General features: G+C 43.2%; 2 protein-coding genes and 1 long non-coding RNA gene across 7 annotated transcripts; 2 read left to right on the top strand and 1 right to left on the bottom strand.

Moving 5' to 3' along the window:
- The first annotated feature begins 25,942 nt into the window (after positions 1–25,942).
- On the top strand, positions 25,943–30,408 carry LOC122464402. Its single transcript, XR_006288381.1, has 2 exons — positions 25,943–26,060; positions 29,785–30,408. It is a non-coding gene; the product is annotated as an uncharacterized LOC122464402 (long non-coding RNA).
- Positions 30,409–132,609: 102,201 nt separating this feature from the next.
- On the bottom strand, positions 132,610–224,732 carry TNFRSF11B (TNF receptor superfamily member 11b). 3 transcript variants are annotated; one of them, XM_043539152.1, is made up of 6 exons: positions 224,662–224,732; positions 217,332–217,494; positions 145,175–145,544; positions 136,348–136,542; positions 135,533–135,757; positions 132,610–133,720 (listed from the first exon to the last, which is right to left on the bottom strand). In XM_043539152.1, exons 2-6 carry the CDS (start codon positions 217,338–217,340, stop codon positions 133,332–133,334), a joined length of 1,188 nt encoding a protein of 395 aa, XP_043395087.1. In that variant the 5' UTR covers positions 217,341–217,494; positions 224,662–224,732; the 3' UTR covers positions 132,610–133,331. The 3 variants fall into 3 exon arrangements, with proteins under 3 accessions (XP_043395087.1, XP_027684374.2, XP_007066325.3); XM_027828573.3 differs by lacking the exons at positions 217,332–217,494; positions 224,662–224,732 and adding exons at positions 167,403–167,527; positions 167,700–167,938; XM_007066263.4 differs by lacking the exons at positions 217,332–217,494; positions 224,662–224,732 and adding an exon at positions 167,403–167,644.
- Positions 224,589–260,416, top strand: COLEC10 (collectin subfamily member 10). Of its 3 annotated transcripts, XM_007066262.3 has the most exons (7): positions 224,591–224,791; positions 232,079–232,286; positions 246,661–246,732; positions 249,205–249,276; positions 253,498–253,551; positions 254,714–254,809; positions 256,279–260,416. In XM_007066262.3, exons 2-7 carry the CDS (start codon positions 232,139–232,141, stop codon positions 256,665–256,667), a joined length of 831 nt encoding a protein of 276 aa, XP_007066324.1. In that variant the 5' UTR covers positions 224,591–224,791; positions 232,079–232,138; the 3' UTR covers positions 256,668–260,416. The 3 variants fall into 3 exon arrangements, with proteins under 3 accessions (XP_043395089.1, XP_007066324.1, XP_043395088.1); XM_043539154.1 differs by lacking the exon at positions 232,079–232,286 and having other exon boundaries at positions 224,589–224,791; XM_043539153.1 differs by lacking the exon at positions 224,591–224,791 and having other exon boundaries at positions 231,923–232,286.
- The last annotated feature ends 27,942 nt before the right edge of the window (positions 260,417–288,358 follow it).

Raw genomic sequence — 288,358 nt, 5'->3', positions numbered from 1 at the left:
TTGGCATTGGCTTGTGTTTGGCTGGCTGAGTAGTGTGGGACAAAGTGGTCCTGAGAGGGTTACACCGTACATTTGTTCTGTGGCAGCGTTTCAAAGAATGAACACAGGATCTGCAGCATCCTTTCTAGACACTGACAAGCAGATGCTATGCCAGACCCAGCAATAACTCTTCCTCCCCAGTCACTCACCCCCACTCCCACCCCCTTGCTGTGCTAACAGAAGACTGGCACGTGGACTACTGCAGCAACTCCAGGGCTACTATTTCCACAAATGAATGAGGCAGAGACCTAAGATGAACCCTTATTTTTTAAACCCACCCGAAGCGTAGTTGCACATAACCCCTTCTCTGCTCTGACCCTAACAGCAACCATCCAGAATCTGGCACCCCGTACAGAACAATTTGGTGTCCTCAGCAGGAGAGGATAAGCAACCTAGCTGCTTTGCATGTACCATGGCCATTTTGTCAAGGCACAGTGCCCGATGTAAGGAGCCTTCAAAGCTAGTGAACAGGAGCAGCCAACAGGGGAGTTTTCGAGGCAGTTTAAAGATGGAGTGTGAGAGTCAGATACACCTAACATGCTCTAAATTTAGTCCAATAAACACCCCCCCACACACAACCCCCTACAGAATGAACAAACACTCCTGCAAGAGTAAAAATCATGCAGGCAAAAATCCAGCAACAGACTGGGGACTATACAATGTATTGTAGCGAATGCAGCGTGTATGCTTACCTGCATGCTGGGCAAGTGGCATATGTGTGCATTCGGTGCAAGCAACTCATGATCCTCAGAGAATAAGTACAGGCTCTTGAGAGCAGAGTGGCTGAACTGGAGGAGCTAAGGGAGACAGAGAGGTACACAGAGGAGACATTTTGGGACACGGTAGAGAAGTCCCACCCCCGTAGTCTGATAGCTTCTGCTATTGAGGAGGATGAAAATACTGGAGAAGGAGAAAATCAAACTGGAGAGAGGGAAATAATCCCATACTTGGGACCTTCCTTCCAGATGATGTCATGGTATCCTCTAGCACTGAGAATACCTCTCCACGGGACAGGACCCCTGATTTTAGGAAGAGACAGATAATAGTTTGAGGGATTTGATTATTAGAAATAAATATAGATAGTTGGGAACTGCACAATGAATCGTGAGGTGAGAAGGCTGTGGACCTCTTGTGATATATAGACAGAATTATGTGCAGTGCTAGGGAGGAGCCCATGGTCATGGGTACATGTAGGTAACAATGACACAGGGAAAGGTAGGAGAAAGGTCTCTGAGGCTAAATTTTGGCTGCTAGGTAAGAGTCCAGAACCTCCATGGTAGCATCTCTGAAATGCGTCCAGTTCCATACACAGTGCCCGTTAGACTGGCAGAGCTGCAGAGTCTCAATGTGTGGATGAGATGACAGTGTTCAGAGGATGGATTAGGTTTATTAGGAGCTGGGGAATCTATTGAAAAAGGAGGACCTTATACAGGAAGAATGGGCTCCACTTAAACCAAAACAGAACCAGATTACTGGCATATAAAATATAAAGGTTGTAGAGGAGTTTTTAAAATAAGGGTTGGGGGAAAGCCAATAGGTGTTGTGATAAATGAAAGGAGGGGGGTATCTCTCATTTATGGACACCCAGCCAGCCAGTAGCTATAAAATCCCTCATAGTAGCTGTTGTCTAATTGCTCTACCGGAAAAGGGTTAAAAGAAGTGAGTGGGCACCTGGCCAAAAGAGCCAATGGGAAGGCTTGAACTTTAAAAATTGAAACAAGACTCCCCTTTTGTCTGTCTGTTGTTGTTCTCAGGGAAAGGCAGACAGGGCTGCAGTTATGCTGTAAGAAGCTTTGGGCCAGGTATAAACAATCATCGGTAGCATACCTAGAAACTACTCATTTGAAATCCTAGATATGTTAGTAGATCAGGAAATGTCTAGGAAGACACGATTAGGTTTATCTCTTTTTATTTCTTTATGGCTTGTGGACTCCTCTTTGCTAACCCCAAATGCTTTTGTTTTGCTTGTAACCTTTAAAATGGACCTCAAGAAAATTATTCTTAATGATTAATCCTTGTAAGTGGTTTTTCTTAATCTAGCAATAGCCTAAATTTCCAGATGTATTTTCTTTCTTTTTGTTTTTAATAAATTTTTTTTTAAAGAATGGGATTGGGTTTTTGTGTCCTAAGGGGTTTGTGCAAATGTTGTTTAATTAGCTGGTGGCAACAGCTGATTTTCTTTCTTCGCTCTTCCCCAGTAAAAAGGGTGAAAGGGCTTGAGGGTACTCCACAGGAAGGAATTCCCAAGTGCGCCTTCTTGGGTCCTCAAATTGGTTTTGCACTTGGGTGGTGGCAGCATCTACACATCCAAGGTCAGAGAAAAGCTGTAACCTTGGAAGTTTAATATAAGCCTGGCGTGGCCAGTATTAATTTTTAGAATACTTGCTGGCCTCCACCTTCTGCACTCAAAGTGCCAGAGTGGGGAATCAGCCTTGACAGGTGTGGAACAGCAAACAGAGACATCCCTTAGGTGAAGATTTATTAAAGAGGATACTCTGTATCCTAGCAAAGAGAAGAGGCTAGAAGTTGATGAAATACAGGTCCGAGATGAAAAGAAACAATCAAACAAAAAATAGTCCCATTTAATTACATCACACGAAGGCAGACAACTACATATTGATAAATTTTATAAGTACTTGTTTACAAATGATAGAAGTCTAAATATTAAGATGAGTCTGTGACACTGCACCCCATATTCTTCATAGTGATATTATTATGAAATGAGTATGGTATAATTATGATGTATTTTATGCAAGATAGATCATGTAAGATATTATTGAAAAGGTTATGGTTTTCTGAATATGATTATCCTATTTGTATGCACGTATTTTTGTTTCTGAAATTAGGAATATTAACTATGTATCTGTATTTCAAATGTGTTTACACCTGGGAATGTCCACTGGGCAAAAGGCTCTGAGTCTAGCTGGCTGGCTGGGAAGGGCCCAGTTAAGTTAAAAGGCCATTAGAAAAACAATAGGCCTTAGGAGAAGCTTATCTCCCACCTGAGAAGCCTTCCTGAGAATGCTACAAACAGCCTCCCAGTAATGGCTGTTGTCACACTATAGGGACATGTGACCCCGTCACCTGGTGCTGGACTCCATCTGGGGATATCAGTATTTTTCCACTGACTGGTTTGGGAACCAAGCTTTGAAACAAAGGGTTCCCACCATACGCGAAAGCTATATAAGGAGGGGGAGTGACATCACTGAGGTTCTTCACTGACTCCCCACCCAAGAGATTCCTGGAAACACCTAAGGAACAAAGACTGACCTGGGGGAAGTGCTGGACCCAGGCTAAAGGGATTTTTAGCCTGTGAATGGAACACCTGGGAATTCTAATCTGTAAGCAAGTTCAGCTTGCCCCTTAAGAACCTGCAGCCTACTTGTATCATCACTTAGGGTGAGGATCTGCTGTTCATATCCAATCTATTTAGTATAGTAAGCTTAGTTTGCATTTTTGTTTATTTGCGTGGTAAACTGCTTTGATCTGTTTGTTATCCTTATAATCACTTAATATCTATCTTTTGTAGTGAATAAACTTATTTTTGCTTTATCTAAAACCAGTGTGTGGGAGTCATAACTCGAGGCAGAAAGCTGTGGTGTATTCCAATCCACATTGAGGGAGGAGGCAAATTTCATGAGCTTACACTGTATGGTTCCCTGTGCAGTGCAAGACAGTATAATTTTGGGTTTACACTCCAGAGGTGGTGCTTGCCTGAGTAGCTGGGAAGTTCCCTAACTGGGGCCTTCCCATGTAGGGGCTGGTCACAGTATCCGTATGTAACTGCAGCTTGATGTGTCCCTACCTGTGTGCTGGTGAAAGTGCAGGCTGAAGCCTGGAGAGGGCTTGTTAGCTTGTCACAGCAGTACAGTGTAAAGGGAGCCCAGGATGGTGGGTCGGGGGGCTCAATGGTACCCTAGTTCCAGGTGGCACCCTGGGGGAACCCACAGTGAACTTGAGTGTCTGTTATTAAATGAGGTTATTGATACAATAGGCATGACAGAAACTTGGTGGAACGATGAAAATCAATGAGACACAGTAATACCGGGTACAAAATGAATAGGAATGACAGAGTAGTGCGTGCTGGTGGGGAAGGGTCACTCTGCGTGAAAAAAGGCATAGAGGCAAATATAGCAAATTTTCAAAGAATCAAACTGTACCACAGATTCTCTATGGATAGAAATTCCATGCTTGAATAATAAGAATATAGCAGTAGGAATACACTACCGACAACCTGACAAAGATGGTGACAGTGATTGTGAAATGTTCTGGGAGAACTGAGAGGCTACAAAGCAGAATAATAATGGGTAATTTCAACTATCCTCACATTAACTGGACATGTATCACCTCAGGAAGGAATGCAGATGAACTTCCTAGACACCATTAATTACTGCTTTATGGAGCAGCTAGTTCTGGAACCCACGAGAGGAGAGACAATTTTTGATTTAGTCCTAAGCGGAGCACAGAATCTGGTCCAAGAGATGAATATAGCTGACTCTGAAGAATTTCAAAGAGATCTCATAAAACTGGGTGACTGGGCAACAAAATAGCAAATGACATTCAATATAGATAAATGCAAAATAATGCACATTGGAAAACATAATCCCAAATTATACATACATAGGTTTCAGAGTAACAGCCGTGTTAGTCTGTATTCGCAAAAAGAAAAGGAGTACTTGTGGCACCTTAGAGACTAACCGATTTATTTGAGCATAAGCTTTCGTGAGCTACAGCTCACTTCATCGGATGCATACTGTGGAAAGTATACAAGATCTTTTTATACACACAAAGCATGAAAAAATGGGTGTTTACCACTACAAAAGGTTTTCTCTCCCCCCACCCCACTCTCCTGCTGGTAATAGCTTATCTAAAGTGATCACTCTCCTTACAATGTGTATTGATAATCAAGGTGGACCATTTCCAGCACAAATCCAGGTTTTCTTCCCGCCCCCCCCCCAACACACAAACCCACTCTCCTGTTGGTAATAGCTTATCTAAAGTGACCACTCTCCTTACAATGTGTATGATAATCAAGGTGGGCCATTTCCAGCACAAATCCAGGGTTTAACAAGAACGTCTGGGGGAGGAGGGTAGGAAAAAACTTCAAAACCAGACTCCAGCGAGAGACTGTTGAATTGGAATTCATTTGCAAATTGGATACAATTAACTTAGGCTTGAATAGAGACTGGGAGTGACTAAGTCATTATGCAAGGTAACCTATTTCCCCTTGTTTTTTCCTACCCCCTCCCCCACAGACGTTCTTATTAAACCCTGGATTTGTGCTGGAAATGGCCCACCTTGATTATCATACACATTGTAAGGAGAGTGATCACTTTAGATAAGCTATTACCAGCAGGAGAGTGGGGTGGAGGGAGAGAAAACCTTTTGTAGTGGTAAACACACATTTTTTCATGCTTTGTGTGTATAAAAAGATCTTCTACACTTTCCACAATATTCATCCGATGAAGTGAGCTGTAGCTCACGAAAGCTTATGCTCAAATAAATTGGTTAGTCTCTCAGATGCCACAAGTACTCCTTTTCTTTATACATACATAATGATGGGTTGTACACTAGCTGTTTCCACTCAAGAAAGAGATTTTGGAGTCATTGTGGATAGTTCTCTGAAAACATCTGCTCAATCTGCAGCAGCAGTCAAAAACGTAAACAGAATGTTAGGAACCATTAGGAAAGGAACAGCTAAAAAGACAGAAAATATCATAAAGCTACCATATAAATCCATGGCACCTTGCATAATGCATGCAGTTCTGGTTGCCCCATCTGAAAAAAGGTATATTAGAAATAGAAAAGGTACAGAAAAGGGCAACAAAAATTATTAGGGGTATGGAACAGTTCCATATAGTGAGAGAGTGAAAAGAGTTTATCTTAGAAAAGAGACATCTAAGGGGGGATATGATAGAGGTCTATAAAGTCATGAAGGGTATGAAGAAAATGAATAGGGAAGTGTTGTTTATCCCTTCACATTACACAAGAACCAGGGATCACCTGATGAAATAAAAAGGTAGCAGGTTTAAAACTAACATAACAGACAGACAACCTGGTGGTACTCATTGCCAAGGGATGTTGTGAAGGCCAAAGGTATAACTGGGTTCAAAGAAGAATTAGGTAAGTTCATGGAGGACAGGTCCATTAATGGCTATTAGCCAAGATGGTCAGGAACACAACCCCATGTTCTGGGTGTCCCTAAAGCTGCAAGAAGCTGGGACTGGATGACAGTTGATGGATCACTCAGTAATTGCCCTATTCTGTTCATTCCCTCTGAAGCATCTGGCATTGGCCACTGTCAGAAGAGAGGCTACTGAGTTACATGGACTATTGGTCTGACTCAGTATGGCCTTCCTTATATTCTCAAAGGAAGCAACTGTTACAACAGGGGCAAAGAAACAGGAAGCAGCCAACTTTAATGAAGACAAACAGCACCCCTTCCTCTCCCTCTATGTAGGAACGTATACTTATCATGCAGTCAGCCTATATTTGCTTTGATCTCATGACTAATAAATAAGCACAGTAACACCCCCACCCCTTCATAGCTCTGAGTGTGTTCTTTGCCTGTGTTTATTCTTCCTTTATAGCTCACCAGCATAGTTGCTGGCTATGAGTCTTACAGCCTAGGGGTTCAGGCTAACTTCTTAATATATGAGCTCCTTTATTTTGCCACCACCTTCCCAATCCAGTACTCCTGCTTCCTATAGTACTTCCACAGCCTGCTCATCCTTGTCTCCCTTATTTGCAGGATTTATTATAAGATCATTAAAATCTTCCCACTCAGCCAAGGGAGTTCTTCATCTGATGGGCAGCAGTATATTAGGAATATAATGTTTAGCTTCCTCGGGGCTTTTTGTGACACCAGTCTGATGCACACACCTGAAATGCATTTTGAAAAGGCTCAATACCCGCAGAGATCATTGTGGTGCATTTAAAGGCACCGCTGTATCTTTTCTGCCTTCAGAGGGTAAAGAACAGGGGTGAAAAGCCAGGATTTAAGACGGCACTTTGTCTCCTGCCATGCACCAGTGTCAAGAGTGTGAGTGTTCTTTGAGTGAGGCACTATGGTGTGCATAGCATTTGGGCTCCCTATTTGCTCTAGACACAAACCCAGGTACAATGACTCTGTTCTGATGCAATAGACTTGTTAAGGTTATACGGGCCTGAGCAAGCTCTGGGGAACCTTGCTACCACAGACAAATACTATATTGGAGTCATTCATGCATCACATTCATAGCAGAGTATGTGTAACTTATCAGGGCTACATGTGACCTACGAGGAGACTTACTGGTATGCTTTCTTTATCATGGCAAGTCCTCAATGCAGTTAGAGGCAGCAGACCGGTTTATTTTGGTGGTGTCCTCTAAGCAGTAGACTTTTTCAAAAGACTCGGTAGCTTAGTGTACTCAGGGCAATGGTGGGCCTGACTGGGATTGAGGGCATAGCTCCTGTTGGTCACCCCTCTCCAGGGCTCTCTTTGGCTAACCACGGAAGTGCACAATGGCTTTCAGGGTAAGTGTGTACCTCCAGATTACCTGTGCCTCAGCAAAGACAAAGACTGTCAGTTTGCCATGGATCTTATGTAGAGTGTGGACCTCTCCTATGTATCTGAGCTATGGCCATCTTCTTCCTTGCCTCTCTTACTACATCATAGAACATTCTGGCACAACACTAGCAACTCATCAGTTGCTCTTTAAATTAGGTATCTAAAAACCTCACTCCCCATTAATAAAAACCTTCCCAACTCACAGGAGTGCAGGTGAGATTTGGGAAACACTCTCCACCTGACCATGGCAGTAGCTCACACCCCTCTGTAATGACTGTTTTCAGACAGCATGTACTACACTGGGAGAAACACTCCGGACCATTCCACTGACTCCACAGTCTGATGGGTGTTGTTTGTTTTGTTAACGTCGTTTCACATTTGTGATTACGTTACTAAATGCTCATTTCAGAGAAGCCCATGCATTTTTTTGGTTTCCAAAAACAAAACATAATGAGAGGGTTCTATAATGTAACCTAAATATTTGATCGTCTCTCACATTACTGGTTTACAGAAACAGTTGCACCCACATTTTCATGCTCATTCATTAGTTTTGATGGTTTTCTTTAAAAAAAAACCCTGACCGCATAATGCCCATTTTGTCTTTCTGAATAACCAATTTATATTGTGTACAGTAGGACTCAGACTTGGCAAAGTCTGTGCTTGAACTGATTGAACTGTATTCCTTTAATTTGCAACAACCCTTATTTTTTAATCTAAATAGTAATTTTGCCTGGGACTGTTACTTCTTCTGCATCACAGGCTTTATTTTTGATCATTCAGAAGTAGAGAATTACCTTTATTTTTGCAAGGTTCCTTATGCTGTATGAATCCCTAAATTCTGCAATTGGATCTACACAGGCAGGCAGAGCTCCACTGATATCCACAGGTCTTCAAATGGGTCTGCTGTGCAGATCGAGTAGCAGGACTGAGGCCCATCATGTCTGAATATACTTACGTAGCAGAATGCCCATAATTACTGGAAATATGGCCAGTATTATATGCAAAGACATAGCATTATAGTGTCTATCACAAATGGGATCCTGACGCATGATTGCGGCCTCTACATGCTAATGAGAGGTTCACCATCTTGGCAGACACACCAAGATTGAAATTCCAGAGCTAGAAAGCATGCACAACTGCAGCTTGAGCTAAAGCTCTCAATCTACAGCTATAATGGACTCATATCCTGTGTAAACTGGGCACTGTGGGTTCCACTACCACAGTACAACAGGTGAAAATAAATAGCAAGTATGAAAATGTATAAGAATTCACAATCTCAATAAAATTCTTCATGTATATAAAGGAGAATTGCCATGAAACAAACCCAATTGTACAAGCAGTTAGGTTATGTTTACCCAGCATGGGCTCGCCTACCTGAGCGAGCCTGAATCCAGCTAGTGCAGGTAACAATAGAAGCGAAGACAGCAGCGCACTGGTTGTACAAGCCCAGCATAGACCCTGGGTACGTACTCAGCTTTCTAACTTCCACTGTGCCTGCGCTGTCTTCACTGCTATAGTTACCTGCACTAGCTGGATTCAGGCTAGCTTGGGTAGGCTAGCCTGTGTGCATCTTTTTCTCTGTAGACATACCTTGTGACATAATGAAGTTCTCCTTTTAGTTGATATCAGTACCATAAAAGGTTTGTGGTAACATTTTTGGTTGACTTCATTTTTATTTGAATTACACACCGGGGATATTGATAATATTTCATGATTCTTTTCAAGTGAAGGATTTTAATATTTACAGATAGACTTTAAAAGTGCCAGCTGGCTGATTTTTAAGAGTTTAAGTTCTTCTCAAGAAAAATGATTAGTTATGTATGTAAGTCTTATTGACAGTTTTCTCCAGCTTTGGTTTCCAAGACATAAAAATTAGTGTCTGTGATGTACTTTACAGTCCTTTGGAGAGAAGAAGAGAACCATTACCCTTATATTAATAATAATAAAAAAGTGTATACTAGTCACCCCATAATCACATGGATCTAGAGAGGTACATGTTTAACGATTCTGCCCTTGGTGGGACCCAACTGAGAGTACCAATTAAGGACAAATTGCTTATAGCAGGGCAGTTACAGCCCAAGGCTGGGGTCCCTTTGCACATCAAGGCAAACCAAACCAGCCAAACAGAGAAGACTTCGGTTTTACCCCACTGGCTAACCATAAGTCATACAAGCAATTCCCTTAGACGCTCCAGTTTCCCAGTATCACCAGCAGTGACACTCATTATAGGGATGAATGGTTATGAAAACCAACACCCCAATAAAAGAAAAAAGGTTCTCCCGATCCCAAAGGACCAAGCCCCAGACCCAGGTCAATATACAAATCAGATCTTACCCACAAATCATGCTGTTGCCAATTCTTTAGAATCTAAAAGGTTTATTTATAAACAGAAATAAATGTAGATGAGAGCTAGAATTGGTTAAATGGAATCAGTTACTGACAGTAATGGCAAAGTTCTTGGTTCAGGCCTATAGCAGTGATAGAATAAACTGCAGGTTCAATTCAAGTCTGTGGAGTACATCCACAGCTGGGATGGGTCATTCAGTCCTTTGTTCAGAGTCCCTAGGGAAGGTTAGAGCAGCCCTCCCCTCATGCCTATGATGGGCTATTGCAAGGATGCAATATTACTGGGATGCAGATCCACCCCAGCCACACACCCTCCTGCCCCAGAACATCCCCTGGTCCTGGGGCTCCTGCAGAGATGGCAGAGCCCAGATACACAGAGCTGGGGATGCTCTGGTACAAAAAGCCCCAAACATATTAAAATTCAAATGAAGCCTCTTCAGAGGCAGTGGCAAACTGGGGAGGGGAAGGAGGTGCATTGTGTGAGCTGCGGTGTCTGGATATCTCTATAGGCAATGGGGGAACCAGTCTTGCTTCACCTTTCAAAGGGTATATCCTAAGCTGCCCTCCCCCCAGCACTGCCATGCTAGTGTTCACCTACAAGATCTCTATCAAGCATTCTTACAACTACAGTACCCACCTGCTGAAGTGAAGAAACAAATTGACAAAGCCAGAAGAGTACCCAGAAGTCACCTACTACAGGACAGGCTCAACAAAGATAATAAGAGAATGCCACTAGCCATCACCTTCAGCCCCCAAATAAAACCTCTCCAACGCATCATCAAGGATCTACAGCCTATCCTGAAGGACGACCCATCACTCTCACAAATCTTGGGAGACAGGCCAGTCCTTACCTACAGACAGCCCCCCAACCTGAAGCAAATATTCACCAGCAACCACACACCACACAACAGAACCACTAACCCAGGAACCTATCCTTGCAACAAAACCCGTTGCCAACTGTGTCCACATATCTATTCAGGGGACACCATCATAGGGCCTAATCACATCAACCACACTATCAGAGGCTTGTTCACCTGCACATCTACCAATGTGATATATGCCATCATGTGCCAGCAATGCCCCTCTGCCATGTACATTGGTCAAACTGGACAGTCTCTATGTAAAAGAATAAATGGACACAAATCAGATGTCAAGAATTATAACATTCATAAACCAGTCGGAGAACTCTTCAATCTCTCTGGTCACTCGATTACAGACCCAAAGGTCGCAATATTACAACAAAAAGACTTCAAAAACAGACTCCAATGAGAGACTGCTGAATTGGAATTAATTTGCAAACTGGATACAATTAACTTAGGCTTGAATAGAGACTGGGAGTGGATGTGTCATTGCACAAAGTAAAACTATTTCCCCATGTTTATTTCCCCCCCCAACCCCACCACTGCTTCTCAGACGTTCCTGTTAACTGCTGGAAATGGCCCACCTTGATTATCACTACAAAAGGTTTTCTTCACCCCTCCCCCGCTCTCCTGCTGTGTGATCACTCTCCTTACAGTGTGTATGATAACACCCATTTTTTCATGTTCTGTGTGTATGTAAATCTCCTCGCTGTATTTTCCACTTTATGCATCCGATGAAGTGAGCTGTAGCTCATGAAAGCTTATGCTCAAATAAATTGGTTAGTCTCTAAGGTGCCACTAGTACTCCTTTTCTTTTAGCAGCAAGGCTATGACCTTGGACAGAAACCCTCTCCTCTAGAGTCAACAGAGTGCAGCCAAGTTATGAAGTTATTCAGAACAGACACACTAAGCAGGAGTCTAGTCCTCCCTTCACCCCTACTGTGCTCATATGGGAGAAGGCATAATTTACCTATAGATCTCCTTTCCACAAACCTGCTCTCTCCCCTGTCCTCTCTGACTCAAACCCATATTAAATTTAAAATTCAACTCACTCTTTCTCCATTGGTTTTGATATGGCGTAATACCAACCCACGCATCTAGGTAACTCGGAAAAAGGAGACCCTCAAGAGACTACGGTATTACTCCTTTCTTTGAGAAGAGGTCATGGTGTGGGGAATGAGGGCATGTCTGAAGAGCCCTTGAGTTTCCACAGTCACTGGCTGCTCAAACAAGCCCTTGGAAACTAGGTACCAGATGTTGAAAATCTGGTGACTCATTTAGGCTCTGATTCTACAAAGACTTATGCATGTGCTTAAGTCATTCCACTGAATTGTGCCACTGAATGATCAGGGTGTTAGGCGACACATTGGGAGCTGACATCTTTTGAAAAACCAGCCATTCAGGTGCTTAACTGAGAGCTGCTGGATGCTCTTTTCAAAATGTGTATGTCCATTTTTGGCCATGAATTCATCGTTCTCCATTCCAATTTCCCTTGCTCAGTGTTAAAAGACCACCATCCCACTTGGAAGAATGCTGAAACGAATCCTGGATTACTATGTGAAAACAAATGTTATTCTTTTTTGCAGCAAAACTCTATAGACTCATTTTCCTGTTTGACCTGTGAAGTCTCCAAACAAAAGTAACTTGACCATATGGCAGCTACTGTTGCTGATGCCTTGCAGAAATTTCTGGGAAGGAAATGACATTGAAGGAAGGAAAAAAAGAGGTGAAGGAGGAATCTGTACCTGAAAACATGCTTCCAGTGATCTGCCTGAACATTTCCAGCCATTACTCTCAAGTCTGCACTTGAAATATGCATTAAACAAGGCAGCCAGTGTGTATTCTCTTTGTTGAGTTTACTCTAGGCTGACACATAACAAACACTTGTTCCACCAAGGTTACTTCAAAGATGTCTCCTTTGATTTCAAATTTAGCTCATGTCTCTTAAAGCCAAAGGCTCAAAGGCAGTGAACTCAATAGTATCTGCAAAAAGAAAAGAAGTACTTGTGGCACCTTAGAGACTAACCAATTTATTTGAGCATAAGCTTTCGTGAGCTACAGCTCACTTCATCGGAGTACTCCTTTTCTTTTTGCGAATACAGACTAACACGGCTGTTACTCTGAAACCTGTCAATAGTATCTGTACACTAAAAACCATAGGGAAAGACTCTGGCTCTAAGCCAACATTCATGGTGGGGCTGGGAGTGGTTGCACACCAGTAGGTCCTCTCAGAGTCCTTGTGTCCAAGTGTCTATGGGTATGGGGTCTGAGCAGTCTCTGCCCAACCCTCTTCCAAGCCACAGTGTGGTCTCTCTTCATTGGCAGCCCAGCACTACTTGCCGATTTAGAGAGCAGATGAGTAGACCAGTTACGCTCCTCCAAATATGGGGAGCCCAGAACTGCTGTTTATGCAGGACTTCCCTTGGTTGTTGGGTGCCGGAGGTGCAAGGGTGAGGCTGTACTTGGCCCTGGACAGAAGCACGAGGAGAGAGGGGAAGTTGTTGGCATCCGATCTGGGCTTCCTTGGTTATCTGCCTCTGTATCTAAGTTCTTTTGCTGCGCTCACCCTGTGATACCTGAGTACACCACAGAGTGATACAACATTTTAGGCCAATATATTCAAAAGTGGCATCTAATTTTTGGTGCCTCCATTTATTTATTTATTTTTGGAGAGCCCAAGTTGAGACACTTACGGCCTGATTTTCAGACGCCAGGAGCACTCACAGCAGGGGTAATCAATAGGAGTTCAGCACCTCTAAAAACCAGGATCTATACATAGCACCCAAAAATTAGAAGCAATTTTTGTCTGTTTTGTGACAATTTCAGTTTTTATGCCCCACCAGTGGGGCACAGTATATATAATTCACCTGGCTTGATTTTTGTAACGGAAACATCTAAAATAATGCAGATGGTTATATCAGATAAAACCTACTGGGCATTATGTGGCTATATTCCAGGGATCGGCAACCACATCCCTCGGCCCACGCCGCTTCCTACAGCCCCCATTGGCCTGGAACGGCGAACCGTGGCCAGTGGGAGCTGCGATTGACCGAACCTGCGGACCTGCCAGCAGATTTCCCTGACGAGCTGCGTGCCAAAGGTTGCTCATTCCTGCTATATTCTATGTAGCTCTTTGGCAATTAGGGGCCAGCACTGAAAATCAGTGTAGCTCTGTTGAAGTCAATGAAGCTACACCAATTTATACCAGCTTAGGATCTTGCCCTATATATCTTCACAGGATGCTTGTAGCGGGGTGGTCACCTGCTCCAGGCCCAAAGGGGTTAAAAGCCAGCCCTTGGAGAGGGCCGGGGCTGGGAGCCTTAGGCTGGGCTGATTGGGAGGCAGCCTCAGCTGTGGCTACGCCCCAAACAGACTCAGCAGACCATATAAAGGGGCTGCTGGGCTGAAGCTCAGAAGACTCTCTCTAGCTTCTGAGAGGGAGGGACCTGGCTGCAGGGACCTAAGCAGAGTAGCTAGATTGGAGCAGGGCTGGGGAAGGGCCTGAGGAGCTCCAGCCAGGAAAGCCCCAGGCTGCGGCCTAGCATTAGGCCCAACCGGTACTGCGGTTGCAGGGGACAGCCCAAGGTTAGACAGAGACAGCAGGTCCAAACCCAACCTTGCCTGTGATGAGTGGCTTATACTGCAGTCTGCCCCAGGGCGTGGGGGCTAGCTGGTGACTGGCAGTAGCCTATGACTGAGGCGAGGTAGGGATAGGGGGTGGGGGTTCCCTGGGGAGGGGAGACCCTGCAAGTGAGGGGTTACTGCCAGGGGGCAGCACCCTGGCGTACAAGGGGCACCGGGTCCGGGAGGGACACGGGGGCCTGGCGTAAGCAGGACACCGGCCTGCAGAGGGTGCTCCAAGGCTGGAAGTAGAGCTAATTCTCAGGACACCAGTGGGAGGCGCCGCAGGGGTGAATCCCACATGCTTACAATGCTACTACATAAAAAATGTACCCAGAAAACTATTTACAAAAAGGCAGAGGGAGTGTTATGCTACATAATACCAATAGTACACGGGTATTCAAAAAGTATAGTACCCTATTTTAGTGATTTTTAACACACTTATATTTCATTACTAAGACAATGCACATGACTAAAAATTCCTTTTCGCATTCCTTTCCCATTCGCATACAAATGTTTCCTAACTTCTTGAACTTCCATCTGTTGGTTCTGTGATAATATTGGTAATGAATTAAAGGGAGAACACCACTCCCTGCATAAAATGAGGGTATTTATCTTCAAATTATTGTACATATTCCAGATTATGACATCTTTATGTTTTGCGACATAAAAAGGAAAGACTATTTAATTTACTTTAGAGCTGCTAATAGAAGACAAATTGATATCTTTTTAGTTAACTACCGGGTTCTTGACATTTCTGACCAAACACAGTACAATATTTCATTTCCACAGTGGTACTTGCAGCTGCTAACATTTGCTCCTGTCTAATCAAGCAAGAAGTTAACCTTGAATACCAAACACAAAATCTATAAACTAAAAGCTAGAACTAACTTGATTCCCTGAAGGTCAGAGAACTTAAATAGAAAGGAGTAATACCACCTGAAAATAGTGTTCTTTCATTTTTCCACTGTATTATTTCAGGCATATAGCCATATGTCTTTGATGCATGAATTTCAATTTGTTTATTAACCCTTTTCAGGATGTTACTTTAAATAATCAGATCTTTGGGTCAAATCCTGCAATGCTTAGTCCTTAAGCAAGCCACCCCTGCAGTCCTGAGCTAGACTGTCACTGCACCTGTGCAGAGAGTGGGGAAGGAATATAAGAAATTTTTCCTGCCCACAATCTGAATGTTGTGCTGTGGTAGATGGGGAAAGGGAGATAGGAACATAGCCTCTCTGTGTAGGGGGATGAGAGGGAGAGGACTCCTCTTTATAACAGAGTTGTAGTGGGTTAGTGGGGATCTCTCCCCCACCAGCTCAAGGAGAGGCTACTTTGCCTCACTATATCGATGGGGTGCCACTCCCTATCGGGGATTAAAGCCACAGCCCTTATACAGGATAGCACAGTCTAACAGTTTTAAGGAGCCCAGGCCTGTAGACAGGGCGGAACAGAAAACAGTCTTAAGGCTCTGGCCATGAGGCAGGGCAGAGCCCCAAATAGTCTAGGACAGGGGTTCTCAAACTTCATTGCACCGTGATCCCCTTCTGACAACAAAAATTACTACACGACCCCAGGAGGGGGCACTGAAGCCTGAGCCCACCCAACTCCCGCCACCCTGGGTAGAGGAGCCAAACCCAAAGCCTGACCGCACCACTCTGGGTGGGGGGCTCAAAGCTGAAGCCCAAGGGCTTCAACCTCAGGCAGGGGGCCTGTAACCTGAGCCATGCCACCCAGGGCTGAAGCCCTCAGGCTTGGGCTTCGGCCCCAGGGCAGTGGGGCTCGAGCTTTGGCCCCAGGCCCCCGCAAGTCTAAGTCAGTCCTGGTGACCCCATCAAAACAGGGTTGCGACCCCCTTTGGAGTTCTAACCGACAGTTTGAGAACTGCTAAACCCAGGGTTGTGAGTTCAATCCTTGAGGGGGCTATTTAGGGATCTGGGGCAAAAATTGGGGGATTGGTCCTGCTTTGAGCAGGGGTTTGGACTAGATGACCTCCTGAGGTCCCTTCCAACCCTGAAATTCTATGATTCTATGAAACTGCTGGTCTAGGAGTTCAGGCCCCAGGCAAGGTAGAGCAAATAAGCAGATGGTATGACGTCCTGCCTCTGGCAGATGGCAGAGAAACACAGGCCTCTTGGCCTAAGGTAGGGGAGGCTGCCACCCCAGGGGTGGGGTTGGCAGCAGGGGGTCTGAGGACCCGGACCCATACTCCTCCACTGGGTCCCAAACCAGGGCCCTAACAGTGGCAGAGTGTTTTGCCACAGGGTCAGCGGGGATCCGCCCGAAACACACTGAATGATGTTCAGACAGTAGCCTCTGTCTCTTTGGGGTACATGGCAAGTGGCAATCCTGGTGCTCTTCTCCTGGACCAGTCTCCTCCAGGGGCAGGCCGTGGCACAGCACAGGTTCAGATCTGGGTATTTGCAGCGGCCTGGAGACATCTGCTCCCTTCCCTGGCTCAGACGCAACTAAGTCAGAGGCTCCGTCTTTTGTACTTCCTGTCCCGTCTTTTAGCTTCCGGCGGGAGGGGCGAGCCTGGCCTGGCTCTGTCCACCAGGGATCAGAGAATGGTCCCTCCCCCTTTGGCTCTCTGGGAGGCCATGCGACCTCACAACAAGAGTATATAGCAGAGGCCAGGCTCGCAGTGCCTATGGGAGATACATTCCTCTGCCCCACCCCATACTGCAGACTGTGCTTACAGCCACAGTTTAACCCAGGGGTGGGCAAATTATGGCTCATGGGCTGTGTCTGGCCCATCAGATGTTTTAATCTGGTCCTTGAGCTCCCACCAGGGAGTGGGGTCTGGGGTTTGCCCCACTCTGGTGCTCCAGCCAGGGAGTGGGGTCAGGGGCTTGCCCCGCTCTGTGTGTGCCGTGGCTCCACACAGCTCCTGGAAGCAGTGGCATACCCTCACTCTGGCTCCTACGTACTTGGGGCAGCCAGGGGACTTCGCATACTGCCCTCGCCCCAAGCGCTGCCCCCACAGCTCCCATTGGCCATGGTTCCCACACCCCAACCCCAATTTTGTGAGCATTCATGGCCTGCCATACAATTTCCATACCCGGATGTGGCTCTCAGGCCAAAAAGTTTGCCCACCCCTGGTTTAGCCTAAGAACTGCAGTGGCAGTTTTGCCTGAGGAAGAACTGCAGGACTAGGCCTCTTGGGATTCAAAGGAGAACATTTATATTTGAAGTTTAGCCACTCTCATGTTTTCATTTGCAGAACTAAAGTCTCATTGAGAGACCAAATATTTACAGTTCCTCTTTATAAGATCATCAGGTCCCCCAGAGATCCAGCACTCCTTGCAACTGGCAGTTAAATTCTTACTGTTTTATTCCTTCTACCAGTTTATTCCTTTTATCCCAAATAACTGCCCTAAAATCACTTGAATTTAAATGAAATGTTACTGTTTGGCTAACTACCAATGGAATTGCTGTATTACAATAGACCAGTGGTCCATCCCCCCAGTATCCTATCCTATCCAATGCCAGGAGCTTCAGAGAGAAATGCAATCTCCTTTGTCATGCACCTATTTTAATTGTGCAATTCTATGATATTGGGTGGTAGAGGTAGGGGGGCAGGATTTCTTCCAAACCCCAGCTGGTGATCAATTTGATGCCCCGAAGCATGATGATTTGTTGCCTCTGTAATTTCATCCTTGCGATTTTAACAGCTGATACTATTTTTATTCACGTGTACACTAACAGTTTCTAATCCTTTTTGGAAATTTACTAAGCTCTTTACTTCAATTTCATCTTGCAGAAAGTTCCACAAATAAGCCTCATGTTAAAAAAAATCCCTTTGATCTGTTATAAACCTGTTATCTTTTGATTTTATATGAGAAATATGACATGAGGGCTAAGATTAATTAGAACCAGAAGTATTAGAATCCTGAGCATTGGCAAGGATTAATAATTGTTATATGGCATCAGTAGAGTCATACAGGTATAAGTATGGAGAAATGTGGGCTTGGAGGAACTACCATTAAGTGACTACATAATTGGTTAGACAAACGCAAACAAAGTAACTATTAATGGAATTATGTCAGATTGGAAGAAGGTCTCAAGTGGGGTTCCACAGGGATCTGTTCTAGGTCCAGCGTTGTTTCACACCTTTATTAAATGACTTGCATGTAGGAATAGAGAGCATACGGATCAAATTTGCAGATGACACAAAGCTGAGAGGATGGGGTTGCCAACATTTTGTAGGATAGAGATAAAATTCAGAGGGATCGTGATAAATTGGTATAAACAACAAAATGAAATTAAAAAAAGACAAATGTAAGGTGCTACACTTAAGGAAGAAAAACGAAATGCACATGTACAGAATGGGGGATAACTGGCTTAGCAGCAACACTGCTGAGAAGGATCTGGGAGTTGTGGTGGATCACACCTCAACACGATTCAGCAATGTGATGCTGTTGCAAAAAAAGCAAATGCAATTTTAGGTTGCATTAACAGAGGCATAGCATGCAAGTCACAGGAGGTGATAGTACCACTCTATTCAGTGCTGGTTAGGCCTCAGCTAGAGTCCTGTGTCCAATTTTAGTCACCAGTGTATAGGAAGGATGTAAAGAAACTGGAAAGGATCTAAAGGCAAGCCACAAAGATGATCAAAGGGATGGAATGCAAGCCATACAAGCAAAGGCTGAAGCCAGGAACTAGGTATGTTTAGTTTAGAAAAGAGTAGATTAAGGGGGACATGATAGTGGTATTCAAATATTTGAAAGGCTGCCACAAAAAAGATGGAGAAATGTTGTTCTCTCTTGCCACAGAGGGCAGGATGAGAGACAACAGGTTCAAGCTATAGCATAGGAGGTTTAGATTAAATCTCAGAAAAAACTTCCTAATTGTAAGAACAGCAGGACAATGGAACAGACTGCATAGAAAAGTGATGGAAGCTCCTTCACTGGCGGTTTTCAAAAGGAAGCTGGAGAGCCATCTGTCTTGGATGGTTTAGACCCAACGAATCCTGTATCTTGGCAGGGTGTTAGACTAACTGACCCTTGTAGTTCTGTCTACGCTATGATTCTAAGTGAGACCAGGCTTTTGATCTGTGTAACTAGGCATTCTCCCTTCAGGACATTTACTTTCCCTGTTTTCACAGTGGTCCTCCCTTTTCCCTCAGTGCCTCTGATTGGGATGGAAAGCCAATTAGAGCCATTTGAAACATTTTCATTGGAATTTTTTGAGGAAAAATTGTTTTCATTTTCAGTTCTGATTTTGATTTAAAAAATTCAGTTTTTGATAAAATTTTGATTTTCTAAGACTGACTTTTTAGCCATCCCTTTTTTTAAACAGAAAAAAATGTTGCTGTCTGATCATTGTTTTTCCCTCGAAAAACAATCGGAATTTTTTAATGGGAAATTTCTAAAAATATGTTTTTTTCATTTTCTGTGAATTTTTTTTTTTTTTACTATCTCTAGCCATAAACGTTTCTCTGCTGGTGACCTTATACTGCATCCAAATTTCACTGTAGTCAATGAGTATTTTCCCACAGAGTTCAATGGGATTTAAATAAGTTCCGTAGCTAAATATAGATGTTCATGCAAATAGTACAGACGTCATCACTAAATTAGACATAAAAGTAATTACATAGTATTGAAACATTACCAGGATTTTCAGCATAGTATTAGTTTGTCTCTTCACTGACCCTTGTAAGAGACATGTGACAGCCTCTCAGAGAAAATGTGCTCTTTGAGAATGAGTGTTAAATTCCCAGCTATTCGTGTTTAAGACCTGTTTTTTGTCATGTACAGATTGCCTGCCTTTTACACCAGATGGGTATTTCTTTAGGGTAATATCCCCCATAGGTACTCCAGATCATAGGAATTGCCAAACTGGGTCAAAGCAATTGTTTATCTAGTCTAATAGCCAGTCAGTGGCCAATACCAGGTATTTCAGTAGAAGCTGCAAGAAACCCAATAATGAACAAGTTTCAGAGTAACAGCCGTGTTAGTCTGTATTCGCAAAAAGAAAAGGAGTACTTGTGGCACCTTAGAGACTAACCAATTTATTTGAGCATAAGCTTTCGTGAGCTACAGCTCACTTCATCGGATGCATACTGTGGAAAGTGTAGAAGAACTTTTTATACACATAAAGCATGAAAAAATACCTCCTCCCACCCCACTCTCCTGCTGGTAATAGCTTATCTAAAGTGACCACTCTCCTTACAATGTGTATGATAATCAAGGTGGGCCATTTCCAGCACAAATCCAGGGTTTAACAAGAACGTCGGGGGGAGGGGGTAGGAAAAAACAAGGGGAAATAGGTTACCTTGCATAATGACTTAGCCACTCCCAGTCTCTATTCAAGCCTAAGTTAATTGTATCCAATTTGCAAATGAATTCCAATTCAACAGTTTCTCGCTGGAGTCTGGATTTGAAGTTTTTTTGTTGTAATATAGCAACTTTCATGTCTGTAATCGCGTGACCAGAGAGATTGAAGTGTTCTCCGACTGGTTTATGAATGTTATAATTCTTGACATCTGATTTGTGTCCATTTATTCTTTTACGTAAAGACTGTCCAGTTTGACCAATGTACATGGCAGAGGGGCATTGCTGGCACATGATGACATATATCACATTGGTGGATGTGCAGGTGAATGAGCCTCTGATAGTGTGGCTGATGTTATTAGGCCCTGTGATGGTGTCCCCTGAATAGATATGTGGGCACAGTTGGCAACGGGCTTTGTTGCAAGGATAGGTTCCTGGGTTAGTGGTTCTGTTGTGTGGTATGTGGTTGCTGGTGAGTATTTGCTTCAGGTTGGGGGGCTGTCTGTAGGCAAGGACTGGCCTGTCTCCCAAGATTTGTGAGAGTGTTGGGTCATCCTTCAGGATAGGTTGTAGATCCTTAATAATGCGTTGGAGGGGTTTTAGTTGGGGGCTGAAGGTGACGGCTAGTGGCGTTCTGTTATTTTCTTTGTTAGGCCTGTCCTGTAGTAGGTGACTTCTGGGAACTCTTCTGGCTCTATCAATCTGTTTCTTCACTTCCGCAGGTGGGTATTGTAGTTGTAAGAATGCTTAATAGAGATCTTGTAGGTGTTTGTCTCTGTCTGATGGGTTGGAGTAAATACGGTTGTATCGCAGAGCTTGGCTGTAGATGATGGATCGTTTTGGTGTGGTCAGGGTGAAAGCTGGAGGCATGTAGGTAGGAATAGCGGTCAGTAGGTTTCCGGTATAGGGTGGTGTTTATGTGACCATCGTTTATTAGCACTGTAGTGTCCAGGATTTCAGCCCGTGCACGTCGGTGGAAGCACTCTATGTAGAAATCCAGCTTCTCTACAAAAGAAAAAGGACACTAAACTTTCTAAACTACTACATGCCACAAGGGGCCACAGCAATGGTTCCCTCAACCCACCCAGCAATATTGTTAACCTATCCAAATATACTCTCAGCCCAGCAGAAGCAGCTGTCCTATCTCGGGGCCTCTCCTTCTGCCCCTCCACTCCCAAGAACATGATACAGTTCTGTGGTGACCTAGAATCCTATTTTCGACGTCTCCAACTCAAGGAATATTTCCAACATACCTCTGAACAACATACTAATCCACAGAGACCTCCCTACCAACACTACAAAAAGAAGGATTCTAGGTGGACTCCTCCTGAAGGTTGAAACAGCAGACTGGACTTCTACATAGAGTGCTTCCGCTGACGTGCACGGGCTGAAATTGTGGAAAAGCAGCATCACTTGCCCCATAACCTCAGCCGTGCGGAACACAATGCCATCCACAGCCTCAGAAACAACTCTGACATCATAATCAAAAAGGCTGACAAAGGAGGTGCTGTTGTCATCATGAATAGGTCGGAATATGAACAAGAGGCTGCTAGGCAGCTCTCCAACACCACTTTCTACAAGCCATTACCCTCTGATCCCACTGAGAGTTACCAAAAGAAACTACAGCATTTGCTCAAGAAACTCCCTGAAAAAGCACAAGATCAAATCCACACAGACACACCCCTGGAACCCCGACCTGGGGTATTCTACCTACTACCCAAGATCCATAAACCTGGAAATCCTGGGCGCCCCATCATCTCAGGCATTGGCACCCTGACAGCAGGAGTGTCTGGCTATGTAGACTCCCTCCTCAGGCCCTACGCTACCAGCACTCCCAGCTACCTTCGAGACACCACTGACTTTCTGAGGAAACTACAGTCCATCGGTGATCTTCCTGATAACACCATCCTGGCCACTATGGATGTAGAAGCCCTCTACACCAACATTCCACACAAAGATGGACTACAAGCCGTCAAGAACACTATCCCCGATAATGTCACGGCTAACCTGGTGGCTGAACTTTGTGACTTTGTCCTTACCCATAACTATTTTACATTTGGGGACAATGTATACCTTCAGATCAGCGGCACTGCTATGGGTACCCGCATGGCCCCACAGTATGCCAACATTTTTATGGCTGACTTAGAACAACGCTTCCTCAGCTCTCGTCCCCTAATGCCCCTACTCGCGCTATATTGATGACATCTTCATCATCTGAACCCATGGAAAAGAAGCCCTTGAGGAATTCCACCATGATTTCAACAATTTCCATCCCACCATCAACCTCAGCCTGGTCCAGTCCACACAAGAGATCCACTTCCTGGACACTACAGTGCTAATAAACGATGGTCACATAAACACCACCCTATACCGGAAACCTACTGACCCCTATTCCTACCTACATGCCTCCAGCTTTCACCCTGACCACACCACACGATCCATCATCTACAGCCAAGCTCTGCGATACAACCGCATTTACTCCAACCCCTCAGACAGAGACAAACACCTACAAGATCTCTATCAAGCATTCTTACAACTACAATACCCACCTGCGGAAGTGAAGAAACAGATTGATAGAGCCAGAAGAGTTCCCAGAAGTCACCTACTACAGGACAGGCCTAACAAAGAAAATAACAGAACGCCACTAGCCGTCACCTTCAGCCCCCAACTAAAACCCCTCCAACGCATTATTAAGGATCTACAACCTATCCTGAAGGATGACCCAACACTCTCACAAATCTTGGGAGACAGGCCAGTCCTTGCCTACAGACAGCCCCCCAACCTGAAGCAAATACTCACCAGCAACCACATACCACACAACAGAACCACTAACCCAGGAACCTATCCTTGCAACAAAGCCCGTTGCCAACTGTGCCCACATCTCTATTCAGGGGACACCATCACAGGGCCTAATAACATCAGCCACACTATCAGAGGCTTATTCACCTGCACATCCACCAATGTGATATATGCCATCATGTACCAGCAATGCTCCTCTGCCATGTACATTTGTCAAACTGGACAGTCTCTACGTAAAAGAATAAATGGACACAAATCAGATGTCAAGAATTATAACATTCATAAACCAGTTGGAGAACACTTCAATCTCTCTGGTCACGCAATTACAGACATGAAAGTTGCTATATTACAACAAAAAAACTTCAAATCCAGACTCCAGCAAGAAACTGTTGAATTGGAATTCATTTGCAAATTGGATACAATTAACTTAGACTTGAATAGAGACTGGGAGTGGCTAAGTCATTATGCAAGGTAACCTATTTCCCCTTGTTTTTTCCTACCCCCCCTCCCCCCGACGTTCTTGTTAAACCCTGGATTTGTGCTGGAAATGGCCCACCTTGATTATCATACACACTGTAAGGAGAGTGGTCACTTTAGATGAGCTATTACCAGCAGGAGAGTGGGTTTGTGTGTGTGTGCGTGTGTGGGGAGTGAGAAAACCTGGATTTGTGCTGGAAATGGCCCAACTTGATTATCATACACATTGTAAGGAGAGTGATCACTTTAGATAAGCTATTACCAGCAGGAGAGTGGGTGGGAGGAGGTATTTTTTCATGCTTTATGTGTATAAAAAGATCTTCTACACTTTCCACAGTATGCATCCGATGAAGTGAGCTGTAGCTCACTAAAGCTTATGCTCAAATAAATTGGTTAGTCTCTAAGGTGCCACAAGTACTCCTTTCCTAATAGTGAACAAGTATATGATAACCTGCTTTAGGGAAAGTTTCTTCCTAATTCCTTATTAATTAGGGATTACTTTGTGCCCGGTAGCAGAAGGATTTATATTGCTTCTATAACCTTTTTTCCATCCTATTTAATGTAACATTACCCATATAAATGTTATTTTTAATGCAACTAAACTCTTGACCTCAGTAACTTATGACAGTGGGTTCCACAGGTTAACTATACATTATGAAAGACATTACTTTTTACTCCCAGTGTTTCTTCCTGGCCTAAGCAGGCATGAACTTCTGAAGATACTCTCTGAGGATAACCATTTTTCAAAACGTATGTCAATTCCTGTTACCTACTGTCCTCCAGGTCTCACATTCATATCCATTAGAAGTGGTTGGACACTACTGTGTGACAGTACAAACATCATGTAAGAATCTAAACAAACATCAGCCACTCTTTGTATTTTTAATGCTTCAGAAATTACATCTTCAGGAACTCTTGATTATCAGTCATTGATTTCCCAAATTATAGTTCTATCTACTCCCCCTTATCAACAGTACTACTTATACAGATCAGGGCGGAACTAACCTTTTGTGGGCTTGGCACCAAACATATTTGTGGGCCCCATTGGGGCATGGCTTAGAGGGACGGGGCGGGGGGGGGGGAGTCAGTCCCCAGAGCAAGGGGCCGGCTGGGGCCATGGGACACGGTGAGGCAGGGGTGGCCCTGCTCCATGCAGCCCAGCACACGGGCATTGTTTACAATCTCACAGCCACCAGACGCACACTGGCCCACCCAGCCCTGTGCTGCCAGCTTGCCCCTTCCCCTCAGGAGCGGGCCCGCACCACATCACACCTCCCCCCTGCCCAGTGCCCCCCCACCCCCTTATGCCCAGAGCCCCCCATGCCCAGTGCCCCCTCGCCCAGAGACCTCCCTCATAGATCCCTATGCCCAGCGCCCCTTCGCTGAGACCTCAACTGACCCCAATGCGCAGCACCCCCCCGACCAGAGATCCTACGCTGGCCTCCCACCACAACTGCCTAGTGCCCGGCACACTACACCCCCAACCAGAACCCCTCCCAGACCGCCCCCCCACTGCCCAGTGCCCCCCTCACAGCCCCCCCACCACCACAACTGCACAGTGCCCCATATTCCTGAGGCAATTCTGCATAAAAAAAATAAAAATTCTGCACACCATATTTCAAAATCCTGCACATTTTATTTGTCAAAAAAAACAGATGTGAAATCTCTGGCATGGCAGTGGGGAGCACGGGCCACCGGCCACCCTGCAGCCTCTCCCCCCGCCCCGGGACAGGGACGCGGCAGTGAGGCTGCACCTGACCCAGCACAAGGGCCAGGCAAGCTTCAGAAACACCCTGGGGCCCTGTCCCTCTAGGCAGGGCCGTCCCTACCCGTAGGCAAAGGACGCAGCTGCGGTAGGGCACCCTATTTCCTGGTGCCCTAGGCAGCTGCATCCTGCCCTAGCCCCTGCTCCGCCTCTTCCCCGTGGCCCCCTGCCCTGCCCCGCCCCGCCTCTTCCCACCCCTGCTCAGCCCCACTCCGCCCCTTCCCCGAGGACTGCGGCAGGGGTCGGGCGCCCTCCACTCACGGGCCGCGGTAAGTGCAGCGACCCCGCCCCAGCCCGCTCAGTGCCGCCGGCTCCCAGCCGCGCCCCTGGTGAGTGCTGCGGGGCGGTTCCCCCCTGCCCCGCAAGGCTGGGAGCCAGGGGAGCGGAGCGGAGCGGAGCGGGCTGGGGCCGGGTCGCGCCACTTCCCGCCGCCCCGTGCGTGCGGGCTCGGGCCTGCCCTGCACTCACCGGGTGTCAGGAAGCGGAGCGCCCCGGCTCCAGCCCGCTCCGCCGGCTCGTGCTGGGGGGCGGTTCCCCACTGACCCCAAGCCAGCCCCCGCAGGGGCCTGGGGCCCCACACAGCTACCAGACAGCAAATGTGAAAAATCAGGAGGGGGGGGGGGTAATAGGAGCCTATATAAGAAAAAGACCCTAAAACCTATACAATTGGGACATGTCACCCTAAATGCAGCCCCCTGCCTGTGGGGGGCTGTGTAGGGCACCAAAATGGCTAGGGACGGCCCTGCCTCTACGCCAGGCACACCAGGGGCAGGCAGGCTCAGCCCAGCAACAATCTCCAAGTGCAGAGGGACTTAGTGTGGGGGGATCCAGGTGGGGATAAGAGGGTTCTGTGTGGGGCAGTCTGGGTGTGGGCAGCTCAGTGGGGCGGGGGGGGGGGAGGGATCTGGATGCACAGGGGCTCATTTGGAGATTCCAGGTGTAGGAGCAATGGGACTCCACAGCGGGGTCCAGGTGAAGGTGATTGGGGCTCAGCCGGGGGCGTATAAGTATGAAGATCTCAGTGGTGGGGTCCAGGTGCAAGGGAGGTGGGGTTCATTGGGGTGGGGGTCCTGGTGAAGCTGGTTGGGGCTGAATGGGGTGGGTGTCTAGGGGGCTCGTCGGAGGGGGCCAGGTGCAGGGGAGATGGGGCTTGTCAGGGTCGGGGTTCGATGGGCCCCCAGCTGCTGCCAAGGGGATGCTGCGTGCTGGGCTCCGCTTCCCATAGCTCCTTCTCTTCCCCATCCCATGCCCCTTCCCCACTGCCCTATCCCACCCCCTTCCTTCTCCGCTGTCTCTTTCCGCCAGCCGCAACCTGCCCCCTGCCCTGCCCTGCCACAGGCACTTGCTATTGTACAGAAAACAGTGGCTCTCAGCATACAGGAGGGGCACTAGGACCCAGAAGTTGGCATCTGGCTCAAAGTCAGTGGAGCTGAACAGCACCCTCTTTCAGTGAGGCAGGTCTGTGCTTGCAGAAATGTGGGGGGGGGGCAGTGGCATGTGAACCTGTCTGCCCGCCCCACGCCTCACCTCTGTTTGGTGGGCAATGCCACTCCCCAAAACTACACCTATGGGTGTCCCCAGTGTTGAAACGGATCTTTAATGGCCCATAGCTGGGCAGATTGTTACTGATACCAGTGAAAATTCAGATTTAATTTGCTCAATGCACAGCAATTATTTGAGAAAGAATCACACAAGCAGTAAAAGGTTATATAATATGTCTCCCTAATAAGCCTCAATTCCCCAAGCATAAGCCCTCCATAACTATGTTGGGCTTACACAGTGTCCTGATTGGCAAACAAAGCAGGTATAGCTACCAGTCCTAGATGGAGACTTCTTTTCTTCTCTTCTTTTCCCCTCTCAAGTACTTCGTCTGTCAAATGTCCCCCGAAGAAGAGTCTTGGTTACCCCGAGGCCCTCTAGTTCAAAAGTCCCTTGTAGCAGTGTCTTGGTTACCCTGAGACCCTCTATCTCACAGCATCACAGACCTCTTCAAATATTAATTGGGGAAGTAACTAACTCACTCTGCTTAGCATTTATACCTCTTGTTTTCAAAGGAGTCACGTGTCCCAGAAATATGCCCTGTGGGCGTTTCATTACTGTTTTTTTAATTAATATTTTAGAAGGGGGCTGGAAACAGACACAAACCAAAGATCAGTTGACGTTTACCCTCTCAGTCATTCACTTAAGTTCTTAGAGTGGTGTCATCCAGAAGGGTCATTTTGACCCGGATCAGCCTGTGCCAAGCTCACTGGTGGCGTGTTTTTGAGTTTTCTTTACTTGGTGAGCTGGACCCTGGCTGGTATGACCAAAGTTCTGTGCTGAAACACACACACAGATAGAGCATATAAACACTCTCAGTAAATTTCCATACCAACTGATGCTAAAAGAACCCTGCTCCCAGAATCCTCTAGCATATTTAGACGTACCAAGCCATACCAAACTCATGTCCACCACATTCATTTATATCAATTACAATAATTCATAATAATAATTTGGCACCATCCCAATACCCAGACCCCCTCCCTCTGGCTTCCCTTTGCTTCTCCATCACTTTCTGCAGAGTGGGAAGCAAAGAAATCTGCGGGGTGACCTGTTTTCATTCCCCCAGGAGTACCTCACATAGACCACCCCTGCCCTGCATCCCAACACACACAGACCACCCTCCACTGCCCAGCGCCCCCAACCCCACACTGTCCAGCACCCCCCATAGATCACCCAGAGACCCATTCCTCCATGCCCTGCCCTTCAGCCACACTCACCAGCCCCCCTGGGAGGTGACTGTGTCCCCTAGGCTGAGCCGGCAGCACAACTGGGACTGGTTGGGGATTGCTTTGGCTCTTTGGGAGTGGCGCAATCAGCCAGGCTAGAGCGGGAGTGGGGCCTACCCGGGCCAGGCTCCCTCAGGACCCACTTGCCTGGTGGGGCCCGGCCAAGCGCCCCGTGTTGACCCCCCTCCCTCTGGCTGAGACCAGCCTACCCTGGCCCCTGCACCGGCCCCAGGAGGCTCAGCCCTGGGGAGGTGGGCGGGGGCCCGCAGGTGGCAGGCATCAGAAACCGCCGGGAGCCAGAGCTGCACTAGGGAGCAGGGCAGACCCCTGCGACATGATCCCCGAGAGCCTGCCCAGCCCAGCTGCACCCACTGGCCCCATGCCTAGGGGTTGGGGAGGAGTGGGGGTGAAAAAGAACAAGCTGTGGGTGGGGCCTTGGGGCAGAGCACAGACAGAGTAGAGGGAGCAAGGAGGACAGGGTCCATGGTCCAGGCACCAGCGTGCCTTCTGAGTATGGGCCCAGTGCCATGTAAACCCGGTACTGATGCAGATAAAAAGGACCAAGTAGAAATAAGTTAGATAAAAGAAATCAGGTAGAAGCTGGACTATCAGAGGCACTTTGTATTGTTTACTATAGGAGATGGATTCCAAATGGTTTGTGGCATAAACAAAGTGAAACTGGATAACAGATAGATTTTTTTTTTTTTTTTTTGCTATTGAAATAACAGTCAGTGTGGGAGATAAAATATTTCCTAATTTTTATTAAAATCAGCTTACAAGTCATGAGGGCCAGGGACCTTTCATGACTACATTTTTAGAATAGCCATCTGGACATCCTCAGGTGTTATGAGATCAAGTATGGCCTCTGGTTTTTACAGTCATTTTAGGGAAATGTACCCTATCCAGAAAATCCAAGACATCAGGTGTGATGGAAGTAATGATTTATATACAGTGATGTGTTTTGAGGGATCTCCTCAGGAACCCCTTGTTAAAATTCTACCACCAAACTGAAAGAAGGAATGAGATAATACTGGCTGGGATGGAGCTCTCTAGATTGCTGCTAAATCATCCCTGCCAGAGATGACTTATCCCTGGTACTCATAAAATAGATCTGAAGAGGAAATTACTTTCCTTTCTGAGTGTCAGCACATGCTCCCCTCATGTTGTATCCGGGCTTATCACAGGCAAAGAGGATTTTTTTTGGTGATAGTCCCTTATTGGCAGCACAGTGGGTGGTCGTGACACGCAGAAGTAGTTAGCGATATTAATTGTGTTATTACCCCAGACAGACAGCCCCAGCTGTGTTGTATTTGGAAGATGAAGCTGCTACATGATTTGGCAAGGAGAGAATTAGCCAGAAGGCAGACTGCATTTGTCACAACGGATCTGAGATTCTAGAGACCACTCCTGTCACTGGAAGGGTCCTACTGTATTGACACATTGTGTCCAGGATGAACCTACAGTGTTATTTTTCTAATTTTTACTCATTGACATCAAAGTCACTTTCAAACCATTGATTCTATTCTTCAGTCTCATGTTCTGCATTTTTTCTCTCTTCTATTTATGCAGGAACATTTTTAAATCCTTCCACTTCTCTCTTTTGTCTTTGTCAACTCTCTCCTGAGTGTCTTGATTTCTTCATGCTATGACAAGATGAATCATAGCTATGGTTACGTAAGGATTTGTATTGCTAGTTAAACTGGCTCAATTGCTTGCCATTTGTAATAACAGTAGGAACTTTGGAGTAGGAACTAAAGTTATGCATACTGTTGTATGCTGGGGGGGGAATTAGTCTTACCAGTAGAAGCACATCATTGCTTGCACTGGGAGCCAGGCAGGCAAGCCAGCATAACCTATCTGTACAGTTCTCAGCAACAAGTTAAATAAAGTGTTTACTGTTATTTAAAAAGTCTCCAGTATTTTTTCTTAAGTTATAATAGCAAATTGGTAACAGCTATTACATGGTGTCAGAAAAAAACCTAAATGTAAGAAAAGAGTAGAACAAACCTGAAAAAAAATGGACCAACTAAAGCCTCCAAAAAAGTTAGTGTTTGAAGGAAATGCAGCAAAAAATTGGAGAAAATTGAAGCAAGGTTGCAAGGGTCTGAGCTGGACCGCACTTTAAGTGGCGGAGTCAAAAAAGATGAAGGGATGAAAATAGTATTATTTCTTCCTGTGGCAGGTGAAGAAGCAAGAGAAGTATTTACCACTTTTCATTTTGATGATGTACAGCTAAAGAAAAAAAAAACAGTCTTAAAGAATAAGTTTGAGGCATAGCCCACGAAAGCTTAAGCCCAAATACATTTCTTAGGCTCTAAGGTGCCACAAGGACGCCTCATTTTTTCTGATACAGACTACCACAACTAGCACTATGAAACATATCAGAGGCACACATTTTTCACCAGAAGTCAGACAGATGTGGAAATTATAGACCAATACATGACTGATTTAAAACTGGCAGCACAATGCAAATTTGGAGAAGTGTTTGAATCACTCATTAAAGACCGCATCATGTGTGGTATTGTGTCAGACTCAGTGCGAGCTTGGTTGTTGAGGGAGAGTAATTTAACCAGTGAACGTGCTGTGGACTTAGGTTGTGCAGATGAAATGACTGCAAAGCAACTGAAAGGGCAGGGTGCACCAAAAGAACACGTGCACACATTGCAGGATAAATCCGCCTTTAGTAACTACCCAGACATGCAGACATGGACTGGAGGGTATCCTGCTGCTAATAAAAGCTTGCAATCAAGAGAAGTGAAAAAAGAGCAGTTAGAGGCAACTAAGAATAGAAATGTGGCTGTAGCCATACCATAAGGAACTGTCCTGGGAATGGACAAGAATGCTGAAAATTCACAGAAGGGATCATTGTGTTCACCTAGTCTGACCTCTTGTATAACACAGGTCATAGAACTTCCCAAAATAATTCGTAGAGCAGATCTTTTAGAAAGACATCAAATTTTGACTTAAAAATTGTCAGTGATGGAGAATCCTTAGTAAATTGTTCTATGGTTAATTATACTCACTGTTAAAAATTAACACTTTATTTCCAGTTTGAAATTGTCTAGCTTCAACTTCGAACCACTGGATCATGTTATACCCTTCTCTGCTAGACTGAAGAGTCCATTATTAAATATTTGTTTTCCTATGTAGGTATTTATAGACTGTAATCAAGTGACTCCTTAATCTTCTCTTTGTTAAGATAAATAGATTGAGCTCCTTGAGTCTATCACTATAAGGCATGTTTTCTAATCATTTTCATGGCTTTAATCATTTTCCTGGCTCTTCTCTAAACCTTCTCCAATGTATCAACAAAGTTTTTGAATTGTGGGCACCAGAACTGGATACAGTATTCCAGAAAAGCTCACACCAGTACAAAATACAGAAGTAAAATAACCTCTACCTTCCTTCTTGAGATTCCCCTGTTTATCAATCCCAGGATCACATTAGCTTTTTTGGCCACAGCCTCACACTGGAAGGTCATGTTTAGCTTATTATCTGCCATAACCCCAATATCTCTTTCAGAGTCACTGCTTCCCAGGATAGAGTCCCCCATCTTATAAGTATGGCCTACATTCTTTGTTCCCAAATGTATACTTTTAGCTGTATTAAAACACATAGTTTGCCTGCGCCCAGTTTACCAAGCTATCTAGATTGCTCTGAATCAGTGACCTGTTCTCTTCATTATTTACCATTTCCCCAATTTTTGTGTCATCTGGAAACTTTATCAGGGATGATTTTATGTGTTCTTCCAGCTCATTAATAGAAATGTTAAAATAGCACAGGCCCAAGAACCGATCCCTGCAGGACCCCACTGAAAACAGACCCACTCGATGATGAATCCCCATTTGCAGTTACATTTTGAGACCTATCATTTAGCCAGTTTTTAATCCATTTAATGTGTGGCCTGCTGATTTTGTATCATTCTCATTTTTTAATTAAAACGTCATGTTGTACCAAGTCAAATGCCTTACAAAAGTCTAAGTATATTACAACAACACTATTACCTTTATCAACTACATTTGTGATCTATCAAAAAAAGATATCAGATTTGATTATATATTTTCTATAAACCCATGTTGATTTGTAATTACATTACCCTCCTTTAGTTCTTTATTAATTGAGTCCTCTATCACCTGCTCCATTATTTTGCTTGGGATCAATGTCAGTTTGAGAGGCTGTAGGGAGCCAGGGTGGCTCCCCTCCGAACCAGAGGGTAAAGAGCCACCCTCTGAGCCTGAGTGGGCGGGGCCAGGCCAAGCTTCCGCCAATCCCTGGAAGGTGAAGGGTGGGACAGGAAGTACAAAGGGCGGGGCCCTCTGCCCAGTGAAGAGAGCACCAGGGAGGGAGACAGACACAGGCTGCTCCCTCGCGATCCTGCTGCTGACCCAGGCGAAGCCCTGGGCAAGGAGGAGCCTGACCGGGAGGAAGGCCTGTGGCAACCAGGGCTGCCAGCCGCTGAATACCCAGAGGACCTGGAGGGGCCTGACTGCAGCCCGGGCCAGCGTGAGTCCGATACCGCAGGGGAGCGGGAGTGGCCTGCAGCGGAATACCCGGAGGAGATGGAGGGACTGGAGTGACCCACCTGAGAGACCGGGTAGGAAGTAGCCCAGGGGCCGAACTACACCGTGGGGTGGGTGTGTTTGGTCAGCGGGCGCGGACGGCCCCGCTGACCCAGCGGCGGGACTTTCGCCTCCCACCACTGTCAGGGCCCTGGGCTGGAACGCAGTGGAGTTGGGTGGGCCTGCGTTCCCCTTCCCCGGCGCTCCCCCGCCTGAGGGGCGCGCTACTGACTCGGGCCGGCGCTCCCCCGCCTGAGGGGCGCGCTACTGACTCGGGCCGGCGCTCCCCCGCCTGAGGGGCGCGCTACTGACTCGGGCCGGCGCTCCCCCGCTAATTCCCCAACGCCCGGAAGGTGTGGCTGAGGCCTGTCACGGAGACCATAGCACTCTATCGCCCCTAGGGGCTCGGAGGACCGACCGACACCTGTCACAGAGGCCTATAATTACCCAAGTCGTTCCGTTTACCTTTTAAAAATTTGTCACAACACTGCACTTGCCGCATGGAAGAAAGCTAATTGTTTAGCCAAAATGTGCAACTCTGGGAAAGGAAATGCCAGGACAAAACAGATGTTTAATCTCACAGAAGCAGAGGAGCACTTGCAAGATCTGTTCCTCAGTACACTAAGTACTGAACCTCCCAGGGACGAGTGCAATGTGGATTTGCTCACTAATGATCACAAAACTGTGAGTTTGAAAATCGATACTGGGGCACAGGCCAGTGCAATGTCTGTAAAGTTATACAACATTTTAATGGACAGACAACTTTGCAACGCAAGTATCCACCTGTTACTCAGGGGAAAAACTGCAAGTACAATACATGATAAATGCAACTTGGACTTTGAGTATCGGGTAAAAAAGCATTGCTGGAATTTCAGGTGCTGGAATTTGACTCACAAGTCACACTGGACTTACAGGCTGTGACACTTTTAAACTTAGTGCAAAGAGTCAATGTGTTAAAGGAAGAACCAGAAGGTGACTGGGATATATTTAAAGAATACAAGGATATATTTGAAGGTTTAGGGTGGGTGCGAGATAAGCACCTCATAAAGATGAATTTGCAACTACTACCTGTAATTCATGCACCTTGTAAAGTTCCAGTAGCATTATAGAAAGTGAACTGCACCATAACGAATAGTTGCAAGTAAGGCAGCGGTCCTGGGGGCAGAATCAGAGCAGTGGTCCTGGAGCAGTAGTGGCGCTCTGCCCTGTTTCGCACCAGAGTAGAAGTGGCACCCCAGTCCCGTCCCCCTGCAGAGCAGCAGCAGCAGCGCCCTGGGCCACTCCCCCAGAGCAGCAGCGGCCCCCCCAGACCCCGCAAGGAGCAGCGGCACCCCGGGGCCCCCCAGAACAGCAGCAGCACCCTGCCCCCCCCAGAGCAGAAGCACCCTGCCCACCCCCACCCCCCCCGAGGTCCCTCAGAGCAGCTAGGATTTAGAGGTATTTATAGTACAAGTCATGGACAGGTCCCGGGTCATGAAGTTTTGTTTATTGCCTGTAGCCTGTCCATGACTTGTACAAAAAATGCCCCCAACTAAGTCTTGGTTGCAAGTAAAAAAAAAAAACAAAAAAAGTGGGGAAGATCCTAGAAAATGGTTCAATTCTACAGTAACTGTAGACAAACCAGGTTGAGAAGAAATAAGAATATGCTTGGATCCGAGCGATATGAATAAAGCAATATGAAGAGAACATCTTCAGTTGCCTACAGTAGAAGACATCACCAGCAAGATAGCAAGAGCTACAATTTTCACTGCCTTGGATGCCAGTAGCAGATTCTGGCAAATACGAAACTTCTAGACTCTGGACATTCAACACATCATTTGGCAGGTACAGGTTCACCAGACTTCCTTTTGGCATCTGTTCAGCTCCTGAAGTATACCAAGGAGCGATCCAACAGACATTTGACGGTCTGGAAGCTGTTAAATGTTATATAGATGACGTACTGGTGCGGGGAAATACCAGCTGTGCGGGGAAATGAAGGGCTCAAGAGAGTGCTAGACGTGTTGTGAAAGGAACCTATGACTGAACAGAGCAAATGCAATTTGGCTCTGGGAGAGAGAAAATATTTGGGGCATTACTTAACAAAAAAAAGAAGTTCTAAACCTTTAAACTGAAACATGGAAAGAACTGAAATAGCCACATTGACCTGCAAGGCTGAATTGCAAAGATTTCTTGGAATGGTTACTTATTTGGGGAAATTTATGCTGCACACATCAACAGAAGCAACTCCTTTAAGACAACTGTTTGGAAAAGATTCAAGTTCACCTGGATGCCAATGCATGAGGTGGCATATGAACACTTGAACAACTGTGTACAAGGGTACCCGTGCTGAAGTACATTAATGTCAAAGAACCAGTTATTGCACCAGTGGATGCAAGTTCTACTGGATTAGGGGCTGTATAGCTGCAAAACAGGGTTCCTGTTGCTTATGCCTCTAAAGCTCTGACAACGGCACAAAAGAACTATGCCCATATAGAAAAATAAATGCCGGCAACGGTATTTGCCTGTACTCAGTTTCATCAGTTTATCTATAGGAAAAAACTAGGGCTGTCAAGCAATTAAAAAAAATTAATCACACGATTAATCACACTTTTACACAATAATAGAATGCCATTTATTTAAATATTTTGGATGTTTTCTACATTTTCAAATATATTGATTTCAATCACAACACAGAATAGAAAGTGTACAGTGTTCACTTTATATTTTTTGATTACAAGTATTTGCACTGTAAAAAAAAAAAGGCATAATATTTTTCAGTTCACCTAATATAAGTACTTTAGTGCAATCTCTTTATTATGAAAGTTGAACTTACAAATATAGGATTATGTAAAAGAAACTGCATTCAAAAATAAAACAATGTAAAATTTTATAGAGCCTGCAAGTCCACTCAGTCCTACTTCTTGTTCAGCCAATCACTCAGACAAACAAGTTTGTTTACATTTGCAGGAGATAATGCTCTCCGCTTCTTGTTTACAATGTCACCTGCAAGTGAGAACAGGCATTCGCATGGCACTGTTGTATCTGACGTTGCAAGATATTTACATGCCAGATGCGCTAAAGATTCATATGTCCCTTCATGCTTCAACCCCCATTCAAGGGGACATGTGTCCATGCTGATGACAGGTTCTGCTTGATAACAATCCAAAGAAGTGCAGACTGACACATGTTCATTTTCATCATCTGAGTCAGATACCACCAGCAGAAGGTTGATTTTCTTTTTTGGTGCTTCGGGTTCTGTAGTTTCTGCATCAGAGTGTTGCTCTTTTAAGACTTCTGAAAGCATGCTCCACATCTTGTCCCTCTCAGATTTTAGAAGGCACTTCAGATTCTTAAACCTTGGGTTGAGTGCTGTATCTATCTTTAGAAATCTCATATTGGTACCTGCTTTGCGTTTTGTCAAATCTGCAGTGAAAGTGTTCTTAAAATGAGCAACATGTGCTGGGTCATCATCCAAGAATGCTATAAACATGAAATATATGGCAGAGTCTGGGTAAAACAGAGCAGGGGACATACAATTCTCCCCCAAGAAGTTCAGTCACAAATTTATTTAACACATTATATTTTAACAAGCATCATCAGGATGGAAGCATGTCCTCTGGAATGGTGGCCGAAGCATGAAGAGGCATATGAATGTTTAGCATAGCTGGCACGTAAATACCTTGCAATGCCAGCTACAAAAGTGCCATGCAAATACCTGTTCTCACTTTCTGGTGACACTGTAAATAAGAAGAGGGCAGCATTATCTCCTATAAATGTAAACAAACTTGTTTATCTTAGCGATTGGCTGAACAAGAAGTAGGACTGAGTGGACTTGTAGGCGCTGAAGTTTTACATTGTTTTGTTTTTGAGTGCAGTTACATAACAAAAAAAATCTATATTTGTAAGTTGCACTTTCAGGATAAAGAGATTGCATTACAGTATACTGTATGAGGTGAACTGAAAAATACTATTTCTATTTGTCATTTTTACAGTGCAAATATTTATAATAAAATAATATACAATTTGATTTCAGTTACAACACAGAATACAATATATATGAAAATGTGTGTAAAAAAAAAAAAAAAAAAACCATCCAAAATATTTAATAAATTTCAGTTGGTATTCGTATTCTATTAACAGTGTGATTAAAACTGCGATTAATTTTTTTGAGTTAATCGTATGAGTTAACTGCTATTAATCGACAGCCCTAAAAAAACCTTGCTGTGGATACAGACCACAAGCCTTTTGAGGCTATTTTCAGAAAACCTTTGAACAGTGCTCCACCAAGGATTTAAAGATGGTTACGAATACTCCAGAAATATCAATTGAAGATGGATACAGACCAGGAAAAGAGTTAGCTACTGCTGACACTTTATCCAGAACATAAATGTTGCACGGTGAATGTGTAAATTCAGAGGAACTTGATGTTGCAATACATTTCTTAATGTTTTTTTTTTTGCCTGTTTCAGAACAGAAACTGAAAGTATTTCAAGCCGCTACTGCAAATGATGTTGTTCTGTAAACTTTAGGACAAACTATTTTGCAAGGATGGCCAGACAAGAGACCTGAAGTACCAGAGGATATCCATGCTTATTGGTTATATAGACAGGAGCTAAGTGTGCAAGATGGAGTTGTCTTTAAAGTCACAGAATTATAGTACCGGAAAGTCTCCGAAAAGAGATCTTTGCTGTTATTCGTGCAGATCACCCGGGAGCAGAGCTATGTAAAAGATGATCTCAAGATGCTGTCTTTTGGGCAGGCATGTGCAGTCAAATGGAGGATATGGTATAGTCTTGCAACTGTTGGGATTCCTTCTGAGATCTTTTCCACTTGGCAGGACTACATATCCCATGATACACCCACATTCATGTGACTCCCATGATGCACCATGCTGAGCTCGGTTAGAGGGAAATCTGCTTGTGTTGTGGGAGATGTAGTCCTCGAGGGAGCTTGGCCCATTGGAGAGAATAGGGGTCTGAATTACAAATTCCAAAAGGCAACATGCTGATCAGGAAACAGTTTTATGTTTTATTTAGCTTATTCAAAACAAAACATTTCAGCGTAGTTCAACTAAACAAACTATTTCATTTGAGGTTGAACCTGTGACTCCCAGGGGTGTAGCCTGCAACTATGGGATCACTGTACCCCCTGATATACAGGTTTGTTTAAGGAACAAACTTGTATATTAAGGACTACAATATCTAGTGGGGTGAGAAAAAACTGCTCAATCTAGTTGTTGCCCAGGTTAATAGGGCTGAGAGTGTAGACTGCGTGCATATATTTTATTTCTTTTGGTAACTAACTCGGACTTTTTGCCTATCACTTAATATCACTTAAATCTACCTTTATAGTCAATAAATTTGTTTGTTTATCTTTACCAGTGAGTTTGTCTGAAGTGTGGGGCAAATCTGCTCAGGTTTTGCAAAGGCTGGTGTATGTCCACTTTCCATTGTTGAAGTGGTGAACCAATTAATAAGACAGTATATTCCTGGAGTACAGTGCTGGGAGCTGGGGGGGGTTTGACTCTGATGCCTTTCTCTGTGTGATTCATGAGTGGTTCTGGGAGCATTCATGCAATATAGCTAGGTGTGGGGCTCCACATGCTGTGGTGCTGAGTGATCACAGCACCTGGAGAGGTTGCTGCTGGTCACTAGCAAGACATTGTGAGAGAGAGCCCAGGCTGGAGAGAGTTAAGGAGGCACAGCAGTCCAACAGTCTCAGGCTGCACCCTGGTGATCCCGCCATAGAACCGACCCCAAATTAAATGTTTCATTTAGATTTTCTCACCAGAAAATTGAATTTTTCTGGCAAACCCCAAGATTTTCTCACAGAAAATCTTGATTTTTCAGAAATTGCATTTTCTGTTTCAAAATTCCCAACCAGCTCTACTTCTTACTTCTGAAGGAGGACCCTCCCGTTCAGGTTTGAGGCATAATGATGTTAGATTGTAACTCTGAATAAATAGAGGGGCTCAATTCAGCATCTGTTATGAATACCAAATCCTCTAACACACAATTCCTAAACCTTTGCCATGGTGTTTTACACTAGGTAAAAACAAACAATTTTCATGTGATCTGAAATAAGAGTGGAAAACTCTGGAGAGTGAGCCATTTAATGGTACTAATTCAGATACATATTTTAAGAGGGCTAATATCTCAAACTTCACAACATTAAAGGAGCATTTAATCATTTTAGCAGAACGGGTCATTATTAGGGCTGTCAATTAATCACGTTAACTCAAGAAATTAATGCAAAACAAATTAACTAGATTAAAAAATAGTCACAATTAATTGCAGTTTTAATCGCACTGTTAATAATAGAATGCCAATTTAAATTTGTTATAAATATTTTGGGGTGGTTTTTCTACATTTTCAAATATATTGATTTCAATTACAATACAGAATACAAAGTATATATTATTTTTTATTACAAGTATTTGCACTGTAGAAAAGATAAACAAAACAGTATTTTTCAATTCATCTCATACAAGTACTGTAGTGCAATCTCTTTATTGTGAAAGTGCAACTTACAAATGTAGAATTTTTTTACATAACTGCACGCAAAAATAAAACAATGCAAAATTTTAGAGCCTAGAAGTCTACTCAGTTCTACTCGTTGTTCAACCAATCGCTAAGACAAACAAGTTTGTTTACATTTACAGGAAATAATGCTGCCCGCTTCTTATTTACGTCAGCTGAAATTGAGAACAGGTGTTCGCATGGCACTGTTGTAGACTGCATTGCAAAGTATTTACGTGCCAGATATGCTAAACATTCGTATGTCCCTTCATGCTTTGGCCACCATACCAGAGGATATGTTTCCATGCGGAATTTACATTGGCGTTCTGTTGTTTAAGAGTGCGATTTTAATTGCGACTATTTTTTTAAATCTCATGATTAATTGTGATTATTTTTTTAATCAGTTGAGAGCCCTAGTCATTATTCCAAGCATTTTTTAAATAATCTGCAGGTCATGCAGTTATATTCAGCTCTATAGGTAGATATATTGCTATAAAGTTTCTGCAGCTTCAGAGCATTGTGTAGGTTCTCCTGTCACTGTGACTCCTGGGACACAGTGGAAATTCACTCTTAGTAGCTATCCTGGGCTTGTAGCTCAGTTGCTGCTGTGTTTTTAATCAATAGTCTCCATGCTTATCTGAGTCTCTACCCTCTATACATACTGATTACAATCTATGACATACCACATAAAAGACAAAAAATAACTTGCCGAAGGTCATATTTATTCAAACAGAAGGAATCAGATCAAGGATGACTATTTTGGTAAGGCAATACTATTATTGATACTTTCTTCCTCACTGTGTACATTACAAGGAATCCTATTTTTGAAGCATCCTTTCCCCCACCCGCAAACTGCTGCATCCATTAATGATTTTCTAGTCTACTGTTTAAACATCAATATTTCCTCTAACCGACAGCTTCATGGAAATGCAGCTTACCAGAAGTTATTTTTATCTACCTGTTTTTAAGTGATTTATTTTATATCTGAATTGCATTCTAGAAAGGGTGAATAGTTCAGAAAGAAAATACCCTGAACATCTGCCTTCTTCAACATCCAAAGTTTAAGGTGTATATCAGTTAAGAGTAAAAAAAAATAATTAAATTACACACATGCTCCCTCTCTTCTTCATTTGATCTGGATGGCCCAGGGTCAGATTTGTGAGGTTAGCACAGCTGGGATCACATTTTCAGACGAACTCAGCATCGTGGGTGCTCTTTGAAAATATGAGTCACAACTAGGTTGGCTGAGATAGGAAGGTATGTGGAGCTTATTCTAGAAAAGACAAAAGCAATATTTATTGATAGGCAGATTGATAGGCAGATGAAGAGGGTGATCTCTCTTGCTGTTATCGATGGGGTGTGCACAACCCGTTGAGAATGAGTTTTTGTTCTGTGTTCTTTGTTTAAAATCTACTGACTGTAAAAGATATCAGGAGACAGATAAACTCTTAGGCACTTGGGAATTCTGTTACTATTTCCATGTATGCTACAGTAACAGATACACTAAAAATATAGGTTTCAGAGTAACAGCCGTGTTAGTCTGTATTCGCAAAAAGAAAAGGAGTACTTGTGGCACCTTAGAGACTAACCAATTTATTTGAGTTAAGTGAGCTGTAGCTCGCGAAAGCTTATGCTCAAATAAATTGGTTAGTCTCTAAGGTGCCACAAGTACTCCTTTTCTTTTTACTAAAAATATAAAAGATTAAATAAAATGATTTGTGTGTGAAAAGTATGTTTAGCCATTCATGTGTAATGTGTGTCATAGACATTCTTATGCACAAATATAAAATAGAATATTTATTTGTGGGTTTTTTTCCAAAGTTTTCAGGCAATGAATAAACCAAAAAACACTACAAAACTGCAGCTCAGTTTATTTCCACGCACCATCAATCATCCTGTGCTAGGCAATATTCTGTCTTAAAGACAGATAAATTCAGGTGTTAATGGACATCAAGTGGGAGCAAATTCCACTGACAGGAACCCCTGACAGAGAACACTCTGGCCTCCGCTCTCTGGGCTTCAACTCTGATGAAAGCAAGCAACAGCAATCCTGCCAAGTGCAATGGACACCATGGAGGACGTGGGAGAAGTTCCCTACAGCCAGTGCAATGATAGGGAGCCTAAAGTCATTTTCTATTATGTTTCTACAAGAGCTCCCTCTAGTGGTCACAGTGCTGTTTTACTTACATAACTCAAAAGCTGTCAAATAAATGATCCAACTTGGCTACTTCTGAATACAACAGTACAACAGTCAGGCTTGGTCTACAGCTAAAAGGTTTGCTGGCAAAATGATTTTGGTTAGGAGTGTGAAAAAAAAATCATGCCCCTAACTGGCATAGCTATGTCAGCAAAAGCCCTAGCGTAGACACAGTTATACTGGCAAAAAAAGTGCTTATTTCATCTGAGGAACTAGTGTGAACTGTACTAGCACAAGAACTATACCAGCACAAGAACAGCTGCTGTAAGCTGTGTCTTCACTAGCGGGGCCTCCCAGTGCAGATGTGCCGTTATATCTCTACTGACAAACCATTTAAAGTGCAGACAAAGCCTCAGGTTGTTTAATGCTTTTTGGGTAGTTGTGAACATCCTGAACTGCAGCCAGAGGCAGAGAGGAAGCCAGTGCAAAATTCAGAATACTAAGACAATTAGTCAGCATCGCACAGTCTCCACCAGTGGCCTCATTTCATATTAAACAAGACTGATGGCAAGATGGAACCCTGCAGGTCCTGCAAGAGATCAGAATCTTGGGGAGGATGAGCAAGCACGTGTCACCAGTCTGTCAGTTCTCCATGAAAGGAAGGAAAGGACTCACTGTCAAGTAACCCCATTTGCCCTTGCCTGGTCTTGCAAAAGAATCAGCAGTGCCTGGTGGACAGCTTTAATAAAGGCTTTTGAAAGATCCAATAGAATCAGCGTGGACTAAACTGATTGGGCCAGGAGAGGAGAGGAAAGTGATCAGGAACAGTCAGCGTGGATTCACCAAGGGCAAGTCATGCCTGACTAATCTAATTTCCTTCTATGATGAGATAACTAGCTCTGTGGATGAGGGGAAAGCAGTGGACATGTTATTCCTTGACTTTAGCAAAGCTTTTGATACGGTCTCCCACAGTATTCTTGTAAGTAAGTTAAAGAAGTATGAGCAGGATGAATGGACTATAAGATGGATAGAAAGCTGGCTAGATTGTCGGGCTCAACGGGTAGTGATCAATGGCTCCATGTCTAGTTGGCAGCCGGTATCAAGCAGAGTGCCCCAAGGGTGGGTCCTGGGGCCGGTTTTGTTCATTATCTTCATTAATGATCTGGAAGATGGTGTGGACTGCACCCTCAGCTAGTTTTCAGATGACACTAAACTGGGAGGACTGGTAGATATGCTGGAGGGTAGGGGCAGGATACAGAGGGACCTAGACAAATTAGAGGATTGGGCCAAAAGGAATCTGATGAGGTTCAACAAGGACAAGTGCAGAGTCCTGCACTTAGGATGGAAGAATCCCGTGCGCTGCTACAGACTAGGGACCGAATGGCTAGGTAGCAGTTCTGCAGAAAAGGACCCAGAGGTTACAGTGGACAAGAAGCTGGATATGAGTCAACAGCGTGCCCTTGTTGCCAAGAAGACTAACGGCACTTTGGGCTGTATAAGTAGGGGCATTGTCAGCAGATTGAGGGACAAGATCGTTCCCCTCTATTTGACATTGCTGAGGCCTCATCCAGTTTTGGGCTCCACACTATAAGAAGGATGTGGAAAAATTGAAAAGCATCCATCAGAGGGCAACAAAAATGATTAGGGGACTGGCACACATGACTTTTGAGGAGAGGCTGAGGGAACTGAGATTGTTTAGTCTGCAGAAGAGAAGAATGAGGGGGGATTTGATAGCTGCTTTCAACTACCTGAAAGGGGGTTCCAAAGAGGATGGCTCTAGACTGGTCTCAGTGGTAGCAGATGACAGAACAAGGCGTAATGGTCTCAAGTTGCAGTGGGGGAGGTCTAGGTTGGATATTAGGGAAAAACTTTTTCACTAGGAGGGTGAAGCACTGGACTGCGTTACCTAGGGAGGTGGTGGAATCGCCTTCCTTTGAGGTTTTTAAGGTCAGGCTTGATAAAGCCCTGGCTGGGATGATTTAGTTGGGGATTGGTCCTGCTTTGCGTAGGGGGTTGGACTAGATGACCTCCTGAGGTCCCTTCCAACCCTGATATTGTATGATTCTATGAATTACTTGTTTTAAAGCAGCAGGCTCCTTGTTCACACTGCAGAGTCATTAAGAGTCCTCAATAGTGAGGAAAAAGGCTATCCACTTGATTGCACCAATACTGAGGAGCAAGGGTAAAAGCCTGGCTCCACAGAATCAATGGGAATTTTGTCATTGACTTAAATGGAGCCAGGATTTCTCCCCATGATCTGTCTCAGAGGAAATCATGTCTACTTTACCAGGTCAAATCTAACAAAAGAAAATGGCATATTTGCCTTCCTGACGCTGTCCAATAATACTGAGCAGACTGTCACAGATCTGACAAATCTTAGCTGTAAAGCAGCTTGAAAACTGTTCACAAGAAAGAAGTCATGTCTCTGAAAGGGGAGAGTCCAGATTAATGGGCTTGCTCATTACTTGAAGGAGTTCTGCTACTTGAGACTTTACCAGTGCTATGATGCAGGGAATGAATCACATCTTAGGCTGTGCCTGCATTATCACTATTCGGAGAATCTCCCACATTTGCACTATGGACCATGCAGATCCCCTGGAGATAGTGAAAGTGTAGACTAGGAACAGGCATTTTAACCATGTTACCCAGACTAGCTCTGAGCAGGCTTAGAGGACATTGTGGTTAAAAATGCCTGTGCCCAGCCTATCCTAGTGTGACCTACATCAAGGGAACTCAGTTTACTTACCAATTACAGAATTCCTCTATCTGACTTAAAGCATTTTCACAAATCATGAATTCATATCCTTGCGAGAGACTACAGCTGGATTTTCTATAGGAACCTAATACCAGTCTTTACCATAAGACCGTTAACTCTCTCTCTCTCTCTCACTCACACTCACACGCGCACACACACACACTTTGCAGTTTCAAATTTATTTTTTTCTGAATAACACTCCAAAAATAAACCATACTAACATCACTAACTAGAAATTTGTTATTTTCGTTTAAAGGAAAAGTATAATACAGGGCCTACATCCTAATATACAGATATATGAACTTCACAAAATAAGTACAGGGATTGGAACTTCTGACAATCGGAGATCTTCTGCTTTCACGTAGGATCATTCTGGGTATTATATTAGATAAAACTTTTAATTGTACCATATAACCAGTTGTTTCAGCAACCACAATACTGAGCACGTACACAGCTTTAAGTAAGAAAAAGCTGACATTTTCTGTAGCTGTTAGGCTCACATGGTGTCTTTGGTTCAATGATGTAATACAACTCACAAAGACATTTGGCTTTCAGGCTACTGATTCTTCCTTTATGGCATTTTCCCAGGCTCAACCCCATTGACATCTGTAAAATTACTGGAAATTGTACTGAGATCCATCCAACCCACGCATTCATTCTGGGTAACCCCCGGCCGCTCTATCTTTTCTCTGCAGGGCTGGGCTGGATCTGACTGGTTCTCTATCAATCAGGGTCCAGGGTCATATCTCATGTCTCAACAATATATGTATTCACACAAATACATCTGCCTTCCTTACTTAATTCTAAGCTTGTTTCTTAGAATAAAAAGAGTAAGGCAGCAGTCTTTTAAGGCAAGTAGCAAACTTCCCTATCCCCTTAACTATAACCCATTGCTATATGAAAAAAATACTTATTTTTCTTCTTGGGACTAACATATAAATACCCGATACTGCAGAGCAGCAATGTCCAACAAACCTGTAAAATTACAGGAAACTGTATTGAGCTACAACTGGGTTACCCCGGGCAGCTCTATCTTCTCCCTGCACAGCTGGGCTGAATCTGACTACCAGTTTTGTACCCCTGGTAAAACTCGCTAATGCTTGGTTAGAAGCTTTCAGCTTCTAACTAAGGATGCGGGTGTGTACATGCAGGAATGTCTTCCCTCTGCGCAGCCTTCCATGTCAGCTTCAGACCAGCTGCTGAGCATGGTTAACAACTTCCTGCACCCCCTCTAGTGTGCTGAAATAGCACTACTTGTTTGCAGCCATGTAAGCCTCTATATTGCCACCTTGTCTGGGAATGTTTCCATATCAACTCAGAGCAAGGAGAAACCGCAGCTGTAATTGCAGAAATAATGGTTTTGGCTGAACACCAGAAAAAAAGAAAAGGGGGTTACGCTAGCACATTACTGGCCCCATTGGAGCTGCCCCAGCAATAGTGCAGCACTGAAGTATTTCTTTTAAAAAATAAAAATAACGTTTAATGTATTCAAAGCTTTAGCTTCCACCACAGCAAAAAAGTGTCTGTGCCGCAGTTGGTCAGATTCAGAGGACATCTTCTGCTACCAACACTCTCAGCTTTCCCCTGCTGCTCCATTTGTTTTCAGGCTTTCTGCGAACAACACTCATCACTTTCAAAGATGATGTAGTGGGCGTGTGTATCTGGGGGCCAGTGCATTGACAGGCGTTGACCAAAAGTTGATTAAAAGATGTGATGGAAGTTGTGGGGCCCAGAATTCATATGCATATTCTAGCAGAGTAAAAATTGCTTGGAGGGAAATTGATTAAAAGGTTTGAAACCAGAGGCTGGATAAGCTGGGTTCTGAGCAGATAAGAATGTGCAGAATATGATCCCTGAGCTAAGCAGTTAAAAGATGGCTATTAATCATCACGAAAGGTCTTTGTATCCTCAACAGGATATCTTAGTGCTGGTCCACACACATTTTTTGCACCTTTTAATGATATCCCTTTGAAACTGGTCTAGTTAAAGTGGTAAGACCCCCCCAAGTGTGTGCACTGTTATTCCACTAAGGTCAGGGGAATAACCTATCATGGGGTAAGACATCTTTATACGGCGCTGCGTATAGAATCCATGCTATGGTGACTGTACAGATTAAATTGTATCAATAAAAAATAAAAATCATATCACCTAACTGAAATAGTTAAATGGGTACAAAAACTGTGTGTAGGCCTTAAAGAAACCAAGAAGTCCAGATCCTGTTGTGTGTGTAATTAACTGGAAACAGCTGGGTTGGAAAACAGGAATAACCCTGGGCAATGTAGGCTCAACAAGAAAGATCTCTGGACACAGCACAGAAAGCCTCTCCCTAGACAGCAAGCGATGATGGCAGGCTGAACAGGGAGTGCTCAGAGAGATGGGATTACTTTCAAGGGGTGAAAGCTATTTTGCTTTCCTTTTTCCTGTGCAACTGAGCTGAAAATGCCTTGTCTGGTTTCTGAGACGTGTAAATGCAAGCCTTTTCTTTCTTTCTTTTGTTTGTTTGTTTCTATTCCATTTTCTCTGTTTTTAATAAAGCTTAGTTGTTTTAAGATGGCTGTTGTATGATTGTTTCATGCAGACATCTTGTCAGAGGCTGGCTGGCTGTTTAAGGCAAGTGGGGCTCAGCCTTCCCTGTGACCTACCAACTAGCCTCAGCTGATGGTGATATGGCAATTTAATGATAATTGGTGACCCCAGCTGTGAAAGCGTTGGGAAAAGAATGTAAACAGAGTGGAGAGTGCAATTAGGGAGGGAGAGACCCAGGAGAGGGGAACAAGGAGACAGTTCTCTGTCTGGGGAAGGCCTGGGGAAGTCAGGCTGGACAAGACACACAAGGAGCAGGTCAGGCTCCTGTGCGGGTGACACAGAGACAGGGCTTGCGTGGGTCGGAGAGATCCCTGAGGTAAACTGCCCGCATCCCTGGGGAAGGAATCCTGCTGGGCAAGAATCAGCAGAGCAGGAACTCTGCAAGGCCCAGGAGGAGACAGGCCTTTTGTCTGGTTTTAAACCAGACAGTCTTGCTTTTTTAATGTTAGTCCATTATCTGGTACTGAGACAAAACCAAATGTGGTTTTGTCTGGTATCAGACGTGGGATGGCCTAATGAAGAGCACACCGCTCTCCCTTCCTCTTCCCCCCAGCATAACCTTGCACACATCATGCTCGCAAGGTTATGCTGGTGGGGGTGGGGCAGTACTTTAAAGCTCTTTAAAATGGTGTCCTCCATTTGGCATGACCTTGCACATGTACTTGTGAAGACATGTTGAGGCAGTGGGGTTACATCATTAGGGGTAGGCCCACGCCATTCCTGGAAGTACCAGAATGTCCAGTATTCTGTGACTGTGCAAGTGGCCACCTCACCCAGGAGGGGATGAAAAGAAGAAGACGTTAGAGTGGCCCAAAAGGGGCAGAAGAGTTTTAGTTTGAAGATATATTTGGATCTTTTGTTACCCTGGAAGGAGTTTGAACTTTTATGTGACTGACCCAAAGGCCAGGCCACAGAAGACTCAGGCAGAGAATTAGAAGACACAGGCTCGGAAAGGCCATTACGGGGCCAATAAAATGGCCACTAGGGAGTGCCAGAGACAAGGGCCCCTTGCAATGCCTCTAGGCCCAAGAGGGCACCCTTGAGGAGAGGTTTCACTATTACACATACCCAGAGGAAAGAATGCTGTGTTTCCTAAGGAGAAGTGCTGAGGGGTAAAAATTTTCAGAACCATACACCTCACTTAGTCATGGTCAAGGGCCACAGAAAAAGGTGTCTGCTCCCACATATTGTGGGGGATGTGTTACCACCAACATATATCTAAAAACTAGTTATCACTGGGGAATCCTCATTGAATGAGGGCGTATTCAGTGGGGTTCCGCAGGGATCAGTTATAGGCTGACCCTATTCAACATTTCCCTCGATGATATGGAAGTAAATATAAAATCACTGTTGATAAAGTTTGCATGTAACAAAGATTGGCAGAGTGGTAAATAACAATGAGGACTGGGGAGTCATACAGAGCAATCTTTAGCACTTGATAAGCTGGGCTCATTCAAAAAAATGCATGTTAATATAGCCAAATACAAGGTTGTATCGAGGAGCAAGGAATGCAGGCCATACCTACGGATCGGGGGACTGTATCCTGGAAAGCACCAAAAAGGATTTTGTGGTGATAATGGACAAGCAACTGAACATGAGCTCCCAGCAATGCGAAGCTTCGGCTAATGCAATTCTTGGATGTATGAACAAGAGAGTAGTGAGTTGGAACTAGAGGGTGCTTTTACTTCTGTGCAAGGCATTGGTGAGATACTGAATACAAGTCTGGTGTCCACCTTTTAAAAAGCATGTTGAGAAATTCATAGATTCATAGATATTAAGGTCAGAAGGGACCATTATGATCATCTAGTCTGACCTCCTGCACAATGCAGGCCACAAAATCTCACCCACCCACTCCTGCAATAAACCTCTCGCCTATGTCTGAGCTATTGAAGTCCTCAAATCATGGTTTAAAGACTTCAAGGTGCAGAGAATCCTCCAGCAAGTGACCCGTGCCCATGCTACAGAGGAAGGCGAAAAACCCCCAGGGCCTCTTCCAATCTGCCCTGGAGGAAAATTCCTTCCTGACCCCAAATATGGCGATCAGCTGAACCCTGAGCATGTGGACAAGATTCACCAGCCAGATACCCAGGAAAGAATTCTCTTTAGTAATTCAGATCCCACCCCATCTAACATCCCCTCACAGGCCATTGGGCCTATTTACCGTGAATAGTTAAAGATCAATTAATTGCCAAATCATGTTATCCCATCATACCATCTCCTCCATAAACTTATCGAGTTTAATCTTGAAGCCAGATAGGTCTTTTGCCCCCACTGCTTCCCTTGGAAGGCTATTCCAGAACTTCACTCCTCTGATGGTTAGAAACCTTCGTCTAATTTCAAATCTAAACTTCCTGATGGCCAGTTTATATCCATTTGTTCTTGTGTCCACATTAGTACTGAGCTTAAATAATTCCTCTCACTCTCCGGTATTTATTCCTCTGATATACATAGAGAGAGCAATCATATCTCCCCTCAACCTTCTTTTGGTTAGGCTAAACAAGCCAAGCTCCTTTAGTCTCCTTGGTTAGTCTCTAAGGTGCCACAGGTACTCCTTTTCTTTTTGCGAATACAGACTAACACGGCTGCTACTCTGAAACCTTGCATAAGACAGGTTTTCCATTCCTCGGGTCATCCTAGTAGCCATTCTCTATACCTGTTCCAGTTTGAATTCATCCTTCTTAAACATGGGAGACCAGAACTGCACACAGTATTCCAGATGAGGTCTCACCAGTGCCTTGTGTAACGGTACTAACACCTCCTTATCTCTACTGGAAATACCTCGCCTGATGCATCCCAAGACCACATTAGCTTTTTTCATGGCCATATCACATTGGCGGCTCATAGTCATCCTGTGGTCAACCAATACTCCAAGGTCCTTCTCCTCCTCCGTTACTTCTAATTGATGTGTCCCCAGCTTATAACAAAAATTCTTGTTATTAATCCCTAAATGCATGGCCTTACATGTCTCACTATTAAATTTCATCCTATTACTATTACTCCAGTTTACAGGGTCATCCAGATCCTCCTGTATGATATCCTGGTCCTTCTTTAAATTGGCAATACCTCCCAGCTTTGTATCATCCACAAACTTTATTAGCACACTCCCACTTTTTGTGCCGAGGTCAGTAATAAAAAGATTAAATAAGATTGGTCCCATAACCGATCCCTGAGGAACTCCACTGGTAACCTCCCTCCAGCCTGACAGTTCACCTTTCAGTATCACCCGCTGCAGTCTCCCCTTTAACCAATTCCTTATCCACCTTTCAATTTTCATATTGATCCCCATCTTTTCCAATTTAACTAATAATTCCCCATGTGGCACCGTATCAAATGCCTTACTGAAATCTAGGTAAATTAGATCCACTGCATTTCTTTTGTCTAAAAAATCTGTTACTTTCTCAAAGAAGGAGATCAGATTGGTTTGGCATGATCTACCTTTTGTAAAACCGTGTTGTATTTTGTCCCATTTACCATTAACCTCAATGTCCTTAACTGCTTTCTCCTTCAAAATTTTTTCCAAGACCTTGCATACTACAGATGTCAAACTAACAGGCCTGTAGTTACCCAGGATCACTTTTTTTTCCTTTCTTAAAAATAGGAACTATGTTAGCAATTCTCCAGTCATACGATACAACCCCTGAGTTTACAGATTCATTAAAAATTCTTGCTAATGGGCTTGCAATTTCATGTGTCAATTCCTTTAATATTCTTGGATGAAGATTATCTGGGCCCCCCGATTTAGTCCCATTTAGCTGTTCGAGTTTCGCTTCTACCTCAGATATGGTAATATCCACCTCCATATTCTCATTCCCATTTGTCATGCTACCATTATCCCTAAGATCCTCATTAAAGACTGAGGCAAAGTATTTGTTTAGATATTGGGCCATGCCTAGATTATCCTTAACCTCCACCCCATCCTCAGTGTTTAGCTGTCCCACTTCTTCTTTCTTTGTTTTCTTCTTATTTATATGGCTATAGAACCTTTTACTATTGGTTTTAATTCCCTTTGTAAGGTCCAGCTCTACTTGACTTTTAGCCTTTCTCAATTTATCCCTACATGTTCTGACCTCAATAAGGTAGCTTTCCTTGCTGATCTCTCCCATCTTCCACTCCCTGTATGCTTTCTGCTTTTTCTTAATCACCTCTCTGAGATGTTGCTCATCCAGCTTGGTCTACAACTCCTGTCTATTAATTTTTTCCCCTTTCTTGGGATGCAGGCTTCCGATAGCTTCTGCAGCTTTGACTTGAAGTAATCCCAGGCCTCCTTTGCCTTTAGATCCATAAGTTCTTCAGTCCAATCCACTTCCCTAACTAATTTCCTTAATTTTTGAAAGTCAGCCCTTTTGAAATCAAAAACCCTAGTCGCAGATTTATTTTTGTTTATCCTTCCATTCAGTTTGAACTGAATTAGCTCATGATCACTCGAACCAAGGTTGTCCCCTACAACCATTTCTTCTATGAGGTCCTTACTGCTCACCAAAACCAAATCTAAAATGGCATCCCCTCTTGTCGGTTCAGCAACTACTTGATGAAGGAATCCATCAGCTATTGCATCTAGGAAAATCTGAGCCCTATTATTATTACTAGCACTTGTCCTCCAGTCTATATGTGGGAAGTTAAAGTCTCCCATGATCATGCAGTTTCCATTAGTATTTATTTCATTAAAAACATTAAAGAAGGCTCTATCCATATCCAAATTAGATCCCAGCGGTCTATAGCAAACCCCAAGCACTATCACAGGGGAGGCTCTAGTACTTTTCTTCCCCAATGTGATTTTTGCCCAGATGGACTCTGTCTTATCCATTCCATTGCTTCTTATTTCTTTACATTCTACCTCATCATTGATATACAATGCTACTCTACCACCTTTACCTTTATTTCTGTCTTTCCTAAACAGCACATTCCCTTCAATACCTGTAGTCCAGTCATGACTACTATTCCACCATGTTTCTGTTATCCCTATAATATCTGGTTTCACTTCCTGCACCAGTAGCTCTAGTTCCTCCATTTTGTTACCTAGGCTCCTCGCATTAGTGTACACACATCTTAATTTTTGCTGTTTGGCCTCACATTCTTTACCCGATTAGACACGGACATTCTACAGCCAGTATGACCTATTAGACTGGTATCCACACTGCCCTTCCTCCTTATGTCCATTCTCCTACCCACGGCTGTATCTTTTCTTACTTTGTTTTCTTCCCTCTCAATGCTAAAATCCGGCATGGAGATTACCTGGACATCTCCCAACCATCTCCCCCAAATTCCTAGTTTAAAGCTCTCTTAATCAGTTGTGCCAGCCTTCATCCTAGAAGTCTGTTTCCTTCCCTACTCAGATGAAGTCCATCCCAAGACAACTGTCCTCTGTCCATGAATGCCTCCCAGTGGCCATACATCCCAAAGCCCTCCTTATAGCACCACTGCCTGAGCCGTCTGTTGATAGTCATAATCTTGTCACATCTTTGTTGCCCTTCTCTAGGAACAGGCAGAATCCCACTGAAGATCACCTGAGCCTCGATTTCCTTAAGCGTCTTCCCCAGCCTGGCATAATCTCCCTTGATACGTTCTAGCGAGAATCTACCGGTATCATTTGTTCCCTCATGAACGACGATCAGTGGATTCTTTCCTGCTCCCTTTAGGATCCTTTTCAACCTCAGGTCCACATCCTGTATTTTAGCACCTGGAAGAAGCACACCCTTCTATTCTCTGGATCAGCTGTGGTTACAGGCCTGTCCATTCTTCTCAGTAAGGAGTCCCCGATCACGTAGACCTGCCTTTTCCTAGTGACTGTGCGATTCTCTGGTCTATCCCCTGTTCCCTCTAGCTGCAAGTTCTTTCCATTCCTATTCTCCCTTGTAATCCTCTTCAACCCATCCTGTATCCTCCTGGGGCTCATATTTGGTGTAGTCTCCATTGACTCTTCCCCTTTTCCTATAGGACTAGCTGCTCTTCTCTTCTTCCTTGCCCTTCCACCTTCAGTGACCACCTGCTGAGCCCCTTCTTCATTTTCCAACTCTGCAAACCTGTTCTTGAGCTCTATTTCTCCTTCACTAGCCCGTCTTTTCCTCTGCCTGGTTCTCTTAGTCACATGCTTCCCCTGTCCATTTTCTTCACCCAGCAGTCTCCCCTCAGAATTCTTCATTCCTGCTTCCATCTGCAAGTCTGAGCTTTTCCTTCAGCTGCCTCATGTCTTTGCTCCATAATCCGCTTGAACCCCCTTCTAAACTCAACCAGACTTTCCACCTGCGTCTCCAATCCTCGGATCTTTTCTTCCATCAGCTCTATCAGACGGCACTTCATGCAGACGAAACTCTTTCCAGGTACCCCCTCCAGGATCATGTACATACCGCAGCTTGTACATCCAGTCATCTTCATTGTATCTTCCACTACATGGGTCACTCCCACTGCTGCCTCTGTATCTGTTATAGCCTTCCCACCTAAATCCTGTTAATCTGGGAAACACAAACCACACCAAAACACCAACACCCACAGCAAAAACAAACCCCAAACAAGCACCGCAATACAAAAACTCCCACTCAAACTCCCCTGTTTACAGCTCTGTTTGCTGGCTCCTGTGCCACTGCAGCTGTCTGAAATTGGAGAAGGGGCCAAAAAAGAGCCACAGAAATTATTGAAGGGTGGGATAAAATGTCTTATAGTGACAGAGACTTAAAGAGCTGAATCTGTTTAGCTTATCAAAAGAAGATTGAAAGGTGACGTGATTACAGTGTATAAGTATCTTCAGGGGGAGAAAATACAGGGTACTAATTGGCTCTTTAATCTAGCAGAGAAAGGCATAACAAAAACGTATGGCTGGAAGCTAACCCAGACAAATTCAAATTAGAAATTAGCCACAGTTTCTTTTTTTAAACAGTGAGGGTGATTTACCACTGGAACAAAGTACCAAGGTGGATTCTCCATCTCTAGATGGCTTCAAAATAAGACTGGATGCCTTTCTAGAAGACAAAGAAGTTACTGGGATTATTTACAAGGGGAAATGGGTGTAGTTCTATGGATGATCTACTGGAATCAGACTAGATGATCTAATGTCCCTTCTGGCCTTAAGCTATGAATCTATGAAGGAGAGGAGCCAAAAACCAAAGCAAGAGACAAAAGGAGTTGGTGGTGGTCACATAAGGGTAATGACACTATAGTCTAGTGGACGACAATGTTATCCCTCCGAGGGTTCTCCTTCCCGGGACAAACATCTGAGACTACATCACACTTGTGCTCTGCTTACTCCAATGACTCAGATTCTACGGATGCTAATTCAAGACCTTAGTCTTGGCTGTAAGGCTATGTCTGCAGTGCCTTGCAGTTTGGACTACGGGGCGTGAATAGCAGTGTGCACCAGAGAGCCACACCATAACTCCCCCATGTGTATGCTGTGGGCAGGAACTAAACGGTTCCTAGTTCACATTAAAGTAGTCCTGTTTGAAGAGGACTATGCTAATGCAAACTGGGAACTTTTTAGTGAGCCCCTGCAGTGTGCGCACAGGAGAGTTACAGGGAGCACTTTGTTGCGCACTGCTATTCACACCCCTGTCATCTGAACTGTGGGGCAGTGTAGAGAGTCTCTTAGTTGTCAAGGTTGGGCCAGCTATATTAGAGACTATATCTTCATTTGTGAACCCCTCCTCTGAGATAATGCAGCTGCCAATGCCTTCTATGGAACTGAGAGAGCTGGAGACAAGGTGTTCTCAGCTGATGCCTACAGACTCTGGAATGACCAACCTGAGGAGATGAGCTCTCCCAACTGCTTTTGGAGTGGGCCTCAAGACTCAGGTTTTTGTAAAAGTCCTTTTTGTCATCAAAAGGTGATAAACCTGAATAGAGACTCCAAGCAACGCTGCTGTATCATGGGTAGGTGACGTGTAGGGTCCACTACGGATACCTCTGTGCAAATGTGAATCACTGTATTTGAGAGACAAGTGGGTAAGGTAATATCTTTTATTGGACCAACTTCTGTTGCAGAGCTCTTCTTCAGGTCAAGGCACTTGGATCCACAGCAATAAGCACCCTAGCTGTAGATCACAGAGTTCTGGGATTCACTTTAATCCATCCATCTACCTTCCACATCCCCCAATCAGAGTGAGGCAAGCCATGAGCTCAGTCTGAAGGAAATGATAATCAGATCAGCCTTTGACTGGGGTCTTTATACATCATGAAAAATACAGCGCACTAGACTTTTACTCTGTTTTCCTAGCTAGGGTCCAGCATTCAAAAAACCCTGGAAAGCAGAAGTTTTTTAAAAGTCAGGTTTCAGAGGGGTAGCTGTGTTAGTCTGTTTCAGTAAAAGCAATGAGGAGTCCTTGTGGCACCTTAGAGACTAACAAATTTCGTGGGATATAACCCACTTCATCAGATGCATGGAGTGGAAAATACAGTAAGCAGGTATAAATACACAGCACATGAAAAGATGGGAGTTGTCTTACCAAGTGAAGGAGTCAGTGCTAAAGAGGACAATTCAATTAGGGTGGAAGTGGCCCATTCCGAACAGTTGACAAGAAGGGGTGAATATCAAGTGAAGGGGGGAGAATTACTTTTTGTAGTGATAACGAGGCCACTGCTATGGGTACCTGCATGGCCCCACAGTATGCCAATATTTTTATGGCTGACTTAGAACCATGCTTTCTCAAGTCTCTACTTGCGCTACATTGATGACATCTTCATCATCTGGACCCATGGGAAGGAGGCCCTTGAGGAATTAAACCTGGATTTCAACAATTTCCACCCCACCATCAACCTCAGCCTGAACCAGTCCACACAAGAGATCCACTTCCTGGACACTACTGTACAAATAAGCGATGGTCACATAAACACCACCCTATACCAGAAACCTACTGACTGCTATACTTACCTACATGCCTCCAGCTTTCATCCAGACCACATCCCACGATCCATTGTCTACAGCCAAGCCCTCAGATACAACCTCATTTGCTCCAATCCCTCAGACAGAGACAAACTCCTTCCTCCTTCCTTAGAGGTTTTTTAAGGTTAGGCTTGACAAAGCCCTGGCTGGGATGATTTAACTGGGAATTGGTCCTGCTTCGAGCAGGGGGTTGGACTAGATGACCTTCTGGGGTCCCTTCCAACCCTGATATTCTATGATTCTATGAAACACCTACAGGATCTCTATCAGGCATTCTTAAAACTACAATACGCACCTGGGGAGTGAAGAAACAGATTGACAGAGCCAGAAGGGTACCCAGGAGTCAACTACTACAGGACAGGCCCAACAAAGAAAGTAACAGAATGCCACTAGCCATCACCTACAGCCCCCGACTAAAACCTCTCCAGTACATCATCAAGGATCTACAACCTATCCTGAAGGATGATCCCTTACTCTCACAGCCCTTGGGAGACAGACCAGTCCTTGCTTACAGACAGCCCCCCAACCTGAAGCAAATACTCACCAGCAACTACACACCACACAACAGAAACACTAACCCAGGAACCAACCCCTGCAACAAACCCCATTGCCAACTCTGTCCACATATCTGTTCAAGGGACACCATCATAGGACGCAACCACATTAGCCACACCATCAAGGGCTCATTCACCTGCACATCTACCAATGTGATATATGCCATCATGTGCCAGCAATGCCCCTCTGCCATGTACATTGGCCAAACCTGACAGTCTCTACGCAAAAGAATGAATGGACATAAATCAAACATCAAGAATTGTAACATTCAAAAACCAGTAGAAGAGCACTTCAATCTCCCTGGACACTCAATAACAGACTTAAAAGTCACCATTCTTCAACAAAAAAACTCAAAAAATAGACTTCCGCGAGAAACTGCAGAACTGGAATTAATTTGCAAACTTGACACCAAATTAGGCCTGAATTAGGCCTGAATAAAGACTGGGAGTGGCTGGGTCACTACAAAAAATAATGACAGGTTTCAGAGTAGCAGCCGTGTTAGTCTGTATTCGCAAAAAGAAAAGGAGTACTTGTGGCACCTTAGAGACTAACAAATTTATTTGAGCATAAGCTTTCGTGAGCTACAGCTCACTTCATTGGATGCATGCAGTAATTTTCCCTCTGTTGATACTCTCACCTTCTTGTCAACTGCTGGGAATGGGCTACATCCACTTTGATTGTATTGGCCTCATTAACACGACAAAAGGTAACTTTCCCTCTGTTGATATTCACCCCTTCTTGTCAACTGTTGGGAATGGGCCACTTCCACCCTAATTGAATTGTCCTTGTTAGCAATGACCCCCCTGCTTTGTAAGGCATCTTTTCATGTGCTATATATTTATACCTGCTTACTGTATTTTCCACTCCATGCATCTGATGAAGTGGGTTATATCCTACAGAAGCTTATGCTCAAATAGATTTGTTAGTCTCTAAGGTGCCACAAGGACTCCTTGTTGTTTTTAAAAGTCAGAGTCACAAGAAAAAGTAACTTGCACAAGTGACATTTTAGCAGTGGTAGGCCTAGTCCAGGAGATGGCAGTCATACTGCATGCTGCTGATATCTTTAATTGAAAAGTGGTCCCTCCTGTGAACCCGATATCAAAGGTTGTTGTAAGAAAAACTGGCCACCTAGAATAGGTGGAAATCTGCTTAAACAAATATGTAAAACGAATCTGTAGACTGACTCCTTCAAGGTGCTGTTCTGTTTAATTTGTGTCTGAATCAAATATTCACATTTCCAGGCCATAAGTGGGTTTTTCATGCTATGAAAACCAATGCAGTTGCAGTCTTAGCTGGATTATTTCAGTGACTGTAATGCAAAAATATTGGAATATCCAAGCATTTAACCTGGCAAACAGTTGTGAGGCCATGTACTCAGAGTGACTGCAGTCTAGAAGATATAGCCTGTGATATACTCAGAATCTATTTTAGATACTAATAAACCTGATTGGATAGGACAAATGTCTGTTTACTCCAACAGGGTCTTCTATATCCCTGCTGAAGCCCTGAGGTTTTTTCCATAACTTTGCCACCATCCTTTAGGGAAAGGAGAACTCCCTAAAGCCAGTACTCCCTTCAGAGCCCATCGGTACGAATCAGTGAGCCAGAAAGGTTGCAGCATAACAAAGGCAAGCCACTCCCAATATCCTCCAGCCCCTGGAATAGAGAAAGCTGCAGAACAATGCTGAACATTAGGTGGGTCATTTCAACCTCCAAAAGCTAGTGGAAAAGGTAAAGCATACCCCATTCTGCGAAAAGTGGGAGTCTGAATTGGAAACATCTAGTTAAGAGTTCTCGTTTAAAGTTATCTCAGACCAGCACCTTCACAGGAGCACATGGAGATGGGGTCTCAAGATGACACAAGGAATGCCATTTCCCACCCATGCAGTTGCTGGCCAGAGCCATAAAGAGGAGTATAGTCCATGTTCCTTCCTTACATGAGTAGTGGGGCTCTGAAAGGGGAAGGGTGGGGGCGTCCCTAGCTGAGACACATCTTCCACCACACAGCTAGCAGATAGCTGCAAATAGTAATGCCAATTGCATCCCTCCACTTACCCCCACTTTTTTTAATCACATCAGACATATAGGTGAATCCCTCTATTGGCTCCCCTTTCTTTATCAAATCAAATATAAGATGATTGAATTCACTTTCAAGGCCCTTTGTGGTCTATTGCCAATCTATGATCAGCTCTCATTCGTTATTGAGCTGTTGACACTCATCTCTGGTCAGTCCATAATACCAGCCTCCATTACTCACTTGTTAAATTTCCAATAAAAGCACATTGGTGCTTTCTCCTATGCTGCCCCATATGCTTTGAAAGAGCTCCATGTAAACATAGACAAAGTTACCTCATTATCCTCCTTTAAATACTTCCTCAGAACTCCCTTTTTCCATGATGCCTACAATAAACTCAACAACAGTTAAACCACATGTGTGTAGAGAAGACTGCTTATCATGCTGACTAATATAATCTTATTGTTTCCTTGTATTCCTCGGGTTGTCTATCTATCTCCATCTGTTGTCTCTTATATTAGATTGTAAGCTCTGTGGGGGCAGGGACTGTCTTTTTATTCTGTGTTTGTATAGGCCTAGCACAAAGGGCTCCATGACTAGGGGTCGTAGGCACAACAGTAATAAAATAAAATAATAATAATAATTTGTAATAATAAGGTTGTCCATAGTTCCCATTGTAAGACCCTGTGTTCAGTTGCTTATATCTTTGTCAAATTTAAATGGTTCGGGCTGAGATTTTTCATGCCAGATGTCTGCCTCAGGTTGAATTTTTTTAAAAAAATTCACCAAAAATGGTTTTGCTGTTTCTGAAAACAATATTATGAGAAATACTTTGTTTTGCTAATGTTAATGAATTGATTATACGAATAGTTTTTAAGAAGCTCTGGTGCCTCCATGTTGCCTTTTGCTGTTTCCATGAACATTTGCCCTATTCTGGCCAAGTTATAAGTCTTGGAAAATCTCAGTTCACCCATGCTCAGGAAAAACTTGTTGCAGTTTGGCAGCTAAATTCTCCAAAGATTCCATCTGCACTGAGCACGCGCCATCCCCTCACAGCTCCTACATGGGGATGGGACTACACATGCTCATGCGGTAGAGGCTCGTGCACTATGCTTCAGAGGTCCCAGGTTTGATCCTGCCTGCCGACGACCCAGGTCTGTTGGTGTTATACCTACACCTGTCGATCATTAAGAAGTCAAAGCTAATGCTGCTGTCCATTAAGTGGACCTGCAAATTGACACTTAAAAAAGGGCAGAATAGAAACACCAGGTTTCAGTCCCACATTAGTCCTGTATTGCTCCACATCTATTCCTTCTCTTGCTTCACCCTTCCTGAGGGTCCTTCTCTAGCCTCTCTCTTTTTGGGCCTTGCCACAGCTCCTCCTGGCCTGAGTACTTCCTCAGTTCCCTTAACAGACCTGCTCTTTCCTTCCTCTGCAGAGGGAAAGCTGTTCATTCTATTCCCTGGCACTGCTTCCCAGCATGCAAAACACAGAACTATCCTATTTCTATTGCATTTGCATAAGGGAGGATCTGAGAAGCAGTCATGCCTTGCAGGGAAACTGCAGCAATGTGTTAATCTTGGAGTTGAGCTTTGTGTTGCTTCCCACAATGGGAGTGTCGAAGAATAGAGGTATGTGGGAGCCTATAGCTGAGATGGCAGAATGGTAGGGGTAGAGCCAGGGGGTTCAGGTGGTAAACGGAAACACTAATGGAAAGCCTGCCTGATAAAAGGGAATAGCCAGAGTCTGTGCTGGGACTGGGGTGCACCAATACACAGTATCTTTACTCAAGTATAGTTTTAATGATTCCCCATTGGCAAACTAGTGAGTGCATAAAACCCTTTTGAAAATGAGATTTGGGCTTCTAGATCAGTTAGGAGTTGCAACACTGAGCACAGCAATGCTTAAATACCTTGAAAAATCTGGGCCTTAGAGCTTTATAGGTGAAAACTATTAAATCTGGAAACCAACAAGCCGCCAGTGCAGATCATGAAACACCAGTGCTGTGTATTCCCACCAGGAAGCACAGCTGATTATGTAGGCTGCTGCATTCTCTATCTGTTTATGTTTCTGGATTGACTTTAGGGGGCAGATCCTCAGTTGCTGTAAATTGTCATAGCTCAGCTGAAGACTATTTACACCAGCTAAAGATGTAGAGGAAGGTGTTGCGCACATGTAGAGTGGAGTTTGATTGGGGATAGAGCTGCATAGAGGAGAGGTGTTTTGAAAGAAATAGGAGGGTCACTTCACTTGGCTCTTATGGCGGGAGGCAAGAGTAAGGTGCCGATTTTGTAACATGCACTATAGGCACCATTTTTGATGTTTGTAGAAATCCAAATAACAAAACATAAAAGATTAAGAGCAAGGTTCGGCAGATAATACAAACACAATGTCACTAGCTGCAAATGCTGTTTGAATGGCATACAGATCTTCATTTCATCAGATCACAACAAGCCAGAAATGAAAATTATGGAATACAAGAGCTCAAGCAGTTACAAATAACACAGGACCATGATTACATAGTTCAAAGCAAAATCCAAGAGATGGATATTAGTCTATGAAAAGTACAGCATAAGGCCAAAGCCCTTTATTTTCTTATGGGAGGGTACAGATTCGTTATGCAGCTTAGCCCTTGGAAGTGGTATGGGATTGATTTTGGCTTCTTTGCCATGGCTTTGGTTAAGGTCTTGGTATGTGGGCTTAAATGACGCTTAGATTGCATTCTCCAAGAATTCATCATTTTCAGTGGCTCAGAGAAATGGTCCAAAAATGAAATCCTGTGGGTCAACTGATGTTTGAAGAAGGCCATAATTTTAAATTAAAACAAGGAACATGAAGTAGCTATTAGAAAATGTTTTCTGTGAACATTATAATTTGAATTAGCAATAGAAAACGTTGTGATGATCCCCCAGCTAAGCCTGGAAGCGTGGGAGATGGTTTTAGATAGATATGCTAGGTGGCCAACTATTTCAGAAATAAGTTTAATGCTGTAACTGGTGATGTCTGAAGAGTGTGGGGGTGTGCAGCTAGTTTCAAGGATAGTAAGCAAACTTGTATTTGTTTTGACTCGATCCCCTGAAATAAATTTGGATCAGATAGTTAAAATTCAATTATGCTATCTTCAATATTTCAAATGCTAAAATAATCCCACCAATGAGAAAGTAAGTTCTGCTAAATGCTTTCAAGTGGTGGGCACAACCAAAGGATGCTATAATCTTGGTGACTTTCTTGGTTAACAGAATGGTTTCTTTTTACTCCTAACTTCCACAAAGACAAATGGTACATGATGCTCATTAAAATCCAAGGCACCGCAGTGCACTGGGATGTCTGGTATTTTCTGACTGAAAACTTCTCAAATGCTTGAAATGTTATGGGAAAAAGTCAAACAGATTTCATTATGCTAGAACTCTGGGGAAGAAAGGCAGAGGGGGGAATTCTCCTCCACAATACCAGTGCAGTGTAACTGAAAGAAGAATTTGGGCCATCACTTGTACAGGGTTCTTCTTTAGGACAAAATGGGGCTTGCACAGTGTGAGAGTGTGCAGCGGAGGGGGAGGGGAAGCAGCAGGTTTATCCCTCTCCTCTGCCCACCCACCCTTAACCCTTCCCCTAAATTCTGTCATAGGTGTTGGTTGAATCAGAATCTTTAGGAACCCTGGACCACATGCACAAAGAAAAGGGAGCAGGAGGGAATGGTCACCGGCCAGCAGGGCTATCCAGAACAGGAGGACAGTGCAAGCTGCACTCCCTTAAGGAGTGGTGCATCCATCACACACACATCCCAGCATAGCAAAGAACTCAGCATTCTGTGCCAAACGCAGGGCAGGGGCCCAAGGCATGGTAGAGCTCTTACTTATGAAACAATGAGCTAAAAATGCATTTTACTTACAAATGTAAATTTGTTGTGGCCCGGAAATATTTTTGTATCGTGTGACGATTCATTTAATCTTATTTGTTATTTAAAATCTTCAGAGCTATTTAACAAATTGTAAATGTTTTAAAAATAGGGTGTATCTGACTATTTTTCTTGTGATGAGAAAAATATTTGTAACACACTGACTGTATATATGGTAGAGCTATCACTGGTCAGCTTGTTAGGCATCATGGAGGATGTAATTTTTATATGATGTAGCACTGCTTTTGATTAGGTCTGTGTTGCCAGAGGAACAAAGGTCTCAACTCTCCTTGCCCTCCACCCCCCCCCCCCCCCCGCCATTTTCCTTCAAGTTGGATTGAAAGGGAGCAACATCGAGTGGTAGCAATACCCCAGTTCTTTCAATCCTATCAATTATTATCCCATTAATGAGAGTCTGAAAGAAAATTGATTTATGACATTTACAGGATTAAGGCTCTGTAACAGGGTTAAGAACATAACATAAGAATGGCCATACTGGGTCAGACCAGATTTCTATCTAGAGCAGTGTCTTGTCTTCTGACAGTGACCAATTCTAGATGCTTCAAAAGGAATGAACAGAACAGGGGCAAACACCAAGCGATCCATCCCTTGTTGTCGAGTCCCAGCATCTGGCAGTCATTGGCTGAGGGACACCCAGAGCATGGGGCTGTGTCCCCGACCATCTTGGGTAGTAGTCTTTGATGGACCTATCCTCCATGAAGTTATCAAATTCTTTTTTGAATCCAGTTATACTTTTGGCCTTCACAACATCCCCTGGCAATGAATTCCACAGGTTGACCGTGTGTTGTGAGAAGAAGTTTTACTTATTTTAAATTTTAAAATAATTATTATCCTTTTAATTATTTTAAATGTGCTGCCTATTAATTTAATTGGGTGACCCTTGGGTCTTGTATCATGTGAAGGGATAAAAAAACACTTCCAAACTCACTTTCTCTACATCATTCATGATTTTATAGACCTGTATAATATTCCCCCTTAGTTGTGTCTTTTTGCAGCTGAATGGTCCCAGTCTTTTAAATCTCTGCTCCTATGGAAGCTGTTTCATACCCCATATCATTTTTGTTGCCCTTCTCTGTACTTTATCCAGTTCTCATACAGTGGCGTACCCATGGGTGGGCTGCAGCCCACCCACTTAGCATCCAGGCCCACCCAAATCTGAGCAGGGGTATGCAGCAGCCACAAACAATGAAGAAGCAAAGGCAGCACTGAAGAGACACATTAGTGCCCCAGCTGTTCATAGAATCATAGAATATCAGGGTTGGAAGGGACCTCAGGAGGTCATCTAGTTCAACCCCCTGCTCAAAGCAGGACCAATCCCCAACTAAATCATCCCAGTCAAGGCTTTATCAAGCCTGACCTAAAAAACCTCAAAGGAAGGAGATTCCACCACCTCCCTAGGTAACGCATTCCAGTGTTTCACCACCCTCCTAGTGAAAAAGCTTTTCCTAATATCCAATCTAAAACTCCCCCACTGCAACTTGAGACCATTACTCCTTGTTCTGTCATCTTCTACCACTGAGAACAGTCTAGAGCCATCCTCTTTGGAACCCCCTTTCAGGTAGTTGAAAGCAGCTATCAAATCCCCCCTCATTCTTCTCTTCCACAGACTAAACAATCCCGGTTTCCTCAGCCTCTCCTCATAAGTCATGTATTCCAGTCCCCTAATCATTTTTGTTGCCCTCTGCTGGATGCTTTCCAGTTTTTCCACATCCTTCTTGTAGTGTGGGGCCCAAAACTTGACACAGTACTCCAGATGAGGCCTCACCAACGTCGAATAGAAGGGAATGATCTTGTCCCTCAGTCTGCTGGCAATGCCCCTACTTATACAGCCCAAAATGCCATTAACCTTCTTGGCAACAAGGGCACACTGTTGACTCATATCCAGCTTCTCGTCCACTGTAACCCCTAGGTCCATTTCTGCAGAACTGCTGCCTAGCCATTCGGTCCCAAGTCTTTAGCAATGCATGGGATTCTTCCGTCCTAAGTGCAGGACTCTGCACTTGTCTTTGTTGAACCTCATTAGATTTCTATTGTCCCAATCCTCCAATTTGTCTAGGTCCCTCTGTATCCTATCCCTACCCTCCAGTGTATCTACCTCTCCTCCCAGTTTAGTGCCATCTGCAAACTTGCTGAGGGTGCAGTCCACGCCATCCTCCAGATCATTAATGAAGATATTGAACAAAACCGGCCCCAGGACCCACCCTTGGGGCACTCTGCTTGATACCGGCTGCCAACTAGACATGGAGCCATTGATCACTACCCGTTGAGCCCAATGATCTAGCCAGCTTTTTATCCACCTTATAGTCCATTCATCCAGCTCATACTTCTTTAACTTGCTTACAAGAATACTGTGGGAAAACATATCAAAAGCTTTGCTAAAGTCAAGGAATAACATGTCCACTGCTTTCCCCTCATCCACAGAGCCCGTTATCTCATCATAGAAGGCACTTAGATTAGTCAGGCATGACTTGCCCTTGGTGAATCCATGCTGACTGTTCCTGATCAGTTTCCTCTCCTCTAAGTGCTTCAGAATTGATTCCCTGAGGACCTGCTCCATGATTTTTCCAGGGACTGAGGTGAGGCTGACTGGCCTGTAGTTCCCCGGATCCTCCTCCTTCCCTTTTTTAAAGATGGGCACTACATTAGCCTTTTTCCAGTCATCCGGGACCTCCCCCGATCGCCATGAGTTTTCAAAGATAATGGCCAATGGCTCTGCAATCGCATCCGCCAACTCCTTTAGCACCCTCGGATGCAGCGCATCCGGCCCCATGGACTTGTGCTCGTCCAGCTTTTCTAAATACTCCTGAACCACTTCTTTTTCCACAAAGGGCTGGTCACCTCCTCCCCATGCTGTGCTGCCCTGTGCAGCCGTCTAAGAGCTGACCTTGTTCGTGAAGACAGAGGCAAAAAAAGCATTGAGTACATTAGCTTTTTCCACATTCTCTGTCACTAGGTTGCCTCCCTCATTCAGTAAGGGGCCCACTCTTTCCTTGACTTTCTTCTTCTTGCTAATATACCTGAAGAAACCCTTCTTGTTACTCTTAACATCTCTTGCTAGCTGCAACTCCAAGTGTGATTTGGCCTTCCTGATTTCACTCCTGCATGACTGAGCAATACTTTTATACTCTTCCCTGGTCATTTGTCCAGTCTTCCACTTCTTGTAAGCTTCTTTTTTGTGTTTAAGATCAGCAAGGATTTCACTGTGAAGCCAAGCTGGCCGCCTGCCATATTTACTATTCTTTCGACTCATTGGGATGGTTTGTCCCTGTAACCTCAACAGGGATTCCTTGAAATACAGCCAGCTCTCCTGGACTCCCTTCCCCTTCATGTTATTCTCCCAGGAGATCCTGCCCATCAGTTCCTGGAGGGAGTCAAAGTCTGCTTTTCTGAAGTCCAGGGTCCGAATTCTGCTGCTCTCCTTTCCTCCTTGTGTCAGGATCCTGAACTCGACCATCTCATGGTCACTGCCTCCCAGGTTCCCATCCACTTTAGCTTCCCCTACTAATTCTTCCCGGTTTGTGAGCAGCAGGTCAAGAAGAGGTCTGCCCCTTGTTGGTTCCTCCAGCACTTGCACCAGGAAATTGTCCCCTACACTTTCCAAAAACTTCCTGGATTGTCTGTGCACCACTATATTGCTCTCCCAGTAGATACCAGGGTGATTGAATTCTCCAATGAGAACCAGGGCGTGCGATCTAGTAACTTCCGTTAGTTGCCGGAAGAAAGCCTCATCCACCTCATCCCCCTGGTCTGGTGGTCTATAGTAGACTCCCACTACGACATCACCCTTGTTGCTTACACTTCTAAACTTAATCCAGAGACTCTCAGGTTTTTCTGCAGGTTCATACTGGAGCTCTGAGCAGTCATACTGCTCTCTTACATACAATGCAACTCCCCCACTTTTTCTGCCTTGCCTGTCCTTCCTGAACAGTTTATATCCATCCATGACAGTACTCCAGTCATGGGAGTTATCCCCCCCAAGTCTCTGTTATTCCAATCACATCATAATTCCTTGACTGTGCCAGGACTTCCAGTTCTCCCTGCTTGTTTCCCAGGCTTCTTGCATTTTTGTTTACAGCACTTAAGATAACTCGCTGATCGTCCTGCTTTCTCAGTGTGAGGCAGGAACCCTCCCTGCTTGCGCTCGCCTGCTCGTGCTTCCTCCCTGTATCCCACTTCCCTCTGGGCTTTGGTCTCCTTCCCCTGGTGAACCTAGTTTAAAGCCCTCCTCACTAGGTTAGCCAGCCTGCTTGCGAAGATGCTCTTCCCTCTCTTTGTTTGGTGGAGCCCGTCTCTGCCTAGCACTCCTTCTTCTTGGAACACCATCCCATGGTCAAAGAATCCAAAGCCTTCTCTCTGACACCACCTGCGTAGCCATTCGTTGACTTCCATGATTCGATGGTCTCTACCCGGGCCTTTTCCTTCCACAGGGAGGATGGACGAGAACACCACTTGCGCCTCAAACTCCTTTATCCTTCTTCCCAGAGCCACATAGTCTGCAGTGGTCTCCTCAAGGTCATTCTTGGCAGTATCATTGGTGCCCAAGTGGAGAAGTAGGAAGCGGTAGCGATCTGAGGGCTTGATGACTTTCGGCAGTCTCTCCGTCACATCGTGAATCCTAGCTCCTGGCATGCAGCAGATTTCTCGGTTTTCCTGGTCAGGGTGGCAGATAAATGACTCAGTCCCCCTGAGGAGGGAGTCCCCGATCACCACCACCTGCATCCTTCTCTTGGGAGTGGTGGTCTTGGAACTCCCTTCCCTAAGACAGTGCATCTTATGCCTTCCAATTGGTGGAGTCTCTTTCTGCTCCCTTCCCTCAGATGTATCATCTAGTCCACTCTCTGCATTAGTACCTGTGGAGAGAACATGAAAATGGTTGCTTACCTGAATCTGCATTGCTGGTACATGGATGCTCCCCTTTCTTCTTCTGGAGGTCATATGCTGCCAAATTTCTTCACCGTCCTTCTGTCCCTGCTGCGCAGCCTGCTCTGAATCTTCAGAATGTTGTGCCTTTAGAAGCATATCCTGATGTCTGTCCAGGAAATCTTCAGTTTCTCTTATGCAACACAGGGTCAATACTTGTTTCTCCAGACCTTGAACCTTCTCTTCCAATATGGAGACCAGCTTGCACTTTGTACAGACAAAGTCGCTTCTGTCCTGTAGAAGAAAGACAAACATGGCACATCCTGTGCAGGTAACAACAGCTGAATGCCCATGTGACGTTATGAGTGTGATATAATATCTCATTGAAAGGTGACAGGGCCAGAAAGAGTTAATTAACTCAAAGACTGACCTGACCCATGGCGGAACTTTAGAGACTAGTTAGGAAGATATGTAAATGAATAGAGCTTTCAAATGCAAGCCTGCATTGTTAGAGATAGAAGAGTAGATGTTTGCTCAGGTCTTGTGATGTAAGCAAACAAGTCTTGTCTATGGCTATAGCTTTGATTCAAACATCAAAAAGGGAATATTAACATATACTTGAGTGAAATAGTATTATTGTCTATGTCTCTTTGAAGGTTGTGATAACCTGTATCTGAACTGTTTAATGGATAAATTATCCTGTGCTAATTGCCATGATGTTTGGAAGAAGGAAAGTTAAGCCTATTGTTTTCTCAGGCTGAAAGGCTGCAAGAAATGTATAAAAACCCTGAGACATGATCCTTCTTCATCTCAGATCTGCTTTGGGTTTCAAGACAAACTCATCTCTGCTATGTATCTGAACCTCAAGAATTGAACTCAAGTCTGTCTGTATATTGATCTTTTAACCAACACGCTCTCTCTTTTTTTTTTTTAATAAATTGTAGTTTAGTTAATAAGAATTGACTGTAAGCATGTATTTGGGGTAAGATCTAAGTTATTATTTGACCTGGGTCTGGGGCTTGGTCCTTTGGGGTCAGGAGCACCTTTCCTTTCATATGATGAAATAAGATTTTCAGAATTTATCATCATGTGTTTGACATGTGTGTCTGGATGGAGGCCTGAGGCTGGGTACTTTTAGGGAACTGCATTATTTGGACTTCTGAGTAACCAGGGAGGTACTATAGTAGCTGTTTTGTGCTGGCTTGGTAAATCTAAGTATTGGAATATCCACCCGCGTTTGGGGTTTGTTTGCCCCGTTCTGTTTGCAGTTCACCCTAATTGAGTGACCTCAGCTGGCTCCCACGGGCAGCACCATTACAGTGGCGTAGTCAGCAGGATCCACAGAACCAGCATTGTTACAGCTCACCATCCATATTACCTTCCTTCTAAGAGCTTCCTCAGGTGTTCTAGTAACTACTCAGAGAAGCCTGCAAGATGAAAGCCTCAGTGGGCTCTCCCCGGGCAAACTCCCTCTGTTAGCCTCTCCGCTGTTCGCCACTCAGCTGGTTCGCAGCTGACTGCCTTTTTATAACAGTCAGGCCCACTCAAGGCTCACCTGGAACAAAGCACTCCCAATTCACACTTTTCAAACAATCAAGCACACGGTCAAACTGACAAACTGTTCTGCTGCCACATCACCCCCCTCCGCCCGGCCATACCATCAGTCTGCTAATGTGCACGGGGGGTGCGGGGAAGGATTGGAAAGGAGGCAACAGGAACCACCACCCCATGCACAGAGCTGTTTGTGCTGGGAAATCAATCCCATGCGCAGTGAAGGGTGGCTGCCTCATCTCCTCACTGCCACTGGACAGGAAATGGTTGGGCCCCCACCGGCAGCTGCTCTGAGGAGAGCAGGGGTAGCAGGCATGCGTGGGTGCTGTGCCAGGTCCCTGTCGGGTTCAACAACACACAGCGCCGCGTCTGGCCCCTGTGAGCGCGGGGCAAGGCGGCGGCACCATGGCTCTCCTAAGGAGAGGTGAGCTGAGCCTGACAAAGAAGGTAATTGCCCAAGCTGAGGCATGTGCATGCCCAGCTCAGCAGGTGAAGCCCTGTGTCTATTGGCACCAGGGCTAGGAAGAGGGCATAGCGTGGGTCGAGAAGCTGAGCTAACACAGTCTGACAATGCCCGTCCACCTGAAAGTCAGGGCCCACCCAAATTTCCACTTCTAGTTATGCCACTGTTCTAATATATCTTTTTAAAGATTGGTTTCAGAGTAACAGCCGTGTTAGTCTGTATTTGCAAAAAGAAAAGGAGTACTTGGTGGCACCTTAGAGACTAACCAATTTATTTGAGCATAAGCTTTCGTGAGCTACAGCTCACTTCATCGGATGCATCGAGTGCATCGGATGCATCAGGTGCCACAAGTACTCCTTCTCTTTTTTAAAGATTGTTGTTTCTTATCTAGCCTTTACCCTGCTACTGCCCCAGTTTCCCTTTTTTAGGGCTTTTCAAAAACTGCACCCAGGTTCTTGTAAATCACATACCCCTTCTTGAGGTATGGTTTACTAAAACTATATCATAGTTTCATTGTCAAGTTAACTCAAAACAAGTCTTTCCCAGACTCTATAGATTCTCCAGCCCCTTGTTGGTTCAACAGTTCTTTCCCAAAGCCCAGGCTCTGCTCCTGAGATACAGTGGAATGGAAAGTGTGTCATAATATGATATGACTGCATCATGTTGTTTCCAAAATGCAGAAATATTTATTGAATACTGCATTATTATTGATAATTCTACCATTTCCACCAAGTAATGGACAAGTACCATTGTCAAGATTCTTTTTGTTCCTAATATAGTTTAAAAACTCCTTCTGATCGTCCTGAACTTTTCTGACCATATCATTCTCTTTGTGTTCTTTTGCTTCCCTTATCAATTTTATACAATTCCTGGCTTCCAATTTATAGTCATTACCATCAACTTCCCCTTTCCTCCATTTGTTATATATAAATAATTTTATAGCTGCCTTCACGTCTTCTCTAAACCAGGTAAATTTTTTAACCAACATAGCCCTTGTCCTCAGTTGTGACTTTTGGGGCATCTGGTAACACAGTCTTAAACAATTCCCAATTATCATTCACATTTTTCTATTAAATTCTTCCTTCCAGTTGATCTGCCTCATAATTGTTTTCAGCTTTGTGAAACTGGCTTTTTAAAGCACCAAGTATATGTATCACTAGTCTGGACTTTATTCTTTTCGCACATTATAAATGTGATCAAGTCACAATAACTTGTACCTAAATTACCAAGTTGAGTGTGCTCAGCAGCTAGCAGGAGGTACTCAGTACCTGACAGGATCAGGCCCTTTGTGAAGAATAAAGAGTTGCTCTAAAATGAGATGAGCAAGTGTCATGATTCCCCCTTACCTTCAAGCAGTTGGATGTAATAATGCTGGGATTACTGCCTCAGTTTCCTCTCTCAGGCCCCTTAAAGATTCTACCACAAGTCCATTATTACCCCTATTCAGAGCCAGGTTATTATCCCATATAGTGCAAGTAGTCCTCAAAAGCTGTCAAATAGTCCATTTATCTTCCACAAAGCGCACGTAGTCCACAAGAGTCCCAGTACAACACCACACCGCATACCCCAACTCTGGCAACTTCAGTCTTACATGAGCTTTTCTTCAGTCCCTGCTTGTTCTTTTATTAAAACAGCCACCCTAGCCCTTCCAGCTGGAGTCCTTCCCAGATTTCTAAGTCTCTGCCTGAGAACATTCAGCAGGCTAGCCCCTCGGATGCTCTCCTGCCCTCAGCTTTTCCCAGGAACTCCCACCAGGGACCTCCTCCTCAGTCACCACTGTCTCCCTGCATTAATTAGACCCAGATGCCATCTTAATCAGGTCAACCCGGGATGCACTTGTGCTGGCACAGGGGAGCAGGATCCACTTCATTTAAAGCCACCCTGTGACACCAAGGCTTACCTTGATTTGCATGGATGGAATTCACTCTGGCTCAGAGTGACCACACAAGGCCCAAGAACTCAAAAGTAGAGCTTCAGTATCACAGGACTTCAGAAGAATACAGGGATTGTGTGGGCTTTTGCACTGGAGTGACTCCATCTACATGTGTGGGTACATTTCATACCTTCCTATTTTTTATCATATTTACCTTGTTTCAAGTGCTAAAATAGAGCTGGTCCCCTCCAAATATGTTTGAATGCTCTTACTCGTTTTCCCCCTAAATAAACTTTGATATTTATTTAGGGCTGCTGCTGGTAATCAGAGAATCCTATAAAGCCCTCTGCTTTTGAAATGGGAGCTAAATCATCCCCTCAACAATGATAACATGTTTGATTTCCCCCCAGTTAATATTATCATTAAGAGCTGTCCAATCTGAGCAGTTAGGAAAAGGATTTACAAGCAATAAAAGTGTGTGGGCTGTGCTTCTAACTCACTTTTCTCAAAAGTTCTCAAAAAACTCCTATCATGCAATAAAGTCAGAATTAATTATTATAAAGTATGTAATTGTTGTACAAATGGGAAAGCGATCCAGACAAAAGTTTAGTGACATGCCTTTGATGGCAAAGAAATAATTTTGTGACAGTAAAAGGGATAGTTGAATTTAGGTCCCTGTCCAGCCAAGCGTTTAAGCATGTACTTTGCTCTAAGCACAAGTAGCCCTATTGACTTCAAAGGGATTACTCACATGATTAAAGTTAAACATCTGCTTAAGTAGTTTGCTGGATCAGGGGCCTCTATTTTTGTTTCCTACAGCCAGAATGCCATGCATTCTCTTGGCACTGAATAAATAAGAGTTGGTAGCAGAATAAGAACAGAACCAAGTTGTCCGCACTTCCAATCTTTTGCTTTAAGTGAGACCATAGCCTTCTCCAAGGAGAGTGCAAATAAAAGGCAAGGAACTGAGCATTTTATCCTCATTTACTTATTCTGCTGCATTTTATGCACACATCCCATACTTTTGGCAGTCCTTGGAAATATCATTCCAGGGATTTAAACAAAACATTTCTTCCTCACTTGCGAGTTTTAGAGAAAGTACAAAACAAATGTATGGTCTCTCCAAACCTCAGACAATTTACTTTGGCTACCGGTGCACCCACAGAAAGTGTTTTTCAATTTATATATTTATACTTTCCTTACTTAGTATTGATTCTAAATGAAGAAGAAGACATGCTTGACGGGAAACCTATGACTAAGGACATATGAATTAAAGAGTTTGTTTTATCTGCCCACTTTCCTTTTACTGTTGCCAAAAAAAGAAAATAAAATCCTCTTTATAGTTAAGAGTAATGGTGCTCTGCATATAATTATTACAATATAGGTTCACCAGAACCTTCCTTTTTTTAGGCTTTGAGTATTGAGAACTGTGAATTTATTATTCCTACACCATTTTATTATTCCCTTTTCATTATTCCCACACAACACTCCTTCCAAGTTTTGTTTTAATCATACATTCACCATATTAACAAAATTTTCTTGTATTATTTGTCTGAGCTGCCATTTTAACAATATCTGGTCCATTTTATTTAAACTTATCCGTTTTTATGGCTGCTTCAGGGACAAAAAAAACAGAAGGTAGTTCTGTGATATTAAATGACTTGAGCACTTTTACTGATCAGATTATAATTGGTCAACATAGCCATGTTTGTAAAAGATCTAATTTTATTTTACATCCATGTGTTATCAGTGGTCAAAGTAAAAGGCAGCCATTTTATTCAACGGATAAGTTTAAAACAATATTTTTGTTATGTCTGTGGGGAATTATAACAACGTCAAACCAGCACTCCAGATGCAGGTTGCACTATATAATTAGGTACTCTAGATAAACATTACTGTAGAAGTTAGAACTGAATGAACTTTTATGGAATGGAAAGAAAAGGAATTATGATCCAATGGGAAGAATGCAAATCTGACCATGGCCAAGTAACAGTGTTTTCTTGATGATAGCATTACCCACTTGTTTTAGTAAGTAAGATATGCTTATAAAAGAATGCCATTTTTTAAATAAAATGCTATTTGTTTTCAGCTTTCACCTTTATGTATATTATTACAAAGATGGAAGACTTGAATAATTGCAGATACACTCTTCATCCATAGATTGTTGAGATGCTTCACAGGGTAGGTTATGCTTCAGCAATGCTATTAGCAATTTGTTATTATTTTACCATTATAGAAAGAGGACCTAGGCTGATGTAAGTACTGTGGACAGATGTAAGAGGAGTCAGGATGAGCTCTACCCTGACATCTGGTGGTGAGTTGTGGCGGGTTGTGGGAAAAGAACTTCAGGGGCTGATCTCATTTGCAAAGCTCCCCCCACCCCTCCCGCCTAGATCGTCACTTTGGCTGCTGTGGGATCCCCAGTTTCTCTGTTATTGGGGCAGGAAGAATAAAGTGTTATTATCCTGATTATGTCAATCAAGGACAGTGGAACTGGACTTGGCTTTTTGTTATGATGGAGGGAATCACCATCAACTAAGTAGCGCTTGCTAGGCAAGGGACATGGGTTCCAAAACTCAGTGAATGGAGAGAGGCTGGGAACAAACATTTGTACTATGGGTCCCCCCTTCTGAGGGCCCCAAATGCCAACTGCATCTCCTCCTCTCCACTGTGTAATAGCAGAGTTAATTTTGATTCTATTAGGAGTCTGGTTACAGATTGCAGAGCTGAATTCACTTTGGGCCATTGGTGCACCAGCACTGGGACTCCCCTATTATGAGCTGAAATCACTGAAATTGTGTTAAGTAGTAGGGAGCCTGAAGATATATTGGTGGGTGGCTTGCAGGCTGGCTACCGGAGAGGAGCAGCTGGTGGAGAAGAGCAGCTGGTGGTGAAGCCTGAAGCAGAAACCCACAGAGAAGCGGGGCAGTTGGCTGTTGGAGCACGTAAGGTGCCCCTTTACTTCCCCCCCATTTCTGCACAGGCTGGGGGGGGGGGGGGTTAAAACTCTGCAGATGAACTTTTGAACTCTGGACTCACCAAGGACAGAGACAGAGACTTTTGGGTTGCTGGGCTTTGGGGTTGTTGGACTTTTGGGACTTTGGGTGACTTTTGGGTTTCTGGACTCAAGAGCCAAAGGGAAAGGACTTGGCCCAATTTGCTTGGGGTGGGTTTTTGCCCATGGTATTTGTATTATGAATTCTGTTGGTGGTGTTTCCCCAATATAATGCCGCATTGTTTCTCTCTGTTATTAAACAGCTTTTGCTACACTCAGACTCTGCGCTTGCGAGAGGGGAAGTATTGCCTCTTAGAGGCGCCCGGGGGGGGAGGTGGTGGTGGTATATATTTGTCCCAGGTCACTGGGTGGGGGCTCGAGCCGGTTTTGCATTGTGTTATTGGAACGGAACCCCTAGATACTGAACCCGGCCCTTGTTGCTGCCAACTCTGACAGGCAGAAGGGTTACACATATTTAATAAAAAGGAACAGTGAACAGAGAAAAATTGCACTGCAGATTGTAACAGGTGTTTACAGAGATGCTAGAACAATTTGTTTAGTGGGGCGGCTGAGAGCCATTGAACCAAACTGTACACCCTGTATATAATGGATAGCACTTTGAGCCGTGGGGTGTAGGGGAATATGTCAAGCATGGCTGGGGGTTTGACTGCAAGGTAGCGTTGTGGGCCAGATGCTACAGTGGCCAACAAAGGTGTTGGTACAATGTTGGTTATGGAAAGATAAGAAAAACAAAGTAGATACTGTGGAACATGATCCAAAGTCCACTGAAGTCAATGGAAAGGCTTCCATTGACTTCAGTGGGTTTTGGATTAGGCCCTGTGGTTTCATAACGCATGGCTGGGGAACTCAATACTATGCAGCTGGTCAATAATACAGCATAGGCAATCATATATATATATATATATACAATAAATAGAAAAGTTGTTTGCTGTCCTCAGTGTGAACCCACATAGTTGCTCACCTGTTACTTTGGGTTTTGGCTACTTCCTCCTGTATCAAAGAATAACCAGAATCAGGCTGGTTGAACTGACACCCTCAATTGGGTCATCTTGTTTGAGGTGAGGATACCATCCCCTCGCATCAACACTCCCCCCTATACACACACCCTCCTCACCCCATTTCCTCAGTCTTGGTGCACATGTGGAGGATTAGCCCTGTTATTCTTCACTTCAGTCTGTGAAAAATGATCCATTTCTAAGTTCAACACAAAAGAAATCATGTTTGCAGGTGAAATTAGGCTACAATATGGGGTTTGAGTTTGAAACAAGCCTATGTTTGAGGATTAGATGGTGCCAAAGTCTTATGAGTTGTTCTTGCATAATTGCAGCCCACAGTGCTAGAAATGCTGCAATATTGCCATGCTCAGAGGTTTTCTGAACCAGAAGTTAAACCCTTCTAGTTTAGGTTCTGATACAGTACTTACATGAACAGTAAGGGAGAATTCAGATCCAGGCATTCAAATCCAGCACCCACAGATATTAAAAGGAGTTCAGATTCTAGGTTCTTTAAGGGAGAATTGGTCCTGTTGAACCTGCTAGAGTTCTTTGGAAGAGTTAACAGCTATCTATTTTAATAGGCAGTAGGATAGTCCAGTATCACAGGACTCACATTTTATATTAGAACTCCAATGAATCTACTCTTGGGGAAAAACATCGCCAACACCTATCAGATGTGCACCTGATCAGAAGCAAAGTGCACAACTGGATGTGCTGGTTGGTGGGCTGTTGGACTGAATATCTGGTTATAGCAAGCTGTATCAACAAAGGGTCAGATGAGTTATCCAGCTAAATGTCAGTAATACATGCAAGATCAGGTATGTCATGCACAGTAAAAAAATTTAGCAATTACCAAAAATACACAGTGGAGCTTCCTTCTCTGCGGCAGCTTGGCAGTCTAGTCGCAGGCCCCAAATGTTTATTATGCCCCATCACATCTCTCCTGTGGAAAGAGCTTAGAAATGACTCTAGTGAAGAATGTGAGAGATTTTGGGTTCCTGAAAGCAGAGTACCCTGTTTCAAGAGCAGAAGCCTTTGAAGTTCTCATCCCATTTTCATCCTCTTGTTTCTGTCAGTCAGGATTCTCTTGGATGGAGGTGATGATTTAAAAAAAAAAAAAGGATCGCATTCACCTATTGGTCAAAAGTAACTCTTTCCCCCTAATTCAAGCTCATGCAGGACATCTTTCATCACCAAGACAGACTCATCCATCACAATACATTGTGAGCGCATTTAAAATGTACTTCCTTTGTAATTATAGTTCACTTTTTGAAACTTTATAATTAGTTTTTATTTCTGGTGCTCTGTGGCTGCAGAATTCCACCTGCTCGTGAACTGGGTTAGAGATCTTGGGGGAGAGCATTGTGAAGCAATTCTTGGTCTGGAAGGCAGCTAGTAGGTCCCCTCCCCTTTTAAATCATGGGTTTGGCTATGATCTTATTAGTGACTGACTGAATAGCATCAGTTGAAGTTTAGGGTAGATAAAAGGCAACCTGGTGGATACAATTTACACAAATATTGAAAAAGATCCTTCATAAGAACATAAGAATGGCCATACTGGGTCAGATCAAAGGCCCATCCAGCCCAGTATCCTGTCTGCCGACAGTGGCCAATGCCAGGTGCCCCAGAGGGAGTGAACCTAACAGGTAAGGATCAAGTGATCTCTCTCCTGCCATCCATCTCCACCCTCTGACAAACAGAGGATAGGGACACCATTCCTTACCCAGCCTGGCAAATAGCCATTAATGGACTTAACCTCCATGAATTTATCCAGTTCTCTTTTAAACCCTGTTATAGTCCTAGCCTTCACAACCTCCTCAGGCAAGGAGTTCCACAGGTTGACTGTGCGCTGCGTGAAGAAGAACTTCCTTTTATGTGTTTTAAACCTGCTACCCATTAATTTCATTTGGTGGCCCCTAGTTCTTATATTATGGGAACAAGTAAATAACTTTTTCTTATTCACTTTCTCCACACCACTCATGATTTTATAGACCTCTATCATATCCCCCCTTAGTCTCCTCTTTTCCAAGCTGAAAAGTCCTAGCCTCTTTAATCTCTCCTCATATGGGACCCGTTCCAAACCCCTAATCATTAGTTGCCCTTTTCTGGACCTTTTTAATGTCAGTATATCTTTTTTGAGATGAGGGGAGCACATCTGTACCATAAAGTAACTACTGACCTTTTAAATAGAACATATAAATATTGTATGGAATGTCCACAATCCAAATGGTGATGGGATATACATAACCAGAGGTCAAGGAGAAATATTTTGGCACGGATTAAGAAGCTGAGAGAGGCTGTTCCTCATAGTGCAGAAAAGTAAATAGTGGGGTAACCCAGGGGTCAGTACTGGGTCCAGTGTTATGTTGACACATTAATGATGTATGGGACAAAGTAGACAGCCAGTGAGTTAGTTTGTTGATGACTAAGTGGTTTTCATTAATGAAAACTATGGGGGCTTGTGAGAAACTCTAAATGGATTTAAACACATGGGGTGACTGCACAACATGATAGCAAATAGCTTGGATAAATTTTTCTGCCAATGTGCTTTACAGAGCATCAGCTTCTCCTTTGTATGTTGAAGGGCTCATAAATTGAAAGACACATTCAGGGAAAAAGGCACAAGGAATAAAACAACCTTTTAAATTACTTAGAAGATGTCTGTCAAGTCTAGAGCTAAACCAAACAATGCTTGGATACATGTGAGAGATAGAACATATTCTGACGTATTCAACAGAGATAGCTATCCAGGTGAGTATATATGTCCACTGCTGGAAGCAGAGTATTGAATTAAGCAGACTAATTAGCTGATCAGGCAAATTCTCATTCTAGACCAGCAGTCTCCAAACTTTTGAGGGTTGTATAAGGGGCCGAATCTGGCCCTTCCCCAAAATGTATCGCCAATAGGTGGTTTCTTGTTTCTCTATTTTACATTTAGCAGGGTTTGCTGTTAGTCTAGCCTGTCGCAGGGAGCGGAGTACAGCCACCACTTGTGCCAGATGTTCTGCCCAGGTTCAGCTATAGATGACTACCTCATCTAAATAAGCTGTGGCGTACGAGTTATGGGGTCATAAAACCTGGTCCATAAGGTGTTGGAACATCGTGGGTACCCCATGGAGTCCAAAGGGCATAGTTTGAAACTGGTAGAGGCCGAATAGAATGGCAAAGGCATTTTTTTCTTGTGATTCTGGCATGAGTGGGATTTGCCAATACCCCTTTGTTAAGTTTAAGGTGGTGATATACTGAGCTTTGCCCAGTCAGTCTAGTAGTTCATCCGCATGGGGTGGGCATCAAATTTGGAAATCGCATTGACCTTCCTGAAGTCAATGCAGAATTAGATAGTGCCAGCCGGCTTTGGGACTAATATGACAGGGCTTTGCCACTCGCTGTGGGATTCTTCAGTGACCCCCAAGCTCCACCATGGTTTGGACTTCCTGTTTTACCACTTCATGCACTTTCTGGGGAAGTGGCCGTGGATTTTCCTGAACAATCTGTCCAGGTTCAATCTGCATGTGGTGGTATGTGAGGTGGGTCTTTCCTGGTTGGGATGAAAAGACAGTCAAGAAGGCTTTCATCAGGCTCTGCACCTGGGCCCTGTGTTCAGGGCAAAGTTATTCCCCCACCTGTATAATCTCTAGGGACAGGGCATAAGGCACTTCAGGCCCCATTTCTGGTTCTGGGGGGTATGAGGCATTGAATAGGCCTTCTTGTTCTTTTCATGCCTTCAGCAGGTTAATGTGATAGACCTGGGCGGAGTTCCGTTTGTCAGGCTGTCGAACCTCATAATTGACTGGCCCGACTTGGCACACAATTTCATAGGGCACCTGCCACTTGGCCAATAGTTTAGACTCCATACTTGGGAGTAGAAGGAGGACCTGATCGCCTGGTCTGAAAGTGCGTACTCACAGTCCCTGGTTATAGGAGCATTTTTGGGTCTGTTGGGCAGTGAGGAGGTTTTGTTTAGCCAAAGCTCCCACCATCCCAAGTCTCCCCCTGAGTCTCAATACATATTGTAGGACATTCCGAGCTCTTGGGGTTTGTCCTTGTCACGGAGTCCCCACGGATGCTCTGGAACTGCTCCCTACGAAGGCAGTCAGGACTCTGAGGAAGTCTCTTTTCTGTGAGCAGACTGTCTGCAGGACACACAGCTCACACTGCTTCCACCTTCCTGGGTCTGACCTCGGAGCATTCAGCATCCTCTGCCCCTCTGTGCGCTTCCCACAGCGAGTCCGCCTAGGCGGGGTCCTGGGGAAGCCAGAGGGTGCTGCACCCCAACTTCGCAGTCAAACGTGACTCTCAGCCAGCCAGTAAAACAGAAGGTTTATTAGACGACAGGAACATGGTCTAAAACAGAGCTTGTAGGTGCAGAGAACAGGACCCCTCAGCTGGGTCCATTTTGGGGGGCAGTGAGCCAGACAACCACGTCTGCACTTCACTCCACATCCCCAGCCAGCCCCAAACTGACACTCTCTCCAGCCCCTCCTCTTCTGGGCTTTGTCCTTTTCCTGGGCTAGGAGGGCACCTGATTCCTTTGTTCTCCAACCCTTTAGCTCTCACCTTGCAGGTGGGAAGGGCCAGGCCATCAGTTGTCAGGAAACAGGGTGTTGGCCATTCTCTGTGTCCAGACCCCTGCACACACCTGCCCTCTAGGGCTCTGCAACGATCATACACCCTTATCCCACCACCTAGATATTTAAGAACTGCATGGGGAAACTGAGGCACCCCCATAATATTCAGAGGAAACGTTAAGAACAGTCCTGTTTCATTACAGTCCTTCCCACATCTCCAGGACCAGTCAAGGACTCCCCAGGACCATCTCCCATACAAGAGTTCAAATGTAGAAAAACCCATACAGGATTGCAGTACTTCCTGAATGGAAGGGTGAGGAGAGGGGGGAGTCAGTTGACCCCAATTATGCCAAAAGCCCTGCATCAGCCTTTTTAGCATCTGTTTCAGGGTTCGGTTGAAGCATTCAACCAGGCCATCTATTTGTGGGTGATAAACTGGGGTACAGAGGCTCTTTATTTTCAGAAGATCACACAAGCGGGATGTGAAATTCATGCCTTGGCCAGTGAGAATCTCCTTGGAGACTCCTACTTGATCAAAGACTTTCAATAGTTCCATGGCAATAGTCTTTGCATTGGTGTTATGTAGTGGGATTGCCTCAGGATAGCGAGTAGCATAACTGACTATCACCAATAAGTGTCTGTATCCTGCAGCACTTTTTTCCAGGGGGCCAACCAGGTCTATACCAATGCATTCAAAGGGGACATTGCTGATTGGAAGACGGATAAGTGGGGCTTTCATCCCACCTTTTGGCCTGACTAGCTGGCATTCAGGGCAGGAGTGGCAGAAGTTTTTAATTTCTTGATGTACGCCAGGCCAGAAGAAGTGGTCTAAGATCCAGGCCAGGGTCTTCTCCTGTCCAAGGTGGCCTGCAGAGGGGATTGCATGGACTAGGCGCATGACTTCTCATCAATGTGGCTGAGGGATGAGGAGTTGGGACTGAAGTTCCCCCGTCCGATGGTCTTTTTCCAGCTGATATAGTCATTCCTCCTGGAGCTCAAAGTTGGGGTATTGCGCCGCCCAGTGGGGAATCTATGACCTCGTCATTAACCACTGGGAGTTGTTCATATGCATGGCTCAAGGCCTCATCTTCCTTCTGGTCTGTCAAGAAATCCATCTCTCAGGTCAGTAAGTCCCCTTCTTGGTGCAGGGTTCGTACCATCTCCTCCCTAGGGAAATCTTTCGGTAGTACTTCCTCTTGGCTGGAACCCCTCTCCCCGGTGTCCAGCTCCTTGCCTATTCCAACCAGTGTCATGGGCCGGGTTTTCCTGCCTACCCTGGTTCTCTCGGGTGTTTCCTCCAGGTTCCCAGGATCAGGCCTACACCCCCTCAATATATCAGAGATGTGTTCCCAATCCCGACTCAAGATAACGGGGTAGGCTAGGGTTGGGGCTAGACCTACGACAAGGGGCTTAGTGTTCTCCCCAGGGTGACCTCCACCCGGGCACTGGTTGGGAACTGGGCCTCTAGGGATGTCTTTCCCCAGATGCTTGGCCTCCTCACCCTTCCTGTGGCTATCAGGGTCACCATTATCGGGAATGCCCCTACATGGAGTACTTGCCCATTGCTGTATAGATGGCCCGAGCATAAAACTTGGGGCCCACAGGAGAAACAGGCTCCCAGGGTTAGCCCTGTGGCTGCTGGTTGGGAACTGGGCCGAGGTTGCAAGGCCTGGGGCTTTTCCTGGGCTCCCAGACCTGGGCTTGAGGGCTGGCTGGGCCCCCGATAGGCTGGGGTCTTAGGAAGCACCCAGTTTAGCTTCTGTCTCCTCTGGCTGGCTTCCCCCTTCTGTTGAGGGGTCCCTCTGGAGTCAAGCAATGGCTTTGATGTGGGAGTTAGAGCTGTCTCAGCTGCCAGATAGTTTTCCATTAGTCGCATGGTGTCGGTAAGTGATGTCTCAGCACCCAGTCCCTGCCCCCCTTCGGGAGGATTTGGGCAAACTGTTCCACCAGGATGAGTTCAGCCACCTCTACTCCAGTCTGCCCTTCGGGCTTTAGCCACCTCCATCATAGGTCTCGCAGTTTCTGGGCAACAACCTGGGGTTGGGCCCCAGAGGGTACGTCTCCCTGCGGAACCTCTGGAAGAAGGTCTCCTCGGTAATGTCGAGGTAGTCCAAGATGGCTGCTCTGACCTGGGGGTAGTCTTGGGCAGTCTGTGCATCCAGCCCCCAGTATGCGGCCTGTGCTGGCCCAGTCAGGTAGGGTGCCAGCAGGATAGCCCACTGGCCACCCTCTCAATGTCATCAGAAAAGCCTCGAGGTCATCCTCAGGACCCATCTTTGCGAGCTTGACGGGTACTGGCGGGGCTCCTGGGCTCGGGCCCAGACCCCCAATGGAGAAGCACTGGGGGACCCTGGAGGCTGCATTAATGCCATGACTTGCTGAACTAACCTTTGCTGCTGTTCTTGTTGCTGGGCCCCTAAGTCCCGAACCAGTTGCTGCTGCTGAGTGGCCATTTGTTGCAGGAGCTGTTGCTGTTGGTGCTGTTGCGCTGCCTGCGGCTGGTTCTCAGTCATCCACTTCAGTAACCCTTCTAACTCCATCTCCGCTGGCCTATCAGTCCGTGTTATTCTAAATCAGGGGGGTTGGTTGCCTGGGTCAGTCAGTCTCCCCTTCTCTCAGGGATGGGGCATGGCCAAGCTCTCCACCAGTTTGTAACGGTTCCCCCTGGGGGAGCATGGCCTAATGGGCACAGCTGTAACTCCTGACTGCCAAGGGGGTTGTGGGGAGGGGAGCCTGGGCCCTCCCACTCCCCTGGGCTCTGACCCAGGGCCTTTTGGGTTAGTCTGGCAACCAAGGCTGCTGAAGGCTGTCTTCCCTGGGTCTCCTCTCGTCCACCCCGCTTGGGGTCAGTTTAGTCCAAGGCTTTCCCCTGCAATGGAAACCCTAAACCACAGTAGGTAGAGGGGGTTACCAATGTAAACGGTCCACATGGTGCTTCCCTCTCTGGTTGTTGCCAGGGTGGGTCCCCGCCTTCTTTCAGGAAGGGCCCCTTTGGGACAGCTGTATCAGAGTCTGAGGTTTCACTCCACTCCACTCTGCTTCAGTTCTGCTACCCAAATGAACTAATTCCCTACCTTTTAACCGCTCCAGCAGATGGAGCATTTGCTGCAGGTGTGGCAGGGCGGGGCTAGCTGAGCCCAAAATGATCCCTCGACCCTTTGTTGCCTAGTGTGGGGTTTGTACACCCATCACACTGGCAGGTGTTTGTCTAACCTGTTCTGAAAAAAACTGCACTGACAGGAATTCCACACCATCCTTTGGAAGCCTGTTCTAATGCTTAACTATAACAAAACTCTTTTATTTATTCCTTTTTGATTTTCAGATCATTAAAGAACTCCTGATAGAGCCATACTGGCCTCTTCCTATCTTTTCTTCAGATCAGAATAGTTGGCAGTTGTGCCTTTAATATTGTCTCCTTGAGAAACTGCCAGCTCCCCTGCACTCCTTTTGCCCTAAGATTTTCCTCCCCTTACCTACCGGTTCGGAGTCTGTGTAAGTCTGCTTTTTATAAGTGCATTGTCCTTTTAGTTCTGCTGCTCTCACTCTTTCCTTACAGTCATGAAATCTCTCTCTTCATGATCACTGTCACCCACATTGCCTTCCACCTTCAGATTTGCAGCCAACTCCTCCCTGTTGGTCAGAATCAAGTCTAAAATGGCTGCCCCTCTGGTTACTTCCTCCAGTGCAGCAGGGTGTGGAGGAAAAGTAGCTTCATGAAGCTAAGTGTTAACGATAATGTCCAGTAACTTATTGGGATATGTAGGGGACAACTTCCCTAATACATTCTAATGTTATTGGACATTATTAACACAACTCCATGGAGATACTTTTTTCCCACACCCTAATTCACTGGAATATAAGCAGAAGATATCACATTGACACTGGCAGGCTCTTCCACACACACACCCTTTCTTCCGCTCCCTTCCCCGTATGCACATGAACAGCTCCAAGCATGAGACCTGTCAGACACTTTCAATCTCCCCACACCACTTTTTTATTTCCTTAGCCCTTTGACTTTCAGCCTTCCTCATGTGCTGGCACCCTTTTCCCAGCCTATCTGATCTCTGCAGTTTGATGCCCTGCTCCCGCAGTCTGTCTCCAAGACACACAATAATGTGTTGCTTTCATCTGTAGTTATTTCTTTTATTCAGCCGCTAATGCAGTTGATGACAGCGTATTTGTTAAAGATGCTTTTATTAACCCCGTCACTACTATTCCTTCCATGTACTTAGTCTAATTATTTAGAACAAATATCAGGATATTCCCTGTAACAATAGGAATATTTTTTCAATAGTGGTAAATCTACTGAACATTCAAAGTCACTGAAAGAGCTAAAAAGCAGCCATTTCTGTTGTTTTCCCTGATACGTATCAATATATTTTAATTTGCTTCTTTCTATTAACTGTGTTTCCCTGACCGTTTCCCTGACAGCGATCTCAATTGTAATTATGTAAGCGTTAACCAGTTCCCCATGCCTAACATAACCCACAATTAGTTGTCTTGTTTCCATAGTTCATGACTCAGCTCTGCGGTTTTTGTATATCAAAGGCTCGGTTACCAGATTTTTTTTTTAAACTGTAGTACTTATGCCTCTATTGACAGAGGGCAGAAAAACCTGAGTACAGCTGTTTCATTTGAGGGAGTAAAACCACCAGAAAACCAGACAGTTAATTTTATGCAGAATTAAAGATCATATTTGGGTGCATTCCAAAATACTGCATAATCTTTTAGGAGAAATTGTTTTCTTGAAGAACATATATATATATATATATATATATATATATATATATATATATATATATATATATGCTCAGGCCTTTTCAGAAGCAAATATTATCTTAATACTTTATTCTTAGATGATAGGAATGGAAGTAGCTATGCACTTGAATTAAGGAGGGATTGCCTTCTCCATTGACGGGCTAAGCGCTTTATATAATGCAGTGGTCCACGGACCATGTGTAAAGGGTCTGACAAAGGTGACTATGAAAATAAAATTTCAGATCCCAGAGAGGGCATTCTGTTTTCCTGATCAATCAAAATTATGTGAATACCCCCACCTACAGGTCAAAACCTGGAAGTGTTGTCATTACCATAGAAGACCACCATTTAGTACCCTTTTCTCATGCTGCATCAAATGGAGCGCTGAGTACATGCCACATTTATAGTTGAATTCTGTTCAGTCAGTTTTAAATCAAAGGCATCTATGGTAGGGATCTGCGGACCACAGGTTGAATTTTCAAAATAGCAAATGAAATTCAATATTGATAAATGCAAAGTAATGCACATTGGAAAACATAATACCAACTATACATATAAAATGATGGGGGCTAAATTAGCTGTTACCACTCAAGAAAGAGATCTTGGCATCATTGTGGCTAGTTCTCTGAAAACATCCACTCAATGTGCAGCGGCAGTCAAAAACGCTAACAGAATGTTGGAAATCATTAAGAAAGGGATAGATAATAAGACAGAAAATATAAAATTTCCTCTGTATAAATCCATGGTATGCCCACATCTTGAATACTGCGTGCAGATGTGGTGGCCCCATCTCAAAAAAGATATATTGGAATTGGAAAAGGTTCAGAAAAGGGCAACAAAAATGATTAGGGAACAGCTTCTGTATGAAGTGAGAAATAAGATTGGGACTTTTCAGCATGGAATGCATTTTCAGCAGATGTGTCAAGATAGTATGTAGTAGGACCTAGCTCTTGTTTTTTGGTACTAAAATAGAGCTGGCTGCTTGACTGGTGGATAAATTTTAAAACTGTGCTTCCTAGTTGTGAAAGTAGGGCCTGGTCTACACAACAGCGTTAGGCCAACATAAGCTGCCTTGCATTGACCTAGCTGTGGAAGTGTCTTCACTTAAATTTGGCCCCCACCGACGTAAGTGCCTCTGTACACTGATTTAGTAACACCAGCTCTCTAAGTGGCATGGAGTCACAGTTGATGTAATTAGGTTGACACAATGTCACTGTAGACAGCGCGTTACTTATGTCAACTGTTACTGGCAGTGGCTGTATGCTGATGTAGGTTAGGTTGATGTAATTTTGTAGTGCTGACGTGGCCTAGGAGTTTGCACATAGGATGAATTTTACCCCTTTACCCCTGAAAAGGAGGCCTGTGCACTACTTGAGTGCATCAGTGTGAATTTAAGCACTTTATGTTAGTCATCTGGATGTGGAAGTTTTGGTCCATACCTCTCTGTAATTCAGTTTCCTTATTTGGAAAATGGAGCTATCTAACTATATCACAGAGATGTAGAGAGACTTAGTATCTGGAAAGTACTTTGAGATCCTAAGAAAGGGTACTTTCGGAGTGCAAGAGTATATTATAATAATCAACTTTTTCCACAGTTATATGTACAGAACCTCTGTACCTTTGAATGTTTGCCCATTACCAGGGATAAGCATAGCAGAGGACTGCCAATCAATACCAAATAATAGCAAATGGTTTGCTCTTTCCAAAGCCATAAACTGAAGTGAGCTCAATGCATATGCAGCTTCTCAAAATAGCAGCCTGTTTGTGCTTGATCCTTACACTCTTCCATTTCATAAGTAGCTGATGCTACAAGCAGCCTCTTTCTGTAATTGTGGTAGTGCACAATCACCGCTCTCTTGATCTGGTGGGGCCATTTGGAAGGGATCGTAAGCATGCTGCCTCTTAGCATTTAGTCCCAATAGTTAAAAACAAACAAACAAAAAACCCCAACTACTGTGATTGTCCTAGAAGTGTGTAATTTTTGTTGGTTCCCTCTGAAAGACTGACAGTCCTTAAGATCTTTTGTTAATATCCCAATTTTCTAGGCCTTTCAACTGAGTTTGGAAGCTAACAGAAACTTTCATGGTTTCTCTTTTGTATACCTCATTCTCCATACTTCCTGCCTCTCTAGATTAGATATTTTCTGCTGCATTCCCTGTTGCAAAGTGATGAAGCCTTCCAACTTCTCACTTACCCCTCTATTTAGATGTCTGTGCTCGACAGTCTGACTTTCAGCAATGATGCAACTTTATTATAATAAATGCTAATTTATAGGCATCCATGCCTGACAGTCACTGGGCAGCTTTAACTAAAATAACTAAAAACGAGTTTGCAATAAAATGGGGCAAAACGCCTATAAAAACAGATATCCAGGGCCAACAACATAAAATCCCTAAGCAACTAAACTCAAATGGAAACAAGAACGTCAGGAGCCTTGCCCACAAATGTACCATGGCATATATGGAGGGACCACACATTCTGGAGTCAAGGGAGAAAGCCCAGACCTCCTGACCACTTCAGATTAGAATACAAGATTGCTAGCTGTCCAACGCCAGTGTCTAAATTGCCATGCAAGACACTGGGTCTTCGACTGTGTCATGTGACAACAGAAAAGAGCGGCAGTAAGTCACTTTCTTCTAGCACTGAATAAGGAACTTCATTCGGAAAACACTGTTATCCTTAAAGTTACTCCATCTCCCGTTGCTTCACATTCAACATTAGAATGTGGGCAGAAGTCAACCAGAGCCATTCATGGTCCATGAGCTAGATAAGAGCCTTAACTCCATCAAACCAGGCACAGCAGCAGGGCATGATAACATCTTGCTGGAATTCCTTAAGTACCTTGGACCAAAGGCGTAACAGTGGCTCACTGACTTCTATATGTGTGTCACAGAGAGAAGAAGCTACCATGCGCTTGGTATCAAGCAAAGATTATTGCCATTCTTAAGCTGGGCAAGGACCCCCACAACGTGGCGAGTTACCACCCAATATCATTACTGTCAGTGTGCTTCAAGGTATTTGAACACTTGATCCTCGAATGAATCGCTCCAGAGTTGGACAATGTCTTGCAGGTTGAACTGGCAGGGTCCAGGAAAGGACATAGCACCTCTGATCAAGTTTTGGCCTTGATCACCTTTATCAAAAATGGTTTTCAACAAAATCTAAAGACAGGAGATATATTCCTGGATTTGACCGCCACTTATGACATGGTCTGGCCCAGAATCCTTCTGTGTAAACTCTCTTAAGTTGCCTCACATTGGGTGGTCAAAGAAGTAGAGCATTTTGTCCAAAATAGGGAGTACACATGTGCGACCGTTGCAGTTCCTGGAAGTGTCAGATTAATGGTCTTCCTCAAGGTTGTTCTTTCACCAATACTGTTCAATGTGTACATCAATGACTTGCCAGCAACACTCTCGTGCAAGTTTATCTACGCTGATGTCGTCTGCTGCAGCTATCAAGCTCAGTCCTTCTCAGAAATTGACAAGGTCCTGAAAGATGATATGACACTCATGACAGATTACCGTAATTAATGGCACCTGCACCGAGCTTTTCTAAGATGGTTTATAGCATATTTCATCCGCATAATGCAAGCGCAAGCCACAAGTTAAATATTTTCTTAAATGGTCAATGCCTGCAGCATGACCCAAACCCAGTTTACCTTGGCGTGACATTGGGTAGGTCATCAACATACCACAACCACTTGAGGAAGACAGCAGCCAAAGTTAGCACTTGGAACAAGTTGTTCAGAAAGCTGGCCAGCTCAGCCTGGGATGTGAGCGCCTGGATGCTTAGAACATCAGCCCTTGCTCTGCTAGTGAACAGCAGAGTACTGTGCTCCTGCCTGGTGTCTCTTGTCTCACTTGAGGCTAGTTGATGTAGAGCTTAACAAAGCTATGTGCATTGTTACTGGGACTTTATGTGCCATGGCTGCCAATATTAGTAACAAAGCACTTCCCTATATTCACCATGAAGGGGTCTCCATCATGCTCTTTCTTCAACCACCTGCCAGTTCCTCTGTCTTCTTTATGGTCACTTATGCCACCCCAGGACATGACGGTGGAATCTGCCTGGTGTAATAAGTGGTCAGTGATGACAGTCGTTAATCACTCTCTCATCACCAACCCAACCATTTATCCACCACGTTTTGAGCTGTGTAGCCTTTTATTTTATTTAAAGTGAATTTAGTAATGTGGTATTACACCACTGTAGATTCGGCTCTGCAGTGGCTACAGTTTCAAGCCTTAACAGAGTGAAAATCACCTCTGCTACTTGCTTCAGATTTAGAGTCTTTAGGAACACATAAAGACCAACGGTAGGGACCATGCCAGGGGTGGGCAAACTACAGCCTACAGGAAGTAGAGTCAACCAAGGGGCCGGTTTTCATCAAGGAGAAACAAACAGAACTTTCACACTGTAGCCTGGCCAGTCATGAAACTGGTTTTCAAAGCTTCTCTGATGCTCAGGGCACCCAGCTGTTCTCTTCTAATTGCCCTGGTGTCTGGCTGTGCGTAATCGGCCGCCAGGCAATTTGCCTCAACCTCCCTCCACACCATAAACGTCTCCCCCTTACTCTCACAGATATTGTGGAGCACACAGCAAGCAGCAATAACAATGGGAATATTGGTTTCGCTGAGGTTTAACCTAGTTAATAAACTGCGCCAGCGAGCTTTTAAACGTCCAAATGCACATTCTACCACCATTCTGCACTTGTTCAGCCTATAGTTGAACTGCTTCTTACTACTGTCCAGGGTACCTGTGTATGGCTTCATGAGCATGGGAGCAAGGGGTAGGCTGAGTCCCCAAGGATAACTATAGGCATTTCAACATCCCCAATGGTAATTTTCTGGTAAGTTCCTTCCTGCAGCTGTTCAAACAGACCAGAGTTCCTGAAGATGCGAGCATTATGCACCTTTCCTGGCCATCCCACATTGATGTCGGTGAAACGTCCCTTGTGATCCACCAGTGCTTGCAGCACCATTGAAAAGTACCCCTTGTGGTTTACGTACTTACTGCCAAGGTGGTCCGGTCCCAAGATAGGAATATGTGTTCCATCTATCGCCTCACCACAGTTAGGGAACCCCATTGCAGCAAAGCCATCCACTATGACCTGCACACTTCCCAGAGTCACTACCCTTGATAGCAGCAACTCAGTGATTGCGCTGGCTGCTTGGATCACAGCAGCCCCCACAGTAGATTTACCCACTCCAAATTGATTCCCGACTGACCGGTTGCTGTCTGGTGTTGCAAGCTTCCAGAGGGCTATCGCCACTCGCTTCTCAACTGTGAGGGCTGCTCTCATCTTGGTATTCTTGCGCTTCAGGACAGGGGAAAGCAAGTCACAAAGTTCCATGAAAGTGCCCTTACACATGCAAAAGTTTTGCAGCCACTGGGAATCATCCCAGACCTGCAACACTGTGCGGTCCCACCAGTCTGTGCTTGTTTCCCGGGCCCAGAATCGGTGTTCCATGGCAGGAACCTGCCCCATTACCACCATGATGTCCAAATTGCCAGGGCCCGTGCTTTGAGAGAAGTCTATGTCCATGTCCTCATCACTATTGTGATCACGCTGTTGTCGCCTCCTCGCCTACTTTTGCAGGTTCTGCACATACTGCAGGATAAAGTGCGAGGTGTTTGCAATTCTCACAACAGCAGCAGTGATCTAAGCGTACTCCATGCTTGCCGTGGTATGGCGTCTGCAGGAGAGCAGGGTTGCAGCGGAAGCGGTGGATGATGATGGATGCCACAAGAATAGATATTTATACAGAACGACGAGAGGATCTGCGAGGTGGATTCATGGCACCAGGAGAGCAGGAAAGCAGAGTTGCAGTGGAAGCGGTGGAAGACAACAACGGTTAGCAGTCCTACTGCACCGTTTGCTGACAGCAGTATGGCGTCTGCATGGAAAAAAGGCGCGAAACAGTTGTCTACTGTTGCTTTCATGGAGGGAGGGGTGACTGACGACATGCACCCAAAACCACCCGCAACAATGTTTTTGCCCCATCAGGCATTGGGAGCTCAACCCAGAATTCCAATGGGCAGCGGAGACTTCAGGAACTGTGGGATAGCTACCCACAGTGCAACGCTCCAAAAGTTGACGGTAGCCACGGTACTGTGGACGCACTCCGCCGACTTAATGCGCTTAGTGGGGACACACACAATCGACTGTATAAAATCGCTTCCTAAAAATTGACTTCTATAAATTCAACCTAATTTCGTAGTGTAGACATACCCTAAGATACCTAATACATAATTATCCCTTCTAATTACTGATCAGTCTTATATTTCTATAATCCTACAACTTAACTCTGTTAGCATACAATGATTATATGTGACATAACATGATAAAACACCCAATAAATGAACAATAAACTAATTGGCTACACCTGCCAAGGCACTTGTGGTCATCCCTGAACCAGTTTCAAACAGAACAGGACAATTGTGTGGCCAATCTCTTCACATGGGGTTTTTCTAACAACGCACAGTGTAGATGTGGTCAACTTCAGACATGATGAGTGCCCGCTGACTTACTTCAATGGCAGGCTACCGGTTCTTCACCTGGCTGATGACGATGCGATCAAATGGGTGGGCACACTGTGCATACGCTGAGAGACTGGGCAGCATCTCTTTAGATGCTTTCCCACTCCCTTCCTGCCACATATTTAAAGCAACAGTACACATACCCTAACAGATGGCCCAAGTGGCCCGATTTTATTTGAAGTTAAAAATGCAAATTGCAGAGTATGGGTTTCACTGACTCAGTCAGAAGAATTCATCAAGAAGAGCCAATGGGTTTAATAACAGACTGGAGTCAGGAGGTTTGGGTTCTGTTCCTGATTCTGCCACAGATTGCCTGCCTGAATCTGTGTGTCATTGTCACTCAAACCCTTTGTGACTCCATTCCTTAATCTGTAGAGTGAGGATAATAGTCCTTGCAATACCTATTTCAGAGGGTTTAATTCACTCTGATTTGTGAATCTCTGAGATGCAAAGTTTGAAGGTATTACAGACATGCAAAGTTACATTGTTGGTTCACTATTCTCTGTATTAAGCAGTTGCTACTTTCTTCAGCAGCTGATTGCTTGCTTTCCAGCATGCTAAACACTTCTGTTTTATATATGTAACCCTTCTGCCAGACAGAGCCAGCAGCAACCAGGGCCGGGTTCAATAGCTAGGGGTTCCTTTCCATAGATACACAACAGAACCAGCTGGAGGCCCCACCCAGTGACCTGGGGAAATTATACACCACCCCTAGGCACCTCTGAGAGGCAATACTTCCCCATTCGCAACCTGAGTGTTGAAAAGAAACTTTTAATAAAAGGATGGAAGTAACTCGGCATTAATTTGGGAAAACACCGCAAACAGGGTTCATAAACGTAAACCATGAACAAAAGACCCGCCCCCAAGTAAGTTGGGCAGCATCCTTTTTCCCTCAGGTTCTTAAATCCAGCAACCCAAAATTCCCTTTATTGTGCCCATCCTTTCTCTGCACCACACTCACAGTTGCTGTCCCTGGTCAGTGCAGACCCAGAATTCAGAGGTGCACCTGCAGAAGTCACCTCCCACCCTGTGTGAAGGGAAGGAGGCACCTTTCTCACTCCACTGCTCGGGCACTCGCCCGCTGCCCCTCTCCGCCAGCTGCCCTGCCGGCCGCTCGCTCTGCTCACCGCCTCACCAGCCACTCATTCGCCAGCCAACTGTCAGTCACCTTCTGCTGCCACCTGCCTCTCTGCTGTGACCTCTGCACATCAGTCTCTTAGTGATTTTCAGGTGGAAATTTTGTTTTAAAAGAAAAGCTACTCAAGCAAATGTTAACACTAAGCAGGACAAGAAGATTCCTAGGCCAGTACAATGTTAAATGGCTACTTTTTGAGTCAGCAACTAGTGAATGCGAGAGAGATTTTCCATAGGGCAGCGAAAACCTTGGAGACAGCTCTGTAATCCAAAGGTAGCAAGAGCAGCTTTATTCACAGATTTTGACAATGGTCTGCATGTAGTACTGCATACAGTGTGCACCACTGAGCATATAGCAGAATCAGGAAATTCAGGCAGGGCTACGGTGGCCAGGTGTCTGGTTTTTGACCGGAAAGTGGAAAAGGGGATCTGACAGGGTCTGGTCACATCTACTGAGTGGACATCCAAAGTCCAGTTACTATGGGTGGGTGGTGGGGTGGCGGAGGAGGAACCAAGTCATCACCTGCACCAGCCCCTCCTCAGCCCCTCCTACTTGCATTGGGCGACTGCAGCTCCCAGCCCCAGCTCTGCAGGCGAGTCCCTCCCGACCCACACAGGGAGGGGGGAGAGAAGGGAAAAGCAGTGAGTGATGGAGGGAGGGGGAAAGAGAAGCTAATGGGGGCGGGGCCTCAGGGGGAAGGGGCAGGGCAGGAACGGGGCCTCAGGGGAAGAGGCGGGTCAGGGGCAGATCTTCAGGGAGAAGGGGTGGGGAAAGGAAGGTTTCAGCATTCCTGCTGGAATGTCCAGTTTTTAAATATTGTGAAGTTGGCAACCGTAGGCAGGACTCTAGGCCCTTTACCTCTCCACCACTGTCAAAGGCACCTGAGGCAGAAACACTTACAGAAGAATGCTGACTACTGATATCCTACGCAGTGTGGTTACAGCTGTGTTAGTTCCAGGATATTAGGGAGACAAGATGGGTGAGGTAATATCTTTTATTGGACCAATTTCTGGTGATGAGAAAGATAAGACAATGGCTAAATGTTGCCCTCGTTTATTAGTGCAACCTCTATTTGTTTTGTTTTTAAATGGGGTTGCATAGTTGTAACTCAGGGCAAATGTTAATCCCAGCCTTGTTGCAGCAATGGTCTAAATATTTCTTCTGTAGCAAAGCCAGATGGAGAGAGAATTGTGTTTTTTTTTCTTGAGTACTTTGAAGGAAAAATCAAATATTATTATAGATACCTTAGAGAATGATTACTTCAGCTTTTTATTGCTCCAGTTCACAATATATGAAACCAGCTCAACCATATATCTAATCATACAAAGGCAATCAAAAGCACATTACATAGAATATATGATTCAACACAGTGCAACATAATACAATTCTAACAATCCAGAAAAAAATAATTTGGATCCTCTGGCCTATCAGACTTTCCTGACCTATATGTAGCAAAGATTTGATTAGTGTTTATTTTTCACCCAGCATTTGTTTCCCTGAGCCAGAGACAAAAACAATACTAGGTTAGTGCTGGGAGGGAACAGAACTTACTTTGGTCTTTGCTTCTTTTTTCAACTGAGTACAATACAGCAAAAACAAAGTAAGCTTAGAATCAGAGGAAACATGCTATAGGATAGGAAGGACCCATGTTCCAGTAACTTTATTAGTTGAATGGTAACTAATGTGTAAGAAACTATTGTACAATTCTTGTATATGGTATAGTGTAACAAAGTGTAAATGAATGTTTTGAAAGTGCTGTTATTGTTATGCTGAAAGACCTTGTTGAAGCCAATGGGTATCACAGTCATTCTTTCAACAGAAGGAACTATCAAGTCCCTTTATGTAGTGACAATAGGTAGAGGCAGTGGGGCTACCAGTTGAGACAGGTCACTGCTAGTCCATGGGGACTCAGCAGTTTCCCTGGCTACAAACACAGGAGCTAGGATTGGGTACAGGATGTGTGTCTAGGAGGCACCAGTAAGCCAGGAGAAGGAGTTGTGAGTTTCTGCCTGAAAGGAACAGCTTCTTGGGCATAGAGTTTGCTAGAATGGCAGATTAGGGGACTTCTGAGCAAGGATACCACCTACTGGTGGTGGTTTCTATTTTGTTCAGGGAAATAAGACTTTGTGTAAGTGGGTTGTTGGTTGGTTGGTTTTTGTAAACAAACAAGATTACACCATGAATATCCCTGACTCATGTCACCAATTTTTCCACCGAAAGGAAACAACCCAGCAAGGCTCCAAATATTGGCTAACCACTAAAGGGGCAATAACATGAAAACATAGATCCAAGCAGTTACGTATTAAGTAAACTAATTCTATTGAGTACTAACATCCATCCTCATGAGTCTCTTGTAGAAATTCTTTACAAAAAAAGAAGATAAAAAACCCTGATTAATGCTTTTCCTTGAACTGAGGCATCACTTGAACAAGTATTTACTTCACACATTTGTGCCCCTAATTACCCTTGCTTGTGTTTTTTAAAAAATCTGAATAGAAACAAATGTGTAGTTTACTTTCAATAAATATGAACCTGAGACTTTATCTGATTTATATTGTGTGAGACCTGTTTGTTATCAATTTCCAATAAAGAAATGGCTTTAAAACATAAGGAAAAAGGAAAGAGAATAGCAGTCAAATAACAAAGGAAGATAACGTGAGGGAGTATCTGAGCCAATCTTAGTTTAAGGCCTGATTATACTTGGCTCCTTGGGTGAAGAAGGGGGAAGGGTGCCAGGAGACCTAAGTAAGGAATGAAGTCTTTGCTCACTGGAAAGCATGTATAACCTCTGTCATAAGTACACAGTTCCCTAAACAAAACAACTTTCTGGATCCAGAGTTAAGGTTGAGGATTTCAATTTGAGAGAACTAGGGATTGCTTAATTACTATTTTAATGCCAACTGTCACTGTGCCTCAGTGGGTCACAGCTGAAAAATGCCACATTCAGGACAAACTGATGAGAAATAGGGCAGACTCACCCCAAACTGGTGATTATTCTATCATTATATTATACCAATCCAGTAACAAAAGTAAACTTCTTTCTCGCCACAATGGTTAACAAGAAGCAAAAAAATGCAGTCTCCTTAGGCATTCGTAATATAAGAACATAAGAATGGCTATACTGGGTCAGACCAAAGGTCCATTCAGTCCAATATCCTGTCTACCGACAGTGGCCAATACCAGGTGCCCCAGAGGGAGTGAACCTAACAGGTAATAATCAAGTGATCTCTCTCCTGCCATCCATCTCCACCCTCTGACAAACAGAGACTAGGGACACCATTCCTTACCCAGCCTGGCTAATAGTCATTAATGGACTTAACCTCTATGAATTTATCCAGTTCTCTTTTAAATCTTGTTATAGTCATAGCCTTCACAACCTCCTCAGGCAAGGAGTTCCACAGGTTGACTGTGCGCGGAGTGAAGAACTTACTTTTATTTGTTTTAAACCTGCTGCCCATTAATTTCATTTGGTGGCCCCTAGTTTTTATATTATGGGAACAAGTAAATAACTTTTCCTTATTCACTTTCTCCACACCACTCATGATTTTATAGACCTCTATCATATCCCCCCTTAGTCTCCTCTTTTCCAAGCTGAAAAGTCCTAGCCTCTTTAATCTCTTCTCATATGGGACCCGTTCCAAACCCCTAATCATTTTAGTTGCCCTTTTCTGGACTTTTTCTAATGCCAGTATATGTTTTTTTTTAAATGAGGGGACCACATCTGTACGCAGTATTCAAGATGTGGGCATACCATGGATTTATATAAGGGCAATACCCTTTTTTAATGATTCCTAACATCCCATTTGGTTTTTTGACTGCCGCTGCACACTGTGTGGACATCTTCAGAAAACTATCCACAATCACACCAAGATCTTTCTTCTGATTAGTTGTAGCTAAATTAGCCCCCATCATATTGTATGTATAGTTGGGGTTATTTTTTCCAATGTGCATTACTTTACATGTATCCACATTAAATTTAATTTGCCATTTTGTTGCCCAATCACTTAGTTTTGTGAGATCTTTTTGAAGTTCTTCACACTCTGCTTTGGTCTTAACTATCTTGAGCAGTTTAGTATCATCTGCAAACTTTGCCACCTCACTGTTTACCCCTTTCTCCAGATTATTTATGAATAAGTTGAATAGGATTGGTCCTAGGACTGGCCCTTGGGGAACACCACTAGTTACCCCTCTCCATTCTGAAAATTTATCATTTGTTCCTACCCTTTGTTCCCTGTCTTTTAACCAATTCTCAATCCATGAAAGGATCTTCCCTCTTGTCCCATGACAACTTAATTTACTTAAGAGCCTTTGGTGAGGGACCTTGTCAAAGGCTTTCTGGAAATCTAAGTACACTATGTCCACTGGATCCCCCTTGTCCACATGTTTGTTGACCCCCTCAGAGAACTCTAATAGATTAGTAAGACATGATCTCCCTTTACAGAAACCATGTTGACTTTTGCACAACAATTTATGTTCTTCTATGTGTCTGACAATTTTATTCTTTACTATTGGTTCAACTAATTTGCCCGGTACTGACGTTAGGCTTACCGGTCTGTAATTGCCAGGATCACCTCTAGAGCCCTTCTTAAATATTGGCATTACATTAGCTATCTAATTCCAGCCCTTATTTAATATTCCGGCCCTTATTTCACCACCCAGACATTAGACTTTATGATGAGTGGTTATTGAAAACCAATTTGGTTATTGAAAACCAAAACCAAACGGTTCTTCTGATCTCAAGAGATCAGCCATATAGCCAGGTCAATATATAACTCAGAGAGTTAATAATAGTTAATAGATCATATACATACAAGTACTTGCAAAGTCCTTATATCAGGTTTGTAGCAGTGAATGAATAAACTGCTAGCTTGTAAAGTCTCTCTGGTAACTTCCAAAAGATTTGAAGATCCTCAGTCTATTGTTCAAAATGTTCCTTTTAGTTGTAGTCCAGAGAATCAGGGCAGGAAAGAGGCAAATGGAGATATCTCAAGGATCTTTTATACCCTTTGCCATGTGCCTGGAAATGTACTGGCTCAAACAAAGCTCACAGCCCAGGTGCATGGAAAGTTACTGGTTCAAGATGGAGTTCAGGGCCATATGAGCATATCACATGTCTTTACATGCTTTGATGACTAACAGGGGCAGCCATTACCCATATACTTGCTGAGGCATCCACAGGAAGGCTTAATGGGCAGGATGAGTTTCTTCTATGGCCCATTGTTAGAGTGAAGTGTCCTTAATGGGCCATCAAGTTTGAAAAATCCATTCAGAATGGGCTGGTGAGACTGGAAGTAAACACCCGTTACCCCAGGAACAAACACATTTGAGATACAGATACATAGCCAATATTCATAACTTCACAAACATGGATTTGAACAGGATAATCTTATTTAGCAAATCATAACTTTTCCATTGACACCTTACATGACATACTTTGTACAGGAGTTGCATTGTGTAACAGTGGCAATATCAATTTTATAAGTGGTCATATTCAACCATACAGCATCACACCAACCTTAACTCTGTCCCACAGTGGTTCTTTCTATATGTAATATGCAGGTAGGTTGTGTGCTGGTGAGAACTGTAGGGGCTCTAATTAAAGCTGTGCTGTGTCTTCCTATAAAGGTAGAAAGCTGAAAGTCACAGTTCAGTTAGTTTCAGAGAAGACAGGTGGTAGCAGATGTGGCTGCTCCAGGAAATGCTGAACTGCAGACCACATTTGACTAAAAACCAATCACTGATCCATGTGGTCTCTAAAAATCCTGATTTCTTCATTCAAGATACTCCTGGAAAATTATATTCTTGAAACAAGAGCAGAGGTTGCGTAATCCTATTTAATTTAAAGCCTACGCGCAGAATTTAAAACTCTATATTAAACTGACTAAACCACTAAAAGGGGAAATGAATTTTTATTTCCCCTGAAGCTAACCTTTAGGACTGAGGAAGAGTCATAAAGTTAATGGGGAAGGTGTTCCCTGTGTAATAGCAACAAAGCTATTCAGTTACACTGGCCCCACAAAGCCACCGGGTAATTTAAAATAATAGAACATCAGAAAACAGATTAGCTTGTTTCCCTGTAATTTACAGACATAAAAGGGAAGTGACGTGGTAATTATAGACAAATCATAAACCTAATTTTTTAAAGTTGTTTCAGCAGGTTTCTTTATTGCTATTAATGTGTCGAAAGGGAACAAGGAACGTCAAGTCAAGAGTTTTGTTCAAATTTGAAACAGGCAGAAGAAAAGTTGTAGGCCAAGGGTAGCTGATGAACTATATGTAAGCAGCATCTGCTGAATTCTTCCCCGACAGCTATCTGGGTGGGGGAGAGACTTCATGAGCAATCTGTATTTACTTGAACACACCTACTCTGCTTAGATATTCAGCAGATAGAGCGGTGTGCTGCTCACAATGATCAGCTTTGGCTGGTGTTGGGTTACAAATCATCTTAGTACTGAATGCAGGGGTAGTGAAATGCTGTTACCAATGTTGGTATTATTGTGAATAAAGGGGAGCAGAACTGTGCTTAACCTGTCCCAAATGAGGGGGTCGCCCTCAGCTGAAAGCACCTCATTAAGTCAGGGCTCAAATGCCAGAGCCCTGTGAAAAGTAAGAGAAGTGGACATGTGTCCCAGGCAGGAGGTTGCAAACCCTCTCCAAGGGTCCACTCTAGACTCGTTTAACCTCTTGTGGTACTTGCTTCCTCTCACTTTCTACCATAGCACAAAAGTGCTCAGAAACTACAATGATGAAGACCAAATAAATACCCAGGTAGATATTTACTCAGGCATTTCTTCCTCCTAATCACCACAATAATTTATTTCCAGGGGAATCTATGTGTCATGGGCTGGGGTCTCATGGTATGGATAATTCATTTTACCACCTCGAGAGAATAACAAATATGGCCTATGATGTCCATATGCCAGGGCAGTGAGATACTTAATTGTTTGAATATATTTATGCAGTTAAATGTTACATTGCAATTATTATTGCATAAGTTGCCTTTGTTGTTAGAACTAGTCATTCAACCCAGGAGGTCAGACTAGATGATCATGATGGTCCCTTCTGGCCTTAAAGTCTATGACTTCAGCAAGACACAAAAGCCCATGCCTGCCTCATTGCAGTCAGTAAGACAGTTCATGTGCTTAAAGAGGAACATGAATTGAGAGCCATATCTGACCCTCTTTCTACAAACCAAACTGCCATTGACATCAATGGGAGCATTGTGTGTGTGTGTGTGTGTGTGTGTGTGTGCGCGCGCTGGGGGGGGGGGTGTCGGTGTCACAAGGGCAGGATATGGACTTTGACTTTTAACATGTTCTTTGTTGTTTTGCCAACACCCTTCATTTCATTGCTTCTGCTTTTCTTGCAGGCTTCACTGCTGAACTGGTGTCAAAACTGATGTGGAAAAAAATGAAGCAGTGTAGTGGTCATTGCATAAGCAAGAGTTTGGTTCCTTTGCCCTCACTTTAAAATATATGTGCTTAAAGAAAGGCCCCTCTTTCTCTCCCACTATCAAGTTGAGAAAACATCTGCTCTTACTGTGTCCTGCATGTACATGAAGATCTTGACAAAAAGCTTTAGTAACTGCAGTCATAGTAGTACAAAGGGGAAGTGTGCTCTTTAGGAAGCTACAGTAAAATGACACTTGGAACATTAAGAAAATAACTTCCTTTTTTGAGGTATTTTGATCAATCAGTTGCATTCAAAGTTACAATGAAGCACTATATGATAGTTTTATATCCCTCAGTTAATAGTGATCCAGGTTACTCATTGCATCAAAGTTAGTTTCTCATTTGGTGCAGTTAGTTTATAGGTCTGAGCCACTCTTATACACTGGCAGAAATGTCAACATACTGAATTGTAGCTGATGAAACTGCACTGATTAAAAAAAAAAAAAGTGTAAATGAGATGAGAAGCAAACTGCAGAGGCCCAGTAGCTTTAATTTGCCAAGCATGGCTTTTCTGTACATTGATAATCCAAGTCACATATGCCAGATACATTCCTTTCACGCTGGTCTAAGCTCATTCATGTCAGTAGGATCACTCCTGACTTGTATTGGTGTGAACGGGGAAACAGGCCCACTGCGTATTGGAGGTTTATACTGTTAGTCAGGATGTGTTTAACTAGCTATTCAGAGTAAGAACCTATGATATGTGGATGAACAGCTGCAGAGGAAAACCAGTGCTGTTCATTTCCAGATGACTGGAAAAAGGCTAATGTAGTGCCCATCTTTAAAAAAGGGAAGAAGGAGGATCCTGGGAACTACAGGCCAGTCAGCCTCACCTCAGTCCCTGGAAAAATCATGGAGCAGGTCCTCAAGGAATCAATTATGAAGCACTTAGAGGAGAGGAAACTGATCAGGAACAGTCAGCATGGATTCACCAAGGGCAAGGCATGCCTGACTAATCTAATTGCGTTCTATGATAAGATAACTGGCTCTGTGGGTGAAGGGAAAGCAGTGGACGTGTTGTTCCTTGACTTTAGCAAAGCTTTTGACACTGTCTCCCACAGTATTCTTGCCAGCAAGTTAAAGAAGTATGGGCTGGATGAATGGACTATAAGGTGGATAGAAAGCTGGCTAGATTGTCGGGCTCAACGGGTAGTGATTAATGTCTCCATGTCTAGTTGGCAGCCGGTATCAAGTGGAGTGCCCCAAGGGTCGGTCCTGGGGCCGGTTTTGTTCAATATCTTCATAAATGATCTGGAGGATGGTGTGGATTGCACCCTCAGCAAGTTTGCAGATGACACTAAACTGGGAGGAGAGGTAGATACGCTGGAGGGTAGGGATAGGATACAGAGGGACCTAGACAAATTGGAGGATTGGGCCAAAAGAAATCTGATGAGGTTCAACAAGAACAAGTGCAGAGTCCTGCACTTAGGACGGAAGAATCCAATGTACCGCTACAGACTAGGGACCAGATGGCTAGGCAGCAGTTCTGCAGAAAAGGACCTAGGGGTTACAGTGGACAAGAAGCTGGATATGAGTCAACAGTGTGCCCTTGTTGCCAAGAAGGCCAATGGCATTTTGGGCTGTATAAGTAGGGGCATTGCCAGCAGATCGAGGGACGTGGTCGTTCCCCTCTATTCAACACTGGTGAGGCCTCATCTGGACTACTGTGTCCAGTTTTGGGCCACACACTATAAGAAGGATGTGGACTAGATGTTCTCCTGGCGTCCCTTCCAACCCTGATATTCTATGATTCTATGATTCTCAGTTATGTGTAGATGTGAGTTGTCATTCATAGAAGCAATGTCATTCTGTGTAAGTCTTATGTGCAACACTACCTACACGCAAAAAGAAAAGGAGTACTTGTGGCACCTTAGAGACTAACCAATTTATTTGAGCATAAGCTTTTGTGAGCTACAGCTCACTTCATCGGATGCATACTGTGGAAAGTGTAGAAGATCTTTTTATACACACAAAGCATGAAAAAATACCTCCCCCCACCCCACTCTCCTGCTGGTAATAGCTTATCTAAAGTGATCACTCTCCTTACAATGTGTATGATAATCAAGTTGGGCCATTTCCAGCACAAATCCAGGTTTTCTCACCCCCCCCCCCCCACACACACACAAACCCACTCTCCTGCTGGTATTACCTACAGGAGAGTGGGGTGGGGGGAGGTATTTTTTCATGCTTTGTGTGTATAAAAAGATCTTCTACACTTTCCACAGTATGCATCCGATGAAGTGAGCTATAGCTCACGAAAGCTTATGCTCAAATAAATTGGTTAGTCTCTAAGGTGCCACAAGTACTCCTTTTCTTTTTGTGAATACAGACTAACACGGCTGTTACTCTGAAAACTACCTACACAGGTGCTTATCTCAGTTCCGCAGCACCAATGGTGGTTATGTCATGGCCCATGGGAGAAATCATAGCCCCATTGAAGTCAATGCTAAGATTCCCATTGACATCAGTGGGACAAGGATTTCACTGTATGGGCATACAGAGAAAAGACCCTGCTGCTGTGTCTTCATCAAGAGGATGCTGGAGTGCTGCTTGCTTGAAACATGTAAAGAGACACAAGAATGGGGAGAGAGAACAGGTTGGCCACATTAAAGCTAGTAAATGCAGATTCATTCCCTCCAGGGAGTCTGGTTTTGCACTATGGTCCAAAACATGAGTTTTGCCCTCCAAGCTGAGTGCCCCTATATAAAAATGAAGAAGCTTTACATGGTGTAGTCTAGACTCTCACCTCTGGTGCACCTTCTCGTGTCAGGGTGCAGTCACCCTCTTTGCCCATCCTGATTCCACAATGATCTGCTTTTTCCGTGGCCTAGCCCTCAGGCCAGGTCATCTCTCAGGCAGTTCCTCTTCTGGGGTTAACAGAAAAGTCCAAAACCAAGAAAGCCCAAAGTCTAATGGTCTCCAAGCCCATCCTTTGGTCTTTGTCTGAGATTCATAGATCTTGTCTCTTTACTCTTGATGCCTGTACTTCCCCTCATGATCCAGGGAAGCGGTAGGGGAACCCAGGCCCACTCTTTCCTCTGGGTTCTAGCCCAGGCACCCTGTTTTAGGCAGCTAAGGACTGTTCTTTCAATCCCTTGACCACTTCCCTGGGCTGCTCCTACCTTTGCCCTGTTTGTCAATGTCTTCACCAGATCTACAGGCTCTTTTATCCCCACCTTGGACTTGTAGTTCCTCACAGCTTCTTCTCAGCCAGCTACAGAGGCACGTCCTCAGAGATGCTCACAGACCCTCTGACAGCTGCTGGGAGTAGTCCCTGTTGTCTCTCAACTTAAGGGCCCAATATCTCCCTCCTCCAGGCAGGAGCCTGTCTTTCAGCCCTCCATCTAGGGCTGGGGTTGTATTTCAGGTAGTCTCTCTGCTGCTCGCTTTGGGACAAACAATATCTCCCTCCTTCAAACAGGAGTTCCCCCACTGTCCTCTTCTATGGAGCTGGGGGTAGTGGTTTAGGTCAGCTACAAAGCCTTAACCAGTTTCATCTTCAGCTGAGCATCCTTTCCCAATTAGCCACCCCAGCTTAGAGGCTCAGCAGGCATATTTCCCTACTGATGTCTACCCTACCCTGTGATAGGAGGAGGCAACATATATGCTAGTCCCTGTCTCCTAGCTCATTCCCAATAGGCTGGGTGAGAGGGGAGTGTTGCCCTCCACTCTGCAAGGCGCCAGGTCCTAGGCCCATAAAGAAGCAGTGACTGACTTTCTTCGAAAGACTACTTATTCCCAGGACCATCTCCTCTCCTCTATTACCTCTTATTTCCCAGGTCTTTATATACCCCGCAAAAAAACCCTCCCAAAATCTTAAAGGGCCATGCCACATGACCAAGGGTGGGCTGACTGTGAGGCACTACTACCCTTAAGGGGCAGACTACACCATAACATATAGACTGTGGATTACTGGGAGCATCATGACAAAAATAAAAGAATTGGCACATGCCTTGAGCCCTCCCTATCCAAGGGTGTCAGTTAGCCAAGGAGCTGAGAGCCAGTGCCAGGCAAAGTTTTCACTGGTTTGGTTCGCATGCAGGTTGACACGGTCTCCGCCTGCAGAAGGGTCCAATCTAATTGGAAATGCCACGAAAAGTCAGTGTGATAATCACAGGGGGAAGGAGAACTGAAAGAAGGAGGTTAATGAAAATAGGCACATGTAGTTACATCATTAGTTTCAAGAAGTCTCTTTTAAATAAACAAAAAAGTTCTCTCTGTTTCCCACCCTGCACCCGTAGCCATTGGTCCAGATCATCCCTCTCACATCCCCTATGCATTTTGAAGGTTCCCTCCACAATCCTAAGAGCTAGGAATTTGCGGCCAGGATCTCAGCTGGTATAAGGCAGCACAGCTCCATTGAAGTCAGTGGAGCTAGACCAGTTTGCATCAGCTGAGGATCTGGCCCTGTGTGTTTATTGCAGATTAAGGAAACAAACTGCAGGCTGATGGCTTGCTTCTGTATCAGAAAAACATAACAGCAATTCAGTAGTGGTCTTGCTATCTAAGGTGCTGCAACAGGCTATTCATGTCACTGGATAGGCTTGTGGAGCTGAGCAGATGGTGACCTGCAGTTTTCCAGGGAACAAACCCACTGCCAGTGATAGAAGGAGTGATGTAATGGCGCCATGTGGAAAGAGCAAACTAGCAGGCAGTTCATTTGTTATAAGAACTGTCTGAAACACAGCTTAGGAGTGACTGAGAAAATGTTATTAAAAGGAACATGCAGACAGAACCAGCATGAGACTGCGACAGGCACAAAGAATTAAGCAGCACTAAATTACTTGAAGGCATCCCAATGAAACCAAAATTAATATCCCTACCAAGAGACAGCCATGCTATTAAGTTTAATTAGGCCTAAATCAGTTCTTAGGGAGACATCCTGTTTAAAGACTTCTCACATAAAAAGAGTACTGTACATTTGAAACAGGCTGGTAACAGTCACACAGACCCGTATGATTTCTCATTGAAAGTACATGTAGATCTTGGCTCTAGTTATTATTGCCTTCTGCTTTTAAGGGCTTGTCTTCACTGCTGAGTTAACTTGAGTTATAATTCAAGTCCTGTTCACATATAAAACTCCTTTAACTCATATTTGGTGGTACTTTTAGCCAGTGCTTAATTTGTAATGAAAAAGGTGCCAGGGCTCAAGCAATTTTTTTACTTTCATAACTGATGTGGCAAGCCCAGAGGTGCCAAGGCTATAGGCTCAGCCCCGGCACAAATTAAGCACTGCTTTTAACTCAAGTTGACTGGCCTGTCAGAGAGTATAAGCTACAGCTCGAGTTAGCTCAACTCATCAGCTGCTAACACAAACAATCCATAAAAAAACAACAACGAGGACTCCTTGTGGCACCTTAGAGACTAACAAATTTATTTGGGCATAAGCTTTTGTGGGCTAGAACCCACTTCATCAGATGCTTGGAGAGGAAAATACAGGAGCAGGTATAAATACATGAAAAGATGGGAGTTGCCTTACCAAGTGTGAGGTCAGTCTAGTGAGACAATTCAATTAACAGTAGGATACCAAGGGAGGAAAAATAACTTTTGAGGTGGTAATGAGAGTGGCCTGTTTCAAACAGTTGACAAGAAGGTGTGAGTAACAGTAGGGGGAAATTAGGTTTAGGTTTTGTAATGACCCAAGCACTCCCAGTCTTTATTCGGGCCTAATTTCTGCAGTGTGACCCGCGCTCACCTGAGCTAGGCTAAGGTCCTGTCTATACCACGACTTCTGTCGGCAAAACTTATGTTGCTCAGGGGTGTGAAAATACACCCACCCACCAAGCGGCATAAGTTTTGCCAATATAGGTGGTAGTGTGCACAGCGTTATGTTGCCAGGAGAGCTTCTCCTACCAACATAGCTATCACCACTTGTGCAGGTGGTTTTAGTATGTCAATGAGAGAGCTCTCTCCCGTTGGCATAGAGCGGCTACATGAGCGATCTTACAGCAGCGCAGCTGCATTGGTACAGCTGTGCCACTGTAAGCTCGCTCGTGTAGACATGACCTAACTTGAGAGAAGTTCACTACAGAGCTAACTGGAGTTATCTAGGACTGAGTTAACACCAGGCCTAAGAGAAGATGCAGCAAAATGAAAAGAAAAGAAAAGTACAAGTGCAGTGTGGTCTAGCGGATAGAACTCTGAACTGAGTCAGAAAATGTGGTTGTTCTTCCTGGGTTTGCCACAGACCTGCTTTGTGAACCTTGGTCAAATGACTTCACTTCTCTGTGCCTCTGTTTTTCCCTCCCACGCGTCGCCATGTATATTTAGATTCCAAGCGGTTCAGGAAAGAAGCTGTTTCTCACTATTGTTTGTCAAGTACACTATACAAATATAAATAATTGAAAAAGAACGAGAGATGCTGTACAAAATGGTCTCCTCCTGAAGGTACAAGAGATGTATCCCTTCTGGGAACATAAAGTAGTAGGTTCACCTGATGACTAGACCTGTGAGGAGAAAAGTAAATCTGTCTCATGGACGATTTCAATATTTGGTCTTGTTCCAATTCAGAACGAAAACCCAAAATTCCGAAATTCCCCATGAAAGGCCAGGGAGCCTTTATGAAAAGGCCAGGAGTTCTGGGGAAGTCCAGGCTGGCAGGCGAGCCACTGCGGAGCAGAGTAGGTGAGCTGCCAAGAAACCATGGAGGATTCCGAAACCTGGGTTCTGTTGGAACTTAGTCACAAATGCTGCAATGAAACGTTTAGACTGGGTGGGGCAAAATTGACAAATCCCAATGAAAAAGTGTTTTGTCAGAATTTTTTCTGACCTGCTCTACTTATTAAGGGTTTCCAGACTGTTCTGTGCAGTCATATGGTCTGAATTGCTATTGAAAGAGCCTAGTAAGAGACGTGTTACCTTCACATACCTTTCTCATGGTAAGCTCAGTATGTTTCAATCTAATCAAGGCTATTCTTACCAGGGCCTGTTTATCAAAAGTATAGCTTAAGATCAAAAAGGAACCCTGGTAGACTTTCATATTCATTTTGCCTTATTACAGCATGCATTGTTTCTTAACAAACAGAGAGAGTTGAGCTAAAGTTGTATATTGTCTATTTCTGTAATGTTTTCAGTATTTGTTATGATTGATTTCTTACTCATTCTAGGTCTCATATTTTTGTTTGTTTTCTGTATAGACAGATTGTCCAGGTCTAGCCTCCTAATTAGATAGAGTCTCTGCATTTTACATATATGGACACTCTTAATGACTGAACAACAGGCTTTCATGATGAATGATTTCATTCTTAATCTGTTTTTATCAGTATTTTATCTTAGTAAAGTATAGAATAACAAAAGAGTAGTCTAAATATATAGGCAAGTGTATTTTTAAAAGTAAATAAGGCTTTTTCTTGGAAGAGAGACTCAGTGGATAACTATAAATTTAGGGAGTGTCTAAAAAAAACCAAACCCCAAGACAAACAGAACTGTAATCCCGCATATATCCAATAAACCACAAATAGCTCCAATTTAAACATACGGAGCTGAAGTCTGATTTCAATTCAATGCCTGTTAGAACAATATTAGTATTGCAGAATTATGGACTGAAAAGTTCAGAGATAACTCCAGCTGACCTGAAATTTCACATTAGTAAAAAAATGTAAAGCTTAAAATAAGACAGGTTAAATATGTCTGTCTGTCTTTGAGCAACTTTAGCTCATGTGTTAAGAAGGTAGACAGTGTTATCACAATAGCAGACATTGGGACTTCTGAGTTATGTAACAGGAAGGAAATAATATTTTTTTGTCCAATGAAAAAAATAGAAAGATTTGCCCACCCTGATGCTAAAAATGCAGAATAATTATCAGCTGAGGCAAGTGCACTTCTGAACTAAACATAAATAAACACACTCGACACCACAATAAGTTCTTTTTTCAAATCCATTTTATTATACAAAAACAGGTGACTCTTTGGTCAAGTACAAAGTCGAAAAGCCAGTGAAAGTGATGAGAATGGAGACAGTTCTTTTTTTACTCAAGTCTCATTATGTTTTGCAGTCATCTCTTCTGTTTCTAGTTCATTGATTAAAACAGTCACAGTATGTAGATTTTTGCCCCTTGACTTTCTGGAGTCAAAAATGGGATAATTTTCAAAGGTGTCTAGATTGTAATTGGACACTTCATGGGTGTGAGCTTGAGAGGTGCCGAGTACCCACTGACTGGGTGTTAAGGACGCTCAGCTCCTCTCAGGAATTTGTCCCTAGTTATTGTCAAAATATGTATAACTGAAGAAAGATATTGTTATGAGGAATTATTCCAGTTCAGTTAAATATAGTTCTGTGATCACATCTTTTTTTCTATTAAATCGTTTAAGACCTTCTTTGTTCTGTCTTCTCTGGCTCTGTGTCCTCTGCACCTCCATGGTAAATCTTGGCCTTGAACTCCCCCCACCCCACCAGTGGTGCTGGAACAAATTTTATAGTGGGAGTGCTGAAGGTGGAAACAATGTATTTGGGGTTTTATTACTGATTCAAGCCAGGGGGTGCGGCAACACCCCCAGCACCCTTAGTTCCAGCACCTGTGCCCTCTGCTCCAAAGCCCTCCCTCTCTTTTCAGTCCTCAGCCCCAGCCCCAGGATTTGATGAAAGTCTTTATCTTCCCCCATCCCCTTCACAAAACATAGTGTTGCCAGATATTGTGAAGGACCATTCCTGCTTTTTGTTACAATAAATAGCTTCCCTGATTATCCGAGGGACAACATCAGGGCTAGTCATATTTTAAAGTGAAGTACTGTATCTGGTAAATTCACACACATCTCATGAGGCGTCTAATTACTTACTTTTAATGAGGCTGCTTGGTGAAGACAGGCAGAAGCTGCTGCTTTCTTCCTACTGCTTACTTTCTTTTTCACTGTGTCAGTAATTCTCGGCTCTGATTCCTTCCCGTCTTTTTTCCTTCTGAGTTCTGGTTATGTCTGTGCAACTTCAAAGCAATCACTGGTCACTATGAAAACTAAAGAGACATCCCAAGTTGTGCTTTGAATCCTAATGCCAACAGGCTTTGGCACTTCTATACATGCAATGCACTGATAGCTGTTTAATACTAGGGAGTCCTTTCACAACCAGCATAATAAACCTTTTTCTAATATGCATGAAAACATCCCATACATTCTATTATGCAGTACAGCACACCATACATACACTCTGTTTACACAGTACAACACATCATTGTGACAGTTTATAGCATTATGTTCATCGCTTTTACAAAATTATTACAAACTTGGTACAAAGTATGCCTTGTGAGGTATCATTTGAAAACTCATAATCTGCTGAACATTATTGTCCTGGTAAAATATGTGTATCAACCTTGTATGTAAAGTTATATGTTTCTACTGTGTAACATGTTCCAGAGTTAGAAAGACAGGACCAAACCAGTTCTTCAGAGACAGAGACATTAGTACCTGCAGATAGGTATCAATAAAATCAAGTGGACTATCACTTAGTTAAGTGACATTCTCGGGCAGGGGGAAGGTGTGAACAAGAAATTTGCATTTCACCACAAGGATGGTTCAAACCTTACATCCACAAGGGACAGTTTGTCACCAGTTTGTCACTCAGCCAGGATGTTTCTAGCACAAGAAATTTAATTATAAAGAGGGGAGAAAATTGCTTGACCTCACTCTCCTCCTTCATCTCTGCTCATAGCATCAACAACTCTCAAAGAATGGAACTTAGGGTTGGGGAGGTTCTGGCTGGGAGGCTTTTCAGCCAGTATAGACTGCTGTAAGCTTATGGTGAGAAAAATCTTTTGCTATTACCAGCAAGAGAGTGAGTTTGTTTGTGGGAGGGCGGAGGGTGAGAAAACCTGGATTTGTGCTGGAAATGGCCCAACTTGATGATCACTTTAGATAAGCTATTACCAGCAGGAGAGTGGGGTGGGAGGAGGTATTGTTTCATGGTGTCTGTGTATATAATGTCTTCTGCGATTTCCACAGTATGCATCTGATGAAGTGAGCTGTAGCTCACGAAAGCTCATGCTCAGATAAATTGGTTAGTCTCTAAGGTGCCACAAGTCCTCCTTTCCTTTTGCTTTTAAATTCACTTAATTTGTTAAGTTGGGCAATTAGCTTGCATTTTATCTTTTTATTTCTTTTGAAACCAATCCTGACTTTTATGCCTAATTACCTGTATCCACTTAAAATATTTCTTTTCTTTCTGCAGTTAATAAACTTGTTTTACTGTTTTATCTTAACCAGTGTGTTTGGATTAAAGTGTCTGGGCAATTCCATTTGGGATAACAAGGCTGGCGCATATCATTTTCCCTTGATGAAATGACAGACTTATATGAGCTTGCATTGTTCAGCAGTGTGTTGGACAGTAGAAGATGCACATTTCTGGGGGAAAGTCTGGGACTAGAGAGCTTGTTGGTGTTGTGCTGCAGTTCAATTAATGAGTGGCTAGCTTGTAGCACTCAATATTGTGTAACTGGGAGCAAGCTACATGCTGGAGACTGTGTGTTAACTGGCCAGGAGTGGCTGTTCCCACAGTAAAGCAGTGTAAGAGGCACCCTAGGTTGGAGAACTGGAGTGATGCAGCTATTCAATAGTCCAGATTATACCTGGGGTTATGTCACAACCATACATAAATATATTGCATATCCAGCCTTATTCTTCAATACTTTATCCCACTCTTTTCACCACCATTGCCTTTCCTCGCTCCCTTCTGAATCTTTTCCCTCTTTCTCACATACCCAATATCCCCCCTCACTTTCAGCCCTCTTTTGCTCCCCAATAGGCAAAGAAACACAATACCAAAGAGGCCAATTAAAAACCATTTAAGCTGTTCTTCAAGATAAACCAGTTAAATAAGCTGCTATAAAAGAAAACAAGTAATTTTTTTTCTGGAACAGCTGCCAATGAATAGAAGTTAATTCTTCAGATGAGACGACACAACTTGCAAAGTTTGGATCCAGATCTGAACTTTCCCAGACTTGAGAGGATGAGGGGTGGGTCCAGGGTGTTGGTCCAGTTGGTCATAGAAAAAGAGCCATGTTATAAAGTTCAGATGCTGATCCCAACTTTCCCAAGATTCAGAAGGTGGACTAGATCTCTACTTAAAACATTCACCTTCTAAAGCCTTTACTTTTTCCAAGACAGTTTCTCTTTAGCTCCAATGAGGTTTCTCTCCCAAGCACAAATATGTTCTTATTCATAATTATATGAACACACACATAGGTCAGAAACCAAGAAGACCAGTGTTTAAGAAATAACTAGCTGCCCTTTCAGCCCTAGCTACACAGTTTCTTTTCTTCAAATCTTTCCAGATTTGCCACAAAATTGACAGTTATGTATTATTTATTTGTAGCACAACAGGCGGCAGACAAAATCAGAATCCTCATTCTGTATTGTATGGAAGGAGATGGACCCTTCCCTGAAGAGCTTACAGTTTAATTGAAGACAAAACACAATAGGTGTGTAGCAGGGTGGTTACCCCGCTCTGGCCCTGAAGGGGTTAAAGCAGCCCTGGAGAGAGCTGCAGCGAGGGAGAGGAGTGAGAACAGCGGGGGGGAAGCTGAGTGAGTAGCTGACTACAGCTGTGGCCAGCTTAATTAGGCCCAGCTGGCCATTATAAGAGGGCAGTGGGCCAGAAGCCAGAGAGGACTCTCCCTCTAGCTGTTGAGGGAGAAGGGCTTGGCTGCTTAGAAGCTAAGCAGGGTACTTAGACTGGAGCAGGGCTAGGGGAAGGCCAGAGGAGCTGGGGAGCTCCAGCCTGGAAACCTCCCAGGCTGCAGGCCTAGTCTTAGGCCAAATAGGTATTGGAGTTGCAGGGGGTAAGTGGAGGCAGCAGGTCCAAACCTCCCTTGCCTGTGATGAGTGGCAAGTATGCTGCAGTGAATGGGGCTAGATGGTGACTGGCAGTAGCCCTATACTGAGGCAAAGTGGGGATAGGGGTTGGAGGTTCCCTGGGGAGGGGAGACCCAGTGAGATTGTGGGGTACTGCAAGGGGGTAGAACCCAGAGGAAAGGGGCACTGGGGTCCAGGAGGGACTTAGGCCCAGTGGCAAGTGGGACACTGGCCTTCAGAGGGTGCTCTGGAGCTGGAAACAGAGCTAATTCCCAGGAACCAGCAGGAGGTGCTGTAGGGGTGAGTCCCATCCCGTTACAAGGTGTAATACACAGGAGGGAATGTGAGTGTAACAATATGAGCACTTGCTTACAGAGACCAGTTATCTGTCCCAATTCAGTGCTTCCAAATTTTTTAGAGTAGCTTTTTAAACTATACAATGAGCCCTCTTTCCAAGGACACATTGTGCATTGCCAGTCATGCTGCTTGTACAGAGCACCATCCTGGGGATTTCACTGGAGCAGACTACAAATCAATTTACCTTGTATGTGTAGTTGTCTTTGTGAATGCTGAAACTGGGAAGGAAAAGAGTCAGCTTGACCGCTTCCCACCCCACAAATGCAGGTGTGTTCCCTATAGTGTGTTTGGTTCTTCTTTAGTTTGTCTAATTCAGCTTTAAATGGTTTAAGTGATAGGGCTTCCAAAATTTTCCTTGGAGACTATTTCATAGTCTCCATGACCTGTTTACTTCATCTGAAATTCTGAAAGTGTCCCTAAAATAATATGAAAGCAAATTGAATTATGACGGTTTTCCAAAGGCATGGTTACAGATAACTTTTAAGAGGGGAAAAAAGTCTAAGATGTAGTAGAAGCCTTTTTTTAGGAGACTGACTTTTTGCAAGGTCCATCCAAGGACTTGGATACGGCTGTACATGGAGGCAGTTTGCTGTTTTCCAGGCCTTTGCTTAAACTGCTGTGAGTTCTGCCTTATTACTTCTGCCCCTATTCTCCAAGTGCTTGTGAAGAGCTCTTTGTGTCAGTCCTGGGGGTGTGTGGAATAGTTGCTTTCAGAGGGTTTTGCAACCCTCAGTCCTGAAGTCATCCAGATGCCAGGATAGTCCTTGGACCAAGTCTGCTGTGGCTTGTGATGGCAGCCTGCAGCCACAGGAACTCTTTGAGCAACCAGGTACAGGGATGGCCTAGACATGCCCTCTTTTTGTCAGCCACACCCCATGCCCTGGGAGTCCTCCAGATGCCATATCTATTGGCTCTACGGCTGTTTTGGCATTGGAGGCAGTATCCACGTGGTAAATCACAGATGCATGTTTTTATGTTATGTATACATAAAGTAATAAATAACAATAAGCATGGATTTGTCAAGAACAAATCATGTCAAACCAACCTAATAGCTTTTGTTGACAGGGTCACAAGCACTGGGGGGGGGGGGGGGGGGAGCTGTAGATGTGGAATATCTTGCCTTTAGTAAGGCGTTTGGTATTGTCTCACATGCCCTTCTCATAAACAAACTAGGGAAATACAACCTAGATGGAGCTACTATAAAGTGGGTGCATAAGTGGTTGGAAAACCATTCCCAAAGAGTACTTATCAGTCAGGCTAGGAGGGCATATTGAGTGGGATCAGTTCTGGGTCCAGTTCTGTTCAATATCTTCATCGATGATTTAGATAATGGCAGAGAGTAAACTTATAAAGTTTGTGGACAATACAAAACTGGGAGGGGTTGCAAATACTTTGGGGGATAGGATTAAAATTTGAAATGGTCTGAAGTAAATAGGATGAAATGCAATAAGAATATATGCAAAGTACTCCACTTAGGAAGGAACAATCCATTGCACACATACAAAATGGGAAATGACTGCCTTGGAAGGAGTACTGTAGAAAGGGATCTGGGGGTCATAGTTGATCACAAGCTAAATATGAGTCAACAGTGTAACACTTTTTTTTTTTTTTTTTGCTGCAACATTCTGGGATGTAGTAGCAGGAGTGTTGTAAGCAAGACACAAGAAGTAATTCTGCTCTACTCCATCCTGATTAGGGTTCAGCTGGAGTATTGTGTTCAGTTCTGGGCAACACATTTCAGGAAAGATATGGACAAATTGGAGAAAGTCCAGAGAAGAGCAATAAAAATGATTAAAGATCTAGAAAACATGACCTATGGGAGAAGATTGGAACAAGTGAGTTTGTTTCTTCTGGAGATGAGAAGACTGAGAGGGGACATAACACTTTTCAATTACCTAAAAAGTGGAAGGAGAAAAATAACCTTAACCTCTGAGGACAGGACTAGAAGCAATGGGCTTAAATTGCAGCAAGGGCAGTCTTTCCTAATGTCCAGCCTAAACTTCCTAACTGTCAGGGTGGCTAAGCAGTGGAATAAATTGCCCTGGGAGGTTGTGGAATCTCCATCTTTGGAGATTTTTTTTTTTTTTTAGAACATCACAGGCCACAGAACCTAATCCACTCTTTCCTGTAATAGACCCCTAACCACTGGTTGTGGAATCTCCATCACTGGAGATTTTTAAGAGCAGGTTAGACAAACATCCGTCAGAGATGGTCTAGATAATACTTAGTCCTGCCACGAATGTAGGGGACTGGACTAGATGACCTCTTGAGGTCCCTTCCAGTCCTATGACTCTATGTTAATATAATCATGCCAAATTGACTTTGCTCTTGAAGCTATGGGGTCAAAGCTGTAGTCCTTACTCTTGCAAGTAGTCTAATTAGTCTTCAGACAGAAATCAGGCAAGTAAGCCACATCTAACAGCACACCTAACAGACTGAGCAATACAGGCAAGATAGGCAGGGAGATACCTAGTTTGAGTATCTCAAGAGAGCTTCAGTGTGAACCAAATAGCTGGCCATCAGATCTGAGGTGGCTGTGCACATACTCACATGTACATAGTTTCCTAAGGACTCTATAAGTGGCAACTTGGTGCCTAGATAGTTAACTCAGTTTTAGCACTGAGACTTAGGCACCTAAGTGTCTTAGGCCTTGCAATGCTGAGAGAAGCAAGGCCTAAATACCTTTATAAATCTAGGCCTATGTTCTTACGTTAGAGGAGAACACGCAGGCTGAAAATTTTCTCCAGGCATTAATTCACATAGCAAACCAGCTTCTGAACGCCCAGCCCCAATATTCCAGGGTAGAGCCTATAGGCCTAACCACAGAAGAAGGACAGAGCCTGTTGGACGGAACATTTCCAGGTTAAGCTCAGCCAGCCAGACCCATTAACATGCATTGACCGAGGGGAAGAAATAGCGAACCTATATCACTAGGAGTAATAGCCTTGGAGGAAGTAACTGAGACCACAAACCAACTGAAGAGTTGTAAAGCATCCATCTATGATAAGATAGATGCTGAAATGTTAACAGCTGGAGAGCAAGTGATGGTGAAATACACGTGCAGGCTGTATAGAATGGTTTGGGAAAAGGACATCTCTCCTAAAGACTGGAGAAGAGGTGTGATCTGTAAAAGCACTAAAACAAGGCAAGGCTCTCCTCCTGTCTTTTTCCACACACGCATATGAAACCCCAGATGCTCACCTTGTAACCCCATGTGTGTTTTATTTTCAGTGTTCCCCCCCACCTGTACATTGTTGTGGAGCACCTTATTTAGAACAGCGTGTCATCCTCCGCCCTCTCGGTCAAGGATCAGAGAAGCAGGAGATCTCTCCCTCAGAGTTCTCTCATGGGATTGACTCTGAGAGCCTGGTTCTCTCACTGTCTTTCCCCTCCACTTCCTTCCTATGCCTTTTCTACTCTGTAGGCTAATGGGTTAATTAGCTTGGTAGCTCTCTCCAGCCCATCCCCCAGCTATCAGTTAGGCACTGTTATCATTGTTGGATTTACTCCCAGGCAACCAATTGGAGGTACAGTGACCATGGTGCTGTTTCAGCTGCTGTTGCCCAGCACTCGGTCACAAGCTTATCTGCAATAAATGGAGAGGGCTGACACTCCTATCTGCACCTCCTCCTGGCCACTTTGGGGATTAGCTCCTTCCAGGTGCTGCACCCACCTCTGGTTGTCTCTCCACCCATCATCCTCTCTCACCCTGCAGCCCCTCTAATTCCAGGAGCTACAGCTTCTTCTTTGTGACTTGGCCCTCAAGCCAGGTCACTATGGTTCTCCCCTTCTGGGGCATCAAAGTCTTTCAGGGCAAATTGTCCCAGACAGTCCATTATCCACTGCCTGGTCTGTACCACTTCACCAGATTCCCTTTACTCCAGATTCCTGCTCTAGTTAGTAGCCAAGGTCTGTTCCATCCTGGACCTTGCTGCCTTTTCCTTGAGCCATTCTGTACCTTCAGATTCTCCTCCCTTCCCTGGGTTTGCCAGCCATGCAACTCCCTCCTCCAGGAAGTAACTGTAGGCTACTTGCCTCTACAGCCCCAAACACATCTCCCTTCTACCAGGGAGTGACTATTCAGACTGTTTTCCTATAGGCCCTTTCTGCTCTCAACTCCTGGGCTTTATACAGGCCCCATCTGTTCCTGCCCAGTGGACCCTTATCTCTAATTAATCCCTGTTCCTTGGCTTCTCCTCCAGGTGGAGCCTGGAGAATAAATTGGCCCTCCTAGCCACCTTAACACCTTCAGGCCTTGTGTGGGGTGAACACTCCATCACAAGCATAAAACAGAAGCTGGTATAGTGGGTCTTTGAATCAGTATGCAGAAGACCAAGACTGTGGAATAAGGGGAGAATGCTGTCAACACTGGAAGATGTGTGATTGATGGATAACAGTATGTAAGAGCTGAGGCTTATCTATCTTGGATGTACAATATCTGATAATAGGCAACTCACTAAAGAAGTGAAGGCAAGAATCAGTAAAGCCAGTGGATTATTTTCCATTTGTCAAACTTCTGGAAGAGTAAGAAGATACATCTACACAGTAAAATAGGGTTGTACAACTCTGTTGTCTTTCCAACACTATTGTACACTTCAGAAATGTGGCAGATGGTGGAAGTACACAATGGGAAGCTGACTGCCCTCCATCAGTGCTGTCTGCAAGTAATCTTGGGGATTCATTGGAGAGATTGTGTAATTTGTGCAGAACTGCTGCATTGCATGGGCAACAGATGGCAGACTAATTAATTTGACAGAGATGACTACAGTGGTTTGGCCAAGTCATCAGGCTAACCCAAGGCAGAAGCACAAAGTACATCTTAGATTGGATTTCACCTGGAGAGAAGGAAAGGTGTGGAGGACAAAGAATGACCTATGGCAGGATGATTGAAAAGGATGCTGCCATCATGGAGACAATTTATAATGGAGTCAAACATCTTGCTCTGGATAGACAGCAGTGGGAAAAACCATGTTTCCTCATGCGCTACTAGACACACCAGATTGTAAATCTAAACAAAGTCTGTGGGATTGTTCATGAGTGGGAAGTTTACTGTATTACTCACACCTCTTATATGAAAGGCCATAAACCACCGCTTTAAGAGACCGATTTCCAGTGTGAAAGTGCAGCTGCTACAAGCTTTAGAGTATCAGATAATTTCATATGACATCAGATAATAGTAGCCCTTTATTGTTTTTATTACACCCAGCAACATGACTCATTTCTGTCTGGAAAAATTAATGTATAACTCTGGTAAAAAGCAGAATGAGAGAGTGAATGGCTGACCTTTTTCTGTAAGGGTCATTCCACCATGGTATTGTTGACCTCCTACCTAGTTTTGTAACTTTGGAGCAGACTTGTTCTAGATCTTGTTATGAAAACCACAATGACTTAGAATGCAATCTGACAAGCTGGTCTGAATAAGAGGTAGGATGTAGCTACACTGTTTTAAGAGCAAACAAGAAAACAAAATTGCAACTCGGGGCTTGTCTACACTTTAATTTGAAAATTAATTCAGACTAAGGTAAAGTGTGAAGTAGAACCTATTACAGAATAACTCCATGTGCAGAAAAGCGCTCAGACAGTTCCATCTCTGACCAGGGCAGCACCTGCTCTGACAATGACTAAGAGGGAGGAGGTAGTGGTCCTCTCAATCCTTCTCCTTTACAATCCCCTTCCTTGTAGTAGGTGGTATCAGACAAGTAGTCCCTGACCTCCTCACTGCAGGCAGAATCACAATATGAACAGGTGAGTTTAGGAGCTATTGCTCCCCTGCATGCTAAGTACGGTCTGTTATAATCTAGCCATATATAAATCCTAAGTATTTGCCAAGTCATACAGTAGATCATAATGAGAAAACGTGCACCCAAGGCCCCATATTTACATTGTTCAGACTATTAGCAGAACAGTAAATGATGTTACTTTCTTCATAAAAGTAGACTGGTGGAGGCCTGGAAAAGTTGGCTATTTAGGAACATTAGGGGAACTTTGCTAAAGCACCTAAATATTCCACCCATTAGCTGCTTAAGCCATGCACTGTATGTAAATCACATGCAGTGTATTATATACTTATTTAATGGGAGAAACTCCCAGAAAATATCCAGACTACACATACAGTGTAAAGTGATACTTTACATGCTGCATCCCATTCTTCCAGAGAAACAGATCTATTCATTCCTTTCAGAAGCTTCAATAAATGTGTTGCTGATTTATAAAGAAGGGGTTTCCTGATTTTTCAAGTCACATGCAGCCCCTGTTGTGAGTTGGTACCATTTCACGGACTGTAGTCAATTACACCAGGGCTCAATTTGGCCATTTGTGTTTAGAATGATAAATCCAAGCCACTCTGTTTTCATGTTCAAATGAACCACAACTCCAAATCTTCTGGAACTCTAGCATATTGGTATTAGCAGCTATGCTCAAGAGTATTTAACTACAGCCAAGAACATGTAATAAGTTAATTTTAAAAGCTTTTTTTCCCTCCTGGGGTACTGGGATTAATTCAGCTTGTTAGTTTTTTTATAAACAAACAACAATTTCTAAGTCCCAAAAATACACAGGAAAAAAGTGATTCACTATTTACAAGAAGGATTCAGCTTAATTAGTGATATCATTTCTGCTCCTTTCATAAAGAAACTAGCCAAGCACACACTAGTCTTTTCTCTCCCCCCCAGAACTCTCTACCATTGTTACCAGTGATGAAGCTACTGTAGCAAGAATGCTCAGGTGCTGACTGCAATTCTAGCCTCTGTCTTCTAATCTTGTCTACATAAAATGGTAGATTACCTGTAACTCCTGGTGCCTCGTCTGCATTATAACCACCATTGGTGTTGCACCAGTAGAAGGAAAAGAGCTAGTGTAGATTAGGCCATAGCACCTTATTTGTGTCTCATGCTGTTGTCAATTAAGAACAACTCTACTGAAGTTAATAGAAAAGGAGTACTTGTGGCACCTTAGAGACTAACAAATTTATTTGAGCATAAGCTTCCGTGAGCTACAGCTCACTTCATAAATTTGTTAGTCTCTAAGGTGCCACAAGTACTCCTTTTCTTTTTGCGAATACAGACTTACACAGCTGCTGCTCTGAAAACTGAAGTTAATGGAGTTATAGCAGAGTAATACCAGTCCAAGCAAGATTAGAATCAGGCTCACATAGAAAGATTAAGTTTCAGTTTATAGTGGATGCAGCCAGAAAAGAGGAACCAAAACTAATACAGGGAAAATCTGCAGAGAGCAGACTGAAACCCTCCACCTTGGCATAACTCTTCAGGAGTTCTGAAGGCACAGTAAAGTGTCTGTCTATGATGAGTCAGAATTCCCCTTTAGAACAATCATTAACCATTTGCCTATGAATAATGAGTAGAAAGCCATGAATCTGATATCTGAATTGTAGCAACATTTCTCTACTTACTTTTCAGTGTTCTAGCCAGTGGTTCAATATGACTCCTATATAATATGTTGAATGGCTGGGTAGATTCCCAACAATTTAGTTATGGCTTGAGTAATCCTATGCAGTACGCTTAAATTTAAGTTAAATTGTAGCCATTTTGTTCAGACCCACAGTCCAAGAGCTGCAAAGACAAGAAAGCCCTCTCACCCCAAGTAAACTTTAAAAATAACATTTTAAATTAAAATTCTCATGTCTAAAACTCTAGTCATCTTTCTACAAGCAGTGACCTTTGTAACGCTGAGTTCTCAGACTACCAATGGCAGAGAAATAACACTTATTTACAGCCTGCTGCACTATGGCTTATCAAGCATTTTTTCCAGACCCAAAATTATTACTCAAATCAATGAGAGTTTGGGGGTTGCAAGGAATACAGGGTAAGATCCTTAAATTGTAATAAACCAATTTTTAAAAAAATATTTAAACACTACAATTACTTGTGATTGTGAAAAATATGGTTGAAGGAGGTTGGAAACTGGCTTACTCTTTGGTGCAGCTGACATCAACACTTTATGTCCTCCAACAGCAAGAAGCTTTAAAACCTCAATGGTAACTAGCTCATTTTTCAAATCCAGTTCAGATTTTATTAATGCAAGAAGGACTGCTAACTTTTTCAGAGCACTGATCTGAATGAGAGGAGGAAAAGTGTTCTTCATTGCTTAGGGGAAGAACAGAGAGAGGCCCCAAGCTACAGTGTTTGGCTTTAGACACAAGTTTCATCAAAATAAGACGTTCATAGGACCTGAGTAACATGCATTCATGTGGAGACCATGCAAACATTTATATCCCAAACAAGTCTACTCTCACCCTTCCTTGCCTTTATTAACACTAACAGACCATAAAGTTCATCTCAAACCTGCTCCCCAGGGCTGTCTGTTGCTTTTGCATGTCTGTGTGCTTCTTCCTTTCTAAAAAGCCACTCTCCCATTTCTTTCTATATGGGTTGGGTAATGAGCGATCTATTTCAATGAGTAACTAGAGCCCACTTAATCCCTTCCTGGCAGGGTCAACTGTTCCTAACAGGATAGGATGTTTCAGGCAAACACTGCCAGCTTGTTAAACCTCTCTGGGATATATATATTTTTTAAATAAAATCTCAGATTTAGCACATGGGGGCGGGGGGAAGATGTTCATAAGAAGTATTTGTATGTACCCCAGATACTGCATCCATATATGAGATACTATAGGGTGGTGAATTCCACTAGAGGCAGAGAAATCACCCCAAGCCTCCCTTCAATTTTGACCAGAGGTTTCCTCTATCTGTGAATTAGGCCCATTGAAACTAACTTCCTTTTAAACAACAGTGAATATCTCCAGAGCCCAATATTAAATCCAAATGTTCTCACACAAAAGAGGAACATAGCTGACGAGTAAATAAGAACAAGAGATACTCCTTTTTTATTAAATTAGACATGCTGCATAAGTAGGCCGCTTTGGAAGTGTGCATTTATTTTTACACTAAATGTTTTGTTGGGAGCTCAAGCAGGAAATTGCTGAATAAGTGTTTTCAGAGCTGAATACGCTTTGTCACAACTGTAGCCTTGCAGGAGATTTGTCAGGCAACAGGATTGATATTTTCTTATCAGATTTGTTGTTGCTCCAGAAACATTGGCGCATATGTCCTATAGTAACTACACTGGGGAGTAGTATAGATTCTTTATAGAGCTGCATTTTCTTAGCTTAAGGCTTTTCCTAATTACCACTTACATAACCCAGGTATTCAGTTTGTCTGATTCTCTTTATTCTGCATACTAAGCGTGCTCCTCCAGTGCTGTGGTTTATACTGCAGGGTACGGCTCTAATCACTGTGTTATTGCAGTACTGCATTCAGCATTTGTTCAGTCTCTGCTTTAAAGGTCCACGTATCAGCCCTGATGGAAAAAATGGGTGCAAAGGCTTGCAAATACAGGGTAGCCAAAGTAGTAGCTCCGCGGCACGTGTTTCCCATCTTAAGGTACTAACATGAATTTGGAGCTTTCTGGGAATCAGGGGTGTGACCATCAAGAGGGCGGGGCGGGGGGAGGCTAAACCATACAGTACTCTTTGTGGCATTCTCCGCTAGCAAACTCATTCTGGTGCAAATCCCTGACAGAGTTAACATTGCTCCTTGTGGTATTGATTTGTGTCTTACAGCTTCTAACTCAGTGAGGGCAGGATGTAGCAGCTATGGCGGGGGGGGGGGGGGGGGGGGGGCGGTCAATGATAGCACATCTACTGAGCCAGTGACACTGCCAGGGTGGGAAGGACAGGGGACAGGGAAGCTGGCATAAGGGTAGACACATTAGATGTAGATCCAGGAGTTGGGGCCCGTCTCTTCCTGCAGATCTCCTGCTTCCAGGAGGTTTTCAGGTTGCACCCACTCTCCATTTTGTGCTACCTTTAAGGCTGCCTTTGGAAGCCATGGATTTATTCAAGTAAATTTTCTCCTTCCACATGTTTGTTGCATGGAATGAGACACATGGCCCTATGACAGGGGTGGGCAAACTACAGCCTGGAGGCCACATTCGGCCCTTCAGACGTTTTAATCTGGCCCTCGAGCTCCTGCCGGGGAGCAGGGTCCAGGCTTGCCCTGCTCTGGTGCTCTAGCTGGGGAGCAGGGTCGGGGGCTTGCCCTGCTCCGAGTGTCCCGTGGCGCTGCACAGCTCACGGAAGCAGCGGCATTTCCCTCCTCCGGCCCCTAAGTGTAGGGACAGCCAGGGGCCTCTGCACACTGCCGCTGCCCCAAGCACAACCCTTGCAGCTCCCATTGGCCTGGAACCGCAGCCAATGGGAGCTGCAGACAGGGCGGTGTGTAGAGGCGCCTGGCTGCCCCTCTACATAGGAGCAGGAGGGGGGACATGCCACTGTTTCCAGGAGCTGCTTGAGGGAAGCGCCACCCGGAGCCTGCACCCCTGATCCCCTCCTGTGCTCCAATCCCCTGCCTCAGACCTGATCCCCCCCCACCTTCTAAACCCCTCGGTCCCAGCCTGGAGCACCATCCTGCACCCCCAGCCAGACCCCACTCCCTGCACCCCACCCCGGACCCCATCCCGTACCCTGAAATCCTCATTTTGACCCTACCCCAGAGCTTGCACTCCCAGCTGGAGCCCTCACCCCCTCCCACACCCCAACCCCCAATTCCATGAGCATTCGTGGCCCACCATACAATTTCCATACCCAGATGTGGCCCTTGGGCCAAAAAGTTTGCCCACCCCTGCCCTATGAGAAGCGTAGCTCCATGTTGTGACCCACCACTAACTGTAACCAACATCTTGTCATTTTCAATTCTCAATCTCAGTACTGAACTATTTTTCCAAAATCCTATTATTTACTGGAGGGTGACTGATAGGAAAATATTGATCAATGTCTTCAAATTAGATCCATATTTCCTTATCTTTAGAGATACATAATCTATTTGGAAATCTTTTTAATGCCTTCTGATCCCCAAGAAAGCAGACACAGACTTATTATGTGAGCAGAATCATTTTAATGGAACAAATAATACATAACCTGAACACTCAGAACTAATTGTGCTATTCATGGATGGTCATACAGCTTATTTTTCTTTTTGAAAAGACAGCATCTCTTTGTGCACATAGAAATATTGTCTGAGAATGTTTAATTGAAGGGCGAATCTCAGTTACTGGCAGTTAGTTCTGATTTTTATTAACTGCTGTAAACAAAGGCTTTTCACTACTTCCTCAGGCAGAACTTCTACATTTAAGCATCAGTCTTCATCAGACTTCCCTCTCATTTCCCTCCCCCACCCCCTTTGTTTAGTCTGTGATACAAACTCCCTGCAGATTATGCTGTTGGATTGTGAGTTGCAAGTTTAATGCATTATGACAGGGAATCAATAATTTGTTATGAAAGCTTTCTGAAGGTACCTTGAGGGATTCTAAATGTGTGATACATTCACGATATCCTGAAATAGTGCTTTTTTTAAAGAAAACTCTAGGTCCAGCAGTGCTTCTGGGTTATGTAGCCACGTAAAATTCCAGTATCCAACTGTAACCCACATGCCTAATAGGGAGATAGATCTTGTAAAGAGCTATTGGGAGGGCAAGGATAGAAGTGAATGTGTCTGGGTCATTGTTACTAGGCAGCTGTTAGCACAGCACATCTAGAAGTTTCTGGAATTGGATGTGGTAGTTTTGGGTATGCTCACTAGGTTCTTTGTAGCTGGACTCAGACTCCCCCAGCTGCACCCCTTCCGCCCGAGGCCTCGCCCCTTCGGCCCCCGCCGGAGCCCAGAGCCACCCCCGCAGCCACCGGCTCCAGCCCAAGAGCAATGGGAGGGTGGGAGGCACAGCTGCAGCCTCCCCTCCAGCCCTGGAGCACGGGAGGGTGGGCAGCGCAGCCTGAGCCAGGGCCACCGCACAGGGAGACTGGAGGCGCACTGAGCAAGTGGGAAGCAGGGTGGGGATGCTGGGGCAGAACATGGACAGGGCCACACCTGGCTGTTTGGGGAAGCACAGCTTCCCCCAGTCTATGCAGGGGACCAGATGTCCTGATTCTATAGGGACAGTCCCGATTTTGGGGTCTTTTTCTTATATAGGCTCCTATTACCCACACCCCCTGTCCTCATTTTTCACACTTGCTGTCTGGTCACCCTAATATGGACCTGCCGCCCATACCATGAGGGCATGTAGTCAAGTATTTTACAAAAGGCCAGTGACCTGTGTGGGCTGGGTGAAGTTGAGCCACAGGAGCAGAAAATGGAGTTTTCCTTAACTCTGAAGCAGGTGATATAATAATAGTGATATTATTAACCCTCCCACAGGGAAGCCCTGGCAGAGTTAATTATAGAAAGAGAAAATTGGGAGGGAAAAATAATTTTTTATTTTAATTGTGTACTTTGAATGTTGTTTGATTTTAACCAAACTATTTTATTTAAAGTGTCTCAACTAATAGGATTCACCAACATTTCTTTAAATGTGATCACGAGGAAGAGTCATTTATTTTATTCTCAGTTTTGTATTTTTCTTGTAACAGAAGGTTTTTTTAATCTATACATTTAACTGAGTGGTTGGTTAATCAGTTAGCTGACTGGCCAGCAGTGATTTCAGCAGAGGAAGAGTCTGCCTGGATCCCAACTGAAGAGTCCCACAAGCAAGTGGAGGGAAGATGTTGCTTTTGACTCAGCCGACTGTATAGCTTTTTGGTGATCAAAGACTCTAACTGAGACTCAGCTGAACTCAACCTAAACCTCTGGGAACTTTGAGTTTCTTTTCCATGTGTTTCTGTGGGGGCTGACCTGTTTTCTTTATGTTTATGTATAACTGTGAAGATAATGTATGTGGATTATAAAATCGTGTTATGTTGTAAACATTAAGTTATTATTATTATTTGTTTCTTCATCATAAAATTTATAAAGTTGATACTTAATTAAATTCATCCCTTTCAGGTTCTTTTGGGACTTGAATGTGGGGTGGTTGACCCTGTGCAATCCCTGCTGAAAATCCTGAGAGGTTGAATTCTGGGTCTCCAGCTGCTTTTCTATGGGAACTGGGTGTTTTAGGCACTGGAGAAGGGCAATGAAGTGAACTCTAGCCCACCCAAAGGTTACACAGCAACCTCCCAAAAAACTTGGAAATCAGTGCTTTGCGAAGTACTGCATGGTGAGCAACCCTCTGACGGTCCTATGAGCAACATATTCTGTATGTCAGTGTATCATTAATAAAAATGGGAGCAGCTATGCCTTTGGACAGATTGTCAAATGTATTGTCATATCAGCACTGCAAAATCTGCTACAGCATTGACCGTTGAGCTTGGCTGCTACTTTGTAAGGTCAGAAGGGAGCTCTGTGATCCTGAAGCCTGACCTCCTGTATAACACCATAAGGCCATAGAAATTCCCTGAAACAAGTCCGATTTGAACTAGAGCATCTCTTCTAGAAAAATAGCCATTGTTGAGTTAAAAATTGCCTGTGATGGAGAATCCACCATGACCCTTGGTAAATTGTCCCAGTGGTTAATTGCCCTCACTGTTAAAAATGTGTGCCTTTTTTAAAAATTAAATGCAAATTATAAACAAAGGGCTAGATTCTCTTCTGTATTCAGGCCCCTTTGTGCTGGAGCAGAGAGGCCAGAAAATACCAGATTTTGGCATCTGAGGCTTCCCTTGTTGTCGTGGATTTCCCCAGCTGGCATAGCTGGCTGTTATTTATGTGTAGAGGGCATATCAGGGTCATGGGCAGAGCACTTCTGGGCTTCACATATTCTCAACCGGCATAATGATCCCCGCTGACCACAGCCAACTGGCATAGTTTAGAGCAGCCCCAGGTGTAAAAACAGTCAAGCTAATTTGTGCACCCCCCTCCCCAGCAGCTATGCCCTCTTCTCTGCTGTTTCCTGACCATCTCTGACAGCTTTTGCTACTCTTTCCCTGCAGAGGAGAGGAGCATCAAGGAGTACTGGCTAGGCTGGCACTCCTTGTCAGCTGCAAACATGACTACTTTGTGCAATAATCCAATCACTCTGTCAGCTTGAGTGTTATTTTGCAGTGTGAATGCTCTCACTTGAGCCATGCTATCTCTAGAGCAGCGATTCTCAAGTTTCAATGCACTGTTACCCCTTCTGACAACAAAAATGACTACACAACCCCACACCACAGGGGGCCCCACAAAGCTAAGTTAGTTGGGCTTCAACTTCAGCCCCATGCAGCGGAGCTTGGGCTTCGGCAGGGGGCTGGCGTTAGACTTGCTGGGACCCAGGGCAGAAAGCCCAAGCTCGAACCCTAGCTGGGCCACATGGGCCCAAAGCCTGAGCCCCGCTGCCCTGGGCCAAAGCCACAACCCACAGTTTGAGAACCACTGCGCCAGAGGAGTTAAGTCAATGCAGTGATGACATAGCCTATGGTGTAATTTCAGCCCTTTCTGTATGAATTCTCATTTAGCTCTTTAGGGTAGAGACCTGTGGTTTCACTTATCTGGACAGTATCATGCACACGAAAGGCACTGTACAAATAATAAATCATTGTTACCATTAATTAAAATAAAGCACATTTTTGCAGCTTTGCATGTACTGGCAGTATTCTAGGCATCCAGAATGATATATGATTTCATTGCTGGTAAATGTTTGTTTGTTTATTTTCATATTGAGTGAAGTTTTTCTTCCTAGATTAAGGAGGAAAGGGAAAATATTCTCTAGAACATGCCATATTCCACAGTTTTTGACCACACCCTGTCCTCTTCATGTATAAAATATTGCCAAAGCCCCACACACTCATCATGTGGTTGCTTTTAAATAACCTCTGGGGTACCAAAGGTCATGATGATTAAAAAAACAACCTGCTAGTACGAAAGAACTTTTTTTAAACATGAAAAAACAAATGAGAAATCCTACGCAAACTTGCCAGAAATATCAGGCATGATGATGAAAGTGGAATAAACTATTTTCATGTATTTGGGGTGACCAAACAGGCCTCACTCGAATTCTGCTTTACTTTTGTACTTGGGAGCTCTGTGACCAGACTAGACTTGTAAAATAAATAGTGTTGTTCCACTCTTTTCAATCATGAAACATAATCCTGTAGTCCCTACTCATATGAGTAGCCTCATTTAATCCACTTGGGCTACTCACATAAATAAGGGCTGAAGTATTGGTTCCATATATCTTGTTTCCATATTTATTTAGCAGCAGAGTTGCTAGTGTTTAATTAAGGTATGGAAGGACCAATTCAAAACCTTTTCTTACAGTTATTTCTCCAAAACAGGATTTTGGGATGGAAATTTCTCATCCTTGGCCTAAGGCCAAGGTTGGGTATTTTTAGAAGGTTGGAAAAAATCCATTTTGTTAGGCAATCAAGCTTCCAAAAAAAAAATCTACTTATCCCATCTCTCTGTGCTAGTTTATAGCTATATTTAGATCTATATCTGCTTATAGGTAAGGCTAAGATTTTTGTCAGTTATTTTTAGTAAAAGTCGGGGGCCATAAACAGGTCGGGGGCCATAAACAAAAATTCACAGAAGCCCATGACCTGTCCCTGACTTTTACTAAAAATACCCTGAAGAGGGTGACAGAGCGCTGCCGGGGCTTGCAGCTACTCCAGCCCCACCGCTGCTCCTGTGGCAGGGGCTGACCCAACCCCAGCTGTTGCTCTGGTGGGCTGGGGACCGCTGCTCCTGCAGCTTCACAGCTGGCCACTGGTCAGCTGTTCCGGTGGCCCTGGGGCTGGCCACTGGTCAGCTGTTCTAGCAGCTGCTGCTTCAGTAGTCTGGGGCTGATAGCTTCTCCAGCCCTGCCCCAGAAGAAGTCCCGGAGGTCACAGAACCCATGACCTCCGTGACAGAATCGCAGCCTTATTCATAGATATCTAGATATACCTAGATAGTGAGTATGTGTCGATGATAGCCATATGATAAATTTCAAAGACAAGAAATAAGTACATTTATCATGCACTTTTGATCACCTCACTGGATCTGACTGCTCCAGCTATCTAAATCGCTAAGCAACTCTCAGAAGACATTATTTTTACATCAACCTGCATTTATTATTTGTATTACTGTAGCACGTAGGAAGAAGTCATGGACCAGGACCAATTATGCTAAGCACTGTACAAACACTAAACAAAGTCAGTCCTTGCGCCAATATCTTGTTTCTACTTTCTCCCCCAGATACAGAATTTCCCTTCCACTCACCAAAATTTACCCCGTTCCAGAGGGCCAAAATTCAGGTCTGCACCAGTGATTGGTTTTCTATATCTAAAAATGTCAGTTCTTTGAAGAGCCAAGATATTGGGCCTTAATCTCATGACCTTTTTTTAGATCTAGAGAATATTGGTTAGATTTAGAGTTTTTTTGTCACCTTGTGAGCCCTGCACAGTTGTACAGGTGGTAACTAAGGCCCAGATTATCAAAGGTATTTAGGCTCCTAATGTCCATTGATTTAAATGGACATTAGGAGCCTAAATACCTTTGAAGATCTGAGTCTAAGGCAAGTGCCTTTACAAGCTGAGGGATATGAAAAACAGTCCCATCAAAAACTGTTTAAATTGCTGTAAAACATTCCTGAAACCGCTTTCCTGTAACACATGGCATATATAGAGTGCAAGAGGGTGTGGTGTGGTGTGGTAGAAAGGTTTGGCTGGCACTCTTCTGGGATGACCAGCATAGCTCACTCCTGACTTCACCACTGAGTAATGTGCCTATCCCAAGCACAGGCTGGTAAAACCTCAATACAGCTCTACCTCATCGGGCATTCCTCCATTCAGAGAAGAACCACAGAACCTGACCATGCTCTCAGAAGTCTGTATAGCAGGAATTCCCAATTTGCGGGGTATGGCCATAAGTAGGTGTGTCCATCTCTGCGGCCTGTTCTAGCCAGCTCCAGTGCTGGTCACTTCCTCTAACTGTGTCTGTCTAAGGTCACTTCCTCGAACTTGGGTCTCTGACCTTTTTCATCCACTAGGCGGTGCTACCTAGTGCAGCTTCCAACAGATTCTGTGGCAAGAGGCAAGAAACTGCACCTTGTAGCACTGGGGACGATGTGGATGGGGATGAGACATGTCAGGAGTAACTTCAAGCAGGAAGGGAACATCACTCAAAATGGAAGGGGGCAGAGGGAAAACAGAACCAAAGTGTAAATGTGGTGTGACTTGTCCCCAAAATGGAGGGTGAAACTAAGAACAGAAGAACAAAAAAATGGCCATGCTGGGTCAGAGCACTGGTAGATTCCCACTTTTGTCCTATGACTGAGGAAGTGTTAATGGACAACTCTACCCTGAATGGTCCCTTACAATACGTGCTAACTACTTATGCTAAACAATCTGTTCCATCTTGCATTTGCTGTGAGGCTAGGAGTACCTTTCTCAGACATGAAGAGCTCTGTGGCTCAAAAGCTTGTCTCTCTCACCAACAGAAATTGGTCCAATCAAAGATATTACCTCATCTGCTTTGTCTCTCTGGACTGTAATTGCCAGGATGCCTCTGGTCTCTTTTTTTTAAATGTGGCATTACAATGGCTATCCTCCAGTCATCTGGAACAGAGGCTGATAGGTTACATACCACAGTTAGTAGTTCTGCAATTTCATATTTGAGTTCCTTCAGAACTCTTGGGTGAATACCATCTGGTCCTGGTGACTTATTACTGTTTAATTTGTCAATTTGTTCCAAAACCTCCTCTGTTGACACCTCAGTCTGAGACAGTTCCTCAGATTTGTCACCTAAAAAGAATGGCTAAGGTGTGGGAATCTCCCCCACATGCTCAGCCATGAAGACCAATGCAAAGAATTTATTTACCTTCTGTGCAACAGCCTTATCTTCCTTGTGTGCTCCTTTTGCACCTTGATTGTCCAGTGGCCCCATTGATTGTTTGACAGATTTTCTGCTTCTGATGTACTTAAAAAAAAATTGCTGTTTAGTTTTTGTGTCTTTTGCTAGTTGCTCTTCAAGTTATTTTCTGGGCTGCCTAATTATACTTTTTTACATGTCTCTCTCTGTCTTCAGTGCTGTCCCCTTGCTATTTTCTCCATTGCCCCTCCCCCATTCCTAGTGCTGTGGGTCCTCAGTTCCCACCACTGTACCTCAGTCATTGCCCCTGCTCTGTCCTCCATCTCCCATTCCTGTGTTGTTTCTCTGCTGCCTCCCACATCCCTTCTGTTGCTCCCCGTTCCCTAGTGCTGCCCCTTTTGATGTCTCATAGTGCTAACTGTCCCCTCATCCCTCTCATGGAGGATAGGCCCATCAATGGCTATTAGCCAAGATGGTCAGGGACACAACCCCATGCTTTGCGTGTCCCTGAACCGCTGACTTGCAGAAGCTGGGACGAAGACAGGGGATGGATCACTCAATACATTACTCTGTTCTGTTCATTCCATCTGAAGCATCTGACACCAGCCACTGTTGCAAGACAGGATACTGAGCTAGATCGACCTTTGTTCTTACCCAGTATGGGCATTCTTATGACAGAGAGTGGGGAGAATGAGAGAACGGAGAAATGAGGGCACAGCAAGCAGAAGAGGAGCAGAGAATGTGGAGAAAAGGAGTGAGGTAAAATCAGGAATAAAAAATGAAAAGCAGACTGTATTCTTTCAACTTCATGCACCATCCCCACTAAGAGAGATTTTTGCAGGGCAAATTATCCCCTTAGCTAGAATGGGACTGCACAAGTGTAACTGAGCCTAACTGGAAGGCCCTGGGACTGGCACAGATTGAGCTCAGGGTTGCTTACCTTGTGTTTGCCTTGAAGGTTAGAGTGGTACGGTATGTAACGTTACCCCTGCTTGTAGGTCTGCTTGCATTTCCTTCTGCTTTTCTTTTCTCTCTTTGTCCTCCCACCTTGCTACTCCTTCCAACTTCCCGCACTGTCAGTTTGCACGTTATTCCTATTGCACCCTGTACATGGAAGGCTGTCCCACTATTGCTAGTGCATACCTTCTCTTTCCTCCTTCAAAACCTTCCCTGAAAACACAGTTTTCCCGAGCATCCTTTCCATTTATGTTCTTGGGTCTTGTCTTTGTATGTGTTGCCTACTTTGGGCAGTATGCTCCCTGTGGAAGGCAACAGCATGTCCTAGGCATTGTCCCCTCATAATATTAAGTAGATTCCTTAGAGAATTAAGTTAAATTGATATAAACTGGGTTTAAACTGATTTAAGAATGCCCTCACATGAGTGTGCACCTGTTTAACTACATTGGTTAAATAATGCATCTTTAGTTAACAGCTGCAACTTTGTATTTAGGCAAGGAGGAGATTTTTTAAAGGCACAAATGGCAGTTAGATGCCTAGTTCCCATTGACTTTTAATGAGAGTTAAGTGCCTAACTGTCCTTTGTGTCTCTGAAAACCTCCCCAGGGTCATACTCTGTGTTTTGCGGCGCATTGTGTATATATTCAATGCTATTTAAATGATCATTATTATTAATATTTCATTCTGATGGAGAAGCCCAAAGGTATCCATTTTGAAGATGACTATTATTGATATAAAATACTTGTTTAAGAAGCAACTGAGTTTTCTGCTTGTCTATTAGTGCTTTTAGATTTACTTTGAAGATGGTTTTAATTGTATGGCCACTTGGCGCTGTAGCTGAAGTGACAATTGCTAAATTGTTTCATGGATTAAATGGATCTGGATCAGGTTACTTTAAGACAAATGTTTACGGAGAATGTGTTGGATTTCGCTTTATAATGCTGTAAATGGGATGACTACTACACTGATTTTAGTGCCTTTAACATCCAAACAAGCTTTTACACTTAGAAAAGTGTCTTGAAATGATATGTCTCTTTTTCAAATCAACTGACTCTCTTTTGTGATGGTCTTTTATTATAATTTAGTTGAAACAAGTTCTATTATAATATTCATTTTAAATCACATACATGCTTTTAATGTGTAAGAGGAATCTTTTTTCTAAAAATTATGCACATAACCCATATTTTCAAAGTAGAGCTACACTAAAATAGATTTTAATCCATCTCATTCAGAATATCAAGGAGAATTTATTCCTGCATACTCAAACATCAACAACAAACATTTATAAACACACCTCAATTTTGAGTTCTCTAGAAGGAAATTACTTCTGGTGCATATTTCCAAATCTATTATTGCAGTAGCCTCTTTCCCATTCTTTGCTTAATGTATATAAAGATTTCATCACCTCTGGTGTAATAATAATTCTCATTTGAGACTAAATGCTGCTGTCCCTTTCCTTCCCCTGGCTCACCACACCCTGAGTGAACAAGCTTTGTATACACAGTGTAGTTGTAGCTGTGTCGGTCCCAGGATATTAGAGACCCGAAGAAGAGCTCTGGGTGGCTTGCTAACCAACAGAAGTTGGTCCAATAAGCAATATTACCTCACCCACCTTGTCGCTCAGGCTTTGTATAGATGGTTTAAAGGGGCACTCAGGCAAGCAACCCTCTCCAGTCCTTTCACCTGAAATAGCCCAAGCTGATTGGCTGCCACAGTTATAGCAAATGGACTTTTAATAGCACCTAGGGCCTTTGCACACTCCCTACTCACAAGGGTTAGGCCTGTGAAGCTGCATAGTTGTGGTGCCATATCTTCACCCTTCCCTTTGCATTGGCATTGTGGAATGGGGCATTCCAAGCTCATTGAGGCCAGTGCATCCTTCCTTCATGAATTCTTAATCTGTGGTATGTTCAAAGGTTGTGAACTCTGAAAGGATTACTATGGTTCAAATTGAAATCAGGCTTCAATGGGATTATAGCTGCTTGTGTCAGATCTGTTTAAGCCTCACCATGAGCCTCATTCTCCACTGCCTCGTACCTTGAATAGTCATTGACCTCTGTGTAGTGAGTGCACAATGCTACCCGGTCAGAATACTGATATCTAATCCCTTTGCATTCGTGTTGTTCAAGTATCAGTGACTACACAAGATATTGGGGCACTGGAGAAACAGGCCCTGTGTCTTCAAAACAGGGAGCAAAATCTGCAGGAAAACATCTGTGTCAGATTTGTCCATTTCCGATGAGAGAAACCACATCAACAGACAAAAGATAAGCTGAAAACATTAATTGTTTTATAAAATAAGATCCTACAATCGTATCTGAACATCCAGTTTTTAAATAGGGTACATTCACTTTCTCACAGAATATTTAAATATTCAGGTCATTTATGGGATATTTCTCAGACTATTTGAGTTAAAAACTTTGGATAAATTAAACAACACCTACCAAAAGATACCACAACTTATACACATAAAACTAAGTAACAATTTTAAAAATATCCACAAAGAAAAGAAAGTAGGATCTCTTAGGAAATGCTACATAATTTCTGCTTAAAAATATACTTGATCATTTTAGTCTATCTTGAAAATATAGTTTGTATTTAATTTCTCTTTCTAAATTTAAGTCTCATATAATTTCCATTTAAGTTAATAAATATGTACAACAAAAACCTTTATATCAGTGAATATAAATAGTAAATACTGTATTAGGCCTGGTCCAACATTCTTTGCTCACTCAATGACTTCAGTGGTACTTTTCGATTTTAGATGCCAAAGGCTGCAGATCAGGACCTAAATGTCATCAAATGATTATAGCTTTTACAGAAGTGACTTTATAGTAAAAAAAGCTCTAAACTCTGAGAGCTTAGAGCCATTCCAGTCATACATTTCTATAAATAATCACGTACAATGTCGGGGAACAATGTTCTACGTTAATTACTGCTAACAGTAATTAAGGGGAAATAGTGGAGAATGAATGGAAAAATATCTTGAATTAGACACATCGTTTTTTTACTGATTGGACTTGGTTCCCTATCATTTCAAAAAAGAGTTTTTGGTATAATTGGTACATTTTAAAACTTTGAAGCAACTTGACCACCTTCTTCAGACTTTGGATAGGTTTTCTGGGAAAGTGGTAGGCTTTCAAATGCTTTAGCCCATGAGTTAGGGCCTTAATTGTGTCTTTATCAGTGTTTTTTATTCTCCACAGGTTAAGAAGCTTTGGAATTTGTTCCGTAGGCTTGCACAGCTTCATAGTGCGCTGAATATCTTCTTTTCTTACTTTCTTTCCTGGTAAATTCACCATCAGAATGTTGAGATGTTCAAAGGTTAGATTAGCCTGGCTAAGATGTTTTAAGACGCTGTTTTCACAGAGATCAATACCTACAAAAAGCAAGGAGGGACATCCATATGATTCATTACTATTTTATAACGGCTTAAAACAAACTCTAAAGTCAGAAAAGGACATGTACCCACTAAATGTTTCCTAATTTTATTTCCAAATAACCCTTTTAGCATTGCTGTTTTAACCCTCAATCTTAGAAAGCACTTAAGCACGTGTGTAACTTTCTTCATATAAGTAGTCCCAAGTTACGCACATACTTGCTATCATACATTTATTTCTACAATTTTGTAATGTGCATCTTGTCATATGTACAGTGCATGAGGCAGGGCTCTGTATCTCACATTGCACTACATGACTGTTTTACTCCTGATATACAGGAAATGCCGAGACATCGTAGCTATAACTGTCACTGGTGCTTCAGTTCCAACGTAGCATTAGCTCCAGCACAGACACGTTACAATGATATAAACAGACATAAATTAAAAACAGTTTCTCAAGGACACCATTTCAAATCCATTCCTTGTAGAACAAAAGTCATTCAAATCCGATGGTTGCTGATGGTGGCTCATGTGAAAAGGGTTTGGTAGTTTTCAGTGAAAACTGCAGCAACAAGTGTTAACATCACAAAAACTGCCACCGTAAGCTCCCCTTTGACACCGATGGTGGCAGTTTCAGCTGAAAGGTGAAGGAATGAATAGGGATACTCTTTCCAAGAAGAGAAAAGCATGTTTGCAGGGGTATGTATGAGACTTTGAATTGCCAGTGCCCACACTATTCCTCTTCTTCGTGGATATCTAAAGGGTATAGGTCTCTCAAGCCAGCACCTATAGTGCCTTGCTTATATCTGGGGCCCTATCAGATTCACGGTGCATTTTGGTCAATTGCATGGTCGTAGGATTTGAAAAATCATAAATGTCATGCTTTCAGCTATTTAAATCTGAAATTTCACAGTGTTGTAACTGTGGGGGTCCTGACCCAAAATGGGTTAGTGAGCAGAGGGTGGGGGTTTGCAAGGTTATTGTAGGGGGGTTGTGGCATTGCCAGTCTTACTTCTGCACTGCTGCTGGCAGTAGCGCTGCCTTCCGAGCTGGGCGGCCAGAAGCCTAGCTTGGAAGGCAGCGTCACCACCAGCAGCAGCGCAGAAGTAAGGGTGGCCTGGTAGGGTATCACCACCTTTACTTCTCTGCTGCTGCCTTCAGAGCTGGACCCTTGGCCAGCAGCCAGCACTCTCTGGCCACCCAGCTCTGAAGGCAGTGCAGAAGTAAGGGTGGCAATACCACGACCCCACTACGATAACCTTGCAACTCCCCCACAACCCATTTTTGGGTCGGGACCCCCCAGTTTGAGAAATGCTGGTCTCTCCTGTGAAATCTGTAGAGTATAGGGTAAAAGCACACAAAAGACCAGATTTCACAGTCCGTGAGGTGTTTTTCACAACCATGAATTTGATAGGGCCCTACTTATATCATATACTGTGAGCCTGGTTTCCCCTGATCTGTACACACCCCGCTCCCATTGACTTCTTTAGTTCTTGCTCCGGTGTAAATGAGGGCAGTATGGACCCTGAGTATCACAGTATTTCCTACTCTTCTGGTCCCAAAGGGGAATTGATTTACACTCCATACATATTACTCAATAGGGTCACATAGACTGCGAGTCTGGGCAGAATTTGGTCCTTTCTGTTGAACATAAAGCGTTAAATTCTGCACACAGTTGCACCTAAACAGTTCCCATTGGCATCAGTGTGAGCAGTGTGCCCACCACCCAGGGCAGAATTTGGCTCCAGGAGATTACAAAAGTGCTATTTGAAAAGTTACTTCTAAATGTGTTTGCTATGCTGTCTGAATTACCTTGAATGATCTTCTTGACCATATCCTGTTCTTTGTTTTGCTGCTTCCATAATTTCAACAGTTGGAACATCTGTTCTTGAGAACTACGTTTTTGTTTAATCCTTTCTATATTTTCTGCATTAATCTTTGTCCCAGGCAAACCGTCCGTTAGTACATTCAGCCAGTTAGGGGTGAGTTTTTCTGGAACAGCAAACCTGAAAAGTGCTTCCTCGCATAGGGTTACATCTGAAAACAAATCAGAGAGAAAAAGATAGGTTAAGTCCTGGAAGTGAAGGCTAGAAGGGGCCAGCAGATCATCTAGGCTGATTTCCTGCACCTCACAGGACACACTAATCCCCACCAAGTTACTCCTGCACTGACCCCAATAACCTGGCTAGATTAGAATTACAGCTTTCAGGAGAGATTAAGCTATTGTGCGCCACAAGCACATAACAAAAGGGACCAAGGTACACCAACGCCCGAGGCCCCTGCAATGATAGGGAATTGATTTGGTGAAATAAGCCAAGATGATCCCAGCAAATGTCTGAATTCTTCTGAAATTGTTTGGCCCTAACAAAACATAGAGGGTCCAGAATTGTAAGAAAAACTATTTTAAAAACATGTTTAAAATAAGGGACTGGTCTTTAGAGCTATGAAATATATGCTTCTTACCCCTTCTATATCATCTAATCGACAGTAACTAGATTTTAAAGTTTTCCCATCACCGTAGTATCTGAGCCCCTAACAGTTTTAATAATTTTTATCATAGCCATTGCTAATCCCATTTTAATAATGCTTGTCGGGATACTTACACTACACTTTGGCATTATACATACCTATTCCGCATTTTTGAGTTGATGTGTCCGTGTTTTCATGACACACATTGTCATGAACCGCATTGCCCTTCAGTGCTATTTTATGATTTGGTGCACTGCAGTTTGTGTGTTTTTGGCAGGCTGCTTTGGATGAAGTTTCATTTGAGAAAAATCCTTCTGGACATCTCTGGCAAATGGTGTCACTCTCAGGGGTTCCTTTAGAAAAACAAAACCCACTATCTTTTATAAAAGATACATATTTTGTGTGAGTTTTTGTGCACCAGGAAAGAAAATAGCAAAAAATAAACCATGACTTCGGATTTTCATGCTTTCTCGTTCCTACTTGAACACTCACTTGGAAGATATTTGTATAATTTTGAAAACTTTTCTCTCAAATTCAGATGCTCATGCTACAGAAGTATGTTAAATAATATTTTTAAACACACTGGCTTCTCACCCTTGCATACATTTGTAAATTAGCACCAGATAACTTGACTTTATTCAAATGTTTACAAAAGGTGTCTGACCTTCAGTTTTCCTCCATATAGATTTTTTTCTGAGAATCAATTAAAGGGCACAAAACATTGGTCCAAATTCTGCTCCGTTACATCTGTGCAGACAATCACTAAAATAAATTACTCTGTTTGTAACTGAGTAGAATTCAGCCCATTTCTTTAAATCTGTTGCAGGCAGGTTCTTCTTTTTGTGTGTGTTCTGTAATATAATTTGAATACAGTTTACATATTGGCCTTTAAATTAAAACCATTCATCCATTGTGACTTTCCTCCCTTCCTTTATATATGCACATTTGTGGAAGTTTCTCCAATACATATTTTTAATCTCTCAAATATGAATTTCCAAAGTTACAACAAATTATGCCATTGCATAATCTAAATGAGTTTCCAAAGCCTTTAAAAGTAAGTTGTTGTTCAGTAACATGGTAAATTCAAGATTACATATTGACCCTTTCTTGGATTGATTACATTATTCTATACTTGCCTAATATCTAATAATTATGTATGATCAGGAAAAGTATATAGACAGTATTTGCCCTAACTGCTATTATAAAGAAGATATTTATTGTCCCACAGTTAAAGAACTGAGACAACATGGAACATTACTGCATCACATTGACTGAAAGGGAGAAAATTAATGTATGAAACTTAAGCCAGGCAGCTACTGTGAAGAGTCTATCAAAGGAAAATCCTGGTTCAAATCAAAGCTCATACAATATATCCCCAATTCAGCAGTATATTCTTATTCAGCTAAGTATTTAAGCATGGTCTTAACTTTAAGCACATGCTTAAGTCTCCTTGACACCAATGGGACTTAAGTATATGCTCAAAGTCAAACACATGAGTAAATGTGTCATTGAATAAGGATGCACTTAAAGACACGGTCCCTTCTGACCTTAAAGTCTATTAGTCCATAGTCTAAACAACGAGGAGTCCTTGTGGCACCTTAGAGACTAACAAATTTATTTGGGCATAAGCTTTCGTGGGTTATAACCCAATTCATCAGATGCATGGCATGATGCATCTGATGAAGTGGGTTATAGCCCACGAAAACTTATGCCCAAATAAATTTGTTAGTCTCTAAGGCAACACAAGGACTCCTCGTTGTTTTTGCTGATACAGACTAACATGGCTACCACTCTGAAGTCTATACTCTAGGATTCAATTCTTTGCTGGAATTGAGGACTATATTTGCATTTGAAAATGCCTCCATCTAGTGTATTTTAGGAGTACTTGCTGTAAAAGCTAAATGCACAGAGGTTTGCGTAAAAATAAGCAAATCCACCTTTGCTACAATTTTACATTTCTAAGACTTGCTTAGAAACAAAAGGATATGAATCTCTGAGTTTTCAAGTAGCCAAGAAATAAAGAGTATATTTATATATACTCAAACGCAGAACTTCTGCTTTCACTAGATAATGAGTAAAAACATGTGCAGGAGAGCAAGAGCTCTCCTTGTTCATATCTTAACTTCAAAAGTGATTCTGTACAATTACTTAAAAGAAATTAATTTTGCGATAGCCAACCCTCTAAAAGATAGTGACAGAATAATGCACCACAGAAGGCTACATAGAGATTTTCCTTTTTAATCTGCTAATATTATGCAATGACAGCTGCCGTAAACAATATGAAAGTCCAACTGACAAAGATCTGCACATTTCAGATGATTGGGCATCAACTACCATTGCTAAGAGAATTTCTGGTGGACTTTCCCCTACCATAGATATGCTGCTTTTTCAGGTTGTTCCTTCCAAAGAGATTAGCATCTCCATATTTTGGGAGATGGAGATAGATTGTCCTCATTCCCAGAAATACTTGCAGGAGGGGACAAAGTACATGGAAACTCCAGTAGGGTGCAGAGTTTCTTCTGCATCTTCCTCTGAATGGGAAAGGAGTAGGATGGGTGATCTGGAAACCCAGCAGAGTCCTAGGTTCTACATGGTTAAAGCAGTATGGAACCTCTGGTGCACTGCTCCTCCAGCCTCCCTCACTTAGAATTTGTGCTGCCATTGACTGTCCCCCTGGTGCCCGCTTGAGGGGAATAGCAGGTGCACAGTGAGAGCTAACACTGCTTTGATCTGCGTTAACTCCCAAGTGGATTTCTCCTAGGAAGCCGGCCACATTATTGGGCACCATAGCGCAGAGAGTGGCGAAGGCTTGGTTTGGATTCGACAGGATCAGATCTCAAAGATTGTTCTTGCAAAATGGTCCAAAATGGCAGAAACGTTGCACGATCAGGTGATCTCATGTAATTTCTGTCATTTTGGGGTGCAATGTCCTGAGAATAGATGTTACTGTGTGATTTCAATTGCATCCATACCCAAACCAGAAAACAAGCCCCATGTAGTTTTGATCTGACCTAGAATCAAAGATATAATGGCTGATTTAGGTCGACAGATTAAATTCCTGTTCTTCTTTGCAATTTGTAGGTACTTTTGCTTTTGGGGTTCTAATTTTGGCCCAATTCTAGTTCCTTATCAGTCCTTCGAAGGAACTCATATTCTAGTTAAAATGAATTTCAAAAGTAAGAGGCATATGTTATTAAAACTACAAAATACCAAACCTTAGTAAAGTACAAGAACTAAACAGACCAGAGAGCACCAGTGTGAGAAACAATCTGATCAGTTTACAAAATACATTAAAATAAGAAATTTCCAGTTGCCAGAATCAATTTTGTAGGACAAAGAGGCTATATATACTATAGTATAAATATAGGAACAGTCCCAGAGAAGGTGAGGTCCTTTTGTATCCAAAAGAAACAAATAATGTGCAATGAGCTCTCTTGGATGGCTGCTAAATTAACAGCATCTAATAGTCTGACAGTAGGATCACTTCCCAGAATAAATATGCTTTGATGGTGTAGATAATATTTGGCCAGCAGGGTGACCTCTGCTTTGATTCCCTTGCCACAGAAAGATTTATAGTGCCACCAATGCATGCCTCATAGCCTGGGTGCCAGGACTAAGATCACGGAAGAAAAATATACTTAATTTTATAGTGCTATACTTCAATGGATCTCAAAGCACTTTACAAAGATGGTTAATTGTCCTTTATCTGAAGTAACAGATATGGAAACTGAGAAGCAGAGAGGTTAAGTGATTTGCCCAAGGTTACACTGAGGCAGTGGCAACTGGGAGCAGTAGTCAGATTCTGATTCTCCAGCCTGCGTCCCAGCCACTGAACCACATTGTTTCCATATCTGATTATGAGGCATATTTTTGATAGACTAAGGCCACACTCCACCCTCAGTTACACCAGTACAAACACATTGTGTTCAGTGATGTTGCATAGATGTAACAGAGAACAAAATTTGGTTCACTGTCTTTAAGTTTTCCAGCAATTACCTTGTCTTAAAAACCTGAAGATTATAAAAGTTATTATGTTGCCAGAGTCTGTATCTCTGTTTCTTGTTTGAGGCCAACTTGCCGTTTAGTTGATGCACTCTGCTGTAGTTTGGGAACCCATCTCTCCAAAAGATTATGTGATTAGATCATTTGTCTTCTTCTGGAAGCTTAACACATTTGGCTTGGTCTTGGATTGATGACTTCAGTTTTGTTAGCCATTATTTTATTATCCTTTGATGGCTATAGTAAGCAGGCTTCCCACACAACCCAGACTTCTTTTGTGAGTCTTTCAAATGGACATCCTTATGTACTTTGTTTCAGGCCCCTTGACTCTGGCTTCTAACCTAGCTGTAAAAGCCACTACATCAAACTTCTTATCTAGCAATGCTTCTGCAATCTGCATACCAACGAATAGTGTAGCTATAAAAGTTTCAGCTAATGCTCCTACGATATTTAATCTCTTGCCTCTTTCTGTATGAGCATGACGTGGAAAGCAGTTCTGCAACTTTGGAGATTGGGGCATTACAGTTGAAAAAGACTTATTTCTGAGACATTCCTTTGTTTTCCTGTGTCTCCTTCCCTTCATTCTCTTCTCTAGGCAGTAACCAATCTCAAGTTTGTACCTGCCTCTATTCTTATTACTGCATGTTTCTATAATACCTTCCATCCAAGGATCATGAAGTTCTTGACAAACTTTAGCATGTTAAGCCAAAGAACATATTGTGTAAGAGGTGACCATTAGTACTCCAGTCTACAAATTAAGAAAATGAGCCACAGAGAGGTTGAATGATTTGCCTGAAGATCATACAGGAAACTATAGCAGAATTGGGAATACAACCTATATCTTCTGACTGCCGGTCCTGTGTCTTAATCTGTATTATTTTATCAGCTACTATCAAGATATTGGACTATTTTAATGGTATCTGGTTTAAGCACAAGAATTGCCATATGTATACATTTTGATATCAATTGGGTGACAATAAAACCTTGGATCACATTCTAGTTCAGACACTCTTGACTAAACTCCTCTGGGATGTATGTGTATTTAGGAGTATTGATTTGCTCCTAATAGCAACAATGATGTTCTGTTTAATAAAGTACCAGAGACATGTATGTATTGCACTGAAATGCTTCAATGTTGATAAGTTTCATGTTGAAGTAATTGTTAATAGCTACATGGTAGCGATTTCCAACAAATATTGTATATTGGATAACCAGTTGTGTACCGTGAAAGAAGAACAGGATTCTTTATTTCGGGATTCTATCACAAAGACTGCTGGAGAACAACTGGGACTAAGGAGAATGAAAAAGCAACACTGGATTACAGATGATACCATCAAATTATAGGAAAAAAAAGAGGTGCATTGCAGAATGGATGCACTGGAAAGTCAGAGTTGAGTCAGTGATGAGGAGAGGAAATGGGCAATACAGGAGAAGAAATGTCTTGAACAAGTAGTCACGAGGGCTTGTCAAAGTGATTGTAAGCAATGGCGGACTCATATGGCACAGTGCACTGAGGAAGCCTCTAAAAGACATGATCAGAAATGTGTCTTTGACACTTTGAAATCCTAATGGGACATCTGTTCTCACAGCTTCTTCCAGTTAAGAACAAAAATGGAGAGTTCTGTCATGATATTGATGCACAACTTAAGCATTGGCATGAGCATTATTGTGAATTAGTGAACAGATCCCCATCAAGGCATAACCTTTAACTTAATCCAAAAATGAACCCTGTAGAAAACAGGCTGGTGACATTAGAAGAAGTGATGCTTATGGTCAAACAGTTAGAAAATGATAAAGCACCTGGTCTTGACAATACTTCATCAGAACAGATAATGAGAGGAGGCCTGGATTTAGTTCATTGGCTTCAGAGTTGTCTTTAAAGTTTGGGAAACTGATCACATTCCAGAAGATTGGAAAAATGGCTGCATCACTCTTTGTTCTTCCTTTTTTTTTTTTAAATCAGCTTGCTCAAATTAAAGGGGAATGTTGTTGTTGTCAGTCCCAGGGAAGGTGTTTATGATCATACTACTGAACTAACTGAAATACTATCTCAACCAAAAAACCACGAGTGTGGTTTCTTTACAGTTCAACCTGCAGTCCATGCAATATACGTTCTGCGAAATCAGCAGAGTCCTGTGGCACCTTATAGACTAACAGACGTATTCACCCACGAAAGCTTATGCTCCAATATGTCTGTTAATCTATAAGGTGCCACAGGACTCTTTGCTGCTTTTACAGATCCAGACTAACACGGCTACCCCTCTGATACTTGACGTTCTGCGAAATGTTATTGAAAATGACTAGAGTGACCAAAGGAAGTTAACATCTCATGTATAGACTTTGTAACTGCTTTTGACCCAGTGTATTGATCAGAATTATAGATACTACTATACCAGTATGGAGTGCCTGAGGACTTAGTGGGCCTAGTGGAGGACCTGTACCAGTATAAATTTAGCTGTCTGAGGGTCAACGGTTATATTACAGACTGGTTTTCAGAAGAATCAGGAGTACTCCAGGGATGTGGTCTCTCATCTATATTATTTAATGTTCTAATAGACAATATGATGACAAAGCTGCTTGAGGACAAAGTAGAAGGTGTGAAACTTAAAGATTCATCTTTAGGGGATCTTGAGTATGTCAGTGAAATTGCCTTACTTGGAGAGACTACTGACCAACTACAGCTACTGCTGGAAGAGCTGCGACTAACTGCAGAATCTATGGGATTTAAGATCAATGGTGATAAACCAAAGCTAGGCGTACCTCCTATAAAATGGAAATGAATGACCTTCTGATGTTGTATGTCGATGGCAATAGACTGAATGAGTGAATAGTTTTGTCTATTTGGGTAGCTGGCTGACCGCAGGAGGTTCAATAGCTGAAGAGGTTACACGGTGGATCATTCTTTCATCAATGGCATTTGAGCATCTTCAAAGACCTCTGTTTGGGCAGCAGGATATCTGTGTGACAACTAAGATATGAGTGTTCAATGCAGTAGTGATGACAATTGTTGTATGGAGCAGAAACATGGCGGTTAAAAACAACTAGGGAAAGGAAACTAAATAGCTTTCAGTATAAAAAATTATGGCATATTCTTAACAGCCATTGGTTTGATTTTGTCACAAACAAGGAGATACTTAGAGAATCCTGGCAAGTTGCAGTCTTGCACCAGTTGAGAACAAGATGACAGCAATGATGGAATTATATCCAATGTGCAGAAGATACACTTTTACAGAAGCTTTGTAGGTCTGAGGTCAAAGGAAGCAGAGGACAGGACTGACCACAAATGAGGTTGGAAGATGCAATTTTGAGGGATTTAGGAAGTCTAAATCCTCCCATACTGACTCACAGGAAGGTGACTTGCAAGGGACCACTGAAGAAAGAAGTCTCTTCTATGGCAACCATGGCTACGTCATAGCCATGTGAATCTGCTACTGCTACTGTCAGAAACAGTTTCTTTGTTTTAATAAAGGACAAATTACTTGACTGATGGATTACTAGACTGAATTGTTTAATCTAGTATGCACAGCACAGCCACATCAATCAGACCAGATGTGGACAGCACCACCAGGAATCTACAATAACTCTTTAACCCCCCTGTTCTGTTGCATAAAAAGTACAAATACACATACATTGCTGGTCTCATATAAAACCCTGCTGTGTATCTACATCATCCACAACCATACAGCATACATTCACACCTTTGTTCATGTGGAACACACAATAATACAGATTCCAAAATAATTACTCAGTGCTAGGAAGACTGATTTTTATACCAAATCCATAAGGAACTGAATGTTCAAACTTTGGGTCTACTTGGGCCCTCAGCTCACTTCTTTTAAACATACCCCCTGGGGGCCTAACTCTGCTCCCACTGAGGTCAATAATATAACTGTCACTGGCTTCAACAGGAATAGAGGTAGGCCAATGCTAACTACTTTTGAAATTCCCGTTCATTATCCTTTGTTTTTCTGCTACTTTAGTTTCAAAGTTAACAGCGATACTAACTATGGCCTCAACCTGCATGGATCCTTATACCCAGAAATCCATAGATTTTGCCTGCATGGATCTCTACACCCAAAATTCAGTGGGATTCAACAAAGGCATAGAAGTCTGTGCACATAGATCCTGTTGCACAATCAGAGCCCATGAAACAATTTAAATGCCATATGGATCTATGCAGTAGCATGCAGGATATGGTGTAACTATGATTAGTCAGAATGCCAGCTTCCATTTCTTTTAGGCCACATTCAATGTTGGCACGACACTGGGCCACATCATTTGCAGGATGACAAAATATTTTGTTTCAAGACAAGAACTTAGTCTTAACAATTTATTTTGTCTAAAATGAAGAAAATGCTCCACGGAAACAACATTGCTACAGCCTTTATCCCTCCCAGACATACAGCATGTTACCAGCTTGTCTGACAAAGAAGTAGTTGCCTGGTCTTTGGATGATAATAATAATGGTTTCTCTTGCAGTTCCCATTTAGGGCACTGGTAATTAATTATTACCACATTTTGCTCTGATTCTAGAGCTACATTAATATTGTTATAATTATGCTCTTGGTGCTGTATCAGTTAATGCTTCTGGTGTTTGTCAAGATACACAGTGGCTTGAAACAGCAGATTTCAAAATGAAAGAACAGAAATACTGTATCCCAGATAATGTTCCTTTAAAGGAGGCTATCCATCATGTTTCTCATTAGAGTGCAATTTGCTACATTTGTACTACCATTAAGTTACATATTCAGTAGGAGCAGAGTATTCCACTGAGAAATGTTCCTTTGGCTATAGTCCAAAGCAATGTCACAATGGTAACAGGTTGCATTAGCTTTGCCGTTTATTAGTCTGTAATTTCATCTAGACAAGCTTGTTTCCTAATCTTTTAGTGCCACAAGTCTTTAATGCTTTGTACATTTGTACAAATGCTTTAATGCTTTGTACAGCTCTAATTAATTCTGTTGCATATTGAAAGCAGATACGTACCTGGTTGTACTACACCAAATCCAGGAGGACATTCTGTGTGCCTTAAACAAAATTCTAGCTCAAGGTATCTCCCTTCAATACATTCACAGATGCGGTTCTGTGTACTGTTGCATTCTTGCTTCACATACTGCAGCTCTTTGCACACTACGTTGCAGTACTGGCATTCATCGTTGCTGTTCCAGTCCTCTGCGTAGTACTGATTTGGACATGGTGCACATTCAGTCTTTTTTGTAGCTGTACAGTGCTGTTTTACATAGGTTCCCGGAGAGCACAGGTCACACATCAGTTGGCGAGATGTCACTGGGTCATAATGGAGGTACTTTGGGGGAGCGGTTTCTTGAGTTGTCCACTTAACATAGATATCCAAGAACTAGCAAAAGGAAAATTAAATATTGTTCTCTTTAGTCCTATGAGACAGCACAGCCAAAAAAACCTTACAGTTCTATGTGCTTATGTATCTAATCATGTCTGTTTCTTCAAAGTCATTAAAAAAAGACGTACTGCAGCAATATATGAAAACAACTATGAACCAACTTTCCCACTTTCCAGTGGCTACATTATCACAGAAAATTTAATATTTGAAAAAAAACCCAGGCTTTCCATATTACAACTATTAAAATATTCTGGAACCAACAAAGTCCAAGCTAACCCTAACCAATTAAATAGCATGATTTTACCATGATCCCCCTCTATTTTCCTGGGTCCGTTCATTATCTAACAAAGGGACTTACCCTGCAAATCACTTAAGCAGTTCTTTGTAGGATAGAGCTCTTAGACTGTAAATGCTGTGGGAACAGGACTATGGATTTGGATTGTCTTCTCACTTACACTAGTGTAACTCCAATGGGCCCAGGAGCAGTGCTTATTTGCACCAACTGTGGATCTGGCCCACAGATTTCAGTGGAATTGCTCCTGATTTACATTGATGTAAGTGAGAGGAGAATCAGGCCATCTGTATCATGAACCATAGAATCATAGAATATCAGGGTTGGACGGGACTTCAGGAGGTCATCTAGTCCAACCCCCAACTCAAAGCAGGACCAATCCCCAATTTTTGCCCCAGATCCCGAATGGCCCCCTCAAGGATTGAACTCGCAACCCTGAGTTTAGCAGGCCAATGCTCAAACCACTGAGCTATCCCCCACCATCATGCACACTTATAGTGCAACAGAAATGATAAATATATTATTGTACTGTTGAGCAATTTTAATTATGCTGTGATAGGAAAAAAAACTACTAGATTGCACTATTACCAAAAAGGTAGATCAAAATTCAAAGGACGCTCCTTTCCTATATTTATTTTTAACAATCAAATAAATGTAGCACCATGCTTTTTGAAAGTGCCTTTCATTTAATCTAGCATTGACATTCAGCCACTCCTGCGATAAAATGTAACTGCTGTTTAATATCCAACAGCAACACTAAACAATAGTTTTAGACATGCGAAGAATGCTGCAGCTAATTGAAAGTACAGGGAGGCTTTAGGAGGGTAGAATTTAATCTCCCAAAATGGAATGCCCCAGAACACTAGGGCTAATGCTTCCTGTCATGGGATATTAGTTTTACACCTTATCCAAAAGGCACATGCCCTATAACAACCCTAACACTATACTGGGAGCTACCTAATGAATAATCAGCTCAACTTCCTGCAGTAATTTGAATTTTCCTTGGAGGCCTCAGGAAGTGCTAATCCGGGATGACTCTGCTCAGGTGTGAGATCGTCCCTTGGAATGTCATTATTTTGTCATCTAAATACAAATTTTGGTTTGCAGTTTCTCCAGTAATGCATCAATAAAATGTATGAGTGCACTTGTTTACTTCCATGCATGAAGTGCTATGATACATGTGATGTCAGTAGGTACGGGCACGGCCCTGGGACACAGAACTTTGCTCCAGCCCAATATTGTGCATTCTGTTCATTGCTACTCTTTTAAATATTGTTGGTTTTACAAACGTTATCTGAATCAGTTCCTATGCATTACCTCTATTTGTGGCTATTTGTGGAAAACAAGCATGTGTGTGTTACTGAGGGATTCATCTTCTAGAATGGATTATAATGAGAACTGAATATGAAGCTTTATACAAGGAGAACATTATTTATTTAAAGTATATTTGGCTGTCCATCAGTGGTGCTGGATTGATAGCTCTAGCTCCATAATTCTCTGTTGATACAAAGAACAAATGTAACACAGGCAATGGCAACACAAGCTTCTCCACACCATCCCACCGATGTGCCCTTACCCCACCCTGAAGAACCATCTCTAGGTATAAGTATCTCACATTCTATGCCCATTCAGCATTAGCCTCTGTATTGAGGCTCCATTCAAGGGAACCAGATGTGCACGCTACATAAGCAAAACTCCTTCAGGCACAAAACCAAAACGGATATCAATGGGAGATGTGGACACTTGACCATCACTTGATTATCATGCAGGTTTACAAACAGCTATTCAATCAGGGGTGCTGGAACAATGTGTATAGTAGGGGTGCTGAGAGCCATTGAACCAAACTGTCAAGCCTGTATATAATGGAATCCACTTCAAGCCAGGGGGTGTGGGAGCACCCCAGTGACCCTCGTTCCAGCACCTATGTATCAGATTGTACTGACTTTTGGTCTCTGCTGCCTTGTTAGGGGTCAAAAGGCATTCTCTGCCTCCCCTGATTAATCCAGTCCTCCATTAGAAAATGTATGGAAGTGCAGTACATATGGATGGCGCATGAACTCCCCATTCAGGGAGGCTAGCCCCCTGCCCCTCCCCTTCCACCTGAGGCCCCACCCCTTCCACCCAAGACCGTGACCCCGCTCCATCTCTCCACTCTCACCTGCTGGGGCCAGAGGAGCCCCGGCCAGCCTGCCCAACCCACCCTGGCCCGCCCACCTAAGCTGCCCTGAGCCCCATCTGGCCAGCCTGCCCAAGCCACCCCGGCCCACCCATCTTCCCAGTCCGCCCTGGTCCACCTGCCTGTCTGAGTCCTGGTTGTCCAGAGGAGCACTGAGCCCTACCACAGTCTGGGGCTGTGGCGGGGAGCATTAGCCGAGGCTTGGGGAGGCTTAGCCTCTCCCAGCCTCCATTACACGGCCCCCATGGCAGCAGAGGTTTCATACATACATTTTAAGACCAGAAAGGACTATGAGATCATCTCGTCTGACCTCCTATATAACACAGGGCATAGAATTTCACCCAGTTACCCTTTCATTGAGCTCAATAACCTGTGCGTGACTAAAGCCTGTGTATCTCCCCTGGGGTTTAGAGAGCACGACTCCTTTAAAACCTGAGGCAGAGGAAGGCCTTGTTGTTCCAAAGGGAGGGGAGTTAAGGTAGGGAAAGCCACAGGGGAGTGTGTGTTTCTGGAGCTCCAGACAAGAGCCCCAAATCGAGCAGGCCCTCACATACAGAAGCAGCCAAGAACCAGCCTGAAGCCTGGGAGAGACAGAGCAGCTGACAGGATGTCCCAGCACAGGAACCAGGAGGAACACTGTGCCAAGAAGGGATCACCTGAGAAGGCCAAACCACAGCCAGTCTCAGTATCACTGTCACCCAGCGCTGCATGGGGCCATGAGTACTAGGGCTTGTGACCTTGTGTTGGGAATAAGGAAGGAAGTTATAGCTAATTAAGTGGGGCTGTTGTTGCTCTGTGTGGGTTTGTGTGGAGCAGCAGAAGAGGGCACCAGAAGGGTTTGCTGGGGAAAGTTTACTGGTGTGGAAGATGACTCAAGACTCACTGTTGGACTGGAACTCTACCCAGGATTCCTAACCTCTGAATCTAGACTCAGTGTCTATCCTTTTATATTGTGGTACCACTGGCCTGATGGGTCCTTGTGTTAGAAGTAACCCTGTTTTATTGTTCCCCCATCTTTTCCTCCTGTTGTTTTTCTCCATTCATCCCTCAATAAATAAATATTTCCCTTTCCTATATTCATTGTACTATTCCACTGTATTGTGTGTGTGTGTATTTACTCTAGGGGATTTGGAACAGGAGTTTCTGGGGTGGAAGCATAGGTACTGGAACTAGGAGTGCCGGGGTGCAGCAGCACCCCCTAGCTTGAAGTGGTTTCCATCAGATACAGGGTTTACAGTTTGGTTCAATGGTTCTCAGCACCCCCACTATACAAATTGTTCCAGCACCGTGGGGTGGAAGGGAGTTTCCCTGCTGCATTCCTACGCGTGCCTTTTCTTGGCCAGAGCTGCCCACAGAACGGACTCCATGATGGTCACATGGATGCTATAGTTACACATGTCTTCCAGAAAGGCATCCAGTCTTCATCTGAAGACATAATAAAAAGGAGAATCTAACCCTTCCCTCAGTACTTTGTTCCAATAGTTAATCACACTCACTGTTAAAAATGGGTGCTTTATTTCTAATTCGAATTTGTCTTGATGATTTACAGCTCTGTTTTTCTTAAATGTCTGGATCTGATTCACAGCTATTTAAAAAGAGGGTGTAGTACATTTTTGAAAAATGAATGGCTTTTCACTGATGAGCCGCATACTCACCCTTGGTAAACCTCTGACTATTACTCTAGTAAGAAAAGAGGCCTGATAATCTCATAAATCGTTGCTGTTAACAGTCCAAGATTCCTTTTAGGGTTTGTTTTCCCCTTCATCAGACAGATCATTTAGCAAGAATGAAACCACCCTCCTGACTATCCTACACACTTGCCTGGGCATACACAGCACATTAGAGCAGCATTTGTCAGACTTCAGTGTGGGGTGGAGAAACTGGAATGACACTTCTAAGCCAAATGCTGTAATTTAGAGTTTATGGAGCTCTGAGAGCTTCAGATAGTACTCAGCACAGATGGGAAGCTGGCATTATGTGAAAATTATTATGCAGCTCGAATGGAAATTACAGCAGGTCCTGGGTACAGAATATCTCTACACTGTAATGCATCTGAATGCTTCCACAGAAGACAAGCCATCTCTTACTGCAGTTGTAGAATTCTAGCTCTTGCCATTCATTTTCTCTTTGTGCACACACAGGGAGCACATTTCCCAGAGTTCTCAGCACCCAGGCATTCCCCTTGTGACACGTGTGAGTAAGGAGAGCAGGATTTGGCCGCTTGTCACTAGCTGCCGATTTCCACAGAAGACCATATAGGGGAGGCAAGCGTGAGATTTTGTTGTAGGGGTTGGGCCAGTTTTTCAAAAGAGCTCAGCTCCCATCATCAGGGACAGATGGCAGGGGAGACAGTGAAGAAGACAGGGGCACTCACTGCATGGCAGGATCTAGTCCTAAATGATGCAACTCATTAAAAATTATAAGCAAATTCTTCCAGCCAGGTTCAGAGGGGAGTTAATATAAATATAGCTTTTGGGACCAGCGAGGTCCATTCTGGTGGGGGTAAAGAAAACAAATAGACCTGTGCATGGGTGAATCTACTCATTTGAATCTCTACCCTGGTAAGCACAGACACCCACGTAATATTATGGTGGAGCAGCAGCCAAAATAATCTAAATGTGGATATAAAAGAGAAAGAAGAGCATTCAGCAGGCCAGGTTGTTTGTTTGCTTGTTTGTTTTAAAAAGAAAAAAATACCACAGGCACTAGGCAATATTCTTCTTCTATTCCTTGAAACACACTTTGTGCAGACGTATAAATGCAATAATCCAGACTGCCCTCATTGGCTCATCCATAAGTAGATAGTACTGTGCTATTCTGTTTTATTAGAGGTTTTTAAATAACATTACAGGCATAAATCAAATGTGTGTCTCAATGTTCTAGCAGATATTACACTTCGTTTCAACCCAGTGCCATGTTATTCATCCATACATTCACAGAACGTCATTCCCATGTCTCATTGCCCTACCACAGTTCTGTAGGCCCAGCAAAATGACCCCTTAAGATCAAGGCAAGGAAATATATTGTTCCAGAGGAATATCTTCAACTTAAGATACAACACACTTAAGATACAACTTAAGATACAACACTTATGGCATTTTGGTTAGGACTGTGTAAACTGAAGGCCTAATGTTAAGCTCCAGAATCCAGTTGGGTGTCTACCTGATTTTCAGAAGTGTTATAGAAGTATGTGCAGAGAGGCATTACACAGCATTATTATTATTTGTATTACCAGAGTGCCCAGGAGCCCTACTCATGAACTAGTATCCCATTGTGGCAGGTGCTGTTCAAACACACAGTCTCTGCCCCAAAGAACTTACATTTTTCTGCGTCTGCTTCATTTTGGATCATTCCTAACTTAGGTGTGTATGACAGGTTTCAGAGTAACAGCCGTGTTAGTCTGTATTCGCAAAAAGAAAAGGAGTACTTGTGGCACCTTAGAGACTAACCAATTTATTTGAGCATAAGCTTTCGTGAGCTACAGCTCACTTCATCGGATGCATACTGTGGAAAGTGTAGAAGATCTTTTTATACACACAAAGCATGAAAAAATACCTCCCCCCACCCCACTCTCCTGCTGGTAACAGCTTATCTAGATCACATGAACTCATCACTTTAGATAAGCTATTACCAGCAGGAGAGTGGGGTAGGGGGAGGTATTTTTTCATGCTTTGTGTATATAAAAAGATCTTCTACACTTTCCACAGTATGCATCCGATGAAGTGAGCTGTAGCTCACGAAAGCTCATGCTCAAATAAATTGGTTAGTCTCTAAGGTGCCACAAGTACTCCTTTTCTTTTTAGGTGTGTATGACGCTTTATATAGCAGATGGCTCCCCTCACACCCAGCCCACATGGGGCTAAGCCTATTCCTCATTCAGGGAAAACTCCTATTAACGTGAAAGGCCTGTGGCTAGAATAGGCTGAAAGAAAATATTAAACACTCCACCACCACTCATAAGATACAGGCATTTTCGACTAAATGAAAGCACAGCCTCAGTTGCTGGGCTGGTGGCCTAAACAGAAAAAACAGTATATTGAATTAACTATATTGATGAGCCAGTTGGGGCAAATGGGGCATAGTTCCACCGATGTCAATGAAGCCCACTGACACTAGCTGAAGATGCAGACCATCATCTTAACTCCAGAGATACGTTTGATATATTTGTTATCTGAAAAAACACAAAAAGTTGACAGAAACCTCTTGTCTGAATGCCTATTGGTTAATGGAAAGTAGTGACTTGAATTCATTCACACAACTTAGAGAAAAGATGGGAAATTCAATTACATTGCATATACCTGACCATTTTTGTAAAAACAGTGAAAATGTGTCCTACCCTGAGCAAAAATGTTAGAGTATTTTAGATTTTAGATTACAGCAATACTGAAATTAAAAGGCTTTTAGGAGGATTTTTAGTAGGCGGAAACAGAGCTTCAGTTAGTTTTTTTTTAAAGTTAGACTTTGGACTTTTTACCGTTTCATGCTACTCTAAATACTAAGGGTAAAATTCTGGACTTTTAAACTACTACAAGTCTATTGGCTTCAATACAGTTTCACTGAGAGCAGAATTTGGCACTAGATCACATGAACTCATCACTACTTAACCACCAAATCCAAAACAGGCACGTTTTACTTTGAAGGAAAGAACAGTCTGTCTTGAATTTATGTGAGTCACAAATAATGGTTGAAAAAACTGTAATGAATGGATGTCCAGTTAATCCCTTACTCATAGATTCATACACTTTAAGGCCAGAATGGACCATCATGATCACCTAGTCTGACCTCCTGCACATTGCAGGCCAGAGAACCTCCCCCATCCACTCCTGTAATAGACCCTACAGGCACTGCACAAGGAGTCTACCGTAACCAGTCATGCCCCAAATCATAAACTCAACAGTTAGCCTCACCTTTATACATATAACAACTATCACTTTCAATCACAATTGCCATTCTATGCTACTACCAGACACAGGCTCTGAAAAACCAGTATTAAAGAAAAGAGAACATAACAGAGAAAAAAAAAAACACTGGACTTAGTCTTTGCAAGTACTTTGTTGGATCCTTGAGAATCCTTTCAAGATTCCCCTGATTTCTATGCCCAGATTTAAAGCCCCCCTGGCCACTACCATTCAGACCAAGCAGTGCTGGACAGGACTCTTTTCATTAGTAGTGAGGGCTCCTCATCTACCATCCAGAAGACTGATGCAAAGTGCCGCATCTCCCTTCCAGGAGCCCACAACCATGGCTGGCCCAGACCCTCATCCCACTCCCACTGAAGTCAATAGAAAGACTTCAATGGACCGAGGAGTGGGAAACTAGGTCCATGAATGGGACCAATATTTACTGCACAGAAAATCAGGGTGCTATCTGAAAACAGCCAACCGTACACAGCAACTTGGGACTGATTCTGTAGGGTACTCCCTGAACTTCCCCAGCACCCTCTGAAGTCAATGATACTGAGTACCTTGTGGGACTGAGCCCTTACACCATAATTACAAACTCAGCAGTGGACAAATGTAGAGCAACAGGTGTTTGCTACAGAGTAAGGTCAACAGAAGTTATTTGTCAGTTCGCTGGAACTTAAGGCTCAATTTAAAAAAAACAAAACAAAACAAAAAAACAATTCAATTCTGAAATGACACCGTAAAAAAAAATTCTTGTACACCAAAAAAAAATCTCATGCCATATGCATTAGAAAAAGAACAATATCCACTCACCTAAATTGATCTCTGATGTCATATCATAGGTCCAATCCTATGAAGGTTCCTATTGGACCCTAAGGTCCAATCTTGCTAAGAGGTGCTAAATCGCACAGAATTTAGATCTCTTCCAAGAAGATTTGGGATCGATCTTAAAGACTTTCATATAACCTTTAAATTGGTCAATGGCATGAAAAATAATGAAATAATACATGATTCTTTAGTCATAATTGATATGTCCAGAAACCCTCTAAAGTCTGTGTCTAACTTAGATGATTTTTTAAACAAAATTTCAAATAGTTCTATGTTTATGTATAGTTTGTTTAACACGTTTAATGCCTTTTAACATATTATTCAAAATTAGTTACACAAGACTAAAAAGCAATCCTTTGGCAGTGCCACTCAACACATGGGCCTAGAGCAACATTTTTTCACACACACTTTACATCAATCTGCACAGAGAAGTCAGAGAATCTGCCAAATGCAACATCAGACAGTTTTTTTCCCCCTCTGAGCCTTTAGAAGAGGCTTTAGAAAGAGAAATAAAGTGATCTTATTACTTTATTTTAAACCTTGGGCATGAAAAGTAGTACACACCCTTTCCTTTTATTTTAAGATGTAAGACAAATAGCTGCTTGCTTTTCTCTGTTAAATTAAAAATGAAATATAGCAAAAATACAGCAAATACAGCAAAATCCTTCAAGCATCGTTCCCTTAAATCACTTCATTGGGAGAAAGGAAAGTAGTTTTTCAGAGTATGAAAATATTATTATTTGGCTTGGCTTTGTGGTTTTGGGTAGCAGACCATAGGATAATGTTTAATGTACTGAAAGAGATAAATCTGTTTCAGTTTTGAACTCCAAGTCCATCCTGAAGCATATTTTCCTACTTGATAAATTATGATTCAATTTCACTTTGTCAAAAATGTTGCCAGTGTTTGTAATGGATACAAAGTAGAATCTCAGAATTCTCCGGCTTTGCTTTTCAGGGTATTTGAATGAAGTGAAAACAGAGCGCTAAATCATGCCATCAGTTCCTAAACAGAACTCTCAATTGAAATTAATGGGAAGGTCCTGCTTAAAGTTTAGTGGCACAATACGGCCTATAGTATTGAAATACCAGAAATGACATTTGTCATAAATATAAAGGGAAGGGTAAACACCTTTAAATCCCTCCTGGCCAGAGGAAAAACCCTTTCACCTGTAAAGGGTTAAGAAGCTAAGATAACCTCGCTGGCACCTGACCAAAATGACCAATGAGGAGACAAGATACTTTCAAAGCTGGAGGGGGTGGGGGGAACAAAGGGTCCTCTCTCTGTCTGTGTGATTGTTTTGCTGGGACCAGAACAGGAATGCAGGTCAGAACTCCTGTAAAGTATTAGTAAGCAATCTAGTTAGATATGCGTTAGATTCTGTTTTGTTTAAATGGCTGATAAAATAAGTTGTGCTGAATGGAATGTATATTCCTGTTTTTCTATCTTTTTTGTAACTTAAGGTTTTGCCTAGAGGGATTCTCTATGTTTTGAATCTGATTACCCTGTAAGGTATTTACCATCCTGATTTTACAGAGGTGATTCTTTTACTTTTTCTTTCATTAAAATTCTTCTTTTAAGAACGTGATTGCTTTTTCATTGTTCTTAAGATCCAAGGGTTTGGGTCTGTGTGCACCTGTGCAAATTGGTGAGGATTTTTGTCACACCTTCCCCAGGAAAGGGGGTGTAGTGCTTGGGGGGATATTTTGGGGGGGAGACATTTCCAAGTGGGTACTTCCCCTGTTCTTTGTGTAACACTTTGGTGGTGGCAGCTTTTAACCTAAGCTGGTAAGAATAAGCTTCGGGGGTTTTTAATGCAGGTCCCCGCATCTGTACCCTAGAGTTCAGAGTGGGGAAGGAACCTTGACATGGTGGCAGAGCGGTGGGATCAATTTGAGATTAATTTGAAATCATTTTGAGATCAATTTGAGATTTTCTGAACCAGAAGCACAGATTTTAAAAGGACATTTTTTTTCCTTTGGGCTGCTTGGAAACAGGTTTTAAGCTGAAAGCAGTTAGAGTTTTTTTGTCTCTGCCTGGGGAGAGGAAGCATGCTGAGGCGGAGAAGGAAAAAGAGAGGAATCATGCACTGGAGATGGAGAAGGCAAAGGCTGAGCGGAATCTACTGGAGAACCCTAACCATCCTTCTCCAACAATCCACAAATAGGAGCGACTATGTCCACAGTATGATGTATCCAGTGATATTGCTGAATATTTTCTCACCTTTGAGAGAATGTGCACTCTCCATAAAATTCCTGAAGCTCACAAGATGACCACATGGGTCGCAAAATTGACTCGAAGAGCTCTGGACATATTCAATAAGATGCCTATTGATGAGGCTTCTGACTATAATAAGTTCAAGGATTTGCTTTTAAAGCAATTTCAAATTACATCTGAAACGTACAGAGTAAAATTTCGAACCCTTAAGAGAGGGCCTGGACTAAGTAATGTGGCTTATCTAAACCAGATGAAGGACCTGTTAGATAAATGGGTCCAAGGAAGGGGTGTCACTAGCTTTGACGGAATGTGTGATTTGATAGCTCAGGAGCAATTCCTGAAGATGTCCAAGGAGGAAATAAAACAGTGTTTATGGGATAAGGAAATGGACTCAGCAGAAAGTCTTGCTTCTTATGCTGATCGATACGAGCAGTCCCTGACCACCAGAGAGGCGGGGCAAGCCGGAACAAAACAGGTGGAGGTAGGAGAGAGGAACAACCCTGGTAGCAGTTGGAGCGGATACCAGAAGTGAAACCCTCAGACCACACCCTACTACTGGGGGAAGCCCAAGGCCCCAACTACACACCAAGGAATACTCCAGACACCTTATCGTCCTGCCACACCGTTCTCTAGCAACCCACCTAGCCCCAGTGATCCGTCAGCTGGACGATGTTTTAAATGTAACGAGCCAGGGCATGTGAAGGCCAACTGCCCCAAGAACCCCAACAGATTACAGTTCATTGCACCGGAATCACATCAGAGGTCCTCAGGCCCAGATACGTCCCAGATACCCTCAGAGTGGAGGGAAACTGTGAGTGTGGGCGGGAAGAAGGTCACCGCGTGGAGGAACACCAGAGCACAAGTGTCGGCTATCCATGCTTCCTTAGTGGACCCAAATTTAATCGGCCCAGAGATTCAAGTGACAATTCAACCCTTCAAGTCCAACTCTTTCGATTTGCCTACAGCCAAGTTGCCTGTTCAGTACAAGGGCTGGTCAGGAACGTGGACTTTTGCAGTCTATGATGATTATCCCATCCCCATGCTGCTGGGGGAAGACTTGGCCAATCATGTGAAGTTAGCCAAGAGGGTGGGAATGGTCACCCGAACCAGGCTAAACAAGTTGTCATGCCTAGCTCTGTTCCAGAAACTTCTACCAGGACCTGGTCAGAGGTGATGGAACCGGACCCCATGCCAACAACAGCAACAGCAGTAGTGAATCCAGTCCCAGAGACCCAGACAGAGCTAGCCCCAGAACCAGAACAGGCAGAACAACCAGCACCAGACCCATTGCCAGCACTGAATACAGTACTTGCAACCCCAACACGAGAGGGCCCCAGCGAACCTGAACCGGCAGCAGCCAATAACCCTACACAAGAGGCTCAGCCGGAGCCTGAACCCCAACATAGTGCACCAGTGGAGAGCAGTTCACAGTCAACGGAAACAGCCCCATCCCCTATATCGCTTCCAGAGGGACCAAGCCTAGGTCCACAATCCAATGAGGAACTGATGTCTCCAGCATCAAGGGAACAGTTTCAGACCAAACAGGAAGCAGATGAAAGCCTCCAGAGAGCTTGGATGGTGGCACAGAGAAACGCACTGCCTCTCAGCTCTTCTAATCGATCCAGGTTTGTTGTAGAAAGAGGACTTTTATACAAGGAAACTCTGTCTGGTGGACACCATGAAGACTGGCATCCTCAGAGACAGTTGGTAGTTCCAACTAAGTACCAGGTAAAGCTCTTGAGCTTAGCCCACGATCATCCTAGTGGCCACGCTGGGGTGAACAGGACCAAAGACCGTTTTGGGAGGTCATTCCACTGGGAGGGAATGGGCAAGGATGTTTCTACCTATGTCCGGTCTTGTGAGGTGTGCCAAAAAGTGGGAAAACCCCAAGACCAGGTCAAAGGCCCTCTTCAGCCACTCCCATCATTGAAGTTCCATTTCAGCAAGTAGCTGTGGATAGTCTGGGTCCTTTTCCGAAAAAGACACCCAGAGGAAAGCAGTACATACTGACTTTCATGGATTTTGCCACCCGATGGCCGGAAGCAGTAGCTCTAAGCAACACCAGGGCTAAAAGTGTGTGCCAGGCACTAGCAGACATTTTTGCCAGGGTAGGTTGGTCCTCCGACATCCTCACAAATGCAGGAACTAACTTCCTGGCAGGAACTATGGAAAGCCTTTGGGAAGCTCATGGGGTAAATAACTTGGTTGCCACTCCTTACCACCATCAAACAAATGGCATGGTGGAGAAGTTTAATGGAACTTTGGGGGCCATGATACGTAAATTGGTAAATGAACACTCCAATGATTGGGACCTAGTGTTGCAGCAGTTGCTCTTAGCGTACAGAGCTATACATCCCAGTTTAGGGTTTTCACCCTTTGAACTTGTATATGGCCGCGAGGTTAAGGGGCCATTACAGTTGGTGAAGCAGCAATGGGAGGGGTTTACACCTTCTCCAGGGACGAACATTCTGGACTTTGTAACCAACCTACAAAACACCCTCCGAACCTCTTTAGCCCTTGCTAAAGAAAACCTACAGAATGCTCAAAAAGAGCAAAAAGCCTGGTATGATAAACATGCCAGAGAGCAGTCCTTCAAAGTAGGGGACTAGGTCATGGTCTTAAAGGCGCTCCAGGCCCATAAAACGGAAGCGTTGTGGGAAGGGCCATTCACGGTCCAGGAGCACCTGGGAGCTGTTAATTATCTCATAGTATTCCCCACCTCCAACCGAAAGCCTAAGGTGTACCATATTAATTCTCTAAATCCCTTTTATTCCAGAGAATTAAAGGTTTGTTAGTTTACAGCCCAGGGAGGAGATGATGCTGAGTGGCCTGAAGGTGTCTTCTACGAAGGGAAAAGTGCTGGTGGCGTGGAAGAGGTGAACCTCTCCATGACCCTTGGGCGTATGCAGCGACAGCAGATCAAGGAGCTGTGCACTAGCTATGCACTGACATTCTCAGCCACCCCCGGACTGACTGAACGGGATACCACTCCATTGACACAGGTAATGCTTACCCAATTAAAGTTCAACCTTACTGGGTGTCTCCTCAAGCTTAAACTGCTATAGAACAGGAGATCCAGGATATGCTACAGATGGGGGTAATCCACCCCTCTGGCAGTGCATGGGCATCTCCAGTGGTTCTAGTTCCCAAACCAGATGGGGAGATATGTTTTTACGTGGACTGCCCTAAGCTAAATGCTGTGAGTCGCCCAGACAACTATCCAATGCCACGCACAGATGAATTATTGGAGAAACTGGGACGGGCCCAGTTCATCTCTACCTTGAACTTAACCAAGGGGTACTGGCAGGTACCACTAGATGAATCCGCCAAGGAAAGATCAGCCTTCACCACACATGTTGGGCTGTATGAATTTAATGTACTCCCTTTTGGGCTGCGGAATGCACCCGCCACCTCCCAAAGACTTGTAGATGGTCTCCTAGCAGGACTGGGGGAATATGCAGTCGCCTACCTTGATGATGTGGCCATATTTTCGGATTCCTGGGCAGAACACCTGGAACATCTACAAAAAGTCTTGGCGCGCATAAGGGAGGCAGGACTAACTGTTAAGGCTAAGAAGTGTCAAATAGGCCTAAACAGAGTGACTTACCTTGGACACCAGGTGGGTCAAGGAACTATCAATCCCCTACAGGCCAAAGTGGATGCTATCCAAAAGTGGCCTGTCCCAAAGTCAAAGAAACAGGTCCAATCCTTCTTAGGCTTGGCCGGATATTACAGGTGATCTGTACCGCAGTACAGCCAAATCGCCGCCCCACTGACAGACCTAACCAAAAAGAAACAGCCAAATGCCAACGTTCAGTGGACCGAAGAGTGTCAGAAGGCCTTTAACCAGCTTAAAGTGATACTTGTGTCTGACCCTGTGCTAAGGGCCCCAGACTTTGACAAACCGTTCCTAGTAACCACAGATGCGTCCAAGCATGGTGTGGGAGCAGTTTTAATACAGGAAGGACCGGATCAAGAATTCCATCCTGTAATGGTTCTTAGCAAGAAGCTGTCTGAGACGGAAAGCAACTGGTCAGTCAGTGAAAAAGAATGTTACGCCATTGTCTGCACTCTGGAAAAGCTACGCCCATACGTTTGGGGATGGCATTTCCACCTGCAAACTGACCATGCTGCGCTACAGTGGCTTCATACCACCACGGGAAATAACAAAAAACTTATTCGGTCAAGTTTAGCTCTCCAAGATTTTGATTTCGACATCCAACACATCTCAGGAGCTTCTAACAAAGTGGCTGATGCACTCTCCTGTGAAAGTTTCCCAGAATCAACTGGTTAAAATCGTCTTTGAGATGTGGAAAATATTGTTAGTCTTTATATACTTGGTAGTATATTTAGAGGTGCATGTGTCTTATTAACTCTGTTTTCTCCTAGAGCTCCAGGAAGAAATCACAGCCAGCGTTTCACCCTATCTGTGATTTGGGGGGCATGTCATAAATATAAAGGGAAGGGTAAACACCTTTAAATCCCTCCTGGCCAGAGGAAAAACCCTGATAAAATAAGTTGTGCTGAACGGAATGTATATTCCTGTTTTTCTATCTTTTTGTAACTTAAGGTTTTGCCTAGAAGGATTCTCTATGTTTTGAATCTGATTACCCTGTAAGGTATTTACCATCCTGATTTTACAGAGGTGATGCTTTTATTTTTTCTTTCATTAAAATTCTTCTTTTAAGAACCTGATTGCTTTTTCATTGTTCTTAAGATCCAAGGGTTTGGGTCTGTGTTCACCTATGCAGATTGGTGAGGATTTTTATCAAGCCTTCCCCAGGAAAGGGGGTGTAGTGCTTGCGGGGATGTTTTGGGGGGGAGACGTTTCCAAGTGGGCACTTCCCCTGTTCTTTGTGTAACACTTTGGTGGTGGCAGCTTTTAACCTAAACTGGTAAAAATAAGCTTAGGGGGTCTTTCATGCAGGTCCCCACATCTGTACCCTAGAGTTCAGAGTGGGGAAGGAACCTTGACAACATTAAAGAGCCTTCACACTACTAATAGTTTAGTGAGTCAAAACAGCACATCGTGAATCGCCAAACTGGATAAGATCAATGGCCGTCTAATCCTATCATCCTGTCTTTGGCAGTATGCAAAATTTTTCAGACCGGGGAATGGGATGGGAGGAGAATCCTGTCACCTGGCTAACTGAGATACTAAAAGCATGGGCCTAAACTTCCTAACTTTCCTTACTACCAAATCCTAATTACTTCAAAGACCTCATTGGGACTACTCACCTCTGAGTAAATTCAACAGAATTTGACCCCATGGGGAAAATTTATTTTCCTGAACTCAGCTCATGATCACCTCATACTCTGAAGCAGGAGTTTGGACAGACCTTGTAAATTTTATCTCACGTAACTGCAGGTGCTATTCTTATTTATAGACCTATCTAGTGCTTTTCAAATCTTGCTGAGGTTTTTATCCACAAAATATCTTGTGGTGGTGAGTCCTAAGGTTTCATTGTAGTTTATGTGAAAATTCTTGTATCCACTTTAAATTTATGTCACAGACTTTTTTCATACACTGTACACTTCACAGGGATTACAAAATACTCTTTTCCACTGCATATTAACCTCTGTGTTAGAAACTGGAATACCTTTACCAGTGCAGGCAAACAAAGAATGATTGACATCTTATTCCATCTACATCATTAAAAAATGAACATCAATTACCTCCCAACACTATCTGTGGTACCACAGGTTATCGACTGTTCTAAAAAAAAAATCTGTGGTGTCTCAAATACTTGTATGTTTACTTGTTAATAGGATCTATGTTATGTTTCCTATGGGCCTGATCCTGGATCATGCGAAGTAACCTCAACTCCGAAGACTTCAGTGGAAACTAAAGGCAGTGGACACCTCAGAGGATCACATTCTAAATAGGCAATTGTTAGATCTGTACAGACATGTGGTCCTGGTTTGTGCAAAATGTTCCAGACTTTCTTTCTTGTGGGATTGCACCCCTTGATTGTTACTTTTGGGGGGAGGGTGTTATTAATCCAAAAGCAAAATCCATCTGAAATCACCAAGTTCGACTTGTTTTGCCATGGAACACTTGCAAAATGACTGAGCTTTGCATACTTTCCACCCAAAGTCATAATTGGTCATAGGTGCACTTGAACCTCAGCCCAAACTCAGCAAACCTTTTGGCAAACAAAGGCTGTGTTTCAGGTGTGCAACAGAAGCTAAAATCAAGCAGATTTCATCTGGTTTAGGATCTCTTCATAAAGGGTTTGCACAACTCCATCATCACTTTTTTTTTTTTTTTACATAAAGGGCTTGGGCCCTTTGGAGTTACTGGGATGTTTGTCTGATTGCAGTGGGAGCAGAAGCAGTCCCAGAAAGCACTCAACAGCCTAAACGCCATGTTGAATTCTTCATGTAATCTAACTGCAGCATATTTAGTACAGGTTTCAGAGTAGCAGCCGTGTTAGTCTGTATCTGCAAAAAGAAAAGGAGTACTTGTGGCACCTTAGAGACTAACACATTTATTTGAGCATAAGCTTTCGTGAGCTACAGCTCACTTCATCGGATGCATTCAGTGGAAAATACAATGGGGAGATTTATATACACAGAGAACATGAAACAATGGGTGTTACCATACACACTGTAACGACAGTGATCATGTGCCAGCAATGCCCCTCTGCCATGTACATTGGCCAAACTGGACAGTCTCTACGTAAAAGAATAAATGGACACAAATCAGACGTCAAGAATTATAACATTCAAAAACCAGTCGGAGAACACTTCAATCTCTTTGATCACTCGATAACAGACCTAAAAGTGGCAATTCTTCAACAAAAAAACTTCAAAAACAGACTCCAAGGAGAGACTGCTGAATTGGAATTAATTTGCAAACTGGATACAATTAACTTAGGCTTGAATAAAGACTGGGAGTGGATGTGTCATTACACAAAGTAAAACTATTTCCCCATGTTTATTCTCCCCCCCCCCCCCCTTTGTTCCTCAGATGTTCTTGTCAACTGCTGGAAATGGCTCACCTTCATTATCACTACAAAAGGTCCCCTCACCCCACCCCCGCTGGTAACAGCTCACCTTACCTGATCACTGTCGTTACAGTGTGTATGGTAACACCCATTGTTTCATGTTCTCTGTGTATATAAATCTCCCCACTGTATTTTCCACTGAATGCATCCGATGAAGTGAGCTGTAGCTCACGAAAGCTTACGCTCAAATAAATTTGTTAGTCTCTAAGGTGCCACAAGTCCTCCTTTTCTTTATATTTAGTACAGTATTCTCCACATCTGGAAAAATGCAGAAGATACCCTTAAACTGCAAATGGAACTCAACGGCTATATGACAAGTTAACAAGGCCTTCCAGCTCATCAAAGGATCAGACCCTAACTGCACAAACTGAGATCTCTTAATTATTGAATTGTTCAATTTAATCTTTTAGAAAGATATCTAGCCAATACTTTTTTCCCTTAATGTGAGAGGAAGTAGGCTGGTGGTTAAAGCACAAGGCTGAGAACCTGGAGATCTGGTTTGTCTCTCTGGCTTAGCCGTATACTTGCTATATTAACCCAGGCAAGTCATTTAGGGCACATATTTTCAAACTTTGTTACCTAGTTCACTTGAATGAAAGGCACATGTGTTCAGCAACTCTAACAACCAGGCACTTATTTAGATACTATACCTAAATATGAATGTAGGTGCTAACTATAGGCACCAGTATCTGAAAGATGTGGATCTTAACCTCTGTCTCAGGGCTTGTCTACATGGCAAGTTACTGCGCTACAAGCCAGGGCGTGAATCTATAGCACACCAGTTTGCCACACGCTACCTTGCCATGTGGACACAGCTACAAGTGCTGTGATAGTTTCAGAGTGTGTTTTAATGTACTGCGACTTCAAAGCATAATGCTCTATCCACACTCAGGGACTTTCACTGCACTGTAGCAGTGTTCACACAGGACATTACACAAGCCCGGTTATGAATCTACAGCACACCAGCTTGCCACTCAGTACAGTAACTCCTCACTTAAAGTCGTCCCGGTTAACTTTGTTTCGTTGTTAAGTTGCTGATCAATTAGGGAACATGCTCGTTTAAAGTTGTGCAATGCTCCCTTATAATGTCGTTTGGCAGCCGCCTGCTTTGTCCACTGCTTGCAGGAAGAGCAGCCCGTTGGAGCTAGCTGGTGGGGGCTTTGAACCAGGGTGGACCGACAGCCCCCCTATCAGGTCCCCTAAGTTCCCCGTATGGCAGCCGCCTACAGGCTATCAATTGCCAGGCAGTTCAGCTGTCCCTCCCCCCATTGCCATGTGCTGCTCCTGCCCTCTGCCTTGGAGCTGCTCCCGGGAGCCTCCCGCTTGCTGTGCGGGGGGACGGGACAGGAAAGAAGGGGGCTAATGTCAGGATGTCCCCCTCCCCCCTGCTCCTGCACCCTGCTTACCCCAATTCCATAGAGTAGGGGAAGGACACGACAGGGCTCAGGATGGAGGGAGCTTCCTGGCAGCAGCTGCTGTCTCAACTTGCTGATCTACTTAAAAAGGCAGTGTACTTAGAGTGGGGTCAGCATACTTAAAGGGGCAATGCGCATCTCTCTCTCTCTCACACACGGTGTGTGTCTCTGTCTCTGTCTGCCATGCTGTCTCCCCTCCCTCCATTCGTGCTGCCTTGTAGAGTGTGAGGCTACATTAACAACAATGGGTTAACCCTTGAGGGCTCAGCTGATTGCTAGTTCATCATTTAGCAGTAAGACATTCCCTGGGAAATATCTCATCCTCTGACTTCACCACCTCAACCAAACTTCACAATCATCATCGCTGTGTACCAGTATTAAATTGTTTGTTTAAAACTTATACTGTGTGTGTATGTGTGTGTGAATATATACTATATATATATAGTCTTTTGTCTGGTGAAAAAAAATTCCCTGGAACCTAACCCCCACCTATTTACATTAATGCCTATGGGGAAACTGGATTTGCTTAACATCGTTTCACTTAAAGTCACATTTTTCAGGAACATAACTACAACGATAAGCGAAGAGTTACTGTAGCTTGCTGTGTAGACAAACCCTCAAGTTTCTTCGTCAGTGAAGTGAGATATGTAGCCTACCTTACAGAGCTTTTGTTTTGTCAGTATTTACAAATTTACACCTTTACATTAAGAATTGTGGATAAAGGCTCTCTGGAAGTCTAAATTAGTATTATTCCATATTCAGCTGTCTGAGCAGACAGACAGCTGCTCTTGGGGTTGAGAAATGGTGAAATAAATATTCTTCATAGCTAGGATTCACAATCTCGATGAGGATGAGGATGAGGAAGTGAAGAAAAAAAATAACCAACCAACAGAACAGCTCTGGAAAGATGCATCAGATTTGCAAATCATGTATTAATCTCTAGGTAAAATTACACATCTTATAGTGACAGCAGGATTTCTGAGATAACCTAGACCTATGCCATGCAACTGTCATGGGTATGAATTCATGTCATGGATACATGAAGCCTCTACACTGAATAGAATTACTACTACTACAAACATAGTATTCTTCCAGGAAGATGACATGGTGGGCGATGTAATCTCTTTTACTGGACCAACTTCTGCTGCTGACAGAGACAAGCTTTCGATCTTGCACAGAGCTCTTCTTCAGGTTTGGTCAGGAAGATGGTGAGTTAGTAGCAATCCTATTCAATGGAGAGGCTGAATCATGACCGAAGAGAAATATAAATGAGAAAGCATCAAAATTGCTACAGTAGATTAAAACAACGGCTGCCTACACATGACAGACCAGACAGCCACACCAAGAAAAGGGTGTCATATTAGAGATCCAAAATAGCAGAGAGAGAGGTCAAATTTAGGAGATGGGATAAAGTGGGGGATTAGTAACAGGATACAGTAACAACTTATTGGCATTTTTTCACATTCCTTGGTGCATGAAAGTCTGTTGGTGATATCACTGCTGCTCTAAAATGAAGATCAAGTTTAATTTCATTGTAAATTGTTATTTTAGAAAATGTACCAGTTTATTATATTACAGTTAACTAGGAATCTAATACATTAAAATGTTTAAATGCTATTACATTATGATGAACAGATAGAAAGGCAAGTTGGTAACAAGTTATTGCTGACATTCCACACTTAACTTCCTGTCCATTTATATAAACAAAAAAAGGCATAATAATATAAGGTAAATAAAAAGGTTTTAGTCTCACATTTCAATTTGCTGACCATAAACATAACAATTTTTGCTCTTCCTCCAGCCCCCATTAATTACTTCGGTTTATTTTTCAAAAAACTCTTTCAGGAAATTCTACCCAAAGTAATACACATGCATTACTCATCAGTGACTGGAAATCTTCTAATTTGTTTTACATGAATACACACACACACACATGCACTTTAATTAACTTTTAGAATATGTAACTCAGTTCTAACTGTATCAGAGATTACCTGGACATTAATGCCACTATACTTGCTAAGACATTCTAGAAAAGTAACTGTATATGAATATGTAATAGTCCATTGTTATAACAACCAAGTACTGTTTAAATATTTATTACACAGTAGAAGTCTATACAAATTTCAAAAATTGATTTAATGCAATTTTAACTTCCAAACAGCTAAATAGATTAAACAACATTTTAAAAGGTTTGTTCCAGTGCTGAGACCACCATAGGCATACTTAGAGCAATTTTTCAAAGATGGATCTATCTATCTATCTATCTATCTATCTATCTATCTATCTATCTATCTATCTATCTTTGAAAAATTGCTCTAAGTATGCCTGTGGTGGTCTCAGCACTGGAACAAACTTTTTAACCAACCACTAAAAGCAGGGGCTTAGAAGACACCTGCTGCCCCAGCAGTAACATTTCCTGCAATGACATGAAGGACACTACTACTAATTCACCATATGTTTGTGTACCCAAAGCAAAATTGAGCAGTTTAGAAAGTCAAAAGAAACATCATCTGTTTGTGCTTTAAAAGACATTCTGTGGTCACACCGTTTTTCCTAAAGCAAGAATGTTCTCCCAAGACCTGGAGATACTGATCAACACTTGTGCAATAATAACCAACAGTGACTCGGAAGATTAGGCAAATATGGAGTTTTAATAAGTCATAAAAGAAACATCCCAAGCTAAAAATTCATTGCCAGCTCATATAGTTTTTGCTAGTGTAAGAGTGATGTGAGCCTGAGAAGACGGGGGAAGAATAAGAGAGGAAAGAACATGAATGCAAAGCAAATGATGCCAATACCTTATGTGATAAAAGTATCTGCTTTTCTCCTGACGCTGGAAGCTCCCGTCCCAGTTTAAATCTTACCACAAAAGCCCACGGTGATGAAACTGGAACACGTTAACCAGAAGGAAGAGCAAGCGAAAAAAACCGAGGGGAAGAGTGGATCTGCAGCCTGACCTCTCAGGGCAGCCCCAGCCCTCCAAAGGCTCCGATCTTCCTCTGCGAAGGGACTTACCACAAGCGTGCAGCGCAGGACCGTGTTCATTGTGGTCGGCGGGAGAAACCTCAGGGAGCTGCGCACGCTAGACAGGGAGGCAGTGAAAGCTCCGGTCCCCTCGCAGCCTGCTGCTGACATCCCCCCTACATGAAAGGCACGTTGTATATATATAGCCCCTGCTGCAACAGGAAGCATTAGCTCAGCTTTGATCACTCATCCCCTGTCCAGCACCAAACGTGGATTCCCCTCCCCAACCCCCCCACCCCCAAGGAACTGTAAAACTTGGTGACTTCATGGAACCCTTTCAGGGCTCACCACAGGCTGGGGAACGCAGGAGGGAGTGTCAGGGGCTGGCCTCTGACGGGCGCTGGCTGCTGGCTGCCGGCCTGGCCCTCGCTCGAGGGAGCGGGAATCAGTCACCTTCGGACCGGGCACGAGCCAGTCAGCGGCGGCCCTGGGCTCGTCGGAGGCGGGTTTAAAAATATCTCCCTCGGTCCAGCCTGCGGTGCAGAGACCTCTAGCGCTTTGCATCTGCGGCTGCACCTCCGCGAAGCTGGGGAGGACGGGGTAGGGACCGGGCTGCCCAGTGATTTGCTGCCGTGCAGCGGGTGGGTAGGAAACCAGGGGACTCCACGGATTCCCCCTCCCTCCTAATGCAGGAACAAGCCACCTCATCGCTCCCCACCCACCCTGGTTCGCTTGGCCGGGGGCCTCAGCGCTGGTTTTCCTGGGCCCTGAGGGTACCACAGAGCTGGATGGGCCGCCTGCAGGTGTAAAGGCCTCTTCAGTCCCTAGGATGCTGGGGAGGCAGCACAGGGGGGCTTTGCAGAAAGCCTGGGGGAGAGCAGTAGTGGTGGAATTATTTCCTGGCTGTACAGGGCTTGGAACATGCAGAAGTTCCGAGCATAATGATGATTCTTTCTAGCCAGAAAGGACACAGACATTCATAATCTGAAAAAAACGAAGGCTCCAGCTGTGGAACCCTTACACTGGCAAGCACTTGCTCACAGGAGTAGCCCCATTGACGTCACTGGGGGTCAGCACTCATTCATGCTGAGCCTGGGTCTTTTCTTCACTACATTTGACTGAAATCGAAATGGATGGCAGGGTACGTGCAATGTGGGTTTTTTTTTTTTTTTTTCCTGTAGGCACCACAGGCCCCATCCTGCCTTCCTTGTGTGCCCCAAACTTTTGGAGAACTCCCAGGAGTTCCCCTTCTGGAAACCAGGGCAGTTTTGCATGTATAAGGAATGCAGGATCAGAGCCAACTGGAACTAAGAAGGTTTCCCTTAAAAAAAAAAAAAGGCAGCAGGAAATATATGTCTTTCCCGAAACCTGTAGATATTGTGGAAGAGGGAAAGAGTGGGGCTAAATTCTTACAGCAGGGAGGAGAAATCGGCAAATTTCTTTGACCTCCTTAGTTTTAAGTTTTCCCACTTAAATTGGAGATTGTGGTGAAGATTAATTATTTAATGTTTGTGAAACTTATTGAGATGAAATCTTAGTCTTAAAGGTGCTTTTCTTTCAAAATTTTTCAATATACTCTTATTCTTCACTCATACTGATTACTGAAGCGCCAACCTTGTCACTTTCCTTAGAGCCTGTTTAACATGAATGGGAGTTTTGCCATTGACTTAGGGGGGAAAGGTTCAGCTCCTTAGATCCTAAATCGTTAGTATGCCCTCTGCCCCCCTCTAGCAGGATCACTTTTTCAGAAGGGTTCCAGTTTTCTCATTCTGTCCCTACATGAAATACACAAAGTCCAAAAATATTCTGGCAAGGACTAAAATCTAATAGCTTTCAAATGCTGGGAGTAGACAGTGGGCCTAAATCAAACCCATTATCCATACCCCAAACTTTGAGGGCGCCTGGGGTAGAGTCCATACCTAGATGTGGATTGACATTTCACATCTCTCTCTTTGTATTGGACCAAAACTTCATATATGGATACTCCAACTTTGGAGTGTTTGAAATAGAGATACCAATTTGGCTCTGAATTTTGCAGCTTTGCCCTATTGCTAGTTGGCCCACACAATTGTGGGGGGTTGGCAAGAACCCGGGGAGGTGAAAGCTTGCACACTGTGTGACAAAAACGCCTAAGCAGGAGAGGCATTTACACTAAGTAATATAAAAGAAGTGACCACTTTAACAGAGCAAAGAAAAAGGAGGAGTACTTGTGGCACCTTAGAGACTAATAAATTTATTTGAGCATAAGCTTTCGTGGGCTAAAGCCCGCTTCATCAGATGCATGCAGTGGAAAATACAGTAGGAAGATATATATATATCTTTAGCCCACGAAAGCTTATGCTCAGATAAATTTGTTAGTCTCTGAGGAACCACAAGTACTCTTCGTTCTTTTTGCTGATACGGACTACCATGGCTACCACTCTGAAACCTGTCATCAGAGCAAAGAAAGTGTATCTGAATCCTTCTGCAACCATACAAGAACCATTTCCTAGCAAGCATTGTGCCATGATGTTATTAAATTAGAAATCAATATACTCAATTACCCCCTTCAACACCTGATATATGGTGTAAAAATCTGAGGAACTTGAACAAACGATGGTTTGTTTGTAAGTAACTGTGGGGAAACTGGAAAAAGGGGAACAGAAACAATGGCACTGAGAAGAGAGGAAATGCTTCTGTTATTTAGCTATATAAGAGCTAATTGATGATTTATGCACCTGGAAGGTGTGTTGCAACGATTCCTGTAATATTTTACTTTTAGTGGGTTTCTATTCCCTTAACACATGTATTATCATATACTTAGATCTATATTTTAACCTACATGTTGACAAGGCACTCTGGACCAGATCCACAGCTGATGCAAGTGGGCCTAGCTCTGACTTCAGAAGAGCTACACACTGATTCACACTAGCTGAGGATCTGCCCCTAAATTTCTTCTGAAAAGCAATATTTTTTTAAATGGGCTATATTCAGCCACATGGGCCAGCTGCGCCAGAGAGGGGGTTCACAGGGAAGCCAATTTTAAGCCATAATTTCATAGCAGCCTCTCCAGCACCAGCTGCCTAAGACAGGAACTATGAGTCTGTCTACACTGTAATCAGGAGGTATGGTTGCAGGTTATGAAGGCATACCCAAGCAAGCTTTGATCTAATGGTGGTTTGTTTGTATGTGATAGTGGAGAAGCTGGAAAAGGGTAACCGAAACCCTAGCACTGAGAGGAGAGGAGAGGACGCTGTGTACATGCTTGAGCAGCCAGCCTCTGCTACCACCCATGCTACTACAGCTACACCGCTATTGTTACTCGAGCTAGCTTTGATCTTGTTAGAGAAAAGCTATTTCGGATATGTCTACCTGTGCTGCAGTCACACCTCTTTATTGCAGTGGAGGCATGCCTTAAATCTGGACTGCTCCCGGTCCCAACCAGCCTCCTTTTAGCCCTTCCTGGGTCAGTCCTGCCCGCTTTGGGGATTTTATCATTTAGTTCTGAGCACCCCAGTGAAGCAAAGGCTGCAGGAGGCTTACACTGCTGAGTCCCCTCTCCTGGTAGTGGACAGGAACCCATGATGTGAGTTCACCCTATGTCTTGAAGGTGGATGAAGTTTACTGCTCCCAACTGAGAAATGCAAAGCACCAAACTCATATTTAGCTCCAGCCTATGAGATACTTACTGTTAGTATGAGAGTAACAGAACAGTGTAACTTGATTTCAGTGTAATGTTTTTTCTGCTTTATGGACCTGAATGAAAACTCACTGAAGTCAGTGGGAATTTGGGGAAGTTCTGTGGCCTGTGCTATACAGAAGTTCTGATTAAATGATCACAGTGGTCCCTTCTGGCCTTAGAATCAATGAATCTCTGAGTCTTTTCACTTACTTCAGTGAGTATCTTCCCATCTCTAACTGTCTGCCATGGCCCAGGTCCTCAAAAGTAATTAGGCTCCCAGTTCCTATTGACTTCAGCAGAAATGAAATCAATGGGAGGTAGACAACTATATCCCTTTGAGGGTCTGGGCCCATCCGTATACAGAAATGACAAAGCCCATAGGAGCTAATGCAAATGTTTATGTATTATTATAGCTTAGAATACATACAGTTTATTGTTCAACACCTATCAGGGTTTTTCTAGGGATGAAAGTCTCTTGTGCCATGTAACACACTAGCACAAAGTTTAAAAAAACATTTTTAAAAAACTGTTTAGCTTAAAGTGTGGTTATGGTCTGAAAAGTGACCATATAAAAATGGCATCTTTTCCCTCAAAAGTTCTGCTCCTTCTGTGTTTTCAGAGTCAGACCTGCTGACTTTAGTGAAAAATGTTTTTACTATGTTTTTACTTCCATTAGCATTGAAAACCTAACACAGTTTTGAGTGAGGGAGCTGGATTCTCTTTGAGGTCTCTGATCCTCCCCAGAATTAATTAAGTTGCACATGCTGGGCCAAAGTCTGCCTAATTTAGTGGGGACAGTGGGTTTGGCCAGAGGCAAAGCAAGGCAGCATTTTGCTGACAGAATCTCTTACAGGTGATGGTGCACGAACCAGAAAGCTTTAACTTTTGGATCTCATGATGAGACCGTGGCTGGTAAGGGGAAAAAAAATCTTTATACCTGAGCATATTTGATCTAGAAAGAATGGACCAACAATAAATACAGAATCCCACAATGCCATTTTTAGAGTCGCTTTTCAGAGCAGAACTACAAGGTCTAAACTGCAGTTAGAATGTTTTCACAACTGCCTTAGCACATTCCCACTTTGCCTTTGGGAATTAATTAAGATGTGCTTTGCAATGCATGCAATCATATTACAACATAGCAAACCCTGTAATAAAGACTTGTCCACATGACAACCAAACTGCTTTCAGCAGTGTTTTACAAGTATCATGTTTGTGACCACATCCCATAGGAGGGTGTTTGAACACAGTTTTAAAATTATTTTTAAAAGTTAATTGCTTTTACTTTACTTTCCTTAAAACAGTTTAAAAGTTGTAGGATGAAAAGAAGCTTACACATTAGGATTTCCTCTTTCCAGAAATAAGTTTAACATATTCAGTGTGAATATAAAGAAACCAAGTAGTTCTTACAGGAAAAGTGGCTGGTTTACTTTAAAAAAGTAATCAATAAACAATTATGTAGGGAGCAGGAACTATGGAGAGAGCAGGAATAAGTCATTGCAAGAGTTGTATCAATACATAAAACTTATATATTTCAGGTTAAAGAGTGAAATCTGTTTCTGTTGTATGTTTTGCTCTAGAATGGTGTGCTTCAGGTGGGATAGCAGTTTATTGGTTTAGTAGTAGTCATAGATCCAGTATCCAGTATTTGTCTTTCCATAGCTCTAATTCTCAGTATTTGTATTACCATTTTGTATGTTATGATTGTTATAAATCTATTTTTGTTCCTGTGCATCATTATAATAACTGGGTCTATAAATGGGTTTGCTCTTTAAGCCTGTCTGCTATCTGGAAAAATTCAGAAGTCCAGACCAGTGACTCGGTGCTGGTAGGTGAATGTTGTGACCTTGAGTCATCTCAGGATCTCAATGAGATATTTGTTGAGTTCAGTCAATGAACAGTGGGAAAATTCTGGCTTCAAGCACAGGACTTGCTGTTCACCAGAGATTACATTTAAAAGACACCAAGAGCTTCACCAGTAATAGATTTATTTCCAGTTAAGGAGAGAGGATCTCAAATGGATACATTGTGGAAAGCAGTCATAACAGTAACTGCAAAAAGAGAGCAATCTGGCATTCTACCAAGCCATTAGGCTAATCCCTTAAAAATGAACAATTCTGCTAAAGTTATAATAGCTGGTGATCTGAAATGTCCCAGAAGAACTTTCAAAATGGATCGTTGAAGAAATGGCATGCTGTTCATTTGGTAGAAAATGTAGTCGGGCAGGGAACACAGGTAAATATGGTTCAGATTCTGTCAGTGAAGTAGAACAATTACTCCAGCTGTAAAATTTGGTGCATCGATATCATGCCACTGTAGTGACTGTACCCCAGTATAACTCAGAACAGCAGGTCCAAGGGAGAGGTTTTGATTCAGACATATACTGAGGGAACAGAAGAGGAGTTTTTAAAATCATTAATATCATTATTGTAATCAAATTTATGTTGTAAAACAGAGAACTGGATGTTCATATATACTGACTAAGCAGATGTATTGGTTTTAGCTCTGTAGTTTGCTACTCCTTTGGAACAGATTTGCCTCAGTTTTTCAATTGAAGCTTTACCTCATTTCTTTTGGGAATACTAAAGGGCAGATATGTGGAGCAAACATGCGTAAAGGAAAAACTCCTCCTCCAAACTATGCATTCAGGAAGGCAAAGATGATGCTTGCCCCGTCAAGGCAGATCTTGATGTGGGATCATAGAATTTGAAGGTTGCAGTGAAGGAAATGAAGGACACAGTCACAAAAAAGTAGACTTGGTGCATAAAATGTTAGATAACAGCACGTTGTCAGCCGTAGACAGTGACAGACAGACATTCTTAAAAGTTTCAGAGTGCAGAAAGTCATGTACTCCATTCTATTTAGGTTCTTACATGGCATCATCACTGCAGTATTTGATCACATTAGATTTAGAGGACACTCTGGCTACAGTGACAACTTTAACAGCTGTAATTAGAATTTTTTTAAAAAATCACTTGAAGAGAGAGTGCAAGAACTAGCAAATAAGGCAAAGGTAAGAATCTGAGAATACTGAGTATTCTGAAAAAAGAAAAGGAGCACTTGTGGCACCTTAGAGACTAACCAATTTATTTGAGCATAAGCTTTCGTGAGCTACAGCTCACTTCATTGGATGCGTACCGTGTATGAGCTGTAGCTCACGAAAGCTTATGCTCAAATAAATTGGTTAGTCTCTAAGGTGCCACAAGTCCTCCTTTTCTTTTTGCGAATACAGACTAACACGGCTGCTACTCTGAAACCTGAGTATTCTGAGGAACCGGATCTGAGGAAATGACTCTTTTATCTACTCAGTGACGAGCTGATCTTTTTGGCCATGCTTTACCCCGTAAACTGATTTGTCTCGAAGTGGACAGAAGCCATCCTGCAACATGATTCAGAGAGACTGCATCCGGTCAGATAACTTTCATTTCTTGTGCAAAATCCAGTTTAGTGATAAAACCCATGTTTCTGATAAGCAGGAATTTGTCATTAACCAAATCAACATATATTCTAGTTACCGCCAGTGCTCTGAAAGAGGCAGTATATTTATTTTTAAATCTGTCAAAAGTAAACAATACTGGAACTGAAACAACACAAGTTTTAGCCAGCAAGTCTTTCCAGCTAACAGGGTTTTCATTTTAATCTTTATTAATTTGCTTGTGATGCTGTAATTCAGGGCACTGGCTAAGGGCGATGGTCCTGTTAGTTCAAGATCAACTGATATAACTTTATTGTCATCTGAGTCCACTCTGTATGTTTGGGTGATAAGGAGATATTGCAAGTTTTCTCCCTCTCCCCTGGATTTTAACAGGCAGGATGGCATGCTTCATTAAAATCATTGACTCCAGGGTTTTGCATGGATGTCTGAGAACTCACGCTTCAGTGTCAGCCATGTGTTCACCATCACGTCTGGGTCTGGTTTGAATACCCCTGTTGGGTGAGCCAATGGGGTTACCAACTTTGGTTGGATGAATTCCATCGCATTACATTATCTTTAATCAAAGATAAATCTTTAATTCCTGGAGACTCAAGGACAACCCTGGTGGGTTGGCAGCCCTATAAGCCAACCATCCACTCAGACATCTCAATGGAGGGACTATCCCATTCTGCTCTAGAACTGGTTTTTGTTGTGTTGTTTTTTAAAAAATTTTTTGATGGCCTTGTGGAGTATTGTGGTCTCCTATCAGTGTTGAGGAATGTCTGATCTTCGCTGCCAGCCAGGAAGATAATCAATTAGACACCAGCTATTAGCACTTATTAGAAGGGGCTGCATTTTGGTTCTTGTACCAGGAGGCCCTGTGGTTTAATAGTGATCTGTGAATGCGGAGGTAGGTTGGGGCTGTTAAGGAAAAGTTAGCACATGTGACTCCATTTTGGTTTGGGGCCCACCATTGTTTAAATGCCAGCACATCATACACCAGGAGGAGTGATCCTTAGATACTGAATCCCTGCGAAAATCCTCCTCCTTGTCTCAAGCCTGCCTTGACTCCCGGTATCTGGTTTTTGTCAGTCTCTAACTCCCTGTCTCTTGGCCTTGATGTGAGGCCTCCCATCCTGATAATAAAGGTTACTGATGCATGGCTTTAGGACCATGCTGTGTAATTAACATACTGGTATAGCACGAGGAATGCACCAAGCAGGGATAGGTGGTAGATAAGACAAGGGTTTGTTTATTGGCTAAGGTTTCCGATGCCCGAGGGCAACATGCTTTGCTAAAAAGTATATAACCTTTGTATAATCTGTATTCAGGGTCCCTTCCTGGCTAGCAGGGGGGCACCACGCTCGAGTGTAATAAACTTAGTGTCTTTTGGGAACTCTGCAGTTGTGGATTTGTTTATGTGCCTCAGCCTAGATTCGAACTGTGTGTGACCTATCAGGTATAATTCGCAGCATTGGTGTGCGTGTCCTACCAGGTGTAATTCGTAGCATTTGTGTGCGTGTCCTATCAGGTATAATTCGCAGCATTTGTGTGCGTGTCCTACCAGGTGTAATTCGTAGCATTTGTGTGCGTGTCCTACAAGGTATAATTCGCAGCAGTTGTGTGCCTGTCCTCTCAGGTGTAATTCGTAACAGGGCAGAGATTGGATAGGAGATAGGTGGAGTGTCACCTGGAGTCTGATCTCCCTTATGGGGGCTGAGACAAAGTAAATAACGTTACTGTCCAGACATTTCAAGGAACCAGTTGTAATAAAAATAATATATATGATGCCAAGGATCTCAAATAGGCTTCACATCATTCCTGTGAAGAAGGTAAGTAACATCATCTCTCCAGTGACTCCAGACACCACATAGCGTCTCCTTTGTCTCCCACCCCAAAAATCCAGTCCACACAGGCCTACTCCGTTCCTCTACCTTGCCCATTGATCTGCAGGGTATTTAATGTATGTTCAAAAAGTGGATCTGCTTGATTGCATTCCCCTCTCCCAAGCTGTACATGTAGTTTTAGTTTGCCAGCTCTTTTGGGCTGTTCATTAAAATGATTCACTCCAGGGTTTTGCATGGACATCTGAGAACGTCTTCCTCTGTGTTTGTGCAGCTCCTAGCACACAGGGCTTTCCATAATGACAGAGGCACAATACAAGTAAGTAAATAAATATTTAACAGGTGATCACAAATGTGCTTGCACATGCTGGACCAAATTCTGCCTACAGTGTCACCTCTCGTGCCCTGTTGACTTCGGTGGGATTGCCATGGTGTAAGCCAAGACAGAACATGGATCTTGAACACAAAATGAAGATGTGCCACATGAGACGAAGGTAGCAATAGTTATTTGAAATGCAATGCTGTGTCTGCTGCAGATAGAGTACATTTTGTGTAGTCAATGCTCCAAAGATTTGTTGGCACTTTTGCCTCTGGACACACATCAGGCATAATAAAGCTTTTGTCCTTTGGTTGGCACAGAAAATTCAGAAAGCAGAAGATGCAGGGGAAAAAATGTGGAAAGCATTTCAATCTCCTCAGGAATGTTGGTCCAGAAAAAGCTGATCGATCTACACAGTAGTAATTAATTACAAAAAAATAATTTCTTTGTTCCTGGTGACTGGACACCTCCTTTTGTTCAGTCCATCAGTACCTTGCAAGGTTTTACCTCTCTGATTGTGCAGAGTGCAGTGGGGTGCATTTTACCATCCCTGTCAACCAGAAATAGAGCACTGGAGTCAAGATACTTGGTGTGGCTGCTGGCATGAGCAAAATAACTCTGCATCTCTGCAGTTTCTTGCAAACTACCACACTCTCATTGAGTCCCATTGATCAGGCCCTCAGAGAAGGTCATCAATCACTATGGGCCAAATTAGGGAAGCAGCACACAATTCAAGTTGGGGTGCTGTGCAGTAGATTCCTCCAGGGGAACAGCCAGTTAAAAGATTCTCCCTCCAGTCTGCAAAGAAGAAACAGATTTTCTTGGCAGCCACAAAGGGGAGATTTGCTGGTGAACACATGGATCTGAAGGTGAGCCTGTGATGATTTGAGTAATCTATGCAAAATGTATGAATTCTCTTGGATTATTAATTCTTTGTCTAGATCAGTGGTTCCCAAACTTCCTCCGCTGCTTGTGCAGGGAAAGCCCCTGGTGGGCCGCACCAATTTGTTTACCTGCCGCATCCGCAGGTTCGGCCGATTGCGGCTCCCAGTGGCCGCGGTTTGCTGCTCCAGGTCAATGGGAGCTGCTGGAAGTGGCGTGGGCCGAGGGACTTACTGGCTGCCGCTTCCAGCAGCTCCCATTGGCCTGGAGCTGTGAACCACGGCCACTGGGAGCCGCGATCATCTGAACCTGCGGACGCGGCAGGTAAACAAACTGGCCCGTCCCGTCAGGGGCTTTCCCTGCACAAGCGGTGGAACAAGTTTGGGAATCACTGCTCTAGATGTATATCAAACTCCATTTTGATTGTAAGGCTCTGTTGTCTTTTTACCTCTATTTTGGGATGAAATTCCAAGGGGCAGTGGCACAGGGCTAATACTGAATGATTGACCTTGTTAGTCTTCTTGTCAAATGGAAGCAGCCTTGGACAACAAAGGTGGACAAACCAAGAAAACTGGTCCTGGCAGGTGGGCTAGTAACCAGGCAGTGGACCAGCTAGGGAGGGACTTTAAATACCTGACAAAGCTGGTCTGGGGAGCTGGGGGTGGGGCGGGGGGTGTCACATGACAAAGGGGGCTGAGACTTTTTAAAAGGGGGATTCTCTCACCAGCCATGTTACAGGGAGGGAGAAGTGGCCAGAAGCACAAAGCAAGGCCTAAGGGTTCTGATCTAAGCCCAAACAATGCCCCAGAGTGGTGAGGAAACTGAGGCAGGGAATCGTGTACAGGTGTTTTATTGTTTTGTCTGGATCAGTATCTCTGTTGTGCTGTCTCATTACAGAGTAAATTGTTTCAGCATCCCTTTTGCAAAGCCCATGTGTTATGTGGTTCAACTCTCATGTGTCCCTGGAGAGGTAATCTGTAAAGCAGAGTGTGCTTAAGGTTAAAGCTCTAGGAAAGGGGGCACATAAGCAGCTGGGGTGTCGTGGGGGTCAACACTGGTCCCTGGTGACCTACGGCAGCCTGCACTGTGAGGTCTCACCTCTGTGAAGAAGTAACAGACAAAGTCTGTGCCCAGGAACCATGCCACAGCATGGGTCCCGCAGAAAGTGACAGTGCTGGAGCCTTCCCAGACCAACTGAAGCTTAAAAGCACGCAGGTCCAGCATGTGGGACACAAACAGCAGGGGCGGTTCAGACATCTCTGTGACAGACCCTCCAAGCTTGATCTTTCCTGAAACCTTGCTCTGCATTGTCTACTCCCCCACTGCCATGATGGTGATTTCAGCCCTGGAAGGGGAGACCCTGGCTCCGTAACGAGCTGTACTGCTAGGAGGGTGTGGGCAGAAGTGCCTGAGGAAAGTAAGGAAAATAGTGAGGGGGCGGGGGGAATGAATGTCTGGCATATGGAAAAGGACAAAACCGGCAGGGAAAAGCATTTTTATCTTCAAGTTTCTAAATGGAGGGTTACAAACAAGAAAGAATTTATTTAAAAACAAAAAAACAACTCTCAGCTAAAGAACTCAGTTTTTTCCACTTTAAATTGTTTGTACTGAATACACAAGGCAAGCTAAAGTAGGGCAATGGGGAAAAGCGGTCTGATTTGTTGTGAGAACTTCACTCCAAAACGTAAAGGCATTTCTCATGAGAAAATGGCCTTTTCTCTCTCTGCTTCCTCTTCTCATATTGCTTTAAAAAGACAAAATGTCTATGAAAAATGAAGGAAATATGGAAGTGTATAGGAACTACTATCCCATTTTTTGCCATGAATTCTTTTAAATAATTTTGATCTGAATCCAGAGTAGTTTGTAGAGACACAGAATAGTACGTGTGGAACACCAGGCGAGAATGCAGAATGCATGCTAATGCATCAAAACAACCTCCCTGAAGCTTTGTAAGCCTGGAAAATCCTTCTGCAGCATAACTACCAGTTCCCGTAGGGCTTGCCTATATCCTCTTGGAAAAATCCCTTCAGAATTGAATAGAAAATGATTATTTTTTTTCTAAAGGCTTTTTGAACTGGTAGAATTGAATAGAGAATGACATCCTTGCTATAAAATGGTTTAAACAAACAAAGAACCCGCTACCCAATTATCACTATTTAGTAAATTCTGTCAGGTTTTTACAATAATTACTAAAGAATCCTAAGGGTTTCAATCCCTATCAACTCTTATAGGGCTTTTCCACAATAGCAGAGTCAAGCTTACTTAAGGGTAGAGTTGCGGAGAATGTAAGCCAGGGTAGAATTTGGCCTTTTAAATGCAAAGGATTAATTCAAAGAGCACAACTATGATTAAATGAATAAAATAGAGGAAAATGACAGGCATTTTCTCCCAAGATAAGCTGTGGAAGCACTGTGTCACTTGAATCATTTTACACTAGTCTGCAGGTGACATAAAAAGTCTGTTCTCCAGTTTCTAGGGCCAAACTCTGTTCTCACTTATAACCTCTGCTAGCTTAATGAACTCATTGGGGTGCCCAGGTCAGAATCAGTGCCAAAATGATCTGTATCTTAACAAAATCTGGTGCTGCTACTTAGGATTCCCATCCTGCCCCTCCTCCCCCATATACAAGAAGTAACTGTATAATTTCAATCTGAACAATATTTAATTTACACTCAGGAAAATAGCAACAAGAAAGAACAAAGGTAAAGTTTTCATGAGAGTACATAGTGCATGAGTCTCTTCTCCATAGGCTGGTGCAGCTCTGAAGGCAAAGCTGCTCACAAGCAGACTTAGTATTTTCAAAGCTGGCATTCACCAGAAACAAAGGCATCACAGTTCCATAGCTAAATGCAGCAAATTTATTATTTATAAACCTTACAAGCATATGGCACAGGTGGCTCTTAACCTTTTCAGACTACTGTACCCCTTTCAGGAGTGCAATTTGTCTTATGTACCCCAAGTTTCACCTCACTTAAAAACTACTTGCTTAGAAAATCAGACATAAAAATACAAAAGAGTCACGGCACACTATTACTGACAAATTGCTTATGTGCTCATTTTTTACTATATAAATATAAAATAAATCAATTGGAATATAAATATTGTACTCACATTTCAGTGTGTAGCATATAGAGCAGTATAAACAAGTCATTGTATGAAATTTTAGTTTGTAATGACTTTGTTAGTGTTTTTCATGTAGCCTATTGTAAAACTAGGCAAATATCTAGATGCGTTGATGCATCCCCTGGAAGAGCTCGGTGTACCCCTGGGGTACATGTACCCCTGGTTAAAGAAAAGGAGTACTTGTGGCACCTTAGAGACTAACCAATTTATCTGAGCATAAGCTTTCGTGAGCTACAGCTCACTTCATCGGATGCATATGCATTGGATGTGTATGTATCCGATGAAGTGAGCTGTAGCTCACGAAAGCCTATGCTCGGATAAATTGGTTAGTCTCTAAGGTGCCACAAGTCCTCCTTTTCTTTTTGCGAATACAGACTAACACGGCTGTTACTCTGGTACCCCTGGTTGGCAACCAGTGGAATAGGATATTTACAAATGTTTGTCACTCACAGGTCTTTTACTGTGCCAGGTCTTATGTGTGGCCCCATGCTTCCCAGGCTGGGAGTTCTGTGGAGTAAGCTTATCAGCCTGTAAGAAGGAGGGAGAACTTTACATTGTTCCCACGATTCCCTCTGCCTGAGTGAAAATTGATGCTGACAGGCCCTGGTGTTTTGTGCATTAACTGTGACAACAAAAAGATTTATACAAACCAAAACTACTGTTTCAATTAGATAGTACATTTTATTTCATTGCAACGTGCTCCTTGGTGTTTTGCTCACTAAGCAGGATGACCTCCCCTCTGAATATGTCAGCCATCTGTCAAAGGAGTCAATATCCATGGGCTTCCATAGCCTGCAGTGCTCGGACAGCAGGAAACAGACACCTTGGGCTAAGCAGGCTGATGCAGTTAAACAGAGATGTTTGGTGCTCAAAGCAAGAGTTATAAAAGCTTATAAAAAACACAAACTACATTTACAAAATTTCTAGGAAACAAATTTTCTGCGTTTAACCCTTGGATCCAGGGAAGGAGGACCAGTACTGACAACCCCAACTGTTCAAAGGTCATGAGTGAAACCCTCCAAAACCTTGAAACTGGTATAAAAATAATGAGATTTTTAAAATACGTTTTTGGTTCTTTCTCTTGCACTCCGGAGTCAGAGGCATTCGGGTGCATATTTTCAGCCTTTTTTCCCATAGCCACAGACATGCCAGCTCTCGCACATTTATTGTGAGAGATGCAATTTCTAAGTAAAATTAAGCCTGACTCACGATCTTGCAATAGAGCTCTCAAATGTCAGGGTTGGGGGTTTTTTTTTGTTTTTCTTTTCAGTCTCAAGATCATGAGTGAGGCTTAATTTTACTTAGAAATCACTGTCAGCCGTGGGCGCCTGGGGCTCTAGCCATCAGCCCTGGGCAGCTGCTCCTCTGCCAGCCTGGGAAGTGGGAGAGGGGACCCTACAGCAGTCCCCCCAGGCCGGGGAAGGGTGAAGAACCCTAAGAGGAGCAGCAGAGGTGAGGCTGGGAGGGCTGAACTATGGCCTGCAGGCTGCAGTGGGGGGATGACATGAGGAGGGTGGGGGCTGGTGGCGTGGGGGCCTGTATTGATGGTGGGCTCTGAGTAGACGGGGTGAGTGCTGGGGGGGTGAACTAAGGATGGGGGGGGGTCACTGGAGTAGGGGGGTTGACCTGATGGGGTAGTGATGATGGGGACTGGGAGAGTGTACTGAGCAGGGCTGAATGAAGGGGGGTTGGATGGGGATAGAACTGAAGGGGGAACAGGATTAATGGCTGGGCAGGAGCTAGGCAGATGTGGGGGTGAGAGCTCTTGAAGTAGGAGCCAAAATCACCTTATCCAGTACATGTGGGAGAGGGGGCAACACTGTCACATGCACACACCCTGGGGATGGGCAGGGGGAGTTCAAAAATCAAGAGCTTGACCTACAAACACAGTATCATCTTTTTAAAAAAAATCTCATGATTTTTCGGGGTCCGACTCACGATTTTTGATCTCTTGAAGTTGGCCATACCGTAACCATGGGGTCAGAAACTTTATTTTACCAACCAAATCTGAGATACTAAAGTTTTCACATGACCCCCAGCCTTTAAGAAAAACATGGTATTCCATGGGTGCTGGCAAAGCTGGAGGAAGATACTTGGAGCTATACTATCATAAAGTTCACATTTAACTTTTTGGACCACACTTTTATAATGGGTTTAATCTGTGCTTGTATAACCATTTACTTGCCCCAATTGAGTGGCTAGGCAGGCAGTTATCTCATTTGTATGTGAAAATGCAGGATTTGCATTCTTTTTCCTGTTTCCTTTTCTCCCCTTTTATGTTCTTTCTATAACGAGCTAAACGCACAAGCCCTATGCACCAATTAAATTCCAACTCAGGTCTCAAAACAGGGCTTAGGTGGGGACGTAAGTGGTGCTTAGGTATTGTTTTTGTCTGCTATACAGGGGTTAGTTTCAGTCTACATAAGATCCTGATTCAGCAAAGTCTGCATGTCTAACTTTACGTAAGTGAGTAAATCCATTGACTTTAATGGGACTATTCATGTGCTGAAGTACCTTGCTGAATTGGGGCCTTATACCAAGATGCTGTGGCTCTCAACCTTTCCAGACTACTGTACCCCTTTCAGGAGTCTGATTTGTCTTTTATACGCCAAGTTTCACTCACTTAAAAACTACTTGCTTACAAAATCAGACATAAAAATACAAAAATGTCACAGAACACTATTACTGAAAAATTGCTGACTTTCTCATTTTTACCATATGATTATAAAATAAATCAGCTGGAATATAAATATTTGTTATGAATTACACCTAATTGGTCACGCACACAAACTGCTGTGAATTATACCTGACCAGTCACGCACACAAACTGCTACGAATTATACCTGACAGGTCATGCACACAAGCTGCTACGAATTATACCTGATAGGTCACGCACAGGAACTGCTGTGAATTATACCCGATAGGTCATGCACAGTTCGAGTCTAGACTGAGGCACACGAACAAAAGTCCACAACTGCAGGGTTCTCAAAAATACTAAGTTTATTACGCTTGAGTGTGGTGCCCCCCTGCTAATCAGGAGGGGACCCCACATGCAGGTTATACAAAGATTATATATCTTTTAGCAAAGCATGTTGCCCTCGTGCATCAGAAACCTTAGCCAATAAACAAACCTTTTCTTATCTACCACCTATCCCTGCTAAGTACATTCCCCGTGCTAAACCATTACTTTAACTAAATTACATGGTCCTAAAACAATACATCAGTAACTTTTCTTATCAGGATGGGAGGCCCACATCAAGGCCAGGAGGCAGGGAGTTAGGAACAGACAAAGAACAGAAACCGGGAGTTAAAATAGGCTGCAGACAAGGGGGGGGAGGATTTTCACAGGAATGCAGTATCTAAGAAACACTCCTCCTGGTGCATGATATGCTTGCTTTTAGACAATGGTGGGCCCCAAACCAAAATAGAGTTACATATGCTAACTTTTCCTTAACATATTGTACGTACATTTCATATTTAGCCTGCTAACTTCCATTGAAATCAATGGAAATTAGGAGTCTAAATAACATACAGAATGTGGATTCTGTGCTAAACATTATCACTTTTTTGGTTAAAGACATAGGAAACACAATTGACTAACATTATTAACATTTGATCCAAAAAATGGCAAGTCAAAGCCTTTTTAAAGGGGGGTGGGAGCTAAACATGAACTCATGTACTTTATTTCTGCCAAAAGATGAAATACACACTCACCTTAGCAACATTTACTTGCTTTTGAATATATTTTTATAGTGGAAGTTACAGGGAATTAAATAGTGCTTCACATTTTTTTCTAGTGGTAACACCACAATAAAGATGTAGGAAAGATATCAGGAGGGCCAAATCGCGCCTGGAGCTGCAGCTAGCAAGAGATGTCAAGAGTAACAAGAAGGGTTTCTTCAGGTATGTTGGCAACAAGAAGAAAGCCAAGGAAAGTGTGGGCCCCTTACTGAATGAGGGAGGCAACCTAGTGACAGAGGATGTGGAAAAAGCTAATGTACTCAATGCTTTTTTTGCCTCTGTTTTCACTAACAAGGTCAGCTCCCAGACTGCTGCGCTGGGCATCACAAAATGGGGAAGAGATGGCCAGCCCTCTGTGGAGATAGAGGTGGTTAGGGACTATTTAGAAAAGCTGGACGTGCGCAAGTCCATGGGGCCGGACGAGTTGCATCCGAGAGTGCTGAAGGAATTGGCGGCTGTGATTGCAGAGCCCTTGGCCATTATCTTTGAAAACTCGTGGCGAACGGGGGAAGTCCCGGATGACTGGAAAAAGGCTAATGTAGTGCCAATCTTTAAAAAAGGGAAGAAGGAGGATCCTGGGAATTACAGGCCAGTCAGCCTCACCTCAGTCCCTGGAAAAATCATGGAGCAGGTCCTCAAAGAATCAATCCTGAAGCACTTAGAGGAGAGGAAAGTGATCAGGAACAGTCAGCATGGATTCACCAAGGGAAGGTCATGCCTGACTAATCTAATCACCTTTTATGATGAGATTACTGGTTCTGTGGATGAAGGGAAAGCAGTGGATGTATTGTTTCTTGACTTTAGCAAAGCCTTTGACACGGTCTCCCACAGTATTCTTGTCAGCAAGTTAAGGAAGTATGGGCTGGATGAATGCACTATAAGGTGGGTAGAAAGCTGGCTAGATTGTCGGGCTCAACGGGTAGTGATCAATGGCTCCATGTCTAGTTGGCAGCCGGTTTCAAGTGGAGTGCCCCAGGGGTCGGTCCTGGGGCCGGTTTTGTTCAATATCTTCATAAATGATCTGGAGGATGGTGTGGATTGCACTCTCAGCAAATTTGCGGATGATACTAAACTGGGAGGAGTGGTAGATACGCTGGAGGGGAGGGATAGGATACAGAAGGACCTAGACAAATTGGAGGATTGGGCCAAAAGAAATCTGATGAGGTTCAATAAGGATAAGTGCAGGGTCCTGCACTTAGGATGGAAGAATCTAATGCACCGCTACAGACTAGGGACCGAATGGCTAGGCAGCAGTTCTGCAGAAAAGGACCTAGGGGTAACAGTGGACGAGAAGCTGGATATGAGTCAGCAGTGTGCCCTTGTTGCCAAGAAGGCCAATGGCATTTTGGGATGTATAAGTAGGGGCATAGCGAGCAGATCGAGGGACGTGATCGTTCCCCTCTATTCGACACTGGTGAGGCCTCATCTGGAGTACTGTGTCCAGTTTTGGGCCCCACACTACAAGAAGGATGTGGATAAATTGGAGAGAGTCCAGCGAAGGGCAACAAAAATGATTAGGGGTCTAGAGTACATGACTTATGAGGAGAGGCTGAGGGAGCTGGGATTGTTTAGTCTGCAGAAGAGAAGAATGAGGGGGGATTTGATAGCTGCTTTCAACTACCTGAAAGGGGGTTCCAAAGAGGATGGCTCTAGTCTGTTCTCAATGGTAGCAGATGACAGAACGAGGAGTAATGGTCTCAAGTTGCAATGGGGGAGGTTTAGATTGGATATTAGGAAAAACTTTTTCACTAAGAGGGTGGTGAAACACTGGAATGCGTTACCTAGGGAGGTGGTAGAATCTCCTTCCTTACAGGTTTTTAAGGTCAGGCTTGACAAAGCCCTGGCTGGGATGATTTAACTGGGACTTGGTCCTGCTTCGAGCAGGGGGTTGGACTAGATGACCTTCTGGGGTCCCTTCCAACCCTGATATTCTATGATTCTATGATTCTATGAAATTCCAGACTGGCAAACTTTCACCAAAAATTCAAATAGGAAATTAACAATTCTGCAGCAATAATGGTTTTGTAATAAATGCTAACGGACAATAAAACTGAGGGCTACGGAAATCATGTCTCTTTAATAGCTGCACATATCAAAACACATATGAAAAGTTACAAGCAAATAAAAATGAAGTGTAATTGTTAGTGGATTTGTGATCAAATTGTATTTTGCTTGTGTCCTTGTATCATCTCTTCATGGGGCTCTTTTGTATTCTTCTAATGGGTGTGGGCATTTCAGGCATTTCATTCTGCCTGAATGCTGAACATTTGAGCTGCCATTGGTCTGTTCCCAGGACATTTGAATAGAACCACATTTTGTCCCTGTTATTGTATTTACAGTGGCATGTTGAAATGACTGAAAGACACATATAGGATTTTCCCGCCCCTGGAGATAATATAAGCAAACAAGCAAAATACAATTTAATCACAAGCCCATGAGAGTTGGAGTTGATTCACCACTCCAGAGGCAAAGAAAAGGTAGCTTAGTCTCCATGACCATTCAGTCTTCTTTTTCTCTGCTGAGACTGCCAGTAAAGATGCCAGTTAACACCTGTTCACTGCGAACTGGACTGACATATTCAAATTTGTAACAGTTAGGACATCAAACATCCACAAGACTAGTAGCTTTCAGTGACTAGTGACTTGGTCTGGATTTGAATCAGCATCTTAGAGGTGAATGGCTCTATATCCCATTTCCAGTCCCATGAGGTATTGGGCCCTCCAGTGCTCCATTTTTTTAAATTAGAATTTTGCAAAAAAAAAACATCTGGTAGGTATCATTAATATGAAATATTGTTTTAAGGACTTAATTTATTACTATAATAATATGCTGCACTGTGTTCAGAGTATCAGTTAACAGATTCATAGATTTTTAAGACTAGAAGGGACCATTAGATAATCTAATCTGACCTCCCGTATAATGCATGCCAAAGAATTTCACCCAGTATTGAGCCCAACTTGTGTTTGACTATAGAGTATATCATCCAGAAAGGCATCCAGTCTCAATTTGAAAACATGAAGAGATGGAGAATCCATTACTTCCTTGATAGTTTGTTCAAATGGTCAGTCACCTTCAACATTAGTAACAGACATATGTTTCCTAAGTACGTACAGAGATATGTATGATATCTTTATATTTTAAGTATACAGACAGTTTCTCTTGATGTCATTCATAATGGTCTGAAGGCCTAATGTAATGCCTATTGACATCCAGGGAAAGACTCCCACTGACTTCAATGAAAATTGGATCAGACTTCGAATAGAGCTGACATATTTTTCAAAATCACTGTTGCTTATGTGATAAACCTTAGAGAAAATGCCTCTCTTACGTGCCCAAGAGAGAGTGAATGAATGACAGGTGAAATGCTGCCCTCTCATGGTTCTATAAACAAATGTGTCCTCATAACAAATTACAAAAAAGTAAAAATACCTAATCTGAGTTTTGTTTTTTTTTGTAACGTTGACTAATAGATGCTGATCCACAATATTTTGGCATGTATATGGCACCGACTGCCAGTCAACAGGTGTCATTGTCATAGCAGATGGCACCGAGGGAAGATCTCTTATTGAGCCCAAATAAGCAGCTTGCTCTGGGTGATAACACCCAGCACACAGGAAATACGTAGGGTTAATTATAGGTAGGGCCCTACCAAATACATGGAAATTCATGAAAAATGCATCATGGACTGTGAAATCTGGTCTTCCACTGTGAAGTCTGGTCTTTTGTGTGCTTTTACCCTTTACTATGCAGATTTCATGGGGGAGACACGTGTTGCTCAAATTGGGGGTCCTGACCCATAAGGGAGTTGCAGGGAGGTCACAAGATTAATTTAGGGGGATCATGGTATTGCCACCCTTACTTCTGCGCTGCCTTCAGAGCTGAGCAGTTGGAGGGCAGCGGCTGTTGGCCTGGCACCCAGCTCTGAAGGCAGCGCCCCGCCAGCAGCAGTGCAGAAGTTAGGGTAGCAGTACTGCAACCCCCCTCCAATAACCTTCCAAACTCCCCACAACTCCTTTTTGAGTCAGGATCCCTACAATTACAACACCGTGAAATTTCAGATTTAAATAGCTGAAATCATGACATTTATGATTTTTAAAATCCTGTGACCACGAAATGGACCAAAATGGATCGTGAATTTGGCCTAACTAAAAGCCAATATCATTTTCAATACCGAGTGCTCCCTTTTAGCCTTTCCTTTGTCCCAAGGGTGTTCTTAAAAGTTCTGGCCGTAGCGGCTGCTTACCTCCGACCTGGCGCACGTTACTTGCTAGTTTGAACTAGAGTAAATGGTGGATCCTCTGTAACTTGAAGTCTTTAAACGGTGATTTGAGAACTTCAGTAATTCAGCCAGAGGTTATGGGTCTATTACAGGAGTGGGTGGGTGAGGTTCTGTGGCCTGCAATGTGCAGAAGGTCAGACTAGATGATTGTGATGGTCCCTTCTGACCTTAAACTCTATGAGTCTATGACACACAGTTTACTGGCTCTTGTGCAGACCCATTTGAGGCAAGTTTATCTGAGATCACTGCTTTTTGTAAGGTTTTATAACTCAAGGGTGGATGGAGTGTGGTTGTGTGTTGATCCTATTCATAATGGATGAAATAAACCAAGTCAAAATGGTGACTTTTCACATGGGGCTGGGCTGGGACAGAGGAGGGTTACTGAGGAGGATGGAATTTATTCCCCTCCAGTTTAGGGATAAGCTCTGGGGCTGCAGCCCTCCCATGTCCGTTACCACAGTTCACAGGACAAAAAAGCAATCTCTTCCCATCTGTGCCCCCTCTACACTGACTGGCATCTTATCCCAGCATGCCTCTCTGTGCCAATTTATTCTCATCTACAGTTTGGCAGCTCCACCAATGTCCTCTTGCTCAGTGGTATCATAGGAGTCCCCAAGTGTGAAGAACTTGGCACAGACTCTCCACCCAGGGGGTAGATTTACCAAAAGAGCAGATACTGGCTGGAAAGCTTGGCAAGTTAGATTAATTAGAGTAATTCATCAATATTTTTAGGTGGCAGCATTCCATTTTGGAAATGAAATTTTGCTTTGTTTCTGTTTGGGCTGATTAAAATCACTTTATTGGCTCTGAAATTTTGGGGGCCAGATCATGCAAATACTTACAAGCTAGTGTAGTGCTTGGTGCCATTAACTTTTCTCTCTTGTTGCATGACTGACTGTATGATGAGAGGGCCAAAAACTAATTTCACAGGGTTTTTTATGGAAGGAGGGATGAGAGCTTACTGAGCAGGACTTTGAAGGGATTATTCTTGACAGTTCAATATTGTAGACCCTCTGCTGCTTTTGTATTTGATCTAATATATAGAAGCAGCAAAACATTCAGGAACATATGAAGATAGATGCTTGGCACGAAGCTGACCTAACTTGTTGGCAGAGGACCCCTGCTGCATAAGGGAATCTGCTGTTGGAGCTGATCCACTATAGCAGCTCCTACACCAGCAATCAAACCTTGGTGTGGGTATGTGCAGGGGAAAAGAGTCCAAGGCTGGAGTGTCCCAATGCCCTAGAAACTCCTAGCTGCCTGAAGGGCTGAGGGATGTTGACAGCTGTGTGAGCAATCCTGAGCCTGCTCCAAATTATGCCAAGTTCTGGGCTGGTACAGAACCATCCATGGGCTCAGTGACTCCACTGTGCTGTCCAGCTGCACTCTTAGACACAGTTGAGAATATGGCCTTTTGTTGTCCCCGCCAACAACTGGAATTTCACATTACGAAGCATAACTTCAAAGGGAAAAACACAGTGTGGTGTTGTCCTTGGAAGAGAATTCTGCATCTAATTTTTTTAATGTAAGGAGGCACTGGGTCTATAGTACAGTGTGACCTCATAGACCCTGAGCTCACTCATGTCCCACATACTGCACAGTTCCTCATGAGTGAAACCATGAAAGCAACCACATCAAGATGTTTAGACCATTGAGGGCTTCCAGGAAACATTACCCACAGTTTTCTGTCACTTCCTTACTAGAAATAACCAAATTCTGCCTTGGCTAACTGCTAAAATATATGTAGCTGAAAGAAAGATTAAAATATAACTAGTCATTTTATTCCAAGGTTCATAGATTTTAAGGTCAGAAGGGACATTAGCTCATCTAGTCTGATCTCCTCAACCATAACATTTCACCCAGTTACTGAGCCCAGTAATTTGTGTTTGACTAAAGCATATCTTCCAGAAAGGCAGCCAGTCTTGGGGTATGTCTACACTTCAAGCTGGGGGCATGATTCTGACTGAGCTAGTGCACTAAAAATGGAGTGTAGCTGCAGCAGCACAAAGAGTGAGAGGGCCTAGCCGCCCCGAGTACACACCAAGAGTCTCAGGTGGGTCACCTAGCGCCTCCTACTGCTTGCGCTGCCACGGCTACATTATTTTTAGCATGCTAGTTATCTGAGCTAGTTATTATCTGAGCTAGTGTGAGTATGTCTCCTTGAGCTAGTTATTATCTGAGCTAGTGTGAGTATGTCTCCTCGAGTTGGGAATCACACCCCCAGGTCAAAGTATAGAAACACCCTTTATCTGAAGATTTGAAAAGATGGAGGATCTACCACTTACTATGGGAGTTTGTTCCACTGGTTAGTCACCGTCACGGTTAAAAATTTGTGCCTTATTTCTAATGTGAATTTGTTGGGCTTTAACTTCCAGACATTTGTTCTTGTCCATCGCTTTGTGGACAGGACATTGTCATTCATTTAATAGATTTAGGATCTCCCCACAGGTATTGCTTATGAGGCTTTTTAATTGGAATCTAAGCATTAGTTCTATGAAATGGTCTTTCTTGTTATTAGTTGTGAGTATAGTGCATCACAAGGTACTGTAAAATAAGTTGCTGTTCTCTTGTGGGGCACTCAAACAGATGAAACAGTTGCACTAAGAGAGGAGCTCCCCTCACTCTCTGTCATTAAGGTTGGGACTAATCCACTTTTTAAACTTGTGTCCAACGCTGTACCAACTATTAGGCTGTACGTTTTTTTGGATGCTATATATGAATCTGAATAATACTGGTCACATTTTAAAAATGCCTGGTTTATGGCTAGATTATAATCTTAGAAGGCACAGTGAACAAACCATGGCTGAGTGACACAGTGTGTTCTCCCTGGCTTCAGGAAAGAAAGCAGTCTATGACTTTCCTTGGTCAGCAAGGCAATTCCCCTTCAATAACACCTGTAAGTATATGCTCCCTCCTAGGACAAAAGAAATGTGTGAACATGCTCAGTTTCACGGCAGGGGCACCATTTCAGATTTTGGTGGTGTGGGGGGCAATTTTAACCATGATTCCTGGGGCGACTTAGGCACTTGAAAACTCTACATTTTTGACAGATAACTTAGCAATTAGCTGACAGGAGCCCTGTATCTAATTCCTTTATAAAAGAAAGAGAATTAAATAAATACTAGATGCACTCAGCTCTAATAACAACATGTTCTGACATCTTGTGGCAAGTCACTTAAGGGACAATGGTTAAGTTTAAAATTTTAATCTCTATTCTTACTTTGTTACTAACTCTGTGGAGAGAGAGACCCCACCAGGATTCCTGGGTTCTATCCCAGCTATGGGAGGAAAGCAGGGTCTAGTAGCTTACAGCAGGGAGCAGATACATCTGGGTACTATATAAGAACATCAGAATGGCCATACTGGGTCAGACCAATGGTTCATCTAGCCCAGTATCCTGTCAGTGGCCAATGCCAGGTGCTCCATAGGGAATGAACAGAACAGGCAATCATCAGTGAAGCCTCTTGAGGCTAATGGAAGTTGAGGCTGCACAGCACCAACCTGAGGCTCCGCCACCTAACTCAGCTATGGTGATTTCAGCTGTGGTTTAGTGACTGGGTAGGACGGTCCTCCTTTGTCACCCCTATCAACTCCAATGGACCCAAACTAGTTACAGTTTTGCCCCCAGCTTTAGTGGGAGCCGGCTCAAGCTCCAACATGGTGAAATGCAGGAATTTTGTAACACTTTGATCAGCATCGGTGGAAGCAGTTTGGTTTAATAAGCCTAGAAATATTTGTGATGATGGGTTACAATGGTATCTGGTATTGGCAAGTGCAATGGGGCTTAACCCCCCATCACCTGAAGACTAGCAAGTGCACCCAATTAGACATGCTTTGCACATGGGGAGGTGGCTAGCTAACTGGCTCCTGGCCAGAGGGGGCAGAGCTAAGCCATAATAGGTAGACTGAAGGAGCTCAGCTGAGAGAGACAAGAGAGGAGACAGGTCTCTCTGGCTGAGAGAAGCCCACGATTAGGGTACACAGACAGAGATGGGATAGAGCTCTCCTGCCAGCATAATTAAACCACCCACAATGAGCAGCAGTAGCTATGTCGGCAGGAGACGCTTTCCTGCTGACATAGCACTGTCCACACCAGCACTTTTGTCTGTGAAACTTTTTTTGATCAGGGGTGTGTTTTTTCACACCCCTGACCAACAAAAGTTTTAACAACAAAAGTGCTAGTATAGACAAAGCCTACGAAAACAGTATTGTGTGGCGGAGGAGCTGCTGAAAAAATGTCTTTCTAGCTTTTTTAGATTTGCTATGAACTAGGTCAGTGGTTCTTAACCTGGGGTGCACGCACGCCCTGGGGGTGCGAGATGCCCTTTCTGGGGGTGCGAGACATGCCAGATTTTTTTAGAAGGTAAATCATCGAAAACACAAATTAAGCACAGGCGCATAAGTACATATAAGTACAACAACTTTGTTTCATGTATTCTTAATTTTACTGCAAAATAAAAATAAATATATAATTCTATCTCTTTCATTCTATAGTTATGCTATATCTAGGTTTAAAGAACAGACCTACTTCAACGATTTTTGATAAGGGGTGCAAGAACATATTTTGAGAACCAAAGGGGTGCAGGCTACAGCAAAGGATAAGAACCACTGAACTAGGTGAAACCTTATTAGTAGGTTAAGACCTCACTGAGATTGATAGGAGTGAATTCACCCTCCAATTAACACCTATAAGTATATGCCCCCTCCTGGGACAAAAGAAATATGTGAACATGCCTGGGAGTTTGTTGTTAAGTAGTGCAGGATGGGGGAGTGAGTGAGAGAGAGACAAAAAGCAAGAAAGCCAAGTAGTAGCCTGAGAGCACAGTGTGAATCTAGAAAAAGCTAGAGAGAGCTTGAAGAAACAGCTCTTTTTGTTCTTGGGTTCCTCCTGCATTCAGATTTGGACTTGGTACATTCCTTGCAAATAGGTGAGATTGTTTCAAAAGATAATACCTGACTATCACCAATTTCAGTTCCCAGCTGGAACATCCCCAGGGCCCCAAACGTTGACTGGCCGCTCGGGTTGAAAAGGGGCAACACGTTCAATATGGGTATGTCACAAATAGTAAGTTAAGTATTAAGGAAATTAGGGCTTGGGCTGGAGAAGATCTAATGATGTCTATTTTAAGGAGCTGGGAACTTGGCCTATAGTAAAAACATTGACCAAGGCATCCTGTGTTTGCCACTTAGCACATAACTTAACACCAATTCAAATTTACCCAACAGTGGAATCATGGTCCATAACCACTGGTCCATAACCATACTGGTCTAGATAATACTTAGTCCTGCCATGAGTGCAGGGGAATGGACTAGATGACCTCTCGAGGTCCCTTTCAGTTCTATGATTTTATGATTCTATAATCACCTTCTTCATGTACAGGGCAAAGCTTTGATCTTGTTTGGATCCACAGCATTCTTTTGGATCCACAGCTCAATTAGGAATCTGTTTATAGTTAAATTCCATCACATGAGACATAAATAAATATCCTGTGCTTTACTGAAATTTAAGAGTTGCTTTTTAAGGCAACCTCAGGCACAAGTTCCCACCTTTTCTAATTTTCTCCTTAATATTTCCTTACTGGAAAAGCTTCATTGTTGCCTTGGATTCAGATTTTTTTATGCTTGTGCTTTTTCCTATGTACTTTAGGGGAAAAAACAATTTTCAAACTTCTTTCAGCATTTAGATTCCAGATGTTATTACTTCTGTGAGATCACGGCACATCCCCAGCCTTTTCACTTGAGGATATTTTTCACATTATAATAAAGAGAACATGTATTTTGCAGAATGCACAAGTTCCAAACCCTGAAGGTTATAACAGTTCATGCTCTGGTCTGTATCATCTGTTTTCTAAGAACTTTAGACAGAGTAGGGGAAGGATGCATGAGGCTATTTGGCATATTGACTATTTTATTTAAATGACAGAAGAAGGTTCCAAATGAGACTTGACAGGTGTGAGAGTTATTGTGAGTAGAATTCAGTACCAGAAAACAGTGACTACATATTTTTGTATTGAATTTCCATTTCATTTTATTAAAAAGAAGTGGCTGAAAAGAGAAGTCACTGAGCCGCACAAGCCACTAATTATTGTGGCTTAAGATGCATACATAAACAAAGACACTACGATATGTTAGATATAAAATGTGCATAATTTAGCCAGCATAACCAATAGAGCTGAGAACATAAGTCACAGGATATAATTTACTCAAAGTAATGTTGTTTAAGGTGCTGTAGAAATGCAAAGCATTACATCACATTCCATTTGAGACACCTCACTGTTCTGGAAAAATGCTTAATCAGGACATCTCCACAGGAAGTTAAGCCCAGTGTAATTTAGTTGCTAATTAATGGGGAAGGTATATTTCTTTAGCTACCATAGTCCAGCTTCATGGTCTTACTCTTACACTGATTATCTTTATCACAGCTGTCTCTCCCTTCTTCATTATGATTAGAATGTCGGGGAACTTTTTGCAATGAACGGTATATTCAAGAAATTAGGGCACCTTTTGTTTTCATGAATGATCTGCAAACTGACTTTGATTTTCATTCACTTGTTTGTTCAGAATTATTTGATGAATGGGTTGAGAGAACATATTTCACAGCCACTATTGCTTTGAGAGTTTACTATTCATGATGGATGAAATCTTGGCCCCATTTAAGTCATTGGAAGTTGGGGCCAGCATTTCACCCAATGTGCTTTACACAGTGTGTGATTGGTTAGATGATATTGTTTCTGCTTCCTGATTGGATGATTCCAAAGCCCACATAGCTTTCAATGAGAGCTATGTTAATGTAATGCCGACAGACCCTGGTCATCGGCGAGCACGATCAAACTTGGGACCTCTGGAGCTTAGTGCATGAGCTAAAAGCCATATGGCTGTTAGCTAAGGCTGTAGAGCAGACTCATTAATCTCTCTTTCTCTAAGTGGTCTCAGTGCCACTAGATGGGACAGAGCACCACACTGAGGTGTGTGGGTTACATACTTCCCCTAGCTGAGGAAGTGTGTCCAGAGTTCAGAGACTTCCCAGTTGAAATCCTGGACGAGCCCCTACTTGTAATGCCGACAGACCCTGGTCGTTGGCGGGCAGGATTGAACCTGGGAGTACTGGAGCTTAGTGCATGAGCCTCTACTGCGTGAGCTAAAAGCTGTATGGCTGTTAGCTAAAGCTGTAGAGCAGACTCATTAATGTCTCTCTCTGAGGCTATGTCTACACTACTGCGGTAAGTTGACCTAGGCTACGCAACCCCAGCTACGTGAATAATGTAGCTGGAGTCGACGTACCTTAGGTTGAGTTACCACAGGGTCTACATCACAGGGAGTTGACGGGAGAAACTCTCCCGTCGACTTACCTTACTCTTCTCGTCGGGGGTAGAGTACAGGGGTTGACTGGAGAGCGATCTGCTGTCGATTTGGTGTGTCTTCACTAGACCTGCTAAACTGACTGCCGGTGGATTGATCTCAGAGTGTCGATCCTGTCTGTAGTGTAGACATAGCCTGCGTGGTCTCAGTGCCACTAGATGGGACAGAGCACCACACCTCGGAGGTGTGTGGGTTACATTAACACCTCTGGCATAAGCAGGCAGACCACACACAGAGGTGCACACATAATGAATTTGCAACAGTTCCCTTTTCCACTATTTGTGGGCTCCTCCTCTGGCTCCACTATTGAGAAAGGTGCCACTGCTACCATTTCTTCCCCTTTGCTCCCTAGCAATGCAGTGGTTATGGTCTTGGACTGGGACTCAGGAGACTTGGATTCTGCCCTAAGCTTCCTGTATAGCTTGGACAAGTGAAAGAAGTGTTAAATAAGTGTGATTCCCTCCCCCTCCTACCCCCCCTCCCCGGGAAAGTAAGTAACTTTAAGTGACACTAGGGTGAGGGGCTCACTAAAGGCTTGTCTTCCCATACAGTCTTTAATGACGACTGTACTATGCCGACAGGATAGTTTCTTCCATCAGTGTAGTCAATCCACCTCCCCAAAAAGCAGTAGCTATGTCAATGGGAGAAGCAACATAGTTATACCTATATAGCTCTGTAGGGTACACCTGCCCCAGGACTGGAAACATCTTGGATGCAGGGCTCGGGGTGTTAAAAAAGGGTTCTATTAGAAGAGAAACATTTTAATATGTAGACACAATGGATTACAAAAATCTCAAATGTTTAAAAAAAGAAAGCCTCTCCAATCAAAGCACAGAGTTAAGTGAGAGGATTTTTTGTATTCAGCAAAGGAAAGAACTCAGACTTCTCCCTCTTAATGGAAGCAGTGCAGAGTACTGCACTGAGATGGTGCTGTGGTGTCTTGGTTTTGTTTAAGACATTTTGGACAGTCCAACATTGTAGGGACTTGTTTACAAAAAAGTTTATGGTATCTGATTGCTGGAGCATTTATTTCTCCAACAATTTGGCTGACAGACAGTGTGGTCTTTCTATTATGATCCTGTCACGCCAAAGTCAGAGGGGAGAGTCCTTGGGACAAGGGTGTTCACATGCACACACGCAGAGCCCATTTTTAAATATTGGTTCCCCGCATAGATATTTATAGACTGTAAGCAAATCACTCTTTAACCTTCTCTTTGTTAAGCTAAATAAATTGAACTCTTTGAGTCTATCACTATAAGGCAGGTTTTCTACTCTTTTAATCATTCTCATGGCTCTTCTCTGAACCCTCGCCAATTTACCAACATCCTTCTTGAATCGTGGGCACCAGAACTGGACACAGTATTCAGCAGCAGTTGCACCAGTGCCAAATCCAGAGGTAAAATAACCTCTGTACTCCTATTGAAGACTCTCATTTATGAATCCAATTGTCCCAATAGCTTTTTTGGCCACAGCATCACAGTAGGCGATCATGTCCAGCTGATTATCCACCCCATGCCCAGCAGGGCATCTACAGTACTCAACTTACTGCTCATTCAGGGAAAGAATGTAAAATTTATGCGTCGCGTAAACTTTAGGAGACTGATTAATGTGCTTTGTTTTGCTTTCAGGTGGTTACATTTTTGGAAGGCAGGTGGTGGACTGAAGCCGCAGACAGCTTCCTTTCAGTAGCTCAGTAAGTAGTGTGCCAAGCGCACGCCCAGGCTTTTGATGCACTGTAGCAGTGCCCACGCAAGACGGTATGCGTGGCAGCAGGCATGTTGTAGATTCACGCCCTAGCTTGCAGTGCAGTGACTTGCTGTGTAGATATGCCCTTGGCAGCAAAGTATTTATCTGAACAGGATCCAGGTATAGTAAACATGGCATTCTTCTTTTGGGTTTCTGAACATAGAATCATAGAATCATAGAATCATAGAATATCAGGGTTGGAAGGGACCCCAGAAGGTCATCTAGTCCAACCCCCTGCTCAAAGCAGGACCAAGTCCCAGTTAAATCATCCCAGCCAGGGCTTTGTCAAGCCTGACCTTAAAAACCTGTAAGGAAGGAGATTCTACCACCTCCCTAGGTAACGCATTCCAGTGTTTCACCACCCTCTTAGTGAAAAAGTTTTTCCTAATATCCAATCTAAACCTCCCCCATTGCAACTTGAGACCATTACTCCTCGTTCTGTCATCTGCTACCATTGAGAACAGTCTAGAGCCATCCTCTTTGGAACCCCCTTTCAGGTAGTTGAAAGCAGCTATCAAATCCCCCCTCATTCTTCTCTTCTGCAGACTAAACAATCCCAGCTCCCTCAGCCTCTCCTCATAAGTCATGTGCTCTAGACCCCTAATCATTTTTGTTGCCCTTCGCTGGACTGTCTCCAATTTATCCACATCCTTCTTGTAGTGTGGGGCCCAAAACTGGACACAGTACTCCAGATGAGGCCTCACCAGTGTCGAATAGAGGGGAACGATCACGTCCCTCGATCTGCTCGCTATGCCCCTACTTATACATCCCAAAATGCCATTGGCCTTCTTGGCAACAAGGGCACACTGCTGACTCATATCCAGCTTCTCGTCCACTGTCACCCCTAGGTCCTTTTCCGCAGAACTGCTGCCTAGCCATTCGGTCCCTAGTCTGTAGCGGTGCATTGGGTTCTTCCGTCCTAAGTGCAGGACTCTGCACTTATCCTTATTGAACCTCATCAGATTTCTTTTGGCCCAATCCTCCAATTTGTCTAGGTCCTTCTGTATCCTATCCCTCCCCTCCAGCGTATCTACCACTCCTCCCAGTTTAGTATCATCCGCAAATTTGCTGAGTGTGCAATCCACACCATCCTCCAGATCATTTATGAAGATATTGAACAAAACGGGCCCCAGGACCGACCCCTGGGGCACTCCACTTGACACCGGCTGCCAACTAGACATGGAGCCATTGATCACTACCCGTTGAGCCCGACAATCTAGCCAGCTTTCTACCCACCTTATAGTGCATTCATCCAGCCCATACTTCCTTAACTTGCTGACAAGAATGCTGTGGGAGACCGTGTCAAAAGCTTTGCTAAAGTCAAGAAACAATACATCCACTGCTTTCCCTTCATCCACAGAACCAGTAATCTCATCATAAAAGGCGATTAGATTAGTCAGGCATGACCTTCCCTTGGTGAATCCATGCTGACTGTTCCTGATCACTTTCCTCTCCTCTAAGTGCTTCAGGATTGATTCTTTGAGGACCTGCTCCATGATTTTTCCAGGGACTGAGGTGAGGCTGACTGGCCTGTAGTTCCCAGGATCCTCCTTCTTCCCTTTTTTAAAGATGGGCACTACATTAGCCTTTTTCCAGTCATCCGGGACTTCCCCCGTTCGCCACGAGTTTTCAAAGATAATGGCCAAGGGCTCTGCAATCACAGCCGCCAATTCCTTCAGCACTCTCGGATGCAATTCGTCCGGCCCCATGGACTTGTGCACGTCCAGCTTTTCTAAATAGTCCCTAACCACCTCTATCTCTACAGAGGGCTGGCCATCTCTTCCCCATTTTGTGATGCCCAGCACAGCAGTCTGGGAGCTGACCTTGTTAGTGAAAACAGAGGCAAAAAAAGCATTGAGTACATTAGCTTTTTCCACATCCTCTGTCACTAGGTTGCCTCCCTCATTCAGTAAGGGGCCCACACTTTCCTTGGCTTTCTTCTTGTTGCCAACATACCTGAAGAAACCCTTCTTGTTACTCTTGACATCTCTTGCTAGCTGCAGCTCCAGGTGCGATTTGGCCCTCCTGATATCTTTCCTACATGCCCGAGCAATATTTTTATACTCTTCCCTGGTCATATGTCCAACCTTCCACTTCTTGTAAGCTTCTTTTTTATGTTTAAGATATATAGATGTAGTAGCTCCCTGGATCTCTAACCTACAAAGGGTAAAATGTGCCCCAGTGCAGAGGAGCCCATGCACTACTTACATCCTCATAATAGGTCTTAGGTGGGACTGAAGTGCTGCATAACCTTTTGCTGGCCTCCTGAGCACGTGTGAGTACACTCAGCCTGGGGTACACTGGGTCTCTTTGACTCCTGGCAGACATGGATTGGGTTGCTGACTACATTACAACAAATGGGAATTACAAACTACTGCAGTACAACCAACTTCCCTCCATACCCTGCTTGGAGTCTGTATTCTCCTTCTGTAGTCTGGCACTCATTCACCCTCTTACTATCCCATCATATGATTTTTGTGAAAATAATACCAGCTCCGTTACTGGGATCCAGTGACCAAGAGTATAAATTTAACAATCAGGCAGTTATTCCCTCTTTCATTATGGGATTTTCCCAGATTGTCTCGGCTATATTTAGTATTTATGTGTCATGAGTCACAGTAGCCACCTGTGTCCATAAACAGAATTTGTAAATAGCACTGACTGATGTGACTCAAGTATTTAAAAACATTAAAAAGTCCAGTTTTAGCATGAATTCAAATATTGTTGGCAGTTCCAAGAACCCTGTGTGTTTCCGGCTCCGGGTCTAAGGGGGTGGAATACTGGAAAAGGCATGCTTTGTCCTGACTTTCAGTTCCATCTGTGCTGGTGGGAGTTGTGCTGGCAAAAAAGATGATTATTTCATAATACGGCCAACCCCTTTTTCAGAGGACATTGCAGTCTGTTTAATGTGTAACATGTGGGTGAGGTCCTAGTGCACACACTCTGTTTTGATTAAATCTTATCTACACTCAAGTTATTCCTCTCAAGTCAGGCAGCTGCACTGTGAAATAACACTTGAGTTGCTGTGTTCACACAGATGCTGTACTCACTTGTGTGTGGTGCTCCGTCCAGGGCTGGTGCAAGGATATTTTGTGCCCTAGGCGAAACTTCCACCTTGCGCCCCCCTCCCCCTTCCCTTCCCTTCCCTTCCCTTCCCTTCCCTTCCCCCAGAGCATCGCCTATTATAAACTATTATAAATTTTCAAAAATGTCACTTACTATGAGTCACTATTTGAATTTCATCAAATGTTTGACCTAAACATTGATTAAGAGATCAAGATGACTTTTCCTTAAAATTAAGCAATGTTGATTGTAATCAGAAATACACCCTTTTTAGTCATGTATACTTCCTTCCTTCATTCTTTCATATCAAAATCTACTACATTTTATTCTACCTTTAGAATATCCAATTATTGTTATTAATAAAATTTATAAAATTAGATTGGCGGGTACTCCGTCATACAACAACAACTGACAATATCAATATGACAAATTTCAACAGCCTACAGATGCATATTCGCACATGATAAACATACACACTCAAATACCTAACATACACACACAATGGACACAAGATATTAGCGAAATGATGCAGCTGCCATTGCCAGAGTCTTAGATCTGAAACAACTCAACAAAAATAGCTACCTTCAATCGACAACCTCCGAAAACTAGTAAACTTAGCATTATAAATAGCCTGTCAGAACGGGTAACGGCCGCGCGCGATGAGAAAAATGACATCATTGCCACTTTGTACTGTAGTGAAGCAGTACGCTTGTGCCCGCAACGCAGAGCTACAGGCTATAGCTGTAAGGTATGAGAGAATGACAAGTTAAAATGCAAGTTCCATGATGTTTCTCTTTTCTTTATTCATTCGTTTTCCAGCAATAGTGTAAAAAAAATTTTGGAGCACCGCTTTTTGGCAACCCCCCCAAATCTTGGGACCCTAGGCGGCTGCCTAGTTCGCCTAGTGGTTACTCTGGCCCTGGCTACGTCTCCTGGGGGCATACCCGAGGGTAGTCTGTGCTGCAGTAAGATGAGCCACTCTATGAATTTTTTCCCAGTGAACTGTGGAAAAACTTGTCTTTGCTTTCGGGGGCACGTGGGGGAAATTGTGGGAAGGTGACAAGCACACTTGAGTGGAACCAGCCTGCATTCACAGGACAGAGTGGTCACATTAGCAGCTGACAAGGTGTGCTGCCTCAGAGATGTGTTAACTCCAGCTTAGCCTATACCCCTTGATAGCCAGCAATTCAGGTTAAAAACAGCACCACCCTCGACTTAAGGGGCAACATGCCATGTATAACTCAGGTTAATTTTGCACTGAAAACAAGCCCAAAGCCACTTCTGAAACCGGGATGTAGGCTCTTAAGTCACTTAGGCACTTTAATTTTTTTTACTCTTTGCTTGGAATTTTGGTTCCACCTACCGCCTCTTGTAATCTTTGCAGAAAGTCAGCAAATAAACAACTGTCCCATATCTGCAAATGATAATGAGCATGGAACATTTATTCAGCTACATGTGTTAGGAGGATGCATTTAAGCATATGGGTCCATGGGTTAGAAGGATGTATCTGAACAATCAAAAATCATTATGGAAATAAGGTGATATACTTGTTGAGAGCATAGAGCTTCTAGTGACAGTAATGGGAGTTCAGGCTAAGATTCAGGGAAGAATATGCCCCTTAATAAATAAAGCTATATGAAATTTTCCTGATAATGCCAAAACTCACATGAAACTTGTTGGGTTTTGTGGCTAGTAACAAACTCAAAACTCAGATCATGTGTATCAGAAGATCTGCTCAGACTCACAAACCTTTTGAACCCGTTCCAGTTTCAAGCAAATATGACACAGTCCGGGGGGGAGGGGATGTGAGGGGGGGAAAGAATTGCATCAAAATTCTGTAAAATGTACCAGAACTACATGTTTTTATTATGAAGCCAGAGGAAATGTGATGCTCTTGAAGAACTTTTACATTTTTTGGATTCACTTGAACCCGAAACTCAAAGCGCAAATAGCAGGAGGTGCAAAACCACATACAGCGGGACCAAAAATAAATGCAAAGTAATTTGCATGAATCTCTGTGAGCCAAAACCACAAGTTTCACACAGGTCAAGTAGGGCCTGATTCTGCAAGGTGCTGAGTGCCCTCAGTTCTTAGAAGTCAATGGAACCAAGTCAAGAGACACTCAACACTCAACAAGATCAGATCCATAATGAATATCAGTAAGAGGGTGTTTCCCGTGAAATACTTTGATTAGGAGTAGAAACCAAAAACGCCTACTCACAGATAGTGACATTAAAAAAATCCCCAAGGAACTAGCAATTTGTAACACCATAATGAATGCAATGCAGGCAGCTGAGCTAGTCAATAACATGAAGCATATTAATCTGAAATTATAGCAGCATCTGATAGCACAGCAATAGCTATGGATCCATCAACTTTTCCATTATAAACAGCCATAAAAATCTGCTGAAGGGAGAGATTTGGTGTACAGTTTCTCAGCCTCAAAGTAGTTTTAAAAATTGCACTGAATTAATTTTTCATTTTTTTAAAAAAGTCTTTGTGGCATTAAGGAAAAAATTAAGTCCAAGTTTAGCAGAACAAGTGTTGCATGTCTTTAAAAAAAACATAACAAACTTTGCTTTTTTAAAAGAAAGTTGCAAGGCTTATTATTCCATAATGGAAACCTAGAGTCATCTTATTTCAAAAATAACTTGCCGAGCATAACTTGCTCATTCCTGATGAGAGCACTTGCTGAGAGCTCCTCTTCCAGACATACGTGGCTGATAATTTGCTGGAAATGTTAAAACAACACTTTAAAATTAAAATGTAGTGATTGGCCTAAGTTAAGACATGAACAGGTCTTGCCTGTTTTCTCTGCTGGATGAAGAATGAAAGTGCATGGGGTACTTTATTTGTAACCCTTACTGTGTGTGATATGTAACAAAGATAATTTGTATTGACTGGCATAGCAGAAACCTCAGATGCTTTATAGACTGTTACTATTACGATAAGGCTCACAATGGGCTGGACCTTTTCCAAACACAAAAGGTGGCACAGTCCTTATCTAAATGAGCTCGGAAGCTAACAGAATCAACATATAGGAATCACTTTATCAGCCATTAAAATGCAGCCAGACATCTCTGGGATCAAGCGGAGCCAGCCACCTCTAGAAACACAGCAGCTATTGTAACAGTGCCAGCCAGACTACACAAACTGAGGGGAAGGAAGTAAAGAAGAAAGTACCTTAGCCAGTTAAAGCAACAAGAGGAAGTAGGTAATTATCCAGCTGTAATATGGCCAGGAACCCAGGGAGATACTCCTCTTCTTGTGAAATGTGACAGCTGATCTTTTATAATTAAGTTAAGTCTGAGAACCTCAGTGCTAGGATTTACCTGGGAGGCGCACCCCCAGCAGCCAGCAGGATATTATTTCACTACTGACTCAGTGACTGAGAATGGTCATCTTCAGAGTCATCGATACCACTTCCTGCAAACACTTAGTTTTTCCTTCCAGGATTCCCGTGCATGTCTGATACGACGCAGATTATGACATTCTAGGGATTCAAAATATATCTAACATCTTGGTCCAAATTCATCCCTGGTGGAGCGTATTTGTCTTCAGTAGATTTACAGCAGGGATGAATTTGGACTGTTTTATTTACTGTGATCCAAATAGAGCAAGCAATTGCATAGAGCTAATTTTAAAATATTCTTCATTTTTGTTTGGTTCTGTTAAAGTGATGTTGGTAGTGCCACAATCATTTAAGGGACAGCCAGTGCATTACGACCTTCTCTTTCAGAGGTTTATAGTTCTGCTGTGCTTACTGTGCTAAGGTCTCAGCTCAAGAGCACATGCTTCGTATCAAATTTGGGGAACTAATTGGGTCAACATTTGTTATATGGAAGGTTAAGGACATAAAGAAAAAGGAGTTAAGCCTTACACATATGCTTATATACTGGTTCTGTGGATGAAGGGAAAGCAGTGGACGTGTTGTTCCTTGACTTTAGCAAAGCTTTTGACACTGTCTCCTACAGTATTCTTGCCAGCAAGTTAAAGAAGTATGGGCTGGATGAATGCACTATAAGGTGGATAGAAAGCTGGCTAGATTGTCAGGCTCAACGGGTAGTGATCAATGGCTCCATGTCTAGTTGGCAGCTGGTATCAAGTGGAGTGCACCAAGGGTTGGTCCTGGGGCCGGTTTTGTTCAATATCTTCATAAATGATCTGGAGGATGGTGTGGATTGCACGCTCAGCAAGTTTGCAGATGACACTAAACTGGGAGGAGAGGTAGATATGCTGGAGGGTAGGGATAGGATACAGAGGGACCTAGACAAATTGGAGGATTGGGCCAAAAGAAATCTGATGAGGTTCAACAAGGACAAGTGCAGAGTCCTGCACTTAGGACGGAAGAATCCAATGCGCCGCTACAGACTAGGGACCGAATGGCTAGGCAGCAGTTCTACGGAAAAGGACCTAGGGGTTACAGTGGACAAGAAGCTGGATATGAGTCAACAGTGTGCCCTTGTTGCCAAGAAGGCCAATGGCATTTTGGGCTGTATAAGTAGGGGCATTGCCAGCAGATCGAGGGACGTGATCGTTCCCCTTTATTCGACACTGGTGAGGCCTCATCTGGAGTACTGTGTCCAGTTTTGGGCCCCACACTACAAGAAGGGTGTGGAAAAATTGGAAAGAGTCCAGCAGAGGGCAACAAAAATGATTAGGGGACTGGAACACATGAGTTATGAGGAGAGGCTGAGGGAACTGGGGATGTTTAGCCTACGGAAGAGAAGAATGAGGGGGGATTTGATAGCTGCTTTCAACTACCTGAAAGGGGGTTCCAAAGAGGATGGCTCTAGACTGTTCTCAGTGGTAGCAGATGACAGAACAAGGAGTAATGGTCTCAAGTTGCAGTGAGGGAGATTTAGGTTGGATATTAGGAAAAACTTTTTCACTAGGAGGGTGGTGAAGCACTGGAATGTGTTACCTAGGGAGGTGGTGGAATCTCCTTCCTTAGAAGTTTTTAAGGTCAGGCTTGACAAAGCCCTGGCTGGGATGATTTAATTGGGGATCGGTCCTGCTTTGAGCAGGGGGTTGGACTAGATGACCTCCTGAGGTCTCTTCCAACCCTGATATTCTATGATTCTATGATTAATTTTCAGCAGTTGTGTATTTCTGTTGACTTCAGTAGGATTACTCATATGCTTAAAATTAAGCAGGACCAGGCCTCAGTGGTTAATGGAAGTAGTTTCTACCTTACAAAGTTCTCATACAATAATTTACATGCACATGGCATATATGCAAGGAAGCCAGACTGATAATGGACTCAGTTGCTATCTTAAAGAACCTAATTTCTTAGGTTTCAGAGTAACAGCCGTGTTAGTCTGTATTCGCAAAAAGAAAGGAAGACTTGTGGCACCTTAGAGACTAACCAATTTATTTGAGCATGAGCTTTCGTGAGCTACAGCTCACTTCATCGGATGCATACTGTGGAAATTACCACTATACATACAGACACCATAAACAATAGCTCCTCCCACCCCACTCTGCTGCTGGTAATAGTTTATCTAAAGTGATCATCAAGATGGGCCATTTCCATTGTAAAGAAAGTGGTCACTTTGGATAGGCTATTACCAGCAGGAGAGTGAGTTTGTGTGTGTGTGTTTCGTGTGGGGGGGGGGGGGTGAGAAAACCTGGATTTGTGCTGGAAATGGCCCACCTTGATTTTCATGCATGTTGTAAAGAAAGTGGTCACTTTGGATAGGCTATTACCAGCAGGAGAGTGAGTTTGTGTGTGTGTGTTTCGTGGGCGGGGGGGGGGAGTGAGAAAACCTGGATTTGTGCTGGAAATGGCCCACCTTGATTTTCATGCACGTTGTAAGGAGAGTGGTCACCAGCAGGAGAGTGAGTCTTTGTGTGTATGGGGGTGGGGAGGTGAGAAAACCTGTATTTGTGCTGGAAATGGCCCACCTTGATTTTCATGCATGTTGTAAGGTGCATGGTCATTTTGAATAGGCTGTTACCAGCAGGAGAGTGAGTTTGTGTGTGTGGTTTTTGGAGGGGGGTGAGGGGGTGAGAGAACCTGGATTCCTGCAGGAAATGGCCCACCTTGATTATAATACACATTGTGATGCGAATGGTCACTTTGGATGGGCTATTACCAGCAAGAGAGTAAGTTTGTCTGAGGGGGGGCAGAGAGTGAGAAAACCTGGATTTGTGCTGGAAATGGCCCATCTTGATGATCACTTTAGATAAACTATTACCAGCAGGAGAGTGGGGTGGGAGGAGCTATTGTTTATGGTGTCTGTATGTATAGTGGTAATTTCCACAGTATGCATCCGATGAAGTGAGCTGTAGCTCACGAAAGCTCATGCTCAAATAAATTGGTTAGTGTCTAAGGTGCCACAAGTACTCCTTTCTTTTTGCTAATTTCTTAGGTATCACAACGTAATAGCACTTCACACTTCCATAGAACCATTTGGGTGTTGAGATGTTTCCTAGATATCATTTAAATGAGCCTCCTCCTGAGAGGTACATGTTTTTGTCGATTGGTTAAGATCAGGTATAGTATTGGTTTGTGTCATGACTTGCAGAGGCGCTAAGCACCCACACCTGTTGTTCAGTCTAATTATGGGAGCTGCGGGTGTGCAGCACCTCTGAAGTCAAGTTGCTAAGAGCTGATGCCAGGATTAGCTCCTGCTTTTGCAAGGAGATGCAGTTACAAGGCACAGAGATTTGAAGTAAACCCTGAAATTTTTGTCTATTGACACTTAAAGCTAGTTACTAAAGTAGTTTTTTTCAGTGAGAATAATATACTGTGAGCTATATTCTTACTCGTCAAAATTGTTTAAATCACCTCATCCAGTTGTTTGTATATTGATCTTTACAGTAGATGTACAGTGTTACATATTGCTTGTATCTCAAGTGATTGTAGAGATTTTGGTACCTCAGTGTATAACTATTGGGGAGAGGACATAACTTTATAGGAGACTTCAGGATGAAACTGTCTAAGGGAGGGAGGGGAAAGCAGATATCCATTGTGGTTATTGCTGAAGTACAAAACACCTCCCCTTTAAAATTGTGGTACTAGTTTGCAATATCTTAACTATAAGGGGAAACTTGTATGAGAGAATGATGGGGAAATGGAGGTGAAGGCAATGAAGGAAAGATCTGTTGACATCTTGAATCTATTTGTCAGTGTTTACATCGCCTAATTAGATTCTTGACTGCAAATACCAAAACCCCACATCAAATATCCAAAGAAACTGCCTTAGTCCAACAGATCCAGTAAGTTGTATGCCAATGGAAAGCAAAGGGCAATATTTTTCACAAGCAAGTGTACCAACATTGTATCATTTCATCTGGGCTGTAAGCACTGATAAACAATGGCTGTCATATTAAAAGGAGATTTTATTTTCTATCACACATCCACAAAACCACATTTTGGCATTTGTCTATTCACTGTTTGGTCCATTTTCCCACAGCAATATCCAGAGTACAACCACCCAATGGCTATTCATCCCATAAATATTTTCAACACACTATAAACTACCTATTTAGATGGTTTTAATATTTACTTCTTGAGTGGAATGGAGAGAACTTACTATGGAAAGGTCTGATCATTCAAACCCTCTCAGAATGAAACATCCATCATTTCTGTGTTCAGGGGTGCTAGAACAATTTGTAGAGTGCGAGTGCTGAGAGCCATGAAACCAATATGTAAACTCTATATATGGTGGAAACTTCAAGCCCAGGGCTGAAGCAGCACTGCTAGTTCCAGCACCTATCATAGAATATTAGGCTTGGAAGGGACCTCAGGAGGTCATCTAATCCAACCCCCTGCTCAAAGCAGGACCAATCCCCAATTTTTGGCCCAGATCCCTAAATGGCCCCTCAAGGATTGAGCTCACAACCCTGGGTTTAGCAGGCCAATGCTCAAACCACTGAGCTATCCCTCCCCACAATGTCTGTGTCATGTTTTGAACTCACTGCATGGATGATCTTTACAGGTTTTAGTTATTATGAAAAACTGTTACATAAATGTGGCATGTGGAAAACTACTAAGAATAAAGAGCAAGTAGCAAGAGAAGTGCCAATTCCTCAAATACTGGTACAAAAAACTCTTATGGGCAAAGTGAAAATACAAGCTCTCTCTAATTAAATCCACTGAACCAATTGCCCAACCAACAATCACGTTGACATTCAGCAGGCTTGGATCAAACCCTGAGGTGACAAAATCCTCCCCTGAAACGCTATCTAGTGCTCTCTCTCATGTTTGGCATGAGAAATTGGAAGTACCACAAGAATTATTAACAGAAATTCTTGGCAGATAATTTGAACTGAAAAGAAACGGATTCAAGAAAATGGCACTTTTTATGGAAAATTTGTGGACACAAAAGGCTAAATGTGTTGAATACATTATTCATTATTAATAATTAAGTCTGCTGCCGTGGTAAGGCTTGCTGGGCACATTACGTAAAAATGTTGAGCACAATCAGCTGTTGACCTACATTTTTTGGTTTAATACAAGTGTTAAATGGCTGGGACTCTTATTGAAAACAGTTATTCTCAACAAAAGATTGACCTGTCACTAATAGCATCATCAGTATCATCGACGGGTACAGTAGATATGAAAGGAAGAGTCATAAGGACTATGGGTCAAATTTTTCCTTCGGTAATGCACACACCAGTCCCACTGATGTCAATGGAAGAGCCAGGTGTGTAACCAGTGGAAGAATTTGGTGTCTCTAGATATCAGGGATGCTTGTTAGTCTTGCATACTCAGACCAATTTGATCTTAAGTGTGTTTTCAACCCCTCTTTTCTTTTATCCAATCCCTGGTGCTCTAGATGGAGAGAAGAGAGCATGCAAGAGGGAGTTCTTGGGAGTGGCCCAGTAATTCACAGCAAAACACCTGAAAATTCTTCAGAGGTAGCCATAGGTGCTGGAACTAGGGGGTGCTGGCTTGAAGTGGTTTCCATCATAAGTGGTTTACAGTTCAGTTCAATGTCTCTCAGCACCCCCACTATAAACATTTTTCCAGAACCCCTGGAGGTAGCTCTCCAAGAAAGGAAAGGCCATCCCAATACCACTCAGTTATTATCACCTAAATAAAGTGACTTTTTCTGTCCAGGAATTATCAGCTAAATAAAGTGACTATTTCTGTCTAGGAAATATCAAGAAAATCTTACTCTGTATGAGACATTAAGACAGAACAAATTGCCAGTGGAAGGTTGTGGATTCATACTTGCTGTTGACATTCTAGTTTGTGTAGGGAAGAGATAATAAAATAAGTCCAGACAGGATATCAAGAGATGTGACCAGATTAAACATTAAAGGTCCCCATTTCCTGGGGTTTCCACAGTGCCCTAAACAGGGCAGGTAGGAAAGTGTCTCCATGAATCCATCTTCCCCTGCAGTCCATCGGAGCAAGCTTCATTCTGCAAGAGGTGTAGCAGTGAGCAACCAGAGGCTCTGCGCGCACAGCCCAGGAAGTATTATGGCACTGGGGCTCCTCTTTTTATGGGCTATCAGCAATTTGCATAGTCTCTCCCTAAGACTGTAAACTCATCCAGGTAGGGACAGTATCTGTCCTTATCTTTTTCTCGGCTTTCTCAGTGTTGGATCTAAGAAAGCCACCATGAAGCAGTGAAAACAAAGTCCCACAGCCTGGCCCCTCTATTATCTATTTCCCTTACAAAGCAGAATCACAGTGGTTTCATGCCTTCCACACCCACTCAAGAGGGCAGGATTTGTTCCAGTACCATGCATCACCCTGAAAATGTATTCTCTTGGGGTGAACCAAGAGAAGAAAGATCCCACAAGCTCACCAGGGATAGGTCAAAGGCACTTGAGTGAACACAATAATCCCTAACTAATTTTGCCCCCACTTTTTTATTATTAGTAGTAGCTTAAGTTTCCAAAGCACCTGTCACCATAGTATCTAAGTATGAATATTTTCTCAAGCAACATGAGGCTGACAAGAGGGACACATTTTACAGCAATATCTTGTCAGGTCTCAAAGTCAGTTTTAAACAAACACTTATAGTTGTGAATGTGAGGAGTCCAAATGCCTTTGGGCATTGTGTCAAAAAGCTTTTACTAAGAAAGTGTGAATATACGCAGATCCAGTGAATGCAAAAAATATTTTTATATTAACATGGTTTTTGTACACTGATCAAGAGCTGTTCAGGCAGGGGCTTGTCTCAACAATTTTGCTGGGTCTTTTAACCGCTACTGATGCTGTAGTAATCATAGAATTATAGAATAGTATGACTGGAAGGGACCTCGAGAGTTCTTCTAGTCCAATACCCTGCACGCAAGGCAGGACTAAGTATTATCTAGACTATCTCTGACAGGTGTGTGTCTAACCTGCTCTTAAAAATCTCCAATAATGGAGATTCCACCACCTACCTAGGCAAGTTATTCCAGTACTTAACCACCCTGACAGTTAGGAAGTTTTTCCCTAATGTCCAACCTAAACCCCCCTTGCTGCAATTTAAGCCCATTGCTTCTTGTCCTAGCCTCAGAGGTTTAGGAGAACAATTTTTCTCCTTCCTCCTTATAACAACCTTTTAGGTACTTCAAAACTGTTATCGTGTCCCCCCCCCAGTCTTCTCTTCTCCAAACTAAACAAAGCCAATATTTTCAATCTTCCCTCATAGGTCATGTTTTCTAGACCTTTAATCATTTTTGTTGCTCTTCTCTGGTCTTTCTCCAATTTGGCAACATATTTCCTGAAATGGGGCACCCAGAATTGGACACAATACTCTAGTTGAGGTCTAATCAGCACGGAGAAGAGCAGAAGAATTACTTCTTGTGTCTTGCTTACAACACTCCTGCTAATAGAGCCCAGAATGATGTTTGCTTTTTTTGCAACAGTGTTACACTGTTGACTCATATTTAGCTTGTGATCCACTATGACTCCCATATCCCTTTCTGCAGTACTCCTTCCTAGGCAGTCATCTCCCATTTTGTATGTGTGCAACTGATTGTTCCTTTGTATGTGGAGTACTTTGCATTTGTCCTTATTGAATTTCATCCTATTTACTTCAGACCATTTCTCCAGTTTTTCCAGATCATTTTGAATTTTAATCCTATCTTCCAAAGCACTTGCAGCCCCTCTCAGCTTGGTATTGTTCACAAACTTTATAAGTGTACTCTCTATGCCATCATCTAAATCATTGATGAAGATATTGAACAGAACCGGACGCAGAACTGATTCCTACAGGACTCCACTGGTTATGCCCTTCCAGCTTGACTGTGAACCACTGATAACTACTCTCTGGAAATAGTTTTCCAACCAGCTATGCACGCACCTTATAGTAGCTCCTTCTAGGTTGCATTTCTCTAGTTTATTGATGAGAAGATCATGCAAGACAGGATCAAAAGCCTTACTAAAGCCAAGATATACCACATCTACCCTTTCCTGCCTATCCACAAGGCTTGTTACCTTGTCAAAGAAAACTGTGAGGTTGGTATGACATGATTTGTTCTTGACAAATCCAAGTTGACTGTTATTTATCACCTTATTATCTTATCTTATTATCCCTGGAATCTCACCTGTCTTCCATGACTTTTCAAAGATAATTGCTAATGGTTCTGATATCTCCTCCGTCAGCTCCTTGAGTATTCTAGAATGTATTTCATCAGGCCCTGGTGACTTGAAAACTTCTAACTTGTCGAAGTAATTTTTTAACTTGTTCTTTCCCTATTTTAGCCTCTGATCCTGTCTCATTTTTCACGAGAATTTGTTTAGATAATTGCTACTAAAACTGTTTGGTGAAAACTGAAACAAAAATGTCATTTAGCACTTCTGCCATTTCCACATTTTCTGTTATTATTTCCTTCCCCTCCCACAACCCCTTGAGTAATGGGCCTACCATGTCCTTGGTCTTCCTCTTGCTTCCAACTTATTTGTAGAATGTTTTCTTATTACCCTTTATGTCTCTAGTTAGTTTAATCTTGTTGTGTGCCTTGGCCTTTCTAATTTTGCCCCTACATACTTGTGTTGTTCGTTTATATTTATCGTTTGTAATTTGACCTAGTTTCCACTTTTTTCAGGATTCTTTTTTGAATTTTAGATAATTGAAGATGTCCCGGATAAGCCAGGGTAGTCTCTTCCTATACTTCCTATGCAAGCTACACAGTGGCATAGTTTGCTTTTTTGCCCTTAATAAAGTCTCTTTGAAAAACTGCAAACTCTCTTGAACTGTTTTTCCCCTTAGACTTGCTTCCCAAGTGATCTTACCTACCAGCACCCTGAGTTTGCTAAACTCTGCCTTTCTAAAATCCATTTTCTTTATTGTGCTGTTTTCCCTCCTATCATTCCTCAGAATCATGAAGTCTATCATTTCATGATCACTTTCACCCAAACTGCCTTCCACTTTCAGATTCTCAACCAGTTCCTCCCTATTTGTCAAAATCAAATCTAGACCAGCCTCTCCCCTAGTGGCTTTCTCCACCTTCTGAAATAAAAAATTGTCTCCAATACATTCCCTGTGCTGGGCCCAAGAAGGTGGTATAAGGAAGCCTGACCTCCCCCAAACTCCCCCTTCACTGCTGCTCCTCCAGCAGCTATCAACCTGATGCTTTGGTGGTAGCATGGGCCCAACCTTAGAACATTTGTGTTCAATTGCTACTTTGGCAGGCTGCCAACATTTTCCTGAGCAATGCAAGTGAAATGGGAAATTGTGATTTTCAGTGTTTGTATGTCAGCAAAACCTTAGCAGAATTCATAGGATAAAGAAAAAGGCACTTCTCTAATTCAAGGCCTACTAACAACAACAGAAGGTGTTAAAGATTATCAAAAAGATCACAAGAATTTTTTGTAATGGAAGGTGTCAGGTATGACGTTATTAATATAACCTGTGACTGTATAAATCATGGTTGCAACCACTGTTATATATTTGCAGCAAATATTGTACGAAGGTTGTCATGTAAGGTGTCTATGGAAAGCTTATGGTTTGCTGGTTATGATTATGCTATCTGGGTGCATGTATCATTTTTGCATTTAAAGTTATAAGTATTGGCTCCATACTGACAGTATTTCAAACTTGTGCTATACTTCTGGGTGACACCCCAGACAGTTTGGCATCAGCACTGCCTAGCCTGCTTGGTGGCCCATTAAGGACCATCAGCTATACAACTGACCCACTGAGAGCCGGCAGACACACCTTGTGACTCAGCAAGGTATGCAGGGACCTGCCTATGGACAGAACTCTAAGGTTTTTCCAGGCCATGTGATGGACAGCTTGTCTTTGTACAAAGAAAGCCGAGACCACATGGCAAGAGACTATAAAAAGCTGCTGCAACTCCTCCATCTTGTCTTCAATCCTGCTTCTTATCTCTGGAGGGACTTTGCTACAAACTGGTGCTCTAAACAAAGGACTGATGACCCATCCCAGCTGTGGATGTACTCCAGAGACTTGATTTGATCCTGCAGTTTATTCCATCACTGCTACAAGCCTGAACCAAGAACTTTGCCATTACTGTATGTCATTGATTCCATTTAACCAATTTTAGCTCTCCTCTATATTTTTCCCTTTTATGAATAAACCTTTAGATTTTAGATTCTAAAGGATTGAGAACAGCATGATTTGTGGGTAAGATCTGATTTGTATATTGACCTGGGTCTGGGGCTTGGTCCTTTGGGATCAAGAGAACCTTTTTTCTTTTACTGGGATATTGGTTTTCATAACCATTCAACCTCCTAACAAGTGGCACTGGTGGTGATACTGGGAAACTGGAGTGTCTAAGGGAATTGCTTGCGAGACTTGTGGTTAACCAGTGGGGCAAAACCAAAGTTTTCTCCATGTGGCTGGTTTGCCTTAGAGGTGGAAAACCACCAGCCTTGGGCTGTAACTGCCCTGAGCAATTTGTCCTGAATTTACAGTCTCAGTTGTGTCCCACCATGAAAGTGCCCTTACGCATGCGAAAGTTTCGTAGCCACTGGGAATCGTCCCAGACCTGCAACACTATGCGGTCCCACCAGTCTGTGCTTGTTTCCTGGGCCCAGAATCAGTGTTCCACAGCATGAACCTGCCCCATTAGCACCATGATGCCTGCATTGCCAGGGCCCGTGCTTTGAGAGAAGTCTGTGTCCATGTCCTCATCACTCTTGTCACTGCGCTGATGTCGCCTACTCGCCCGGTTTCGCTTTGCCAGGTTCTGGTGCTGCATATACTGCTGGATAATGCATGTGGTGTTTAATGTGCTCCTAATTGCCAAAGTGATCTGAGCGGGCTCCATGCTTGCCGTGGTATGGCGTCTGCACAGAAAAAAGGCGCGGAACGATTGTCTGCCGTTGCTCTGATGGAGGGAGGGGTGACTGACGACATGGCTTACAGGGTTGGCTTACAGAGAATTAAAATCAACAAAGGGGGTGGCTTTACATCAAGGAGAAACAAAAACAACTGTCACACAGAATGGCCCCCTCAAGGATTGAACTCAAACCCCTGGATTTAGCAGGCCAATGCTCAACCCACTAAGCTATCCCTCCCTCTGGCATTTCAGGCAGGACTTCATGGAGGGAGGGGGGAGCAAATGAGTACAAAACAAATCTGATCTATTTCTTGTTTTGATCCACTCCATCTATCTTTTACATCTTTGGCTGGCAGCAGATGGTGCAATAGGACTGCTAGCCATCCACATCTCCTGCCTGCTAACCATAAGATGGTACAATAGGACTGCCTGCAGGACTAAAGAGAATGACCTGGTCGAGTCACTCCTAATTTAGTCCCTGCACCCATATCTGCCCAGGCACTCCTGACTGACCTTACCGAGGCGGTCAGGAGCACCTCAGACATGATGAGGATGGTTTTCAGGCCTAATGTACCATCTGCTGCCACAATGCAATGGGTTGCTGCTGCTGTGTAGCAATGCAGTACCGCGTCTGCCAGCACCCAGGAGACATACAGTGACAGAGTTGAGCGGGCTCCATGCTTGCCGTGGTATAGCATCTGCACAGGTAACTCAGGAAAAAAGGCACAAAATGATTGTCTGCCCTTGCTTTCACGGAGGGTGGGAGGGAACGGGGGCCCGACGACATGTACCCAGAACCACCCGCTACAATGTTTTAGCCCCATCAGGCACTGGGATTTCTACCCAGAATTCAAATGGGCAGCAGAGACTGCGGGAACTGTGGGATAGCTGCCCACAGTGCAACGCTCCAGAAGTCGACGGTTGCCTCGGTTCTGTGGACACACTCCGTCGACTACATGCACTTAGAGCATTTGTGTGGGGACATACACAATTGACTGTATAAAATCGCTTTCTACAAAACCGACTTCTATAAATTCAACCTAATTTCATAGTGTAGACATACCCTAAGTCTAAAACGGACTGCAAAGAAGTACAAATGGATCTCACAAAACTGGGTGACTGGACAACAAAATGGCAGAGGAAATTCAATGTTGATAAATGCAAAGTAATGCACATTGGAAAACATCATCCCAATTATACATATAAAATAATGGGGTCTAAGTTAGCTATTTTCCATCAAGAAAGAGCTCTTGGAGTCATCATGGCTAGTTCTCTGAAAACATCCATTCAATGTGCAGTGGCAGTAAAAAAAGCTAACAGAATGTTGGGAATCATTAGAAAAGGGATAGATAATATTGCTTCTATATAGATCCATAGTATGTCCACATCTTGAATACTTGAATACTGTGTGCAGATCTGGTTACTCTATCTAAAAAAAGATATATTGGAATTGGCAAAGGTTCAGAAAAGGGCAACGAAAATGATTAGGGGTATGGAACATCTCTCATATGAGGAGAGATTAATAAGACTGGGACTTTTCAGCTTGGAAAAGAGATGACTAAGGGGGGATATGATAGAGGTCTATAAAATCATGACAGGTATGGAGAAAGTAAATAAGGAAGTGTTATTTACTCCTTCTCATAACACAAGAACTAGGGGTCACAAAATGAAATTAATAGACAGCGGGTTTAAAACAAATAAAAGGAAGTATTTCTTCACACAATGCACAGTCAACCTGTGGAACTCTTTGCCAAAGGATGTTGTGAAGGCCAAGACTATAACAGGGTTTAAAAAAGAAGTAGATAAGTTCATGGAGGATAGGTCCAATCAATGGCTATTAGCCAGGATGGACAAGGATTCAAAACCATGCTCTGAAGTGTCCCTAGCTTCTGTTTGCCACAAGCAGGGAATAGGCAACAGGAAATGGATCAATTGATGATTACCTGTTCTGTTCATTCCCTCTGAGGCACCCAGCATTGACCACTGTTGAAAGACAGGATACTGGGCTAGATGGACCTTTGGTCTGACCCAATATGGCCGTTCTTATGTTCTTCCTGTTAATGCTACCATATTAGCATAAAGGTGGAATGGGGAGGTCACTTCTTGTCCAGTTAAAGTCAATAAGAGTTTTACTGTTGACTTCAGTGTGAAAAAGGTCGGGAGCCCTGATCATCTTGGATATCTGGCCTGCCCGTATGAATCAGGATATTAGATATATAGTGGAAAAGTCTGAATGTCTGCCATGAATATTCTCAGAAAAGAGAGCCTTTTCGTCACCAATTGCCACACATTCTCTCTCAATCAGCTTTGATGAGGAAACATCCTTTCAAAAGAAATTATTTTTCTTACTTGGATCATCTTTGGGGATTGCCAGACCTAGGTCTTTCTTGACTCAACAGACCACCAGAAAGTTCAGAGAAGGGACCTTCTACATGACTCTTCTGCAAAAGATTTGGATTTTCCAAATGACAGCTTACAGTTACATGTTTCTTCCTTTTTCAGTCAGTCAGTACTGCAAAAATAATAGCAGAGAAAACAAGAGATTATGTTAATAGTTCCCAAATGACTAAAAAGAACACACAGATGCAGATGACAACAGATTTTCTTATGAAGCCAAGAAGAGGCGCATTTTGAATTTAGGAGAAAAATGTTTGTAACATTCCCATTTATCAAGATATATTGGGAAGTTTGTGTTCAAATAATTCTCTTTGAACTACTAGCAAAATTTATCAAGGCATCCAGCATAGAACATCTGATACAGGTTATAGGGAATTTGCCTTGTGGAATTGGCTCAGAATTTTAAAATCCTTTTAAGGAAACACATCTACACAACTATTTTTTCTTGTAAGATTAAAAAAACAAAACAAAAACAGACTGATGCTCTTCAACCATCCAAGAACATCTGTATAGTCAGCACTGACATTTTCCTTTCTGTGATAGATTTATTAGAATCCTTGCTTTTACTGACCACTTTAAAGTATAACCAAATCCATAAATATCACTCTCACTGACCAATTTTTGCTGGTCTCCAACAGGTTTCACCACATAATCAAATGCACAGGGCTGTATTCCTGCTAAGACAATGATGGAACCATTGTATCTGCTCCCTTGTTTGGGATGTTGCTTACATATAATGTGAGTTTTAATATTAAACACAACAGCTTCTCCTTGTGATTGCTCCCTAAGAAACTGGCTTCACGCCTATGTTTTACATAGGCCTCAAGAGCTTCTGCACTAGACTTAACTTAGATTGATGAGCCATATCAGAAGGAAAGCCCTGAAGGACAGAAAATCCTGTTGCCTGGCAAAAAAGTGTAGAACAGTCTTCATGAGAAACAATTCCAGATGATTCTCAGGATCTTTATTACATGATTTGCTGTTTTTATTCAGTTTATTTCCAAAAACAAAATGAAAAATCATATCTAGGGATTAACATTTCACAAAGTGTTGTACAAATATTAATTAAGCTAATGATATCTTGGTGAACTTTATACATAATTATTATTTCTGTTAAACATATGGGGAAATTGACCCTTATTAAACTCTATAGGAATGTTCCATAGATATTAAACCAATTGGAATCTATAGAAATTGAAGTGAGTTCTGTAGCTGTTAGTCTAAAAACAAATTGAGTTTAGCAGAGAACTACTGTCTTTTAACAGTATTTTTGCACTATCCTCTAGAAATCTGTATCAGGAGTATAATTTTCTATTATGTTCTATGGGATTGCCCAAACACCAGTGGAAAAGTTAACCTTTTCTATTAAATTCATAGATATTAAGGCCAGGTGGGACTATGGTTATTATCTAGTCTGACCTCCTGTATAACATAGGCCATAGAACTTCCCTAAATTAATTCCTTTTTGAACTAGAGCATATGTTTTAGCAAAGGATCCAACCTCGATTTAAAAATTTCCAGCAATGGAGAATCCACTACAACCTTGGTGAGATGGTCCAATTGTTAATTACCTTCACTGTTAAAAATGTACACCTTATTTCTAATCTGTATTTGTCTAGCTTCAACTTCCAGCCACTGGATTTTGTTATATTTCTATCTCCTAGATTAAAGAGCTCTATTAATCAAATTTCTGTTGTCCATGTAGGTATTTATAAAGTACGATCACATCACTTCTGAACCTTCTCTTTGATAAATTAAATAGACCGAGCTCCTTATGTTGCTCACCACTCCTTTACTCATTTTCTTGGCTCTTCTCTGAACCTACTTCCAATTCATCCGCATTCTTCTTGAATGGACACAAACTGGACACAGTATTCAAGTAGCAGTTGCACCAGTGACAAAAACAGAAATTGAATAATCTCCCTACTCCTACGCAATATTCTCATGTTTATTCATCCAAACAGTTCATTACTCCTTTCAACCACAGCATTGCTTTAGGAGCTCATGTTCAGCCGGTTATCGACCATAACCCCCAAGTCCTTTTCAGAGTCACTGCTTCTCATTATAGAGAAGACCATCCTTTAAGCATGGCCAATATTCTTTGTTCCTAAATGTATTACCTTACATTTAGACGTACTAAAACACATATTGTTTGCTTGCACCTAGTCATCGAGCAATACAGATTGCTCTGTAACAGTGACCTGTCCTCATACCACTCCCCTAGTCTTTGTCATTGCAAACTTTATCAGTGATGATTTTATGTCTCTTCCAGGTCATTGATAAAAATGTTAAATAGAATATGGGCAAGAACCAGTCCCTACAGGACTTACCTAGAAACATGCCCATTTGATTATGAGTCTTCATTTACAATTACATTTTGAGACCTATCAGTTAGCCAGTTTTTAATCTATTTAAATGTGTGCCACGTTGACTTGGTATTACACTAGTTTCTTATCAAAATATTGTACAGTACCAAGTCAAATGCCTTCCAGGAGTGTAACTATCTTGCATCTGTGTTATTGCCTTTATCTGTCACACTTGCAATCTCATCAAAAAATGATAGCAAGTCAAAAAAATGATATTAAAGATCTCAACATCTGGATCCAACCCTTTTAACTGAGATTCCTTGACTAACAAGCAAAGGTGAATCAAATAAGAACAACCAAGGTCACTGAAGACAGCCAGATACCATCTTGGCAGTCTCTTCCCTTTCAAGGTAATACCAAAGACACCAATACACACAGTTGTGGAGTTGTCAAGTGCGCTATCTACTGCAGTGAACAAAATCTTTGGACCTCCAAACTATTATCCCAAGAGAAGTAGTAAGCAGAGATGGGTCACAATATGTTAGGGCAAGACATTCCCCATTACAACTCATTTTGATTTAGCTAGCAGTATAAAAATATCCTTTCTTTGAGGAAATGTGTCTGTGCAAGAATTGAACTTTTACATTTAAGGGCAAAAAATATTTTATTCTTGTTGACAAACAACCTGTGCCATCTTTCTGTGAGCATGTGGTGTGACCGGCTTCTAATACTCTATGGGTAAATTGCCCTCTGCCTCCCTAAAGCCCCTCTACTTATTACATTGATTTATATAGCACCAGCATATTCTAGCTACTTTGCAGATAAACCTGAAGACAATACACTGGTACTGAGAAGCTCACAATCTAAGTACAGTCTAAGACCATGATACTGCAAAATCATCCACACAGGTAGAGCCGTGCACCTGCCTGGAAAGGTGAGCTATTACCAGCAGGAGGGGGGGGAACCTTTCGTAGTGATAATCAAGGTGGGCCATTTCCAGCAGTTGACAAGAACATCTGAGGAACAGTGTGGGGGGGGGGCGGAGTGGGAGGGATAAATGGTTTATTGAAAGCAGGGAATTACTATTTGAAACAAAAAGAAAAGGAGGACTTGTGGTACCTTAGAGACTAACAAATGTATTTAAGCATAAGCTTTCGTGAGCTACAGCTCACTTCATCGGATGCATTCAAACAAAGTTTGTTTCCAAAAAGCGTGCCGAATAGGTGTATGTTCTTTGGAAACACAGAAGTTGTTCCCTATGACCCATACTATTTTCTGAAAAATTACAGTAGACTGACTCATGCAGGTTTATATTGTGCTCCATTTAAATACTGTTTTTTTGGCTAAGTGGTAGCTATTTCAGTGGTTACCTTTTGGTTTGATGGTTTGTTTTTTTATAGGGAAGAGAAAGTTTACGCAAATTATAAGCCACTGCCAGTACTGCCTGAGGGAAAATGTCATCTTGACATTGATTTCGTTAGGGAATGAATCATGCAGCCATATAACTTAGCAGCACTGTCTGTCTAGATTTGTGATGTGTTTTGTTTCTGTTAATACAAAGTTTGGCACTTGAAAAAATGTGTGATGTCTGGTCTTATGTGTATTTATAGTTTATCCCATGTTTACTAACAGTTCTACTCTGTGTGTCATTCATGTCTGGCATATGCATCATCAGTAGTTCCATTTCAATATAGAAACCCATAATTTCATTTTATATTTTGTCCATATGCATCATTTTTGTGGCTGCACTTTGTCTATGATAAGGTATTATAAGAATGCATGCTTAATGACAGAAACCATAATATGTTCCATATATAGTACTTTATGGTTATTGTAAACTGGCGTTTGACACACATTTATGATTTAGATCATTAATAGCTGTTTGCATCACCGATATGACCCCTTGCATCACTTTTTAAAAAAACAGTGACACACTGCTTTACAGATTCCCTTTAGCTCAGCTAATTCAAAGAAAATCAGAAAACCAAATCTTTAATCAGGACAGATTCACATTCTAAATAGTGAATAGGATTTAAAGGCTTTCTTGTGGCCAGAATCTGCTACCTTGAATTACCACTTAGGTAGGTATTACTTTTAGGAGTAAGAGTTGTAGAATCAGGGCAGCAGTAAACTCAGCATAACATATGTTTCTAGTCTATGTTTTAATCCTTTGCGATTGACTAATAGATGGATTGCGTCTTCTCATTTATCTTTTATTTCTTTTAGATCAGTTGGTTTCTTTGTTTCCCCTCTTTGTTCTTAATTGCTTGCTTTTGTTCATCATTATATAGAGAGCGCTTGATGCTATACAGACATATAGGAGGTCAGCATGAGTTTGCAATCTCGGTTTAGGACTCTATTCAGCCAATCACATCTCTTGCCTGTCACCCCTTAAAGCGCAGGATTCCATGACTTTCTCTGGTGCTGGGGTGGTGTAGAATGTCAAGACACACCACCCCCACACCTGTCTATGAAAGAGGTCCATTCTAATGACCTCAGAAGGAGTCAGCCCAGGGTGGTACTGAGGGCACATTGACACCCACATGCAGGGACAGTCTCTCAGGGATAAATGACTCATTCCACATCCTCCGTAAAGTGAAACACATGCTTTCTGTGAATCCCCTTTGGTTTCACTCATTCACTCATAAAGAAATTGTTTTCATAGAGAAGAGACTGATTGCAGCAAAGGAGCGGGCACTAGCAGCAGTAAGCAGGATGCTAATCTAAGTCCATCTTCAGTGTTCATCTGTGCCCTAGTGAAATTGGCTTACCACTTATGTGAGTAAGCACTACGCCATCCTACCACATGGGTATTAGAATGGGTACCCAAGTGATCATGTGCATACATTGACTGTGGGCAACAAGGGCAGGATTCCAAGCCCAGGAATGTGGACACAGCTGCATGTCTTGCTCATGTGGACATATTCAGTAGTTAATGAGCCATGTCAACAACACAGAGATGGATTCACTGAGCGATCAGCCAAACTGCCTCCACCGCTGTGCAAAGTGAGTTTTTTGCATCTCAGGGACCAGAATGTGTGATGCACAAGGACTGCGGAGGAGAGGGAAAACAACAATCAGAGATTTCATGATATTGCTTTATTCATTTTGTCACGTTCAAACCCTGTGAATCACCATCATTCTTGATGTGGGAAATAAGCATTTAAAAGGTACCATACCAGGTATGTGATGCAGCATTGTGTGTGCTTTTTATGGCACATACCTGTTATGCACTGTGGATGGGAACTGGTTAATATTAGAAATGGTCTGGCATTGAGAACCCAGACCCCTGGAAGAATTCAGATCTTAATCTAGCTCTGAACTATGCAGCTCATGCCAAGTTCTAGTTATTACCCAGGGCTTTAGGTCTCTCCACTGGAAACAAAGAATTAAAATATACCTAAGTTAGGATAAAAACACATTAGCATGCAGTGCTTTGGATTAGGCAATATTGGTCAGAAATGTATAATTCCTAATGTAAAGTCCTTGGAGATCTGGACCTTGAACTGAAAAAGAGTGTGGTTCATATTAATAAAACATTGTTCCAGCTGGATCTAGATAAGAAACATTTGAAGAAATTAAGATGTTGGATAAGATTTTACCTACGCTATCTCTCTCTGGAACTGATTTAATGTTATTTCTAAATACAAATTCCATTACCCATCAGCTTAGAATTCCAATGATTAAACAATGCCAAAGGGCAAAATCTGGAGATGGTTGAAATACTTCTGTGACTTATGAACATTTCTTGTATACCCAGGACTAAATATGTAAGTGCAGGCAGTGGATTAATTGTAGAGCAAAGCACCTAAATGTATGGCATGTGAAACATGAGGGGGAAATAGCGTGTAGTTTTGGTTATCCTATCCCAAGAACATATTCTGAAAACACCTGCTATTTGCTTCACACTGGTACATTCCAATGGGAAATTACTAACCAGAAGTACTTTAATGAGCCCCGGAGATAAAATTTATTTCTGTCACAGATGGCTGGACAATGTCTAGAGAGGTGTGAACTTCTCCAGAAGCAGAGAAATCACTACATACTAGTACTGAATTGTACACTTGTGTGTTATGCAAGGCGACATTATAACAAATCCATGTAGTACAAAAAACAACAACGACTGTGTAAATCAGACACGCACATGAACCTGGGACTACCACCTGGTCTTTCAGATCCAAAATCACCAGCCTCTACCACTTAAGACAAAGGAGAACTGTATCTACTAGTAAGTCCCTTAGCCTCTGTGTGCCAGCCACTAGATGGCTGTATAAGACATTCATAAAACACGCACAGAGCTGTAAGGGGTTTGTGTTACAGAGCCAATATACCCCACGCTGCACAATGATGTGACCCAAGAAGCAAAGAAGCCTTCAGCTAGGACACAGACTGTGCTAGACATGGACTATGCTAGAGTTGGAACTGTGTTAGCTAGAAGTCTATTTAAACAAATATTTTACCAGCAGGATACCAACACAGTGTTCTAGGCCACATTTTGCCAAACTGTGCTACAGAATGCGCTCTAAACCTTCAAGGTTTCTCTAGTTCCCAGTGGGTCCTGCTCCCACTTACTCGTTCCCCACCCCAACAATGCAGTGCTCTCTTCCCTTCCCACCTGAGTCCCCTTGGGTTTTTTTTCCCCCCTTCTTAATTTGCAGGCCAAAAATTACTGAAGCAGCTAGAATGAGTTCAGAAAGTACTCCGGACCACCAGCTGCCTCCTCTCTCCTCTGCCTGCTCTACCATGCACCACTTTATAAAGTATTTTGAGATTTGCAGATGTAAAATTCTAGAGAAGTTCTAAGAAAGCACTTCAGGGCAGGGACCCTTGTTTGGAAAGTGCCTAGCACAGTTTTGATTGGTTAAGGTATAACTAGGCAGGTATAGCTATTTACTATATAAACTGGGGTCCAAGAAGGAGACCCGCAGAAGGAACAGAATAAGAAGCAGGAAAGACCTGGAAGAAGAAGAACTCACCTCTAAGGCACAGCCTAAGATCAGAACTGCTAAGAATCCTCTGCATGACCATGACGTGCAGCAACCAGAATACAGACAAGAGTGACCTTGCCTGGCCAACAGGGAAAGTCCGCCTGCATGATCAGGATTGGTGAGCATAACGTTTTGCTTGTTAATTGTTAATAAATAGAGGAAAAGTATATCACTGTGTAAGGCTCTTTTGCTGGTAAAAGGACATGCAAACCCGTAAAGAGTATGCCCTGAGCCCTAGGAATTAGGAAAGGGACAGATGGGTACTTAAATTAACCAGATTATGCACTGAGCCCTGGGAGCTGGTGACCCTGAGCCCTGGCAATTGGGAAAGGGTGGGTTTGTCTAAATCAAGTGGGTTACGCCTTGAGCCTTGGGAACTGGGTAAGCATGGGTGCCCTAGTGCGTGTGTAACAGAGAATTTGTGTGGGTAACAAGTTTGGGTGACATCATACACTAAATAGTGAAAAAAGATAAATAAATAACTAAGCAAGTGTGTGTGTGTTTGTGTGTAGGGGGGTGTTATGTTCCAGGCACACACACACACACAGACACACACGCATTAGATAAAATCATAAATTACTCTTGCTGGAAGGTTGCAATGTAACACTTCTTTATTTCTTAGAATTCAGAACAATAACACACAAGAACCCAAAACAGAAAGCACAACCCACTCCACCTGACTCCAGCCTGGCTCTCTGATCACTGACTCTGCTGGGCCCACATCCCTTGCTTCCTTACAAAGCCCTCTAGTCTGCAGGCAGGACCAGAAATAACCTCTAAGCATGTAAAGTGAGAGCTTACAGTTTTAACACGATTTATAATACACCACCATGTGTTTGGTTGCAACATTTAAAACAAAGGGTGATAGGCAGAACACAACAGCCAGAATGCTGGAAGAGGGAGACAGGGACAGACTTGGCCAGAGAATCTGATGGCTAATGGTGCTCAGTACTATCACTGCAGTTCTGGAAGTGGAGCTTTCACTGAGGAGCTTTGCTGTTGGTTTTGCCATTATTGTTCAAGGTAAACAGGACTTGTGTACGTGATGGGTGAAATTTGGCCCTATGTAGAGAGGCAGCACAAGGCTTAGGAGTTAGGATGAAATTCAGCCCTGAGCAGAGAACCAGCATAAGGTCTATGTCTTGTGCTGGCTCTCTATATAAGGCCAAATTTCACCCTCTGTCAATAACTTCTCTCCCAGCAATGAACAAACCTCCTCCAAAGTCCTAAACACGGCCTATCCCTCAGTGGAGGGGACAATAGTGTGCTAGGGTGTATGCCATACTGACTTCTTGTCAGTTCCCCCTTTCCCCCAAGATCCTTGGTCTATCTGTGCTTTAATATATTAAAATACATGTTGTCACCCTAGACTTAGCTTTTGTGGAGAAGAGGAAAATGCTCGCTCTCCCAGGGGGATTCTCAGTTCCCATCTTTTGTGCATGATTCCCTTCCTCCCCCTGCCAATACAAGGGTGGTATCATCAAGCACTGAGAGATGATACTTGAAGATACCAGGTTAACTCCATTTAGGTTGGAAGCAGTGCATTTCCTGCTATAAATGGAGGGCTGTTTCCAACTATAAAAGTTTTGAGAGTTCTACCCTGCAATTGTTTTGTTCCTTGTATATAGTGTTTAGAGATGGGTCTCAAACCAGACCCGTGGATCTGAACTGATGGGGAAGCTCAGATTCAGGTCTGGATTCTGCATCTGGCCCCTGTGTTGACAACGTGAAATACTAGCACTCCAAACCACCTTTGGAATGGTCAAATTGCAGATCTGGATCCTAATCCTGTGACTCGGGCCCATTATTAGATTTTTGAAGGGAGAACGATATGTGAAGTGAAAAAAAAGATATCTGAGATAGGGCTCCTCTCTCAAATGTAAACAGAGTTAAATTTGTGTCATGAAGCAGTGGGCTTAGTTTTCTAAAGGAGGCATGGTTCCCAGAAGGAATTACATAAATATTTATGAAAATGAAGCAGGAAATATTTTCCCAGGGTAGGACGCTTATTCAGTGCTACTCAGGTCAGCAAGAGCTGGAGGCTATTTTGTAAGTCATTCACTGGAACTGAATCACTGCCTGCTTGTTTGCTGGGTTCTGTTCTGACATAGGAACAGGCTGCCCTCTGACCAACACAAATTATGAAACAATTGCAGCTTTTCCCTTTATATATATATATATTCATATCTAACAGAACTTGGAATTCCTTTTTTTTAAAACAACCCCAATGTTTGGCAGTATCTATATGTGTTTCCATGGAAAGCCATAATGGTGACATTAGTTAATATCAGGCCTTTCATGGAGTCTCATGAGAGTATTATTGTAGCCAACAGTCATTTTCAGTAACAGGAAAAACTTGAAGTGCTCTGTGGCCAATTGCTTGAACTGACAATAGGGATGAAATTAACCTAGATGTTCCTGTTAATGTGGTGTGATTCCTGGGAGATGTGAATAAGTGTGAAGAGGGCCTGTTGCTGCATATTTTATACACCCCACTGAAGTGGGCTTTAAGTAAGAATAGACCATATATTATTTTCAGGCCACATGTTTGAAGAGCTATAATAAATGTAGGCTTTGATCTTGTAAATCCTTGCACGCTGCATAACTAGGGACACAAGACCGTGACGTCCCAGTGTAAGTGTGAGCAGAGGCTAAGCGTAACTTGGATATGCTTGAACAATGCAACATAAGCAAGGCCAGAATGGATATTAGGCCATTGTCACCAAGACGGCTGGGTCACGTGTAACCTCTTGAATATCATGTTGGAAGTTATGTGAGACTATTGCAGACTATCTTAAAATCTCTATTTAATTGACTGTACAGGCAACAAGACTTGGGATGAATTCTTGTCATCAGCTGTAAAGTGCAGTTCTTTCTGGAAGCTGTTTGCCGATGCTCATAAAGCTGTTTGCCTACGTTATTCCAGTCACTGCCCGAGTCTCTGACTGGAATAACGTAGTGCAGAGCTGCTGTTTACAGACTACAGCCACATAAAGCAAATGTTATAAAATATGACATGGTGTCAGAACACAAAGGGTCAGATTTTAAATGAGAAATCAATGAGAATTAGGCACCTAAATCCCAATCTGGGCCTAAAAGCTTTAAAATACCTTCCCCCTGCCCCGTCTCTCGTGTGCCATATCATACCATTCTATTTCCCTCTATTCTTTCCTTCTCTAATCAGTTCCAAGCTTTGACAGTATTGGAATTAACTTAATATCTGGTATGGCAGGCTGGAAAGTCTTGTCCTCAGATACTGTGGTAGTAGGGGCCATGTAAGTACCATCGGCAGACATTTTGCCTTTGAACACCTGCAGATCCTAGTAATTGGTCAGTACAAGTATAGGGAAGCTCCCTGAACTATTGAAGTCTTGGGTAGAGCTGCTGCAGGTGGACTCCGAGCACTCCAATCTGAGTCTTACCTCCGGTATAGGCAGTATGTGTAAAGAGTTGAGGCCAGTCACAGTATATGGGACTGTGCTAATCAATCAAGTTGGCATTAGCATCTGGCCACCCATATGGCCACCCATATGGCCTCACCCATAACTATTTCACATTTGGGGACAATGTATACCTTCAAATCAGTGGCACTGCTATGGGTACCCGCATGGCCCCACAGTATGCCAACACTTTTATGGCTGACTTAAAACAAAGCTTCCTCAGCTCTCGTCCCTTAATGCCCCTACTCTACTTGTGCTATATTGATGACATCTTCATCATCTGGACTCATGGAAAAGAAGCCCTTGAGGAATTCCACCATGATTTCAACAATTTCCATCCCACCATCAACCTCAGCCTGGACCAGTCCACACAAGAGATCCACTTCCTGGACACTATGGTGCTAATAAGCGATGGTCACATAAACACCACACTATACCGGAAACCTACTGACCGCTATTCCTACCTACATGCCTCCAGCTTTCACCCAGACCACACCACACGGTCCATTGTCTAAAGCCAAGCTCTACAATACAACCGCATTTGCTCCAACCCCTCAGACAGAGACAAACACCTACAAGATCTCTATCAAGCATTCTTACAACTACAATACCCACTTGCTGAAGTGAAGAAACAGATTGACAGAACCAGAAGAGTACCCAGAAGTCACCTACTACAGGACAGGCCTAACAAAGAAAATAACAGAACACCATTAGCCGTCACCTTCAGCCCCCAACTAAAACCTCTCCAACGCATTATGAAGGATCTACAACCTATCCTGAAGGACGACCCATCACTCTCACAAATCTTGGGAGACAGGCCAGTCCTGGCCTACAGACAGCCCCCCCAATTTGAAGCAAATACTCACCAGCAACTACATACCACACAACAGAACCACTAACCCAGGAACCTATCCTTGCAACAAAGCCCGTTGCCAACTGTGCCCACATATTTATTCAGGGGACACCATCACAGGGCCTAATAGCATCAGCCACGCTATCAGAGGCTCGTTCACCTGCACATCTACCAATGTGATATATGCCATCATGTGCAAGCAATGCCCCTCTGCCATGTACATTGGTCAAACTGGACAGTCTCTACATAAAAGAATAAATGGACACAAATCAGATATCAAGAATTATAACATTCATAAACCAGTCGGAGAACACTTCAATCTCTCTGGTCACGCGATTACAGACATGAAAGTTGTGATATTACAACAGAAAAACTTCAAAACCAGACTCTAGCGAGAGACTGCTGAATTGGAATTCATTTGCAAATTGGATACAATTAACTTAGGTTTGAATAGAGACTGGGAGTGGCTAAGTCATTATGCAAGGTAACCTATTTCCCCTTGTTTTTTCCTACCCCCTCCCTCCCCACTGTTCCTCAGACGTTCTTTTAAACCCTAGATTTGTGCTGGAAATGGCCCACCTTGATTATCATACACATTGTAAAGAGAGTGATCACTTTAGATAAGCTATTACCAGCAGGAGAGTGGGGTGGGGGAGAGAGAAAACCTTTTGTAGTGATAAACACCCATTTTTTCATGGTCTGTGTGTATAAAAACATCTTCAATTTTTTTTTCATGTTCTGTGTGTATAAAAACATCCTCACTGTATTTTCCACTGAATGCATCCGATGAAGTGAGCTGTAGCTCATGAAAGCTTATGCTCAAATAAATTGGTTAGTCTCTAAGGTGCCACAAGTACTCCTTCACAATGGCCAACGTACCTCATTACAGCTCAGTCACCACTGAATTCTCTGAGCAAACGTTTGCCTGCATCACTTCCCCGATCACTGTTTACTGCTGAGGAATATCAGACAATTGCTGGAAGATTTCTCAGCACTGCTGAGCAGATTCTGCCATTCACATTGGTTTGCCAACATGCCTCTTTAAAGCCCTCCTCAGAACCAACTACACTAACTTCCTGCTCCTACACCATGGGTGTCTTGTGCTTAAATGGACTTTATGCCCCCAAAATGGAAGTGAAGTGTCAGAAAAAGGGCAAGGATAAACAACACACATTTACAACTTACAAAGTGATAGGCACAGTTCACAATGCAAATCACCCACAGTCAAGTTTATTCCAGGGGCAACTCCATCCACCCACAATCCCAATTCTTATTCTTCCTGCATCACCCTCTAGCTATGGTGTATTTGTTTTCATTCCCTCCATCTTATTTAGACTGCATGCTCTTTGGGACAAGGATCTGTCTTCTTACATTTCTGAAAAGCACAGTGCATGGCACAATAATAAAGAGAGAGGGAGTGTTTGTTTTGAAACAGCATGGTAACCCATGACAAGACTGGATATTGGAGGCGAAATCTTCACCCTGCCGAATCAGTGGTAATTTTCCAATGTGGCCAAGATTTCCCCACCACGTGCTTGAGATCAAAGGCCTCCAGCCATCAAAAAAGAGTAGTATCTTGTGTAACTGCACACTTCTGTATGGGAACACTTGCTGCGATGTTATCTGTCTGTCAAAAGCTTGTAGGGCTATAAAATTAATTTCTCTTTAAATAATGAGGAAAGCATCTGAAAAGGTATTTCTCCTCTTTAATATGTTTTCGCTTAGGATGGGCATAAACAAACATGTGTGTGTAGCCAGCAATAAATTGCTCAGCTCCAACAAATTGCCCCCCCCTTCAAGAGCAGCTCTCCCCTTATTGAGCTAAAGTCATCCAGGATGTAATGGGACAAAAGTTAGTAGAGTCCCACCAGAGATTAATATGAGCATCCATCTGCCTTTGCTCCCCACCTGCCATGATTCGTTCATGTTCTTACTATGTTTTTTATCTAATTAAGAGCTAGAGCCTGCCTTTTTTGGGTAGGGTTGCTCTGGGAAAAGGTGCACCGGGACCACACAGTAAACAGAGGCCCCAGGAAGAATTCTTGTGATTGCCAGAATTCTTCCAGGGAATCACACACTAGTTCCTCTAAACAGGGGATTTTACACCCCTTTGTCTCTGAGTTTGAGCTTCAAACCCACAAACTCAGAGCAAAACTCAGTAACCATGTCACACAAATCAAAACCAGCACTAACTGAAAACCTCTTTTGCAGTGCAGCTGAGAAAACAAAGACTGAATGGGCATGGAGCCTGAACTACTCCATTGCCTATAGAGATCATCTCTCCTGGCTGGCAATGGGATGCATGGGGTAAAGGCGGGGTGGAGAATTTTGCACTGCTATTGCTCAAACTGTACCTCTTCTGTGGCTTCAGTCCTCAAAGTTGTCCCTCTGGATCTTGTCCAGCAACAAAGCCAGGGAGGCCACAGAGCAACCACTACAACAGTTTCGAGGCCCTAATAGCAGCCATGTCCTGTGGATTCTGGCTGGCAGATCAGCTTGGTTCACAGACCCACTGCTCACACCCATCTCTCACCCTTCCCTCTCAGTCCTCCACCATGCTGCATGGAGCCACCAGAGAATTCTGCAGCATGGCATGCAGGAGGTGTGAAGTCCCATTCTGTGACTTCTCCTTGAAGCAGAGCTGCAACCATTCTATTGCTTTTGGGGGTTTTGGCAGGCTCTTGTTGGTATATGTCCCTTATCTGTTAGGACGAGCATAAATTAATTTCCTTACCTAACAACACAGTACAAGCATCTTATAATTAATTGACATTCATTTGGATAGAAAATCAAAGTCTTTCTCTTCTGAATGAATGGAGTGTTGGGTTTCCCCATTATAAGTGTAAAAAGAAAAGGCTAACAAAAACAGAGAGAGCCTCATATATCCAAGACATTTCCTCTGGCCAATCAGCTAAATATTTCACAACTAAAAGATAAATTGGAATAAACAGCTGTCACTGTTAAATAAATATTCTGGACAATGTATCATCTGTGCAGGATACAAAAAAACTAACACATCAGTGACCTCCTTTTCCCCACTTTATTTAGCTTTCTTTCAAATGTAAGCGTCCAAGTCTTTGCTCTGCCTCATTTAGTGAAACATTTATTTTAGAATCAACTTGTATTTTTCAAGACTGGAACAACGAAAGGCATTTCCTGAGGAACTGCAGGGATGAGCAGCATGAAAGGACAACAGTGGAGGACATGTGGAACTTTAGTAGTGTTCTTTATTTTTCAAGTTCAGATTTTTGGTTTCGATGCTGACAATCAACCTGCAACAGACATCTGTTCGACACACACCATTTTACCTGGACCAAAAGGTGAGGAATACCAAACTGCTAGTTAATACCAAGCTGATCAGAGTTGAAATTCTGAGCCATGAAGGGATTTGTGGTGTGGGATGTGCCTCACCAGTGGGCTGGAGATGAAGGATCTGAAGAATTGCAGACCAGGCCAAATGAAATTTATAAGGAAAGGGGAAAGAAGGGCTGCAGTGAGGAAAGAAGGGCTGCAGTGAGGAGACTTGAGAATTGTGGAATTTTTTAAAAAAGTTACTGGAACCAGCTCCTGCACTTCCATATAAAGTGTTTTCAAACTGGGGTATGCGTACCGCTGGGGGTACATAAGCTCTCGTCTGAGGTACATTGGAACAATTCTGTAATGGCAGACAATGCATTTTATTTAGTAAGACTTGGCAATCTAATCAACGTTTAGTCTCCTTTCAATTAAAATTGCAGCCACTGTGCAACTCAGAATCAGAGATATTTTAAATGGTGGGGCATGCTCCCCTAGGGGGTGCAAGGAATGTTTTGGGGGGGCTCTGGCCAGCCCTGCATGGCAGGGCTCGGAGAGGGAGCACCACCGCCACCCCCTGACTCTCCTCAGCAGGCCACCCAGCCTGTCTGGGTTGGTGGGGGGGGATGCAACCAAAAATTGTAACGCACACAGGGGGCTCAGCTCAAAAAGTTCAAACTCAAGTTACCGCTCGGCCCCCTGAATGTTCCTCCATGCCCCCCAGAGGGGCATGCCCCACAGTTTGAAAACCTCTAGAAGCTGTTACCAAATGGAAGGCAGAAATCTGTGGGGAGCAAGTGACCCCATGTACCCATCCCACACATCACCTCTACGTATCTTAGAAGGGGGTACACGGTAAACTACATTATTTGAACACCACTAATATAAACTAAATATCTTGTCCACATTGTTTCAGCTAAATCAGATCACTCCTGTTCAACGTACGTGTTCCCAGGCAGTTGATATACAAAATAATAACACCGTGACTTCCCTTAAAAGCAAGCATTAACCAAGAGACAGCTCATGGTTACACTAGTTGTTTCTACACTTAGGGGGAGAATACCATCATGTGGTCACTGTTTATAAATGCCTACTTATAGATATAATGATCAATGGCTCCATGGCTAGTTGGCAGCTGGTATCAAGTGGAGTGCCCCAAGGGTCGGTCCTCGGGCTGGTTTTGTTCAATATCTTCATTGATGATCTAGAGGATGGTGTGGATTGCACCCTCAGCAAGTTTGCAGATGACACTAAACTGGGAGGAGAGGTAGGTACGCTGAAGGGTGGGGAGAGGATACAGAGGGACCTAGACAAATTAGAGGATTGGGCCAAAAGAAATCTGATGAGGTTCAACAAGGACAAGTGCAGAGTCCTGCACTTAGGACGGAAGAATCCCATGCACCGCTACAGACTAGGGATCAAATGGCTCAGCAGCAGTTCTGCAGAAAAGGACCTAGGGGTTACAGTGGACGAGAAGCTGGATATGAGTCAGCAGCGTGCCGTTGTTGCCAAGAAGGCCAATGGCATTTTGAGATGTATAAGTAGGGGCATTGTCAGCAGATCGAGGGACGTGATCGTTCCCCTCTATTTGACATTGGTGAGGCCTCATCTGGAGTACTGTGTCCAGTTTTGGGCGCCACACTACAAGAAGGATGTGGAAAAATTGGAAAGAGTCCAGCAGAAGGCAACAAAAATGATTAGGGGACTGGAACACATGACTTATGAGGAGAGGCTGAGGGAACTGGGATTGTTTAGTCTGCGGAAGAGAAGAATGAGGGGGGATTTGATAGCTGCTTTCAACTACCTGAAAGGGGGTTCCAAAGAGGATGGATCTAGACTGTTCTCAATGGTAGCAGATGACAGAACGAGGAGTAATGGTCTCAAGTTGCAGCGGGGGAGGTTTAGGCTGGATATTAGGAAAAACTTTTTCACTAGGAGGGTGGTGAAACACTGGAATGCGTTACCTAGGGAGGTGGTGGAATCGCCTTCCTTAGAAGTTTTTAAGGTCAGTCTTGACAAAGCCCTGGCTGGGATGATTTAGTTGGGGATTGGTCCTGCTTTGAGCAGGGGGTTGGACTAGATGACCTCCTGAGGTCCCTTCCAACCCTGATATTCTATGATTCTATGGTGGTCACTGCAGCACATATCAGACTTGATCTAGGAGCTCCTGTTGAAGTCAATAGGGGCCTCACCGCTGACTTCCACGGGATCTCAGTCAGCTCTTTAGCATATCATTCTTTCACCTCTAAGACACTTTGCAAATAACTGAGGCCAAATTCCATGCATCGGCTTATGCAACTGAACCCATGTAACCTAACTGAAGTCAATAGAATTGCCTAGGGTGTGAATCAGCCAGGAACTTAGCCCATAACAAAGAGATATATCTTGCAGTGGCAGTTCTAAAACATTTATTCCAGGCAATGGCTATTGAAGCTCTGACTGCTGCTTCCTTGTTAGGAATTCATTATATTTCTCCGTAGGCTACAGAATAGGGGAACAAATGCAAGTGATTTATAGTTTAAACAGAAAAGAGACTTTATCAACACAAAAACATTGCTGAAGGCTCATTTGTTTTTTTGATGGATTATTCAAATGAATGTTGCTTAAAGTACCATTTTTAATCATCACATTCATTTCTTTAAGATTGAAGCCCGATGTTTAATCTTTGCTGAGGCAGTATAAACTCAGGGAGCTACAATGAAACCAGAGGGAGTGGTACAAGTTCGTTTAGTTATTATCTGAATAATGGAAGCGTACACGCTTGGAAGAGAGAGTTTGGCTTACAATAAACTTTGCAATTCAAATATGCCTGAGTTGGCTATGTCTACACTAGAGACCTTGCAACAGCGCAGCTATACTATTGCTCATGTAGCCGGTCTGCCACATAATGAAACCGCCTCCGATGAGTGGCGGTAGCAGGACAAGCTCTCCTGCCAACACAGTGCTGGGCACACTCCCACTTATGCCAATATGTCGCTCAGGGGCGTGGTTTTTTTATGTTTTGCTGACATAAGTGGTAGTGTAGACATGGCTTAGTGACACCATATCATGAATAGAGCTAGGATATACCTCCAGGTCTCAGACTTGTTCCCTTGGTCTCATCCAGCAGGGGCTAGGAGCACTCAGTGTAACTCAAGCCTAGTAATGAGCGAATCCAGCAATTGTGATGTTCAGTCTCTGTTGTTCTTGGCCTGAATAATGGGTTGGCATGATGACACCAGAGGAGGGGAAGAACAAAAGGAGCATATTGAGGGGATGCTTAATGCTCCTCAGAACTAGAATATTACTATTTCCAAAGGACTGAATGGCTCAAGACTAGTAATTGGACATGGAGCTCATCACCTTTAAGTCACTGCTTCAAATCTCCTGCCAAACAGGTGACAAATGACCATCTGACAGCATTCTATACTCTATGGGAGATGAATCTGTGGTCTCACTTCAGTTCCTAGTGGACAAGAGCCCATGTTAGAAAAGTCACAGGTGGCTTTTACTGGCATGACAGCCTTATCTGCAGTCCAAGTGAGAATCTAAAGACTGAATGGAACAATGTCTGAACTTCCCCCTTACCTGTAGACAAGTCTCTCAAGGTCAGTGATGAGGCACATTGGCCAAAGAGGGCATGAGAAAGTTTGCAGTACTGCTGCCCACACTGTACCTGACCTGTGACTAGAGGACTCCAGACACCAGGTATTCTAGCTGTTAACAGCACTAAATCCACCAACAAAACTTTCCTACTGTATTTCTAACTGCAGTATCTCAAATGAAGGCTTCTATTGCTTTTAGCACCGACATTATTTTTCTTTAAAAATGCTGTATCTGTGGGGCAGCCTGTTTTCCAGTCTTCAGAAAATAGGCAACTCTCCAGCTTCCTAGTCAGTTTGCCCACATTTAATCCTTTTACCATCTCCTTTCCTCTTCTAGTGGCAGGCATCATAGCATAATTTATTCTGCTGAGAGATCACACAATATGCTGGGCAATCACTTTGTAGCTGTGCCACTCACAGGCTTTGTGCCTCTCCTCTGACATAATCTACCTTCACCAGAAGCAGGTGCACTGAGTGCCTCAGACCCTATGGCTCCACATTAAATTGAAGCTGTACTGGGCACTTGCATTACTTTAAAGTCCACGTTTCCTACAGGAAACAGCAGTAAGAACTTACATTTTCCCATGTGCTCCGTGTGGAAACCTTTGTTCAAAAAGGGCCAGTTTTCACCCAAAAATTATTTGCTCAAAACATTGGTAACTTTTTTACACTCATAACAAGAGATGTCAAATTAATTACTGAGGTAGCACAAGGGGATATGAGTAATGGGGTGAAAATAAATGAGGGGAAAGTTAGGCTGAATATCAGAAAAAAAGCCTTTATGACAGAGAGTTATTAGGCTCACAGGGAAGTGAGGCAAAATGAGGCCTTGAAAAGTTGACTGGACAAACACTAGACAATGTACTGGAGGGAATGATTCTGCAGTAGGGATGGACTAGAGGGCCTAATAAATCTTTACCATCTTTAATTTCTATGATAAAGCCCTTGAGTTAGTATCTATTAGAACTGTTTGTTATTAATAACTTAATAGACATTAAAGCCTGACCTCTAGTGGTCATGAATTATATCTACAATGCATGTTTTAATGACTGACTAATTTAGTATTCCTGTTTGTTTTCTCCATCTTTCTGTTCACACACCCTTTTTTCTACTGTTAGTGCGTACAGATCTGTTATAATTTTTTAAAGTACTAAATGAGCAGATGACCAACCTCTGCATGCATGCTAACACACACACACACACATGCACACACACACACACACACATACACGAAGAAGCAGGCAAACTTCAACTGGTTTCCAGTTTCCCCTCCAATCTAAAACTCAGCTCAGGTTTGCAAAGAAGGCTACTAATCCTTTTGATGAATTTGAGCATGTTACTGCAGTAACATAGCATAATTTACTGTGGTCCCACCTTTCTGAGAAGGTTTCATCCCTGATAAATTCTAATAGGGTTCTATACAATTTCTTCAGAATAAACCTATAGAATGTCATCAAGATTGATGACCTCTCTATAGAATCTGTAAACTCACCGATGAAATTTAACAGCAGATTATAACCTCACTACAGAATTCTGTATTTTGGGCCAAAATCTCTATAAGAATTTGAAAACTTAGGTCAACACAGTGATTAGTGATTTTGGATGCCCAACTTGGGAGACATTAAAGGGATCTGATTTTTAGAAGGGCCGAGCACACACTCTCTGAAAATTAGGTTAAGGTGCCCCAACTTGTACCCCCCAAAAATTCAACATTGCTAGCCAGTTTTGAAAATTTAGGCTACTATTCAGGATTAAAAATTAGAAGACAAGAGCCAATTCCTGGATTCAGTTGATGCCCTGAAGGGGGAAGACTACCCTAACTACACACATAGTAGGCAACTTAAGAGGAAAAACTGGACCTTGCGTACAGTCCCAGACAGAAGCAATGCAAACACCGCTGTCTCTCACTTGGTTTCACTGAAGACATCAGCCCAAAGCAAAGCCCAATGGATGCAAACCCATACAAAAAGAAGCCAGGATAAAATTTGCACAAACCTCTAATTAAACAACCCAAGTTTCATCCAGTTTGAGCAATGAGCCTCTGAACTGGACATTGTGATCCGTACTGTTATTAGTGGAATGTGGTTTCTAGATTGATGTGGTTGTTTATGCATCATCAGTAAAAATTACACAGAAAAAAAAGTGTTTCATGAGAACAGTGTACGGAGCGGTTCCTTAAGCTCATGTTACAGCCAGTGTGCACCAGGTCACTTTATTACCCTCCTGACATCTCTGTCTGATGAGATAAAGTCACTGACATTTCCCAGACAGCATCTGTATTAATCAAGTCTAAACTAGTAGGACACATTGAGCCAAAAAATTTCCACAGAAACCTTCTGGGATCGCTTCTACTGCTTCTTTCTTTCTTTCTTTCTTTCTTTCTTTCTTTCTTTCTTTCTTTCTTTCTTTCTTTCTTTCTCTCTTTCTTTCTTTCACAATAGCCTGTTCTCTCACACCCCATACCCTACATCATCACCAAGGGACGTTTACGGAACTTTAAGCCTCCCTTGGTTTTTACAATCGTGACCTCTCTTGGTTGCCTTGTGTCCAATGGTTCCTTCAGTGTTCCCTCACCTTTTGTACTTTCCTTGGCAGTCTCACAAGTTTCCATCCTTGGCCTCTTCCTTTTTTCCCTGCACACCCTCTCAGAGTGATACCATCCTTTCATACAGCTTTAGCTACTATCTCTGAACTGAGGCACCATAAATCTTGCTCCCCATTTCTGGGATGTCTCACTCTACCCAGTCCCATATCTCAGTCTGGATGTCGCACCATCAACTTAAACCTAACCTGGCCAAAAGTGAACTCCTGGCCTTTCTTTGAAACCCTCCTCTCATTTCCCCTCATTCTCTGTCACTGTTAGATGCATCATGATACCAGGGGTAATCTTGGTCTCCTTCCTTTCCCATGCCTCTCGCATCCAAATCCTATCACTTCTTCCTCAAAGACCTGACCTTTACTTTCTGTCCAGCCCATTACAATTCTCACCCAGGCCCTTATACTCTCCCATCTTGATGGTTATAAGCTTTTCTCTGTATCTTCTGACCCCCCACAGTGCCCTCCTCTAATCCACATAAAATTAGGCCACTAAAATCAAATTTTATGCCAATCTGATTACATCAACTCCTCTTTGAACCCTCTACTAGTTCCCCTTTTCCAGCATATCAGGTGCAAGTTTCTTCTCCTTGCCTTCATGACCCTACTTCTACTACTTACCCAACTTTGTCTCTTATTACCTCGGTAGGACAGCGGCAGGCCTGGTTTCTGACAGAGACTGAGATTTTCCAGAAGCAGATTTGTGTAAACACAATTACTTAGGATGACATGGGCAGCAGTACTAGAGAACACCATAAACCGCACTGTTGGCTGCTTTTACTGTACAGAAACACATAACAATATAGATCTGCCTAGGTTTTCATATTTCTAAAGCATCTTGTCACCTGGTATCTGGGCAAAAACGAACGAATGTCAATGTTTTAATGTGTCAAATCATGTTTAAATAATACATCGCATTTCTCTAGAGCTTTTCATCCGAGGATCTCTAAACACTTTACAAAGTTAACATTTATCAGCATTGTACACCCAGGGTAGCTGGGGCAGTAAGGGCCAAATTCAGAACTTGATGACTACCCCACTGCAAATGAGACCAGAATCTGGCCAGGAGAATTAACCAAGATCAAATAGTGATTCAGGGTAAAATCAGAAATAGAACCTAGATCTTTTGAGTTAAAGTGTATGTCTACACTGCTGGGTCTCTGGGACCTGGGTTTGTGGACTTAGTGTTTCCAAACCCATGCTTGAGCATCCACCCTGCATTGTAAACATAGGTTTACAGTTACTGGACCTTGGTCTCACAGCTGTGCTAATGCATCCATACTGCACTAAGCAGACCTTTGGACTCGGGTCTGTGGCTTGCACTATGCCCACACTGCAAAATGACAGGGCTTGGTCCTGAGTCACAGAGGGACATGAGCTCTGACCCAGCCCCCTGGCAAGATCCTAGGACCCAGGTCCTGAGTGCTTGATGACCTGACTCAGACTATTTGTCTGTGGACAGAAGAGGGGGTTGGGCTAAAACCTGAGTCAGAGCCTGGAGTTCATGTGCAATACCCCTAGTCTCAGTCTATAAGCACTGGGGGCCTGATTTTTCAAAAGTGCACTGCACAGCTGCTATTGACTTCTTTTGGAGGTGGAGGTGCTCAGTATTTCTGAAGACCTGGCCCTAGACCATGCCAGCTCCCTAAGGTCTCAATCCAAGTCCTATAAAGTCCATGGGAGTCTTTCCAGGAACTTCAAAGGGAGTTGGATTAGGGCCAGGATGAGAATCTGGACTGGAATGAAATCTGAAGAAGGATACAGGGAGTTTCCCTCTAGCAATATATATATATATATATATATTTTTAATGTTTTCCTTTAATTATTCTGACAAATGTTGCTTGTAAACTCTCTGACATGGGTCAGTGCTTCAAAGTAACATTTACTGTGGTCTCCGGTACTGCTGTCCATCTCTCAGCCTTACTTCCTGAGCTTACTCAATTCTCTTTCTGGAAAATCTCAAACTCTGTCAGAAACCAGACCTGCCACTGTCCACTTTTCCTGCTGAATATATAAATGACCTTACCACATCCCATAGGCTGTTCTAACCCGTGTTCCCTGTCAGCGCCTCATATGTTTGAGCTAAAAAACCCTATAATTTCAGAAGTTACTTTCATCCAATTTCTTACGTATTTGGAATCTTGAGAGCTCTCTTTCTCTCTGCTGTACTCCGCATGTAGTATATGTGCATTCTTTTAACAGAATATCTACCTGAGCAAGGTGATATATATAAACTCAGAACATGAAGGGCCGGATTCTCTTATCACGTACACTGTTTTTACATCAGTGTAACAACATTAGTTTGACTCCCCATGCAGACCAATGTAAATCACGAGTCTGTGGAGTAACATTATGAGGGCAGTGACAGGAGAATTAGGCCAAGAGTTACACCTGTGTAAAACACATGTAAATAAGAAGAGAATTGGGCCCAGTGTGTAAATGTTTTTTCTGTTATTTACCAAAATATCCCACCCAGAGGCCCAGGTTCTCAGCATAGCTCTATTAAAGTCAACACTAGCCAAGGATCTGGCCTATCGATCCTCATGGAAATCAGGAGTAAAGCTGGTGAGGAATTTTTGTTTGGAAAATACCAATTTGTTGAAACAGGTTTCTCCAGGTGGAACCAAAGAGCCAGAGACGGGAATAGCCAAGTTAGGGCCCTCACTTGGCATGTGGGAGACCTAGCACCTGATTTGTAGCCAGATCTTCATCCTGAGTCTCCCGCATTGCTGGTAAGTGCCCCATCCACCGGGCTATTGAGGCAATCTCTCCTGTGCCATTGCAATCTCTCCTGTGCCATTGTATAGCTAATTAAACATGCGGGGGCGGAGGGGGGAGGGGCGAGAGCAAAAGTGATCACCGACACTGTCGCCCAAGGGCTCGGACAATCATCTATGCTGTGGGGAAACCCAAGTTCCAGTCTCTACAGCCCCATGGGATGTAATCATGTATTCAAAATGAACAGCTCCAATCTGAGAAAAATAGATGGTATAGCCTGATGGGTTAGCTTGCGTGGGATGAAAGCAGGGACTTGAAGTGAGTTATTGGCTATTCAAGAAATGGAGCGGGTGTTTCTCTCTTTTTTGTGCAATGGGTTTTTTTGGTGGGGGGAAGGGGTGTTCTCACCTCCTCAAACACATTTCCTGCTGTGTCCGTTTCATCCTGGTGTGGAACAAACAAAACTTTCAGAAACTTTGAAATTCTTTGCAAACTAGGATGATTGTTTTCCAGCCAGTCCTAATCAGCAGTAACTCTACTGAAGTCAATGGGTATACACTAGGAGTTCTTTAAACTCTGAATGGGTATAACTGGGCTTCTATCTACTAACTGGGAATGGGATAGGAGTGAGAGGAGAACAATAAAATGATATTTTTTTCTCTTTAACTGTTATTTCTATATTGGCAGTGCCCCTTTAAATTGCACAAAGGTTCTACTGATTGGTAATGCTCAAGCCACTTTCTTGGGACTGTTTTGTTTTTTACCTCATTCCTTGTCAGTTACAAGAAGAGGTGATGTGATGGTTGTTAAAGGTCTCTAAGTGCTTTTTTGTAGCTTTTGCTCTCCTGGTTCACACAAATGCAAGAAAGCTGAGCAACTTCCTGTTCAGTATGTTCATTTTAATAGCTTTGTATTTTAAATTAGTGACACATGGCAAGTGGATCAATTTGGTGGAATACCAAAAGGGTACAGAAGACATAACCGTGCTTCAGCGTGGTGCACTGAAGTGCCAACACATAGGGGTAGAAGAAAGTCACCTCTGGGCAACCGTAGTTTAAGGAGACAATTGGTTAATTGTGATAAAACTGAACCTACTACACAGCCACCTTTGCCTCCATCCCTGAATACCACTAGGAGCAGCTCAGAATGTAGGCCTTAGCCTGTAAGCTCCTCGGGGCAAAGACTCAGTCTTCTTTTTCTGTAAAGCAACATGTACTGTACAAAGAAAAGCAGTGGGATGTTAAAGTGACAAAGAGTCCTGTGGCACCTTATAGAATAACAGACGTATTGGAGCATCAGCTTTCATGGGTGAATACCCACTTCGTCGGATGCATGTCATAGGATGTTCTGATCTCAATCCAGAGTTGTGATTCAAGCCCCTCTCTGATGTGAACATAAATATCATTTCCAATGTACAGGCTGAAAGAAGGTAAGGGGATAAAAAGACGCCGGTGGCCTGTACATATTAAATCACAAGAGATGATGAGGGACTTGCTCATTTAAAGAAATGCATCCATCCTAGTCCTTCCAACACAGTAACAAACCACAAGAGGGCAGCATCACTTAAGACTTCACATTTGAAAAGGAAACCACCACAATTACTCCTGTTCTTTTTGCGAATACTTTCAAAAGAGGAGCGGGGGGAAGCAGGGGACTTAAATTCATAACTCTGCTAGATACTAAAAACCATGGGCTGAACAGAGACACTGGATTTATGGCTTAGTACAACAATCTGTAACCCACTAAGCCCCTTGTTTTGGCCTATGACTATAGAGCCACTCTACATTGAATGGTCCCTTACAATATGTGTTAACTACTTATTATGCTAAACAATCTGTTTGACCTTGCATTTTGTGGTGATGCTGGGAGTTCCTTTCCCAGACCTGAAGAAGAGCTCTGTGTGGCTCAAAAACTTGTTTCTCTCTCCAACAGAAGTTAGTCCAGTAAAAGATAGTACCTCACTCTGCTTGTCCTTACTTCCTCGTCCAGGCTTTCCTTGCTTTACAACAGCCCATCTACAAGTTAATTAACAGGGGGAATGGTATGGAAAGTAATCAGAATTAATATTCAACCGTTATAATCTCAAAGCTCTTTACAAAGGCAGGCAAGTATCATTTCCCCCATTTTCTAGAGAGGGAAACTGAGGCACAGTTTAGTGAACTGACTCACCTCAAATCATACAATGAGTTGCTGGCAACTCTCAGTCAAGTGCCCCACACAAGATCACAGTTAAACCATTGACAGCCCAGAACTCTGAATGCATGCTGCTCATTAGGTACTCTGATACAGAAGGAACCATTGCAGCTTTTCGTAAAAAGAAAAGGAGTACTTGTGGCACCTTAGAGACTAACCAGTTTATTTGAGCATGAGCTTTCGTGAGCTACAGCTCACTTCATCGGATGCATGCATCCGATGAAGTGAGCTGTAGCTCACGAAAGCTCATGCTCAAATAAACTGGTTAGTCTCTAAGGTGCCACAAGTACTCCTTTTCTTTTTACGAATACAGACTAACACGGCTGTTACTCTGAAACATTGCAGCTTTTATCACTCTTTGGGAGGACTAAGGGAAAGTACCTGACAATGACACACATTCTACGGAGCAGCGACCATCTTTTATTATGCGTGCACAGTGGCTAGTGCAGTGGGGCCGTGATGCTTGATTGATGGCCCCTAAACACTGCCACAATACAAATAATGCCAACATTCCCACTAAGTCCAGGGCTGGACCCAAAGGCTGATCTGGATCTCTAAAGGGCCTAGCTTCCCGACCTGTATCTGTATTGGCTTTATGAAGCACCTTTGCAGAATCACTGCAGAGATCTTCAAGATAAAGGTTCTTCAATGGTCCCTTATTTGCTAATTGAAAGCCATGGCATTTCTGTATTTGTTTTGTGACAACCAGTTTTAAAAATCCAAAACAATGTTTATGTAAATGAGCATAATCCCCATCCAGCATATGCATGGCAGGCTCTTGTGCAAAGCTACCTTCGGAGTGAGTTGAGGTTTGTCTTTATTCTGCTACCTAAGCAATTAATTAACTTAAACAAATCCATGGGCACGGACTGTACTTACTTACTGCACTCACTGACAGTTTAGCACGTTCCTCAGCCATATTTCCTCCCAGGCTGTTTATCCCCAGGAGTTCTCGTCCCTCCCTCTAGCAGATGTTCTCGCTTTAATCTCAGCTTGACACTCAACCTTTTATTTTCCTTATTTTGAGCTAATGAGCGCTGGTCTGGCTGCTGGCATAAATCACCAGAGTCCCAAAGCTTGACATGCATCCTGTCAAAGCTGGTCTCAATTGCATATCACTAGTTTATTCACAGAACCAAATCTAAAAACCTGCCTCATATAAAGAAAGTGCAAACTTCATTTCTCTTTTGGCACCATCAGGTATAGTTCAGAAACAAATGATATGAGATCAGAGCAGGGCCCAACTTCCCAGCTTATTTCCCACATTTTCATTTGGCTCACTTGCTGGTTGTATTATTGACCTCCCTATCACTGACAAGGCAGACTCCATTTTTCTCTATTTGCTGCGATATGTAGCTGTGTACATCAGAGGAGAAGTTTTTGGTTGTTGTTTTAGTTTGGGGTTATTGGTTTTTTTCCTGCTCCAGACTGAGCCTCAGGAGATCTGGGTTCAAGGCCTACTTCCGCCCCAGACTTTTTGTGTGACCTTGAGCAATTCAATTATCCGGTGCCTCTGGTTTCCATCTGTAAAGTGAGATTATTTCTGCCACCATTTGTCTGCCTTGTCTACTAAGAGTGTAAACCGCTTTCCTGCAAGGCTGTCTCTTACTACTGTATGTACAGCACCCTGTGTGCAATGAGGCTGTCATAAATATAAAGAGAAGGGTAAACACCTTTAAATCCCTCCTGGCCAGAGGAAAAACCCTTTCACCTTTCACCTGTAAAGGGTTAAGAAGCTAAGATAACCTCGCTGGCACCTGACCAAAATGACCAATGAGGAGACAAGATATTTTCAAAGCTGGGGGGGGAGGGGAGAAACAAAGGTTCTCTCTGTCTGTGTGATGCTTTTGCCACGACCAGAGCAGGAATGCAGGTCAGAACTCCTGTAAAAACTCAGTAAGCAATCTAGTTAGATATGCTTTAGATTCTGTTTTGTTTAAATGGCTGATAAAATAAGCTGTGCTGAATGGAATGTATATTCCTGTTTTTGTGTCTTTTTGTAACTTAAGGTTTTGCTTGGAGGGATTCTCTATGTTTTGAATCTGATTACCCTGTAAGGTATTTACCATCTTGATTTTACAGAGGTGATTCTTTTACTTTTTCTTTAATTAAAATTCTTCTTTTAAGAACCTGATTGCTTTTTCATTGTTCTTAAGATCCAAGGGTTTGGGTCTGTGTTCACCTATGCAAATTGGTGAGGATTTTTATCAAGCCTTCCCCAGGAAAGGGGGTGTAGTGCTTGGGGGGATTTTTCGGGGGGGGGGGGGGGACATTTCCAAGTGGTCACTTCCCCTGTTATTATTGTGAGACACTTTGGTGGTTGCAGCGTTTAACCTAAGCTGGTAAGAATAAGCGTAGGGGGTCTTTCATGCAGGTCCCCACATCTGTATCCTAGAGTTCAGAGTTGGGAAGGAACGTTGACAGGGACCCTGGTCTTACTTGGGGTATCTATGTGATACGGAAGTAAAGTTCAAGGAACTTACTGCTATGGACTTTCCCTGCAGACAAATTTCAGAGGCATGTGTGGGAGTATTTGCAAAACACAAATTTTACATTCAGACACACATACAAAACCTGTTTAGAGTAACAGCCATGTTAGTCTGTATTCGCAAAAAGAAAAGGAGTACTTGTGGCACCTTAGAGACTAACCAATTTATTTGAGCATGAGCTTTCGTGAGCTACAGCTCACTTCCACAGTATGCATCCGATGAAGTGAGCTTTAGCTCACGAAAGCTCATGCTCAAATAAATTGGTTAGTCTCTAAGGTGCCACAAGTACTCCTTTTCTTTATACAAAACCTGCTGAGGGTTGATGGGTTGACTTACTGGGATCTACGGTTTGCTCTATTCCAGTTTCTACAGCTATCGATCTATCTACCTGAAGGTCTTATCCTGCTGTCCATCACCACAGTATCTGAATGCCTTCCACATAAAATCACTAGAAACAGCAAAGGCCCTAGTGCACTGTGGTATTTCTACCTTTTTGGAGTCACAGCTCTGCTTGGGATAGGCCTTTATTTTGTTTTTTGGGTGGTGAGGGTTTAGAGGCAGAAGGGAATGTGAATGTCATTGTTATGGTGGGAAGGTTTTTTCAAAGCAGAACGTATTGCAGCATTTCCAGAAGCCGGTCAGACACTGGCTGGACCTGCTCTCCTCTGAAGTTTGTCCCATATATATCCACTGTACCTTCAGAATGACAACTAAAGAAGCCAGTAGCATCAGACAGTCAATTTTACTTTTGGAGAAACACATGGTAATGTTTATTGGACTGTGTGAGCTGGAGCATGATGTTTTATTTTATGCTTTTTAAGGGGATGACGGTGAAAAAGGAGATCAAGGGGAGGTTGGAAAACATGGAAAAGTAGGCCCCAAAGGACCAAGAGGTACGTGTGGTAGTTTTGACAGTATTAATATAAGAATATTAATACAAATAAAACAGAACAATATGCCAATTGCTAGTAATGATAATGCTTAATACCTTGGACTGATGCTGTACCAAGAGATCTCAGAATATTTTATAAACATGAATTGATTAAGGCTAACAACATGCCAGAATTACTATTAATATGGGTATTACTATTACTGTGTTATACCATAAGAAAGTCACAACTCATGATTGACTGAAAACAGTTGTGTGACAGGCCAATAAGTTTCTGTTGCTGACTTCCTTCTATTGCGGCAGTTCATCATGACTGAGGCGTGTGGAAGATTGTTAGCCGATCAGATCACATATGCACATCTTGGCCTCACGGCTAGTTCATCAAAAGTAACCTGGGCCCTAATTTAATCTCCTCTTCAGAATGTGAACGAGAGGAAAAACTGCAACATGTCTGAAATGCATGGCTATGATGGAGGGATTTCCATTTAGCTCTGATTAGGAACATTCAAAGCCACATGTAACAATACATAGCCTGACTTCATATTTCAACATACATCAAGGTTTTATTGTCCCTTGAGTCAAATACCGCCTTAGGTGAAATCTAGGCTAAGAGTTACCTCTAGGTCAATAAATCTTGACATTTATCTCAACAGAAGCCAATATCTGTGGAATTTTCAAATTTACAGATGAGCACTGATGCATAGAGGCCCATACCTCAATAGTATTTAGGCTGCTCCCATCCATTGAAATCAATGGAAGGTAGGAGCCTAAATATCTGTAAGGATCCGGGCCAGAGAGACTAGGTGAATTACCTACGGTCAAACAGCTGTCTCAACTGGGACTAGAGCCAAGGACTCTCAGCACTCTGCTCTATTAGACACACCCCCTCCTTGGATAATGAACAGTACAACAGCATTCAGAGGCAGAGACAAGTGCTGCTAATTACAGAGTTAGAGTAAAGCTTATTTGGGTGTCCCATCTCATACTTTAACCAGCTGTTTTTGCAATACTGATGCATACACATGTTCATTCTCCCATTTGGCAATGGGCTAAGTATTTCAGGGTGCTAATCCGTAGCGTTGTTTTACATTTCATAGCTAGAATATTTTTAAAAATTCTATTTACTAGCTGTTATAATGAATACATCCTCTAATTCTGTATATACATGGGCTACATAGGACCATGCGTGACATTGCTTCAAATCATAAAATAGTGACTGGAGCAGAGCAGAAGGAAAGGGATCAGTTAACAAGTGTGTTTATTAAATGTTTTTGTGGCATTAAAGTCATATGTGCAGATGCAGAGCCCAGAAAACTAGGAGCTCATAATTTAGCCAGCCAATTTGCAACATAAAACAATGGCAAGTATAAAGGTGTGTATTACCATCGGAAAAATCCTGTAGTGACATTCAGCAAAAACACTGGGCCACATTTGGCAATCCTGACTTTTATCACAAGTAAGGACTTCAGAATTTGGTAAAAGAAGTCAAAAAAATACTTGACAGGGGTTCTCAAACTTCACTGCACTGTGACCCCCTTCTGACAAAAATTACTACATGACCCTAGGAGTGGGGACCGAAGCCTGAGCCCACCTGAGGCCTGTCACCCCAGGCAGGGGGGCCAAAACCGAAGCCCGAGGACTTCAGCCCCAGGCAGGGGGTCAATAGCCTGAGCCTTGCTGCCCAGGGCTGAAGCCCTTGGGCTTTGGCCCCAGGCACTGGGGCTCAAGCTTCAGCTTTGGTCCTGGGCCCCAGCAAGACTAATGCCATCCCTGGTGACCCCATTAAAACAGCATCATGACACACTTTGGGGTCCCGACCCATAGTTTGAGAATCACTGAACTATTGGCTATGGATTAGCTCTGTAGCATAATTAATATACGAATAACTAAAATGGCTTTTAATCTGTATTTTCAATATAAAAGATGATGCCTCTGGGTATGTCAACTGAGAGTTTTAATATAACAGTTCTGAAATGTCATGCTGTTTAGTCCATAGTACAGGAGGTCAGAACCATCCATTAGTAGTCGTCCTAATACCTCCAGACACAGGCCTTGCAGTGCTGAGCAGACAAATCCCTAAATACATTTAAAATTCTGGGCCAGGGAGACTGAGCAGGAGGGGGAAGGATAGGAGATCCTCTGCATAAAATCAATGGGAATCTTGTTTAAATCTTTTTTTTCCAGCATGAAAGTTACATTTCTGATGCCCGCTAAGAACTTGTCAATTACAGTCTGACAAGAAGGATAGAGAGCTTAATTTTTGGCCAGCACATTGCGGGACCTCCAAAGCTAACGGCATGAGCTGCTATGTCACAGACTCATATTCCCTGTGGATCGGCCCAGAAGAGGCCCGGTAACACACATTGCTTGATTGCACTTGCACACCTTCAAAAAGTAACAAATCATCTAAAGAGTTAAACAGTGTCCTCTGGACAGGTTGAACCATTCACCTTCTTTTCATTGCTTTCCTTTTCAGGAAACAAAGGAGCAGTGGGGGATAGTGGGGATCAGGGAATGATTGGGAAAATTGGCCCAATTGGTGGCAAAGGTAATTTATTGTTTCATGTTACTTTTTTTGTGTGTGTGTGTGAAGGTACATATTCAATTATGACATGATTTGAATGTTTTTAAGAATTACAGCTATTAGGTAAAAATAATTCAGCTTCAAATAATGTCTGGTTTATTTTCCCCAAATATATTTACATAAGCAAATTGGGGATCATGATACAGTTTGGTGTGTGTATGTTCTAGCTAAACTAAGAAAGCTGATCTCTTTTAGATTACAAAATAAAAAGCACAGGCTGAAATCCTGGCTTCAATATGGCAAAACTCCCATCGACTGCAATGAGGCCAGGATTTTACCTCCTTGCTTTCAAAGCCAAGGATCATGAGTCAATATTCTGCTGCTTATTATTCATGCCTAATGTCTGGAGCTAACTAACCATGTTGGTGTGCAAAGGGCAAGCTCCTTGCAGGAGACCTAGATTTGGCAGTGATTTTAGGACTCATGTTCTGACACCAATTCCTTAGTCTGAGAGCCTGTCCCCTGTATATCAAGGTAGAATATAACTACACCTGTCCGACCTGTCAGAAGAGGCCCTCAGTTTTCCTAGTTGCTTCAGTAGAAACCTAGTTGTGGAAGACTGTTATTTCAGTCACACACATCTACAAACTATACACAAACAATTATAAGTTACTGTATAAATACATCAATAAACATACATGTACCCTCTTTATTCGTATTGTTTGGTTTAACTTCCACTTAGGCAGGAGGAAAAGGAACGACACTTTTATTACAGCGGAATAGAAATTTGATACAGCTACATGACTGCCTGATGTGCTGTGTGGTTTAATTTTTACTATGGCTTGGAACAACCAAACATAAAGTGCAACGCCTGTGTACTCAGCTTTATATTAGTGTGTGATTCCTGGGCACTAGCACTGTTTGTGTTTGTTTTTAAGACAAAAGAACACCAAAACATTTGTTTAAATAATCTGAAAGAACTATATGGATTTTGCAAGAAAATAAGAAAAAAAGCCAAGTCTAACTTTTGGCTTTGCATTACTGAGTCTCAACCTACAGCCTTTTTGAACATCAATTCCTATTGGCTTCAATGGGAGACATGGCTGAATAAAGAGATCTGCGCAAAGGGAACGGAGAGCTGCTTTAGACCTCTGCTGGGGATTCTCCTGACACAGGGGGAATACCCACTTGGTGTAAAGCTACAGTATGCTCCCAAGAGTAGGAGCAGGCAGGAGATGGGTAGCGGGAGGAGTGGTCCCTAGCTGACTGATGTAGACCACGTAATTGAGAACAGTTGGCCCTTAGGCTCCTAGACAAAATTAAGGGAGCAGAAAAGTGGCTTAGATCTCCTCCGTCCCATTGACTTCAGTGGAATTACTCCAGATTTATACAGCATTTGCAGAATTTGACCCCAGGGACAGATTTTCAAAGATATGTAGATATTTAAGGATGCAAGTAGGCACCTAGTGGATTTTCAAAAGCACCTAAACATGTAAGGTGCCTAACTCCCACTGATTTCAATAACTTGCTAAGATGCTTTTGAAAATCCCACTAGGTGCCTACTTGCATCCTTAAATATCTATATATCTTTGAAAATCTGACGCCAACTTTTTAACTCAGTCCAGCTGTTTGTCTAGCATAGTGACTGTTACATTTACACCGCCTCTGATGGTCGAGAAAGAATTATACCATCTGTTTGGAAGAAAATGAGGAAACAAAAAATAAAAAATGTGGTTCTGTTTCCAGAAGCAAAGGCCATTCAAGACAGATGGAAGAAATTGCTGTTGGTATTAGGGTTCAGTTTATTGCTTTAGGTGTTCCAGGTGTTTCCTGTCACAAAACTGAGGTTATATCCAGACCAAGAGATGAATGTATTTTATCGTGCTAACTTACCATATGTCTATGATGGGAGCAGACAGTGGGAAAGAATTTTTGGTATCCCAGGTTAAAAATAGAAAAGGTCATTCTGAAAATGGGGGAACTGGCTCTGATGCCAAAGTATCCCATTCTTTATTATCAACATTTGTCAATAATTTGTCCACAGCAAGTGATTCTTTAATACGGCTCCTTATGCCATTACAAACAACAGCGAAGATCTTCAAAACAGTGACTGGTGTTTTTGCGTGCCTCCGTTTCTAAGTGACTAATCTGAGACACTTTAAAGGGGCCTGATTTTAATGAACATCCACCCTCTGCAAATTAAGCCCCTTTAAGGTGCATCAAATAAGGCACCCGAGAATTGTGGTACCCCAAATCACTAGTCATTTTTTGAAAATGTTGACCAATGTCTATTATTGATTTTCATGAGATAAGAAGTCAGTAGTGTTATTATGTATTTACACTGATGTAATTTTGGTTTCTACATGGCAAATTACTGTGAGAATCTACAGAACACTGGAAGTCCTTGAGTGTAGCTTAGTGTACTAGGCTTTCAAGTGGTAATAATCAGTCATACTTGGGACTTTCACAGCTGTGTCCACACAGGGATGTTGATGTACAGCAAGCTGGTGCACTGCCAGTTTGCACCCTGGCTTGCCTAAGAGCACTAACTGCCCATAGAATTTAGCTTTTACTAGTGTGACAAAGTTCCTGCTCTACCTTGGTGGGTCTTGCGCTTATTGCTCATAATTGGCGGATTTGCTCACCTTGGAGCTTCACGGCAGCCCTCAGCTTGGCCGTTTTTCTGAATTCACAGTCCAGGTCGACTCCTCCTGTGTCTGACCAGGAGTTGGGAGGATTTGGGGGGAACCCGGGCCCGCCCTCTACTCTGGGTTCCAGCCCAGGGCCCTGTGGAGTGCAGCTGTCTAGAGTGCCTCCTGGAACCGTGACAGCTACAACTCCCGGGGCTACTTCCCCATGGCCTCCTCCCAACACCTTCTTTATCCTCACCATAGGACCTTCCCCCTGGTGTCTGATAATGCTTGTACACCTCAGTCCTCCAACAGTCCGCGTTCTCACTCTCAGCTCCTAGTGTCTCTTGCTCCCAGCTCCTCACATGCACACCACAAACTGAAGTGAGCTCCTTTTTAAAACCCAGGTGCCCTGATTAGCCTGCCTTAATTGATTCTAGCAGCTTCTTGATTGGCTGCAGGTGTTCTAATCAGCCTGTCTTAATTGTCTCCAGAAGGTTCCTGATTATTCTGGAACCTTCCCTGTTACCTTACCCAGGGAAAAGGGACCTACTTAGCCTGGGGCTAATATATCTGCCTTCTATTACTCTCCTGTAGCCATCTGGCCCTACCCTGTCACACTAGATATATTAATATTCTTCAGTATATGAACAGAAAATCCAAACCCATTCATGGTTTAACGCTATAGAGTATTAGGTGCTTTAATGAAATTTTCCAGAATTTCCATCTCTCTGTACAAAAGGGAGTCAATTATATTTAATTAAAATGTGTGTAAGCTCCTGATGTCTTCCAAAAAAATACAACTATATGAAGGAAAAGAAATAATGTAAAAATACATGGTGTGAAACTACAAGATAGAATTAATATTAAGCAGGGTTTGAGCTCTGAACTAAAGGTGCTATTTAATCTACCAGAGAGCGCCGAAATGAATTTTAAATAAAGTCAGGCAGTTTTCTGATTCAAATAATTATTAGTGACTTTGAAATAAAGCTGCTCACTCATCTTTTTGTATTAGTACATCCACTTAGATATGGATCATTTGAATGATTTTCAAAATATGAGAAACACAATCAAAATAAAAAATATCACATTTCTATGGATTTATTCTGAAATGAAATGAGGTCCCCTACCTACCTCAGCTAGAGAGCCGTTTGCCAGCTGTGTGCATTGCTTAATGCATCCATGGAAATTCACTGGGTTTTGTCAAGCCAGCCTTATCCTGTATCTTAATTTTACATGATGTAATTCAATGCAGTATGGTCTCAGTCCTGCAAGATACTGAGAGAATTCCCACTGACTTGCTGAGGGCTTTCAGCATCTCATGATCCAGCTATATAAAGGACATTGTGCAGCTCCCCCTTAAATTGAGTGGGTACCAGGCACCAGCCACCCACAAGAAGCCTGAGCTATCAATTAGACAGCTAGTAAAGTGTTCTCCTTCTTTTCATTCACCAGAATTAATCATAGAGTGTTTGATTTGGCACATCTGCTAGAACAGCACATCAGTGTCCTTCTGCCAAATGCACACAGCTAATACATTACTAAATAAATTTCCAACGTGTTTTTCAAACATGCTCTCCTGAGACATGTGAACATATTTTTTTTCTTCATTCAGGTGACAAAGGAGTCAAAGGTTTATCTGGGGTGTCTGGAGGGAAGGGAAAAGCAGGTACTGTATGCTGGTTATCCCCTCATTTCCTGCACTGTGTCTTTCTACTAAGGATGGTTGAACCTGCTGGGGTCCTGGGGTTTCCTGACATTTTGTAAGTTTGGGTTTTCACAGAAAAATTGAGATCCATTAAATGTTTTTCATCCTTAATTTAAACCCTGTTTCTTTATCGAGATTTTTTTTAAAACAAAATATGGATTTCTAACTAAATGGCAGCTTAGGCTGTGCAAACCATAAAGATTCTTGTGAGAAATTAACTGCATCCCTCGTCTTCCTGGGAGTACCAGAAGAATGAAATAAAATACACAGCACCCCAGAGGTCATATATTATCAGGCCCAAACACAACCCAAACTTCAATGGTTTCAAGTTGTGATGGTTGTTAATTATTTCTACTGCACCATAAGTGCACAAGACAGTTTATTGACATAATCCCCCCCTCCAAAAAGTTTCCAGTTTAAGGGATCCATGCTCTTTTCTATGTCCCTGGTAGAGAAGAGTCTATGCCTGAAAAGGGGGAGTGTTCCATGTCTGTGGCATGTTCATCCCTTTCTCTGACCTCATAGAAGTTCCCCACCCCAACTCTCTGGAGCAAGAGTAGGGGGAGCTAGGAAGCCAGCTGGTCTCCCCTGGATATACCCAACGCACAAGGGCATTAATAGATTAAGTGGAATTAATAGATCCCAAGACTGTGTTAACTTGCCCTGCTTTGACTTCTCTGCCATAGGGAGATAAAGTTATAGGGCCAGCTGTGATAGGAGGAGTCCTGGCCGGTGGATCACAGAATAGATATGAAGGGCAGAGGATATGGCGATTAAGGGGATGAAACCTCCTACATCTGGAATGGGCCTCCCCTACCCCAGGAAAGAATTGTTCTTTTTCAAGATCAGAGATATCTAAGTGGGTGAGAAAAATCTAAACCAAAACATCAATGAAAAGTTACAGTCCCATGTTAAGGAGGCACAGTCCAGCTCCCAGTTAGGTCAATCAGAGAGTTATCATCCATGGGTGCAGCACTGGGGATAAAGAGACGCTAGCTTGTCACAAGTCAGCAGTAAGTCTTCTAGAAGGTTTGACAGCAGTATCATGGCAGATCAGGCAGTACCATGCACCCCCACCCGCCCTTCCCAGCTGGTGAATCAGGTGTTTTCTGTGTTGTATCAGGCACGGTCTGTGACTGTGGGAGATACCGCAAAGTTGTTGGACAACTGGATATTAATGTTGCTCGACTCAAGACATCCATGAAATTTGTCAAAAATGGTAAGCTTCATTATCATTTATTTTACAGTTCCCACCTTTTAATTCATTATTATTATTGTTATATTAAGGTATTGCCTAGAGGCCAGGGCCCCCTTATGCTAGCCACTGTGGAAATGTATATAAAGAGACAGTCCCTGCCTCAAAGAGCTTCCCATCTAAGTGTAAGATTATAGACAACAGGGGGATACAAACAAAGAGGTAAAGGGTGCCCCAGGGACCAAGGAGATGATAGGTACTACCATGGTGGCACTGGGCACAACACACCCACTGCCCAACCATTGTCGAGTTTGTAGTAGGCATCACAGCAGAGAAGAGCTAAGGTGGGATTTGAAGGAGGACAATGGGGTGACTTTGTAGATATTTACTAGGAGCTGCGCCCAAGCTTGAGGGGTGGTCAGGGAGAAAGCACAAAGTTGCTTGTTGGAAAATGTTAAAAATATAATTAAAGGCCTTCAGCTCCGATTCTCCACTGCCTGCCACCTGGGCTAGTCACTTCCACATGAGCAGCAATCAGGGTGATAGCACTTTATAGCCACTTTGACTACCGTGACTATACAAGGAACAAGTGTGTGCCAGTCTGCTCCATGGTGTACAAGGGAAAAGGAGGACATGAGAAACCGCCTGCCCCTTCCACCCTTGCACAGTAGCTGGGTGCAATTGGAGTCCCAGTGCTCACGCTTTCCTAGTGCGCCTGGGGTGCCAGACACCCGAAAGGGGGTAAGCATGGATAATGAGGAAGCATGCTTGTGGTCAGAGTTGCCCAAGCATGCAGTTGGGGAATGTGCTGTACTCCCTGAAGAGACAGAAGAGTGGCTACTCTGCCCCAGCATACCTGGGAGCTCTGGGTAGGATTCCACACTATGCACAGTGCAGGGTAGTGCTTGTATGGCATGATTGAACCCTCAGAGGCCTGATTATTAGAGATGCTGAGCACCCACAGCACCCTTTGTAGTCCATGGATATTGTGGAGACACAGCAGCTATGAAAATTGGGCCAAATTCAAAGCTTAGCTTTAGTCACCCAGAACATTGGCCTCCACTTACACTGAGAGGGCCCTAATGCTGTTAGCGTTCTTGCTTTTGCTTTCTGGAGCACTATGCTGGCATCTATATTAAGTCACAAGTGAAGCGAATGTGATGATCTCCTCTAATTGCCCAGGCTTGTTTGTCCATCTGGCAGGACATGACCTGAGAACCACTGCTGCAGAGAGGCCCAGAACTGAAATGCCAAGGGAGATGCCAGGCATTCAGGACTGAGGAGCACTGTGCCTTGCCCTCACTTGTATAAGAACCATGCCATCCTCATTAATATCATTCCCTATTCAAGCCTTCATCATTGTCACCAGAAACTCAGTTGTGGGAAACCCATTTCCCCGCTTTATGGGCTATTTCCACTGTTGTTCTGTTTAAGGAGAGGCTCGTGTACATTTTGAGAGACCGTTAATAGGATGTTTGTTTTTCTTTCTAAAGTAATAGCAGGAATCAGGGAAACAGATGAGAAATTCTATTACATTGTCCAAGAAGAAAAGAGCTACAAGGAGGCCATGACCCACTGCAGGATCAGAGGGGGGATGCTGGCAATGCCGAAGGATGAGGCAACCAATGCACTGATTGCCGACTACATCTCCAAGAGCGGCCTCTTCCGTGTGTTCATTGGGGTGAATGATATGGAAAAGGAAGGGCAGTTCATGTATGTGGACAACACCCCACTGCAGAATTACAGCAACTGGAAGGAAGGGGAGCCGAAAGACGTGTCTGTGCATGAGGACTGTGTGGAAATGCTCAGCACGGGAGAGTGGAATGATTCAGAGTGCCATTTGGCTATCTACTTTGTTTGTGAATTCAAGAAGAGAAAATAAAATGCCAGAGTGCTTGCCAGGCAGCTTCTGGACATGGAATAATTCCTCCTGATTTATCAATTAGAGCGGATGCCCTGGGCAGGGCTAAGAGAGATAGGGCCTGATGCTGCACTCACATACACTGGTGTAAAGCAGGAGTAACTATGTTTAAGTCAGTGGCGTTACACTGGTGCATGTGGAGTCAGAATCAGGCCTGCAGAGGGCTTCCTAGCTTCCCAACTCATGGGGAATCTCAGTGATTTGTGGTTTAAAGTTCTTGGGCTAAATTTAGAACCAGCATGAGTGAGTCTGACTCCATTGATGGAGCGACAGTATGTGAATAAGGGGGAAAGTAACTGGTTGAACAGCTTATTGAAATGTTGCACAAACTCCACCGAGGGAGAGAGTGTGGCTTTTAGCCACACCAGCGCTGCACTGGGGGTGGAGCACAACCACAACGCTCCACAGGCAGCACCAGGTGGTAGACTGCACCAGGGAGGCACAATATTTTCTGCAGTTCCCTGGTTGTGTTCGAGAGTGGAGGCGTACTGTGCAACGTCCCTTTCAGAGCTGCCAAAACCCTCTTCTACTGCCCCTGTGGTGCCTGGATGGATATATTGGCTGGTATGGAGCATCGCTCCACCTGCTCCCCACTTCTCCCTGCCCAGTTGTTCTGAGATAGTGGTTACCAGGCCTGGGACTCCAGGGGGTGCTGGACCACTGCAATGTTCAGCCTTTTTCTTTCTTCAGGGGTTGGCTGGCTGTGGGTTTTGTTGGTTTGGTTTTTGGGTTGGGTTTTTTTAATTCAGCCACTTGGGGGCTGGGAGGTGAGCACCAAAAATGTTTTCTGGTCAGCTACCTGGCTAGGGCTGCTCCTGCTTGCATGAGCAAGTGGTCAGCAATGAAAGCGAAGGCTTTGCTATCCGATCCCAGCTATTTATTATTCTACTTGGGCATTTACCGAAGAGGCCAGATTTTGATACCCTTGCTGGTGCTTCCTCCCTGAGTACTCCTGGCGAAGTCATTGGGGATGCTCCAGGCTATTTCTGTAGGAAATAATCCAAGATCATTTGGATATCAAACTTGATTTTAACCCAGATTTTAAAGGTGTTTAGGATATAACATTTTAAAAAGTGATTTAGGCCCTTAGGAGTCTTAAGCTATGTCTACACTACCACAGTAAGTTGACCTACGCTACGCAACTCCAGCTATGTGAATAACGTAGCTGGAGTTGACGTACCTTAGGTTGAGTTACCACGGAGTTTACACCATGGGGGGTCGACGGGAAAAACTCTCCAGTCAATTTACCTTACTCTTCTCATCAGGGGTAGAGTATGGGGTCGACTGGAGAGCAATCTGCTGTCCATCTGGCATGTCTTCACTAGACCTGCTAAATCGACCGCTGGTGGATCGATCTCGGCGTGTCGATCCAGGCTGTAGTGTAGACCTGCCCTTAGGGCGTGTCTACACATAAACCACTACAGTGGCACCACTGCACCGCTGTAGCACTTTAGTGAAGACCATACCTACTCTGCTGAGAGGGCTTCTCCCACTGGCGTAGGTAATCCATCTCCCCAAGGGATGGTAGCTAGGTGGAGGGGAGAATTCTCCTGTTGACCTAGTGCTAGCCTACACTGGGGATTAGGTCAGTTTAACTGCGTCTCTCGGAGGGGGTGTGTGGATTTTTCACACCCTGAGAGACATAGTTATACCCAAGTAAATTCCTAGTGTAGTCCAGGCCTCAGTATCATTGAAAGTCAGTGGGACTTAGGATGTTAGGTCACTTTAGAAAATGGAACTTAGCCATATAAGTCATTTAGGCCTTGCAACACGGAGCAGAGCAACATCTAAATAGCTTTAGAAATCTGAGCCTTTGACTTACGACCAAGCCCTGAGCTGGGGGTGGGGCATATGAAGTGGAGGAAAGAAAGAGAAAAAGAAATGATTTGTTGCAGGGTCAAAGCATGATGTGTGGGAGACCTGACTTGGTTTACAGCAATTCCATTTGAGTTCCTTATTCAAATACATGACCAAATCAAAACAATGGTAAGACATCTGAACAACTGCTCTTTGGCTAGCGATGAGTTAAAGTAATCCAGGAGCATGCTCAGAGCTTGGGGAGAAAAGCAGTAAGACAGCCTTCAGTTGTATGGCCAAGGATACAGAAAAGAGAAGTGAGCCAAGAACTAATTTGTGGGTATCTTCTATCCTCAAAGAGTGCAATGTCATTTGCTAGTATTGGCTGATTACATTGAAATCATTGTCAAATACACCTCTTTCCTCCTGTTCCAAGGCAGTAACATTTGTGTAATCTTTTCCTTTATAGAAAAAAAGAATTAAATGTAAAAATATCCTACCTGTGCATTCATGCAACGTTATGGTTAAGATTTGGTCACTAACTTTTTATTAAAGATAACCAAAATTTAGGGCAATACAATTATTTTATTAATGTATTAAAAGAAAGGTTGACAAGACAAAAAGTAGGTGAAAACGATGGAGTTGAGACTCAGAGTAGTTTAGTTACAGTACAGTGGGAACACCTAAAATGTTCATTCTGCTCCTAGAGATACTCACGATTTCACAGCTATTCCCTAATTTTGGGAAATAGATGTTTAGGACAACCACTAGAACTGGAAATGTAGCGAGAACCGGAGTGAACTCTTAAGTGCACCTACTGTAGATTTTTACATACACTGTCTATAATGTGTATACAGTAAAACTTATACCCATGATCTTTTTATTAAAATCGTTTTAGCCTGTTTGGCCCATCTTTCCTCAAACAGTTCAGCCATTAATCTCAGACAGGCACTAAATCGTTCCATTTCCCCTCATTCTTTTATTCTGTTTGACCACGTGTTGCCAGTTGGTATTTGATTTTGCAGCTACGGTGATGGAATACATTTCTTGGCCACAGTCAAAAGACTTCTAAACAGGTATCTGAATTTGTTTAATTTCAAATAAGATCTTAAAGATACACAAGTCAGAAAACACAGCCATTATAACAACCACATGACATGTACTAAGACAACTAACAACACTATGTTTAGTAATAAAAATAGCACCTATGATATGAGGGAAGTAGAAAAGTTGCATTTGCTTTGGAAAGCGCTGGTCTGGCTTTTCTGGCTTTTCTGTGCTTACATTTTGCATTTAATTCCTATTTAGTGTGATCAAGAATGTTGTGAAAGAAGGAATGAGCAGGATCAAAAGAAAGGTATAATGTTTGTTGCTTTCTGTTTGCACGGGAAGTGAGAATAACATCTTGTAAAGGTATTTTGAACTCTTCCTGTTTAATCTCTACATACCGTGAGCCTGACTCTGCAGTCATCCCACCCCACCCTCTTCAGAGTTTCTCCATGCTGATATTTCAACATACTGAGACAACATTTCACTCTAATTTTTATTCGAAGGGTGGGGCTGGTAATGTGTATGGTCCTGTCTTACAGACAACAGTGGCAACCCAGGAGAATAGTAAAGCAAACTAAAGAGAAACCACAAGGAGGATTTGGTGGGGTGAGAGGAGCGTGCATATTCTTAGGCTCTGATTCAGCAAAGCACTTGTACAGTGCCTAACTGTAAGTGTGTGTTAAAGTCCCTTTGAAGTCATGTGTGTGTAAGTGTTTTGCTGAACAGATGGATTTAAGCATGTGCTTAAAACAATCCAGTGCTATTTATTCTTTTGGTCTTATTATTTCAAGTGTAGAATGATCAAATACTATTTAAAGTAGACAACAATTAAATAAATGTATCCTTTAAGGTTTTGGAAGTCATGAATCCTGTTGCGACTATTTCCTTTCTCTACACAATCGAAACCTATTTTATCTTATCTACAATTCACCAGTGAGCTGACCTTTATTGGCTCACCTATTTCCCAGCTTTATGAAACCTTTACAACAGTGTTATTACTTTTAGTTACTTACATAGCACCAGAGGACAGCACACTAGAGCTTTACAACACATGCAAGTACTATGGAGGCACTGCACTTCACCAAGCTGCTTACCATCCAGATCGGATAAATATAAACCAAACAACTAAAAGGATAAAGCGTGAGGCGGAGAGCAGACTGAGTCATGGCTGATCAACAATGGAGGATTAAGCAAAAAGCTGTGAGTCTTAAGGAGGATTGTGGAGTTGGAGGAAGCTCAGCACATAGTCATACATGGAACAACTTCCCTCTTCTATCGAGTCAACTTCAAGGTCTCGCTCCTTATCCTGAAATCACTCAATAACCTTGACCCAGCATAGAAAGAAGATGGCCAAAAGTTCTGCGCTTAAGACCATGGCAGACAACTCAGCTCCTCTGGTACAATGGAACTTTCTTCACTAAGGGTAAAGCTTATCTGTGCAGGAGACCACTTTCCTAGGGAACAGTTCAGGACTGTGAACTTAGCTCCCAGAGGAATGAAAGACCACCACAGACCTCACCATCTTCTACTACAAGTGGAAAGTGCAGTTTTTTGACTTGCCTTCTTCAGTATCAACAGAGCAGTATGAACATTTAATAAACAAAAAATAAAAACAATACCCCACCTAAATGAAACACTTCACTGAACACAATTATCCTCCTGGGGAGATCTGAGAGAGAGACACAATGAAACACAGGTGACTGCTGTTAGTCATATCACTTAATGCATCACTCAAAGGCAATCAAATATTAGGCATTGTGGGTGGTATAAAAATAGAATAGAATAAGAAAATGTGAAAAAAGCCTGGAGTTAAGAGTGGGGGGAAAGGGAATTAAGGAAGGGAAACTAAGCAGAGCCCAATAATTTGTTTCATTTATGCATAATTTGTGTTTGGCTAAAGCATATCTTCCAGAAAGGCAGCCAGTTTTGATCTGAAAACATCAAAAGGTGGAGAATCCACTACGTTCCTTGGTAGTTTGGTCCAGTGGCTAATCACCCTCACTGTCACAAAACTTGTGCCTGAGTTAGAGTTCAGCCATTCCTACTTGTTCTGCTTTTCTCCACTAAATTAAAAGAGACCACCGCTACCCAGTATGTCTCCCACTGAAGGTACTTGTACACTTGAATCAGGTTATCTCGCAATCTTCTTTTTGATAAGATAAATAGATTGAGCTCTTTAATGAGACAAGGTGGATGAGGTAATATCTTTTATTGGGCCAACTTCTGTTGGTGGAAGATACAAGCTTTCAGATTTAAAAATTTTATTAAAGCTAATGTTAAAAAAATTATATAATATACAGGTTGGGAAAAGAGTGTCTGTACATCTGGGTATAGTGCTTAGATTATCCACAAATACAAAGTTTGTTTTTAAAAGTGATATGATACAGAGAGTACATAATCAGCAATAATCCAAATTGAGATGAATAGATTTAACAGTACAGTTTAGATATTAGAATCTGAATACTTGGGTACATCACTCATGAAAAGTTGTAGAGATTTGGTTGTGGAAAGCAAAATATATCAATGAGTGGAGATTGTCCCTCAGTAATTGACAATTAGGTTGGTTGTCCATTTAGAAAATGCAATCCATGAGAAAAATATGTGTTACTGTGTTGCTGCAAGCCCCATTTGAGAGTTTGGCAGATGCGACAACGCCATCCAAGATCACCTGGCCAAAGCCGCCCCACCACCCATGGGGAAGGTTGCCGTAAACGCCGCAATCCCCAGAACTGACAGCCAACTGCGACCGGACATCGTCATCACCAACGAGGACCGGAAGAAGATCATCATGGTGGATGTCGCAGTGCCGTTCAAGAACAGGACCCCGGCCTTTCACAATGCCCAAGCTCGACAGGTAGAGAAATATGCCCCTCTGGCCAAAACGTTGAGAGCTAAAAGTTTTCAGGTCCAGACACACACACACGGATTGTCGGAGCCTTAGGCGCATGGGATCCCAGTAATGAGCGACTGCTGAGAGAATGCGGAATTGGTCAACGCTATGCTCGGCTGATGAAGCAACTCATGGTGTCAGACGCCATCAGGTGGTCGAAGGATATCTACATAGAACACATCACTGGACACCGGCAATACCAGGAGGGATGAGCTACAGTGCTGATCAGAAGTGCAGTCAGGAAAGTAACAAATACACAGAGCTCTGCTTTGGGTCCGCAAAAAGGTACTCAGAGTATTAAAGCAACATACAAGGTGGAGCAAATTGTTTAGGAGAAGTAGTTAGAGACCATATTCTTAGAGACCATTCAAGGTGAAGTGGCCCTTTAACATCCCTGCAGTCTGAGGACAAAAATGGGAGTTAGCGGTTTACAAATTGTAATAAGCCATAAATCCAGTGCCTCTATTAAGACCATGATTTTTAGTGTCTAGCAAAGTTATGAATTTAAGTTCCCAGGCTCATCTTTTGAAGGTGTTGTGCAAGTTTCCTTTGAGGACGAGGACTGAGAGATCAGCTATGGAGTAATTGTTTCATGAAAAGTGTCCCCCCACATATGATATGGTTTTTTTTTTGTCTTATATCATTTTCCTGTGAGAATTCATTCACAAGTGTAATGATTATATTGTTTCACCCACATAGTTATTAGTGGGGCAGTTAGTGCACAGGATGAGGTACACCACATGTTGTGATGGCTATGTGTAGAACCCAAAGATCTTGAAAGGTGTATTGGGTGGGTATTTATCATTGTAGCAATGGGGATATATCTGCAAGTTTTGCATCTGTTATTTTGGCAGGATCTGGCGTTGCTTTGAGTTGGTGGATCCTGGTCTGTGGGGAGCTTGCTTCTGATGATGAGCTTGGCTGGGTTGTTTGAAGGCCAGAAGAGAGGGATTGGGAAAGAATTTTTTCAGGGTATGGTCCACTGAGCTCTTTAAGCTCAGTGTAAGGCATTTTCTCCAGACCTTGAATCATTTTTTTTCTCTTTTCTGCACCTTCGCCAGTTTTCAACATCCTTGTTAAAATGTTGACACCAGAACTTGATGCAGTATCCCAGTATCAGTATCACCAGTGCCATACAGAGAGGTAGAATCACCTCCCTACTCCTACTTATTACGCCCCATTTATACATCCAAGGATGCCATTAGCCCTTTTGGCCACAGCTCTGCATTAGGAGTTTATGTTCAGATGCTTGTCCACTATGACCCCTCATGCCTTTTCAGAGTCATAGAATCATAGAATATCAGGGTTGGAAGGGACCTCAGGAGGTCATCTAGTCCAACCCCCTGCTCAAAGCAGGACCAATCCCCAACTAAATCATCCCAGCCAGGGCTTTGTCAAGCCTAACCTTAAAAATATCTAAGGAAGGAGATTCCACCACCTCCCTAGGTAACGCATTCTAGTGTTTCACTACCCTCCTAGTGAAAAAGTTTTTCCTAATATCCAACCTAAACCTCCCCCACTGCAACTTGAGACCATTACTTCTTGTTCTGTCATCTGCTACCACTGATAACAGTCGAGATCCATCCTCTTTGGAACCCCCTTTCAGGTAGTTGAAAGCAGCTATCAAATCCCCCCTCATTCTTCTCTTCCACAGACTAAACAATCCCAGTTCCCTCAGCCTCTCCTCATAAGTCATATGTTCCAGTCCCTTAATCATTTTTGTTTCCCTCCGCTGGACGTTTTCCAATTTTTCCACATCGTTCTTGTAGTGTGGGGCCCAAAACTGGACACAGTACTCCAGATGAGGCCTCACCAATGTCGAATAGAGGGGAACGATCACGTCCCTCGATCTGCTGACAGTGCCCCTACTTATACATCCCAAAATGCCATTGGCCTTCTTGGCAACAAGGACACACTGTTGACTCATATCCAGCTTCTCGTCCACTGTAACCCCTAGGTCCTTTTCTGCAGAACTGCTGCCGAGCCATTCGGTCCCTAGTCTGTAGCGGTGCATTGGATTCTTCCGTCCTAAGTGCAGGACTCTGCACATGTCCTTGTTGAACCTCATCAGATTTCTTTTGGCCCAATCCTCTAATTTGTCTAGGTCCCTCTGTATCCTATCCCTACCCTCCAGCGTATCTATCTCTCCTCCCAATTTAGTGTCATCTGCAAACTTGCTGAGGGTGCAATCCACACCATCCTCCAGACCATTTTTGAAGATATTGAACAAAACCGGCCCCAGGACCGACCCTTGGGGCACTCCACTTGATACCGGCTGCCAACTAGACATGGAGCCATTGATCTCTACCCGTTAAGCCCGACAATCTAGCCAACTTTCTATTCACCTTATAGTCCATTCATCCAGCCCATACTTCTTTAACTTGCTGGCAAGACTACTGTGGGAGACCGTGTCAAAAGCTTTGCTAAAGTCAAGGAACAACACGTCCACCGCTTTCCCCTCATGCACAGAGCCAGTTATCTCGTCATAGAAGGCAATTAGATTAGTCAGGCATGACTTGCCCTTGGTGAATCCATGCTGACTGTTCCTGATCACTTTCCTCTCCTCTAAGTGCTTCAGAATTGATTCCTTGAGGACCTGCTCCATGATTTTTCCAGGGACTGAGGTGTGGCTGACTGGCCTGTAGTTCCCAGGATCCTCCTTCTTCCCTTTTTAAAAGATGGGCACTACACTAGCCTTTTTCCAGTCATCTAGGACTTCCCCTGATCGCCATGAGTTTTCAAAGATAATGGCCAATGGCTCTCCAATCACATCCGCCAACTCCTTTAGCACTCTCGGATGCAGCGCATCCGGCCCCATGGACTTGTGCTCGTCCAGCGTTTCTAAATAGTCCTGAACAACCTCTTTCTCCACAGAGGGCTGATCATCTCCTCCCCATGCTGTGCTGCCCAGTGCAGTAGTCTGGGAGCTGACCTTGTTCGTGAAGACAGAGGCAAAAAGAGCATTGAGTACATTAGCTTTTTCCACATCCTCTGTCACTAGGTTGCCTCCCTCATTCAGTAAGGGGCCCACACTTTCCTTGACTTTCTTCTTGTTGCTAACATACCTAAAGAAACCCTTCTTGTTACTCTTAACATCTCTTGCTAGCTGCAACTCCAGGTGTGATTTGGCCTTCCTGGTTTCACTCTTGCATCCCCGAGCAATTTTTTTATACTCTTCCCTGGTCATTTGTCCCATCTTCCACTTCTTGTAAGCTTCTTTTTTGTGTTCAAGATCAGCAAGGATTTCACTGTGAAGCTAAGCTGGTCGCCTGCCATATTTACTATTCTTTCTACACATCGGGATGGTTTGTCCCTGTTACCTCAATAAGGATTCTTTAAAATACAGCCAGCTCTCCTGGACTCCTCTGAAACCTTTCCCCCTCATGTTATTCTCCCAGGGGATCCTGCCCATCAGTTCCCGGAGGGAGTCAAAGTCTGCTTTTCTGAAGTCCAGGGTCCATATTCTGCTGCTCTCCTTTCTTCCCTGTGTCAGGATCCTGAACTCGACCATCTCATGGTCACTGCCTCCCAGGTTCCCATCCACTTTAGCTTCCCCTACTAATTCTTCCCGGTTTGTGAGCAGCAAGTCAAGAAGAGCTCTGCCCCTAGTTGGTTCCTCCAGCACTTGCACCAGGAAATTGTCCCCTACCCTTTCCAAAAACTTCCTGGATTGTCTGTGCACCACTGTATTGCTCTCCCAGCAGATATCAGGGTGATTGAATTCTCCAATGAGAACCAGGGCCTGCGATCTAGTAACTTCCGTGAGTTCCAGGATACAGTCCCCCATTCTGTAGGTATGGCCTACATTCCTTTTACCTACAAGCACAACTTTGCATTTGGATTGACTGGGTGAAGGTTACCAAAAACGATCCAGATCATGCTGTATGACTGCTCTTCCAATCCTTGTGTCATCCTCAAATTTTATCAGCAAGACTTCCAGATCATTGATGAAAATTTTAAATACATCAGGCCGAGTTCCAATCCTAGCTGTGCCCGAGAAGGGACGCCCCCATTCAATAATTTCTGACTGAAAATTACATTTTGAGATCTGTGAGTTAGCCAGTTCTTAATTAATTGAAAATATGTTCTATTGATATTGTATAGTACTAATTTTTAAATCAGAAAGTTGTACTAAGTTAAACACATTACAAAAATCTATGCATGCTACTTCTATGCAGTTACCTTTATCAACCAAACTTGTAATCTCCCAAAAGAATGAAATCAGGTTTGTTTCTCTTGACCTGTTTTTCATAAAGCCATGTTGACTGGCATTAATTATGTTCCTATCCTTTATTACTTGAATCCCATATTAGCTTTTCCAATATTTTGCCCAGGATTGATGTCAGGCTAACCAGCCTATAGTTGCCTGGGTCATCCCTTTTGCCCTTTTTGAATATTGGTACAACTTTAGCATTCTTCCAGTCTTCTGGGATTTCCATGGTATTCCATATTTATTAAAAGTCAGCATCAGCAGGACAGAAAATCTCCTCAGCCAAATCTTCAGATTCTTGGGTGCAAGTTATCTGGGCCTACTGATTTTGAAATATTTATGCCTAGTAGATGATGTCTAACATCCTTCACTGTGACTAATAGACTAGAAAGTGCTTCATCCTCATGTGATAAGAGTACATCATCTTGCTTCTTTCCAAAAACAGAATATTTATTTATTGAACACTTCTGCTTTTTCTGCATCATGATTCACAATTTTACCATCTCCATCTAGCAATGATCTTATACCATTATTAAATTTAATTTGTTCTTGATATACTTTAAAAATCTCTCATTAGCTTTGGCCTGCCAGCTATGAATGATTTTTCTTTGATGTTTTTACCTTCCCTTATCAATTTTCTGCACTTCATAACTTTCGATTTATATCAGTTGCTATCCACCTGTCCCCTTTTCCCCTTTGTTATATATTATTTTTTTAAGTTTCTAATTGTTGCCTTCACTTCACCACTGAACCAGAATGGGCTTCTAGCTAGAGCTTTCCTCTTTCTTGATTGTGGAATCTCGGCTTTTTGGCCATCTAATAAACTCTTCTTAAAGAACTCTCAATTTTCATTCACATTTTTCTGTCTAAATTTTTCCTCCCAATCAATTACATTAAATTACATTCACAAAAACTTCAGCTTTGGGAAGTTAATCTTTTTGAAGCACTAAGTATATTTATATTACTTGTTGGAAATGTCTTCTGTTTGCCCATATTAAATGTAATCAGATCATGATTACTGGTCCCTAAGCAACCACCGGCTGCCAGTCCAGTGGTTAATTCATCAGTCTTGCTTGGGTTTCTATGGAGCGCCATGAACACCCATTGTACAAATAATAGATCAATTATAAGAGTAACCATGGACAATCGGCGGGGGAGGGGAAGGGGGGAGGGAAGTGGGGGCAGGAGGGCCATTTGGCCTGGGCCTCAAGCTCAAAGGGGGCCTCATATTTAGACACTTGTTAATTTTTTGGCATTTGATACGTTACACAATTTGTTTTTATGCGCATCCCTATCAGACCAAAATGTGACACACTTTCTCAGCTTAGAGCTTCAAATTTAAGCAAATAAGAGATGTGATTTGGTAAAAGACATAATTTTTTTGTTAACTGATACAGATTTTGTCATATTAAAGAGTTTAAAATGTTCATAAATATTAATAAAAATATATCGGTTCTGATGGCACAAGATTAGACTGTGATGAACGTGTCCTCTCAGATCAGCTGATTATATAAACAAACCACTACTAGTGGCTGGTGCTGGCTCAAGTGTGTGTTGAAAGGAAGAGAATTGTTACATTTTAGTGTCTTTATAGTTTTACGTCTAGTTGAATAAGGAATTATTTATGTGTGAGAATTCCTCATTATTCTCTTCATATGGTAGCTAAAAGAGGTGACGGGTTGGTTGGTTGAGCCCTAGCTTGGTAGCTTGGCCATCATCATCGGCTTTCATAGTCTATAGGCCCAGATTCAAGGTGAAAATTTGTGAGGACAATCTTATACAGTGAGTTTCGTGAGGACACACGTTTGAAATTTTTGGACATTATCCCTCTGTCTGTGTCCATGTCTGTGTTTACTATATATATATGTCATCCCTTTGACTTCAGCTTAGCCTGTTATATTATACCTTGCGTGCTTGAGTTTTGATTCAGTGATAAGGATAATAACCTGTCTGACTGTTTCATTTTGTGTTCTTAATTAGTATTCCTTCATTTTAAGTCTTTTCAGCATTTGTGTACCATTCAGCATTTGTGTACATGTTTACAGTAGAAGACTTCAAGTGTACATGAGCTACTTATTTACAGCAGAATATTTCAAGTGTGGATAGGCTACATATAGATATGTACAGATACAGATAGATCACTGTGAAGAGGAGATTTGAAGGTGGTCAGGCAAGAGATGGCAAAAACAACTGAGCGAAGCAGCAGCTAAGAGCTCAAAGCCAATAACTTCATTTCTCAAGCCACTGGAAAATACATCTTCCCCAGCAAACAACGCTACAGACTCTGCAAATGCAACAGGTGATATTTCAATGCCAATACCTGAATATGAAGACATTAGTCAAAAAGGAGATATGCCAACAGTAACAGATGCAGCAGAAGATCCTGTGTACGATCAAGAAACTCAACAGCAACAGGAAGATGTAGAACTTACGTAGCAAGAGCAATTCATGAGTACTACAGGTTTAATTTGTGACTGACACTGGAATTATTGACAAGAGCAATACTGCCCAAATGCAATTTTTTTTTCAAATTAGTTATTTTGAAATTCCAAGTAACATTCCACAAGATGCTGATAATCATGCTTTCCCTATTCATCTGCTGACAAAAACTCTTCCAAATGGTGAGACCTGCACAAGAGACTGGTTATGCTGGAGTACGGAAAAACAATCTCTGTAGTGTGAACGCTGCTTCATTTTGAACAAAAGTGCTTCAAATGCATCAGTTCTCTCTGATCAATCAGGATGGAGCATCAACAGAGGGTGGAGGAAGTTGAAAGACTGAGTACCATCACATGAGAGTTCAACGTCAAACAAAGAAAATTATGTTGCATGGAAATCAGCCAGTAGGGCAGCATCAGCTGAAAGTTCAGTTGAGAATTTACTCTTGACTGAACTCTCTCCAGAAACTAATAACTGGAAAAAACTTCTTGAGTGCATCCTGAATGTCATCCTTTTTCTTTCTGAGCGGGGATTGGCTTTCTTTGGTTCCAGTCAACGTATTTAGTGATTGTGCAAATGGAAACTTTCTAAGCATAGTTGAGCTCCTCAGCAAATATGACCCACTTTTATCAGAGCAGGTTAAATGTGTTCGAGAATTGCAAGAGAGTCAAAAGTGCATGCAAGACCATTATCTCTCCACATGCATACAAAATGAGTTTATTGAGCTATGTGGGTCATTCGTACAAACAACAATTCTTGATGAGATTCGAAATGCCAAGTATTTTTAATCATTGTTGATGCCACTCCAGATTGTTCTCACAAGGAACAGATTACTATGGTTATTCGATATGTTAAGATTGTAGACAGCTCAAAATTTTCAATTGAAGAAAGGTTTGTTTTGTTTGATAATTTCATGAGAAAAATTGGAAAAGAAATTGCTGCTCGAGTACTAGCAATTCTAGTAGGTTTTAAGTTAGATTTTCAAGTCTGCATTGGTCAAGCCTATGACAATGGATCTAATATGGGTGGGAAGTACAAAGGTGTACAAGCAGTTCTGCTTGAGCATAATTCAAACTGTATTTTCTCCAGCTATAGAAACCACACACTAAACCAGGGGTTGGCAATCTTTGGCATGCAACCCGCCAGGGAAAGCCGCTGGTGGGCCGGGCCGGTTTGTTTACCTGCAGCATCTGCAGGTTCGGCCAATCGCAGCTTCCACTGGCCACTGTTCACCATCCCAGGCCAATGGGGGCTGCGGGAAAGGCGGCTAGCACATCCCTCAGCCCGCGCCACTTCCTGCAACACCTTGGCCTGGGACAGCGAACCACAGCCAGTGGGAGCTGCGATCAGCCGAACTTGCAGACGCTGCAGGTAAACAAACCGGCCCAGCCCACCAGTGGCTTTCCCTGGCAGGCTGCGTGCCAAAGGTTGCTGATCCCTGCACTAAACTGTGTAGGTGCTGACTGTGCTGAATCATGCAAGGAGGCAATTACTTACTTTGGAACTGTTCAGCAAATGTACAATCTCTTCAGTAGCAATCCACAAAGGTGGGAGATTCTGAAGCAATATCTTCCTGTTTCATTGTATGGGACATCCAAAACTAGATGGTCTGCACAGATTGATGGTGTTCAACCAGTTGTGCAGAATCTGAATTCAGTGAGAATGGTTTTAAATTAGCTTGAGTCTCTCAGTCTCCCTGCACAGGCTCGAACTGAACTTCAGTCTATTCAGAAGCACATGTCCAAATTTAAATGAATTCTGATGTCATCTTTGTGCATGAAGCTACTTACAATGGGGTGATGTTGAGATGGATAACATTGAAAGTCTTCTAAATGACATTCAACAGATTCGTGAACAATGGGATGCGATCCTGACTGAGTCCAAATTAGTAGCACAGAATATTGGCATTTTATCTGAGTTCTCCACCAATTGCAACTTACCTACTGAATCCGATGCCAAGTAGCATTATAGAGTCAATGTCTTCCTTGTCATCATTGACTTTATTCAATCAGGTCTTACACGTCAATTTGAGTCAGTGAGACTAATTTGTACCCTTTTGGGGTTTCTTTGGCAGTTCAACAGACTGAGTAATGAAGATCTACTTTCTGCAGCTGAACAATTTCAACAACAGTACAACAAAGAAATCTCAAAAGATCTCAGTGACAGGGTCATCTTCCTCAAACAAATATATTCCACGAACTTTCAATTGGATTGCAAGCCAAAGGAATTGCATCAAGAAATACTCAAACTTGGACTCTCTGGGGTGTTTCCTAATATCACAATTGCATTGCATATTTTTGTCAGTTTGCCTGAATCAGTGGCTTCAGGTGAATGCACCTTCAACATGTTGAAGCAAGTAAAGAGCTATCATAGTTCAACTATGGGACAAGAGTGTTTGAATGGGCTCGCCATGCTTAATATCAACTGTGACATTGCACGAAAGCTACATTTTCCCTCAATAATTAGTGTATTTGCACAGAAAAAGGCTAGAAAAGCATTTGTTAAATAAAAAAATATTCAAATTATGTCTCACTCTTTTTCTGGTGCCTTGTTTTCATGCGTCATCATTTTTTATTTTTATTATAGCTAGGGGTCTCGAAGCTGGAAGTGGCCCGGGTCTCTCTGGACCTCTGAGAGGGCCTGAGAATAACAGTAAAAATATTAGTGTACCAGGGAACAGGATAATTTTTTTAATGGTATCCTCTATTTTTCTGAGCCAGACACATTGCTATGCCCCTCATTAGATCATCTTAAGGCTCACCTGGAATGTGTGGTTCTGTGGCCAGAACAATAGCAGTATGCACTGCCATGAACATAATTCAATCTTGATCCTGCCCCATTTCACATTCCAGGATAGTAGAGATGAGAGCAATGGTGAGGCTTCTTTTAGCTTGGGGATAAAGAAATAAGGTGGGTGGACAGGGGGCTTTCATTCATGCTTTATTGAGTTCAGTTTATTCTTGTTCTTTTTGTTGACCGCCATAGCTCAATTCGCCTGCAGTATCCAATGTTCAGTGAATTCCCACTTTTTACATAGTTTTCCAGACTGGGTTATCTGAGTCACAAAGATTTCTCTTGCCTAAGGTGAGGCAGTAAATTTAGCCCAGGGTTAAAATTTAGGTTTCTTTTGCCTCTCATGAATTGGCTGGGCCAAATGGCTTTATGCTAGGTTATATAAATAACCATATTCAATTCTTTTCAGGTGGAGGATGTAACTATTTGGAGAAGGGTATGAGAGCACTCAAGTAGTTGCCTTTAGCAATTTACACAATAGAAACATTACTTGCAGGGCAAGCAAACAAACCTATTAAATAACGGCAATACAGGATGACTTTTTTTGCTATCATGTTCAATTTATGGGCCGAATTTTTAGCACATTAGTCTGCCCCCCATCGATTTTGTACCCAAAATAATTTGTGGGTGAAACTAGAGCTATCTAAATGCATTAGTAGGTGAGCACAGGAATTATTAGACGTCTAAATGACAACCATAATTTTTTTCAGGAACACAATGGAGGCCATTGTATAAAAATGTTGCCTTATATATTTATATATAAATTCAGGCTACCCTGTTCATGAGTATTTATTTAAGGTCCAGTCCTGAGCCCCGTTCTCATGAAGGGCTCCAGTGAAGAGTGGAATTTTGCTCTGGATCACACCTGTAGGGAGGGGTGAAAATTTCATATTAGCCTATGGAAAAAGATGGAAAACATCAATTGTTTCCTATCTTCAGAACCCTCTACAAAGAATTCTAAGGAGAGCTACACTTAGGTGGCTTAGGCTACACGTGCATGAAAGCATCATTATCAGTACCTGACATGAAAGCATGTCCGGGAAGAGAGGAACAGAAGAGATGAATGGGGAGACTAAAAGGACAGGAAAAGTACAGTGTGAATAAGGCTTTCCAAAAAGGGACTTAACACTTATTGCATTCAAGATACTTAAAATACATTAAATATTTTCCTATTTTTTTCCATGTAAGCAAGTGATGTGGTTGCTGTTGGTTTGTTATGGATTGTATCTAGAAGGGGAAATGGTCCATGAAATCTTGAATGCATGTGGGGAAGTGTTGTTAAGACAATCTCTCTGTTAAGATGAGATCCATTATAAAAAAAAGGTCAGAAAAGCCACAGCCTTTTCCTCTCCAGCAATTCCTTACATACTATATGTGGTTTTTACTTCCCTGTACCAGGAGACAGACTAACAAGAATCCAGACTAACTGGTTTAGGTTTTGTGAAAGGAACAAGAAAAAAAAATCAAACCTGTTTGCTTTCTTTTGAATTAACTTGTACCTGATCAAATGCCTCCACTTACCAACTTCTCAATGACTGAGGAAATCAGCAGAGAGAGAGAAAAACCATTGTGTAAGGAGCTGGGATTGGCTTTGAGCTTTATAACCTTATAGCAGTGATGCTTTAGATAGGGTTGAGGAAGCATTTTCATAGCAAATTCCTGTTTTCAGTTGTTTATAAATATTTCGGTAAACTGAATTCTGAGCTGAAGCGTCTGGGGCATTTTCTCCCAAGTTGAATCCCTTATACAGGGTGGAATAATCACCAGTTTGCCATAATATATTGTCATCATTTTGCCATTTTTGAGTTATTTAATAGTGAGATAATGGTGTTTTTCATACTTTATATAACTTTCAGAGACTGTCTGCATTTGGAAAAGTCAAAAATAGCATTTTGTTACCATCTGAAGCTTGCCGTGTACTTAAGGCCTGTTTTTCAGAGCCTCTGAACACCTGACATTTCCTCTGAAAATCAAGCTATAATCTCAGAAGTGTACACTGGAAGGGACCTTGAGAGATCATTGGGAGAGAGAGCCCTCCTGTCAAGGCAGGATGTTTGTCAAACCTGTTCTTAAAAAACTCCAGTGACAGAGATTCCACAACCTCCCTAGGCAATTTGCTCCAGTGCTTAAATACTCATCAGGAAGTTTTTCCTAACCTCCTTCGCTGCAATTTAAGATCATTGCTTCTTGTCCTATCCTTAGAGGTTAACGAGGACAATTTTTCATCCTCCTCCTTGTAACTTTTTAAGTACTTGAAAAATGTTATGGTTAGGGTAGCCAACTTCCCAATTTCTTAAAACTGGACACTATAACCCCCTCCCCCCCTTGCTCGCTTGTTCCCTCTGCCCCACCCCCACTCGCTTGCTCCCCCCTCCTTCCGAAACTCACCTGGCCCCTGCAAAGCTGGGCTAGGAGCTGAAGCAGAGCCTGCATAGAGATGCAGGTAGGAGTCATAGAATCATAGAATCATAGAATATCAGGGTTGGAAGGGACCCCAGAAGGTCATCTAGTCCAACCCCCTGCTCAAAGCAGGACCAAGTCCCAGTTAAATCATCCCAGCCAGGGCTTTGTCAAGCCTGACCTTAAAAACCTGTAAGGAAGGAGTTTCTACCACCTCCCTAGGTAACGCATTCCAGTGTTTCACCACCCTCTTAGTGAAAAAGTTTTCCCTAATATCCAATCTAAACCTCCCCCATTGCAACTTGAGACCATTACTCCTCGTTCTGTCATCTGCTACCATTGAGAACAGACTAGAGCCATCCTCTTTGGAACCCCCTTTCAGGTAGTTGAAAGCAGCTATCAAATCCCCCCTCATTCTTCTCTTCTGCAGACTAAACAATCCCAGCTCCCTCAGCCTCTCCTCATAAGTCATGTGCTCTAGACCCCTAATCATTTTTGTTGCCCTTCGCTGGACTCTTTCCAATTTATCCACATCCTTCTTGTAGTGTGGGGCCCAAAACTGGACACAGTACTCCAGATGAGGCCTCACCAGTGTCGAATAGAGGGGAACGATCACGTCCCTCGATCTGCTCGCTATGCCCCTACTTATACATCCCAAAATGCCATTGGCCTTCTTGGCAACAAGGGCACACTGCTGACTCATATCCAGCTTCTCGTCTACTGTCACCCCTAGGTCCTTTTCCGCAGAACTGCTGCCTAGCCATTTGGTCCCTAGTCTGTAGCGGTGCATTGGATTCTTCCATCCTAAGTGCAGGACCCTGCACTTATCCTTATTGAACCTCATCAGATTTCTTTTGGCCCAATCCTCCAATTTGTCTAGGTCCTTCTGTATCCTATCCCTCCCCTCCAGCGTATCTACCACTCCTCCCAGTTTAGTATCATCCGCAAATTTGCTGAGAGTGCAATCCACACCATCCTCCAGATCATTTATGAAGATATTGAACAAAACCGGCCCCAGGACCGACCCCTGGGGCACTCCACTTGACACCGGCTGCCAACTAGACATGGAGCCATTGATCACTACCCGTTGAGCCCGACAATCTAGCCAGCTTTCTACCCACCTTATAGTGCATTCATCCAGCCCATACTTCCTTAACTTGCTGACAAGAATGCTGTGGGAGACCGTGTCAAAAGCTTTGCTAAAGTCAAGAAACAATACATCCACTGCTTTCCCTTCATCCACAGAACCAGTAATCTCATCATAAAAGGTGATTAGATTAGTCAGGCATGACCTTCCCTTGGTGAATCCATGCTGCCCTGACTGAGAAGGGGCTGGCGCAGATTGATGAGCTGGTGCGCCCAGTACCCATGCGCTGGGTCAGGCTGGCGTTTGGAGGCAGCGATCATGGGGGGCAGAGAATGGGAGTGTTGTCAGTCTGTCTAGCTGGGCGAGCTGGGCCGGGCTAGGGAAAATGGCCTTCCTTACCAACGCTGCGTGTGCAAGCTGGAGGCCAGGCTCTGCAATGCCCTGAGATTTAAGGGCGCTGGTCCCACACCCTCCTGAGCTGGGCCGAACTCATCTGAGTGGTACGGGGAGGAAGGTGAAGCAGGAGCTGGTGCTGCAAAGTCATCTCTTCCCTGGGGAGAAGCATCCGACCCACACGGGATCCCTGTCTCAGGTTGTGGCCTCCCTCCCCCCCCCCACCCCCCGCCCATTCCGGCGCCCCTGTGGGCAGTAATTGTACATGTCTCCTTTAGACTGGACTTTCCGGTTGAAAACCGGACACTTGGCAACCCTAGTTATCATTTCCCTCCTCAGTCTTCTCTTCTCCAGACTAAACAAATGGGGTATATTCAGGTACTGGGTTATGCAGGCCCTTTAAGAATAGAGGAGGCCAGAACACCCAGTTCCAGGAAGCTGGAATGAACAAAGGCCCAGGAAATGGAACAGTCCTGGGGAATAAGTAGTTGGATTGGAGAAAAACCCAGGGCACTGCCCCTTTAAAGGCATGGGACTAGGAGCCCTAGGGTCAGGTGGGACAGAGCTACCCTCTCTTCCAGCCAATCAAGAAGAGCTCTCTAGAGGGGCAGTATGTAGCCAGGCTTCTCCCTCAGAAGAACAGAGGTGATGCTGATAGGAAAAGGAAGCTAGAGCCAGAAGGCTGAGTGCCAGATAGAAAAGGCTAGGAGGGGTGACTGTAAAGAACAGATGTTGGCAGAAGAAGAGCTCTGTGTGGGTGGCAGAAGAGCCAGAGAAAAGTGTGAACTGTTGGGTTGCAGTGCTGAACTTTATGTCTGAGCCATTAAGGACTATGTGGGACTGTTTGCAGTCATTAAACCAGCAGCAAGTGAAGGATTGTTCTACTCATGAGAGACTGTATAGCACTCAGAAGGAGCCCTGAAGATGGAGAACAGAGGAAGGGTGCTGCAGAGGGACTGAGCACTTCCTTGTGGCCAGAGGTAAGTGGCAACCCTGTATTACTCTTTAATCAGATGTTTGAAAAGGTTTGCATTAGAAATAAAAGTCCGTGTGCTGTATGTGACGTTCCACTCACAGCCCATTCCTGCAAGGGTGTGAGCACACAGAGGGAGCTCATCAGTTCAGAAGACATGGATACAACTTGCAGGATCAGATCCTAAATTTTCAGCTATCTTCCAAGTTGTAGTACTTGTGCATGAGTCTATCTGGAGTCTTACACAATGAACCCAATTTTATGCTGTTTTACATTCTATGTGACTCTGCTGAGATCACTGGGGGTTGCCTCAGGACGTAAGTCACTGGCCTAATGGAATCAGTTCCAAGTGTTAATTCCACTGTATGATTGCATCCATGCAAGAATATTCAAACAATCCTTCTGCGTGGGCATCTTATGACTTTCAAACTGAAATAAATCCTATTTATTTTCTTTTTAATCTTTTCATTTTATAAAAACAAAGCATTCAGAGCAAAAATTATATTAAATGCATGAAAGTAACCACACACACACACACACACGTAACATGATGTTTCATTTAATTATGTTTGTCACTATAATTATTATTTACCATCCTACAAAAAGATAGATAATCAGATAATGCCTGATTATACATACTTGTTATCCATTTAAACTTAGCAATTTTTATATATAGACTCATTTCTTAACACAAAACTACTTAATGGCTATTTTAAAACCTTGAAGACCATCTGTGGATTGGCATACCTGTAACTTTCCCCTCCTTGCTTTTTCCTTCCTGGACTCATTCATCACATTAAATTGTGCTTCATCACATTATGCTGCTTGATTATTCTTTGTCTTCTATTGGATTTTTAGCTAGGTCCCTGCTGAATTAAACAAATAGTCTAAAAAAAGTAAACAAATTACAATAAAAATATGACTTCATATTAATAGACTGTTCATGAGAACATTAGATACATGTTTCTGCCTACTGATAAAATCCAGAAGTAAATACATTTTGATTAACTAATCAGTATGTGACTGGTGGCAAAATAATCATAGAAATCAAAGACTGACAGGGATGTTGGTAGGTCATCTAATCCAGTCCCCTACACTGAGGCAGTATTATCTAGAGGCCATCCCTGACAGGTGTTTGTCTAACCTGTTCTTTAAAAACCCCCAAAAAAGGGATTCCACAACCTCCATAAGTAATTTGTTCCAGTGTTTAACTATCTGGACAGTTAGGCAGGTTTTACTAATGTCTAACCTAAATCTGCTTTGCTGCAATTTCAGCCCATTGCTCCTTGTCCTCTCCACAATGGTTAACAAGAACAATTTAGCATCCTCCTTGTAACAACGTTTTATGTACTTGAAGACTGTTCTCATGTCTTCCCCTCAATCTTCTTTTCTCCAAACTAAACAAACCCAATTTTTAAAATCTTTCCTCGTAGGTCATGTTTTCTAGACCTTTAATCATTTTTGTTGCTCTCCTCTGGACTTTCTCCAATTTGTCCACATCTTTCCCAAAGTGTGGAGCCCAGAATTGGGCACAGTACTCCTCCAGTTGAGGCCTTATCAGTGCAGAGTAGAGTAGAAGAATTACCGCTCCTGTCTTTCTTACAACACTCCTGCTAATACATCCCAGAATGATGTTCGCCTTTTTTGCAACTGTATTACACTGTTGATTCACATTTAGTTTGTGATCCACTATAACCCCCCCAGATCCTTTTCTGCAGTATTCCTTCCTAGGGTTCCCATTTTGTATTTGTGCAGTTAATTGTTCCTTCCAAAGTGTAGTACTCTGCATTTGTCCTTATTGATTTCATCCTATGTATTTCAAACCATTTCTCCAGTTTGTCAGTTTTAATCCTGTCCTCCTACAAAGATGGGAGTTGCCTTACCAAGTGGGGGGGATCAGTGCTAATGAGGCCAATTCAATCAAAGTGGATGTGGCCCATTCCCAATAGTTGACAAGAAGGGGTGAATATCAACAGACGAAAAATTACTTTTTGTAGTGCTAACGAGGCCAATTCAATCAGGGTGGATTGGGAACTGTTGGGAATGGGCCACTTCCACCCTAACTGAATTGGCCTCGTTAGCACTGACCCCCCACTTGGTAAGGCAACTCCCAACTTTTCATGGGCTGTATATTTATACCTGCCTACTGTATTTTTCAGTCCATGCATCTGATGAAGTGGGTTATAGCCCACGAAAGCTTATGCCCAAATAAATTTGTTAGTCTCTAAGGTGCCACAAGGACTCCTCGTTGTTTCTGTTTTATTCAGACAGTGCAAGGAGGTTAGAATGAAACCAAGTGCCCGGCCAGATGTGTATTAAAATAAAACTAGCATCATTGCCCCTTAGAAAAATCTCAATAACCTGGTATTTGTACTGTGTAATCCATGATGTCTGCTAATCTAAACATGATATTTGTGTACTGTCACCATTGGGTTGGCTTTTAATTTACAACCCATGCAATAGTTAAGAAACCAGATCTTTAATGACAGGTTTCATGTGTAAACAGACTCCAATGAGAGACTGCTGAATTGGAATTAATTTGCAAACTGGATACAATTAACTTAGGCTTGAATAGAGACTGGGAGTGGATGGGTCATTACACAAAGTAAAACTATTTCCCCATGTTTATCCCCCCCCAACCCCCCACTGTTCCTCAGACGTTCTTGTCAACTGCTGGCAATGGCCCACCTTGATTATCACTACAAAAGGTTCCCCCCCCCCCCGCACTCTCCTGCTGGTAATAGCTCACCTTAAGTGATCACTCTGGTTACAGTGTGTATGGAAACACCCATTGTTTCATGTACTCTATGTATATAAATCTCCCCACTGTATTTTCCACTGAATGCATCCGATGAAGTGAGCTGTAGCTCACGAAAGCTTATGCTCAAATAAATTTGTTAGTCTCTAAGGTGCCACAAGTACTCCAGATCTTTAATATCATTTATGCCTTTTAAATCATTCACAGTTTGAATGCATGTTTCCGGCCAGATTTCATTTTGTGTTAACTGGCATAGTTCCATTGTAGTCAACGAAGCTGTGCCAACGTATACCAGCTGGGGAACTAGATCTTCATGTTCAGTTCAGTGACAACAATGCTAACCGAGAGAATAACTTAAAATCTGAAACAGGATTTGTTGTGTTTACACGGTACACTGGCTTTCTACCTATATCTGTTTTCCACTATGAAACTATTCAATTTTACAGTAGGCTAAAGGGACTGCTAGAAAACTTTCCTGACTCATTTTATTCTGAGAAGAAAATATGGTCCATAGTGTACCTCTGTACAGGGTTCTCTCAAATATCTAATAGAAATAGCAAATAAAGATGAGTGCCAATTAGAAAGCCTTCTTCAGGATAAGGCTACGCAAAAGACACAGAGCTTGCTTTTGATTTCACAGCAGTTTACACTGATTTAACTTCCCTGACTTCAGTGGAGCTACTCTGATTTTATACTGGTGTGACATCAGGATCATGCTCACAGTTATTTGACACATGCTAAATAAATGTAAGTTTAAAAAAACAGTTTTTGTTTGCGGTTTTTGTTTGTGGTCTTGTATTTTTATGATGACAAAAATAATAATTGGATTAAGACAGACAATGAAAAATTCTGGAAAGCTAAAAATGTGAAGGGCTTTTTTTGTGATCTTTCTGCAGAAAATGAAAGTAACCAGGAAAGAGAAGTGGATCCTAAGAGTGGCAGAATGACTCACTGAACTATGATCTGTTTGTTTTAATCAAGCTGTGTGCGTAGAGGTCTAACTGTGGGTAAATATGGCCAGTGTCTGACCCATAGCTATGGCCACACAGGTGCCTACTTTTGCTTTAGTGTCTGTGTGAGTGTGTTTTGTTTTTTAATTATTTACTTGCCCAATCCATGATGGCCTTACTTTCTAGACGTTGCAATGTAAGACACAAGAGATTAGAATAGCTGTACGCACATTTCGGAGGTGCTGGGAGGTTTAGAGAACATGTGTAAAGTGTTTGGAACATGAAGTGGGATATATAAATGTTGCTATTATTACTGCCTGTGATTAGTGTTAAAAGTGTTTTTTAAAAAATCTTCAAAGCTGCAATTCCAGCCTCATCACAGTATATCCAACTATCAGGAAATACAGTGCAGATTCACTGAGCGTATAAGATGTGCTGTCCTATCTCACGACTGTCACGTTCACCAATGAGATAACACGGCACTACTTTCGACCCGATCATTAAAAGTACTGCTATGGTTTGCAGTTAGAGCTGCGATATTTTGCGGCAAGCACCTCACTGGAGTGGGAGCTTTATGATTTTTAGGTTATGACATGACATATCTTAGGTGTTTTGGCCAGCCACTGAAATTGCTAGGCAGTTGTCTGCGAGGGCCCCATGACTAGGATGCCAAACAGTGCCAGATAAAGAGCAAACAGCTTACGACGGTAAAATGACGGACAACAGGAAAAAATCCAGCAGCAGACACACCGCATGCTTTTTCGGGGGAGCTGGACAGGATTTTACATAAACTACATGACTGCCCATCCCTGGCAGCTCATGGATCATTTTGATCACCTTCTCCCTCCCCAGCCTCCCCACCAAACTCAAGATTTACCAGTAAGACTCACTGGGGGATGAGCATGAGGAGGTTAGTGAAGAGATCTCCCCAGAGAGCCAGGATTTATTCGGGACTCAGGACGCCGATTCCATCCAGGATGAAGATGAACCCAATTCCTGCCCTGCAGCAAGCAAACCCAACTCCCAGGCAGCTATCCACACCAGGACTGAGAAGGCTGCTCCTATGGAGGGAACCTCAGGATGTAAATTGTTACAAAAATAGTAAAAAATTAACTATTTAAATTTTAATTTATTATTACATAAGAACATAAGAATAGCCATACTGGGTCCCACCAAAGGTCCATCCAGCCCAGTATCCTGTCTGGCAACAGCTGCCAATGCCAGGTGCCCCAGAGGGAGTGAACATAACAGGTAATGATCAAGTGATCGCTCTCCTGCCATCCATCTCCACCCTCTGACAAACAGATGCTAGGGACACCATTCCTTACCCATCCTGGCTGAGAGCCATTAATGGGCTTAAGCTCTATGAATTTATCTAGTTTTTTTTTAAACCCTGGTATAGTCCTAGCCTTCACAACCTCCTCAGGCAAGGAGTTCCACTGGTTGACTGTGCACTGTGTGAAGAACTTCCTTTTATTTGTTTTAAACCTGCTGCCCATTAATTTCATTTGGTGGCCCCTAGTTCTTATATTATGAGAACAAGTAAATAGCTTTTCCTTATTCACTTTCTCCACACCACTCATGATTTTATAGACCTCTATCATATCCCCCCTTAGTCTCCTCTTTTCCAAGCTGAAAAGTCCTAGCCTCTTTAATCTCTCCTCATATGGGACCTGTTCCAAACCCCTAATCATTTTAGTTGCCCTTCTCTGAACCTTTTCTAATGTCAGTAAATCTTTTTTGAGACGAGGAGCCATATCTGTATGCAGTATTCAAGATGTGGGCATACCATGGATTTATATAAGGGCAATAAGATATTCTCTGTCTTATTCTCTATCCCTTTTTAAATTATTCCTAACATCCTATTTGCTTTTTTGACTGCCGCTGCACACTGTGTGGTCGTCTTCAGAGAACTATCCACGATGACTCCAAGATCTCTTTCCTGATTAGTTGTAGCTAAATTAGCCCCCATCATATTGTATGGATAGTTGGGGTTATTTTTTCCAGTGTGCATTACATTTATCCACATTAAATTTCATTTGCCATTTTGTTGCCCAATCACTTAATTTTGTGAGATCTTTTTGAAGTTCTTCATAGTCTGCTTTGGTCTTAACTATCTTGAGCAGTTTAGTATCATCTGCAAATTTTGCCACCTCACTGTTTACCCCTTTCTCCAGATCATTTATGAATAAGTTGAATAGGACTGGTCCTAGGACTGACCCTTGGGGAATACCATTAGTTACCCCTCTCCATTCTGAAAATTTACCATTTATTCCTACCCTTTGTTCCCTGTCTTTTAACCAGTTCTCAATCCATGAAAGGATCTTCCCTCTTATCCCACGACAACTTAATTTACATAAGAGCCTTTGGTGAGGGACCTAGTCAAAGGCTTTCTGGAAATCTAAGTACACTATGTCTACTGGATCCCCCTTGTCCACATATTTGTTGACCCCTTCAAAGAACTCTAATAGATTAGTAAGACATGATTTCCCTTTACAGAAACCATGTTGACTTTTGCCCAACAATTTATGTTGTTCTGACAATTTTATTCTTTACTATTGTTTCACTTAATTTGCCCGGTACTGACATTAGACTTACCGGTCTATAATTGCCAGAATCACCTCTAGAGCCCTTTTTAAATATTATGATACTATGCTACACTGCCATGCTAACTTCTGTTCTGGGTGCCTCTGGTCATAACTGTTGTAGGCCAGATGTGGGCTAGAAGCCTTTCCAAGTCTGAGGTCCCCTCCTCCCAACAGCTCATACTGTCCATTCAGCTCCCATACCTTTACTCAGCTGCAGTAGTTGCCATTTTGGAATCAGCCTCCATCTCACGCTAAAGCCATGAATACTTACTGTTTTCAAGCCCAGGCCATGAAAGGCGCATGCCCATATACACATTTTCCTTTCCCTTTCCCCTTCCCTCAGCTAACCTGCCTGGTGAAGGCGACCATCACTCGCAAAAAAACCAACTCGTCACCTCCGAAAAGGGGGCTGGCAGCATGGCGCAACAGCGCCCTCTACCCCACCCCCTCCCAACACAGATTTAAATGAGGAAAACATTCTTTTGCATGAAATGCAAAGGTTTATTGACATGAAGAAGAGCTCTGATTAAGCTTGAAAGCTTGCCTCTCTCTCACCAGCAGAAGTTGGTCCAGTAAAAGATAAATATCTCACCTTCCTTATCTCTCTAATATCCTGGGACCAACACAGCGACAACAGGATGGCATACAAAGGGTTTCTGAGACAGAGGTTCCAGGGGAAGAAATTTGGTTAGTGCTCTTGCTCTATAGGAAGTAAAAGATTACAAAGCTACAAAGAGTATAGCTCCCCTGAAACATGCATCCTTACAGACTGGTAATAGTGAATGCTTCGGGCAACCATTGTGGAACCCTCTCTATTTTTCTCTGAATTTTCAGCATGTCCGTAGGGGAGATAAAGTAAAATCTAAGGCTGAGAAATTGTTCAATATTTGTTCTGAGATTGTGAGGAATAGCTGCATGGTCATCCCCGTCCCTGGGATAATTCACAACTCCTTTCCCCTCCTGCAGAACTTCTAGCAAGACCATCTTGGTGAATAACTTCACAGCGTATCTCGCTGGTCTGCCCCTTGCCTTTCTTGAGTAGGCTATTATCTGCTCCTAGACACCAGGCTCAGTGCGATGTCATCCAGAGTCAGGACAGCCTAAAGGGGTTGGAGAAGGGATTACTAGCCACCTGACCCCAAGATTAATCATCCTGCTAACCCTTCCAACACCATGTAAGCACCTCCAAGGGATAGAAAAACTGCAAAGCCAGACTGGAAACATAATTCCTACCCCCAGCCTCCAAGGCACAACGGCAAAGCCACAGAACATAAACTGCACAGACAAAAATCCCAGTGCACACAACACCACTTACCATTTCCGACGTTCCCCAAGACTGGGAATAATCTCAGAGAGGTAAATGTAAATGTAAAAAAAAAAAAAAATACTATCGCAACCTCCCTAGACTATGAACAGTTACACTTCTTATATTCCCCACAGTTATGGCACCTGCCCTGGGTAGACCTTTATCAATGGGGCTTTTACCAATGGCTGAGCAACTGGCAAACTTGAGGGTGAGAAAATGGAAGACTCCTGATGACATGTTGATGGACATTATTACAGAGTCCCCCCAAAAACCTGGAAAATGCGGAGAGGTGGAGACAGTATCTGAGGACTGAGAAGGAACCTGACAAGGAGCTTTCTAGGGAGATCACTGCAGGGGCAATGGATAGCATAGCAGTCTGCCAGGGACAGCGCTGCCAGGCCCAAATCCAGGAAGGTAAAAGACAGGGAGATGCAGACAACTCCTGAATGAACTACAAAGCCAGAATGCCCTGTTGCAGCACATGATACTCTTAGGGCAGCAGCAGGCAATGAAGCACAGTACTGCAAACCAGCTCCCAGCCATGTTATGCTGCCCCTGGCCAATACAGGCTGCAGGAACAACTCCTGCCCATTGTACTCCCACAGCACAGCTCCCCAGAGGCCATTCCCCTCCCAGACCCCAGCTCAGGGCACTGAGAACTATGGTGCCTGGGAGGGACCCCAGCTCTTTTGAGCCCTCTACTGCTCCTGGTACCTTTGAACCACCAGAAGAGGCAGAGCCAATATGTATTCTCGCCTGTGACGTTAAGCATTGTGCCCTGCCCTGCACTGTCACACTTTACTGTTTTGTTTTGTATCCCCCTTTGGAGTCTGCCAGCTCCTGGAACACTGAACTGAGTCTCTGGGGTCCTAGCCTCCGGACTACAGCAACAATGGCTCCAGAGCCTCCCAACACCCTTTCCCAGCCTGCTTAGGGTCTGGGTCAGAGACAGAATAGACTGGAAACTCCTGCAGAAGCCAATGGGGAGCTTGGGATGGAGTGATTTATATATGTAGTTTGCTGGGCTAGTGATGTGCCCGGCCTGCTGAGTCCTTCAGTGCAAGGGGACAAGTTGCCTCAAAAGACAAAGGGACTAGTTTTTGTTTCATTTTGGGGCTGTTTGAGTTTGGAGCTGAGAAAGGAGCAGCACAGTCTGGGGAGCCTTTACTCAATTCCCACTCCTAACACAAAGGGGGACTTTGAACTACTGGGGGAGTTAGTATGTGATTTGAGCGTGCCGGCCCTGTGGAGACCAGCAATCAGAGAGACACAGAACCAGCCCAGTGCCTGCCAGCTACAACCCACTCAGACATCCATTGGACTCCTGGCTCACTGGTCTGAAGAGGACCCTACCCCACCCAGAGGCAAAGACAATATAAGGGAACCTCTTTCATTTTGTTTAAGCCTGCCAACATTCACAGCCCTAGAGCACTCATCACAGGATTTATCCCCGGCATCCCACCTGCCTAGAGATGTTCTAGGGAGGGAGCTGGGGGTCCCTGTACAGTGGTTAATGCAGGGAGTTGGGAAATTTGTTATATTGTTGATGTTTTCGTATTTTTGTTCATCTTACTCCTTCCCTTCCCTAGAGCTTTGGTTTCCTGACCTCAGTAAAGTCCCCTGTGTTATATTTTAGTTTTTGAGTATGGTATTTCATTTGTTGGGGCTTGTAGGAATGTATTTTGTTGTTTAGCATACTGGGTTTATTCCTTGGGAACAGAGTGGTCATTCTCCAAGAGACAGCACCCTTTGTGTTCTAACCACAGAGAAGTCACCTGGGGTGGAGGCACCAGGTGCCAAAATAAAGATCCTAGGACTGACCCATGTGAGAAGAGGGCAGAAGCCACTCCGACTAGCAAGCACCAGAGAGCAGGCTTGAGCCATGCCTCTGAGAAGGGTCTACAGTTTCACAGCTGGTTAAACGAAAGCATTCTTTGTAGAGTTAGAGATAATTGCTTTTTAATATATTGTTTCATACTTAAAAGCTGTTTTCATGTTCGTTTCAGTTGATGGTTCATTTCTGTTTGTTATATAATTGTTTAATAATAAAAACCTTTAAAATTTAATTCATAAGGAGTTGATACCAGTTCTTTCTCTTTGGCCAAGCAGCCTGTGAACGGCTTCATTAGTCAGGGAAGCAGAGGATAAGCTGGATCTCCCAGGATCACCAGAGCAATGTCCACACTATTAATGTCCATAGTGTTCCCGGGGCAATCAGTCCATTAACTTAAATGGAGCGGAGTTCAAAAATATTCTAGAATCCTACCCCTTTCAGACCACCCAACATTTATATCCATAAACCTGCCATGGTGGTCAACAAGCCCTTGAAACCCCATTGGCATACCCTTTTCTGTTTATGGATTCTGAGCCCTGATGGCAGGAATGGGGTGAATAATAGGCATATAGGTTGCTTCAATTTCCCCAGTACAGTTTGGAAAATCCCATGCTTACAAAGCCGTCAATAACCTCCTGAAAATTACCAAGCTTATAAACTGGTGCAACGGAAGGCTTTCCATGGCATCACACACTTGCAAGACAATGGCCCCAACAGTTGATCTCCCCGTGCCAAACTGGTTTGCTGCTGACCGGTAGCGTTTGGGGTGGCCAGCTTCCAGACATCATTGTGACATGTTTCAGAGTAACAGCCATGTTAGTCTGTATTCATAAAAAGAAAAGGAGTACTTGTGGCACCTTAGAGACTAACCAATTTATCTGAGCATAAGCTTTCGTGAGCTACAGCTCACTTCATCGGATGCATACTGTGGAAAGTGTAGAAGATCTTTTTATATACACACAAAGCATGAAAAAATACCTCCTCCCACCCCACTCTCCTGCTGGTAATAGCTTATCTAAAGTGATCACTCTCCTTACAATGTGTATGATAATCAAGTTGGGCCATTTCCAGCACAAATCCAGGGTTTAACAAGAACGTCGGGGGGGGGGGGTAGGAAAAAACAAGGGGAAATAGGTTACCTTGCATAATGACTTAGCCATTCCCACTCTCTATTCAAGCCCAAGTTAATTGTATCCAATTTGCAAATGAATTCCAATTCAACAGTTTCTCGCTGGAGTCTGGATCTGAAGTACCATCACAGGGCCTAATAACATCAGCCACACTATCAGAGGCTCGTTCACCTGCACATCCACCAATGTGATATATGCCATCATGTGCCAGCAATGCCCCCTCTGCCATGTACATTGGTCAAACTGGACAGTCTCTACGTAAAAGAATAAATGGACACAAATCAGATGTCAAGAATTATAACATTCATAAACCAGTCAGAGAACACTTCAATCTCTCTGGTCACGCAATTACAGACATGAAAGTTGCTATATTACAACAAAAAAACTTCAAATCCAGACTCCAGCGAGAGACTGCTGAATTGGAATTCATTTGCAAATTGGATACAATTAACTTGGGCTTGAATAGAGACTGGGAGTGGCTAAGTCATTATGCAAGGTAACCTATTTCCCCTTGTTTTTTCCTACCCCCTCCCGCCCCACTGTTCCTCAGACGTTCTTGTTAAACCCTGGATTTGTGCTGGAAATGGCCCACCTTGATTATCATACACATTGTAAGGAGAGTGGTCACTTTAGATAAGCTATTACCAGCAGGAGAGTGGGTTTGTGTGTGTGGGGGGGCGGGGGGGAGTGAGAAAAGCTGGATTTGTGCTGGAAATGGCCCAACTTGATTATCATACACATTGTAAGGAGAGTGATCACTTTAGATAAGCTATTACCAGCAGGAGAGTGGGGTGGGAGGAGGTATTTTTTCATGCTTTGTGTGTATATAAAAAGATCTTCTACACTTTCCACAGTATGCATCCGATGAAGTGAGCTGTAGCTCACGAAAGCTTATGCTCAAATAAATTGGTTAGTCTCTAAGGTGCCACAAGTACTCCTTTTCTCATTGTGACATGCTTCTTCAAAGGTATGAGGCACCACATGTTGGTCTATCACATTTTGGGAAAAATGCAGCAGACAGAAGCTCAAATATTTCAACTCTACATACATTCAG

This window comes from Chelonia mydas, chromosome 2 (assembly GCF_015237465.2).
Source record: "Chelonia mydas isolate rCheMyd1 chromosome 2, rCheMyd1.pri.v2, whole genome shotgun sequence".
Taxonomy (NCBI): domain Eukaryota; kingdom Metazoa; phylum Chordata; order Testudines; family Cheloniidae; genus Chelonia; species Chelonia mydas.
The sequence above is the reverse complement of the archived record's forward strand: the minus strand, read 5'-3'. Positions and strand labels throughout refer to the sequence as shown.

What these genes read in the sequence shown, in the direction of transcription:
- TNFRSF11B (XM_007066263.4), bottom strand. Translation starts at nt 167,579, where the DNA reads ATGCTTCCTGTTGCAGCAGGGGCTATATATATACAACGTGCCTTTCAT. An exon ending in ATTTGGTGTAGTACAACCAG is followed by an intron (nt 136,543 to 145,174) that starts GTACGTATCTGC and finishes GTTTTTCTAAAG; the next exon opens with GAACCCCTGAGAGTGACACC. An exon ending in AACTCAAAAATGCGGAATAG is followed by an intron (nt 135,758 to 136,347) that starts GTATGTATAATG and finishes ATTTGTTTTCAG; the next exon opens with ATGTAACCCTATGCGAGGAA.
- COLEC10 (XM_007066262.3), top strand. Translation starts at nt 232,139, where the DNA reads ATGAGCAGCATGAAAGGACAACAGTGGAGGACATGTGGAACTTTAGTA. An exon ending in CATTTTACCTGGACCAAAAG is followed by an intron (nt 232,287 to 246,660) that starts GTGAGGAATACC and finishes ATGCTTTTTAAG; the next exon opens with GGGATGACGGTGAAAAAGGA. An exon ending in CATGAAATTTGTCAAAAATG is followed by an intron (nt 254,810 to 256,278) that starts GTAAGCTTCATT and finishes TTCTTTCTAAAG; the next exon opens with TAATAGCAGGAATCAGGGAA.